Source organism: Zootoca vivipara, chromosome 17 (genome assembly GCF_963506605.1).
Source record: "Zootoca vivipara chromosome 17, rZooViv1.1, whole genome shotgun sequence".
Taxonomy (NCBI): Eukaryota; Metazoa; Chordata; class Lepidosauria; order Squamata; family Lacertidae; genus Zootoca; species Zootoca vivipara.
In genome coordinates, this window is record NC_083292.1 from 13,718,702 (window position 1) to 13,938,018 (window position 219,317).

General features: G+C 45.4%; 4 protein-coding genes across 11 annotated transcripts in view; 3 read left to right on the plus strand and 1 right to left on the minus strand.

The window, feature by feature from the left end:
- Positions 1-69,816: 69,816 nt before the first annotated feature.
- On the minus strand, positions 69,817-168,907 carry PI4KA (phosphatidylinositol 4-kinase alpha). Its single transcript, XM_060269495.1, has 55 exons — positions 168,668-168,907; positions 162,504-162,620; positions 160,888-160,981; positions 160,111-160,199; positions 158,606-158,678; positions 156,955-157,214; positions 155,691-155,757; positions 146,870-147,018; positions 146,516-146,581; positions 145,037-145,133; positions 142,637-142,828; positions 142,108-142,208; positions 140,029-140,158; positions 137,528-137,657; positions 137,147-137,242; positions 136,672-136,855; positions 135,848-135,951; positions 134,656-134,824; positions 134,184-134,234; positions 116,928-117,036; positions 115,220-115,356; positions 113,776-113,909; positions 112,119-112,201; positions 111,228-111,298; positions 109,327-109,451; positions 109,089-109,170; positions 108,062-108,145; positions 105,701-105,790; positions 105,307-105,426; positions 104,643-104,735; positions 103,851-104,007; positions 103,085-103,212; positions 101,292-101,450; positions 99,863-100,014; positions 98,553-98,660; positions 97,698-97,825; positions 97,487-97,606; positions 95,493-95,572; positions 94,659-94,852; positions 94,129-94,219; positions 92,794-92,961; positions 92,281-92,334; positions 91,122-91,242; positions 90,710-90,839; positions 88,292-88,362; positions 87,514-87,586; positions 86,846-86,916; positions 82,097-82,206; positions 80,422-80,526; positions 79,851-79,976; positions 78,426-78,546; positions 76,947-77,106; positions 76,081-76,170; positions 73,935-74,018; positions 69,817-72,909 (listed from the first exon to the last, which is right to left on the minus strand). Exons 1-55 carry the CDS (start codon positions 168,833-168,835, stop codon positions 72,858-72,860), a joined length of 6,318 nt encoding a protein of 2,105 aa, XP_060125478.1. The 5' UTR covers positions 168,836-168,907; the 3' UTR covers positions 69,817-72,857.
- SERPIND1 (serpin family D member 1) lies at positions 114,298-132,935 on the plus strand. Of its 2 annotated transcripts, none has more exons than XM_035097534.2 (5): positions 114,298-114,415; positions 124,287-125,170; positions 126,563-126,836; positions 127,869-128,013; positions 129,758-132,935. In XM_035097534.2, the coding sequence occupies exons 2-5, from the start codon at positions 124,303-124,305 to the stop codon at positions 129,947-129,949; spliced, it is 1,479 nt and encodes a 492-aa protein (XP_034953425.2). In that variant the 5' UTR covers positions 114,298-114,415; positions 124,287-124,302; the 3' UTR covers positions 129,950-132,935. The 2 variants fall into 2 exon arrangements, with proteins under 2 accessions (XP_034953425.2, XP_034953424.2); XM_035097533.2 differs by lacking the exon at positions 114,298-114,415 and adding an exon at positions 120,809-120,881.
- A 3,239-nt stretch (positions 168,908-172,146) lies between the features above and the next one.
- SNAP29 (synaptosome associated protein 29) lies at positions 172,147-185,561 on the plus strand. 4 transcript variants are annotated; one of them, XM_035097535.2, is made up of 6 exons: positions 172,147-172,240; positions 177,676-178,045; positions 182,435-182,631; positions 183,175-183,260; positions 183,747-183,851; positions 185,252-185,561. In XM_035097535.2, exons 2-6 carry the CDS (start codon positions 177,821-177,823, stop codon positions 185,407-185,409), a joined length of 771 nt encoding a protein of 256 aa, XP_034953426.2. In that variant the 5' UTR covers positions 172,147-172,240; positions 177,676-177,820; the 3' UTR covers positions 185,410-185,561. The 4 variants fall into 4 exon arrangements, with proteins under 4 accessions (XP_034953426.2, XP_034953428.2, XP_034953427.2 ...); XM_035097537.2 differs by lacking the exon at positions 172,147-172,240 and adding an exon at positions 172,250-172,424; XM_035097536.2 differs by lacking the exon at positions 172,147-172,240 and adding an exon at positions 173,975-175,064.
- Positions 185,562-200,966: 15,405 nt separating this feature from the next.
- Positions 200,967-219,317, plus strand: part of CLTCL1 (clathrin heavy chain like 1) — a 62,519-nt gene continuing 44,168 nt past the window's right edge. For 2 of the 4 annotated variants that reach the window (XM_060269801.1, XM_035097942.2), the window contains exons 1-2: positions 200,967-201,269; positions 215,691-215,898. In XM_060269801.1, coding sequence (XP_060125784.1) covers positions 201,228-201,269; positions 215,691-215,898 — 250 coding nt within the window. In that variant the 5' untranslated portion in view covers positions 200,967-201,227. The remainder of the gene's footprint in view (positions 201,270-215,690; positions 215,899-219,317) is intronic. The other 2 variants (XM_060269802.1, XM_035097944.2) reach the window with 1 other exon arrangement.

Below are 219,317 nucleotides of genomic sequence, written 5' to 3' on the forward strand. Positions count from 1 at the left end.
AGAGGGGGAAAGAGTCACATAGGCCTCACTAGTTACCTGAAATACCCTGAAAACAGGAAAGAGATTTCCATTCAAAGCAGTTCAGGGACAGACAGGATCAGGTGGAGGAAGCAGGGAATTTCATAGAGGCGGGCTTCCATCTGTTAAAGCTGCATTGCATAGGAAGTAAAGGCATCCATTGGTGGTTAATACATATGGTGCTGGATTTGAAGGGTTTTGTAAGAAAGGGAAAGAGGGAGATAAAGGACGTGGATGGATGTGTCCCCAGCAATCACATATCTGAGCAGGGATGGTGGGAGCAGCAGATGGAGGAGGGCAAACAGACGCCTAACGTTAGCCGAGAAGCTGGGCTGCTGTTCTTTTTAGCCCCTGCTAATGGGAAATTGCCAAATATAATATTTATATATATATGTATATCTTTATTCCAGCTGTGGGCTACTCTGGAGAGCCACAATGTTTTCAGAAGACACCAAAGAGCTTCTGACAAGTAGCTTTATCTTAGGGCATTAGCCTCAGAAAGGAGGAAGGGCCTTCCTTAGCTGGCCCTGGACCGAAATGTCCACAGGTATTAAAAGGGCTCAGTAATCAAAAGACCAGCCTTGGGCAACCTTTGAGAGGTAGTCTCTCTGGTATGTGCCCTCCCTGGATTCAGATGCATGGGCGCATATGCCAAAATTGCTTAGATTCCTACCACTTTCTGCCTTTTCTCTCTCTTTTTTTTGACGATTTGGATTAATTCACTCCAATGAGGCTTGGTCAGGGATGAGGAGTTGACATGCAAGTCCCCAAATCAGCAAGTCTGCCTGACCCAGTTCGTAGTTTGGTGGGCACTGTAGAGGAAGCACACCACTTTCTATCTCAGCAGGGTGTGTTAAATACCATGGGCCTCTGGGCCACCCAATGTACAACATAGATGAGAAGCCATTTCTTGTCCTGTTTATGGGCCTTGTGTTTCCGTTCCCTCTCTGGTGGTTTGGCCAGACTGTGACCTGGGTAGGCTAGATCCCAAGTTGTAGCGCTCATGAGAGTGGAAGTGCTCTTTGTATATTCTTGTTTTTTCTAACGGAAGAAAGAAAAAAGGCAATGCAAGACATACAAAAGTATTTCCATGTTTTAAAAAAGGCATGCTTAGTTTTGCATCTTAGATAAGAATGAGAATGATCACCGAAGAACATTTATAATTATGAAGCCCCCACCTTCCAAAATTATACACACTTCTCCACTTGGCATTTTTGTTTAATTTAGTGCTGTTTTTCCACTTAATGCCAAAGCCACCTCATTATTTTTTTTGGGAGAGAGGGAAAAAAAACCTACTTTGGGGTGAGAAGAGGCAGGAGAAGCCTGATGGAAAACAAACAAATTAATTTTGCCTGGTCTTGAATATCTAACAAAGATGGTGCAAACACTATTTGACAGTGTTGTTTTTTGTATCAATATGTATGTGCAGTAATGAATGTATTTATTTCTCAAAATTCTGTATGCACAGTTTTGCAAGGAAAAAAAAGAAACTCAGAGCATTTGCAAAAGATGAAAAGATGTGTCCGCAGGGTCTTCGCTACAGGATTTCAAAGAGTAAAAATAAAAATAAAAATGTATTAAAAAGTTTTAAAACTTAAAAAAACAAAAAAGAATCTCAGAGACTCTCAGCATAGCCATAAACCATAGCCTGTGAAGACAATACAAAGACTGGACTTTTGTAGCTTTTTTGCATAGAAGACGGATTTGTTTTGCTGTATTTAAATGTTTCCAGTTACAATGTCATTCTTATACGATTTCCTGTCCTCTTTTTTTCTCTCTCATATGTTTGTGCGTGTGCGTGCGTGTGCAGATGTATACACGTGCGTGTGTGAGCAAGGATGTCAAGCACTGATTTTGAACAGTGCAGGTCAAAGTCTGGGTTAGCAGTATTTTTATTTTTTACCATGTCACTTCTGTTCTAAAACGCAGGAACGTCAGGCCTGAAAAGGAAACACCTGGGGCATTTGGTGATAGATGACAAAACCTATGATCTGAAGTGGAGCAGTGGTGTGGGGATGTGGTCAGGGTTTGATTATCATGGTAAGAAAGAAAAAGAGATAGGTGCAGGCAGTGTGAGCCCTATTCTATGCTGATGCTTGGATAGGAAAATGTCCTCCCAGCCCATTCCAGTGTCTTTCCCTTTCCCTCGGTGTTTACAATGCAAGCAATAATAATGGTCAAATATTTTGGCATAGAGATAAAGTTAGCAAAGGGGTGGGGGGGACAGGTTAACAAAGGGGGGGAATGGATTATGCACCATACTTGTGGGTGTTTTTGACGTGATGCGGCCGCAGTGTTCCCATACCACCACATGCTCAAACATTTCTTGTTATCTGGGACTGTTCACATCATTTTATAGCACCTGCCCCCAACCTTTCGCCAAAAGGGACCACAGCTATTGCGTGAAAGCTCAAGCACTGGGGAGTCTCCTGCCACAGTTCCAACCAGTCTCTTCCTGCTTGCATCATGCCGTCAAGACGAGAGTTGTCATTCCTTCCGCAGGGCAAAAGCATTATGCAGCGCAAGGGTGCTGAGCCTGAGAAATGACCCCAAATCGTCTCTGAGAGCCCTGCCGTTCTAAGTAGGACAAGCAGGGTCTCAGTGAAATTGGGGGAAGTGGCAGTTTAAGGGCCAAGCTGGACCTTTTCAGTCAAGTGCTGCTAGGTCTAAGGATCAAAGGAGACATCAGACGCAGTGCACAGATAACATGGCATGTGTCTAAAGTAGTGCCAGAACAAGGGCATTGGATACAACCCATTACCAGGATGCCCCTTATTTAAAAGGGCAGGGAAGGCACATCTGGAGGGCCAACTTGGATCATACAAGTGCACTGTGTTTCATCCTGATGGGTGCCCAGCATTAGAAATGTACAAAGGCTGTCTAGTCTTTGCCTGCCTGCTTTTTTCCTACTCCAAATTCCCCTCCATCCTGTGCAGGGTTCCAGATGTGTACCTGCTGAGGAGGAAACAGCTGGTGGGGTGAAGCATTAAGCACCCCTCTTTCTTCCGAGGTCCTGTCCACCCATGTGGTTGTTGAGATAATGTTACGTGCCGGCTGCCACCGCCATGTAAAACTCGCTTCTTTTGAACCTGGAGTCTTAAAAAGCAAACCTTTTTGCGGGGTCTTAAGGCAGCAAGATTGCAAACCCCCTAGAAATCGGGCCCTCGACATTTCACTGCCATGGGTGCTGTTTTCCACACCTACAGGCGTACGTTACACAGGCATCTAGGAAATAGAAGCTAGATATATTTAATACTAAGTGACATTAAAATGAAGACCACAAAAACCTTACAGCCAGTGACTAGTTGAACAAGCTGCTTTTCCAACCTGGTGCCTTGCAGGTATTTCGGACTTCCAACTCCTATCTGGAGGCCCAAGCACTTGGGAGGGCACCCAGTTGGGGAAGGCTGCCTAACTACTACTACTAGGCTAAACCTCTCGCTCGATGCAACGCTGAGTTTTTGTCCCGGTCCTTCAGTCCCTCCTCCTGGCCTTCACTCCCATGTACTCATAAGCGTTCAGTTGGGGTGAGTGGGTTGGGGCTGGCTTCTCACGCACAATTACTGAAATGCTTTCCAAACGAATTATTTTCCTTTCAATGGGAGACGCTCCTAGGATCCGGAGTGAGATTTCCATGCTGTGCTGGACTTCCTTTCCGAGCTTCATGTGTTAATGGGGAAATAATTTCCCCGTTTTTCTACCTCACTCATACCTCCAGTGGATGTTGCAATACTTTTCTTTTAACTGTCTTTCAGAGCTCTCGGAAAGGATGTGGAGGGTGGGAACTTCTTCTTTTTAAGGCGTCCCACTCATTCTCTCTGCCCCGCCCCATCCTCTCTCTGCTACCTGTGTTGAACATGTGGTTTGGGTGCACCGACTGCCATGTCTTATATCACAAACAGGATAATGGAAGGTGCTTAGGTTAGCGCAAGGCATGGTGGAGAAAGTCACAACAAGACAGTTCATAGGTTTTGCTCTTACAGTACCAGCAAACGGGAATATATGTCTTGCATTCTGGATATACATACACAACTTTTATCAGTTGCAAGATAATGGTCGTAAATTAATAAACAGTTTTGGATTGTTCAGATTTTTTCCCTTTCCTCGGGGAGGGGGAGAGGAAGAGCCATGCTTTAGTGGGTTATTATTATTATTATTATTTAAAGTTCAACTGGGAAAAGCAGTGGTGCATCCCCCCTCCCCTGCCTTGTTTAAGCCTTAACTCTCTGCCAGACCAAAAATCCCAGATGTTTCCCTCGGCACGGCTGATGTTCCTCTTGCAATGTTCTGTTGGTTTCCTTCAAGAGCTTGAATTCAGGTCAGAGTTGCAGGGTGCTGTGGCTCCAACTCAAGTGTCATATTGGGGAAAATAAAAAACCAGAAATTATAATATGATCTCAGCATTCAGAAATTTGCAGTCTTAATGTACAGTGATGAGAAACTGTTATTTTATGAACTTTTCATTAAAAGGTTGATTGAAAATTATAATCTCATTCCTCTTTTAGTCTCGGCATGCTTGCATTTATATTGTTATTTATTTTGTTATTCTGTTAATTCCAGCATGAAGTCACCAGGTGGGTCTCAACAATGTAAAATGCAACATTAAAAAACAGTTTAAAGCCAATCACAGTCACAAGAATTGGGGGTTTTCTAAATTGTGTGTGTTTGTGTGTGTCACAGACTTGAGTGAAGTGTTTCCTCAGCATACGGCAAAAACAGTAATGGTGCGAGATGTACTTTTGTGAGAAGGGAATTCCACAACTTAGGGGCTGCCACAGAGAATGCCATCAACCTGGACCACCCCAAACTTCTCAGGGTGGAGAAACTACGAAGAGGTCCCCATCTGCTAATCTTACACCTGAGAAGGGTCTGTAGGGAAGGAGATGATCTTTTTGTGAAAGAAGACACACTTTGTACAGATCAAGAATTGTGTATGCAGACTCTGCACTCTGAATGTTACATGAAAGTAGCCCCAAGTGTACGACACATCTGTGTACACAGGTACGCAGATTGTACACTCACTGAATGATAACATGTGAACACTTAGAAGAATGTTTAGACTTTTCCTTCCAATGAAAAAGCTGACAGGAAGCCACATTATGGAATGTATTTCAAATCCAGATACCTACCCCCCCTCCAAATGCAGAGAAGAGATACCACAATTCAAATGCTGAAGTGGAAGGCTAAAGTGATTCAAAGCTTTTTGGGGAGGGGGGGAAGGCAGCTAAGAGGGAACATAGTAGGATTATTTAATATGTTGATCATCCTGTCTGGACAAAGCCCAGATCCCGAACTTAATTGGAACGATCCAGGGACTCTGCTACATTAGTCAAAAAACAACAGATTGAATGCGCTATAAACATGCAAGACTAGATGGCGCCAGAGAGCACAATATTTTTGTATGTGATTTTCCATAGGGTTCCCCCACCTTTGTTATAACGATCCAATTTCTGACTTATTTATAGCGTTTTTTTTCCTAATGTGTGTAGTTCCACCCCAGGTTGTATACTGAGCAGGTCAAGGCAGCTCTGGATTCCTTTTCACTGAAGTGAGCTGGAGACATTATGAGAGGAAGGGGAGGATATTAAATGTGACGATTACGGGGGGAGATGGAGGCAAATAGTCTTTCCTGCATTGTCTTCCCCACCACTGTTGGACCCTAGGTCTGTGCAACATCCCTGATTTAGGGCCCAAATCAGGTCAAGTCAGGCCCACGGTGGTCCAACCCCAATCTGGATCATCAAAGAGCTCGGGAGGGGGGCACACATATACACCTTTTTCCCATTTCCCCTAGTACTGTATTTAAAAGACATCGCCAGCTGCCTCAAGAGCTTCAGTTTGTAGGTGGGGTAGAAACACTCCAAATCAATACATTGTTCCCGAAGCTTTGCTTACCACCGCTCATACCCTCCAACATTTCTCCGATTAAAAAATAGGGACGTCCTAACCATACCCTCCCACATTTTCTCATGAAAACAGGGACGTCCTAAGGAAAAGCGGGATGTTCCGGGAACAAATCTGAAACCGGGACAGCTTCTTTAAATCTGAGACTATCCCTGGAAAATGGGGACACTTGGATGATCCCACGTAATGGTCTTACAGTGGGGGGAGGACTCTTCCTTTAAAATGTGGCAGGTCAGCCTTGGAGCTTGTCAGAGCCCTCCTGCCCACTCTAACCACATCTTGCTTCACTGTTTCCAGGGGTAATGCCCCTCCCCCCCCACCAACTATCTCCATTGGGTTTGCTGCTTTCCAAACCAGAGCAGCTCCTGTCATATATTCCCCACATACATTCCCTAAAAGGGCATAAGATCCAAGCCTAATATTTAGAGATGGTTTCCTGTGTTGTAATGCTGGTTAGGTGCACTCCCCCCCCCTCCCCTCTTCACTTCCAGTCCAGCTGTGTGTAACAATCCTTGACATGCTGCCATGCATCCCCCTACCTCTTTAAATTCATCCGCTTCCCTTCCTCCCCCTCCCCCCGCCTGCTCCCCCCAAAGCATCCGCAAGGCTGACTATATTTTAAAGTGACCGACTGGAGGAGCTTTGAATTTAGTCTGTTTCATCGCCGCTGCCCCCCCCCCTTCCTGGCAGGTTGCAAAGTCAGCAGCCCTGGTTTAGAAAATCAACTTTATATGTCCTTGGAGATGTGCTTCACCCAACAAGGTTAAAGAGAAGGACAGTGAGGAATGGGGCAGAGAGGGGAGAGGGATGAAAAGCTGTTGGGGAAGGGAGAAGGAAGGTGTTTGACTGAAGCCGGGCACTCTGGTTCCACCTCAAGGTGTATTTGCATGTATTTGATTGATTGATTGATTTTGATTTATAATAATAGTCATATACCGCTATTCATAAAAGATACCAGAGTGGTTTATAGCCAGAAACAGCAATGCTTCCAAATACCAGTTGCTGGAATCCACAGGGGAAAGAAGATGGCTGTTTTGTTCAGCTCCCTGAAGCTAAACAGATTCCCACAGGCATCTAGTTGGCCACTGTGAGAACAGGATGCTGGACAAGATGGGCCACTGGCCTTATACAACTATTGTACACAAAACCACACAATGAAAACAAAGGTTAAAAACAGAAATCCGCTAACACCGTTCCCCCCCCCTGGGGTTTCAAATTACCTGACTGTTCCACTGGGATACCTAGTGATTGAATCCTACTATGAGTAGACCCATGAAAATCTATGGACTTCATCTACTCAGGATTGTTGCTTTGGGTGGAACTCTTCTGATTATGAATGGCATTTGAGGTCACCCATGGCTTGCCCCTTCCCCCCGCCTTTCCATACCTCAGAGCTTCCCTGCAGGCAAGGCACTCTTCTCACACAAATGATAAGCATCACAAAAATAATAAGGCTGCAAACCTTCCATTGTGTGCTGCTAGCTTTGATGGCTGCACTCTGCATCAGAGGCCGCAATGCTCCTGAATGCCAGTTGCTGGAAACCCCAGCAGGGGATAGTGGCATAGCATGGGTTGACAGCGACCGGGGCAAGGCAGGTATTGCACCCCCTGACCTGTGAACCGTGTTCTGCGCTTGCCCCATGGAAGGTGCTAATAGGAGCAGCCAGGGGCCGCCTCTCCACCCCCTGAGAAACTGCCTCACAGGCAGGGCTGCTCTGCCTAATAGGCCTCACAGCTGCCCTCACAAACAGTGGTGCACTCACACGACCACCCCCCGTCCTTCCTGTGCATTTACCTGCATCTTTTGCCTTCACTGTGGCATTGCTTAAATGGGGGCTGCGTGCAGTGGGGATGAGAGGAAGGGAAATGGATGGAGTACGCATGCGCGTTCAGCTGCCTAATGGCATCCGTGTCACCCAGGCAATCGCAGCTGCAGAGATATGAAAGGAATAGTCGATCCATTTCTGGAGAGGTCACTTCCTGGTTCGCATGGAGAAGCCGTTTTCAACAGAGTCCGGCAATGGAAGCACACAGCTGTATTGAGGCAGCAGAATTTTGTGCCCAGGGCAATTGCCCCTGTCCCTCCCCCCACACACACACTATGCCACTGCAAGGTGAGAGTGCTCTGGTGCTCAGATCCTGCTTGCATGCTTCCCACAGACATCTGGTTGGCCGCTGTGAGAACAGGATGCTGGACTAGATGGGCAGCAAGCTCTTAAGTTCTTGAAAATTGAATTCTTATGAAAATCAGAAATAAATATGCTGAAGATCAATAGGAATGGGTAGGTTCCCTAAGATGCACTGAGTCCTTTATTACTTGGGGAGGTTTAACTCTGACCTAGTCAGAAAAAATAATAATCCTTACTACAGGCGCCTCCAGACCTCCTATTTATTGAACCTTCATACTGATTGTCTGGCTGTTAAAAGATGATGCTGTTAAGGTGCTACACCCAATATGCCAGCAAGTTTGGAAAACTCAGCATTGGCCAGAGGATTGGAGAAGATCAGTCTACATCCCAATTCCAAAGAAGGGCAGTGCCAAAGAATGCTCCAACTACCGCACAATTGCGCTCATTTCACACGCTAGCAAGGTTATGCTTAAAATTCTAAAAGGCAGGCTTAGGCAGTATGTGGACCGAGAACTCCCAGAAGTGCAAGCTGGATTTCGAAAGGGCAGAGGAACCAGAGACCAAATAGCAAACATGCGCTGGATTATGGAGAAAGCTAGAGAGTTCCAGAAAAACGTCTACTTCTGCTTCATTGACTATGCAAAAGCCTTCGACTGTGTCGACCACAGCAAACTATGGCAAGTTCTTAAAGAAATGGGAGTGCCTGATCACCTCATCTGTCTCCTGAGAAATCTCTATGTGGGACAAGAAGCTACAGTTAGAACTGGATATGGAACAACTGAGTGGTTCAAAATTTGGAAAGGAGTACGACAAGGTTGTATATTGTCTCCCTGCTTATTTAACTTATATGCAGAATTCATCATGCGAAAGGCTGGACTAGATGAATCCCAAGCCGGAATTAAGATTGCCGGAAGAAATATCAACAACCTCAGATATGCAGATGACACAACCTTGATGGCAGAAAGTGAGGAGGAATTAAAGAACCTTTTAATGAGGGTGAAAGAGGAGAGTGCAAAATATGGTCTGAAGCTCAACATCAAAAAAACCAAAATCATGGCCACTGGTCCCATCACCTCCTGGCAAATAGAAGGGGAAGAAATGGAGGCAGTGAGAGATTTTACCTTCTTGGGCTCCTTGATCACTGCAGATGGTGACAGCAGTCACGAAATTAAAAGACGCCTGCTTCTTGGGAGAAAAGCAATGACAAACCTAGACAGCATCTTAAAAAGCAGAGACATCACCTTGCCGACAAAGGTCCGTATAGTTAAAGCTATGGTTTTCCCAGTAGTGATGTATGGAAGTGAGAGCTGGACCATCAAGAAGGCTGATCGCCGAAGAATTGATGCTTTTGAATTATGGTGCTGGAGGAGACTCTTGAGAGTCCCATGGACTGCAAGAAGATCAAACCTATCCATTCTTAAGGAAATCAGCCCTGAGTGCTCCCTGGAAGGACAGATCGTGAAGCTGAGGCTCCAATACTTTGGCCACCTCATGAGAAGAGAAGAATCCTTGGAAAAGACCCTGATGTTGGGAAAGATTGAGGGCACTAGGAGAAGGGGACGTCAGAGGACAAGATGGTTGGACAGTGTTCTCGAAGCTACGAACATGAGTTTGACCAAACTGCGGGAGGCAGTGCAAGACAGGAGTGCCTGGCGTGCTATGGTCCATGGGGTCACGAAGAGTCGGACATGACTAAACGACTAAACAACAACAACTGATTGTCTGGCACAAAACTTTTGCAGAGGTTAGATTGTACCTGGTCCCTATTGAGCACTCATTCAGAGTTGTTTGTGGGGAGGTTATATGAGAATAAGCATTCCGCTTGGTTTACTTGTTGGGTGTTTATATGTCTTCGTGATAATCACTCACACATCCTGCAATTTTCAGTGCATTTCCCCCCATCGCTTTCCTATCTGGTATTCTGCAGACCTAGACTTCTCAGCATGTGTGTGGATCACTCTTGCAAAATTTGGACAGTCTGGAGGCTTCTTCAAAAGCTCTCTACACCCTGGTATGTGGTTCCAGCCTCAAAGGCCACAAAACAAGGCAATTCCCGCCCCCATTTTCTAGATGTTAGAATGGCGCTGTTGTTTGCAGAACCTTCTTCTCCCTACCCCTCTGTTCCTGGTTTTTCTTTTTTTCATTGTCTTTTCCTGCATAAGCATTTCACAAAGGACTAAAGTGCGCCAGTCACTTGGCATTGGAATGTCAGCTGTTTTAAAGAGAGCCTATTTACTACCCTTGCCATTTCATCCCAGACCTTTTCTCTCTCCGCCCCCCCCCCTTCCCCAGCCCCGTTTTTCCGTGATCTATAGCACACCGGAGCTTGCTTTCTTCCTAGACCTGTTTAGTTTCAATGTGTCTAGCCTGTGTGCGTATGAAGTGTGGCATTCTTGCCCTCCATCCTTTGATGGACCCCCCTCCCCTCCACCAGCCCATATCAGATAAATCTCTCTTCCCCCCAAGGCTCCTGGGCTTGGCCTTGCTGGTATTTTTCCTTTCCTGTTGAGCAACGTCCAGTGACTTCTCCTCCTCCTCCTCCTCCTCCTCACAGTCACATCTTTTTACAATCCACATTTTACAATCCTCTTTGGTATACGGTTCTCCATCCCACTTGCCCGCCCGCCAGTTCCCGGCATCGGCATGAGGTCACGGTTGGCTCGCGGGTGTCTTCAAAGACGCTTTTTGGAACTGGTTCCTCTTTGGGGATTAAGGCTGCAGATGGAGCCTTATCGACATTCCACTGTGCGAATCGGCATGAGGGAGACAGGAAGAGCAACAGGCCCCAGTGATGGGTCTTGGGCGTGGAGGGGAACATCCAAAGGGAGATAATATGGAATTTGGCTGAGCTGGTGGTTTAAATGAGTGTCAGAAGAAAGCTAAGAGTTGTGCCAGTGGGACAGAGGCAAGGAATGCGTCAGAGCCCGGAAGGGTGCTGTTTTCTGGTGAGGTCCCATCCCAAACAGAAAGCCTTTTCTCTCGATTCCTGTCTAGGAGAGTGTTTCAGGGATCAGCCCAAGAGAGCTCTGCTAACCCAGAGCCTGAGAATACCCCACTGCTCTAAGCTACAATTCTGCAACTCTTCATGTGGGTGCAAGCTTCCTTATAGAGTCAGGCGATTGGGCCATCTGCTTCAGAATTGTCTACACAGATCAGCAGCAGCTCCTCAGGTTTTCAAGACTGGGCAATACAGTCGTACCTCGGAAGTCGATCAGAATCCGTTCCAGAAATCCATTCAACTTCCAAAACATTTGACTTCCAAAATGGGGCTTCTGATTTGCTGCAGGAAGCTCCTGCAGCCAATCGGAAGCCCCATTTGGACGTTCAGCTTCCAAAAGAATGTTCAAAAACCGGAACACTCACTTCTGGTTTTCGATTGTTCGGGGGCCGAAACGTTCAACTCCTAAGGCGTTTGGGAGCCAAGGTACAACTGTATCTGGTTTTCAACATCATGATATATCTCAATGCTTGGAATAAGGATAGAGCTCTGCAGAGGCATTGGCTGGCTTCACGATTTTTCCTGCATCGTGATTTTTGCAGGTGCCTGTTCTTGTGATTCACTGCCCCCCTTCATGAGGCTGGGGAGAGCTGAGCCGGTGGAGCTAACACGGGCTGCAGGAATCAAAAGAAGCATTGGCTGGCTTCACGCTTTTCCCCACACTGTGGTTTTTGCATAGCACACACTTACACATTAGGGCTGGGCAATGTATTGATACATCATCAAACACCAGTTTGAAGTCCACATCATAGTAAAGGTTTCATAATCAACATCATCATCATCATTATTATCATTATCATTATTATTTATATACCTGGAGGTCTCAGGGTGGTTCACAGAACAAGATCAACATAAAACACCACAACATATATCATCAAAATAGAAACAACAACCCAATAACACCCCCCCCCAAAAAAGGGCATAGGATGTCAATCAGTTGTTTTTTATTTTAGGTATTGGGTTTGGTGTGTGGGTGATGTATGCTTTGCTGTTATATGTTAAAAAATCAATAAAAAAATTATTTAGGATGTCAGTCAGGTCAACCAAATGCCTGGTTAAAAAGGAACGTTTTTGCCTGGCACCTAAAGGTGTATAATGAAGGTGCCAGGTGAACTTCCGTGGGGAGAGCATTCCACAGACAGGGAGCCACTGCAGAGAAGGCCCTGTTATCGTGTTGCCACCCTCCGGACCTCTCAAGAAGGAGGCACATGAAGAAGGGCCTCAGAAGATGATCTCAGGGTCCAGGTAGGTTCATATGGAAAGAGGCGGCCCTTGAAGTATTGTGATCCTGAGCTGTTTAAGGCTTTATAGGTCAAAACCAGGACTTTGAACATGGCAATATATTGCGAATCACGATGTATGTGTGTGTAAAAAAATTGTGATATGGGGGAAACCATGAAGCCAGTTATTGCTCCTCTCATTATTCCTTCTGCCCCTGTTGCTCTGGACTATAAAATAACATTTGTAAGAATATGTTATAGGTAAGTAAAATCGTATCAGTTTTAGACCCCCTAAGAAGTAGCAGTTTCTGGGGCATTCACTTCCCGTTCACTTCTACATAGTTAGTGTGTTACACCCTTATTTCAGTCATCGTGATGTATTGACATATCGTAATGTTTAGTTGTGGGTATATCCCAGTGTTGAAGACCATACATCGCTCCCCTCTAACACACATCATGATCGATAATTTAAAACACAGCAAGGAGATTGCATTCCCTCACTGCATCTCGAGTTGGCCATGAGAGAGGGGGTTAGGTCGGTGAGCAGAGGAAGAGGCTTTCAGGTCACAGAGCGCTTTTCCAGGTATGCAAACATTTCTTGCCTCCATCACCATCGCCTCTTGTTTTGGAAATTAGGAACCATTTCCCGAGACGTTTGTGGTCACCGGAGGCTCTGTGCCGAATCCAATTGTTTTGTTTGACTGGCAGTGGCTGGTGGCCAGAGGCAGCTGCTCCCCTTCTCCACCCCCGCAGCCAGAGGCCAACACGGAGGAATTGCACAACACAAACTCGATCTGTATTTTCCACTGTTTTTTTGCCTGGCAAAACAGTCTTCCTCCTCCCCCTCTCCTTTCCCCCTTTTCTCCTCTGTACAGCTGTTTTCCATCTATGTTCAGGAAACATACATCTTTTCCCCCTTTTTTGAAAGAAACCCTCTCTCCCTCTGTTTTGTGCCTCTTGGGTCCAGCTTTATGAGAAAATCTCATCCAGGATGTTGGGGGGTGGGAGATTGGTGGGGTGCGGCAGGGGCAGTCTATGCCACAAGGAAGTAGCTGCGAAATAACTTTAGGTTCCTGGAGGCGATGATGCCAAGGGGCTGCCTCTATCCGCAAAGGCCCAGGTGAGCTAGAGGTCACCAAAACTCTGGTGCCGAGCAACGGTCTGTTAGAGGATGCTGGAAGGCCGATGGCATGCAGGCTGTTTCCCCTCCAAGCTATCTTTTGACAGCATCCCATCTCGAGTGGAGCAAATGGTGTGCGTTTTCTCTCTCCTTCCCCTCTTCCTCCACCCTTTCCCAAGCTTTAAAACTCTGTGGGAAGGACAAGAGCTCAAGGCAGAAGTAAGCACTTGCGCTATCTGGAAAGGCCTCGCCCATCTGGACTGCTTCCTTCCAAGAGGTGGTCAAGCTGGGTCTAGGCCAGTGATGGCGAACCTATGACACGCGTGTCAGACATGACACGCAGAGCCCTCACTGCTGGCACGTGCCCCCACCGGCCCATTCGCGCTGTTGTTGTTTCCCCCCTTTGTTCTCGCTACAGCTTGTCTCCGCTGTTAAAACTGGGTCCTTTTTTGTTGGTGGTGTTGCTGGTAGCCAGAGATTGGTTTTTTAACCCTTTCTGTGCTGTTTTTTCTGGCACTTTGGCAGACTATGATTGGGTGCATAGCTGCCAAGTTTTCCCTTTTCTCGCGAGGAAGCCTATTCAGCATAAGGGAAAATCCCTTAAAAAAAGGGATAACTTGGCAGCTATGATTGGGTGTAACAGCGTTCTTTTTTAACCCATTCTGTGCTGGTTTTTTTGGGCACTTTGGCAGACTATGTCGGTGCTGCGTGTTAGTTCCAGCAAAGGTATTATTTGTCATTTATTTCTGTTCTCTTTTCCCCCCAAAAAGCGCAGCAGCTTTGGGGCACCCCTCCCCCAAAAAAGCAAAGCAACTTTTGTACCCCCCAAAAAAACCTCCAAAACTATGGTCAACCTCCAAAACTAAGCTCAACAACTCTGGGCACTTTGTGATAAATAAGGGGTTTTTGGTTTGGTTTGGTTAAATAATTAGTTTTTGTTTTATTAAATACAGTTATATATTACAATTATATCTTTTTGCTATTTAAATTATAAATATCACGAAATTATGGTGTTTTTTCTCGAAGTGACACACCACCCGAGTTATGCCCGGTTTTTTGGCGAATGTTGACACACCAAGCTCAAAAGGTTGCCCATCACTGGTCTAGGCTGTGTAGGGGTGTGTGAGAGAGTCTGTCAATGGAAGCTGGATGTTGGAAGATTCAGGAGAGATAAAAGAAAGGACTTATTGATGCAGAGCATAGTTAAACCACGGAACTCACTCCCACAGGAGGCAGAGACGGCCATGACAAATTCATGGAGGAGAGGGCTGTCAAAGGCTACTAACCATGATGCACAGTTGGACGCAGCAATGCTTCTGGATCCCAGTTGCTGGAAAGCACACAAATCTGGGGTTAAATCCTGCTTGCCGTCTTCCCACAGTCATCTGGTTGGCCCCTGTGACAATAAGATGCTGAACGAGATGGGCCACTGGCCTGCTCCACAAGACTTTTCTGAATTCAGTTTCTCAATCTTCTAATATTAAGTTGAGTTCTCCAATCAATTATGTTCTTAAAATACTCAAGAACGTTTGTCAGTATTTTAGTGCAGCTTTTTTCCAAATAAACACATTTTTTCCATGTGGTGTTGACTGATCTGCACACTTTTGCAAGTGAATTTCAATACCTATTACTCCCTTCCCATATCCCCTATTCCCTATCTTGGTACTATGCCCACATGCAGACTCCATAGCTTCATTATCAGACATTGCACCCCTATACCCCCAGCCCCCCACAATCCAGCTTGCTTTGTTTCCTATGTTCTGGATAGGTTTAAAGTTCACACACTGTTTTGTGACATTTTGGTTAGCTTAAGGTGGATTTTGCCTATTCTTTTCTTATTGGACAACACAACTGCTGTTTACTTTTTGAATAGTTTTATTGTCTTTCTCCAAAACAGACGCTGGGCACTCCACCCAGCTACAACAAAGTACAGCGCTACCTAGTGACTATACCCTGGAATGACACTATCCACACACCCATTTTGTAAAACAAGGTAATTTCCAAAGCTGGATCAACCTTTCGTGGGAGTCCTAGTATTGCTTTGGTGTGGCTAGCCATTCCTTCCAGCCTTTGTGATCTAGGGAAGTGGTGAAGAAATGTTCTTGAGCAATGAGGTGCATGGTAAAAGGAGATGTCTGCTTACTACCAGACCGCAAGTCAGTGGTGCCATCGAGATAAGACAGTAGGGATAGCTTACTTCAAAACATGGTAAATGAAGTAATACAGATTGTAATCTGAACACACACCCATGGCCCCCAAAGTCTATTAAGGGATGGGCAAATATATCCATGTTCGTTTCTTTCAGTTTCTCACTTTTCTAGTCTGGTTCAGCTCTCCACATTTCCACGTCAGTTTGCAACCTTAAAAAGAAAAAACTGCTTGTGGAAACTCAGCAGTATTTTTGTGCAATGTCCATTCTCCATAGACATGTTATATGCAGTTTTGCCCAATATACACATTTATGCAAAAACAGCTTTCAGAAATGCCATGGATCTTTGTATGTTATCTTCAATAATAAATGGACGTATCTGCATATTTTTCCTTATTAGATGCATTTTTGTACCCGTTACTTGGCTGGGGAACTGCACTGAAAAATTTGGAGAAGGACAATTTTCAAAGGCTGGATAAGTTCTGGTTTGTGTAAATTCGCCATCAAACACAAGCAGAATTTAATTCCTTCCCCCACCCCTAGTCCAGAGTTTAAAATTACTTAACCGCAATTGTTTACCACAACCTACTTGCTTCCATGTTTATTCCTTTGGGCCTTCTAAACTAGGAACTGAGAACTTGTGACTTTAGCTGGTGCTGGACTACAACTCCCAGCATCCCTGGCTGTTGGCTGTACAAGCTGAGCCTGATGGGAGTCGTATTCCAAAGCAGCTGGAGGGCACCAGGTTGGGGAAGGCTGACCGGTCTTGGCATACTGTCTCCAGGAAACTGATAAATTCATCAATCTGTCCTTCAAACCTGGCACCAGGTCTGACTTCTCTGCAGTTTCTTTGCCTCGAAAAATGATGAAGGAAGATGCTACGTCCACACGATGCATTCAAGACACTTTCGATGTGCATTTAAAGCACATGTCTTCTCCATCCCGTCGCAAAGGATCCTGGGAGCTGTCGTTTGTTAAGGGCTCTGGGAACTGCGGCTACATTTCTCACTATTCTTTGGGGAGTGCAAGGAAATGTTCTTCAAATATATGGCCTGGGTGCAACCTCAGCCGATACCCTCTTCCCTTCCCTTCCCTCGAAGGAAGCCGGGCATTGTTGCTAAACCTCTCCATTGACGGAGAAGAGCTTTTGAACGTTTGAGCAAGACCCAAGGCTCATTTCTTCACAGGAGTGGATGTGGCTTTTGGGAGGCCGCGAAGGGGTAGCAAAAACAGGATGCTTCCTCCTGGAGCATTATGCTGGATGAAACGCGGGCTCCCTCGCCTCCGGAAAACCAGCGAGGGTGGAAACATGGCAGATTACTTAATTCTTGTTTCATGCTTTGATGGAAGGAGAGACGTTTCCTAATGCGCCCTCCGGAGGGATCTCACCTAACCTGGAGGGAAATAAATGCAAGCATTGCTCATTTGCGCACCTGTGTTTTGTTTGGGTTTTTCATTTCAATGCGTTTAGAAATACCCATTGGACTGGGCTGGAAGCCCTTTTAGCAAACAGTGCTCAAACCAGCTGGACCTGCAAGCAAATGTTGTAGTGTAGACTGCTATCATTCAGGGATTCTAACCAACTCTGCCCTTTCCTAGGAAACTCCATTCCAGTCCCTGGCCTCCCGCAATTATCAGAGTGCTTCCAAACAGGCATAACAGTGGGCCTGATTCAGCAGACTCTTCTTATATCCTTTAGTCATCTGTTTCCTAGTAATGCATGCTGAGATGCAGAATTTTGCCACAAAGCAAAACCTTTCGGCACAAGCCCCCCTGCGAGGAAAGCCTTTAAAAGGCAGCTGTGTGGACAAAATTGTCTGTTGCACAAGCAGGTGTACAATTCATTGGGCAAGGGGAAGAAAACATCCCTGCCTCGCTCTTGGGGGGGGGGAGTGTCTGTGGAGCGTGGCCACAAGGAGACATTTGTGGGTCACCAGATCTTTGCAGCTGTGCAATCCTATCATGTCTCTCAGGTGGAACTGACTTTATTCTTTTCAATCCGCACCTGAGCACATCCAAGCCTCCAGCCCTGAGGTGAATTCTCTCCTCTTCTTTTTTTTCCTTTTGCTGTCAAACTGAAAGGCTTGCTTACCCCGCCTTTCTACTCGTTTTTCTGGCTTTACTGCTCTCCCAGACGGACCTACTGTATTTCTAGGGAGGGAAGAAGGAAAGATGACGTGCTGGTTGACTGTGGCAGCTGCAGCTCTCTCTCCATTATTCATGCGTATATTTATGGCATTTCTATACAGCTTAATTATTTGCATTTCTAAACCAAAAAAAACTCCCAAAGAAAATGGGAGGATAAAAATGTACTGTACCTGAAAACTGAGCAACTGGACCAAGAAGTCTTTTTATTATTATTTTTATTATTTATGCTTTTCAGGTTTATGCATTTCACTAATTTTACAATCATTTTAACATTTCAAAACCTGACTTCCTTCCCCCTCTTTCTGTGGTTCCTTAAATTTATTTTTAACATCTTCTGCATATCCAAATTAACTTAATTTGCTCATTTCTTCATCTGCTTTAAATCTATACTGTTATAAAACTGCAGGTAATTACAATAAATGTTCTTATCTGTTTGCAATAATATTTACGGTATACATACATACATACATACATACATACATACATACATACATACATACCCTGCCCTGGGCGGCTCCCAACAGAATATTAAAAACATGATAAAACATCAAACATTAAAAACTTCCTGATACAGGACTGCCTTCAGATGTCTTCTAAAGGTCAGATCATTGTTTATTTCCTTGACATCTGATGGAAGGGCATTCCACAGGGCAGGCACCACTACCGAGAAGGCCCTCTGCCTGGTTCCCTGTAATCTCACTTCTCACAGTAAGGGAACCGCCAGGAGGCCCTCAGAGCTGGACCTCAGTGTCCGGGCAGAACGATGGGGGTGGAGACGCTCCTTCAGGTATATTGGACTGAGGCCATTTAGGGCTTTAAAGGTCAGCACCAACACCTTCTAGAAATGACACCAAAGAAGGATGTTCTTCTCATTACAGGGGATTGGAATGCTAAAGTAGGGAATCAAGAGATAAAAGGAACAACTGGCAAGTTTGGCCTTGGAGTTCAAAATGAAGCAGGGCAAAGGCTAATAGAGTTCTGTCAAGAGAACAAGCTGGTCATCACAAACACTCTCTTCCAACAACACAAGAGACGACTCTACACATGGATATCACCAAATGGGCAGCATCGAAATCAGATTGATTATATTCTCTGCAGCCAAAGATGGAGAAGCTCTATACAGTCAGCAAAAACAAGACCTGGAGCTGACTGTAACTCAGATCATCAGCTTCTTATAGCAAATTCCAGCTTAAACGGAAGAAAGTAGGAAAAACCACTGGGCCAGTAAGATACAATCAAAATCAAATCCCTTATGAATACACAGTGGAAGTGAGGAACAGGTTTAAGGATTTAGATTTGGTGGACAGAGTGCCTGAAGAACTATGTATGGAGGCTCGTAACATTATACAGGAGGCAGCAACGAAAACCATGCCAAGGAAAAGGAAATGCAAGAAAGCAAAATGGCTGTCCAACGAGGCCTTACAAATAGCGGAGGAGAGGAGGCAAGCAAAATGCAAGGGAGATAGGGAAAGATACAGGAAACTGAATGCAGATTTCCAAAAAAATAGCAAGGAGAGAGAAGAGGGTCTTCTTAAATGAGCAATGCAAAGAAATAGAGGAAAACAATAGAATGGGGAAAACCAGAGATCTGTTCAAGAAAATTGGAGATATGAAAGGAACATTTCGTACAAAGATTACCATAATAAAGGACAAAAGTGGTAAGGACCTAACAGAAGCAGAAGACATCAAGAAGAGGTGGCAAGAATACACAGATGAATTATACCAGAAAGATATGGAGGTCTCGTACAACTCAAGTAGTGTGGTTGCTGACCTTGAGCCAGACATCTTGGAGAGTGAAGTCAAATGGGCCTTAGAAAGCATTGCTAATAACAAGGCCAGTGGAAGTGATGATATTCCAGCTGAACTATTTAAAATTTTAAAAGATGATGCTGTTAAGGTGCTACACCTTTATTACTTGGGGAGGTTTAACTCTGACCTAGTCAGAAAAAATAATAATCCTTACTACAGGCGCCTCCAGACCTCCTATTTATTGAACCTTCATACTGATTGTCTGGCTGTTAAAAGATGATGCTGTTAAGGTGCTACACCCAATATGCCAGCAAGTTTGGAAAACTCAGCATTGGCCAGAGGATTGGAGAAGATCAGTCTACATCCCAATTCCAAAGAAGGGCAGTGCCAAAGAATGCTCCAACTACCGCACAATTGCGCTCATTTCACACGCTGGCAAGGTTATGCTTAAAATTCTACAAGGCAGGCTTAGGCAGTATGTGGACCGAGAACTCCCAGAAGTGCAAGCTGGATTTCGAAGGGGCAGAGGAACCAGAGACCAAATAGCAAACATGCGCTGGATTATGGAGAAAGCTAGAGAGTTCCAGAAAAACGTCTACTTCTGCTTCATTGACTATGCAAAAGCCTTTGACTGTGTCGACCACAGCAAACTATGGCAAGTTCTTAAAGAAATGTGCCTGGCGTGCTCTGGTCCATGGGGTCACGAAGAGTCGGACACGACTAAACGACTAAACAACAACAACAAAAACAACACTTTGAATTGTGCTCGGAAACGTACTCATTCTTTTCTGTCATTCATTACAACATGTTGTCATTATAATTGTTGTTGTTTAGTCGTTTAGTCGTGTCCGACTCTTCGTGATCCCATGGACCATAGCACGCCATGAGGTGGCCAAAGTATTGGAGCCTCAGCTTCACGATCTGTCCTTCCAGGGAGCACTCAGGGCTGATTTCCTTAAGAATGGATAGGTTTGATCTTCTAGCAGTCCATGGGACTCTCAAGAGTCTCCTCCAGCACCATAATTCAAAAGCATCAATTCTTCGACGATCAGCCTTCTTTATGGTCCAGCTCTCACTTCCATACATCACTACTGGGAAAACCATAGCTTTAACTATACGGACCTTTGTCGGCAAAGTGATGTCTCTGCTTTTTAAGATGCTGTCTAGGTTTGTCATTGCTTTTCTCCCAAGAAGCAGGCGTCTTTTAATTTCGTGACTGCTGTCACCATCTGCAGTGATCAAGGAGCCCAAGAAAGTAAAATCTCTCACTGCCTCCATTTCTTCCCCTTCTATTTGCCAGGAGGTGATGGGACCAGTGGCCATGATCTTGGTTTTTTTGATGTTGAGCTTCAGACCATATTTTGCGCTCTCCTCTTTCACCCTCATTAAAAGGTTCTTTAATTCCTCCTCGCTTTCTGCCATCAAGGTTGTGTCATCTGCATATCTGAGGTTGTTGATATTTCTTCCGGCAATCTTAATTCCGGCTTGGGATTCATCTAGTCCAGCCTTTCGCATGATGAATTCTGCATATAAGTTAAATAAGCAGGGAGACAATATACAACCTTGTCGTACTCCTTTCCCAATTTTGAACCAATCAGTTGTTCCATATCCAGTTCTAACTGTAGCTTCTTGTCCCACATAGAGATTTCTCAGGAGACAGATGAGGTGATCAGGCACTCCCATTTCTTTAAGAACTTGCCATAGTTTGCTGTGGTCGACACAGTCGAAGGCTTTTGCATAGTCAATGAAGCAGAAGTAGACGTTTTTCTGGAACTCTCTAGCTTTCTCCATAATCCAGCGCATGTTTGCTATTTGGTCTCTGGTTCCTCTGCCCTTTCGAAATCCAGCTTGCACTTCTGGGAGTTCTCGGTCCACATACTGCCTAAGCCTGCCTTGTAGAATTTTAAGCATAACCTTGCTAGCGTGTGAAATGAGCGCAATTGTGCGGTAGTTGGAGCATTCTTTGGCACTGCCCTTCTTTGGAATTGGGATGTAGACTGATCTTCTCCAATCCTCTGGCCATTGCTGAGTTTTCCAAACTTGCTGGCATATTGGGTGTAGCACCTTAACAGCATCATCTTTTAAAATTTTAAATAGTTCAGCTGGAATATCATCACTTCCACTGGCCTTGTTATTAGCAGTGCTTTCTAAGGCCCATTTGACTTCACTCTCCAAGATGTCTGGCTCAAGGTCAGCAACCACACTACTTGAGTTGTACGAGACCTCCATATCTTTCTGGTATAATTCCTCTGTGTATTCCTGCCACCTCTTCTTGATGTCTTCTGCTTCTGTTAGGTCCTTACCACTTTTGTCCTTGATTATGGTAATCTTTGTACGAAATGTTCCTTTCATATCTCCAATTTTCTTGAACAGATCTCTGGTTTTCCCCATTCTATTGTTTTCCTCTATTTCTTTGCATTGCTCATTTAAGAAGACCCTCTTGTCTCTCCTTGCTGTTTTTTGGAAATCTGCATTCAGTTTCCTGTATCTTTCCCTATCTCCCTTGCATTTTGCTTGCCTCCTCTCCTCCGCTATTTGTAAGGCCTCGTTGGATAGCCATTTTGCTTTCTTGCATTTCCTTTTCCTTGGGATGGTTTTCGTTGCTGCCTCCTGTATAATGTTACGAGCCTCCATCCATAGTTCTTCAGGCACTCTGTCCACCAAATCTAAATCCTTAAACCTGTTCCTCACTTCCACTGTGTATTCATAAGGGATTTGATTCAGATTGTATCTTACTGGCCCAGTGGTTTTTCCTACTTTCTTCAGTTTAAGCTGGAATTTTGCTATAAGAAGCTGATGATCTGAGTTACAGTCAGCTCCAGGTCTTGTTTTTGCTGACTGTATAGAGCTTCTCCATCTTTGGCTGCAGAGAATATAATCAATCTGATTTCGATGCTGCCCATTTGGTGATATCCATGTATAGAGTCGTCTCTTGTGTTGTTGGAAGAGAGTGTTTGTGATGACCAGCTTGTTCTCTTGACAGAACTCTATTAGCCTTTGCCCTGCTTCATTTTGAACTCCAAGGCCAAACTTGCCAGTTGTTCCTTTTATCTCTTGATTCCCTACTTTAGCATTCCAATCCCCTGTAATGAGAAGAACATCCTTCTTTGGTGTCATTTCTAGAAGTTGTTGTAGGTCTTCATAGAATTGGTCAATTTCACTTTCTTCAGCACCGGTAGTTGGTGCATAAACTTGGATTACTGTGATGTTAAAAGGTCTGCCTTGGATTCGTATCGAGATCATTCTGTCATTTTTGAGATTGCATCCCATTACAGCTTTTGCCACTTTTTTGTTGACTATGAGGGCCACTCCATTTCTGCTACAGGCTTCTTGCCCACAGTAGTAGATATGATAGTCACCCGAACTGAATTCGCCCATTCCCTTCCATTTTAGTTCACTGATGCCCAGGATGTCGATATTTATTCTTGTCATCTCATTTTTGACCACATCCAGCTTACCTCCACTCATGGTTCTTACATTCCAGGTTCCTATGCAATATTTTTCTTTACAGCATCGGACTTTCCTTTCGCTTCCAGGCATATCCGCAACTGAGCATCCTTTCGGCTTTGGCCCAGTCGCTTCATCAGCTCTGAATCTACTTGTACTTGTCCTCCGCTCTTCCTCAGTAGCATGTTGGACGCCTTCCGACCTGAGGGGCTCATCTTCCAGCGTCATAACTTTTATATGCCTGTTGTCTTTGTCCATGGAGTTTTCTTGGCAGGGATACTGGAGTGGCTTGCCAGTTCCTTCTCCAGGTGGATCACGTTTAGTCAAAACTCTCCACTATGACCTGTCCATCTTGGGTGGCCCTGCATGGCATAGCTCATAGCTTCTCCGAGTTATTCAAGCCCCTTCGCCACGACAAGGCATTGATCCATGAAGGGGTGTCATTATAATATTGTAAAGTAAATTAAAAATCAGTCAAATTCTTTTTAAAAAATAATATTTGTTAAAGATTCTTTTGGAGAATATTGTAAATGTTCAGAAAAGCATCCCAACTGGATGCGTCTCCAATAGCACAGTGATGCTGAAGTTTTCCCACAAAATGTTAATGTTAAATCTTCTCAGAGCAATGTAAACACACACTTGGAATTGTGCTCAGAAACATACTGGGAGCCAATGTAGGTCTTTCAGGACAAGTGTTATATGGTCCCAGCGGCCGCTCCCAGTCTAGCTGCCACATTCTGGATTAGTTGCAGTTTCCGGGTCACCTTCAAAGGCAGCCCCACGTAGATCCAATGGTCATTGACTCTGGCTCCATCTACTGTTAGCCTCCTGCCTTCGGCACTTCCAGTCCCAATAGGCAGCAGCCACTGCTGACTGGTCCCAGCGAGCAAGGCCAATAGGGAAGGATGATGGGAATCATAGTGCAACAGAATCTGGAGGGCCACCAATTCCCCATCACTGGTACAGATTGTCTCATGGAGTTATCTTCCAACTAGCCGGCCAGTTGGAATGGCTGCACATGTATAGATGGTATTTAACTAGCCAAAATGTATAGAATGAGTAGTAAGTCTTGCTGGAAATGTAAAGATAAAGATGGTGATTTCTATCATATGTGGTGGACATGCGAAAAAGCAAAAAGATTTTGGGAAATGATATATAATGAATTGAAAAAGCTTTCCTGAAAAACCTGAAGCTTTTCTATTGGGACTGATGGGAGAGGAAATAGCAAAAGGAGATCAGAGACTATTTATGTACGCTACAACCGCGGCTAGGACTTTATTAGCCCAAAAATGGAAATTACAAGAGACACCGACGATTGAGGAGTGGCAGACGAAAATGATTGACTATGCAGAGTTAGCAAAGTTGACCTGCGGGATCCGAGACCAGGGAGAGACAAAGTTCCAAAAGGAATGGAGTAAATTCGTGGACTATATGGAGAAGAACTGTAGAGGTTTAAAGACACTTGCAGGACTGAAATAAATCCTACGCATTGGTTTTAACTAGATGGGTAAAAAGGAAATGCGAGATAAGTGTGGGAAACAAAACCAAGTGATGGGAGGGAGGGAAGTCACAGCTCGCCAGAGCAAAATGAACTGAGATGGGTGAATATAAGATGAAAATTATTTTGGGGGGGGGTTGTTTATTTGGAAAACTTAATAAAAAATTATCTTAAAAAAAAAGGAATGGCTGCACCTGGATCTGAATCAACTGGTTCCAGATACCCCCTTGTTGTGACACCTGCCTGTGATGGACAGATTGGGGGAGTCAAACGAAATAAGGATGGCTGACAGAGGGGCTTCACTTATTTGGTAGAGATGGTGGGTGGGAATTTGATTCCATTTGCATTTAAAGGCAAACTTGCCCAATCCACGCTTTCTGAAGCCACACATGAACTGCACCAGAGTCCCTCCTTCACCCTTTTTTTGTAATGCAGTTCTCCAGCCAGGCAACGTGTATGAAAACGTATACAAAAGAAAATTTGTTGGCATTTTAGTGCATTTTGTATATTTTGCATTTGATTTTGCCCGAGAGTTTTGCAAAGTGACATCCCATCCCATAATAGCCTTTTCACATGCTTATTTTCATGAACATAGTGAATTTTGATTCCTTCCTTCCTCAAATATGCACATTTTAATACACTTAATTGTATGGAGAACTTCATCGCAAAAATTCGACGAAGGGTAAATTTGGAAGCAAACCTACGTTTCGAAAATTGTGAATTATGTAGCTCACATTAAAATCCAAACTGAATTTCTGTACACACACACACACACCCCAACTCCTCAGCTGATGCTCTTCATTTTGGAAAATCAGCACTTTTAAGGCATCTTTAGCTGTCAATTTTGGCCCTGGTGCTGATTGAAGACAAGGCCTTGCTTGCAAAATACTGCAGGGGACACTTTATGCCAGCTATCAAATCTCATGGCAGATGCTTTATTATTACTATTATTTTAAATGCACCGGGCATTTCTGCAACTCAGGCAGATTGCAGAGCGGACGAGAGAGAAGCCAGAGCAGACCCTCTTTGACAACAGTTTCCTGGAAGTCTCTCGGGTTCCGGGAGAGCTGCCCAGTTTCTGCGGTGTCTCTGCCTCGAAGTTGGACCGCTGCAGTGCTGGCGGGCTGTGTATTTCAGGAATGCAAAAATCTGGCAGGGCAAACGCTCCGGCTCAGCCAAGATGATGTGTTGGGGCACGACTGACGTTAATTAAAAAGAAAAGGAGGAGAAGGAGAAATGTAGAAGAGTCAAAAGAAACCAGAACAGAAGAAAAGCGGGTTGTAAACCTTTAAGGAGGCAATTAGTTATTCCTTGTTGGGTTGGGGAAGGCTGCCAGGATCTGAGGGCCAATAGGGCAACCCAGAGTTGGGGAACCAGAGTGGCCCTGCAGAAGTTCTTGGACTACAAGTCCCATCATCCCTGACTATTATCCACGCTTGGTGGTGCTGATGGGAGTTGGAGCACAACCTCATGGGGGAAAGGATGTAGCTCAGTGGTAGGGCATCTTATCTGCATTCAGGAAGTTCCAGGTTCAAGTCCTGGCATTAGAGCTAGGCCAGGCATAGTAGGCAACCTTCGGCCCTCCAGATGTTTTGGCCTACAACTCCCCTGATCCCTAGCTAACAGGACCAGTGGTCAGGGATGATGGGAATTGTAGTCCAAAACATCTGGGGGGCCGAAGGTTGCCTATGCCTGAGCTAGGCAAAGACTCAGTTCTTGAAACCTTGGGGAGTTGCTGCCAGTCCGTGTAGACAATACCGAGCTAGGTGGAGCAATGGTCTGCCTCTTTAGAAGACAGTTTCCTATGTTCCTAGCATCTGAAGGTCCCTTGGTCTGGTCTAGCAAGTCTCTTCTCTTTATACCGGTCCCTGGCATTGATCATCCTTGAAATGGTTTCAAGGGGAGACTCTCCCAAAACTGTCTGCTTGAGGTCCTTTAACACAAGTGTTTCCCAACCTTTGGTTTCCAGCTGTTTTTAGACTACAACTCCCATCATCCCTAGCTAGCAAGATCAAAGGTCAGGGATGGTGGGAATTGTAGTCCAAAAACAGCTGGAGGGAAACACTGCTTTAACTGAAGCTACAAAGACAGCATAGGGCATCAACGGCTTAATTAATGGGGAGACGTATAAAAGGCACACAATAGAATCGGGGTGCATGAAGGATGTAACCAAACAAATAGGACCAAAATAAAGACTAGAGAGGTGTGTAACCTCAGGGTGCGGCTTGTGTAAGCAGATCAGGAATGAGAACGATGCTCAAGAAATAGGGGTTCTGGAAGACTCGTGGGCAGCCAAAATAACCACATCCATGCATACATATTGGTAGGCATCAAATGGACCCCAAGCTTTGCAGAAGTACAAAGTTTGAGCAGCTGGGGGGGGGGTGGAATGGGGAGAGAGAAGCCCTAAACCAGTCCAGTGAGGACTGAGCATGCTCAGTAACCACAGAATGCTCACTGGCTGTTGCAGGAGGCAGGGTAGAAAACCAGGTGAGGGACTCAACTGGGCAAATCTGTTAATTTCAATTTCTCTTTGGTTTCTCGTCTTTCCAACTCTTAAGTTCAGTTCTCTGCAAATTACATTTTTGGGGGTGGGGGAAGAGTCCTCATGAAAATTCATCGGATGTATCCTAATATATACTTATTTGTCTTGTATTTCGCCTCAAATGCACACATCTTTGCAGAGTAATGTTGCCTTTTGTGTTAGTTTTACTAATACAGTGGTACCTCGGGTTACAAACGCTTTAGGTTACAAACGCTTCAGGTTACAAGCTCCGCTAACCCAGAAATAGTACCTCAGGTTAAGAACTTTGCTTCAGGATGAGAACAGAAATTGTGCTCTGGCAGCGCGGCGGCAGCAGGAGGCCCCATTAGCTTAAAGTGGTGCTTCAGGTTAAGAACAGTTTCAGGTTAAGAACGGACCTCCAGAACGAATTAAGATCTCAACCACAGGTACCACTGTATATGCATATTTTTGCACACTCTTGCCTGGAATATGCATTTTTGGACGCATTACTTGACTGGCATGATGCGTTGCCTAAATTCAAAGAATGTTTGGATTTTTTCCGGCTGGCCGTGTTTCCTTCCTCGTAATGTTTCGGAAGGTGTGAATGAGGCAGGTTCGCCGTTCATTGCAAACTTAGTTGAATTCCTACCCCATCTTGCAAACAATACTTGGGTGGAATAGACTTTTCCTGCTGGATCCTAAGCATTGCACTAACAAAATCTTGTTGCTAGCAAGGAAGAAAAGGCTTTTGGTTTGGTTTTGTTTTATAAAAAAAAAATTGCTTGCAGAATAGCAAGAACCCGTCTCTCTCAGCTCACCTCTCAGCAATTGGCAAGGAGGTTTTCTTTCTTTCTTTCTTTCCCTTTTTCTTTTTTTAATATATCAGGGCTTGGGAAGCGTTAATACCAGAGGGCCTTTTCCCACTCTTGTTCCCTTGTCAAGTCGAGAGGGAGGGATGGGCAGTTGCAGATCACAGAGTTGTGCTTGCGTGAGAGAAAAAGCGAGCGCTTGGCACTGCCGCTCCACCCCCCCCACCCCCCTGCCCAGGTCCCGGGGGCCTCTTCCTGCTGCAGGCTTCACACCTGTTCACACAACCTTTCCCAGGTATACACACCTTGGCTAGGTACCCCCACCATAGCTCTCAGCAGGGCGGGGTGGGAAATCTGTGCTGAGCCAAGGAGACCAAATAGCATTTTGGGGAGGGGTGGGTGTAGGGGTTTCTCCGAAACCTTTCCCCACCCGTCTCAAGCTTCTTAACCCTTAGTAGTCCATGCAGAGTTGGGCATTTCAGCCAACAGGCAGCAGGAAAGATAGGATTGCTGTTTATTGTCCCTGCCAGGGCTGGTTTACATTTGATGAGGCCCTAAGCTACTGAAGGTAATGGAGCCCTTTATACAGTCATACCTCGGTTAAAGTATTTTCAGTTTAAGTACTCCACGGACCCGTCTGGAACAGTTTAATCCACTTTCCATTACTTTCAATGGGAAAGTTCGCTTCAGGTTAAGTACGCTTCAGGTTAAGTACAGACTTCCGGAACCAATTGTGTTTGTAAACCAAGGTACCACTTTATGTCCAGCTGTCAACAACAAATGGCCACTGTTTATTGTGTTGAATATATGCTATATGGTAATTTATGGACCTAATTGGTATCTAAAGCCATTTGCACATGCAGAATGTAGTCACCCTATATATGTAGAAATTTGCAAACCAGTGATATTTTGGGGAGCAGGCTAGCAGGCAGGGCCCATTCCTTACATCAGAGGAGCATACAAAACACAAAACACTGTTGCTGTATGTAGGTTTTATTTTATTTGTTTTTTATCTTATATTTTGGAAATGTACATCCTGTGGTTTTTTTCCTTTAATTTTTTTTTGGGGGGGGCCAAGAGAGTGGGGCCCTAAGCTATAGCTTGTTTAGCTTATACATAAATCTGGCACTGGTCCCTGCCCACTTTTTTTTAACTAAGCATCCTGGGCTTGAGTGCCTCTGAGCATGGGCAGAGTTAATTTCACTCCAGAATGTGAAGTGTCCTCAAGGCCCAAACTTGTGCCAAGAGCAAGAAATATCTCATACCCTCCAAGTGTCCTGATTTTCCAGGGACGGTCCCAGAATTATGAAAGGCATCCCAGCTTCTGGTTTGATCCCGGAATGTCTCTATTTCCCCCACTGGTGCTACCAGTGCCAGGCATACCTACCAAGTTTGTGTGGGAGAAATAAGGGACCAGACCGAAAGTAGCAGACCGGAAGTAGCGCTACTGCCATTTTGGAACTGGGCGGAGCATGCTCAGAAGCGACTTTTGATGCTGCTTTGCCCAGTTCCAAAATGGCCGTCACGCCAGAAGTCACACTGCAGCCATTTTGGAACTGGGCAGAGCTGCATCAAAAGTCACTTCTGAGCATGCTCCGCCTAGTTCCAAAATGGCCGCCGCGCCAGAATAAACCGGGGAAAAACAAAAAAAAAATCCGTTTTATCAGCTGAGAACAGCTAGAAAAACGGGGGTTTCCCGGGGAATACGGAAGACTTGGCAGCTATGGTGCCAGGAGAGGAGGGTGAGCTGGCACTTGTCCCGAGTGACAACAATGGTGGCCGCGGCTTCGGCTGCGAGGGAGCATTTTGTTGCCTATCCGTGGCTGCCGCTGCCAACTGCCTCCCTTGGGGAGCTCACAGCAGCTGCTGAAAAGTGGGCCAGAAGGAATAGAGCAGGCTTCCTCAACCTCAGCCCTCCAGATGTTTTGAGACTACAATTCCCACCATTCCTGACCACTGGTCCTGCTAGCTAGGGATCATGGGAGATGTAGGCCAAAAACATCTGGAGACTCAAGTTTGAGAAATACTGATATAACAACCCCTCTTCTCCCCCACGCAGAATGAAGAATTAAAGAAGATATTGAAAATTACATTAAACAAACACCCAGAAGCATATCTTTTGGGATTGTTAGATAAGAAAATACCAAAAGAAAAAAGGAAAATCTTTTTATATGTGAGTACAGCTACGAGAATGGTGATAGCGGCAAAATGGAAACAAGGAAAATTACCAACAAAAGAGGAGTGGATCTGTAAAGTAAATGAATACCTATTATTGGCAAAATTAACCGCAATACAGTAATACATCGGGTTACGTTCCAGATCGCAGTTCGTAACCCGAATAGTTCGTAAACCGAACGCGATAGGCGCCGCCATTTTGCGCCTGCGCAGATCGCGCGATCGCGCGCATGCCGCTTCTGCGCACACACACGCGGCGAAAACACTTCCGGGGTTGCGCAGTTCGTAACCCGAACTGTTCGCAAACCGAGGTGGTCGTAACCCGAGGTACGACTGTAATAAGAAACCAATCTAACCAAAAACTGAAAAACAAATGAAAATGTTTTGATGCTTATATGGTAAAACATTGCTCAGAAAAAACACACTGATATGTCTAGATTAAAATGTGGAGTGTGAGGTAGATTACAAAATAGAAGGTTAAAAATGAAAATTCAAATTTAAGAGTAAGAATTGAGAATACGGAATGCAAGGAATGAAATATGTTCAGTTAAATATAAGGAAATCTAGCAGGGGTGGAGGGAAGGGTGGCGTAAAGGGTGGAGGGGAGGTGGTGAGATTAATAATGCTATATAATTTTGTTCGGATATATCTTTCATTTCGGAAATTTGTGATTTGTTTTGGATTGATTGGTAATTCAAATTTAGTTTTTAATAAATGAAGATTATAAGGAATAAAAAACAAAAAACATCTGGAGGGCCGAGGCTGAGGAAGCCTGGAATAGAGGCGGCCACTGCTGAGGCCCAACTTCTTGTCACGTGCTGGTTCTGAGGGCATGTGCTTTTCTTTTTGTAAAAATTCCCAAAAAATTAAAATAAAATAAAATCAGTATTAAGGGAAGGGGTTTTCTCAGGACGGGGGGGGGGGGGGCATGTGTGCTGTGTCCCTTTGGGGCAGTGGTAATAACACCTGCCTTTATTCCGATAGGAAATGCTCTGAGGTAGCAGGGGCACCCCCAAAAAATTAGCAGTTGAGGTGAGTCAGTTGGGGGGAGAGTACAAAATGCCCCTGTTTTCATCTGAGGAATGCTGGAGGGTATGCTTTCCCCGGTAGAGCACATGCTTTACATATAGAAAGTCCCAGGTATCTCCATCTAAAAAAAAGTTCAGGTGAGAGGCCTCCCTACCTGAGACCCTGGAGAGCATTTACCAGTCAGGGTGCCTCCATATTTCCCAGGAGTGATTCAGGTGCATACCAGGAGACTTAGGTGATGAAAGTGAATTAAAGGGCTTCTTCTTGTTCAGTCGTGTCCGACTCTTCGTGACCCCATGGACCAGAGCACGCCGGGCACTCCTGTCTCCCACTGCCTCTCGCCATTTGCTCAAATTCATGTTCGTAGCTTCGAGAACACTGTCCAGCCATCTCGTCCTCTGTCGTCCCCTTCTCCTTGTGCCCTCCATCTTTCCCAACATCAGGGTCTTTTCCAGGGAGTCTTCTCTTCTCATGAGGTGGCCAAAGTATTGGAGCTTCAGCTTCAGGATCTGTCCTTCCAGTGAGCACTCAGGGCTGATTTCCTTCAGGATGGATAGGTTTGATCTTCTTGCAGTCCACGGGACTCTCAAGAGCAGGCATCCCCAAACTTCGGCCCTCCAGATGTTTTGGACTACAATTCCCATCTTCCCTGACCACTGGTCCTGTTAGCTAGGGATCATGGGAATTGTAAGCCAAAACATCTGGAGCGCCGCAGTTTGGGGGTGCCTGCTCAAGAGTCCCCTCTAGCAACATAATTCAAAAGCATCATTTCTTCGGCAATCAGCCTTCTTTATGGTCCAGCTCTCACTTCCATACATCACTACTGGGAAAACCATAGCTTTAACTATACGGACGTTTGTCGGCAAGGTGATGTCTCTGGTTTTTAAGATGCTGTCTAGTTTGTCATTGCTTTTCTCCCAAGAAGCAGGCGTCTTTTAATTTCATGATTGCTGTCACCATCTGTAGTGATCATGGAACTGAAAGAAAGTAAGCTTCCCTAAATTCCACTTTAAAAAGAAGAAGAAAAAGAAACAGAATGTTACGGGGTTAGGAAAGTGTTTGGGAAGTGCATTGAAAGGTGTGGAACGAACAAACGATGAATGGGAAAACATAGAACACACACACACACACACACACACACACACACACACACACACACGCCAAGTGAATCAGGAGGGAGGCAGGACAAATGTTCAGTGGTAGATAAACTCCTCCGGAAATTAATCCGAACCGGTGCCCAAGAAAGACTGGCTATAATCTAACCTTCATGTAAGCTTTGTGCAAGCAAATCAGGATGAATCTGCTACATATTTTGGGAAATGGTTTGTCTGTCCATTTGCTCTCACCTCTTGAGATGTCTTTGCCAGACTCAGCATAAGAGCTTCGAAATTTTTTTGGGGGGGGGGCTGTCATCATTGACGTTTTAACACCGGGCAACATTTTGAATCAAGATGGCAGAACGAAACATCACTTTGACATGACTTCACCGACTATTTGGCCAAATGGGTCCAAACTCACAAATTACACTATCTGTTTAAAAATCACAATATCACTTTGGTTTCCATAAAATCCTGGGCAGCTGCAGGAACTTTCCGCTAGCACTCAATAAAAAGGTCATTTGGAGGAGCCTTCAGAGGGAGGAAAAAATACTGGGCTAGATGGATAAATGGCCTGACCTGGCATAAGGCAGCTTATATGTTCTGAACTTGCAGAAATTGCCCTTCCCTTGTGGAGGGGATTGACCACAAATGTAGGTAGGCAGGTATATCAGTCAACCTGGGGGAGGAGGAAGTGGAGGACTCAGGCTCCCCTCTAGGTTGAGTGGCTTGTCTATCCAGCAGTGACTGTGAGGCTGAACACAACACAGCAATTGCACCAATGACATCCTGTTATATGGTCCCATCTACACTCGCCACAGGTGGCGCTGTGGGTTAAACCACAGAGCCTAGGGCTTGCCGATCAGAAGGTCGGCGGTTCGAATCCCCGCGACGGCGTGAGCTCCCGTTGCTCGGTCCCAGCTCCTGCCAACCTAGCAGTTCGAAAGCACGTCAAAGTGCAAGTACTGTAGATAAATAGGAACCGCTACAGCGACATTTCCGTGCGCTGCTCTGGTTCGCCAGAAGCGGCTTTGTCATGCTGGCCACATGACCTGGAAGCTGTACACCAGCTCCCTCAGCCCCGTAACGCAAGATGAGCGCCGCAACCCCAGAGTCGGTCACGACTGGACCTAATGGTCAGGGGCCCCTTTACCTTTACCTTTACACTCTCCTCCATCCAGACAAGTAAGAGGCATGGACAGAGTTGGAGGACACATTCCAGCCAGAGAGGAACACTCAAGGAGAGTGAGAAGCAGGAATGGTGAAGAGCAGGCATCCCCAAACTGCGGCCCTCCAGATATTTTGGCTAAAACTCCCATGATCCCTAGCTAACAGGACCAGTGGTCGGGGAAGATGGGAATTGTAGTCCAAAACATCTGGAGGGCTGAAGTTTGGGGATGCCTGGTGAAGAGTGTAGCTTGGATAGAGTACCAAGGGCCAGATGGAGGGGTCTTGAGGGCCAAATTTGGATCCCCAGCCTGAGGCTCTCCATCCCCCGAGCTGTGGAAAGGTGCAGCAATGGGTTGATCTCACAACATGGAAATCCAACTGCTCTCTTGCCTCTTTCCAGTTTCTCATTCCATCCATTTTATTTTATATTATTCCTAATTGGTCCCAGGTGTGGCATTTATCACAACATCTGGCTTCTCTCTTCTTCCTCCTCCCCCCCCCCCCCCCGCACTCCCAATACACAAATGGCGAGGAAGCCAACAATTTGAATCTCAAATATTTCACACTCCGCCTGGTGCCAGAAATACAAGACAAATGTGTCTTGCATCTGTCTCTCTGTTGAGCAACAACACATTATCTGCCGTCTTCCAGGCCCTGCTAAGCAGAAGGCAACAATTTAGTTACAGATCTTCTTCGTTCTGACCCCAGCCAACTAAAGGGCGTGGACCCGTTGCTGGAAGAGGAGAATTTTAGAGATCTTCATGCTTAAGTAAAAATGGGATACAATGAATGGATGGAAACCAGGGCTGGAACCCTAGTTGATATCAGTGCAGCAATATGCAGGTATATTTGGAAGTGTGTCCCATTGACTGCAATGGACCTTACTTCCAGGTAGGCGAATCTGCCAATTTCACTTTCTCTCAGTTTCTGCTTGTAAGCTCTGTTCTCCATGCTTCCACAGCAGTTTGCAATTAAAAAAAACCTGAAAATTCATCCACATTTTAGGGTGGATTTCTCCTAACATACAGGTGCTTATGCACAATTTTGCCTAATGAACACCTTTATGTAAGCGATTCCCCCTTATATAATGCATTGCTGTATATTATTTTCACAGACAGATGCATTCCCTTGCACACCCGGCATATGCATTTTTGTACACATTACTTGGGCTGGAGAACTTCATTTTTAAAAAGTGGGAAAGCGCATATTTTGAAGGAGAGCTGTGTTTCAGTTCGTGTATTTGCAGAATAAGTTCACCCCCCTTTAAATGTGAACTGAATTGTATCCCACATAACACTACATAATGCATTCATGCAGCATCTACAAGGAAAGTAGAAAGATTCCATCAACAGTGTCTCTGAAAATTTTACACATCCCTTGGGAATACAGGTGAACTAATGCCAGTGTACTGCAAGAAGCAAAGATCACCAGCAATGATTCTTCAACATCAACTTTGTTGGACTGGTCATGTTGTGCGGATGCCTGATTCTCGTCTTCCAAAGCAACTACTCTATTCTGAAAGCGTAATGCTGCTGGTCAACAAAAGAGGTTTAAAGACTCTCTCAAGGTCATAGCTGCCAAGTCTCCCATTTTCCCCGGGACACCCCCGTTTTTAAAGCCGTTTCCCACTGTCATCCCAAATGGCGAAATATCCCGTAATTCCCCCAGATTTCTTCCGGTGCCGCTCAGCCCATGTCTGGGCACCAGAAATCGGGCAGCGCCAGCACTGGAAGTTGCTTCTACGCATGTCTGGGCATGCGTAGAAGTGACTTCTGGTGCAAGCACTGCGGATCCCGTATTTTTCTAACCAGGACTTGGCAGCTATGCTCAAGGTAAAAAATATTTAATGTAGTATAAACACCGACAACTGGGAAACACTGGCTTGCGAGCGCTCCAGTTGGAGAACAGCCTTTACCAAAAGGGTCATGGGCTTTGAAGACACTCGAACTTGGGACGAAAGGCAGAAACTTGCTAAGAGGAAGGCACATTTGAAAAATCCTCACCATGATCAACTCCCGCCCAGAAACCTATGTCCCCACTGTGGAAGGACATGTGGATCCAGAATTGGCCTCCACAGTCACTTATGGACTCATTGTTAAAACCGAGTTTATAGAAGACAATCTTACTTGGCTACGAGGGATCGCCAAAGAATAAGAAGGCAAGGAAAGTAATTACCTTCCCCCACCCCTTTTAGCTGTCAAGTATCCCGTTTTTTGCGGGAAACCCCCGGATTTTAATCCATTTCCCACTGTTCTCCTGAATGGAGAAAAATCCCAGAAATCCCCCAGATTTCCTACCTGCCAGGGAGCCTCCATTTTGGGTGCTGCTCTGCCCATGTGTGGGCACCAGAAATAGGTCAGAGTGGCACCGGAAGTCGCTTCTACACATGCCTGGCGGCCATCTTGGTGGTCTTCTACACATGCCCATGCGGCCGTCACCAAGATGGTCGCCGCCATGCAGCCACCATCAAGATGGCCGCCGGGCATGCATAGAAGCGACTTCCAGTGCCACTCTGCCCTATTTCCAGTACCCACACATGGTCAGAGCGGCCCCGGAAGTTGCTTCTACGCAACTTCCGGTGCCGCACCGCTGCTGATCCCACATTTTTCAGTGGGAGACTTGGCAGGTATGCCCCCCTCTTAATCCTGCAACAAAATAAGGACAAAAGAGCCTGGCTGGATCAGGCCAATAGCCCATCCAGTCCAGCATCCTTTTTTCACAGTGGCCAACCAAATCCTTGTGGGAAACCTGCAAGAGCAATTTGTGCCCCAGGGCACTCTCCCTTCTGCTGGGGTTTCCAGCAACCGGTATTCAGAAACCTTGCTGTGGAGTCTCCATGAAATTGCCCAGTCCTCTTTGAATGCCATCTACGTTTTCAGCCATCGCTGCTTCCTGTGGGAACAAGTTCCACCGTTTAACTATGTACTGCATAATTTCTTTTGTCTTTCCCAAATGAGATATAATTGAGAGGAAAATCTCTCCAGAGGTTGCTTGTGTGAGAGAGAAAGAAAAAGAGAGGGATCATCAGGATCTGAACCAATTATGACAAGTATCTCTAGCCCACATGCTAGGCTGCAACTTCTGCAGCCCACAAAATGTAGTGATTCTATTTTATATAGTCCATTACAATTTCTCCCCATTTCTCATTTTCCTCATTTTTACGTTCTGTTCTCCACACTTCCTCATCAATTCATGCTTAGTAAATTTTTAATTCCTCGTGAAAATTCACTAGCATTTTAGTCCAAGTTTCCCCTAATGCACACATTCCACAAGCCGTTTCCCCTAATATAATACATGCTTTTTGCATGTTGTTCCTCCTAACAGATGCATCCTCATGTGCAATTTCCCCCCAATGGGCACAAATTTTATATGCATTATTTGGTTGGAGAATCGCGTTGCAAAACTGAGGGAAGTATGAATTTTGAAGGATAGCTGCAATATTTCAGTTTGTGTATCATTTTTATGGTGCTGGAGGAGACTCTTGAGAGTCCCATGGACTGCAAGAAGATCAAACCTATCCATTCTTAAGGAAATCAGCCCTGAGTGCTCACTGGAAGGACAGATCCTGAAGCTGAGGCTCCAATACTTTGGCCACCTCATGAGAAGAGAAGACTCCCTGGAAAAGACCCTGATGTTGGGAAAGATTGAGGGCACAAGGAGAAGGGGATGACAGAGGATGAGATGGTTGGACAGTGTTCTCGAAGCTATGAACATGAGTTTGACCAAACTGCGGGAGGCAGTGGAAGACAGGAGTGCCTGGCGTGCTCTGGTCCATGGGATCACGAAGAGTCGGACATGACTAAACGACTAAACAACAACAACAACAAATCATTTTCGGAAGTGCAGATCAGAACCTTGAGGGTGGTCACCAATCTTTCAAGTTTTCCTCCCTTCTTTCCTTCCTTCCTTCCTTCACCGACACAAAATGGTCAAGGGCCTGTGAAATATACTCGGAGTCAAGAGTGAATTTCATGCTCTTTATTCAGCTCATAGTCATCAAGGAGGAGAAGAGAAGACGAATGGCTCTTTTCCCAAAACCATCTGCTTATATACATTATTTACACAATGGGCCTTGCGTGATTGGCTACTTCAGGGCTACACCTGTGGGCCAATTATATTGTGGATTGACTTTTGCCTGCAGCCTGATTGGCTGCTCCTACAGGCCAATCAGGTAGCAGATTCACTTCTGCCAGCCGCCTGATTGGCTGCTCCAGCAGGCCAATCAGGTTGCGGATTCACTTCCACCTGGAGTTGGATTGGGTAGCTCCCGCTGATTCTGAATCCTATTGTTCTAGGATTCAGCTCAGTACATAACACCCCTCCCCTCTAAGTTCCAGTCCTGCCCGGGAAGTTGCATTCGTAGTCCCCAAGGTCTGCTGGCCGCCTCCGTGTGCGTTGTGGCCTGGGGTGTTCCTTGGTCAGGGGTTCTGGTTCTGGCTCGTGTTCCGAGGCTGCTGGCTGTGCCGGGGCTGTCTGGTCTGGCGCCACTGAACCACTAGGTTGTAGCTCTGGTTCCGGTGTCCTCCCAGCCTCGGGGCGCCCCTCTGTGCCTACTGCTTCTGCTTCCTCTGCCCACCCCTCTCGCTCTACAGGCCTCACTGCCCTGCTGTCCCCTTGGGACCCCTCTGTCCCGCTCTCCGCCCGGATTCCTCCTGGGAATCGTCGCCGTATCTGGTCGCAGTGGCGGCGCCAACATTGCCCCCCTTCCGTTAGTACCTCGTACGACACGGGACCGGTCACCTTGGTGACTGTGGCGGGTACCCATGCTGGGCCTGCCCCAAAATTCTTTGCATACACTGGGTCCTGGGCCACAAATGTCCGGGGGTTCCTGCCTTTCCCCACCACTACCTCATCCTGAGCTCTGTCGGGGTGAAGTCGGTCCAGTCTAGTTGCAAGGCGCCGGCCCATTAGTAATTCAGCTGGGCTCCGGCCCGTCGTTGTGCTTGGGGTGCTGTGCTGTGCTAGAAGAAATGCGGCAAGGCGGTATTCCCAGTCCCCTTGTGTCATGCGGCGGAGGCTGTCCTTGGTGGTCCGCACCATGCGCTCCGCTTGGCCATTGGTGGCAGGGTGGAATGGTGCTGAGCGGATGTGGCGGATGGCGTTCTGCGCTGTGAAGGTCTGGAACTCCTCTGACGTGAATGCGGTTCCATTGTCCGAGACGAGGGTGTCAGGGAGCCCGTGGGTCGCAAACAGCTTACGTAGTACCCGGATGGCTGCCGCCGTAGAAGTGGATGGTACCAGTGCGACCTCCAGCCATTTGGTGTAGGAATCCACCACTATGAAGAATGTTTTTCCCTGGAAGGGGCCAGCGAAGTCCACGTGCAAGCGTGACCATGGATGTCGGGCGGACTCCCAGGGCTGGACTGGGGCCCTTGGGGGATCCGGGCGGGATTCTTGGCAGGTCTGGCAGTGTTGGACCCAGGCCTCTATCTCTCTGTCAATCCCCGGCCACCACACATAACTCCTGGCAAGGGCCTTCATCCTCACTACCCCTGGGTGTGTCTCGTGTAGGGCTGTGAGGACCCTTTTGCGGAGGGGCTGGGGAACAACAACCCTGCTTCCCCATAACAGGCACCCCTTGTGGGCCGACAGTTCATGTTTGCGGTTTGTGTAGCCAGCGAATTCTGGCCCGGGGCTGCTGCTGGGCCATCCTCGCCACACCCAGTCCAGGACCCGGGAGATGACCCTATCTTTTGTGGAATGGTGCGCAACTTCTTGTGCCTGAATGGGTCGGTCGGGAAGCAGCTCCAGGGTCATAACCTCTTGCGCAGGCGCTGGGTCGGGGCCTGTTTCTGGTAGTGGTAGCCTGCTGAGGGCGTCTGCGTGGCCCATCGCCTTCCCAGGGCGGTGGATTAGTGCATACTGGTAGCCGGCAAGGAAAATTGACCACCTGAGGACACGTGGAGACAACACTTGGGGGGTCTGCTTCTCAGGGGCAAACAGGCCAAGCAACGGCTTGTGGTCAGTCACTATGGTAAAGGGCCGCCCGTACAAGAAATCATGGAATTTTTTTACGCCCTTCACGATTGCCAGACCCTCCTTGTCAATCTGTGAGTAGTTTCGTTCGGCTGCAGCAAGCGTCTGGGAGAAGTATGCCACCGGCACCTCTCTTCCATCCGGGAGTTGGTGTCCCAGGACAGCGCCGATGCCATAGGGAGAGGCGTCGCATGCCAGCACCACTGGCAGCCTCTCGTCGAAGTGTGCCAAGACCGAGTTCGAGACGAGCAAGTCCTTGACTGCCTGGAATGCGGCCCTTTGTCGCTGGCCCCACACCCAAGGGGCCCTTTTATCTAGGAGTCTGTGTAGGGGCTCCGCTACCGCTGCCTTATGGGGAAGGAAGGCATGGTAAAAGTTCAATAGTCCCAAGAATGACTGAAGTTCGGGCTTGCTCTTGGGCGCTGGGGCCTCACAAATGGCCCGTACCTTGTCACCGGTTGGATGGACCCCTTCTGCGTCCACCTTAAATCCCAGAAAGTCCACCTGCGGCACTCCCAGTAAACACTTTTCCCGCTTCACCTTGAGGCCCGCCGTCTGGAAACGGTGCAGGACGGAGCGGAGGCGGTCCTCAAATTCCTCTGGTGTGGGCCCGGCGATCAGTACATCATCGAAGAAGGGGGTGACACCAGGAATCCCTGGTAGTCCGTGATCTCCGTCGAGTTGCCTTGGTGCATGGTGCCGTGTGACCTGGGGCTCCTGGGTCGGTCATCTGATGCTTGTCGACGGGTGAGTCGAGCCCGACACACCCGGGCGATGTGTCCCAATTTTCTGCACTGCCTGCACTCTGCGTTGCGGAAACGACAGGTCCTCCTCTCGTGGTTCTCCCCGCAGCTTGCACAGTTCCCTCCTTCTCGTCGAGGCTGCTGTGGTGTGTGTGCTGCTTGAGTGCGCCTCTGTACTCGGTGTACTTCCTCCCTGTCAGATTCGGATTCGTCGGTGAGGTCTTCGTGGTAGACCCTCGGTTGGGATGGCGGGGCCGGTCGTGCCTCTTGCGTTGACCTCTCGGCGGCTTCGGTTGCCAGGGCTTCCTCCAGAGCAATCTGGAACGTGAGGTCTTTTTTGGCGTAGAGGCGTCGTTGCAACATCTCGTCCCTCAGGCCACCGACGAGGCGGTCACGAAGCATGTTCTCCAATTCTGAGAAGTTGCATAACCGGGCGGCTTGGCGGAGGGAGGTCACAAACCCAGTTATGGTTTCCCCCGGGGCTTGTCGTTTTGCGTAGAAGGCATTTCGGCAAGCTACCACCGAGGGCTGTGGTGAGAAGTGCTCCTTCAGCCGTTCCATTATTGTTTTGTAAGAGACGGTAGCGACATCCCTAGGTGCAAGGAGAGCCCGGGCGATTTCAAACGTCTCCTCTCCACAGACGCTGAAGAATGTCGCCCTCTTCATGGCATCGTTGGTGACTTCTTTCGCTTGCAGGAGGAAGTTGAAACGGGCGGCGTACCCTTCCCAGTCTCCTGATGCTGGTTTGAATGGCGAGAAGCTGCTGTCGGTTGCCATTCTGGGTTCCTTGGGTCCTGGAGCTGAAGCCTGGATGCACGGTGCGATGCAGCGGTGCAGCAGGTGGCGGTGCTGCGGTGCAGTGCGTGGTGGCGGTCAGCTCAGCAGGATCCCACCTTCGTCGCCAGTGAAATATACTCGGAGTCAAGAGTGAATTTCATGCTCTTTATTCAGCTCATAGTCATCAAGGAGGAGAAGAGAAGACGAATGGCTCTTTTCCCAAAACCATCTGCTTATATACATTATTTACACAATGGGCCTTGCGTGATTGGCTACTTCAGGGCTACACCTGTGGGCCAATTATATTGTGGATTGACTTTTGCCTGCAGCCTGATTGGCTGCTCCTACAGGCCAATCAGGTAGCAGATTCACTTCTGCCAGCCGCCTGATTGGCTGCTCCAGCAGGCCAATCAGGTTGCGGATTCACTTCCACCTGGAGTTGGATTGGGTAGCTCCCGCTGATTCTGAATCCTATTGTTCTAGGATTCAGCTCAGTACATAACACCCTGGAAACGATGCCTTATGAGGAACGGCTTAGGGAGCTGGGTATGTTTAGCCTGGAGAAGAGAAGGTTAAGGGGTGATATGATAGCCATGTTCAAATATATGAAAGGATGTCATATGGAGGAGGGAGAAATATTGATTTCTGCTGCTCCAGAGAAGCGGACACGGAGCAATGGATTCAAACTTCAAGAAAGAAGATTCCACCTAAACATTAGGAAGAATTTCCTGACAGTAAGAGCTGTTCAGCAGTGGAATTTGCTACCAAGGAATGTGGTGGAGTCTCCTTCTTTGGAGGTCTTTAAGCAGAGGCTTGACAGGCATATGTCAAGAATGCTTTGATGGTGTTTCCTGCTTGGCAGGGGGTTGGACTGGATGGCCCTTGTGGTCTCTTCCAACTCTATGATTCTATGATTCTATACTTCGAACTGCACTGCTTTATCTTTAAGCCAGTGTCGGTGCAATTGCCTCAGTTTATTCTGAATGAACCCTGAGCCTACTATTCTCTGGAAGGTGGTAGAAGCTCTTCCCATGCAGAAAGATCACCAATCTATTCTGGAGCTCCAAGAGTGCTGGAGAGAGGCCAGATTAACTGAGAGACAGGGCACTGATACAGGCACCAGCCTTTAAGCCTGGGGAACCATCGCTACTCAGTCCATATCATTCATCTCCCAAGAGTTCGCAAATACCGCATTATTCACCCAGCCTGGCTGTTGGCTGGGCTTAGCACTGTTTTTATTACAAGACATGAAAGCAGCTCCAGAAAGACATTTCTCGCAAAGATCCCGGCTCGCGATGCCAAAACGATCGCTGCTTTGGCAGAGTCTGTGCATTCATTTTTTATTGGTCACAAATGGGATCCAGATGTTGGCTGCAGAAGGCAGCCCTGGTGACTTGGAGCCTTGCCACCATCACTTTGTTAAACTCTTGACCTGCAGCGGGTTAAAAGCTGAGAAAGAATGGGAGTGAGTCATCCGGAGGGCATCGGCAGCCCCGCGAGGGGGGAAGAGAGAGGCCCAGCTCGGCAACTTTGGCCTGGCACAGGAAATGTTTAAGGTGGGCTACACCCTATGCGTAGGGGAAGAGCCATGGCTCAGTGGCATGGCTTCTGCTTGGCATGCAGAAGGTCCCAGGTTCAATCCCCAGCATCTCCAGACAGGACCAGAAAAGACTCCTGGTTTGGAAAGCTGGAGAGCAGCTGCCAACCAGTGCTAACAACACTGAGCTAATTGGCCCAATGCTTTGATTAGTATAAGGCATCCTCCTATGTTTCTATTTAATTCAGCCCTTTGTTTAAAAAACACCATGAGGACTAGAATCTTGCTTCTTTTAGAGGAGAAGCCATCGCTCAGTGGCAGAGCATCTGTTTTGCATGTGAAAGGTCTCAAGTTGAACCCCTACCACCTCTAGGTTAAGCTTGGAATTGTCCCCTGCCTGAAACCTTGGAAAGCCCGCTATCATAAGGGTGTGGCAGAATGGGCGAGACCCCTTTTGTAAATTCTCTGTTCCTTACTCCTCAAATCATACGCTCTTTTTGTTCCATTTCCTCAGTACTGTAAAGTTCTGCTGGGATGCCCCTCTCTCTGGACTCCATCTGCGTTATTGAAGCGACATGATTAGCACGAGACTCTTAATCTCAGGGTCGTGGGTTGGAGCCCCATATGGGGCAAAAGATTCCTGCATTGCAGGGCATTGGGCTTAGAACAGGCATCCCCAAACTGCGGCCCTCCAGATGTTTTGGCCTACAACTCCCATGATCCCTAGCTAACAGAGCCAGTGGTCAGGGATGATAGTCCAAAACATCTGGAGGGCCGAAGTTTGGGGATGCCTGGCTTAGAATATCCTGTGGTCCCTTCCAACTCTATGATTCTTTAAGTTCAGTAAGAGGAATAAGCAGAAATCTCTGGAACCCACGCACACACACAAACCACTCTCTGGTAGGTGGCATGGCTTTGGCCCAGATGAATAGGCAAGCCAATGGATAGTGGCAGCACCAGGGAGGAGGTGCAACAACCGCACTCCTGGTTTAAGTGAATGGCGCCTTGCTCCTTCCTTGAAGAGCTGTCTGTTTTCTTCTGGAATACCTGCCTAAGCTGGGTTGCAAGCACGTCTACAGGTAACGTGTGCTACTCTATGCCCTTGGAATGCTAGCCAGCAGAGTCTGGTGCCAATTGGGTCTGGTGGGGCAGAACGCAGGGGGCCCAACAGTAGGTGGCGCTAGAGACGATGACAGGCAAAACTGTCCCTTCCCTGCTGAGTTCTGCAAGGGCGAAACCAAGACTAGGGAGGACGAAGTCTGACAGCCAGGGCTACCCTCTCGACTGGTGGGCAACTAAGAAAGGCAAAGAGCCCAATGTAACAGATTGGCAAATTTTAATGAAGGAATATTCACAGCTAGCCGGAGTTACCGGGAGAATCAGAGGGCAAACAAAGCAAAAAATAAAACAGGAATGGAGGATTTTTGATGAATATATAATAACGAACAAAGTAACCAAATCCTGAAGGCGGATTGGAATTGAACCATGCCGAAATTTAAAAGGAGGGAATATAGAGGTGAATTTATTGTGTGTAATAAGATGGAGATATATAAATTACATAGGATATGATTGGAAGATCGCTTTTATTTTTTGTGTTTTACTTCTTTTTTCTTTTTTCTTCTATTTTCTTTTTCTTTTTGTCTTTTTGTCTTTCTTTTCTTTTTTTTCTTTTTTCCCCTTTCCTCTTTTCTAGAGGTGAAAAATCTTGTATATAATTATGATTTGTTGTTGTTATTTCTTCTTTTTCACCTTCTTGTAAATGAATATCTATGTCTTACTTGTATGGTTTTATTGATTGAAATGAATAAAAAACATTTAAAAGAAAAAAGAAAAGAAAGGCAGCAGGTGAGGGCTGGCTGAGGGCAGACTGGGGTTGGGCCCTGGGTGTTTCTTGACCCCGCCGTTGGTTGCTTGTTCGTAGCTTTAGTCTCTCAAGAGTTCAAGCGGTTTCCCCCGCTGCCTCACGTACCAGACTCCGTCTGGGCAGCCAACCAGGGCTGTGGGCAGTTCAGGAATCAAAGAGGGGAGCCAGGAAAACCTTCACATCCACCCAAGTTTCATACCAAACACGAAGTCGAAACGCATGTCCACCGAAAAGGATGGCGGGGCTGCGGAGGGAGAGAGAGAGGGGACTGGTTTTCAGGAAGGTGTGCAAATGTCCGGCACCTCCAAGTGCTCAGCTTTGCAACTGACGAAAGCAACAAGGGTACAGAAAGAAGATATCCACTCGGGCCCTTTAGGAAGTACCATTGCACTCCTATCCACTCCTACCCTCAGAAGTAGGTCCTGTTTAGTTAAATAGGACTTGCTCCTAGGCAAGTGTGCATATAGGATTGTGGGCTGCAATTTGCAGCCTATTTTGGTGTCCTGTCTCCAAGTTCTTGCTGTTGTTTTTATTGCATTTTCTATCCCACCTTTTCCTCCAAGGAGCAAAAGGTTGTGGTGGTCCCGCTTAGCCATGGCGACCTTGGGCCAGTCACTGCCTCTCAGCCTAACCCAGGGTTGTCATGGGGATTGAAGGAGGAGGGGGAGAACTCTGTGGAACACCCTTCCATCAGATGTCAAGAAGATGAGTAACCATATAACCTTTAGAAGACATCTGAAGGCAACCCTGTATAAGTAACCCTTTAATGTAATGTTTAAGGGACCCAGGTGGCGCTGTGGGTTAAACCACAGAGTCTAGGGCTTGCTGATCAGAAGGTCAGTGGTTCGAATCCCTGCAACGGGGTGAGCTCCCGTTGCTCGGTCCCAGCTCCTGCCCACCTAGCAGTTCAAAAGCACATCAAAGTGCAAGTAGATAAATAGGGACCGCTCCGGCGGGAATGTAAACGGCGTTTCTATGCGCTGCTCTGGTTCGCCAGAAGCAGCTTTGTCATGCTGGCCACATGACCCAGAAGCTGTCTGCAGACAAACGCTGGCTCCCTTGGCCTATAGAGCGAGATGAGCACCGCAACCCCAGAGTCAGACACGACTGGACCTGATGGTCAGGGGCCCTTTACCTTTTAATGTTTTATTATGTTTCTATACTTTGGCCACCTCATGAGAAGAGAAGACTCCCTGGAAAAGACCCTGATGTTGGGAAAGATTGAGGGCAGAAGGAGAAGGGGACGACAGAGGACGAGATGGTTGGACAGTGTTCTCGATGCTACCAACATGAGTCTGAGCAAACTGCGGGAGGCAGTGGAAGACAGGAGTGCCTGGCGTGCTCTGGTCCATGGGGTCACGAAGAGTCGGACATGACTAAACGACTAAGCAACAACACATGTTGGAAGCTGCCCTGAGTGGCTGGGGCAACCCAGTCAGATACGCAGGGTAAAAATAATAAAATTACTATTGTTATTATTATTACGCATGCCACTTTGTGCACATTGAAGAAAAAGGTGAGAAATAAATGTGATAAAGAAGAATTTCCATCCAATGAGTTTTGCTTGCAGCCAGGCCATCTCGTTCTCCAAAAGGCAACGAAGCTCCTAGATTATTTGCAGAGGCATGTCAGTGACAAAAGAGGGCTATGAGAGGCTGCTCCAGATGTCTTCTCTCAGGGGAGCTGGAACTGGCCCAGATGTGTATTTTTCTTATACCCAAAAAAACACAAAGAAATGAGACCACATTTTTGGGGGAAGTTGCCATGAGAAAGTATGGACTGAATCACGCCTAAAAGCGAGGCCAAGATCTGCTGCCTAAGTTCCAGAGCGACCCACCAGCAAGCTGTGTTTTCACTTCTGACACCAATGGTGCTTCCAGCTTCGCCCTCAGGAGGTTCATTTAGAAAACAACAGTGAAGCAATCTCTGAGGCAAACCTGAAACTCTTCAGCTTCAGCCAAGTGGAAACGCTGGTCTGTCATCCCCATCTCAAAAAACACACACACACAAATAAAATAGGTTTCTTTTAAGAAAACAAAGCTGGGGAGTGGAGGGTGGGGTCCGGGGAGGGGGAGAGAGAAACCTTTTGTCATCATTTCTGGGTTTTGGCAGACAGGATTTGGTGGAGGGCATTACGTAACGTCTCGGGGGGGGGGGGTCTGTGGCTGAATTAGAAGGTGTGGCATGGAGAAAACTGGATCCGCAGGTGGGGGGCACTGGTAAAAGATAGAAATGTCCACTAAAAAGCTGGTGGATTTCCAGGAGGACTTCCTGGAAAAACATTCACAGACTGATGTGGAAACTGACAGATTCACTGTGTGGCTGGCATCTCAGCTGGTTTGGCCTTTTGCAACTCACACCCAAAAAATTTCAACCAAGCACATGAACCCCAACGCAAAGGTGATGATTTCTAAATGGAAGGCCCTATCAATCAGTGGTAGAGCCCCTGCTTTGCCTGCAGAAGGTCCCAGGTTCAATGTTCAGCATCGCCAGGTAAGACTGGGTGAGAGTCCTGTCTGAAACCCAGGAGAGCTGCTGCAAGTCAGTGGGGGCAGTACTGAGCTTGATGGTAAGGCAGCATTCGATATTCAAAAACAAGGAGAAAGATTTACTAGGGGCAATTGCCAAGGAAAACGGACTGTTTCATGAAAATCGGGATAATTGGGATAGGTAGGAAGTATCTCGTTGTGAAATAGCATTGGTATCATAGCTGGGACCCAGGTGGCGCTGTGGGTTAAACCACAGAGTCTAGGGCAGGCATCCCCAAACTTCGGCCCTCCAGATGTTTTGGACTACAATTCCCATCATCCCTGACCACTGGTCCTCTTAGATACGGATCATGGGAGTTGTAGGCCAAAACATCTGGAGGGCCGCAGTTTGGGGATGCCTGGTCTAGGGCTTGCTGATCAGAAGGTCGGTGGTTTGAATCCCTGCGACGGGTGAGCTCCTGTTGCTCGGTCCCAGCTCCTGCCCACCTAGCAGTTCGAAAGCACATCAAAATGCAAGTAGATAAATAGGGACCGCTCCGGCGGGAAGGTAAACGGCGTTTCCGTGTGCTGCTCTGGTTCGCCAGAAGCAGCTTTGTCATGCTGGCCACATGACCTGGAAGCTGTCTGTGGACAAACGCCGGCTCCCTCGGCCTATAGAGCGAGATGAGCGCCGCAACCCCAGAGTCGGACACGACTGGACCTGATGGTCAGGGGCCCCTTTACCTTGACCTTTATCATGTGGAGTTAGAAGGATGCTTGCAATTGCCCCTTTAATGCCCCAGAATAATCTGCATGAAGAGGTCTGAGCCTAGCTTGCTTTGTAACCTACTACTGAAGGAGTTGACACTGTTTCCATGTAGCCAGCATTATTTTGTCAGAAAGGAGTAGTAGGACAAAAGCCTTAGAGTTCTCCCATAGCAGAAGACGCATGAGATGTGCTGCTATAGACAGTTGTGTCTGCTTAAAGCTTTGATTAGACTTGTGGGTAAAAAACATTCAGCTGTATGCTTGCTGTGCATTAATCAAACATTTGGTCCTCCTAAGTGTGCTTAAAGGTAAAGGTAAAGGGACCCCTGACCATTAGGTCCAGTCATGACCGACTCTGGGGTTGTGGCGCTCATCTCGCATTATTGGCCGAGGGAGCCGGCGTATAGCTTCCAGGTCATGTGGCCAGCATGACAAAGCCGCTTCTGGCAAACCAGAGCAGCACATGGAAACACCGTTTACCTTCCCGCTGTAGCAGTTCCTATTTATCTACTTGCATTTTGATGTTCTTTCGAACTGCTAGGTTGGCAGGAGCTGGGACCAAGCAACGGGAGCTCACCCCATCACAGGGATTCAAACCGCCAACCTTCTGATCAGCAAGCCCTAGGTTCAGTGGTTTAGCCCACAGCGCTTATTGCCTCCAAATCTATAAGAGAACCACACCCCTGGGCAAAACAACTAGCCTTGGTGGATGAGAGTGTCGACAAACAAAGTTTATGGTCTCTGGTTAAAGTAAAGGCTGTGGACAAACATGGCCATGTACTCTGAATCCAATGCTCTCCAACACTAGTTTGGGAAGTGATGTACGCATGGCATTAGCTCCCATCTGAATCTGTCCTTTATCTTTCCTGTCGTTTCTTATGAAATGCTACATTTGGACGTGTGTTTTCTCCAAACCATCTTGGATCCAAAATGAGACAAAGGACAACCTTGCTGGGGTTTTAAGCTTAGCCAAAGTTAGCCTCGAGTCCCAAATGGCTGAAGATTAAGATTGCATTGCATTGTATTGCAATAACCTGCAGTGTTATAAGAGTATCTATTTAAAGTAGAGGAATAAATGAGCAAATTAAGTTAATTTGGATATGCAGAAAATATTAAAAAATAGCTAAGGAACCGCAGAAACAGGGGGGAGGAAGTTGAGTTTTGAAATGTTAAAATGATTGTAACATTATTGAAGTGTATCATAATCATAAATTGTATGCTGGTCTCCATTGGGTTTCTGGGAGGGGGAGGTGTAATGCTGGAGGTCAACACTAGGTGGAACCAGAGCCCATCAGCTCCATCCTCCTCCCTTCTGAGTTCTACAAAGGCTAAGGCTAAGGAAGCTTGGCTGTCAGTGCCACTACCACCAAGTCATAGCTGCCAAGTTTTCCCTTTTCTCACGAGGAAGCCTATTCAGCATAAGGGAATTTCCCTTAAAAAAAGGGATAACTTGGCAGCTATGCACCAAGTTGGACTGGTTGCAAGTAAGGATGCAGGCAGGTGAAGGCTGACCGAGGGCAGATTGAGGTTGGTGGGGCAGTGCCCCATTTGTCCTAATGGAGCCGCCTTCACTGGCTCTAACCAGTGAAGAAATAGAAGAAATTGAAAGGTTTAAAGGAGGAAGAAGCTGTAAAAAAATAAACTGGAATAAGTTGGGGTACAGGGAACCATCAAGCGAGAGAGAGAGAGATTCTCATTTAAGGCCCTCAGGGCATTAAAGTCTTCCTAAATTGTAGCGCAAGGAAATTTTCTCAAGGAAAAAGAGAATATTACTACAAATTTTATCCAGCAACTTCCATTCCGCAGACAATTCTAGCACTGTCAGAGTAATAGCGCACCGAGAGTCATAAAAGCTATACGACAATAACTTAAATCCATAATAATTCCCCACTTACATCGTAATCAAATTGCGAGGGCTGTAATCTTGTTGCGGTTAGAACCGGTTAGGTAAGCAGAGGAGATCTTTGCATGTCTCGTGACGCCTGTGAAAACCAACCCAAAACTAGCTCTTGTCAAATTTTGGTTTCTTAGTGCCAGGGGAGTGGGTAGCAAAGTGGCTTTTATTTGTACTTCACAGTATTAGATGCAAAGAGGGCCATTTGCGCTATATTTGGCGAACAAAGGAATTAAGGTAGCATTGTAACCAGATATGCTCTAGCTGCCCCTATTTGCCAAGAGGGAGTACTCTCCAACATTTCTCAGATGAAAATAGGGATCTCCTATTCCATCATGATAACAGTTTTATTATTTATACCCCACCCATATGACTGGGTTGCCCCAGTCACTCTGAGAGGCTTCCAACATAGATAAAAACATAAGAAAACATTTAAAATAACCTTCCCTATACAGGGCTGCCTTCAGATGTCTTCTAAAGGTTGTCTCATCTCCTTGGCTCGAAGGGTTACACAACTCCATACAGTCCAACATTTCTCCAATGAAAAGAGGGATGTCCTAAGGAAAAGCGGGACATTCCGGGATCAAATCAGAAACCGGAACGGCTTTCGTAAATCTGGGACTGTCCCTGGAAAAATAGGGACACTTGGAGGGTCTGTCCACTAGGATCAGGGCCTTTAGTGTGGTGGCACCTCCTGCCCCTTTGGAATGCACTCGCAAGGAGCTTCAGGTAGGAAATATTCAGGTACGGTATTGGTATCTACAGATTTTGCCACAGGGGGCAAAAATCTGTACTTGGCCCCACCCCTCCTCTGAGCCAAGAAGAAAAATCTCGTTCAGTAGGGATGGGGAGCCAAGAGAGGGAAGGAATGAAGTCAGCAGAATCGGTGGGTGAATTGGGGTGAAACCAGCTCTCCTGCAAATGGGTGGTGTGGGGCTCTGGGGGAGGCATATCCCCTGGTTGCAGTCCTGACTCCAGACTGCACTTACTTGGGAGTAAGGTAAAGGTAAGGTCAAGGATCCCTGGATGGTTAAGTCCAATCAAAAGCGGCCATGGAGTTGCGACGCTCCTCTCGTTTTCAGGCTGAGGGAGCCGGTGTTTGTCCACAGACAGATTTCCAGGTCATGTGGCCAGAAGGACTAAACCGCTTCTGGCGCAACGGGACACTGTGACGGAAACCAGAACGCACGGAAACACCGTTTAACTTCCTGCTGCAGCAGTACCTATTTATCTACTTGGCGCTGGTGTGCTTTCGAACTGCTAGGTTGGCAGGAGGTTGGAACAGAGCAAAGGGAGCTCACCCCATCGTGGGGATTCGAACCGCCGACCTTCCGATCGGCAAGCCCTGCTGAATTCAGCAGGACTTACGGGTGAGAAGGCATGGTTAGAACTGCAACAAAGGCTTTCTGTTTTAACCTCTCCGCAGCGAGAGAAGATTGGGGCAATTAAAAGAAAGCAGAGCTCCCCCTCCCCCCCAGGAGGCAGTTCTCACAACCAACTAACATGGCTTTAAAAGAGGATTGGGCACATTCACGGGGGGGGGGGGGGGGGGAGCTGTCACAGTTGGAAGCAGAAATGCGTCTGATCACCATTTGTTGGAAGCCACAGGAAGGCGGAGTGCTCTGGTGCTCATTTTCTGTTCCCTGGTTCCCTTACAGGCACGTGGTTGGCCATGGTGAGAACAGGATGCTGGACTAGATGGGCCATTGGCCTGATCCAGCAGGCTCTTCTTGAGGTTGTGCTGGAGATCAGGAAGGGATGAGAGCTGCAAGATTCTGCACAATTCCTTGGGAAGCGAGCCCCACCCAGAGTTACTTCTGAGTGAAGAAAGGCCGGGAGCTGCAGAGAGATCTCTCTCTCCAAGTCGTAATGGAATCATAGAGTTGGAAGAGACCACAAGGGCCATCCAGTCCAACCCCCTGCCAAGCAGGAAACACCATCAAAGCATTCTTGACATATGCCTGTCAAGCCTCTGCTTAAAGACCTCCAAAGAAGGAGACTCCACCACACTCCTTGGTAGCAAATTCCACTGCCGAACAGCTCTTACTGTCAGGAAGTTCTTCCTAATGTTTAGGTGGAATCTTCTTTCTTGTAGTTTGAATCCATTGCTCCGTGTCCGCTTCTCTGGAGCAGCAGAAAACAACCTTTCTCCCTCCTCTATATGACATCCTTTTATATATTTGAACATGGCCATCATATCACCCCTTAACCTTCTCTTCTCCAGGCTAAACATACCTAGTGATGTCGTACGGATCTACTGTGTAGGAACTAAAGCTCAGGACACACATTCAAATGCTGGCAAATTATGTTTCTTACACTAACATCCTGAAGGATTTTAACTGGAAGAGATGGCCTTGGGAGCGCTCACAGAGATCCTGCTCATTGCTTCCAAAAGGAGTTCCCCTCCTTATCTCTCCTTTCTCTCTCTCTCTCTCTTTTCCTGATCTCCCAGATAAGATATCAAATGCCGATTCATTGAAGGCAGCTCCTGAGAGCAATCCACCACGGAATCGAATTAGACGCGTTGGCTCTGTGCGTCGCTTGGCCGGCTCCGGTTGCTAAATGACAGTTTGCCAGTAATTAAGTAAAACCTTGGGCAAGATGTGCCTCTGGGGCTCTGTAACGTGAAGCCGTCTAATCCACAGTGTCATCATTAGAGACGAAACAGAAAACTACTTGCCACGTAGGGCCAAAGAAATGGCATGTTTATGGTGAGAAAGGGAGCTTCTCTTTAGAGAAGGTGGGATCCAGTTTTCTTGCACTCCGGAGATGGGGAGCCACAGGCCCTGGAGGCGTGATCTCGAAGCAGAGTTGGAATGGAGGGCGAAGTCTATCTATAGGGGAGAAGGATTCCAGTCATTATCCTTGCCCCAAGACCTAACCATTTTTAGTCATCGTAGGTCTATAGGCATACAGTCCCAATCGCATCTTACGCAGGGGTTCGGTTCCAAGGGTTCTGCGTACAGGGCCGTCTTAAGGTCATCAGGCGCCCTGGTGCAGGGATCCCTCGGGGGGGGCCCCCACTCTTAAACAAAAGAGCAGGGCCGCGCTGTGCCGGAGGCTGCCTGCTTGTCCGATGCCGCCGGATTGAGTGGAGGAGGAGGCGCTGCTGCTCCGCGCGGCCTTCCTCCCTTCTCCCAGCGGAGCGGGGTGCCTGGGCAGGCTGGGTCACGGCGGGTTCCTTCCCGCCAACAGGGCGCTGCGTTTCATTGGTAGAGGTGCTGCCATGTGGCGTCACCTCTACCAATGAAACGCAGCGCCGGGGTGAGGGATGACCCTGGCGCTGCACAGCGGAACAGGGTCCTAGTGCCCCTGTTCCGCTCGCTTCCCTCCCTGCTCTCACGGCGCGGCTGGTGGAGGGAAAAGGGAGGCCGCCGCGAAGCTCCCCCACTTGCTGGGGCGCCCCTCAGCGCCCCCTGATCACCCAGGTGCCATGGTGCATTGCCCACTAGAGTCAATGGGCGAGCCGGGCCTGTCTGCGTACACACGAAAATCACATATAAACCAAACCTGTAGAAATACTCCCATGAATATTTGGTGTTATGTTGGATGGAATGCCAGGAAACAGAGAATTATGTTCACATGTGGTGAATATGTACAATTTTTTTTTGGCAAAGGGTGTTTAAGGAGATAACAGAAATCACTGGGTGAAAACTGGCCAAAAGCCCAGTTTACAATTTACAATTTACAATTAATAATTTACAATGGGGTGGAAGGTTCATAGGCTATTTAGGACTTGCTCACAAATTTATTGAAAGCTGCATGAATTACTATAGCCAAGAAGTGGAAGGGGCAAGTAGAATTTAAAATGGAAGAATGGTATAAAGAGATGTGGGGTGTAGCTATGACATTTGCCGTTAAGGTAAGGTGGGGAATATGCAGGAGAAATTATTTTGAGGAGATATGGAGGCTGTTTGTAGAATTTGTACCGTTAAAACGGAAAGGGGTCAAACCATCGCCAGAGGTGTTGAAATTTTGGGAGGTTGGGTAGTTACAATGGAATGGTCTCGGTGGTGGGGTGCACATTTTTATTCTTGTCTGTTTATGATTATTACTTTGTCAAAATAAAATGTAAAAAAATAAAAGAAGGAAAGAAAGAAGGAAGGGGGAAAAGAACTACTCTCATGGCTAGAGGGTGAGGGAGAGAGAGAGAAAATACCCACACACTCCCAGAACCCACACAAATGGGGACAAATACTGGTTTGGGGGGAGCCTATATTGCCCTTGGACCTCTGGTCATCTGTGGGAAGCAGGATACTGAACTGGGGGGGGGTGTCTTTGATTTGATCCAGCTGGGCTCATCATGAAGTTAAAGGACAAAAAGAGAAGTGAGGTGGGAACCAGAGAAAAACAGGAATCTTTTATAAAAAAATTCCTTCAGTAGCACCTTAAAGACCAACTAAGTTTATATTTTGGTATGAGCTTTCGTGTGCATGCACACTTCTTCAGATACGAAGAAGTATCTGAAGAAGTGTGCATGCACACGAAAGCTCATACCAAAATATAAACTTAGTTGGTCTTTAAGGTGCTACTGAAGGAATTTTTTTATTTTGCTTCGACTCAGACCAACACGGCTACCTACCTGTAACTAGGAATCTTTTATACACAGACTTTACACTTCGGGACGATAGGATCTGGGTGGGCCCTTGCCCCCTCATCATCCTTATCAGTCATTAATTTTATTATTATAAAAAGTAGTCGTAAAATCACGGCCTAGCCCACCCGCCAACAGAAGCCTGCTCTTTCCACAGCCTCACACAGACCCTGCCCCAAATTGAGGGTTTTTGTGGAGGAAGAACGCGCAGACATGCAATTAAACCAAATGAGGGCATGGAAGTTTCGTGCTCAAGGGCGTTTTGGCCTCTTCCTCGCAATTTGTTTTGTTCTCATCGTTTAGTTAAAGGAGCGCTCCGCCCTCCCGCTTCCCCGCGAGAAGGCTATAGCTGCGAAAAAATGAAAGCAAACTCTTTATTCTTCAGTTATAAAAAAAAGAGGGGGAGAGAGATTTCGGTGTTTTCATGCTTGCTTCGTCCCTGCTGTCCGTTGCTCAGGCTCAGAATGTCAAAAGTCTGCCTTATTTTATTTTATAACCCTGAGCTAGCAGTCTGTAACTTCCCAGCTGATGTGAAATGCAAAATGGGTCTGGAGTGTCGGGAAAGCACTTGTCATGCCGGGCAAACTGGACAGGCCTGGGTAGGTCATTGGTCGGACTCAGTAGAAAAGGCAATTGACAGGGAAATTGGGCTGCTCCAGGTGCCCTTGGGGCTGAACATTGGAAGACTCAGGACAGACAAAAGATTAGACTTCTGCCTCCGTGGTCAGTTTCTGGATATCAGTTGCTGGGAATCCCAAGTGGGGAGAGTACTGCCTAGACCCCTTCTTCTATCCAGTGGTGGATGGTGCCCATCGGAGCAGGCGAGCAGGAAAACAGGGAGGCCAAACAGTAGGCAGAGCCAACAGCAGGCCTTGCCCACTAATTCTAGTTTTGCCCCTACCCCAACTGCTTCCAGGTGGGTCTTCTGCCGTGTTGAGCTCTCTTGGTGAGTCCCTGGCTGTGTGTTTACCGGTACCTGGTGCAGTGGTAGACCTACATATATGGACAACATAATGCTGGTGGTCAACAAAAGAGGTTTAAAGACGTCTCAAGGCAAATCTAAAAAATGTTATATAAACACTGACAACTGGGAAACACTTGCCTGCGAGCATTCCAGTTGGAGAACAGCCTTTACCAAAGGTGTCATGGGCTTCGAAGACACTCAAACTCAGGACGCAAGGGAGAAATGTGCTAAGAGGAAAGCACGCTTGGCAAATCCACAACATGATCAACTCCCACCCGGAAACCTATGTCCCCACTGTGGAAGGACGTGTGGATCCAGAATTGGCCTCCACAGTCACTTACGGACTCATTGTTAGAACTGTGTTTATGGAAGACAATCTTACTCGGCTACGAGTGATCGCCAAAGAAGAAGAATCTATCTATCATCTATCTATCTATCTATCTATCTATCTATCTATCTATCTATCTATCTATCATCTATCTATCTATCTATCATCTATCTATCATCTCTATCTTTCTATCTATCTATCTATCTATCTATCTATCTATCTATCTATCTATCTATCTATCTATCATCTATCTATCTATCTATCATCTATCTATCTATCTATCTATCTATCTATCTATCTATCATCTATCATCTATCTATCTAATCTCTATCTATCTATAATAATTTTTATTAATTTTCAATTACAGTAATCCAACAATAGCCTCAGTAGAACAATGCCAAATTATAATACAATTACTAATACCAATCATTCAGATGCCAAATTGTATAATTTAGGTGGCCCCCCGCGTACTAGAATTGATTGTTTGATGATTTACTTTCTTTCTGTGTTCCAAAATCTTTTCAATTTCAATTACACCCCAGTCAAAATAACAATCCCTTGTACAACAACTGCAGTATTAACGACTTCTATTCGTATTGACACATTAAATGATTTATAAAGCTGCAGGTGAAGCATTCAAACTATATCCTTGTTCTTCCTGTGTGTGGCAATTATTCTCTCCGTGATGTTTCTTCCTGTCCTTGTAAAATATTATGTCTATCTTTTCCCGGTTGTTGCTGTCCTCCTTCATGCCTTGGGTGGAGCTAATATCCCATTGTTGTTTCAGAAGTTATCCATTGCTCTGTTTCGTGCTTCATTGTTTTGCGACTTTAACAGCAGTTTCAAAAACCACACGGTCCAATAAATAACCCGTTTTCGCCATTTCTTTCCTCTTAGCCTGGGAAGGAGAGTGATCTGCAAATAACTCAGTAGACCTACATTTTGGGGCCCTGAAGCTTGAGCCTTCACAATCAGCAACAAGGTCTAGGTAACCACTGTTATCTACTTCAATGGGGTTGTTCCACAACACATCACCACAAATGTTCTGTAAGTTTGCAGTTTGGGCATCTGCTTAAGTACTTTTGTGAACACCTTCCTGTTCCTCCATACCACATTTATCCAATGGAAATAGTGGCATCCAATTCAAATAATAATAATAATAATAATAATAATAATAATAATAATAATAGCAGCAGCAGCAACAATATCCCTATCATCCAACTGGGTTTCTCCAGCCACTCTGGCACCTTCCAATATATATAAAAGCATAAGGTAAAGGGTAAAGGAGCCCCTGACCATCAGGTCCAGTCGTGTCCGACTCTGGGGTTGCGGCGCTCATCTCGCTCTATAGGCCGAGGGAGCCGGCGTTTGTCCGCAGACAGCTTCCGGGTCATGTGGCCAGCATGACAAAGCTGCTTCTGGCGAACCAGAGCAGCGCATGGAAACGCCGTTTACCTTCCCGCCAGAGCGGTCCCTATTTATCTACTTGCACTTTGATGTGCTTTGGAACTGCTAGGTGGGCAGGAGCTGGGACCGAGCAACGGGAGCTCACCCCGTTGCAGGGATTCGAACCGCCGACCTTCTGATCAGCAAGCCCTAGACTCTGTAGTTTAACCCACAGCGCCACCTGGGTCCTATATAAAAGCATAATGAAACATTAAACATTTAAAAACATACAGGGCTGCCTTCAGATGTCTTCTAAAGGTTGTATAGTTACTTATCTCCTTGGCTCGGGGGTCGTATAGCTCCATACCCTCCAACATTTCTCCAATGAATATAGGAACGTCCTAAGGAAAAGCGGGACATTCCGGGATGAAATCAGAGGGTCTGTTTCTCTAGGGTCTTGACTTTTGTTAAAAGGGGGGGGGAGAGAGAGAATGATGTTAGCCACAGCAGAACAGCCAACTTATCACAACACTCCACCTTTGCAACATCTGCCGTACTGACTCTCAAACTTTGGTATTGTTAAAGCACGTACAACGCAAAAGTAGTGCAACTCAAATTGGGTCTACAATCATTGGCCATTTTAATTTCCCATAATGCTCCAAGGAGAACTAAATCATGAGCACCGTGGGAAACTTAAATGGCCACCTGGTGGGGGCCCAAGACAGGTAGTAGTACCTCTGGATGGTGATGAGAGGAAGACCTGTGAAGGTTACCACAGTACCAGCGAAGCGTTTTAAGATGAATATACAGCACCCAGAAAAATTGGGCGGGGCGGGTTTCAGTGTAGCAGTTGCAAAAGAAATCTCGGGTTGGACCTTTAGGTGTGGGACCAAAAAGTTAATTACTGTCTCCATAAATCAACCCCATTCACTGCATAGCCCTTTTCTTCCTATTTTCCTGGGTGGCAAAGGAATCTCACGCCGAGAAAAGAGGGTTTTTTCTTCAATGAATGCAAACGGCCAAGTAATTTCACACCCAAGCCAATCCTGGCGAAATGCCATTAATCTGGCTGGTTTTGCTTGGAGCATGAATATGTTTGATTATTTGCAAAAGTGTTTCTTTTTTTCCTTTTTTTTCCTTTAAGAGAAAGTGACGGGCAGAGTGGGGGGGGGGGGAGAGCATTAATCCCAGACAACATGTTGCAATGAACCTTGAAGTGATAAATATAAACTGTGCCATTTCTTTCCCCAAAAGAGGGTTTTTCCCACACTTGTGAAGCTGTAAGAAGTTCAAATGTATTTATCCAGGTATAATGCCATTAAAGAAAAGGAGAGAAAACGTATTGCTTAGATTGAAGTGTGTGTGAATAGTCGGGGGCATTTTCAAAAGCCGTCAAGATTGTGCCCTAATCATGCAAATCAATCTCATTTTATGGAGATTCTGCTTAAACACTGGGGAAAAAATTTCGGAAGGTGGTGGACTCTCCTTCACTGGAGGCATTTAAACAGAGGTTGGATACCCTTCAACATTTCTCCAATGAAAATAGGGACGTCCCGTTCCATTCCCTATTTATACTCCAAACATCTTACTGGGTTGCCCCAGCCACTCTAGGCAGCTTCCAACATGCAGTATACAGTGGTGCCTCGCTAGACGAATGCCCTGTAAGACGAATTTTTTGCTTAACGAAGAGATTTTTCGAGCGGAGGTTGCCTCGCAAGACGAATTCGCTTTGTGAAAAATTCACCTAGCGAATCGCGGTTTCCCATAGGAATGCATTGGAATTCAATTAATGCGTTCCCAGGTGGCGCTGTGGTTAAACCACTGAGCCTAGGGCTTGCCGATCAGAAGGTCGGTGGTTCGAATCCCTGTGACGGGGTGAGCTCCCGTTGCTTGGTCCCAGCTCCTGCCAACCTAGCAGTTCGAAAGCACGTCAAAATGCAAGTAGATAAATAGGAACCACTACAGCGGGAAGGTAAATGGCGTTTCCATGTGCTGCTCTGGTTTGCCAGAAGCGGTTTTGTCATGCTGGCCACATGACCTGGAAGCTGTACGCCGGCTCCCTCGGCCAATAATGCGAGATGAGCGCGCAACCCCAGAGTCGGTCACGACTGGACCTAATGGTCAGGGGTCCCTTTACCTTTACCTTATGGGCAAAAAAATAATAAATAAAATTCAATGCATTCCTATGGGATTCGCTAGACGAATTTTTCGCAAAACGAATTGACTCACAGAACGAATTAAATTCGTCTAGCGAGGCACCGCTGTATCTTCTTCTTCTTTGCCGATCACTCGTGGCCGAGTAAGATTGTCTTCAATAAACATGGATTTAACATAAGTGACTGTGGAGGCCAATTCTGGACCCACACGTCCGTCCACTGTGGGGACATTGGTCCCTGGGTGGGAGTTGATCACATAACCAAACATTAAACTTTTTTTAAAAAAATGATAATAAAAAAGCATACAATTTGTTCTATTAGCAGATCTTGATATCAACAGTTTATGATTGCATCTCGGTGCTTTAATTAATCCTTTGGGGTCATGTCTTCCAAAACTGCCGTGAGGGATTCTGATACATGCTTAAAAATAGTTTTTAACCCCAAAAAAGCAGAGCTTGTTGTGGGGATTAAGCAAGGAACAGGGAGAACCACGTCATAGCCTCCAACATTTCCCCAATTAAAACAGGGACGCCCCATTCCATACTGGCAATTTTACTACTTACACCCCACACATCTGACTGGGTTGTCCCAGCCACTCTGGGCAGCTTCCAACATATATAAAAACATAATAAAACATTTTTTTAAAAAAATTAAAAACCCCTTCCCTATACAGGATTGCCTTCAGACGGCTCGCAGGTTGAATAACTCCATACCCTCCAACATTTTTCCAGTGAAGATCGGGAAGTCCTAAGGAAAAGGATCAAATCAGAAACTGGAACGGCTTCTCTAAATCAGGGACGTCCCTGGAAAATAGGAAAACAAGGAGAGTCTGCCATGTGTCGGGGAATCTTTAGCCGTGATTCCTGCATTGTAGGGGGTTGGACTCGATGAACATTGCATTACCTCTTAACCCTACAATTCTGTGATTCCTGCAAGTCTGGGTTTTGCCAAGTGGTGCCGCCACGAAACACACAGCTCAGCTCGGAAGGCGGGCGGGCAGGCGGGAGAGAAAGCATGCCAAACGAATTCAAGCTCAGAGATAATTTGAAGACCGACAGCGGGCAGGGAAGCGTAGAAGGGGGAGGCGGGTGGGAGGAAGGCGAGATATTTATTCATTTTCGCGACGATAGCCACGGGAGAAAGGAAACTGCCTTCCCCAGAGAGTTGCAGAGGGCTGCCAATCAGAGGAGGAATGGGACATGTCAATTCAGCAGCGAAGGTGCTGGTCAAGGCAACACTGTCAAGCATCTTGGGAGCCCCCTTGTTTCCAAAGCCATGGAGATCCTGAGTTTTGCCTGTAATTGCTTCCATTGGCAGAATGAACACATAAACACACATAGACCACTGGAGATAACGATGGGCAGTTTAAAAACAGAAAATAATTTAATCTTCAGGTTTGCCCCTGCCTGGACAAGCAAGGGCACTTGAGGTGTGTGTGTGTGTGTGTGTGTGTGTGTGTGTGTGTGTGTGTGTGTGTGTGTTTATTACCATGGCTAAGAAAACACAGGTGACTTTAAAAATAATAATAATCAAAAATTATTATAATGTTGCGGCGTTGATTGGTTTTGCATAAGCAAACAAGGCATGAACACAGAATCCCATAGCTCCCGCCTGGAAAAACCCTCCCGCAATAACACTCGTTGAAAAATGAGCAAATGAGTCAACTAGGGAAATTATTCTCTGTAGGAGAATGATCCACCGAGCTTATAAACATACAGCTCTATTTCATCAGATGCGTAAAAAGTAAAACCTGAGCTTTTAGAGTTGCTAGTTAATTAATTGAGTTTATACGCCATCCTGCCTCCCAAAGCAATCCAAAAGTATACAAAATGAATTATTATTATTATTATTAGTGCTTTTTTCTGGGGGGATTCAGGCCCCTAAACATTTTGTGACTCTTTGTCCATTTGTCCATTTACTGTATTTATTTTTTCCTGATTTGAACTATAAAATGGTGGTTTTCTTGAGTTAAAATGAGAGTACCCCTAAACGTTTTTTTAAGGGAAAAAAAATCACAGATGAGGATGATGATGATTTGCACGCCACCCATCTGACTGGGTTGCCCCAGCCACTCTGGGCAGCTCCCAACAAATATAAAAACATAATAAAACGCCAAACATTGAAAACTTCCCTATATACAGGGCTGCCTTCAGATGTCTTCTAAATCAATTAACACATCTAGAAACAATTCCAATACAGATCGGGGAGAAGATCTGTCTAAGAGAAAAGGGTTGTTGGAAGAGGAAATGTCTTCAGCAGGCACCAAAAGGACATGGTTTTTTTACCCACCCACCCCGCCCAGGATGCTGACTAACGAAGAAGAGGACCGTGAAGACCTGATGGAGAAGATAGCAGTTGCCCTTTTGATGTAGTTTTAAATTAAGGCTTTATTCCCTCGCTCCTGGGCTCAAAGGGGCCTGGAGGTGGCTGCAGTCATTGACACGTGAAGAATCAATGAGGTGAGGTTGTAAATAGACGGGATTATTGAGGCTTTGTGGATAAGGGGAATTAAGGGGAGGCAAAGCTGCGCGAGAAGCAAATTTATACACCCACCCCCGCAGAAATACAGGCCCAAAGAAATGCAGAGATTTGCATTACATTTGCACATGCTAATTTATACAGATGAATGCATATAGAACTCCAATTTTTAGAAATAGTTACCATCGTTTAAATGTCAAAAAATACAAATGCTTCTCATCACCATGGGTAATTATTTCTGGAGGGGGACTTCGGTGCTGATCCAGTTCCGTGTTCATGGAATACAGTCTTACTCAGCTATGAGTGATTGCCAAAGAAGAAGATATATGTATCTGAAGAAGAAGACGACTCTTACTTTAGCAATGGTGAGTCAATGACCTCCTCCACTATACCTTAGCTTAGTGAGCAGGCTAATTTAGACGCATGTTCTGGTCTGATGCTGCATCCCATGGGCAAGGCAGATCAGGTGTTGCAGAACCATGGAGAGCTCCAAGTAAAAGACTTGCCCCAACAGAGGTTGAGAGCAGGCAAAGGCCTTTTAAGCCTTTGCCTCCAGATGACCTGTTCTAGGCTCCGCCTCTTGTAAAGGGCCAGCCTTAAAGGGCCAGCCCTTGGGCATGAAGAGGGGCAGCCCGCCCCTTTCCCACAGTCTGCAGCCTGGTATGTGACCCTATAAGCCTAGGTGGTACAGGAGGTTCTTCTGGGGGCTCCTGTCTGACAGCAGTGGTCTCCTGATCCCCACCAGCCACCTCAGAGACCTGAAACTCCTCCGTCTCCTTATCCAATGCCTCTGCAGCCTCCGACTACACATCTCGATTTGTGCCAGGGTTCATGGCACCCAGGAGGAAGGGAGGTGCCTGCTTCTTCCGGCATCTGCCAGCATCATCTGCACCTTATTTTTCCAAAGGTGAACAGGAAGGTCTTGGCCTGCTGGCAGAAGGGCAATAAAGAGGAAGGCAGTCTAACCTCTCTCAGGAGGAAATCCCACAATGTAGGAGCTGACACAGAAAAGGCCCTCTCTCGTGTCACCACCAGCCATGTTGCTGATGAGAGCTGGAGAAGACTCTCACATGAGGATCTTAGCACCTGGGTAGGTTTGTAAAAAGCAGAGACATCACCTTGCCGACAAAGGTCCGTATAGTTAAAGCTATGGTTTTCCCAGTAGTGATGTATGGAAGTGAGAGCTGGACCATAAAGAAGGCTGATTGCCGAAGAATTGATGCTTTTGAATTTTGGTGCTGGAGGAGACTCTTGAGAGTCCCATGGACTGCAAGAAGATCAAACCTATTCATTCTGAAGGAAATCAGCCCTGAGTGCTCACTGGAAGGACAGATCCTGAAGCTGAGGCTCCAATACTTTGGCCACCTCATGAGAAGAGAAGACTCCCTGGAAAAGACCCTGATGTTGGGAAAGATGGAGGGCACAAGGAGAAGGGGACGACAGAGGACGAGATGGTTGGACAGTGGTCTCGAAGCTACAAACATGAGTTTGACCAAACTGCGGGAGGCAGTGGAAGACAGGAGTGCCTGGCGTGCTCTGGTCCATGGGGTCATGAAGAGTCGGACACAACTAAACGACTAAACAACTCCAAAGGTTTGTAAAGGGAGCTAAGATCCTTCAGGTAGCCTGGGTCCAAGCCATATAGGGCTATTTTATAGGTCCTCACCAGCACTTGGAAGTGTGCCTGGAAATGGACCAGTAGCTGTTTCAACAGGGGAGGGACAGCCTCCCTGTAATCGGCCCCAGTTGGCAGTCTGGACCAGCTGAAGCTCCCTTCCTTGCAGAAGACCCACCGATTTCTTCCCTCCTTCCATTTCCATTCCCACTCCCTGCCTCCTGCAGTTTGCACGGAGGGCTGAGAGCTTGCTGAATTATTTACCACCCCCACCCCCCGCCGACTTGGAGAGGAGCTGCAGAAGAGGGGCGAGGAAGCGGAAGCCACCAGGGACCCTGCCAGAGAGAAAAATGCAGAGAGGTAGGAAAGAGCAGAGGCTTAATTAATTGCTACCTCCTCCCCACCCCCCACTTCTGCCTCTCTGCCAAATAAAATGCTTCCAGGCAGGGCCTTCTGGGAGGGGGCTGTGCTCACTGTCCCCATGGCAAAGACCAGCCAAACAACACATGGCGAATGGCATTGCTTGAGGAGCGCAGCTGCCCACCCCCCATCTGAGGCTGTTCAGAGATCCGCCTGGTCCTTGCTGTTGGGAGATGCTATTATCTCTTTCACACTGGGATCTGCGCCGTATGACCCATGGAATTAGCAGCCATCTCTATTTGCTTATGCAGAGCTTATGCAGTGGTTTGACAACGGTCTCCTGCATGCCGTACCTTTAAGGCACACCCAACATGGATTTTTCTGTGCTTCTCCCATCTCTTTTTATTCTCCTTTTTTCAATGCACCTGGATAATTTCCTGTGTGTGCTTCTTATCGTGCTTTCTTAATACTGGCCATTGACCGTAACAATAAAGGTTGGCTTTGAAGGAAGTTCAATGCACATCTAAAGCACATAGCTCCCAAATCCCCGGATCCTGAGAACTGTAGTTTCTCCCTCGCAGAGCTGCAGTTCCCAGGAATCTCTCTGCTTTTGGTGTGTGTTGAATGTGCTTTAAATGTACAGTGTGCAAGTGGCCATAGTCTGCTCCTTATTGAGCCTTTGTTCCATGTGCTGCATGTATACTTTAGCTGAGATTCCTGCGTTGGAGGGGGTTGGACTAGATGACCCTCAGGGTCCCTTCCGGCTGTAAGATTCCATGACTAATTGTCATATCACTGACTTGCTTGCAGAGGGTTTAAACATCTTCCCCTTCTCCACTCACTTTTCAGCGCCTTTCCCCATCCCTTTCCAAACCACAAAAGTCCATTTAAAAGTTAACAAATGTGGATTTGTCTCGCCAGGACAAGAAAGTCCTTTGATCTGCATTAGTGCGTTTGTTATGTATGTTGTTATTACATTTCTATCCAGCCTTTTCTCCAGAGAGCTCAAGCTGGCATACGTACTTTTCTCCCTCTTCATTTTATCCTCACAACAACCCTGCAAAGTAGGTTAGGCTGAGTGAAGGCAGTGATTGGCCCAAAGTCATCCAATGGGCTTTGCGGCTGAGAGGGGATTTGAACCCTGGTCTCCCAGTATCCTAGTACTCCACAACTGGCTAAAGTTCTGGTAGGTCCTCCCCTCTCTCCTACAAAATATGGGAAGCCTGGAGACACTCCTAGGATGTCAAAATGCAGCTCTCTCTCTCTCATCCTGCCTGCCTTTGACTCTTCCTGTGCTCTTTTGGAAGGTTTCCAGGGTTTTCTCATCTATTTATTTACTTGGCTCTTGTTTTGCCACCAGTGGTGCTAATGGAGTTAATGAGCGTGAGATGCTGAAACGGCCTCATGTATTCCTTGTGGCATCTCCCAAGGCTCCCCAATTAGACGACACATTTTTTAAACAGGCAAGTTTAAAACCCACCCGCTAGCCCCGAAGCCAGCGCTTGAGACTGAGAAGGACCTTTCTGCGCCTCGCTTTTTAGGGCAACGAAAGTGAGGGGGGTGGGGGGAGAGAGAAAAGAAACTCCCGTATCAGGCAAGGCTACAACACCTGAGGCTATTTATGGAGGAAGCGAGTTTAAGGGCGAGGAGGGGACATGATAGAAGCATATAAAATTCTGCATGGCACAAGAAAAGTGGATAAAGAGAGGTTTCTTTCTCCTCCTTTGATAAGGGACAGCCAGCGAAGCTTAATTTTGGAAGATTCAGGACAGGAGAAAGCAGTTACGCAGTTAAACTGTGGAACTCACTCCCACTTGACGGAGTGACGGCTGCCAACTCAGATGGCTTTAAAAGAGGACTAAGACAAATTCACGGCAGAGAGGGCTGTCAATGGCTACTCGCCACAACTGCTTTCTTTGTCCGATTCCATTTATGAATTGCTTCCCATAAAATATCTTGCAGAATTTCCACAGTAAGGACACCAGCAATTAAAAACGAAGTCCATATAAACAAACAATTCCATATATCTCAAAAACAATTTCCTATGTAAAAAGAATTTCAAATCCAAAAGAAATGAGGCAGACTGCGATAAAGACGTTATTTCTCCACTGTTGGAGGCAAGATGCCTCTGGATACCACCTTTGTTGGGAATTTATTGCTTTAATCTCCCATCTTTTCTCTCCAAGGAGCTAAAGGTGGCATTGGAAGTCCTCCTCATCCTTGTTTCCCCCCTGCAACAACCTTGTGAGGTAGGTTAGGCTGAGAGGCTGTGACTGGCCTAGGGTCAAACAGTGAGCTCCATGTTCCCAAGTGGGAATGATAAGCCACTTTAGAGAAGGCCAGAGTGTTTCTCATCTACTCCAGTACTCAAGACTGACAGTGGTCCTCTGTTCGATATGAAGCAGCCAGCCTTTGCCAGCACTTGAATGAAACAAAAAACAAAACAGTCCTGCTATATCAGGCCAACCAGATCCGTGTGGGAAACCAGCAAGCAGGATGCAAGCACAAGGCCTTCGCTCCTCTAGTGGTTTTCGGCAACTGGCCTTCAGAAGACTTGTTGCCTCTGTCTACGATTCTACGGAAACAGAGCAGGGTCATCAGTAGGATTCCTCTCCATGAATTTATAAAGGATCTTCACTGGCTCCCGGTACATTTTGCAGCACAATTCAAAGTGTTGGTGCTGACCTTTAAAGCCCTCAACGGCCTTGGCCCTGTGTACCTGAAGGAGCGTCTCCATCCCCATCGTTCAGCCCGGACACGGAGGTCCAGCGCCGAGGGCCTTCTGGTGGTTCCCTCACTGCGAGAAGCCAAGTTACAGGGAACCAGGCAGAGGGCCTTCTCAGTGGTGGCGCCCACCCTGTGGAATGCCCTCTCGTCGGATGTCAAGGAAATAAACAACCACCTGACTTTTAGAAGACATCTGAAGGCAGCCCTGTTTAGGGAAGTTTTTCATGTTTGATGTCTTATTATGCTTTTATATTTGTTGGAAGCCATCCAGAGTGGCTGGGGCACCCCAGTCAGATGGGCCGGATACAAATAAAATTAGTAGTAGAAGTAGTAGTAATTTATTCTTTTCAAGCCATCCCAGTTGGTGGTTTGGGGCCCCTATTCTGCTATATTATTTATGTATTCATTGCCTTCTGCACTCACCTCTCAAGATGATGTACAAAATACAATTGTGAACCATTCACAATTGGAGAACAGCCTTTACCAAAGGTGTCATGGGCTTTGAAGACTCTTGAACTCAACGACGAAAGGGAGAAACGTGCTAAGAGGAAGGCACGCTTGGCAAACCCTCACCGTGACCAACTCCCGCCTGGAAACCTATGTCCCCACTGTGGAAGGATGTGTGGATCCAGAATTGGCCTCCACAGTCACTTACGGACCAGTGTGGGAGCCAGTGTGGTGTAGTGGTTAAGAGCGGTAGACTCGTAATCTGGGGAACCGGGTTCGCGTCTCCGCTCCTCCACATGCAGCTGCTGGGTGACCTTGGGCTCGTCACACTTCTTTGAAGTCTCTCAGCCTCACTCACCTCACAGAGTGTTTGTTGTGGGGGAGGAAGCGAAAGGAGAATGTTAGCCGCTTTGAGACTCCTTCGGGTAGTGATAAAGCGGGCTATCAAATCCAAACTCTTCTTCCTCTTCTTCTACGGACTCACTGTTAAAACCTGTTTATTGAAGACAATCTTACTCGGCTACAAGTGATCACAGAAGAAGGAGGAGGAGGAGGAGGAGGAGGAAGAGGATGATTTATGCATTCATTGCCTTCTGCACTTGCCTCTCAAGGTGATGTACAAAATACAACTGAAATATCTTTGGAAAACCCATTCAAAACAACACAGAAAATAATAGTAGGGACACACACACACACACACACACACACACACACACACAAAAGACACAACAAGTCAACACCCATGGTAGATTCTCTTCTCTTCTATTTCCATCAGAACAGAAGCTTTGCTGCTTTCAAAGGAGAGCTGTGCTATTTTCACTTTAGCCATAAAAACCCGCTGGTGGTTTGCAGGGCTGGGCACTCTCATACGCAGGGTCACACACTCACACCTTCTGGGTACTGAGCGCTGGGGGAGAGGGGTGGGGGAGACCCTCAAAGCCTGCGAGTCTGTTTCCAGCTCGCTCAGATTCCCCAAGCGGAACCCGAGCCAAGATTTGTCTAGTTTCAAACTTAAACCTCTCCGCAGCTCCAGCCCCAACCCATAAATCTCCCCCTGTCACCTCGGGGTTGGCCCATGCGTGCATGCTCAAACATATGTCTGCAATAATGGAAAAGCAGGCCCAGGTTCACGCAGAGGTTCCCATATCTAGCTTCCCTTCTGTAATTAAAGGGGGGGGGGAGAGAGAGAGACAAAAACCTCCAGTGGGCAAAGGAACTTTGCAGTCTTCTCACAGAGCATCTCGTGGGTCACGGGGGACAGGTTGATGCCGCCCCCTAGTGGTGACCTAGGAAGCTGCCTTCTGCTATGTCAGACTGAATTTAAGGGAAAACCCCAAATTTTTAAGGAAACCCCCAGAATGTGTGTGTGTGTGTGTGTGTGTGTGTGTGTGTGTGTGTGTGTGTGAGAGAGAGAGAGAGAGAGAGAGAGAGAGAGAGAGAGAGAGAGAGAGAGAGAGAGAGAGAGAGAGAGAGATATTAAAAACCCATCCCTCCCTCCATAGAATCCTTGGAAACGTAGTTCAACAGTGCTGGGATTTGTAGTTTCATGGGAGGAAACTACAGTTCCCATGGTTCTTTGGGGTGCTTTCAATTGTGCTTTAAATGTATGGTGTAAGGTAAAGGGACCCCTGACCATTAGGTCCAGTCGTGACCGACTCTGGGGCTGCGCGCTCATCTCGCATTATTGGCCGAGGGAGCCGGCGTATAGCTTCCAGGTCATGTGGCCAGCATGACAAAGCCACTTCTGGCAAACCAGAGCAGCACATGGAAACGCCGTTTACCTTCCCGCTGTAGCGGTTCCTATTTATCTACTTGCATTTTGATGTGCTTTCGAACTGCTAGGTTGGCAGGAGCTGGGACCAAGCAACGGGAGCTCACCCCGTCACAGGGATTCGAACCGCCGACCTTCTGATCAGCAAGCCCTAGGCTCAGTGGTTTAACCACAGCGCCACCTGGGTCCCTAAAAATGTATGGTGTAGGCACAGCCTATTCATCTAGGTAGCCCAGTAGTGTCGGCTCTGACTGGCAGCAGCTCTGCAGAGGTTCAAACAGGTGTTTGGCTTGCCTGTTACCTGCTGTCTGGTGCTGTGAGCTGTCAGCGATTGGATCTGGGGCCTGCAAGGTGCAGCCAGCACACAGCTCCCTTTATCTTTTAATTTAAACATACTTTGATTTGGGCTGTGCACGATCCCGCAGCCCAGCTTCATCTATTTCTCCAACCTGGGGCAGAAAAGCCGCGCAGGTGCTCCCCCCTCCAATTCCCACCCCCTTTCCGAGCTCTCTGAATACCTGGCAAGCCGCCCATCCTTGTCTCTCATTCTTTCATCAATTGAATGTCATGGTTTTCTCGAAGGCTGGGTTGGCGCCGAGAACGCAGCTGGGCCAGAGGCGCAAAGGTCCAAAACGAGACTCAAGACATCCTCTCGGCTTCGGGGGACATGCCAGAGGGGCTGGTTTATCCATGCAGCAAATGTTTAAACTATGGAAGTGGTTCCTACGAGAGGCAGCGGTCGCCACTATCAGTGGCTACAAACCAAGACAGGAGATGACCAAGAGCTTTGCGGTTTAACAATGTGCTGTGTGAAGAACTTTCACACCCTCCAACATTTCTTCAATGAAAATAGGGACATCCTATCCAACAATTTTACTATTTATGCTCCACTCATCCCAGTACGTTTCCAAGCACAATTCAATGTGTTGATGCTGAGCTTTAAAGCCCTAAACGGCCTCGGCCCAGGATACCTGAAGCAGTGTCTCCACCCCCATCGTTCAGCCCGGACACTGAGGTCCAGCTCCAAGGGCCTTCTGGTGGTTCCCTCCCTGCGAGAAATGAAGTTACAGGGAACCAGGCAGAGGGCCTTCTCGGTAGTGGCGCCCGCCCTGTGGAACGCCCTCCCATCAAGATGTCAAGGAAATAACCAACTATCTGACTTTTAGAAGACATCTGAAGGCAACCCTGTTTAGGGAAGTTTTGGATGTTTGATGTTTTGTCGTGTTCTTAATATTCTGCTGGGGGCCACCCAGGGGGGAATGAATGAGTCTTTATTTGCGTCAGCCATCGGCCATAGCAATTAAACAATACGATATACAAGAATAAAAATTAAAAAGTCGATTATATAAAATACATTTTAGGGTTTTGAAGTCCAAGAGTGGATCTTATTCTAATTGCCCCAGCTAAAAACCTTGCAACCTTTGCTGTTACCTGCTCATCTTGATCTGCCAAGAGAAAGGACACTGTGGCAGTGGCTGGGCGACCCGAAATAGACAATAAAAGAGGGGTGAGAGAACCTCATTCCTCAAGGCTTTATAAAGAGTGCAGGCCAGAAGGGCATGCGCCACAGATTCGGTTTCTGTTGGGAGCCACCCAGAGTGGTTTGGGGAAACCCAGCCAGATGGGTGGGGTATAAATAATAAATTATCATTATTATCATTATCATTATCTGAGTTGCCCCAGCTACTCTGGCCAAGGGTCATCTAGCCTAGCCCCCTGCAAGGCAGGAATCATTCACCCACCATGGGACTCGAACCCACAACCCTGAGATTAAGAGTCTTGTGTTCTACCAAATGAGCCACCCCCTCTTACTTGGCTGGAGAACCGCACTGTGGAATTTGGAGAAGTGCGAGTTTCAAAGGATAACTCGTTTCCATTATCATATTGTTTCGGATGGGCAAATCTCACGGGCAAAACAGAAGGCAGCTTCCAAAAGTGTAGCCCAATAACACCCCAATATAAGACGCTTTGCTGCCGCCTGGACCAAACCGAAAGGTATGTTTCCCAGCACTGCAAAAATTCAGCGTTTGATTCAATTGGTTTTGCCCTCGGATTTGTTGCAGTGCCTCCTGGCGGCAGCTCCGTGCAACTTGCGTGAAAATCAAAGTGATTGTGACACTTTCCCCTTGCATACGAAGACAGGCACCAGAAGAGCGGACAGGACCATTTTTGGGTCCAAGGGTCAAGAAGGCAGTTTCTGCACCTGCTGCTGTAGAGGGAAGTGAGGGGCAGGTGGGACTTGTCAACCTGGGAAGGTAGCCCATCTAGGAGAAGGAAAAGTCTGATCCGAAGCCTCCACTGCCTTACGGGAGAAGAAAATGCGAAGGAGTAATACTGCAGACTAGAGTCCCTAAGATGGTTGGGTGGTGGCTTGTATGCCTCCTTCCAACAACTCCTGCAGCCAAGCCGGTGCCAAAAGTATTTCCTTTGGTCCACATCAGCAAGGCCAAGAAGGGAGTGTTGTCGTCTGGGCAGCTCGAGATCTCCAGACACACTACCCAGGTTTGTGTCTCGAAGTGGTCACTTTGGTCTTGCCAATGCAACAGTGTGACTTCACCCCGCGAGGTGCACTCCATTGTCTCTTGACACAGACGTATAAATTAAGCATCTCTCTAAAGCCAGGTAGTTCCGTTGCAAGGAGTCAAAGTCAGCTTGATCAGCACGGAAGCCAGTGGCATGTGCTACTGAGAGGAACTTATTTTCAAGAGAACACCGCAGGGAGACCATAGCTCCGTGGTATGGCACATGTTGAGGATTGCTAGGTCAGTGGTGGTTCATGCCCATTTGTTCTATTTATTCCTTACATTATATACCACCCTTTTCTCCGAGGAGCTCAAGGGGACTGGCATGTTCCTCCCGTTCTGCTTTTTATCCGCACAACAACCCTGAGAGGTAGAGTCAGTCTGAAAGGCAGCGACTAGCCAGAGGGTCACCCCAGTGAACTGGGCGAGTGAGGATTCGAAGCCTGGACTACTAGGTCCTAGTCCAGCACTCTTTAACTGCTACACTCGTACCAGTGAGGTGGGAGGCAAGGAGTCGAAAAAGCAGGCGGAACCAGAACCAATCAGAGGCGCAGCCAACTAATTCGAATCTTGCCCCATCCTCCTCCCTGCTAAGGTCAACCCTGAAACTAAGAAACTGTGTTTAAGTTACGGCAGGGGAGGACTAGGTGTGGTTTGTGGGGCAAACCTCACTTTATTTTGCTGTTATTTATCTTTTTTGTTTGCATTTACACCCCAGCTTTTTCTTCAAGGGGCTCAAGATGGCGTACACGGTTCTGTTTACAAAGTCCACTGCCTCCTAGAAATCCAATTTCCCTGCATTAACAACTTCTGGTGCCCAAAAGAAAGTAGGGGAAGAGGGAAACTCAACTGTTCGCTACATCTCTGAGGATTGTAAGGAGGTGTGTGGGAGGGAGCAATCAATGGTGTGTCCAAATGGCTGCATCACTACGCCAACTTCTGAGCCCTGAGCTTCCTGATCTGCACCGCGCAGAATAAAATTAGCACTTGAATAGTGCTGATCGAGGAACCCAGCAAATGCAAAGCTATAAATTTTGCTTCTGTTGTTCTCTGGGGAGGCGGGAGGCTTCTTTTGTGCAGAGACAAACCGAGCAGCTGGCAACGCTGGTGTGGAAAAACACCCACTGTCCGAAAGAATGCGGGACTCCCCATGACAGCAGGGAAGGGATGGGATATTTTGCAAAGTGGTAAGAGATTCCGTGCTGCACCTCACCCAGAAATACAGAACCCTTCAGCTCTGCTAAGGCCTCTTGCTCCTCCCAATGGAGGCTGGAGAGGAGTGTTCAAGTGTGTGTTGAAACCCAGCTACTGTCCAAAAGCAAAAAAAATTACATGTTGCTCCGCCCACTTTTGCCTCTGGCCACGCCCACCACAATGCCCCCACCTCCAGATGTTGCCCTCCTATCGTTCCCGACCTTTTGCCATGGCCTGCAAGCAGGACATGAGCACTACTGCTCAGCTGTGATTCTCAGCAGCCGGTGAGATGGCAGAGGCAACCGTTGTGGCTAGTAGCTGCCGATAGCTTTCTTCTTCGTGAATTTGCCTAATCCTCATGATCATTAAAGCTGGTTGTTTTTATTATTATTTTTAAAAAACAAGCAAACGCTGGAGCAGAGACGTAAAGTATCCTAAGGCCTTCTCTTTTTTTAATTTCATTTTTAAGATTAAATATATCTTGGATAGAGTTTCTCTCCTTAAAACCACACAAAAGGGGGGGAGGAAATACATTCTTCATGTAGGTACGAAATACTGACCGTGGAGCGGGAACCATTTACAGTGCAAAGTACAATATTAACATGGATGCAGGGCTATCACCACCTACAGACGATTATCATTACAATTTCTACAGCATTCACCAGAGCAACTTAATGCTTCTTCGCCGCACTGAGCAGCAACTCTAGAGCATTTGACTGCTGCCGGGATCCTACAGAGTGAGCGTTTTAATGGAACTTGCTTCCAAAAGCCAAAACAAAAACCCCCTGGCAATTGCCACACTCCTCAGGTTTATCTTTTCCTTGCTGAGTTTTACACTCATTCATAGCTGCGACAGGTTTTTGTTTTTTTTAAAATCCACGACTGCAGCCAGCTGCTTCTGTAATCTAGGGACATGGACACCCTGGCGAAGATCAGAGGAACTACTTGAGAGGTGCTGATTGTTACAAGGGTCCTGTAAAAGGGGCACACCCACATTCACATGCACACGCACGCAGAGAGGATTGACCGGAGGCAGTACGCAGTGACTTCCAAGAAATCACGTTTCTAGGCTGGAACAACGGAGACGGGGTCGCGGCTCCCCCAGGATAACCTCGTCTGGGTTCAGTAAGGAATGTCGTTCTGGTAGTACTGGATCATATCGTAGGTCTTACTCCTGGGGGGAAAGGTAACAGAAACAGAAGGCGATTCAGAACTGGCCACCTAGGACTCATCTACACCGGTGAGTTATACAGTTGTTCTCAAACACCTTGGTTCTCAAACAACTTGGAACCCAAACACTGCAAACCCGCAAGTAAGTGTTCTGGTTTGGGAACTTTTTTCGGAAGCCAAACATGCTCCGTTTTGAGTGTTACGCTTCGGATTTGAGTGCCAGACTTCCATTTTGAGTGTTACGCTGAGGTCTGTGTTTTTGCTATTTATTTTGCGTTTTTGTTGCCTTTTTTGTTTTGTACTTTTGTGACTGTGTGGAACCCAGTTCAGCTCCTGATTGATTGATTGACTGACTGTGTGACTGCAGTATATTGTTTATTTCTTTCATTTTACGGATCAATGGTCTCATTAGATAGTAAAATCCATGTTAAATTGCTGTTTTAGGGGTTGTTTTTAAAAGTCTGGAATGGGTTAATCCGTTTTGCATTGCTTCCTATGGGAAAGCACGCCTTGGTTTTGGAACGGACTTCCGGAACGGATTAAGTTTGAGAACCAAGGTACCACTGCAACGTGAAAAAGGTGTTATAAAAATGTGACACCAGAGGGTGCTGTAGAGCAGCGCTCTTGGAAAATAGCATGTTTTTAAATAGCGTTTTCCAGATCAGTGTAGATCCAGCTCTAGACGGTGTGGAGCAGGGTTGGGTGGCAAATGACCACACCTGGCGGTACGTATAAAGCTCCTTTTAGGGTTTCAGAGCCGGGCAGAATGTTTTCACTACTAAGGGTCAGTTACAGAAGAAGGAATGCCAGGGTAGCAATACCGCTTGCCTGGACGGAGGATGGAGCCTACTGTGCCAAAGCTACAATTCTCATTCATCGCTCTCCCTGGTTTTGCCTCCGGGCTCCAGCCCACGCCTGGGATGTGGCCCCTGGAAGGCTGCCCCGAAGGAAATGTGGCCCTTGGGCTGAGAAAGGTTCCTTTGCTAGAGAATGACCAGGAAATAAGCCAGCAGACGTGTAGAGGCCTACCTGTTGCTGAGGAAGCAGCTCTGGATTATCTTGATGATGAAGTTGGCCGCTTCTCGCTCCGTCATGTTGGGGCTGAACCTGTTCCTGTTCGAGGAGGAAGCAGAGGAGATCTCAAGAGTTTGCAGTTTGGAGAAAAGGCAAGTGAGAAGCGACATAACCATGCATGGGCATGGAGAAAGTGGAGGAAGAAAAGTGCTTTCTCCCTCTCACACGGCGCCAGAACTTGTGGATATCCAATGAAGCTTAATGTTGGAAGATTCAGGAGATATTGGGGGGGGGAGAGGACTTCTTCAAGCAGCGCAAACTATGGAACTCGCACCCCTAGGAGGCAGTGGGGGCCACCAGCTTGAATATGTTCTTATGAGGACAAAAACGTCTCATCTCTTAGTAACAGCCTCTGATTCTGACAAGGAAGTGAGACACAGTCTGTCTGATTACCAGCAGCTGGATCCTAATCCCATTTATTCTAAAGTCCTATGTTGTTTCACTTCCAGATATGGGAAACAATCCACTGCCCACGCTCTCGAACGCGATGCCACGCTTCGGTCATTCAGTTAATTCACTGCACTTCAGGGATTCAAGTAATCCCATAATGTGGATTCAATACTGACAATATTGTATATAGTTGCTTTAAACGTTTTATTTCATGCTTCTTTCTTTAATGCAGGGTTTTCGTTTTTGTGAAATTTAATAAAAAATATATTATACCAAAAATTAATAACAATTCACTGCACTTCATGGAACCAGGGCTCCTTTTTTTAAAAGGAAAAATCAGAACTGCTCAGAGGGGTGCGATTCTAATCTGCATGCCAGGTGTGTGCTGCTCTTTCACACCTGTGCCCTTTCCTCACGGATGCTTCCTTGCTCAGAGGACACATTTCTTGACATTCGGAAGCCTGCATTAAGAGTGGGGGGAAATCCTCAGAACTGGGGACTTTCAGAACTGGGGACTTGACAGTATTCTGAGGAGCGCCTTAGGCAGAGGAAGGAGACACAAGAATGCTTGTTCAAGGCCTGGGATTCTCGTTCCATCACGCTCTGCTGAAAGACCAGCTCCATCAGGCCAACTGAAATGTTTCTGTCGCCCAGGAGCAGCCATTCCATCAGGCTGCCACAGGGAGAGAAATGGGAAGCGGGGCTCATCCCATTAGCTTTGCTGAAAGACCAGCTCCGTAAGGTACTTCAAGCCCTGAAGTGTTTCTGTGCCAGTTGGTCATTTTAAAAGCTACTACTTAAGAATGGTTCCCGGCTTCACTCCCCCCCCCAACTTCCCTCCCTTCCCCCTTCCCCTTGTGCATCGTGTCTTTTTAGACACGATGGGCAGAGACGTGTCTTGTTTTAACTGGCTGCATGTAAGCCGCTCTGGGGGTCTGCTTGGCTGTAGAGTGGAATACAAGCAGCACGCAAGGGCACAAGATTCAATCAAGTTTCAATCAAGTATTATTAGTACAAAAAGAAAATAATAAGAGAACCATATACAAGTGCTGACACAGAAGCCAAAACTAAACGTCAAGCAGATAGCATATACAAATAAATACCGAAAGGCAAACCAGTCTTTATGGTCTTTGAGGCTATATAGCGGTCAGCAAAGTGGCAGCAGGTCGAACGAAGTGTCAATGATAGACAGGCTGCCGGCGTTTTTCGCCTGTTTCGACCATATGACGGGCTTCTTCAGTAGTTTCTCCTTCTGCTTTCATATGTTTAATGCATTCAAATTCGTATGAAACCACTTATCTTGGCTTAGGCCACAATGCTCAGGTTCTTTTTCAAAAGGTTCTCTCATGCGGCTTTAATACATTTACATGTTCAATTTCTTATATTCAGGGGAGCCCGGACTACACAATTTGCTTTTCATATTGTTATCAGTCACTTTGTACCTCAACTAACAAAATGCAACTTTTGCACGACCCTTGCTTTTCGAATTGCCCAAATGATGTTTTTTGAACAGTAACCTCCCCCTAGAACCGCCCCATAGCTGCCCATTCTGAGTCTGGCTGTGCCCATTAAGAAAAAGCTCTGCGTGGAACTCAAGGCAGACTCCAATTCAGGCACAAACTGGGCCCAGGCCTGCTTAACTTTAAGCAAGGCTGCTTCGTCCTGTGCCTCCAGAGGGCAGCCCCGCCATTAGGAAAGAGGCACGACTTACTTTAACAGTTTGATTGTCTGCCCTCGGAAACAGGGCAGCCCTGTGTCCAGCATCAACGTCACCAGAGACACCACGGCATCCATGTAAGGCCTGCGCAAGGGGGGGGGGGGAGAGAGATGGATATGGACAGAGAGAGGAGAGGGAATTATTAGATCCTCTCCTGTATCTGAAGAAAGAAAATAAAACCAGAGGGACACGGTCTGGGCGTGGACCACACCTTATTACTGTAATTAAATCTACACAGTGTAATCATCTCCCGTTTGGCGATGAGGCTGGGTTGCCGCCTGCAATCTATCAGCCATAATGAAATGACTGTTCAAAGTGTTGGTGCTGACCTTTAAAGCCCTAAATGGCCTTGGTCCAGTATACCCAAAGGAGCGTCTCCACCCCCATCGTTCTGCCCAGACACTGAGGTCCAGCACCGAGGGCCTTCTGGTGGTTCCCTCGTTGCAGGAAACCAGGCAGAGGGCCTTCTCGGTAGTGGCGCCCGCCCTGTGGAACACCCTCCCATCAGATGTCAAAGAGAAAAACAACTACCAGATTTTTTAGAAGACATCTGAAGGCAGCCCTGTTTAGGGAGGCTTTTAATGTTTAATAGATTATTTTATTTCATTTTCTGTTGGAAGCCGCCCAGAGTAGCTGGGGAAACCCAGCCAGATGGGCGGGGTATAAATAATAAATTATTATTATTAAGTATTATTATTATTACTGTGACAAAGGCAGTCCCCTTTCCTCTAGGATTGGCAGCTGTGATGCCGACCTCCCCCCTCCCACCACAAGGCAGTTGTAGGAATGGACCTCGGGGAAGATGAGCTGGCCTTCGGTGTAAGGGCTGGAGATTGACTCCAGGGTGGAAGCCTCCTCACCTGACTGCCAGGTAACCCCTGACGCACATCTCCATGAACCACTTGAAAGGCGTGGCCTCCATCTTCCCTCCCATTATCATAACCATCTCGTCGGTCAGCTTGATGTCTGGCTCCCAACCCAGGTTTCCGCCAGGAGAACTCTCAAACATGAATCCAAAGTCTGTGTGCCAGGGAAGGGGGGAGGGGAAGCAAACAAAACACAAGAAGGATCAAACAGGCCCGTTCTGCTCCCATATTTCAAAAGTACTAAAAGCCCAGGGGTCCAATCGGCAGTGGAGACGCTGGAGGCGGTCTAGGACTGGAAATGGAACGTCAGGGAGTAAAAGAGCCCTTTACCGTCTCTGCGCAAGATACTTTCCCACTCAAAATCTTAACCTCACTGCTCCTCTCTCTAAAGTTTCGTGTGTGTGTGTGTGTGTGTGTGTGTGTTTACAGCACACACCCTGAGCCTCATCAGGGCGCATGATTTTCAGCAGGAAAATAGTTGGCAGGGAAATGGTTAAACATCACCTGCACTCATCAGTTTTTTTTGTCTTGAATATAGGTGCTCTAAGTCTCTGCTTAGTCCTTCTGCCTTAGTCCTCTGCCATGGACTGCAAGAAGATCAAACCTATCCATTCTTAAGGAAATCAACCCTGAGTGCTCACTGGAAGCGGAAGGACAGATCCTGAAGCTGAGGCTCCAATACTTATGGCCACCTCATGAGAAGAGAAGACTCCCTGGAAAAGACCCTGATGTTGGGAAAGATGGAGGGCACAAGGAGAAGGGGACGACAGAGGACGAGATGGTTGGACAGTGTTCTCGGATCTACGAACATGAGTTTGACCAAACTGCGGGAGGCAGTGGAAGACAGGAGTGCCTGGCGTGCTATGGTCCATGGGGTCACGAAGAGTCGGACACGACTAAACGACAACAAAGTCTCTGCTAGGAGAGAACTCTTTGCCTCTGAAAACGTGGCCTAAGCATCCTTAGACAAGGGCCAATGAAATTTTATATCCCTCAGTGGATGCCAAAGTGCATTCATAAACACATGAGCACCTCTTCTACCAATTGGTTTTATTTATTTATTACATTTATATCCCTTCCTTGAAGGGGCTCTGGACAGCATACAGAGTTCTCCCCTGCCTTTCCAACTATAATGGGTGGAAACATTGTGGGGATTTACAACAGTGGCTAAACTAAATAATGTTATTAGATTTAAACAATGAAAACGAAGACATAGTAACTTACCTAAGGTTGGTAACAGAAGGAAGCTAACAGTTTATAATGTTTTGAAAGACACTGCATAGAATATAAATAACTGGTTCGGTGTTTAATTTCAGTATATTTCAATGTTACTTACTGCTCTTCCTCTAACTGGACATGTCAATTTTCTCTTTGCATATGAACGTATTTTCATGCATTCATATTGTGCAGAAAAGACTAAAATTCTCAATGTCAAAAAAACCCAAACCGAACAAAACCAAGGAGTGAACTAACCAATATGAATGATGTGCCCATGTTTGTCCAGCATGATGTTGCCATTGTGTCTGTCTTTAATCTGCAACAGGAACAACAGGAGGCTGTAGGCAGCCATGCTGCGGATGAAGTTGTAACGAGCCTGCAAGAATGAGTCAAGTGTCGGTAGTGTTAAGATTAAGCAAAGAAAAAGAAATATAAATTTCAGATCATCACTGAGAAACTACAGAGATAATAGGAAGAGTGGGGTAGAAGCCAGTAATTTTGTTAGAGTCTTGCAGTAAACAATTTGACAGGGATGATTAAATTGACTTTTGCAGAATTGGGGGGATGCCTTTAATTTTTAACCTCTAAAAAATGGCACGTGTAGCCCTTGGGATGCTGCTGAACTGCATCCCTGGCCGTTATTACATCAGCTGGTTATAATAATAATAATAATAATAATAATAATAATAATAATAATAATAATAATTTATTATTTATACCCCGCCCATCTGGCTGGGTCTCCCCAGCCACTCTGGGCGGCTTCCAACAGAAAAATAAAACACAGTAATCTATTAAACATTAAAAGCCTCCCTGAACAGGGCTGCCTTCAGATGTCTTCTAAAAGTCTGGTAGTTGTTTTCCTCTTTGGCATCTGTTGGGAGGGCGTTCCACAGGGCAGGCGCCACCACCCAGAAGGCCCTCTGCCTAGTTCCCTGCAACTTGGCTTCTTGCAATGAGGGAACCGCCAGAAGGCCCTCGGTGCTGGATCTCAGTGTCCGGGCAGAATGATAGAGGTGGAGACGCTCCTTCAGGTATACTGGACCGAGGCCATTTAGGGCTTTAAAGGTCAGCACCAACACTTTGAATTGTGCTTGGAAACGTACAGGGAGCCAATGTAGATCTTTCAAGACCAGTGTTATGTGGTTTGTTTGTTTTACTTATAAGTCGCTTTCCCACAACGAGCTGCGCCCAAAGCAGCTTAGGGCAAACATCCAAAACATAAAAACAGAGAATATTGGAAATGCAAGCATAGCAAATACAGAACACGCCAGTACATTCAAAGTAACAAAAACCAACAATTTAGCAAACACGGAATAAATCCATTATTACAAAAAAAAGAACTACACCAAATCTAGGCTTAAGTACATAAATATAAAGCAAAAACAAAAGTGAAGTAAAGTTTCTGGTACTGGTCTTGCTGTACTCCAAAGAGCCTGGCTTAAATATAGTTCAGAGAGGGAGGGTAGATTACATACAGCCGGTTCCCATATCCTGACTCTAGAGGAGGCTGACAGCAGCAAAATGCAAATGTCAGGGAGAACAACTCTGTTCCTAAAACTCCTGAGAGTACGGACTGCTGGTGCAGGTCTTATTGCAGGCTGGGGGTGGGTGGGTGGGGGGTGGAGGGGTGGTGCTAAATCACTACCACAACCAAGTCTGGCTCAGCATCTGGTAGAATACCTTTTGGAAAGCCAGAGTTGATTCATCTCCGTACTGCCTTGTAAAGTAGTCGTACATCCCAAAGTCTGTCTGCCTGCCCAGCTGGTCACGGGACGTACAATCAGGAATGCATTCAATGACACCACACTAGGAGAAGAAAGCAGAAAGATTAACAACCACAACTCATGGACCTTGCCGTGCAGCAAGGCTCGTTTATTAAAAATAATGTTGCTAGTATGTGCTAGGTGCTGCACATCATATAGAAATACAATACAATAAAAGGTCAGGAACACATTTTAGAATAGGCAGGCAGAACACTTGGCCCTCCAGCTGACGCCGAACTATAACTCCCATCATCCCATCAACTACAACTCCCAGACGACTGATGGGAGTTATAGTTGTGCAGCCCCATATAGAGGACCGCTTGGAGGCTGCAAGAGGAAAAGGAGGTCTGGAACGCTATGTCTCGTCAGAGAAAAACACTCACATCGTTAGAGATATATGGGATTTCAAAAAGGAGTGCCGAGTTGCCCCTTCCCAGGGGCACTAAATCCCATCTTTCCATTTGAAGAGCCAGTAAGTAAATACTCACCCCTGGGGCTGTGGCCACTACTCTGTACGGAAACACATACAGGTCGAGACCCACCAGCTGAAATATGTTCTTGAAGAGGTCAATGATTTGCAACGCCAGCATGTCCTGTTTGGCAACGCAAGGAAGACATGTTAGGAGGAAACTAAATCAGATTCAGCAGAGGCAAACACGAGGCAAGCAACTGGATTTGAAACCGATTTGGCCGAAGGAGGCAGGGAATTGTGTATGCCCAATGGCTGGAGAACACCCACTTCATCTCAACAGTGTGCTTTTCAAAGCATAGCCTTAGAGCTGGAACATGCCTTACTCATGCCACGAGAGAGGGTGGCACCCTGGGCTTTTTCTCCATCTTTCTTTGCTGCAAGCATTAAGTTGGCTCACTTGCAGAAGGCATAGGATGCTGTCTTATACACAGCCAAACAACTGGTCCATCTAGCTCAGCGGTGTCTACTCTATATCAGGGCAGCCCACCTTTTCATAACAAGTGGGTCACATGAGCACTTTGACATGGAACCCGTGGGCTGCACATTGTCTTGTCACACTGGAGGTGGAGGGAGCAAGGTCAAAATTTGACACACCCACCCGCCTACCCCCAGGCCTTGTGCCGCCTTCCCATAGCCACCTAAGCAAGGCACCGAGATTTGGGAAAGGAGGCACGAGGCTCTGGCAGGATGCTAGAGCCTGAGTGCCCACCTCCTTCCCAAAGCTGAGAGAGCTTTGGGAAGGCGATGGAACCTGCCAGACCCAAGTCCCAGCACCTCCTTGCCCAGCTCTGGGAAGGAAGCACGAGGGCTGCAGGTGTCAAAATGTTGCCAACAGCTGCCAAAAAGGGCACTGAGGGCCGCACGTGGCCCTCAAGCCATGCGTTGGGACCACCCTGGTCTATACTGGCTGGCTGCCATTGGGGGCCGGGCTTTCAGACAGGGGGCGTTCCCAGCTCTACCACAGCAGCCCTTGTGCTTCCTTCCTGTATTGCTGCAGCCCCAGCCCCTTCACGTGTCACCTGATCACCATGTCACTCTGCACAGTGAGCCACCTTGAAAAGTCTTTTTGAAAAAGATAGGGAGAAGAACCTTACGGATAAAAATAAATAAATAGCTCAGATATCACAGCCTGCAATAAATTCTGAAGTTGTTATCCAACTGAGTAAGAGTTACTCAGAGTAACAGCCTATGTATGCAGTGGGGCGAGGGACCCAGGTGGCGCTGTGGTTAAACCACTGAGCCTAGGGCTTGCTGATCAGAAGGTCGGCGGTTCGAATCCCTGTGACGGGGTGAGCTCCCGTTGCTTGGTCCCAGCTCCTGCCAACCTAGCAGTTCGAAAGCACATCAAAGTGCAAGTAGATAAATAGGAACCGCTACAGCGGGAAGGTAAACGGCGTTTCCGTGTGCTGCTCTGGTTTGCCAGAAGCGGCTTTGTCATGCTGGCCACATGACCTGGAAGCTGTACGCTGGCTTCCTCGGCCAATAATGCGAGATGAGCGCGCAACCCCAGAGTCGGTCACGACTGGACCTGATGGTCAGGGGTTCCTTTACCTTTACCTTTATGCAGTGGGGCAGCAGGCGTGTTTCCCCCCCGCTCTCGGGGGAAAGCCAAAAATAAAATAAAATATGCAAGCTTATTACCGCCACAGTTCAACTGGTCGTTCCTGAGAAGGGGCTTGCGGCCTTCTTACCTGTCTGCAGTCATCGCCCACTTTGAAGATGGCTGCCTGCCAGCAAATCTTCTTGCTCTCTACCCCATCTTCTCCGCTTTCGTCTATGGAGTCCGAACGACAGCGCAGACCTAGAAAGAGTGTGAAATCCAAGTAAAACCAAATGCAGTTTCACTGGGGAGAAGAAATGCCGGCACTCCATGCAAGCTTGCTGAGAGAAGGAGATGACTAAAGAACTAAGACACTTTCCCTTTAGCAGTAATACTGAAGAGATCCTCCCGAAAGGAACCCGGCCTCCAAGAATAATTGCGAGAGCTGTAGCTTTAATCGTAGAATCTTAAGAGTTGGAAGGTACCCCGGGGTCATCCAGTCCAACCCCCTGCAATGCAGGAATCTCAGCTTAAAGCATCTATGACAGGTAGCCATCCAACCCATTTAAAAACCTCCAAGGAAGGAGAGACCACAACCTCTCGCAGGAGTCTGTTCCACTGCTGAGCAGCTCTTACAGTCAGAAAGTTTTTTCCAAGTGTTTAGTCAGAATCTCCTTTCTTGCAGCTTGAAACCACTGGTTCAAGTCCTACTGTGAGGGACAAGGGATACAGGGAAGTCCCTCCCATCTTAAGTTCCAGCCCATCCCCAAGCGCTGGAGAGAGTAAGGAGAGCTCTGCCTCCAGCGGAGAGTCAGGAAGTGGTGTCCGAGGCTCAGGCAAGGTTGTGGAGCCCATGCCTCAGGTGGGACAGGAAGTTGGACGCACGGGGGGGAGGCCAATCCCCCCAACTCCCGAATTGCGACGCAAACGTAGGGGGAAGAGGTTGGGTCTGCCAAAGCTTTGGTGCTGGAAGAAAACGCGCCAATCGCCATTCGGAGGTTCTGACACCTCACCTTAAGGATGCATTTTTACTGCTCTGAACACTGTAAATAATCAGCACTTAATAAAAGCCTTAAAAGACCATGCTGGAGTCGTTACTCTAGAGTAGCCATATCAGGCCCTCTGACAGCAACCTCCGAATCTTTTTTTGGCTACTTTGGAGTGCAGCGATGAGCGCTCAAGAGGCTGAGCATTGGAGGCTGGAGGCCGAAGCAGCGAAGCAGGAGCTACGGAACCTCACAGCGCAGGCACAGCAGCAATTGCATGCCGCTCAGGAGGAAGCGCGAGGGGCGCAGGAGGAGCTGAACAAGCTGGTGGACCTCATGTCCAAAATGTGCCACTTTATACCGTGTGCCAGGGCGGTCTCGGCAGAAGAGACGGCCAAACTGTTTGTTGACCACGTATTCAGACTGCATGGATTGCCTTTAAGAGTTATTTCGGATCGTGGCCGCCAATTTGTTTCCAGGTTCTGGCGGCGGCTCATGAACCTCCTGCAGGTGGAGGTCAGTTTGTCTACGGCTCGGCACCCGCAGACCAATGGACAGGCGGAGCGGGTCAACGCCATTCTGCAGCAGTACCTGAGATGTTACGTCAGCCAGAGGCAAACGGACTGGGTGGATCGCCTGCCACTGGCAGAATTTGCCTACAACAATGCGGTGCACGTCTCCACAGGGGTGTCGCCCTTTAAGGCCAACTACGGGCGCGACCTCAGATCTTTCCCGGAGAGGGAGGGGGAGGAGGAGGAAGAGGGCCCACAGGCAGAGGATTGGGCAGAGGACCTGGAGACGGTGCACCAGCAGCTCAGAGAACACTTGGAGAGGGCCAAGGAAGCGTACAAGAAGGGGGCAGATCGCCACAGGCGACCGGGAGAGGTCATCAGGGTGGGGGACAAGGTTTGGTTATCCTCGGAAGGTCTTCCCACCAGGGGGCGATGCAAGAAGTTAGCACCCAGGAGGCTGGGCCCCTTCACGGTCACGCAACAGGTCAACCCGGTAGCCTTCAGGCTAGCACTGCCTGAGGACATGAGAGTGCACCCAGTGTTTCATAGATCGCTGCTGTCGCCGTACAGAGAAAGTACCAGGTTCAGGGACAGCGATCAGCCTCCAGAGGGAGGGGGGGAGACGGGAGACGCCCGACAGCTCAATGAGGCAACTGAGATTTTAGACTCAAGGAGAGGGGTGAGAGGGCTGGAGTACCTGATAGCATGGGAGGACACTCCGCCGTCCCACAATGAGTGGATACCGGCCACGGAAGTACCTGAGGAATTTTTAGTGGAAGAGTTCCACGCCCTGTTCCCCCACAGGCCCAAGCCCTGGCACATGGAAAGGGAGGGAGAGGGGGAGGGGCGGGAGGAAGGGATCGCAGGCAGCAGCTCTCCATGGAGATGGGAAGCGGAATTTGAGGATACGGAAGAAGAGGTGTGGGTTTCACCGAGGTCGACTACGTCAGAGGCAGGAGAGGACTGGCAGAACATTTTTACTCCCACCAGCTCTGACGCCACTGACTTCTTGGGATTCCCGTCTTCTCAGGGGGAAGGAGAAAGATCGCAGGATTGGGGGGAAATTTTTACACCCACAGGCTCGGATGCCACAGACTTCTTGGGGTTTCACTCGTCCCCAGCAAGCAGAGAGCCCCTAGGGAGGGGGGGAGAGGAGCCTGGGAGGGGGGTGGATGTGAGGGACAAGGGATACAGGGAAGTCCCTCCCATCTTAAGTTCCAGCCCATCCCCAAGCGCTGGAGAGAGTAAGGAGAGCTCTGCCTCCAGCGGAGAGTCAGGAAGTGGTGTCCGAGGCTCAGGCAAGGTTGTGGAGCCATGCCTCAGGTGGGACAGGAAGTTGGACGCACGGGGGGGAGGCCAATCCCCCCAACTCCCGAATTGCGACGCAAACGTAGGGGGAAGAGGTTGGGTCTGCCAAAGCTTTGGTGCTGGAAGAAAACGCGCCACTCGCCATTCGGAGGTTCTGACACCTCACCTTAAGGATGCATTTTTACCGCTCTGAACACTGTAAATAATCAGCACTTAATAAAAGCCTTAAAAGACCATGCTGGAGTCGTTACTCTAGAGTAGCCATATCAGGCCCTCTGACACCTACCCTCCAGAGCAGAAGAAATCAAGCATGCTCCCTCCTCCACGTGACAGACCTTAAGATATTTGAAGATGGCTATCATAGTCTCCTCTTTTCCAGGCTAAACATACCTAGCTCCTTCAAGCGCTCCTCATAAGGCTTAGCTCCCAGACCCTTGATCATCTTGGTTGCCCTCCTCTGCACATGCTCCAGCTTGTTAACACCCTTCTTAAATTGTGGTGCCCAGAATTGGACACAGCATTCCAAGTGGGGTCTGACCAAGGCAGAATAGAGTAGTACTATGACTTCCCTTGAACTGGACACTATACTTCTGTCGATGCAGCCTAGAATAATATTAGCTTTTTCTTTTTCTTTTTTCTGCTGCATCACACTGTTGCCTCATGTTAAGCTTGTGGTACACCAAGACCCCTAGATCCTTTTCACATGTACAGTGGTACCTCGCAAGACGAATGCCTCGTGCAACGAAAAACTCGCAAGACGAAAGACGCAAGACGACGAGGTTTTCTAGTTTCTAGGGAAGGCGGCAAAGGAAGCGCAGGAAGCTGACAGCCGATCTTCCTTTGCCTTCTTCCCACGCTACAGCTGGTTCCCCGGGGCTTGCCAAGCAGGCAGCGACAAGCCCTGGCAAGCAGCGCCCGCCACACTTCGGCTCCGAGGGACGGAGTGCGGCGGGTGCTGTTTGCCGGGGCTTGTTGTCGCCTGCCTTGGCAAACCCCGGCAAGCAGCGCCCACCACGCTTCAGCACCGGGGGATGGAGCCGAAGCGCACTGGGCGCTGCTTGCCGGGGTTTTCCAAGGCAGGCGGTGACAAGCCCCGGCAAGCAGCTTTTTTGCCCATAGGAACACATTAATTAAGTTTCAATGCATTCCTATGGGAAACCGCGATTTGCAGGACGAATTTTTCATAAAACGAATATACCCATGGAACAAATTAAATTCCTCTTGCGAGGTACCACTGTAAGCCAGGTTCCCCCATCCTATATTTGTGCTTCTGGTTTTTCCTGCCTAATGTACAGGATGATATTTTTGGATACGATCTTTAAAATATTACTTCTCCTTCCCTTAAAAAAAATCATTTGTTTCTCCTCTGTTCTCTGAGTTTCCTAGTAGAATGGTTCTGTTGCTGTTTATTATTGGATGTACTATACTGAATGTGCTATAGATAAATAGCTAGCCAGCCAGGATTAGGAGGATTGGGAGACAAAGCTAGCTTGAGCTGGCTCTGCTGGTCATTGGCTCTGGCGCCCCCTACTGTCGGCCTCCCCTGTCTTTCACCCAACCAGCCGCAATGGGCACCAGCCACCACTGAAAGAGAGGAGAGGCAAGTGCAGAGCTATATGCCATGTTCCACGGGAGGTAAAAGCAATCCCAGCAAACCACCTTAGGGATCTTTCTGGATCAAAAGGTCGGATAGGAACCAAATGAGTAGAATAAAGAAATAGAAAGTTTCACACAACAGAAATGAGGAGGCTGGAGTAAACAGGGAAAGGATATACGATTATTTCCTCTGCATATATTTTGACTAGACACACAGTAAGGTCATAGGGTCTAGGGGACTGTGCCAAAGGCTTCATGGAAAAGGCTGGTATTACTGACTATAACAATTACTACCTTATAACTCACAAGCATTCAAAAACAACAATCTCATATGAAAAGCACATGGAATACATCCATGTAAATTATATTCCTCTTCAAGGGGAAACCAAGGATTGTTATATTTCAGCTAAAATACAGGAAGCGGGGGGAAATCACTGCAGGAAATTCTAATGCAAATGGGGACAAACATCATATATACTGGGAAGCTACTGTACTGACCTTCTTTTTCGAGTTCGCTGACTCCGCACCGCTTCACCTTAAACTTGGCCAAGTAAGGTGCTTTGGCAGCGCTGGAAGGACATTAAGAGTAGGAAAAGTGAATAATAATACAGAAAGGAAATGGACCAGATGTGGTTGGACTACAGCCCCTTGACCATTGGCCATGGTGGCTGCAAGGGATGATGGGAGCTGTAGTCCACAGACACCCCACCCCCACCCCTGGTTTAGAAGGGGAGGAGAATCCAAGTCTTTATTGTTGTTGTTGTTGTTTAGTCATTTAGTTGTGTCCGACTCTTCGTGACCCCATGGACCAGAGCACGCCAGGCACTCCTGTCTTCCACTGCCTCCCGTAGTTTGGTCAAACTCATGTTGGCAGCTTCGAGAACACTGTCCAACCATCTCGTCCTCTGTCGTCCCCTTCTCCTTGTGCCCTCCATCTTTCCCAACATCAGGGTCTTTTCCAGGGAGTCTTTTCTTCTCATGAGGTGGCCAAAGTATTGGAGCCTCAGCTTCATGATCTGTCCTTCCAGTGAGCACTCAGGGCTGATTTCCTTCAGAATGGATAGGTTCGATCTTCTAGCAGTCCATGGGACTCTCCAGCACCATAATTCGTAAGTCTTTATTACTGGAGGCAAACTGAGCTGAGGAAGAAAACAAGGCCACCATACCTTTGCATAGGAGTTCCTGACTTGTAGTCGATGTCCAAAACAATCGCTTCGGGGTTGCTGGGCAGATAACAACCTGTCCAAGAGAAAGAGAATTCCTCGGTAAAGCAACTTGACGCTGCCATGTTGGTGCGCTAATGAACTCAACGAGGCATTCCTCTTATCGCTTTGCACACTGGTCCAGGAATTAGTGTCTGAAACAATGTGGCTATCACATTCAGATCATAGCCTGCAGCCTTTGGAAGAAACCCAAGCTCTTCCGCGGAAGTAAATTTAATTCCCATGGACACACACACACACACACACACGGCAATTGGTTTGCCAGTGGTATAATTACTTGGGGAAATGGTTAGCTGCTCTTTCCCACTAACAGCTAGCTGAGAGAAATGCTGCTTGGTTGACTGACATATGAGATAAAGATGGAGTAAACGGGGCATTCTTCTGTACAGCCAGCAAGCATTGAGAAATGCTGCTTGGTTGACTGACATGTGGGATAAAGATGGAGTAATGTGGGAGGGGTGTGTGTGCGTATTTCAGCTACTGTTTATTTTTTTCGGCTGAAAAAGCTCCATGGGCAGCTCACACAAGATCAGGCATCCCCAAACTTCGGCCCTCCAGATGTTTTGGACTACAATTCCCATCTTCCCCAACCACTGGACCTGTTAGCTAGGGATCATGGGAGTTGTAGGCCAAAACATCTGGAGGGCCGCAGTTCGGGGATGCCTGCACAAGATCAATGCCAAAAGAAAAGAAATTTTATAATAATTGTTCATCTCCTTACCAGGCTGCACTTTCACCTCGGACAAAGCACTCAAACAAGCCTTTTTCCTTTCGTCACCTTTAGGGTAAGGCCTATGGAGGAAGAAGAAGAAGAAGAAGAAGAAGAAGAAGAAGAAGAAGAAGAAGAAGAAGAAGAAGAAGAAGAAGAAGAAGAAGAAGAAGAAGAAGATTGTGTCTGAACATGAATGAGGAAATCTGCCGCACAAGCACTGGGAGGGTCTGACAGCAGAAAAGGTGAGGTTGGAACCAGCCGATCCTGTGAGAGTGTTTTGTCTGCTGTATCCAAGCTCAGAGGTATTAAAAGCCTACAGCTTGGCTCCAGGAGACAGCACAAGGACTTTCGTTTTGAGGCCATTGGCCACTGGCTGGAAGCCATTCTTCAAGCTTTCTCTAGGGAGGATGAGCAGCTGCTTATTGAGGTGGTATTACTCTAAGAGAGGAATAGCTGGATACCAATGAGATGGGAAAATCTAAAAGGCCCAGGAATTCAGACAACAATGAGGGTGATGATGCAGTTTTACCACACACCAAACAGACTTAAACTGGACCAATATTTTTTTTTGTCACCTGAAGATAAGTTTGGGTCTACAGAAAGAGTTTTACTTTTGCAAAACATGTCATTGGCCAGATTCAGGTAGGTAGCCGTGTTGGTCTGACGCAGTCAAAATAAATTAAAAAAGACCAAGTTTGTTCTAGGTCAGGCACCCCCAAACTGTGGCCCTCCAGATGTTTTGACCTACAACTCCCATGATCCCTAGCTAACAGGACCAGTAGTCAGGGATGATGGGAATTGTAGTCCAAAACATCTGGAGGGCTGAAGTTTGGGGATGCCTGTTCTAGGTACTGTATAAGCTTTTGTGTGCATGCACACGAAAGCTTATACCCAGAACAAAATTAGTTGGTCTCTAATGTGCTACTGGACAATTTTTTTATTTTTTTATTTATGCCATTGCCCAATGAGAGCAGATGCTCAATAAAAGAGTCTGGGGTTTCCACCCAGAGCCAGAAGTAAACAGCAGGTATTTTTGTGCTTCAGAAGAGTCAGCTCTCAAAGTTCAGGAGACTTTCCGCCATGCAATCAAGTTAAAAGGTTATTCTTGGCCAAGTCACCGTTTGGGGAATTAAGATAAAAGAGTTCTTGTTCAAACAGCTAAACCACAAAAACATCAGGCAAAGAGAATCAATGGCCCAAGTTTAAACATACTGGGCAGGCAAATCTCAAATGCAAATATAGATACATTTATTTACTATACAGATTACAGACCTGACAATGCAATCTGTATAACTAGCTTGTAGTTGCCTGTATTTTGATTATGCCAATTTCCTTTTTCCACACATTACTACAAATGCAAAGTCTTCAGCAGACTAAAGTTTATAACACAGCATGACAGTGATCATAGAATCAGAGTTGGAAGGTATCCCAAGGGTCATCAAGTCCAACCCCCTGCAATGCAGGAAAAGCAGGAATATCAACACACAGCCCCCCCATCCAATTTGAAACAAAACCCGACCCTGCATAGCTCTGCAAATATGCTAGCTGTTTTATTGCTATTATGATTATTATTACTATTGATGAGACTTGTTAGTCGCTTGTGACACAAAGGTCTTAAAAGCGACTTGCAATGTATTTAGAAACATAAACCTAAATACGTTATACCGGTAATATTCACACTTTCAAACGAAAACACATTATATAGCCATAAGCAGGTTTTTACCAGTAATATTTTAAGCAGAGAGAAAAATCATTTTAATTTATTTATTTGTAATCAATCTATAACCTTTATTAGGCATGGCAAGTCCAGGAGTTTCAGAACAAAATTATGGATAAAACATTCACGTTATAGACTTCATGAAATAAAATACATATCAATTAAATTAATATTTTATATCAATTTTCAATTAGCATCCCCTGGTCCTCTCCACAGTGGCCCAATCTCTCTGCATAAACCGAGCACAACAACTCAGCCACCACTAAAGTAACTCCATCATTATTATCTGACAGTAACCCCTGAATAGTTGGCAATGCCGCAATCGATGCATCCACCTGCAAAGCACCCAGCAATCGCCTTCTCGCATTAATACCATAATTGCAGGAAAAGAAAATGTGGTCTAATGTATCTGGTTCATTCTTCCCGCATTTACATAAATTTATACATTTATTTGTATAAATTAATTATATACCTCCCTCTCATAAGATACCCCGGGGGGCAGGGGGGTGGTACAACAACATAAAAAACCATTACATTTTAATCCAAAATCAGGGGTGCCAACTCATGGGGACCAAGCTGTTTGGGTGCCCCCCAAATCTTTTGGGGAGACCGCCCCACCAAAGTTGAGGGGGTGGAGGAGATCCAGGCCCCAGGCGGAGCAATCACGACCACTAATTGTCAGGGCAATCTTCTGAGCGTCTCTTACTTACTTGATGATGGCTGAAACGTTGGTGATTTTATTGAAGAAATCAAATTCACGTTGATAAAACTCCTTTGCTGGCCCAGATAATGAGCCCGTTATTTCCTCAACCAGCTGCTCCAGCAGTTCCCCGATGTCAGCTGCGTGAAGAGTCAAGCAATTTTTTTTTAATAAAAAAAAATGAAATTTGGATAATGGAAACTTTGGTGGAGGGCCTAAAATGGTGGCACCACAAACGTCATAACCCAAGGAATTTGGAAAGCAGAGATAAGGAAGCTTTGGCTCTATGTATATGATTGGACTCCAGCTCCCATCAGCTTGGCTGATGATGGAATGATGGGAGTTGTAGTCCCATCATCATGTGGAGGTCAAAGGGCCCCCACCATCGATGTCGGGAAACAGCCCAAGATAAAAGGACTTACGGTCTTTCTGATGCGCCTCTTCGTCCAAGAAGATGTTGGTTTTCATATTCCAAATGAACTGGTGAGCCAGCAGCTGGGATTTGGCGGCTGCCCACAAGATGTACTCCCTCACATAGCCCATCTGAGAAAACACAAGGAGTCCCATTACCCAGAGGATTTCCCCCAAGAGGTAGCATTTTGGGACTGAAATTTGAACAGGGCCTAATGGACCGCTCTGGTGCATCTGCAGCAGCCTAACCACGTGCTTCACCTTCCCCAGCTGCAACAAAACATATTTCTCCCATAATGGTCTTCGCAGCCACAACCTTCCAACAATTTGACTTCGCCCCCAAAGGCACACTCCTCCACCGTCTCCTGAGACAGACAGATGCCAACAATAACAGACCACCCACTCACACTTGAATCCGTCCGCCTGTTAAGATCTTATTCTGGCCTTTTGCGACCCGGGTCCTTCCAGCTGTTGTTGGTCTATGATTCTATGACTACACTTACTGTGTTTTAATGAGGATTGCTTTGTCGCACATTTTAAATTATGGCTTCTTTTATTCTAATGCTTGTGCAATTGTACCTTAGTTCTCGAACTTAATCCGTTCCGGGAGTCCGTCCGACTCCCGAAACCGTTCAAAAACTAAGGCGCGGCTTCCAATTGGCTGCAGGAGATTCCTGCACTCAATCGGAAGCTGCAGAAGCCGCATCAGACGTTCAGCTTCCCAAAAACGTTCACAAACCGGAACATTTACTTCCGGGTTTGCGGCATTCGGGAGCCGATTTGTTCGACAACTAAGCCATTCGGGAACCAAAGTACCACTGTACTTGTAAACCGTTTAGAAGTCTGTTTCAGCATTAAGAAGGATACACATTAGACAACTCCTTCCATATCTCTGGAACTCTCTTCCAGCAGTCCTGTGGTCCTATCCACTTTTTAAACAAGCTTTAGAAATATTTGTTTCATTCCAACTTCTACTGAGGTGTTGCATGGTGGGTTTTAGGACTGCTGTTTTTAAATTTGGAATTGGATTGTTTTTCTGTACTTTTATATTGCTTGAACCAGTGTTTGCAAGCTGCCTTGGGAGGCGGCTTTTGTCCTGAAAGGTGGCCGATGCATTCCTTAAAACAAATAAAAATATTCCTGGCTTATTCAGTACTTGTGCAGCCTTACCTTATCATATCGAAGTGCCTGCACGATCTGTGGAATGTAAAATAAAATGGCATCCTTGGGGGTGTGAGCAGGGAAAGAAGAGAAAAAGAAAGAAAGGGAAAAGCAGTTAGGATTTGCTTCTTCTCAAGTTAGGGAAGGAAAATAATTTTCTCTTGAAAGAGCAAACACATTTAACCTAATCCTGGCTTCAGAAACAAGATTGCTCCCTTACCGTCATGACAGTGCTTGGAATATTACTGACAACCACCCGTTGGCCCCCACCTTGAAGAAATGCTCCCTTTAAAACAAATATAGAGGTGAGGTACTAATTTCCCCCAACCTGATGCTGTCAAGTGCCGCCACGTAACATTTCAAACGAAAATATTGTTCCGGTTTGCGTGTCACAGTAACGCTAATAGATCAGGGGAGCCCTGCTCCTCCCCTCTAGCACACAGAGACAACAAACCAAAATCCCTAATTTTGCACAAATGCGTTCTAAGAGCGTCCTGTAAAAAAAAAGGCCAGGTTTCTTACTGGAGGGAAAGAACGAAGGACTTTAACTCCGTACTGAGCTGTCAAAGGATGAGGAGGATACATGCTGGAAAAATAAGAAAGGCCCGTTGGAGGGTCTGTCGGTGTCCAGCAAAGGATGTGGCTCAGCTCAGGAGCGTCTGCATCTATCGTGTGCCACGTGACGAGGTACTGAAAGCAGAAAGGAGGGGAAATAATGAACCAAAAAGCCAAGACGGGAGTCACTCAAGTGGCCAAAATGGGAAAGGGCCCACTGGAAAGAAGCAAGATTCTAAAATGCTGTACCTTTCTGCTAATCATTTAAACACCATTTGTTCGCTTGTTTGTTAAATTTATATACTGCCCTTCATCTGAGGAACACAGGGGCAGTTAACAGGATACAGTGGTACCTCGGGTTACAAATGCTTCGGGTTACAAACATTTCAGGTTACAAACTCTGCTAACCCGGACCTAGTACCTCAGGCTGTGAACTTTGCCCCAGGATGAGAACGGAAATTGTGCGCCAGTGGGAGGCCCTATTAGCAAAAGCACGCCTCAGGTTAAGAATGGTTTCAGGTTAAGAATGGACCTCCAGAACGAATTAAGTTCGTAACCCGAGGTACCACTGTAAAAGCACAAAAATACACAACAAACAAAAATGCGTAACAAAACTGCACACACGTTCCCACCACCACCACAGATTGTTTAATCAGTCCAAGGCCTGGGAGAACAGGAATGTTTTGACCCGGCACCTAAAGATATATAGCGAAGGCGCCAGGCAGGTCTCCCTGGGGAGAGCATTCTACAAACAGGGAACTAAAGCAGAAAAGTCCGGTTCTCACCATCCACAAGTTTAAGCCTCACGGTTACAAAAACCAGCATGCTCCACCTTTGCGATTTTGAAAAAAATGAAAGAAATTCTTGGGACCAAACAAGCAGCGAAAGGACAGCCACGCCTGTTGCTCCTGTGTTTGCCCTGTTCACATGGAAAGAGGGGCCGGAATCTGATTATTATTATTTTTACATGGCACAGAATTTGCTCCGTGTCAGGCATTTTGACCACCGCACATTCCCCCAAAGGCCCCCAAAGGTTGAGGACCCCTGGCATAGCCTGAAGGGTCATGATGCAGCAAGCTTGGTTAAAATAAGGAGGTGCTGGCCCTGCAGTCCAAAACATCCAGAGGCATCCAGGTTAAGGAAGGCTAGATGATGCTACAGCATCCAGGAAAATGATGCCTGATCACTTTGGGCCTAAGGCTTCCAAGCAGCATCTTCAGAGCAGCAAACGTGTTTCTCGTGGTGTTGGTAAGCAATCCGCATTAGGTTACAGGCACAGCTAGAACAAGCACAGACACTTACCTTTATTGCTTCTGGCACATCGCTAACTGCTCCTGGGTCCAAGCGGACGAGACGAGTCACTTCCATTCCGATGGCTTCTGTGTTTTTAAACCTAGGAGCGACAAGCAGTTTGAACGGATTACTGGGACACAATGAACACGACGCGGTCCCTTCTCCCTACTTGTCATCAGGAGGTGGTAGAAACGTCCTTTGGTACTGCAGCTTTGGCCCAAAGGAGTCGGCCTTTAGAACAAAGGCTGGATTGGCCAAGTAGAGGCCTAGTAGTTCTCATTGAGATGGTCAACCTAGGTTAGGTTTGGAGGTGCTTGTATTGGTGTGCAAAGCCATATACAGGTTGGGATCGGGATAACTCAAAGATAGTCTCATGGCCAACTGATCACTTCATTCTGCATATTTATCAGGAGGTCCATTTCACACAATGCCAAAATATAAAGGGCCCAGATATTTCAAAAGGTCGAAGTAGCAAAGTCATTGCCCTGAAAGCATCAGTGGAATGAAGTCTCATCTCCTCCTTAAACAGGGACTCTCACCTGGTGGGAAGCTGGACGGCCAGGTAAGGCGAAATGCTCCATGCCAGATTCACGTTATCTTTCCACTGCTTCTCACTCAGGCTGACGTACTTTGACCTCCAGTTTGCAACGCTGTTCTCCCCGGTCTGATCCAGCTCCAGCTCCGGGGATGAGAGAGGATTGTACCATGTAATGAGGCGTTCAATCTCAGTAGCCTTCAGAGGGAAAATAAATAAAAAAGGAGAGAAAACAAAGTTCTGTCAGATCAAAGATGAAACATTGCACATATAGTATGCATGCATTGCGTGGGAGGACCACAATTCATGGCATCTCCAGTTCAAAGAATCATGTTGCGAGGGGATGGGAAAGACCCCTTATAGAGACCCTGGAAAGCTGCTGTCAGACGGAGGGGACTAGACTAGACTAGACTAGATCAGGGATAGCCAAGTTGGTGTTCTCCACATGCTATTGGACTACAACTCCCATCACGCCCAGCCAGCATTGGGGGAGGGATGATGGGGAGTTGTGGCCCAGCAACATCTGGACTTTACCATATTGTCTACCCATGGACTAGATCAGGCATCCCCAAACTGCGGCCCTCCAGATGTTTTGGCCTACAACTCCCATGATCCCTAGCTAAGAGGACCAGTGGTCAGGGATGATGGGAATTGTAGTCCAAAACATCTGGAGGGCCGAGGTTTGGGGGTGCCTGGACTAGATGGACAAACAGTCTGGCCTGGAACAGAACAGCTTCCTGCGTTTTCCTTCACTACCTTAACTCAACCCTTGCTTACTGGTGCCTAACAAAAATGTATAAGCCAAATCCACTCTACTGAAGAAGTAAAAGCAGCTTACCAGCAGTGACAACAGCAACGTTCTCCTTTTCATGTAGTACTTGTGAAGCTGGGTACCTCGATTGGTCTTCTTGGACATCCCTTAAAAAGAAACACAGTGAGCTTTCTCAAGTCTCTTTTTCATATCTTCTTGCTTTGTAAGGGTTTCTGATGGCAGACCAATTCCATACAAAACCGCTGCTTAGCAGTGACCAAAGTGGACAATGGTTTTCAGCGCTGTGCTATTTTAGCATCGTTCATGAGGCAGCGGACTATTTCAGACTCCTGCCTGAAATCCTAGAGAGCTACTGCCGATCACCGTAGACAACACTGAGTGACAGGGACCAAGGGTTTGACTTGGTATAAAGCAGCTTCCTATCACATATGGGACGCAGGTGGCGCTGTGGGTTAAAACCACTGAGCCTAGGGCTTAACAATCAGAAGGTCGGCGGTTCGAATCCCCGCGACGGGGTGAGCTCCCGTTGCTCGGTCCCAGCTCCTGCCAACCTAGCAGTTTGAAAGCATGCCAAAGTGCAAGTAGATAAATAGGAACCGCTCCAGCGGGAAGGTAAACGTCGTTTCCGTGCGCTGCTTTGGTTTGCCAGAAGCGGCTTTATCATGCTGGCCACATGACCTGGAAGCTGTACGCCGGCTCCCTTGGCCAATAATGCGAGATAAGCGCCGCAACCCCAGAGTCGGTCACGACTGGACCTAATGGTCAGGGGTCACTTTACCCTTTACCTATCACATAAGTGCAGCATTGTGACTACTATGTAGTCAAACTACAGCTTTGACTACAGAATTGTGGAAGCACTTGAAATACGCATCATATGCTGATGAAACAATTCCTTACTCTGGCCACTGACACCTCAAATGTGTATTTTGTAGGCCCCACCTATTCTCTTGACTGCAAATTTGTTTTAACTGATTCTAGTATGGCACTTTCAAAGTGTTATAACTTGCCCTGGGACGGCATAGGGAAGCACAGAGAAGAAATCTTATTATAACAATGATAATGCATTCTCTGCATTTAGAGATGCACAGACCCGGAAACGGTGGGAATTGAAACCTTACTTTTGAATCTTGCCGAGGTCAATGTTGTGCAAGTTCTTGCTACAACAACCATCCTTGAAACTGGGTCATATATATAAAAATTAAAAACACAGAACACAGGCTTCTTATATAAAAGGCCGCTAAAAACAACCTTAAACAGTGCTAAAAACAACCTTAAACTGGCAGACCTGTTGTCGGCCAAAACATGTAATACTAAGCCAATTTAGTGTAATAGCAGGACTGGAGAGATCCTGCTTCAGTGCTCACTCAGCCATGAAAACTCCCTGGGTGTCAGGGACTGGGCAGAGAAGGAATGGTGGAGACTGCCTCCCTATCCTGGCCCTTCCAGGGAGGAGGAAGAGGAAGACAGTATAGATTGACAACAGGGGTTTGAGGGAGGTCACAGCTCAGAGGCAGATGAGGGGGAAAGTTGGGAAATCATGGGAGAGGAGGCAGAACCGGAGCGGCAGCTGACTGACACGGTGTCTTTAGATAGCATCCCAGACCCTCCATCTCCCAGAAGCCGGCAAGCCTTAAAAGTAGGAGAGCAAACGGCTCAAAGACAGAGGGCACGTAGCAGCATCTATAGAAGTGACGAATGAGGAAGTGGGAGAGACGAGGGGTGTGTGGAGATTCACTTGGGACAACGCCATTATCCAAGAGGCTGGGTTCTATAGCCTCTCTCTGTAAAGACTGAAATAAAAAAGGATGGTAAGAAACTTTCCCTTGTCTTTATACTTTCCTGGGCAACCAGCCCTGAGCCGCTGACAGCCTCCTGACACTGCATGACCTTGATCAAGTCATTCTGTCTAGACCTAACATACTTCTAAGGGTTTTGCAGAGAATCAAATGAGCAGGTATGTGTGCCATTTTGCTCTCTCCTTGTGGGGATGAGAGTTATAAAACATAAATTAAGAATGGTTTAGCAATGCTCAGGATAAGGCAGTGTCACGTGAGACAGACCTGATTTCTTGGACATCGTTGACATGCCGCTGGACAAAGGGTATGTATTTATCCATCCCTGGGTGGCTTGCTGCCGAGACCCAACAGTGATGTCCAGGTTGCTCCGTGTATCTTGATTATCTGAAAAGAAAAGGAAGCATCCCGTCACCCAGCCAGACAACTGAAAAAAGGGAAAGGAAAGTTGTTTTGTAGCTTCTTATCTAAGACCCACCGGGAGGAACAAGCTGGCTGGCTGTCAAATATTTCTTGTCGGAGAACATGGCAGTCCAAAACTTGATTAGGATGATGATATCCTCGCGCAGCCTCTTTTCTCCTTGGGTTGGACACTTCGGAGCAGAGCTTAAGCACACAAAGCATAAATCAGAAGAGTGCAGGTGCTTCGGGTTGAGATGAAATGCTAAACTATGCTTTAATGTTTACATGAACCTTGAGCTCGTGTACCCCCCTCATCCCCTCTCCTTTGGTACAAAAGCGAAGAAAACATAGTCAGCTTTCACTTCCATTTTCAATCAACTGCAGTCTATTGTTCTGCCCAAACCTTAAGCTGTGGCTAAACTTAACTATGACGTAGGGCAGGGATGGGTGACCTGCAGCTCTTCAGATATCACTGGACTACAAATCCCATCATCTCTGATCACTGACCATGCTGGCTGGGGATTATGGGAGTTGTAGTACAACAGCATCTGTAGGGCCACAGCTTAACCATAGCTGGTTTAGGGAAACAAGCCAGGATTATAAATCATAGCTTAAAGTTGACTCTCTCTTTTTTTAATACTGCAGTTAAAACTGAAGTAAAAGACTCTGATCATCCAGAGAAAAAGAGGGAGCAGATGAGCCCAAGACTCATTCGCATAACCAGGCTATTAGGAGCACAGTTCAAAGCTGCCACCCTTTCTTAACTCTTGGCTCTTGTCCACTTTCAGGGCAGCTACCTAAAACATACAGAGTTGCAATATCTTATTGCTGTGCTGGTATGTTGGGGCAGGGGAGGAAAGAAGGGGGACACTTGGATTGTTCACTTTACCTTTCTCACATGGTTAAGTAAGGAGCAAAAACACAGCAATACCTGAAATAATCAAAAGCAGTTGAATATATCTTCTCTCTCAAGACATTGCGAATCGTTGCATTTGGGACAACGTCAGCGTGAAGCAGGGACAATCCCAGAGTCAGCAGCCTAAACAATCCCAAAAGTAATGAATACATAAATACATGAAAAGGCATGCGAATACTCTTCCCTACACATGCTAACAGGTTTCCTATCAAGCATATATTACTGATTGGGGTCAGGAGCCTGTTACAACACTTGCTCTGAACGGGGGCAAACACACACAATGCTTGCCACTTTTAATAGAGGATGCCTGATTGCAGGGGTGGGAAACCTTTGGCCCTCCAGATGTTGCTGGACTACAACTCCCATCACACCTGGGGCGGCTGGAGCTGATGGGAGCTGGAGTCCAAACACATCTGGAAGGCCACAGGGATTCCCTAGCCCTGTTTTATTGCACCAAGGCTGCAAGTGCAAGTTCTCTTTTTAAAAAATGAAAATAAAAATGAAGGCACCCCTGCAATGTGATCCCGCTGTACCCTTCAGCAGCATGGTGTTTTATTGAGAGCAGTCAAAATCCAGTGCTGAAGGAAAGCTGGTCGGTTCCAGATTTCGGTGGTGCAAAGGCAGAATGGCTCCGAAGAGATGAAAGAGGGGTTAACTCTCCCTCTGAGTCACTACTTCCAAAATCTATAATTTAGACAAGTGGAACATGGAAACCACAGAACTGCTAATCCTACATTCCCACTCTAACCTACCCTAGATTGTGTCCTGCTTACATTGTCCTATCAATGTAATTGACAATTAAACCTATTCTTATCTGAAATATCACGCCCATTTAAGTTTCATAGCTCTGACCGGGATTCCATTCATGATTCACACTACAGGTGTGGCAAAGAACACAGGAAATAGGTTTGGTTTTGCTTTTGGTCATGTGAGTAGAGGTGCAAACAATGAGTTAGGCTGACCCACCATCTTCAAGATGGCTCCATATCAATGGATTTGGCTGATTTATTAACAGAGAGCCAGTGAACACCTTTTTATCCATCTCCCAACTAGAGATCTGTCCTAGGCTCATTGTCTTTTGCACATAGTTGGGTGCAACAGAGCAAGGCTAACCAACACGATGTCCCCAGATGTTGAGGACACCAAGTCCCACTGGCCAACGGTCAGGGATGATGGGTGGTAGAGTCCACAATATCTGGAGGGCTCCATATTGGCTACCCTTGTAACAGAGCCAGACGCTAGGATAGGATACATCCAAGTTCAAAGCCTTTCCCATGTTGCATTTTCCTATTTCTTTCTTTACAAAAAAAAGCATGCCAACTTACTTGAAACGTGGCCCAATCGCTGCCACGTGCCGATTCATACTGCCTTTTGATCCCCCAATGTTCAGAGAAAGGGATCGCTGGAGTAGACTGGAGAAGATTTCCACCTGGTCAGAGCTACAGTACTTTGCGATTTCAAACCTCTGCACCAGGAACTGTGTCAACAAGAGAAATGTTTATATGTATCGCTCAGCAGAATTAAAACATGGACTGCAAGCTCACTTTTAAATTTACAGAACTCACTGCCCACAAGCCATGCTTACACTTTGAAGGATCTCAGAAGAGGAGAACATAAAAGCCCTCCTATCCCAGCCCGATCACCCAAGATCATATGAAGGAGCCTTCCTAATTGTTACCTGTGTTACAGAGACCGGAACAGCTTCAACTACAAATCCGGCATTTACTGCCACCGTGCTGCATTACTGCCACACCGTTCCAGCAGAGCGATTCAGCAGGCTTTCGATTTTCAGGAGTCTCTTGAAGACTTTATGCCAACAAGCCCATGCAATTTGCTTGATTTTTTCTGAGTAGTCAGTCATTTTAGTGGCTTTGGGGATCTTTTTTTTAATGTTGCTGTACACTGCCCTGACGTTTCGTGAGAAGGTGACATATAAACATCAGGAAGAACTTTCTGACAGCAAGAGCTGTTTGACAGTGGTTCTGAGAGCTGTCTACTTCCCAAAATGTTCATCCTGCCTTCAGCCACCAGGTGGTGTCATAGCCCAACCTGATAGCCTTGCATTGCCAATGGGAAAACGGAACAACTTTTGCTGTCTAGCATTTCATCGGAAGAGTTTGCTACTTAAAGAATCACTCCTTAGGTTTGTAGATATCAAATCAATTTCCTTTAATGATGTAATGCAAGGAAAACACAAAGCTGCCTTCATAGAATGTATTTTCTCCATCTAGTATCCATTGTCGGTGACTCTTTAGGGTCCTGCCAACCCAGGCCATGTGATCAGCATTAGCCCTTCAATGCTAGGCTTCGCGCCCAAAGGCTGCCCCTGTAAGGCTCCAGACAAGGAAGCCTTGAAAGGGTATTGGAAGCTCTTACCCAGGCATCCCCAAACTGTGGCCCTCCAGATGTTTTGGCCCACAACTCCCATGATCCCTAGCTAACAGAACCAGTGGTCGGGAAAGATGGGAATTGTAGTCCAAAACATCTGGAGGGCAGAAGTTTGGGGATGCCTGCTTTTACCAGTGCAAATTGTCTGATCCAAGGGCTCTGTCCAGGGTCCTGAAAGATCTGATACTAGCCCCCTTGTCAGGCATCCTAGCCCTGACCAAAACCTTGGATAGCCTCTCCTTCCATTCCAGAATGCTTGCTGGATCTGTACCCTCCCGACTCTCCCGTGGGCACTAATCCACCAGCACAGGACATTGCTCCATCTCTGCTGTAAGCATCTAGCGACTGCAGGAGAGGAGCACTTACTTCTATCCAGATGTAATGTGGTGTGACCTCCGGTGGACACGGTATGGGCTGGCTCTCTTCCGAAGCAGCTAAGGGATCTGCTTCTTTCCGCTCGGCAGAGAACAGGCCAAACTTCTGCTCCACGGTCATTTGCCAGGCCCCTGACATTTCTCGCATGAACTGGGAGGAAGGAGGGAAGAGGAACACAAACGTTTGCTTCATTTCCTGCTTGCTATTCTAAATGGTGGGGTATACAGTGAACTCTGAGACACACTTCTTTGATTCTGTATGCTAGTTAGTACACAGAAATGCATGCATGTGTACACCTAGCTCATGGGATATTTTTAGAATATTTCCCTTAAACACACATGTATTCCAAAAGCAACGTGAGGCCGCTTTCAAAGAAAATTACCCCAAGTTATCTACTCTTGCTAGAAAAACTGACTGCATTTCTACATCTCATGGCACAATCTTTACAAACTACCTCCACCCAATGTGTGGAAGTGATATGGCAAGCACAGTAGTTACATATAAAAAAGGACCCCGGAAGGTTAAGTCCAGTCGAAGGTGACTACGGGGTTGCGGTGCTCATCTAACTTTCAGGCCGAGGGAGCTGGCATTTGTCTGCAGACAGCTTTCCAGGTTATGTAGCCAGCAGGACTAAACCGCTTCTGGTGCAATGGGACACAGTGACGGAAACCAGAGCGCACGGAAACACCGTTTACGTTCCCGCCACTGTGGTACCTATTTATCTACTTACACTGGCGTGCTTTTGAACTGCTAGTTTGGCAGGAGCCGAGACAGAGCAACGGGAGCTCACCCCGTTGCAAGGATTTGAACTGCCAACCTTCTGCTTGGCAAGCCCAAGAGGCTCAGTGGTTTAGACCACAGCACCACCCACATGGTTATCCTGCTCCTACTGGGCCTAAAAGTGTCACTACTATTGCAGAGATGGCAGTGGAAGTTGAAGACCGTGATCTTCATGTCTCTATGCCTCTCAAGCTATGGAGAGTGAGTGGTGACTATGGGAGAAGTCAGGGGTGCTGTATTATTGGTGCTCCCTCTGATGGACAGGCCCTGGGTCTGCCTCCTGGTGACCCAGCAACCAGTGACAGTTAGTGAGACCATCAGCCAATCAGGAGAGACTGAGTGGAGTTTAAGTGAAATGCTGACAGCTTAACTGTCAGTTATCTATGGACAACCTACATCAATATATGTGTTTAAATTAGGATTGGTGGGGTTACTCTTACAGTTAATGTGAGCTTACGTTGCGTCTTTCGCTTTCCTTTCTGCTATATTTGCAGCAAAAACAAATGCACTAAGTATGCTTTAATAGCTGGATAGTTATATATTATTATTGTGCATTATGTAATTAGAAACACCAAACAGAAGGGGAAATGAGGTGGATAGGACTCCCTTCCACTCTGGCTAAATAACAGGGGGAGCTGGGAGAGGATTAGTCCAGTCTTGCAAAGTCAACGGAGAGAAACCAGCAGGTCTGGAACTAGCAAGGGACATCCTTCTAGCAAGATACTTCCAAGTTATTTCATAAACCTCACCTACAGAACAAGAGGAAGGAGGTAACAAGCCCTGGAGATCCTCTTCCACCCAACAGACGGAGAAGAAATAATTTCTAGCACAGGTGATTTTAAACACGCATCTATTCAAATTTTTACTCCAGATTCCTTCTGGAGAATGACTCTTAAGACTGCAACCATGAAGAGAGTTACTAGGGACAGTAAGCACCCCTGAACACATTAACTTCTGCGTAAACACATCTCAGATTGTGCTGCGAGTGATTGTGTTTTCCTTACCGGCACTTCTATCCCATTCTTGGCAGCGAGCAGCCATTCCCAACAAGCGATGGCCGTTTCCATGCCGTGCTCGCTGAACATTCGCAGCGGGCCCCAACACAGGTGATGCAAGAGCTGAGGGTCAGTGTCTGAAATGGAAACATTTATATGTAGCCATATACTTTTTTTAAAAAAAAGCATTTTAAATGGGTTGGGTCCAGACGTAGCCATACTTAATGTAGACCCACTTAAATTAACGGGACTCCAGGGAAGAAATGAAAGGAGTGGTGCATAAGTTACAAAAAAAATTAAGCAACATTTTGCATTTATCACACAAACATTTTGTTCAAATATAAGCATCCGTAGCTATTTAATCCTGCAACCCTACGATCTAAGGGTAGGCACTGATGCTTTTAGTGATGCTGTTGCAATTTTGTGTGTTGTATGCATCCCCCCCCTAAAAAGTGTGGTCTACAAATATTTAAATAAATAGCTGTAATGTGCCCTGGGACCTAATGGTGAAGCATGGGCAAGAGACTGATTGATTGATTGATTGATTGATTGATTGATTGATTAAACAAACAAACAAACAAACATCCTTACAGCTGTACAAAGCTGAATAATTATTTGCCCATCAACCAGTGGACAGAATTCTCTTTTATAGAGAAACAAAAGAACCAGTTTGAAATTCTTCTTTCAGCATCCTTTTCTGTGGCTTCTCTCTCTAAAGCATGTATATATGCACGTACACATGGCAGAGCTAGGAAAATTGAACTGTTGTCCTTACCTCTGCTACTTATCAACATGGCTGTCATCTTAAACATGACTTGAGTGTAGTGTTCAGGCTGGCCTGGTTCCAGGGCCTCGTTGAGCTGCTTGATCATTAGTTTACTGAGATCTGAGGTGCGGCCTGTGGCGTGACAGTAATTAATCATCCCAGCGACCTGTTAAGAGAATTTCCCGTCAGTTAACACGGCTTGCAAAAACCTTTAAATGTCTAGTGTTTATCTTTGTGGTCACATGGATGTTTTCCAATTACTCCACGGCTAAGAAGAGCTTTTCAGCCCCTGTCAAAGCATGGCAAGATTACTATTATAGCCTGTGCAAAATGGGGATTCTGCATTGTGTGAGTTGCCTTTATTTCATCATGTTTTAATCGATCTGATTCTGCAAGCCACTTTTGAGTTTATTTTCAGGTAAAGAAGAGCTGGGTAAAAATCATTAAAATAAAACATTCCCGAATATTCTCATGCATCCCTTTTGAATAGCAAAGTTTAAACATCTTGTTTGCACGTAATGATCCACGAAAGAATCCCTGGTCAACCAAAAGCTTTGAAAAGTACTAGGAGCTCAGGAAGAATATGATGGATGCAACAAATGTTACTCGGTTTGTTTTCACTTCTACATAAAATGTTTTAGATACTAAAATGTATAATGTTCAAAATAATGTTTCATGCTACAATAAACAGTTGATTTAAATGAGCAAATCTCACTCACTTTAGCGAAGAGAAACAAAGCAAGAGGGAAACAAATAATGACCCCTGTTTTAATGCCACAGAGCTTAGACTGCTGTACTTACTTCTCCAGCATAGCGATTTCGCAAGTTAAGTGAAGCCATGAAGTTGGAATAGTCTTTCTTTACACAGGCAGGCCTTTCAGTTAACTGGGTTGCCTACAAAAAAAACATATGATTACTATGTAAGTGGTGTGTGTGTGTGTGTGTGTGTGTGTGCGCGCACACACACACACACCACCCTCTTCTGCTGCTGTCCAGCAAATGGTATTCAGTGGTATGCTATGGATCTGTCCAGCCCCCTCGCCTTTAAAATTAACTAAGCTCGTACCCATCACCACGTCTTGTGGCAGTGAATCTGCTAACTGAATTAGGTGGTGTTTTAATCCCACTCTTTAGCCAGGAAAAGACTCCTGCAGCGGCTTACCGACCCCAGTTATAAGACAGTCCCTGCCTGCAGGCTTCCAATCTAAAAAACAGGACACAAAAGGGGGAAAGGGACCGGGAGGCAGTTGGGAAAAAGCAAGCTCAGGCACTACGATGCAACTGAGGTGTATGGCGCTGGAAAACTTGAAAGTGTTACGTGAATTCAGAGCGTACCCCTCCTCAATAAAAACTCTTTAATCTCCAGAGAGCACTGGGCTCTACTTGTATAAAATAGCCACAAAATCAAGAAAAAAACACAGCAAACCCTGGCCAGTTAACCAAAGAGGTGACTGTCCTCACTCACCCCCAGAGTTGTGTTATGCCTGTTGTAGCCTGCGAAGTGGAGGATGCTCTCCGTGGCCATAGCCAGCCCTGTGTGCTGGGACAGGCCAGAGACCCAGTTCTGATGCTTGTTTAAATATTCCTGAAAGAAGAGCGGAGAGAATAGTCTGAGTGCAAGCAGAAAATTTAAAACGAGGTCCATATGTTTTATCTTATGCTGGTCTGTGACCGAAATAAAGTTTGATACTGATACTACTTTGAAACAATGTCTAATACAATATACCGAAAATGGCATTCCCTTCTGTGGGAGAAGAGAGGGAGTGCCTTGTTTTAGATATACCTCCATCTACACACACACACACACACACACACACACACACACACACCAATATTTAGCTACAACTTGCAGAAGTTACCTGCAAGTGAGATTTGGTGACCGAAGGGGCCCATTTCATGGCTTCTTGGAGGATCATTCCACAGCGTGCCGCAAAATCCTTTACTATACTCTAAAAAAGAGAGACACAAAACAATCAGCTGGTAAAATGAATTGTTGTGCTGAATAATAAAAGCAAAATACAGCCGTACCTTGGTTTTCAAACAGCTTAGTTCTCAAACATTTTGGCTCCCGGAACGCTGCAAACCTGGAAATGAGTGTTCAGGTTTGCAAACTATTTTTGGAAGCCAAATGCCCGACGGGGCTTCCGTGACTTCTGATTGGTTGCAGGAGCTTCCTGCAGCCAATCAGAAGCCAAGCTTTGGTTTCCAGATGTTTTGGAAGTCGAATGTACTTCTGGAATGTATTCCATTCGACTTCCAAGGTACGACTGTAAAGCAAGTATTAAGCTGGGTCAGGCGCACATGCAAACTATCCAAAATGCGGCAATAAAACTGCTGGCACATTTGAAAAGCCAAGCAAGCTCTGGCATGGTTTCAAATTGTGCATTCGATTCCTGCGCTTTATCTAGAACATTGATCATGGTGTTCAATCCCCCCCCCACATTATTAATATTTGATAAATGTATTTAGTATTATTTGGGTGGCTGGTCCTACTCATAGAGTTGAACCTCTAAAATTAATAGACACGGCTAACTTAGGTCCTTTAATTTCAAACAAGCCTGAGCAGAATTTGGTTTCTTTTCTTTCTTAATTAGATTTCCTATCTGCATTTTGTGACGAGCTCGGCGCCTCAGTTACCGCTCACGCCGATGTGCCCACTCTCACTTAAATATATTGCCCCCACCTCACTGAACAACCGTTTAACCGAAGGCTTAAAAACAAAACCTAACTATCCCAGAGTATCCGGGGGGGGGGGGTCTTTGTGAGGGGGATAACCAATAAGTTGGAGTCTCAAGTGTGTGTGTTTTTTAAAATAAAAAATAAATATTTATTTTTAAAACAAGGTAATATAATACAAGTGGAGAAACTTAAGTTACTTCAATAATAATACGCTAGTTCACTTCAATTTATTTTCAGAGGTTTCGGCTTTATGGTTTGGTTTCTTTCTAAGGCGGCACTTTCCTTCAATTACTCACCCCTTTAACAACTCCATCGGAGGTGCTTTCGGGAATAGTCTTAAGGGCTCGCCACACCCCCCCTTCCTTCACTGGGTTTTGGGAGTCTCTTCTTTCCTCAGAAAAGTCTTCCCCCTCCAGACTAGTTTGAGATCTAAGTAGACTGATCTTTTTCAGCTCCTACGCTCCCTCAGTCTCCCAGCAAGATCCGGTCCTATTACTCCTGCAGGACACTACATTCAAGTCCTTCACTGTACACTCGGAGTGGATGTTTTCTCCAGATCCAACTCTCCCTCTTCAACACACTCTGTATTTCAACCAGACTCCTATCCTATCTTCCTACCTACCTCCCAACCTCTCTCCTCGACCAGCTCAACTCAACTACCCACTAAGCACACTAACTCCCTCCAAAGCCTCTCCTTTTAAACTCTCCCTCCTAGAACCACAGCCAATCAGAGGCTGACGTTCTTTAACCATTTGCTGGCAGGAGAAAAAAGGTAAAAAGAAACACTTGTGGAACCAACTTTTCCGTCACACCTTTCACCAATAATAGCTTGGTGGCAGAGCCTCTGCTTGGCATGCAGAAGGTCCATCCCCCAGCCTCCCCAGAGAGCCACTGTCAAGCAGGACCAAATCAGCCTGATTCAGTATAAGGGAGCTTCCTATGTACCAATCCCCACATGTGGACATCTAGGACAAAAGAAATGGGGTGGGCACACTGGGCAAGCGGGGAGGAAGATGGGCTCTTGCTCATGATAAGCCCCACCAACAGGTTAAAGAATAGTTTTTACCCATGGGCTGTGAGGCTGCTGAATGGAAGACAGCAACATTGCAGCTGATGTTAGGGGTTGGTGGTAGTACGACAGCACACAGAGCGACAAGGACCAAGAGATTGGGAGGGGGATTCGTTTAATCGCACTGTAAACAAGTGGTACGGTAACAATAAAGTACTATATTTCTATTTTCCCCCCCTATTTTTCCACCCATATGCAACAAGGTAAGCCCATCTATTCCAGCCTGGCAAAGGCAGACAAAATGCTACTCCTGTCTTTCACAGAGAGGCCTTCGCAGTTCAATACTGCTGCAGTGCAAGGAAACAGAAATGTTCCAAATTATCCGGAAGGAAAATATATATATATATGAGGCCAGACCTAAGTAATTTAAGTCGCCTTCAAGCATTAACCACGTGCAGGAGCAAGAAGATGCAAATTTAGAAAAGGTCACAGTAAACCTCAATTCATATTTCTACATCCTGGAGTGTCTTACCTCTCTAGCTTCGTATGTATCGGGAACAGTAATTCTATATGGGGCGTCTGGAATGTCATAGTAGGGTTGGTCCTTGTGAATGTCCTGAAAAGGAAAACAAACCTTTTAACAAGAATCAGATCACATTTCTAACCGTCTTAGAAATGCTGTGTGTTGACATCCATCTGTCTCAAAAGACAATGGAGTGCGCCTCCAGGGGCAGAGTCAAACTGCTGCAGAATCACAGTGCCTGCTGTGGCTGCAGAGACTGGTAATTTGTAACTACTGCCTCCCAAGTTGTTTTTGCTGCGTTTGCAGCACTGAAGTGACTTCCCCGAGGCGCAAGCCTGGGCAGTGTGTATGGAAATCCCGGGCTGCCCAGACAACAAGACCCACACCTCGCTGGTAGGGTCCAGAGGAAAGCAGAGCAATACATTTGTGGCACCAGCTTGGCTGCAGGAGTTGTACAAGGCGCCACCCAACCAGCTTAGGGACTCCACTCCGGATTTGTGTAAGATTTACTCTAGAGCAGGCACCCCCAACCTTCGGCCCTCCAGATGTTTTGGACTACAATTCCCATCATCTCTGACCACCGGTCCTGTTAGCTAGGGATCATGGGAGTTGTAGGCTACAACATCTGGAGGACCGCAGGTTGGGGATGCCTGCTCTAGAGGGAAGTATCAGCATGCATGGGAGAACCCAACGTGTGCAGAAATTCAAAAGGTTTTCAAGGGAAAAGCCCTAGGAGTTTTCAACAGCCCCAGTAAAGGTTGAGCATCCTCAGTTATTGGACAATGACAAGTGTCTTTTGTGGGAAGGAACAGAAAACCAAGGGAGAAGTGAAATAGAACATCCTGGAGGAAACGAAGAGGGGCTGGCCAGTTATTTCAAGGATAAGGAACCATGTTTCAGCCCAAGGGACACAATTGCTTCTGGTCAACTTTCTGCAGAAGCAAATGTGGGCAGAGCAACATACGCAGTTCAAGAACTCTTACAAAGGTGTTTCACAATCGAATAATAATGGTATGGTTAATATGAAAATACTTACTGCGCTCAATGACAGGGAGAGGGTCTGGAGGATATCTAACATGGTCTTCAGCACTGTCCCACTCCAGAGTAAGTGAGGGAACCTTGAAACAAAAAAAGACATGTACAAAAGGCTTCGTCAGTCTAGCTGTTACACAAAGCAGAGGGTGGGAATGAAGGGAGGAAATTACAGAAACCAAGGGAGAGTTGCTAACGCATGAACATCAAAATAAGGACAGCATATTTAAAAATACACTCACTTGTCTACAAGGCCAGATAAGTACTTATCGGCAACCCGTCTGATCCTCTTATGAATATGATTGAAATTCACCAGCAAAAACTGAGCATGTCTTTCCAGCTCTTCTTCGTTTTCTTTCGTTTTAGCCTAAACGTGTAAGAGGAACATGAGGCTTTTTGTTGTTCCTTTAAAACAGTTGCTAAAACACTGCTTAAGGTCGCAATACTATGTACGCTCATATCTGGATAGAAATGTCTAAGACTGCTATAGGAAAATAGGACTTAGCTTTACATTATGATTTATCTCTTATCTAGCACCATTAATGAGTGGGGTAGAGAGTAACAGCAAGACAGTAGCCAGCTTGCTCAACCCTAATGTCCTATTTTGATCAGTACTCAATAAAAAACCATTCTCAAGTTTGCTCCTCAGAAAGGTTCTGCCATAACCACCTAGAGCATTTGCTATTGCTTTGCAATGTAAGAAAAATGAGCCCTGAATTCATGCAATCGATAGATCTCTCTCCAAAAGAACCACACTGCTTTTCAGTTCCACATAAATTTAAGGAAATACAAGTAACGATTTCATGGGTCGGTGTCATGTGAATGACCTGCACACAGCTGGTGTAGTGACAATAAAGGTTTATTATTATTAATATTATTATTCATGCTCATGCTCCTCCTCCTTCCTCACTATGCTGCAATTCTCTGCCTAACCTCTCTAGGCTAGCAGCAAACTATGGTTTGTTGTTCCACCCAAGCCACAGTTCTGTGTTGAATCTGAAATGACCCTCATACATAGCTGCCAAGTTATCCCTTTTTTACAGGGATTTTCCCTTATGCTGAATAGGCTTCCTCGCGAGAAAAGCGAAAACTTGGCAGCTATGCCCTCATATTGTTCTCCTCTATTCCTGGATCCACTTTGCTCTAAATGCAGGGAGAAACCCACTCTGAAGGTTTTTAGGACGGGTTTCAAATAAGGACTAAAGGAAGTTCCACCTGCCATTTCTATGCAACAGTTTTTCAAGGTGTCAGAGCAAAAGCAGAGGAGCCAATCTGCTAGCCTAAGGATTTAACGTGGAAGTGCATCAGGGTGGCATCCAATTTAAAGGTAAAAGGACCCCTGACCATTAGGTCCAGTCGTGACCGACTCTGGGGTTGCGGCGCTCATCTCGCTCTATTGGCCGATGGAGCCAGCGTACAGCTTCCGGGTCATGTGGCCAGCATGACAAAGCCGCTTCTGGCGAACCAAAGCAGCACACGGAAACGCTGTTTACCTTCCCACTGTAGTGGTACCTATTTATCTACTTGCACTTTCGACATGCTTTCAAACTGCTAGGTTGGCAGGAGCTGGGACCGAGCAACAGGAGCTCAACCCGTCGCAGGGATTCGAACCGCCGACCTTCTGATCGGCAAGCCCTAGGCTCTGTGGTTTAACCCACAGCGTCACCCGTGTCCCAATCCAATGTAGCGCTTATTAAAGTCAATTTGAGGTAGACTTGTTATGCCGGCGAAACGTTTTGTGCCGCTGAAACATTGTGCAAGGGAACGCATTAGCCTGGTAGCTTTGTTGCACGGTAGATTGCTAAATCTGTTGCAGGCGCCACTGCTGCGTTGGGGTTCCTCTGCTGTGCACAGCTGAAACTCACCCATCCATTAGCACAAGGGTCCTTTCGTAGCGGACAGAGAAATTGGATGCAGACCCAAGTCAAGGATGGGGAACTGGTGTCTGTCCAGATGTTGTCAGACTCCACCTCCCATCGGCCTAAGTTGGCAGAGGCCACAGTGAGGGATGACAATAACTGTACTCCAGCAACATCAGGGGGGTCACAGGTTCCCCACCCCTGTTCTGCACCACATTTGCAAATCCACTCTAGATTTGGGCTGACCTAAGGAGGCGTTTTCTCGTTGCCCTTGGTTAACTTACTTTGTCAGCCATCATGCAGAGGAAGGCTTCAAACACCTTATCTGCTACGGCTATGACACACTGCATCATACCTGAAAGGAGGAAGGAAAAGAAATGTTGACTGTGCTTATTTTTACCCATTTTCTCCTGAAACTCGGGGGACAGATTTCCTTCTCGGTAGAGCTAAAGGGGGAGGTTTTTGTGTCACTCACACCTCCATCCTAAAAATCATTCCCCCCGGACTTAATGAAGGACTACTGCCTAACCTCCATTAGCCCTTTAAATCCTCCAAGTCTCCATTAAAGGTGACTTTAATTGAATGAAAACCATTTCCCACCAACTGCCTGATGCTAAATATTCCAGGAGACAGGCAGGCAAGTGAAGACTACACTGGGGGCCTGTTTCTGTTACAGCTGGACAATCTCTTCTCCCCACAAGCCTGTCTACCTCACACTGCCCAGGGGGGAGGACAAATCTTGATAATTTGTCATGATGTTGTTCATTATGATTTTAGTGCTGCAATTTGAAATATTTGAATTTGCTTTGGATAGAGGCAGAATTTGCTCCTGAAGAGGATTTGGATAGAGGCAGGATTTGCTCCTGAAGAGGCAGGATGCAAACGAGTATCATAAACAAACACACAAGATGCACATGCTATTTTTTATTTATTTAACTAGCCACCATAAGGGAAATTGCACAATTTTTGTGCATGTGGGGGATGGGCTTAAACCCCTCTTTCCCTACCAAAAATGACCCCCCTAACCCCTTGGGGGAAGGAAGCCACCAAAAAGGTAACCCAGTAATTATGCTAAATTATATGAAATGAGAGCTGGTAAAAGTTCGTTTGATTCTGTTACAGCCAGACACAAATCTGTCTACCTTAGGTAAAACACATTCTATATACAGACTCACCCGATTTGTCTTTTTGAATAGCTTTATCCTCAAAGTAACAAAACATCACTTGGAAGCGATCTGGGTCTGTTGAACGCAATACCCTAGGAGAGAGATTATGAGAAATGAGTTTGATATAGAAATACAGGTGAAGAAGGCTTTTTTAAAGTGCCCATTCACGGAAAACAGCTGTCTTTTCCTTACACGGTGTGGAATTCTAACTGAAAGAAACCTTGCTTTAAAATGTAACTGCTAAAAGCTAAAACTCTTGCAGGAGTTGCCTTCCATTTTGCACTCATCATGTCATTCACTGGCATAAGATGTGACAATAGCCACCAGCTTAGGGTCAAATTTCATGTCATGCTTATTGCACAGCTTAATGTTTTTCTTTAATTAATTATAGCCACAGGGATTTTTTTGGGGGGGGGGAGAAAACTGTTAACAGAGAAAGTAGTACACTGAGAGGCTTATCCCTTCCCTACCAAACCACAACCTCTGCAAAACCACCAACCCCCATTACAGCTACATGGCAGGGTTAAAAAAAAAAGTTCCTGTTTTGCTTACCATTATTGGAAACTTTTTTTAAAAAAAAACTAAGGTTCATGAGGCTGGATTAGGAAGGCTAAACTCCCTGCACACAGCTGTAATTGTTTAATGGAGAAACTAGAGACGCAGCTGAACCATTTGCATTAAGTTGCCCAGTTTGAAAAAGGATTAAAGAATTAGTGGGGAAATAGCACAAAGTGCATAAAATGCCAGAAATTGGTTCGGACATGATGCAAAGCCGAACCAAGATGTAGCACAAAACTGCAAGCTTCTAAGGTCCCTGAGAGGGGGGTGGCAGCCACTTCATTCCTCCCCAGTCATTTTGCTGAAGTGCCACACTGACCTAAGCCATAGATTGTCTTAGCATGTTGTCCAAACCCATGCTTATGGCTTAGCTTTCCCAGACAAACCATGGGCTGTAAACCAAGGTATGCCCTATGGTTTACAATCTGTGGTTCGTCCAAGAGAACTAAACTACAAGCCCAGGTTCAGACGGCACAGTAAGCCAAACCATGGCTTAACTCAGTCCAGGGCAGAAGCAAAATGACTGGGGTCTCATCTCCCAGAGCCTGTGTGCTCATGCTAAACCACGGCACCACAGTTCAAGAAGGATCCTAACAAGCTGGAACGTGTCCAGAGGAGTGCAACCAAAATGGTCAAAGGCCTGGAAACGATGCCTTATGCGGAACGGCTTAGGGAGCGAGCTGGGTATGTTTAGCCTGGAGAAGAGAAGGTTAAGGGGTGATATGATAGCCATGTTCAAATATATAAAAGGATGTCATATAGAAGAGGGTGAAAGGTTGTTTTCTGCTGCTCCAGAGAAGCGGACACGGAGCAATGGATTCAAGCTACAAGAAAGAAGATTCCACCTAAACATTAGGAAGAACTTCCTGACAGTAAGAGCTGTTCGACAGTGGAATTTGCCGCCAATGAGTGTGGTGGAGTCTCCTTCTTTGGAGGTCTTTAAGCAGAGGCTTGACAGCCATCTGTCAGGAATGCTTTGATTGTGTTTCCTGCTTGGCAGGGGGTTGGACTGGATGGCCCTTGTGGTCTCTTCCAACTCTATGATTCTATGATTCTATGACAAGCAAACAGGGCACTACAAAATCACAAGCAGGGCTTAAAAAGCTACCTCATGCATTCTAGACGGTATACAGAGAGCAGGTAGGTAGACATGGCAAAGTCCAGCTTATTGATCAGGGCAGATACGTCTGGAGGAGGATCCAAAAGATTGATGATGGTGCTCCGTAACTCATTCAGTTCAGCCTAAGAGCAAAACAAGAAAAACAACCATCAGCTACCCCAAACATGAGTTACTTAACCTGTAGAACTCCTCTGAACAGTCATTACTTTTGTACTTTATGCAAAGGGAATTAAAATAACGGAAGCATAAAAAAAATCCTTTTGCAGGATACAGAAAAGTGCTCAAAGTGTTTCACAACACATCCTGAGAGAAGACAAACACTATGTGTTTGGCTTACAAGTATCAAGATGCAAGAATGCTGATGCGGCTCGATGCGGTTCATCACAAGTCAGGATGAAGTCTGCCAAAAAAAAGAAAGATTCCCACGGGGTGTCGGCTTTTATTTTTCTTCCATCGAGAGCATAAGCAGTTGGCCGCTAACTGCTCCACTCACAAGCAAGCAGAGGAGCACTACAGCTTATGATATGGGGAGGGAACCAGGAAATTGGATCGATGCAAATAACTTCTGAAAGGCCAGGGAGATACAAAACCAAGTTGCTGTCTGCTACAACTTCAGAAGTCTTGACAGGTAAGAATCAAAAGCAGGAAAAACAAGGACTCTCTCTCTCTCTCTCTCAACTAATACCCCTGGGGCAGAACTACATGTTATGAGGTTAACATGGGACCCCTCCAGACCCCCTCTTTATCAGACATTCACCCTGGTTTGCTTAGGCGGAGGTTATACAATGTCTAAGTCTTTACTGGGCATCCATTCTGTTTTGTTTGCAATCAGTCATTTACTCCACACTCTTCGGTGCATTTCCCTGTCACATTTCTACCTGCAAAATCTGTTTGTCTGTTTTAAAGTGGATTTGTTGTGCTAGGGGAACAGGTGCTTTATTCCACTTTATTCCACCATGCAAACTACATTTCCAGGGTTTGATTAAATTCCTCCGGTCAAAGTACTGACAATCTGCAGGTTCCCAAACCCATAACTGCGTTGTAATACTAAGGCCAGGCAGCAGTGCCTTTGTGGGGAGAAACAGCAGACAGTGCTTTGACCTCTCTGGTTGCCTACTGATTCTCTCCCACATGCCCTTCCCTTTGGGTGTTTTTAAGACTGGAAGCATTGGCAGGAGTCCTGGCAGAGAAAGCTTAAGCGCCCCTTCTTCCTCCTGCCAATTCTCCCCTGCAAAAGACCCACACCCCTCACTGCACCGCTAGCCTGTATAATGTTTAGTTCTGCTTGGGATTTCAGTGAAGCTGCTCCTTAAAAAAAACCCTCTGTTCTCTTTAAGGGAGCTGCATAACACAAGAGGGTATTTCTATGATCTCAGCACCCCATTCACTCAGTGCAATAATGGGGGTCTGAAAAGAAGGGGGCAGGACTTACAGAAGTGACTGTGTCGTTTTTCATAGCTGAGTTGTACTGAAGAACAGAGCGGAGAGGCTCTTTGCTAGGAAACGTCAGTAGCGGCGACTTGGTTGCTATCTCACAAACACCCTCGTACCACTCTTCTGGCCAAAGACCTAAAATTTGGAGACAAAAGAACATTATACCTGGTCCAGAATGCGGCAGCTAGACGGGTGACTGGGAGTGGCTGCCGAGGTCATATAACACCGGTCCTGAAAGACCTACATTGGCTCCCAGTACATTTCTGAGCACAATTCAAAGCGTTGGTACTGATCTTTAAAGCCCTAAACAGCCTCGGCCCTGTGTACCTGAAAGAGCATCTCCAACCCCATCGTTCAGCCCGGACACTGAAGTCCTGCGCCGAGGGCCTTCTGGCTGTTCCTTCAATGCTAGAAGTGAGGTTACAGGGAACCACCAGAGGGCCTTCTCCAGGCATAGGCAAACTCGGCCCTCCAGATGTTTTGGGACTACAACTCCCATCATCCCTAGCTAACAGGACCAGTGGCCTTCTCAGTAGCGGCGCCCGCCCTGTGGAATACCCTCCCATCAGATGTCAAGGAAATAAAAACTATCTGACTTTTAGAAGACATCTGAAGGCAGCCCTGTTTAGGGAAGTTCTTGATGTTTGATATTTAATCGCTTTTATTATTAGTAACAATATTCTGTTGGGAGCCGCCCAAAGGGGTGGGGTATAAACAATTATCATTATCATCATTATCATCTCTAGGCAATATGACCAGAACTGTGTCATTGTGCCAAGAACTTTTATTAAAGGTAAAAGTAACAAAAATTAGTTTGAGTCACACTAGGCTTTTTAAATTTTGTTATTAGAAACACTTTCCAAAAGATCAAAGCTTGGTTTGCATGCAGTCGCAATTTGGTGTTACTTGACTGAGCCTTGGGCTCCTATGCTCCCTCCTCCCCTCATGCAATCAGATTTCCTCCTGTTTGTCACAAACCACCATTTGACCTCCAAACCATGAGCAACAGCTGGATTATGACTCTGGTTTTAGAGGGCAGGCAAAAACAAAAACAAGAAGCCACACAGTTTGCCTGTTCAGGTGTGATGGGTAGAACTCAGCAGGACAGAACCCAATGGACTTAAAACTGAGCACCAGTGAAACTGAAATGGTATAGAAATAGACCACATCCATTCAAATAGACTGCTCAGTCTATCGCCATTAGTGGGTTTCTTGTCACAACCACAACAGGACAGTACCGCTGGGATATTTCTTGCTGCTGCTGCTGCTGCAACAAATTAGCATACAGTGGTGCCTCGCAAGACGAATTTAATTCGTCCCGCGAGTCGCTTCGTATAGCGAAAAATTCGTTTTGCGAAGCAGCTCCCATAGGAACACATTGAAGTGCGGTTTCCCATAGGGTGCCTCGCAAAATGAATTAAAAAAGTCTTACGAGGCACCCTATGGGACGGAAAAAATTCGTCTTGTGAAGCGTGCCATAGGAAACTTCGTCTTGCGAGTCTCCATTGAAATCGCAAAATGCATTCGTCTTGCGAAAAATTCGTCTTGTCAGGCATTCGTCTAGCGAGGTACCACTGGAATTCTTCAGCAGTGAAGTCGCTGGTAAATGAAAACTTTTAAATGTGGCAACAGGCAGCTATTTGGCATATTTTCCTGCCTCTCCATTGAGAAGCGGCTGTCCAAATAAAAAGGAATCTCTGGAGTACCTGAGCCTTCCACAGCAAATCCCATAAGCACCGAATACAGCCAGAAGTCGCGGAAGAGCTTCTGTAACCTGGGCTTAGCTTCCTTGATGGGTGGCAAGCGTCTTGTAAGCTAGCGGAATAAATAGAAGGAAAAATACGTTAACCACCTATCTGACAACATAAATGCAATGATATGCATGTAGATATTCTGGTACTTCTGATCTTGGATTTCTCACCTAGACGTCAACCTAATAAAATGCAGATCATACTAATCAACATTAGTCCATCAACTATTGTGGTCCACCGGATTAAGAGTCCAATCTCTGCCGTGACTCATGGTAACAATGTTAACAACAATAACAACACGAAGCAGTTACTCTACAGAAAAGATGGGGAGCCACTGAGCCGTCAGATGTCGTGGGGGCTACAACTCCCAATATCCCTGATCGGGGGGGGTGTCCTGTTGAGCTGAGCTGCAGTTCAACATCTTCTGGTGGACCACCCTTGCCCAACAAAGTTGTTGAGAGTACAAAACTAGAAGTTTCCAATTTTAAAGCACAACGTTAATTATAGCAAAGACTCTCAAGTGCCGTAAGCACATACATTTCAAGACACACCCATGTTATTGGAGAAGGGCTGCAGCTTAGCTGTAGAGCATCTGCTTTGCCTGCAGAGGGTCCATACCACCCAGAGTGGTTGGGGCAAACCCAACCAGATGGTAAATAATATAATATAATATAATATAATATAATATAATATAATATAATATAATATAATATAATATAATATAATATAATACAGTACTATACATCAGGGGTCCCCACCAAACTAAGGCCCGGGGGCCGGATGCGGCCCAATCACCTTCTAAATCCGGCCCGTGGGCGGTCCAGGAATCAGCATGTTTTTATATGAGTACAGTAGAATGTGTCCTTTTATTTGAAATGCATCTCCGGGTTATTAGTGGGGCCTGCCTGGTGTTTTTACATGAGTAGAATGTGTCCTTTTATTTAAAATGCATCTCTGGGTTATTTGTGGGGCATAGGAATTCGTTCATATTTTTTTCAAAATAGAGTCCGGCCCGCCACAAGGTCTGAGGGACAGTGGACCAGCCCCCTGTTGAAAACGTTTGCTGACCCCTGCTATACATCATCATCATCATCGTGTTCAATTTCTGCCTGGCATCTCAAAATAAGGGCTGGGAGACAGCCCTTGCTGAAATCCTGGAGATGCCCAGCCAATCACTGTAGACAATACTGAGTTGATGCACCAATGGTCTGACTCAATATAAGGCAGTTTCCTATGTTCCCAAAGCAGATTACCTTAAATATAGATGCTACAGAGAAAGCAGGCAACAGTTAATTATTTCAACATGACATCACTCAGAGTCCAAGGCTTGCATTCTCCATGTTTGAACACTATCAATTCTGAAATGTTAAGGGTGATTATGGAATTAAAAATGTAGCTCATAAGTTAGGAGGTGCAAGCAAAGACAGCTCAACTATGTAAGGCATCAATCAAAATGCCTACAAAATTTAGAAAGGCAAGAGACACTTGGCTAACAAGCTTACATTCTCTTAACTATTTTTATCACAACAAAGTGATCAGTTTTAGGCTCTATCCCACAATTGTTAGGTGTTTGAAAATCTCAAAATAAGCCTTGTGTGGTGTTCTTTTCTTCTCAAAATTGCCCTCCCCTGATTCAACTTTTCACCTGCATAAGAAAAGAAATGGTGATTGCACATCACCTCTAATTTTTATTTATTCAACTTGCCATGAAAGAGATCAATGTAAAATGATCCATCGTCATGGGGACAATATGCATTCTGGGGCGATGTGAATGTGGAAATGCCATTCCAAAGCTATGCTGAACATTATGCTGGTTCCTGGTCTTAAGAATAATCTCTGGTGGCCTCATAATGGAACCATTGAAAATGACTCATTACAGCCAAAGAAAATGAAATGGCCAGTGACTCCAGCAGAAGCCATGGATTACAATGGTTTAGCCTGCTAGATCATTGTTGTTGTTGTTTAGTCGTTCAGTCGTGTCCGACTCTTTGTGACCCCATGGACCAGAGAACACCAGGCACTCCTGTCTTCCACTGCCTCCCGCAGCTTGGTCAGACTCATGTTGGTGGCTTCAAGAACACTATCCAACCATGTCGTCCTCTGTCGTCTCCTTCTCCTTGTGCCCTCCATCTTTCCCAACATCAGGGTCTTTTCCAGGGACTCTTCTCATGAGGTGGCCAAAGTATTGGAGCCTCAGCTTCACGATCTGTCCTTCCAGTGAGCACTCAGGGCTGATTTCCTTCAGGTTAGATAGGGTTGATCTTCTTGCAGTCCATGGGACTCTCAAGAGTCTCCTCCAGCACCATAATTCAAAAGCATAAATTCTTCGACGATCAGCCTTCTTTATGGTCCAGCTCTCACTTCCATAAATCACTACTGGGAAAACCATAGCTTTAACTATACGGACCTTTGTTGGCAAGGTGATGTCTCTGCTTTTTAAGATGCTGTCTAGGTTTGTCATTGCTTTTCTCCCAAGAAGCAGGCATCTTTTAATTTTGTGACTGCTGTCACCATGTGCAGTGATCATGGAACCCAAGAAGGTAAAATCTCTCACTGCCTCCATTTCTTCCCCTTCTATTTGCCAGGAGGTGATGGGACCAGTGGCCATGATCTTAGTTTTTTTGATGTTGAGTGTCAGACCATATTTTGCGCTCTCCTCTTTCACCCTCATTAAAAGGTTCTTTAATTCCTCCTCACTTTCTGCCATCAAGGTTGTGTCATCAGCATATCTGAGGTTGTTGATATTTCTTCCAGCAATCTTAATTCCGGCTTGGGATTCATCCAGCCCAGCTTTTCGCATGATGAATTCTGCATATAAGTTAAATAAGCAGGGAGACAATATACAACCTTGTCGTACTCCTTTCCCAATTTTGAACCAATCAGTTATTCCATATCCAGTTCTAACTGTAGCTTCTTGTCCCACAAAGAGATTTCTCAGGAGACAGATGAGATGATCAGGCACTCCCATTGCTTTAAGAACTTGCCATAGTTTGCTGTGGTCAACACAGTCAAATGCTTTTGCGTAGTCGATGAAGCAGAAGTAGATGTTTTTCTGGAACTCTCTAGCTTTCTCCATAATCCAGCGCATGTTTGCAATTTGGTCTCTGGTTCCTCTGCCCCATCGAAATCCAGCTTGCACTTATGGGAATTCTAGTTCCTCATACTGCCTAAGCCTGCCTTGTAGAATTTTGAGCATAACCTTGCTAGCGTGTGAAATAAGCGCAATTGTGCGGTAGTTGGAGCATTCTTTGGCACTGCCCTTCTTTGGAATTGGGATGTAGACTGATCTTCTCCAATCCTCTGGCCACTGCTGAGTTTTCCAAACTTGCTGGCATATTGAGTGTAGCCCCTCATCAGCATCATCTTTTAAATTTTTAAATAGTTCAGCTGGAATATCATCACTTCCACTGGCCTTGTTATTAGCAGTGCTTTCTAAGGCCCATTTGACTTCACTCTCCAGGATGTCTGGCTCAAGGTCAGCAACCACACTACCTGGGGTGTACGAGACCTCCATATCTTTCTGGTATAATTCCTCTGTGTATTCTTGCCACCTCTTCTTGATGTCTTCTGCTTCTGTTAGGTCCTTTCCACTTTTGTCCAGCTGGATCATTAAGAGCTGTCAAAGACCCCACAATGTGTCACAATGTATAGCAAGGCAAAGATCTGGAGGTTTTTTTGCCCTTGCTTCTAAAACTAAAATAAAATGTGAGCATTCGAAAGAGCAGAAGATCAATCAGCAGAGGCGGCAAATGAACTAGAGGGATTTTAGCTGACAAGATAAACTTAGAAGTGATTGATTTACAGCCTATTTACTTTAGCACATACCCATACACCAAAGTTCACAGTCAAACATTTTCGTCCTCTTTATTTGAGTTGCTCTTCAGATCGTACTGTTTGGCGACAGAGGAGGTAAGAAGTATTTCTCCCTTTTGGAGATTAATTAACTCTATATAAAAAAAGGTATTTCTGGACTAAAGGAGACGGGCAGAACAATGCATGAACCCCCAAAAGAGGCATAGCTTGAAAAGACCAGAAAACACCTGCAACTTTATTAATGGCAACTCTAATGCAACAGATGATCAAGCAAGCATTCAAAAATTTACAGCTGGAGCAAAACGACAGAAAGACTAAGACAGCAATCCTAAACACACGTACTGAGAAGTAAGCTTCAGTGGACACAATGGGACTTACTTCTGAGTAAACATGCATAGGATTGTGCTATAAAGCAGTTGCCCTTCTCTAGTACAGGGGTTGAACGGGTCTGCAGTGAGAGGATATCAGAATCTTTGTTCTTCTGAAATTCATTCATGTAATTGCTGGTTGTTAGAGGTTGGGCTTTGCTTTGGATTTATTGTTAAAGCGGGGAGGAATAATCCTCAACAAATGCAGAGGTGTTGATCCAGAGAAAATAATGACTAGTTCTGCACAAATGCAAAGGCTTACCAGCTCCCCTCCTGGTGACAACATCCTACACCCCCTGAAATGCCACCCCCTCAAAAAAGGTAAGGTAGTGAGAAGTATTAGCCGCCCAAGAAACCGCTAGAAGATTGTAACATTCAATTACAATTCCCAACACCATTGTTTGTTTCTCTTTGTGTGTATATGCGTGTACAAACATGTAGGGAGAGAGAGTTTTGCATGCATATACAAATTTCTCTGGATTATCTATACTTCTCACCCTTTCTTCTAAGAGCCAACACCAATTCCTCATCTATCTATCTATCTATCTATCTATCTATCTATCTATCTATCTATATATAACCTTTCCATATACCATATTTACTTGAATGTAATGTTCCATCGAATCTACTGCGCACCTTAATTTTCAAAGCCTTGAAACCAAAAAGGTGTTTGCTGGCAAATGTAAATGCACCATCAAATCTAATGTGCACCCTAATTTCCGTAACGTTATTGGCAAAAAAAAAAAAGTGTGCATTACATTTGAGCAAATACAGCATATGCATCCAAAGCAGATCTAATTAATTTTAACTTCATTACATTTACTTATTACGAATCCCATTATTTAAACACAGTGAACACTTTCAACAAAATTGGTCATTGAATACTTTATCTGCTTCGTGTTGTATCCAGATAACCTATCCCCAGAGTGGACCCACTGAAATCCATGGACCCAAGTTAGCCACATCCATTCATTTCATTAGGTCTACCCTGAGTGTGACTACCACTGGGCTACAAGCATATATGTATAACAGAATGTTGTTTGCTCACTCTGAATTTGGACATCTCTTAAGATATCATAAGAAAGTTTTGCACGACAGCTCCTGAGATCAAGCAGCAGCTTTTCATCTATGTTTGGCTAGAACATGGATAGGCAAACTAAGGCCGAGGGGCCGGATCCAGCCCAACCACCTTCTAAATCCGGCCCGCGGATGAGTCCTGGATTCAGCATGTTTTTACATGAGTAGAATGTGTCCTTTTATTTAAAATGCATCTCTGGGTTATTTGTGGGGCATAGGAATTCGTTGTTTTCTTCTTCTCCAAAATATAGTCCGCCGCCCTGCCCACAAGGTCTGAGGGACAGTGGACCGGCCCCTTGCTGAAAAAGTTTGCTGACCCCTGGGCTAGAACATTTTGAATCCAGATGGCAGACTGAACCCTTCAAAACTGCCCTGATGTTTGGGTTTCTTAGCATTCGCAAGTAATCTCAGGCACAAGGCTGCTAGGATGAAATAGTTATGCCCGCATTAAATGGAAAACTTTACAACTGCACTCTGTAGGTTCTGTTACAGAACTCCAGTTCTCAATGCATAGATTGCTTGGGAAGGTGTGCCCTTCTTCCAGCTGGTTTTTGTGTGTGTTGTAAACGGCCAATGTACGTTCCTGCCTCAAGTCAGATGCACACAAGGGATTATGGGTACTGTACACTCTCCTAAGATACTGACTAAAATGGGCCACCTGCCAGTCGTATATGGGAACTTTGGCCCAAGGCGACAGAAGGGTCTTTGCAACCTTTCTACTGATTAGAGCCTGTAATTATAAAGGAAATACCTTTTGGAAAAGTTCGGAGATTTCTGCAGTATTTAAAGCTGAATTACAGCTTGCACTAGTGACTTTTAATCCACAGCCTCAATAGGTGTTTGACATTACCCTTCATTGTCTCCCTCCCGTCCGATGTGATTGGTGCTTGTTCATGTTTTCCTGGGCATTGAATCAGCTGTTTGCTTAACTGTGTGCTATATTCTGGGAAGCCAACCCCGTTTCCAATTTATAAAAAGCATCTATAATTTGTTTTTGCTCATTCGGCAGATGCAAAGTAATTAGCCCTTATTGAGCCTTGAAGATGTGAATGATGAATTTCTGGTCTGGTTGTTGTTGTTGTTGTTGTTGTTGTTGTTTTAAGGTAAGCTAATATCCAGATGCATCTGTGCATCACTCCATTTCGGTAAAATATGCCTGCAATTACAAGGTGCTGCATGGCTTCGTGTTGATATCCTAGCTCTATTTCAAATAAACTACCGGTAGATGCCTGCAGTCAAGTCATTGGCTTATTAGCTCAATATATACAATTCAGCCCGACTAGCAACCATTGTTCCCTGAGCTCTCATTGAGCCAGCAGGGTTGGTTACAACTGGCAGAATCCACCCACCCCCATCAAAATCTAGGCTCCTGACCCCAGCATATCCCATCAATCTCATGATGAGAAATATCTCTGCCAAAGAACTACTGCAGGTCGGAAGAGGACACACAAAACTGGGCTTAGGGATGGATAAACATGTCAACGTCTGTTCTCCAAGTTTCTCATTTTTACAATATTAAATTCAGTCCTTCACATTTTCACACTTCATGAGTTTGTTTTCCTAATGAAATTTCAACAGGATTTTAGTGCAATTTTCTCCTAATAAACACATTTTTGTGTGCAGTTTTGGCTCTCACACATATTTTTGCAAGCAATTTCCGCTCACAGAATGCATCTTTGTATACAATTTTCACACTTTACCCTAGTATATGCAACTGAGAACTCATTACTTGGCTGGAGAATTGCAGTGCAAAATATAAAGGAGTGCAAATTTTTGAGGGATGTCTGCTTTTTGGTTTGCATATTGTTTTGAAAAGCGAGGATTTGCTGGGTTTGCCTTTAAATACAAACTGAATAGAATTTTCTTCCCTCATCCCTAAGACTGGGCTTGATGGACAAAGAGTCTGGTCTGGCATAAACCACCTTTCTAGGTTCCTATGTTCCTCCCATTGTGCAATCCAATCACAGCCTTCGCGAAGGGAAACCGATTCCCAAGCAAGCTTCCTAAAAGCTTTCTAGTTCCAGAGTGTCTAACTGTGATGTTTTGAACCTTCCAGTGTCTCGGTTGTGAAGATGAAGCTGCTGCTGCACTCGGCTTTCCTCTCCCTCACAGTAACACTTGCATTGTGTGGCATCAAAGGTTTGCAAGAGCATTTCGAACAACTCAGCGTTCAGTCTATCAATCCTCGTGGGCTCCACAACAATGGGACTCTTAGCGTGGCCAATCTCTCGCCTGAGTTTCACCAGGAGAATACGGTGACCAATGACTTGAGTACTGAAGGTGATGAAGAGGAAGACTATCTTGACTTTGAAACTTTGTTCAGGGAAGATTACGACGATGTTGACATCATCGATCCAGATATTACCTCCGAGTTCAAACAAGGGAATATTCTTAAACTTTTCCAAGGGAAAACCAGAATCCAGCGCCTAAATATCCTCAATGCAAACTTTGCCTTCAACCTTTACCGGAGTCTGAAGGAGAAAGCCAACACCTCAGAGAACATCCTTTTGGCTCCAGTTGGAATTTCCACGGCCATGGCTATGATTTCATTGGGACTGAAAGGTCAGACGCAGGAGGAAGTGTGGGATTCCCTTGGCTTCACCGACTTTGTCAATGCCAGCTCCAAATATGACATTACGACCATTCACAGCCTCTTCCAGAAACTCACCCACCGGCTCTTCAGGAGGAATTTCGGCTACACACTCAGGTCAGTCAATGACCTTTATATTCAGAAACAATTCTCTGTCCTCAGTGAATTCAAAAGCAGCATGAAGAGGCACTACTTTGCTGAGGCTCAACTGGCCGACTTCTCAGATCCCACCTTCATCTCGAAAGCCAACCAGCGTATTTTGAAGCTCACCAAGGGGTTGATAAAGGAAGCGCTGGTGAACGTACCCCCAACCACCATCATGATGGTCCTCAACTGCTTGTACTTTAAAGGTAAAGAAACAAAACGAAGCGGTGGCAATTTCACCCAAGTACAAATGCATAAACTAAGAGATTACCAAAGGGAATCCTAGGAACTACATAAAAAAGAAAAAAAGCGTGACTAGGCAAGTGATCAGTGTCAGCCTTGGTTTTAGCAACTGCAATCCTCTTGTCTTTAAAAACAGGCAACTCTTAACACATATTGAGGACATAAACAATCAAAGGTTACATCAGGTTAAGAGGACCAAATATGGCTGCTGTTTCACTGCTGATATTGGCACACATTCCGAGCGCTAAGTGAACTGCCACGTACTGTACTTTTTGTATTTTATTTCCATTTAATTTCAACTTTTAACATCCCCATCGTCCCCACATGTATATATACTGAGGATTACACGCCATATATCTGATGAAGCGGACTACTCTAGTCCATGAAAGCTTATGTCATAATAGTTTTATTCTTCTTCAAGGTGCCAAAATATACTTAGCTGCTTTTGCTGCAGCAAACTAGCACAGTTTGGAAATTAGCTGCTTATGGCTCCACCTTTGATATAGCCAGCAGTATGTGCAGTTTACTCATTCAGCTGCATTCATCGATCATGAGCAACTATGAGTGGTACCCTGCAGAATACATTTGATGCCAAGTGCTTACAGCAAAGGAGCTGGCTGTTCTTTCAAAAAGGGAGGAGCCAATACACATATCGATTTGTCAGAACTATATCTTAAAAGCCCTGCTAGATCAGATCTTGTGAGCCAAAGAGGCAAACATGCCAGCTCCCAGTAAGGAGTCCACACCCCTTTTCTTTGTCAAGGGTCAGTCGTGTGTCATCTAAACCTAGATCATGGTTAAGATCAATCCTTAGCTACAGATCATGGTTAAGGAGTAGAGAGACCTTAGGTACAATTCAGGGTTTGGACAACGTTCTAAGCCAAGCCTATCGTGCCATGCTGGGCTGAAGGACCAGGGATGAAGCAGTGCCATAATTTGGGCTTACTGTGATGTGTGAACGAGGCCTTCAGGTCTTGCTTGTGGGATTGCTAGAGGCATTTGGCCAAAGTGGTAATCAGAATGCTGGACAGGATGGGCATTTAGGCCTTGTTCACACATCACAGTAAAACAAACTATGGTTTAACAGTTGTTGCTCTCCAGAAACTTGTACCGTCTCTGAGCCTGAAGGCAGGACATAATAACCCCTGCTTGAATTGTCCTCCATGTGTTGAAGTCTTCATTTAACCATGTTAATTAGAAAAAGTGTGCCGCCCCTCAAAATGCATAGCGACCTTCCTTGGAAGTGCCAAAGCTTATATTTTTATATTCAGAAATACCTGAAATTATACCAAATAGTAACTCTTTTCCTTCCCAAGCTACATTTTATGTAGTTAAGTTTTCTTTTGTGTTGACAGGAACCTGGGAAAATAAGTTTCCCGTGGAAATGACGCGCAAACACACATTCCGCTTGAACGAGAAAGAGACTGTGAAAGTTTCCATGATGCAGACAAAGGCCAATTTCCTGGCCACTGTAGATCATGAGCTAGATTGCGGGGTGCTCCAGCTGCCATACGTGGGCAACATCAGCATGTTGATTGTACTGCCGTATAAGCCGTCGAGCATGAGGACACTAGAGAAGCAACTGACTCCTCAGCTAGTAGAGAAGTGGCAGGAGAGCATGACCAACAGGTAATTCCTTTACTCGGGGTTTTGTTTCTTTCCTGATGACCTTTCGCTGCATCATATGTATAGCCTATGTGATATAATAATAATAATAATAATAATAATAATAATAATAATAATAATAATAATTTATTATTTATACCCCGCCCATCTGGCTGGGTTTCCCCAGCCACTCTGGGCGGCTTACAACAGAAAAATGAAATAAAACAATTAAACATTAAAAGCCTCCCTAAACAGGGCTGCCTTCAGATGTCTTCTAAAAATCTGGTAGCTGTTTTTCTCTTTGACATCTGATGGGAGGGCGTTCCACAGGGCAGGCGCCACCACCGAGAAGGCCCTCTGCATCAAAACCGCCCAACGCTGTCGTAGCCAAACTGCTGTAACTGGGCTGCATCCAATGTTGAACTCATGCAGAGTAGGCCCATTGAAAATAATGGACATGGCAAACTAGGTATTTTAATTTCAGTGGGTCTACTCTGAGTAAGTTGAACACTGGATACAACAAGTGGATCTACTCTGAGTCTAGCTTAGCTGAATAACTTAGCACAGGCTTCCTCAACCTCGGCCCTCCAGATGTTTTTGGCCTACAACTCCCACAATCCCTAGCTAGCAGGACTGTGGTTAGGGATGGTGGGAACTGTAGTCTCAAAACATCTGGAGGGCTGAAGTTGAGGAAGCCTGACGTAGCACAACTCAACTCAAGTGGAGTATGATCACAAATGGGGTGGGGTGGGGGTAAGAGCAGGAAATTAGGAAGAGCTTCCAATTCCTTGGTCCTGCCGAGGAGTTCAAAAACACCCTTCTGTCCTTATCCATCTAGCCAACAACTCAATGCTACAGCTCCAAAGGGGATGTTACTAAAAGAGGAGACTAATGTATACCAAAGAACTAGTCACACTGTGCAAGCCAGGCGTGCTACAGTATAATTTAAACTCTGTATGACAAGAGGCTCCAACACTGCGTAACATGGATTAAGAACTGTTCTAAACCCTTGGCTCGAGTCAATTAAAGCCTGTGACGTTGTCTTGCTCTCCCTAGAACGAGAGAAATAATGCTACCTAAATTTAAGCTGGAGAAGAGCTATGACTTGATTGAGTATCTGAAAAAACTGGGAGTAAATGAGCTGTTCACCCATAATGGCAACTATTCTGGGATATCGGAAGAGAGAATCAACATTGAGAAGGTAACTAGCTTTAGCACAACCTGATCTTCCTCTCAAGGATGGCATTGCATAACCGACAAAATAAAGCACATTGGAGCAAAACCATCCTCCCCGTCAGCACCTCTCTCTTCGCTCTATTGCTTCAGAGTGAGCCTAGAGGAAAAGTTATTTATGCAGGTAAAGAGAAATTGTTTGGCTCCTCTCACTTGCATCTTCCCTTTTATGCAAACTTGGGCCCGGTGTTGCTTGGGAATTCTTAAGAAACCAGAAAAAAGTGCAGTTCTGAAAGGTTCAGTCTGCCATCTTGATTCAAAATGGCATCCAACAACACCCAAACATGGATCCTTCATTTCAGAAACCATCGTGCAAAATGAGGTTAGGGCATCTTAAGAGGTGTTCAAATGTAAAGCAAGCAAACAGCTTTCCAAAATATTTGCGGCTGTATCCGGCATTAGTCACGCTCAGGATGGACCTATTGAAATGAATGGGCATGGCTAACTTGGGCCCATTCATTTGAGTGGGTCTATTCAGAGCAAAGGTCAGCTGGATACAACACACAGTAGATAAAGTATTAATGACTGATTTTGTTGCAGGTGCTCCCTGTGTCTAAATGAAGGCACTGTCCAAGTGCATAGCCAACAAACAAACCTTCCAAAACATACAGTAAATGAGACACCCAGACAACCCTGACAGCGTGGTGTTGTGGTTAAGGGCGGTAGACTCGTAATCTGGTGAACCCGGTTCGATTCCCCGCTCCTCCACATGTAGCTGCTGGGTGACCTCTGAAGTCTCTCAGCCTCACTCACCTCACAGAGTGTTTGTTGTGGGGGAGGAAGGGAAAGGAAAAGAGACTGTTAGCCGCTTTGAGACTCCTTAAGTCTCAGACACATGAATAGTGGGAAGACACATGAATAGCTTCCCCTTAAGTACCCGGCAGAAGAGAGACTCAGATTTCGGCTGGGTGCTTCCCCTATTCACATCTTTGCCACCCAGCAGCCCAGAGTCTCCCTAACACAAAGGAAATCTAATTTACCCACCCAACAAGATTCCAGAGCACCCCTTCATCAGAAATGTGGTACCAATAAGCTGAGGCAGAAGACAGGAAAGTGCTTGAGATGCAACTCATGCTTTGACCTTTAGGAAGCAGGTGAGCCTAGCAAACGGGTGATGGAAAAGAGATCCTGGAAAGACCTGTCAGCAGAGAATATTGGATAACAGGCAAGAAATCAGATCTAACAAAGCTGCAGCCCTCCAGATGCTGTTCGACTATCACTCTCAGCATCCCTGACCATCAGCCAGGATGGCCAGGGCTGATAGGAGTCCAAAATCTGGAGGATCAGAAATTCTCCGTTCTATTGAAGGAATAAGTTCAAATCAGACCTTGTTTAAGGCAACTTGCTGGGCTCTTGGTTATCTGACTGTGGACAACCATCTCAGGAGCCCTGGCTCCCCAACCATCTGCAATCATTCCAATACATCAGTTTCTAGTGATGATGGTGCCAATGACTGATTGGATTATGACCCATTGTTTTGCAGCAGGCCAAGCTTACCTCCTGCTAAGTTTTCAGAACCCTGCAGGTGTTGGTTAAGAAAGGGGACAACTCGATAACATCCCCAAAGCAGAATAAATGGAATGACTGAGCTAAAGGTCATAGAGATGGTTGTGGCTTGGCCAGGCCTTTGTAATGTTAAGGTATCCAAGACATGGTGTTTGGTCTTCTACTGCATGCTTGTGCTCCATAATTTCCCCCTTCTTTTTTTACAGTTCAATCATCAGGGAACTATTACAGTGAATGAAGAAGGCACCGAGGCGGCATCTGTGACCACAGTAGCCTTCATGCCCCTTTCAGCTCAAATTCGCTTCATTGTTGACCGTCCTTTTATCTTTCTCATCTATGAGCACCGCACCAACTGCTTGCTTTTCATGGGCCGAGTCGTCAACCCAAACAAGTTGTAAAAGAAGAGACGAGCTTTCGAGATAGGTACATCTAGGCAACCTTAATGCGTCTTAAATAGAACCATTTTTATATGCCAATTAAGTGTCTGTGTTAGTCGTAAGCGCTATCGTGTGAAAAATGCAAGGCTACCTAATCAGAACCACAGCGATATATTATTTAATTACAATTTGTAAGGGGAAATATTGCTGCAAAGTACTAAAAACGCCCTGTTCTATTTCATCCAAAGCTACCTGGAGGTCAGAGGCATTCTCTTTGCATCTTGGAGAACATTTTCATGCTGCCTGAAGGGTGAATAAATATTAGCTCCGGTGAGCTTCAAAAAGTCAGATTATTAACAGCAGCAGCTTTTCAGTTACTAAAAATGGATGCTGTCTATGTTCTTCCCAGTTGGCCAAAGAGATTTTAAACTTTAATTATAAAAGAACCATTAATGTTTGACAAGAGCAATACAAAATACTCATCGGGAATATTGAACTGAGTTTCATTTAAAACTTGGTGAAACAGAAGGATGCTACAAGAATTCTTTGTGGGTGAGGAGAGAGAATGTGCAAAGATCTAGGGGAAAATATGATTCCTCATCAGCTTGACTGAAGAAAATGCAGAGAGTGGAAGTTGTCCATATACCATCGGGAAGGTTTAACAGCATAAAAGAGAAGAAAAGGCTTACCCTTATTGGGGAACCTCTGTCCATATCTTGCTGAACTACAACTCCCATAAACCCTGGCAATTGACCACGCTTACTGAGGCTGATGGGAGTTGTGGTTCAGCAGCTTTTGGAGGGCCAAAGGTTTCCCACGCCTCCCCTAAGTTCTCAAACAGAGAAGGAACTGCTGCTCAAAACGCTTTTGAAGTGGCTATGGCAGGGATTTAACATGGGAGCTTCTGCATGCCATGCAGGTATTCTACTACCAATACTCCTCTCCTATTAAAGTCAGTTTAGGGCTGAACAGAAAGAGCATGAACTCAGCTGCATTATTTGTGGAATCCATATAGGGCAAACAGTATCGCTTTGCAAGAACACGAACACTTACTTTCACTCTGTAACTACACTACCTGTCGAAAGCAAGAACAAATCTGCACTTTGAACAGCATAGTTGTTGTACTGACATTTATGCAACCCAGAGAGGTACTACCTAAAGTACAAGCAATCATGTACACATGCAGAGATTGTTCCTATATTGTTTTTTAAAGAGGTGTATACCTGGAGTTATGAGAATGCTTGATACAAAAAAGTTTCCATTATCTCTGGGAGTATCAACATAATTATAAAGTTATTGCATATTTAATAAAAGGTTGTGCTGGAATCTTGAATTTGGATGCTGCATGCAGTTTTCTTTGCTGCCAGTGTAAGGTGACTTTTGTATAAGAAAATTCTATCCTACATCTGCAGCCACTAAAACCACATTCTAAAGGGCTCAGTTTGGGGCAGCAATTTGGGGAGGTACCAGCAAGAAAGAGGATGGATGGAGGAAACAGGGCTGAAAGCCTTATAAGCAAGTACAGTCATACCTCGGAAGTCGAACACCTTGTGACTCACGTTTTGGCTCCCGAACGCCGCAAACCCAGAAATGAGTGTTCTGGTTTGCAAACGTTCTTTGGAACCCGAATGTCCAACGTGGCTTCCATGGCTTCTGATTGGCTGCAGGAGCTTCCTGCATCCAATCAGAAGCCGCGCCTTGGTTTCTGAACATTTTGGAAGTCGAACGGATTTCTGAAACGGATTCCGTTTGACTTCCGAGGTACGACTCATTTAAAAAAAGATTTCACTGTAATCCGAGAAAATATTTTATAAAAACAATTTTAAAAAAGCATTTCATACATGAAACTTCTGTATTGAAGTAATTTCTATATTTGAGGGTGGGGGAGAATGTGTACCAAACTGCACACAAAGATCTGTGTAAAGAAGTTTCTATTTTGTTGCATGTGCTCATCAGCTCCCAAACACATTCCCGCATCAAGAGATGAGTTCATATGTTCTTCAGAAGAAGACTACATGCTTCCCCATCCCCTTTTGCATAAATCATCTCCCTGTTGGAAAAGCAAGAAGACCTGCAACAAAATGGTGTGGCACAGAGCGCTTGAATTCTGTGTTCCAGGCCACAAGCCATGCCATCTTTTAGGGCACTCTATTCCAATCTCCTATGGTTCACTGACTGCTCCAGACACACTGGATTTTGTGGCCACTCTGTCATCACTGAGCTGCTTTGGGTCCGTCCCCCACACCTCTGAAAATCTCGCATTCCTCCCAAGAATGCGGATACCATCCTGTCTTATTTCCCACTGGCCCTACCAATTATACCTCAGTGCCTGAGCTGGGTTTTAGCATGTATCAAGAATGGGGAAGCTTTGGTCCTCCAGATGTTATGGCCAAGGAGGAAATAAGTTGTGGTTCAGCAACATCTGGAGGGCCACAGGTTCCCCATGCCAGGAATATAAGATGCTTGCATGTCAAGTGGCCATTTTGAAGAGCACTCCCCGCCCCCTTTCCGGAAACAGATCAATTCCTGGCTAGCAACCTTTTTTAAAAAAAGGCTAAGCATAAAAGCACTTGCAATAGGAGCTGGGAACTCTTGATCACCACAAATTGTGCAAGAAAACTAAATATTTGGTTTACAGGCCCTCAATGTAACCATTAACTTCTGTTAGGGCTCATAACAGTATTTACAGAGAGCTTAATGGTTGAAAAAATGCAGATTAGGGGGTCTCAGATCAAACACCATAATGGCCTTGAAGTATATATTTTGAAGTCTTTAGTGTAAACAACTTTTTTTTCTGAGGAGGAATTGGTCTTGGCTTGTAGATGGAGAAATTACTGCTTTTCAGAATTCTCGCTGTCTATAAACCAGCCTGAATAAAAAGTTCTCTCTTTCTCATACCAGGAACAAATACAGAGCTACGTCGGGCTTTTATTTTTACACAACTGCATGCCTCTTCTTTTGTAGAAAAAAGGCTTGCATCCAGTATTTGTCTCAGCACACAGAATACCAACCACCCCATTCCACACACCTGTCCCAATTTTCTCCCAAAGAACCAGGAAGTATTCTACAGCTGATTTTTGGAATGTACTCCCCTCAGAGATTTTTTTTCTCCTAAAGGTTTCTAATTTTTGTACTCCCCAAGGCTGCTGATACCTCCCCTCTTGTGAATGCTATGTGATCATATCGATAAGAACATTTACCCATCTTTAACGCCATTTTGAGCTCAACATTGCTGTTGAAAAAGTGGAATACAAATATGAAATCAAATCAAATGGCTGGCTCCCTTTTGGCAACATAGGCAGTAACACTGACCGTCTCAACTTCGGAAATAGAGGGAATGATTCCCAACCAACTAGGTTTTGTGGCAACTTAAATTGGGTCCAATTCCCATCAGCTCCAGTCAGCAAGGTCAGTGGTCAGGAATGATGGGAGATGTATACCAGCAAGATCTAGAGACCCACAGGTTCCCCACCTGTCTTAAAGACTAACAGACCCATTATAGCATAATAAGCTTTTGTAGACTGCAATCCAGTACATCAGATGCATGAGTATACACACACACACACACACAGAGAGAGAGAGAGAGAGAGAGAGAGAGATGTACCTCGTAAGTCGAATGGAATCCGTTCTGGAAGTCTGTTTGACTTCCAAAACATTTGGAAACTAAGGTGTGGCTTCCGATTGGCTGCAGGAAGCTCCTGCAGCCAATCGGAAGCCGCAGAAGCCATGTCGGACGTTCAGGTTCCAAAGGAAGTTCGCAAACCGGAACACTCACTTCCAGGTTTGCAACATTCGGAAACCAAAACGTTCGAGAACTAAGCTGTTCGAAAACCAAGGTACAACTGTATATACACACAAACACAGAGGGGAAGAATGGTAAACAATAACTTTAGAAGGAAATGAAATGCAGAAAGTATGGATGGGAACAATTAGAATATTAACAGTCACAATTAAAAAAACAACACCTATTGATAACACAGATATCCTGGCATCGATAAGCCAGCACACACACACACACAAAAAAACTATGTTTTTTTCAGTTCACAAGAGATAACTATACTAAACAGTTTCACAAGTTTCAATGAAATCATGTTCTTAAACAGATGGTCACTGTCTTGTACTTTCAGCAAGGGGTAGGGGGAGAAGAGTCAATCATTATTTTACATGTTTCTCCATTCAGATTTCCCCAAAATATCTGGCTTCCAAGCACAGTGCCCTACTTCAAAAAGTAAATGACCTGGGTAAAAACACTCACCACAGCAATAACAGGAATCAGAACTCCCAGGTTCCCTGCACTGCTAGATGCCTAAGGAAGAAAAAAAGAAAGAGAGGGAAGAGGGGGGAAGAGATGTCAGAAAAGCTGCAGGGGGGGGGGGAATAGACATTCCCGTAACAATGATAGAAAAGCAACTGCAAGGTCGTGAGTAGAGGCTGGCACAAGGGCATTCAAGGAAGCCGCTGGCTGCTCAATCAAATCTCATTTCCGCTTGTAATGAAATTAGTTACTGGTAGTAAGATCTGTTTAAGCTGCTTTAGCTTCTAAAGCAAACAAAATGGCTTGAGCCAGTAAAACTGCATGCCTATGGTTAATGAGACAGCTTTGTCCCACTTAAGAGCATATAAAACAGCCTACATCAAGTCAGCCCAGTATGGCCCATCCTGATTGCGTTTTAGTGTTAATAACTTCTATTCTGAAGAGCTGCAAGAAGCTTCATTTCACGTCCTACCTTTAGCGCTGGGCCTTTTTCACTTGCCCTCTCACTGGCTCTCTTCCCTTCGAGCCCGAGTTGTACGAACAGTTCCAGCAAGTTCATCAGCAATTCATCCACAAGGTGTTCATCTTGGATGTTTGCAGCTATGTTTGCGAGGGCATTAATAACAGCTAAGGAACAGTGCCTGGCGGGAAAGGGGGGGCCGGAAAAAGACAGAATCAGTGAGAGAAACAGCCCTTTGATTAAATAGTTCCCATTTTCATCTACAGCGGTTCCCTCATTGCGAGAGGTGAGGTTGCAAGGAACCAGACAGAGGGCCTTCTCGGTAGTGGCACCCGCCCTGTGGAACGCCCTCCCAGCAGATGTCAAGACAATAAGCAATTATTTTACTTTTAGAAGACAACTGAAGGTGGCCCTGTTTAGGGAAGTTTTTAATGTTTGATGCTGTACTGTTTTTAATATTCGGTTGGAAGCCGCCCAGAGTGGCTGGGGAAACCCAGCCAAATGGGCGTGGTATAAATAATAAATTATTATTATATTATTATTATTATACAGCAGAAGTGGGAAGAGCCAGAGCTCAATGAAAGCGCAGAGCGTGCTGCTGCCAGTCGGTGCAGCCAATACTGAGATAGACGTTCTAATGTTTTAGATGTTATTTTTAATTGTACCGTTTTAACTTTTTGTGTTTTGTTACCCTTGGTCCTTTGGGAGGAAGGACAGGCTATAACAAATTTGGATTAATAAGTAAATAATAATAAACAAACAAGAATGAACCGTAAGAATACTGTGTATTCACAGATCAGCTAGAATCTGATGCCTTGCCGCAGGGTTAGCCAACATCATGCCCTCCAGATGCTCCTGGACTACAACTCCCATGATCCCTGGCTATGGACCATGCTAGCTGAGGCTAATGGGAGTCCAACAACATCTGGAGGGCACCATATTGGATAAACCTGCCTTACCACTAAAAGTTGCATCCAACTAAGTTATACTTGGTGTGGAACCGTTAAAACTAATAAATCTTAGTCACATCCATTAATCTCAGTGGTCTACTCTGAGTAGGACTAATAGACGTGTCAGCTGCTAGATAGGAAAATTAAACACCAATGCCTTTGGGAGTAATCCACAGACTTTAATGAGACAATAATGCTTAATTTTTTAAAATATATATATATTCCAATGAGCCAGCAAGCATAATAAAAATTACCTATATCCATGATCCTTGTAGTCTTTTGTTGCAGAGTATACAATTGAGCTAGCTTTAACACTGATCTGCTGAAACAGATTCCATACCTCCTGGTAAATATATTGCTGAATGAAAATAAAAAGACAAAATTAGCACAAAGTACAGACACCTACAACAACAACAACAACAACAACAACAACAACAACAACAACAACAACAACAACCCAAAACCTTCACAAACAGAAAGGCAAAGAACTTTGGCACAACTAATTAATTTTGAACACTGTATCAAAACACACACAGAACACTCAAGAGGAAGCACAAGGTTGTGGGCCAGAGTGTGGCCTCTTTAATCCCTCATTGCTCTTTACAGAAAGGAGGGACTTGGGGGGACACAGGCAATCAGGTCTGCTCGTAGATAAAAAGGACTCCCATTGGAGCAAGTCTCCTGCTGAGGCTGGAGCTATTCGTGTCCTGAACAGCCAGCATTCCAAAGACGTTGGGCAGAACTAGACATTGCATTAGCAAACATGAGATCTCAACCGTGTGTCCACCAAGACGGTGGGAATAAAAGGTGAACGTACTTGCAGGGAAAGCTCGCGAGTTGTTTACTACCCCTGCAACAGTTTTAAGTGGTTCAGTCACTGGAGAGGGTGGGATAACACTGGCTTTGATGCAACATCATCTAATCTCCCCACAAATGTGAATGAATGCTCCTTAAATAGCCAACGTCACCTAGTCTCCTTGCAAATAAATCGGGATGAATGCTCAACCAACAGGCTACCCAGAAGCACCCTTGCATCAGCTGCCTCTGACAGCTCCCCAGCCAGTTCGTATCTTCTTACATTTCCAGTGATAACTAAGCATCCCAGTTGGTCAATGATGAGCACATCGAGAGGAGAAGGCGGCTGGCAGAACTTCTGCTGCAGGATCTGAAGAATCGGTTCCATCACCTTTGGCGTGTCCCTCAGGGCTACTGCAATGTGCCCCAATGCACGTATTGTGTGGTCTGGAATTAGATGGGCCTCCCTAAAACAGACAAAAAAAAAAAGTGTTTGCATCACCGTAAGAAATGAATGTCTCCTCCCCCTAGTGGTGATCTAAAGAGGCAAATTAAGGGAGGAAAAAAATAAATGCCTAACGATGAAGTTATTATGCCTGACGTGCACAAGTTGCAGATCTCCTGCAGAAGCTTGTAAGATGTGCCAGATTCAGTTCATCAGGTTTTAGAAAGACACAGGCACACGTGTAAGAAATTTCTGCACCTATTAAGGCAACGGTAGCGGAAAGTAGTATCCAAATTGCACACAAACAACTTACTTGTCACTCTCCTGCGAGATGTACAGGCGGTTTGACAAACTAGCTAAGAAGGCTTCAACAATTACCGAGTCTATTGTCAGCCCAGCTTTCAAACACCTGCAAGAAGCGGTGAACATAAGCGAGAATGTATTTGGGGTGTAATAAAACAGAAAAGTGGACCCCATTCAATGCCAAAGTCTGCCCCCCCTCCCCCGCAAATTAGCAGGCCCAAATAACACTCTCAAAATCTATACTTCACATACAATTAATAAATAATAATAATAATAATATATTATTTATACCCCGGCCATCTGGCTGGGTTTCCCCAGCCACTCTTCACAACAGAATCTTCTTTCTGACCATGCCTGGAAGACAAATCTATGTCTAAAGCCCAGTTCATACCTGCAGATGTTATCGATCGCAATATCCCGCAGCTGTTCATACATGGAGGTCTGACTCTTCTTGCCAGACATTACACTTACAGTGGACTCGGCATGCTCATTTGTTATGCTGATCTTGATGTCATTGCCTCCTAACAGAACAACAGCAACAACAAAAGGATACAATAAAATGCTTTGATGTAGCTTTGGTGTGTCTGTAGAACGGCGACTGCCGAGTTATGTGTGAAAGGTAGCTATGGATTGAAAGGTTTCCCTAAACCAGCAGTTCCCAAACCATTTCCCCCCTACTTGAAAATGACTGAGCACCTTGGCAGACCAGTGACTGAACTTTCTGCTTGTTATAGCAACTGTAACACGCTGTGCTAGATGCTGTCAAGTTTCTAATTCTATTTTAATTGCTTCTTCTTTTTCTCATATATCACAGAATTGTAGAGTCGGAAGGAGCCACGAGAGTCACCTAGTCCAACCCTTTGCAATGCAGGAATCTTTTGCCCAATGTGGGGCTCAAACCCACAACCCTGAGATTAAGAGTCTTATGCTCTAATGACTGAGCTATCCCAGAGGATTGCATATATTGTACTTTATTTTAAGAATATATATATATTAAAAGCAGCAATGGAAATACAGTCATACCTTGGTTTAAGTACGCCTTGGTTTGAGTACTTTCAGTTTAAGTACTCTGCGGACCCGTCTGGAACGGATTAATCCACTTTCCATTACTTTCAATGGGAAAGTTCGCTTCAGGTTAAGTACGCTTCAGGTTAAGTACGGACTTCCAGACCCAATTACACTCATACTTTGGGTTAAGTACGCTTCAGGTTGAGTACTCCGCGGACCCGTCTGGAACGGATTAATCCACTTTCCATTACTTTCAATGGGAAAGTTCACTTCAGGTTAAGTACGCTTCAGGTTAAGTACAGACTTCGGAACCAATTGTGTACTTAAACCGAGGTACCACTGTAGAGTTAAAATCATTATGAATGTTTAAGGCAATTCACATGCAGCCTCCCATCTTCAAACACACATCTATTCCTCTTGCATTGCTGGGGGTTGGACTAGATGATTCTCAGGGTCCCTTCCAACTCTATAATGGGGGACCACCTGCCACAGACCACAGTTTAGGAGCCCCTGCCCTAAGTACACAGCTCATGTGGCTAGAGATGGGATTCCCACAGTTGCACCCTTAAGGACTTCCCCTGGTGCAACAAAGCCTTTCCACCCCCCTCCCCTGAGCTCACTGTTTCCATCTTCATGGGATAGTGAGGGTGGCTCCGTCCCCCAAAAGCACATAGAGCTGAAGGAGGAAGCTGGAAGACAAACACTCCTCCCCACTTACTCTTTCAGCTGTTATGTGCATCCGAAGGTTCAGACTGGAACTTGAGCAGCTGAACAGAGAGCAGAGCAACCAAGATGGTAGGAGGGAAAGGGGGGGGGTTATCTGGGAGACTGAGGGCAGGAAAATGGAACAAACAGAGGGTGAGGCAGGGGGAACAGTGAGGAGCTGCAGGAGTCAGGAGAAGAGAATGGAGGGAGAGGGAAGAAGAAAGAGAGAGGTCTAATGAAAAGGATCCTCTTGAAACTGCATGATTGGCGGGGGGGGGGTGATGCTTCCCCTCCCTCAAACACCATCTATTCCATCAGTTGGCTGAACAGTAAAAATGACAAATCGGATGCTTTCCAGTGCTGCCGTGGCACAAAAACATCAGAACAGAGCTATGAATCCTCGGGGGGGGGGTTAAAAAAAAGAAGGGATTCCCGCAAGCCACTATCAAATCAAAGTGTCTTTGTGCCCACAGATATTTTCAGAGATAGGATAATGACAAAACCACCAGTCCATGTAAAATTAGCCAAGGTCCATGCCTTGACTCAATGTCTGTGGTGCTGGCAAGCACTGGACCTGTGATTTTTACTTTGTGATCTACCAAATTAAGATTTAACTCCATTGTGGGGTTTGTTTGGGTTTTTTTTTTTGGTGTTTTTTTTGCAGACCCCTTGCAAATTTAAGCAGATGTGTTAATTCTCCTGGATCCAACTTTTATCCAGACCTTACAGGAAAGCCTCTGTGTTAAAAAATAAAAATCTTTTTCTGGGGGTGGGGAGGACACAAAAGGTGGTGGTGCCCAGAAAACTCTCTCAGCATTCCAAATGTTCCCACGGGCTCAAAAAGGTTGGCAACCCTTGGGGATAGAGGGTTTTGAAGGAGAAGGCACTCAGGTTTAAAAAATCCCAGCTGAGTCATGAAATGGGCCAGCCTCCACCTCTCAGATTAACTTTCCCCACATAGTTGTTGCAAGGATAAATGGGAAGAGGGAACGCCACATATGCCACCAGTTCCATGAATGAAAGGCAGGATAAAAATGCAGTTAGGATATCCATCAATGTAACTTCGACTAGCACTACCAAGACACGCCACGATAAAAAGAGAGGCAGGCAGACCCAACGAATTAGATCAGCTTAACACAGAAGAGACCACACCGCGATAAAAAAAAACAAATACAATACCAGTATTATATTGGTTGTGGTACTTGTAAAGTTTCACCAGGACTGGAGAAGGGATTACGAGAAAGTCTCTCAAGGATGGAGTGACCGAGTGAACCACCACAGGAAAACGCTCACACAAGCGGCCTAGACCCTAAAAGAAAGATATTTGCATTATTTAGTTACTTGTTCAATTGAGAGTTATTTGTTCCGTTTATATCCCACCCTTCCTCCCGGAGGACCCCAATTTGGCAAGCACACGAACAACAATAATAATAACTTTAGAATCCTAATATTGGTCCCCTCAACCAGTGATTTCAGGATTGCCAGGAACGATATTTTTCACTCAACAAATGCCTGGGCAAACAGGTATTTAAAATTCAAGTATTCAGTATTCAATATACTTTATTCGACCGATAGTCAGAAACAAAAAACATTTCTCAATACAAAGATAAACATATAAAACTGAAGGCATCGGAGGGATACATAAAAATATAATAATATAAAACTGAAGGCACCAGAGGGATACATAAATGGAGTATGACCGCGCTACTAAACCTCCTACAGGTAACCCACATCAAGACATTCAATTATACGTTTCCGACACTTGAGCGCCAGGAAGAGGAATTTAGCCACCGAGAAGGTTATTTTCCCAGTGGGCTTGTTTAGCAAATATGCTGCCTGCCGTTCTCTTGGTCTGGAACTAAACTGAGATAAATACGGGGCTATAAGATATTGCCTTAGATCATTATAAAAGGGACAACTCAGTAGAATGTGTTCTGTGAATTCTACCTCACCCAAGGCATAATGGCACATTCTCTGACCGTATTTTTTTTAAAAAAAACATCATTCTAAAATTGAATAATGGGGCAAGACAGATGCACCTTGCCAAGGAAAGCACTCCACAAACAAGGCATCAGTACCAAGAAGTCCCTGTGCCTGGTCGACACCAAGCAGGCAGCCTGCAGTGGTGGCACATCCAAGGCATCAAATTCTCACAGGAGCATCTACGATACAGTGGTACCTTGGTATTTGAACGGCTTGGCTCCCAAACAAATCAGCTCCCAAACGCCGCAACCCTGGAAATTTTTGCTAACGTTTTTCGGAAGCCGAACATCCAATGCGGCTTCTGCTTGAATGCAGGAAGCTCCGGTTTCAGGAGTTGAACGGACTCCCGGATCGGATTATTTTCAAGAACCAAGGTACCACTGCATTGGGGAAGGCACTCTTTTAGGTACTCAGGTCCCAAGCCATTTTGGGATTCATATGCTAGTACTAAACACCTTGAATTATGCCTGACAGCTCACGGCTTTATCCAATGCGGCTTAATCGTTAACGTTTCTAAGTGGTGTCTAATATTGCACAGCAAAAGGCAGCGTGCAACCATGTGACACTGACAAATGTGTGCAAAATTCCACACATCTGTTCCCTGACCTTAAAAGTGAGGATCACTGCAATGCAGGGGCACTATAAAGATACAGTGGTACCTCGGTTTAAGTACACAATTGGTTCCGGAAGTCTGTACTTAACCTGAAGCGTACTTAACATGAAGCGAACTTTCCCATTGAAAGTAATGGAATGTGGATGAATCCGGGTCCACGGAGTACTCAACCTGAAGCGTACTTAACCCGAAGTATGAGTATAATTGGTTCTGGAAGTCTGTACTTAACCTGAAGCGTACTTAACCTGAAGCGAACTTTCCCATTGAAAGTAATGGAAAGTGGATTAATCCGTTCCAGACGGGTCTGCGGAGTACTTAAACTGAAAGTACTCAAACCGAAGCGTACTTAAACCGAGGTATAACTGTACATCATTATTTACAGAAAAATCTCAGCACTGCACCACCACTGAATAATTTATCTGGAAGGAGTTTGGCTATTGCGTCTGAACCAGTCCAGTCTCTATACCAGGGATGGGGAAACTAGGGCCCCCCAGGGGCTGTTGGACAACAACTCCCATCATCCCTGACCATTGGGCATGTGGGCTGGGGGTGATGGGAACTGTAGTCTCAAGTAACGTGGGAGGGCCACAAGTTCCCAAACCTGGTAGTGGAAATAGAGCTTACACCATACTTACATAATCATTTCAAAATTACTAGCATACCTGTAAGCAGCAAATCAGAAGAGGCAAGTGAGCAATGATTACTTTGCTGGAAGTCTTGGACTGCAGTTTCTCCGACAGTTTAATGCACAGGTTTTCTGCCCCTTATTTGCAAAAGAACAAAAGGATATTTAAAAACATGCTAGGCTATCTAAGAATAGTTTTTTCTTTTCTTTTCTTTTGACAGCTACAACTTTTATGAAGTCCGCATGGAAGAATGAATGATTAATTACTAGCTTTTTCTTGGGGGAAAAGGCCAGTTGAATTGTGTGTTTCAAAAGGCACCCAAGGAGGCTTTCAGGCAAGCTGGAGGAAAGTGGTAGATAATGAATTTTGTGGAAATTTCCCACTAGGCAGTAATGCCCCTCCACCCCAAAACTTAGATTAAAAGCTCTTTACAAAATGTCATGCAGGGTTGGGGGTTTTCTTTTGATTTTTGCTTAAATGCTGCCTACCAAAAATAGCACAACCTATTTTGCCAGGAACTTTAAATATATATATATATATATATATTAAATATGCATCAAGACACCTTGCTCATCCTTCACAGCCCACACCATGAGATCCACACAAGCAGCGTTAGCTTGGCAACGTAGCTTCAGAGGGTTCAGGTCATTGTGTAATCTGTCTACGTCGTGAAGGAGTTTCTGGAGCTCCGACTGGCTGCTGTTAAACTGTTCCAGCACAAAATCGTGAATTTCCTTCACAAAAGAGGTTGGGAGATCTGAGAAGGTAAAGAGAAGGGAGGGGAAACTTAAGATTCTTACGGTGGTCACCTCTACACTGAAAGGAGGAACAAAAGCTAAAAGCTGGCGAAACACGACAACACTTTTCTGAAACAAACTTATTTCAAAGTGTAAGGCACCAGTCAATTCATAGGCTCACTACCTAGTCTATTCTTGAGGACTTAAACCATAGGTAGGCAAACTCATCCGGCCCCATTGCCTTCTAAATCCGGCCCGTGGACGGTCCGGGAATCAGCGTGTTTTTACATGAGTAGAATGTGTGCTTTTATTTAAAATGCATCTCTGGGTTATTTGTGGGCCATAGGAATTCATCCATCCCCCCCCCCAAAAAAATATAGTCCGGCACCCCACAAGGTCTGAGGGAAAGTGGACCGGCCCCCTGCTGAAAAGATTTGCTGACCCCTGACTTAAACTACTCCTTAATCCCGTTCTGCAGCATCATTCACCCTAAATACATTTGCATGCTATAGGGCAGCGATTCTCAAGGGTTTTGCAGCCTAAGGAAAATGGAAAGGGAAAAACTGAGGAATTAATAGAACGGGGTGGCGAACCTGTAGTCCTCCTAAAATTGTGGACTACCACTCATATTATCACTGGCCATGCTGGGAGTGTAACAACATCTGGAAGGCCACAAGTTCCCTTTCCCTGGGACAGACAAGAAATAGCACAGAGAATATGAACTAAAGGAAAGGGCTTTGTGGAAAATGTGTCTTATTTAAATGTCTTAAACATAAGGATACTTAAAGACAAATAAGCATATACACATTTAGAAGGACTACCATAAAGCAGCAGAGTTTTTTTTAAGCTTACAGCAATATATTTTGAATGATAATAAGTTAATTTTAGATATTTAGAGCACTGGAGATGCTTGGCTTGGTAGGGGCCTAGTTCACACACCATGCTAAGTCAAACTATAGTTCAGGCATCCCCAAACTTCGGCCCTCCAGATGTTTTGGACTACAATTCCCATCTTCCCCAACCACTGGTCCTGTTAGCTAGGGATCATGGGAGTTGTAGGCCAAAACATCTGGAGGGCTGCAGTTTGGGGGTGCCTGCTATAGTTCATCACAAACTCTGCCTCCTCTGCTTGTTCTGCTCTGCTGTGCTAAGCCATGGTTACGCTCAACATGTCTGCACCTGAGCTCATGGCTTAAAAAAAATGTTTAAGTATAACTTTATGAAAAATACAGAAGCTTTTCTGCTAGGGATAACGGACACAGGTATAGCAAGAGAAGATCAGAAAATATTCCTCTATGCCACAGGAGCGGCAAGGATCCTAACTGCTAAAAACTGGAAAAAAGAAACTGTGCCAACAAAAAAAAAAAGGAATGGCAAGATAAACTGTTAAGAGTATATTGAACTAGCTAGATTAACAGAGGCAACTAGAGATCACACTAGACAAGAGTTTCAAAAAGCATGGGGGAAATGCAGGGAATACTTCACAAAACAGTGCCCTAAAATACATACCTGGACTTGTTTCGATTAATGTCTGCAGGAGACGTTGTGGATATTTAAGTTATAATTAGAAAAATCTTAATAATTATTCATAAAGGAAACAGTTTATAAGAAGTAAATAAGAAGGACAGATACAGGATAAAGGAAGCCTTTTATTTGGTTGTTTGTATTGTTGTATGTTATGTTCGCTGTATGTCAAGTTCATGTTTAATGTGTATGGGGGGGGTTGTGTTATGTTGTAAATAAAATTCCAATAAAAAAATGAACCTGAGCTCATGGCTTAGTTCCTCATTATGTCCAAATTTGAGGGAACTAAAATTATTTAAACTGTGGTTCAGGACACCAGCTTTATTCTGGCTTGTTCTAACGAACTACATTTGAAACTAAGGGTGGGGAGTGTGTGTCCCACCAGATATTGTTGGTCTTCAACTAACAACAGTCCCAGATGGCTTAGCTGATGGTCAAGGATGACAGAAGCTGGAGTTCAGCAAAATATGGAGGGCCATATCCAACCTGGTTTAAACAATCCCCAGTTTCCTAAGTTTAGGTATAAAAGGAAACTAAAGTTTGTTTAAAAGTTGAACTCCTCGCAGCTGCACAAGAAGAAGAAAAGGGAAACTGTGTGAGTCCAGCTCATTCACACAGCCAGTCCACAATGCCAAGCATGAAACTCATATACTTGCAATTCTCTTTCGTCACCAAGGGTAAAAGCTTATCGATTCAAATATCACCTTTCATATAGTACAACGTGTCTCTCAGCATCTTGAACTGGGCAACATAAAGTGGGTCACTGAACATTTTGTAGAACAAATCTGCATGGGGATTTTCCTATAAAACAGAAAGAGAGTTGTAGTTACGTACAGCCAATCTGAAATATCAACTGGGGAGCAATATTGGAACACCAAAAGCTTTCTTCCAAGATTACTCTCTGGAGGATAATTGTGTTTCCTCTCCCCTCCTCCTATCAACTTCCTTTTGCTTTTAGACTGCGAGCCGCTTGGCGCAAAGACCTGCTCCCTCATTCTTTATAAAGCACCATATATATGGCTGATACCAGTGCTTTTTTTCTTTAAAAAATGTTTAGGGGTACTCTCATTTTGACTCAAGAAAATCACAATTTTATGGTTCAAATCGGGAAAAATAAATACAATAAATGGACAAAAGTACAAAGATTCACTAAATGTTTAGGGGTATGCGTACCCCTGTGTACCCCCAGAAAAAAAGCACTGGCTGATACTATAAATAATTTACAACAGTTATACCGTTGAAACACAAGAAGAAGAAGAGTTTGGATTTGATATCCCGCTTTATCACTACCCGAAGGAGTCTCAAAGCGGCTAACAATCTCCTTTTTCCCTTCCTCCCCCACAACAGACACCCTGTGAGGTGGGTGGAGCTGAGAGACTTCAGAGAAGTGTGACTAGCCCAAGGTTACCCAGCAGCTGCATGTGGAGGAGCGGAGACGCGAACCTGGTTCCCCAGATTACGAGTCTACTGCTCTTAACCACTACACCACACTGGCTCTCAAGTATGCCTATGAATGACCAGCACATACAGTATATTGCTTTCTGAACAGATTTTACTATTTTTATATATTAAAAAAGAATTAAATGAGGCATAAATTAAACATGGAACATATACTAATCTATAGAGTTCAAACATTACATTGTTATTACTATAAAGGTAAAGGTAAAGGGGCCCCTGACCATCAGGTCCAGTCGTGTCCGACTCTGGGGTTGCGACGCTCATCTCGCTCTATAGGCCGAGGGAGCCGACGTTTGGCCACAGACAGCTTCCGGGTCATGTGGCCAGCATGACAAAGCTGCTTCTGGCAAACCAGAGCAGCGCACGGAAACGCCGTTTACCTTCCTGCCGGAGCGGTCCCTATTTATCTACTTGCACTTTGACGTGCTTTCGAACTGCTAGGTGGGCAGGAGCTGGGGCCGAGCAACGGGAGCTCACCCGTTGCAGGGATTCGAACCGCCGACCTTCTGATCAGCAAGCCCTAGACTCTGTGGTTTAACCCACAGCGATAACCTCAAATGTTTAGGGTTTCCCCTCCATATGTTTATTAATAATATGTGTGGGAAATCCTCTGTAGGAATTAACTTTTTGATTAAACTCTAAGAACCAGGCCCGTCCGATTCACAATAGCAAGCAGCAAACTAAGTTCTTTTAAAAATAATAATGTGGTGAAGAAGTTAACATACCTCAATAACTTCAGAGACAACGGCATCTAAGTTTCGGAGGACCGAATCCCCAACAATCTGCTTTACCTACATGCACAAAAACAAAGCCAGACATTCTTTCAGTGTTACTAAAAGTGTTTCTTTCTTCAGCCCACAAATTAGGCCCTGGCGCATTCTGGCTCAAAGAGGCAAGCTAGCAACATTGCTACTTTGCTGTTTTTTAGACCAGCCTCTGCCAACTTGGCACCTCCAGACGTTTCGAACTACAGCTCCCATCAGCCTCAGCCAGCAGAGCTGATAGGACCTGTAGTCCAAAACATCTTGGGAGGCATCAGACTTCCCACTGAAGGCTGGCCTAAGTGCCTCGTGACATACCATGTTCAGCAGCTGGCGGAGCATTTCCAGTGGAATGTTAAACTCCTTGTTGCTAATGCCGTTAAAGAGAGGCGAGACGGAGAAGCTGGAACTGATTGTAGAGAAGTAATAATCGGGATCTAACGCACTCCCATCAGGTAGGTAGGACCCTGTTTATTTTTTTTAAAGGTGGGGAGAGAAGAAGAGGCAGAAAACATTGGAGTTATTTTTTAATTACTGCTTTGCCTATGCCGTATACATCCCATTAATCAAAAGAACACAGAAAACAAATCACACTAGAGGCTAAGAAGTCAACAGGGCTATGCTAGCTCCATTGATTTGAAGCATCTTCGTTAAGGGGGAAACTTTATTTACTTCCATTCATGAATAGCTTTCTATAAAACACCTCAAAGAGATTGAATCAAAGCATCAACAATAAAAAATAAATAATTTCATATATGCATATATGCATGCTGTATATACACACATTCCAAAACAAATTCAGAATACAAAGGAAAAGACGATGAGATGAAGAACATCCTAGACCAGGCATCCCCAAACTGCGGCCCTCCAGATGTTTTGGCCTACAACTCCCATGATCCCTAGCTAACAGGACCAGTGGTCAGGGATGATGGGAATTGTAGTCCAAAACATCTGGAGGGCCGAAGTTTGGGGGTGCCTGTCCTAGACAGTATCTGCACAATCTCTAGCTGTAATGGGGTATTAACAAACTAACTTGCTGGCCTTCAACCAGTGCATAGTTTCTAGTCAATTGGGAGCAGGTGGTGCTGTGATCTAAACCACTGAGCCTCTTGGGCTTGCAGATCGAAGGTCAGCGGTTTGAATCCCCGCGATGGGGTGAGCTCCCGTTGCTCTGTCCCAGCTCCTGCCAACCTAGCAGTTTGAAAGCATGCCAGTGCAAGTAGATAAATAGGTACCACTGTGAAAGGAAGGTAAATGGTGTTTCCATGCACTTTGGTTTCCGTCACGGTGTCCCGTTGCGCCAGAAGCGGTTTAGTCCTGCTGGCCACATGACCTGGAAAGCTGTCTGTGGGCAAACGCCAGCTCCCTCGGCCTGAAAGCGAGATGAGCGCCGCACCCCATAGTCGCCTTTGACTGGACATAACTGCCCAGGGGTCCTTTACCTTTTACCTTTCTAGTCAATTCTAATCCAGAATATTGGGGGGGGCACCGAAACACGTTAATTGGGGTTTCTCTGCATCAGATGATCATCTTGGAAACTCCATGCAAAATGGAAGTGGAAGCACTGTAAGGGTAGTGGGCCCACTGTTAGTTTTTAGGCTTTGGGGAAATGCCCAACTTTGCCACTCTCTGGAGCCAGCCCTGGCTTCAGTGGGAGACCTTGTGGAGGATCAACAGTAGGTTGTATTCCAACCTAAAGAGGCTAATGCCATTCTATGTTTGCTTGGGTTTCTTTCTGAAGTGAAAGAGAGATGCAGAGAAACAACCAAAGGGGAAGTAAATAAATGCAACGAGCACAGAGTTCATTTATCTTTAATAGCTGCACAGGGAAAAAAGGTATCAGGTATGGTTTTTTCACCATGGTATGAGAAACTGCAAGATCCCTCCTTTCTCATTAGGCATTCAAAGCTCAACACAATCTGTTTTTGTTTTAAGATTAGTCTGGTTAATCTTCTAAATTATGTGTTAGCTGGAACAACAAAGCTCTTTGCAGCTAAGCACTTGGGAAGCAACAGAAGGTTATAGCCTACCTAAAACCAAAAGAATGCTGAGAAAAGGCAGCTCACAGCCCAACCCTATCTTTCCATACTTAGAAGTCCCAATGATTTCAAGGAAACTTCCTTAGAGGTAAACAAACTTTGGACTGCTGCTGTGCAATGTAAGTCTATGCATGCTTACTTGGAAGTAACTCCCACTGAATTCATAGGTGCTTACTCCCAAATAAATGTGTATAGGATTAGTCTAAACACCTGCCTTGCTCCACCCGCTAGTCCAGGCATCCCCAAACTTCAGCCCTCCAGATGTTTTGGACTACAATTCCCATCTTCCCCAACCACTGGTCCTGTTAGCTAGGGATCATGGGATTTGTAGTCCAAAACATCTGGAGGGCCACAGTTTGGGGGTGCCTGCTCTAGTCTCTGCTTCTCAATTTGTATTGCATTATTTTATGTGCTGTGGCTTGCCGTTGTTTTATTGATTATAGTTTAGACATTATTTATTGTAACTGTTGAGTGGATTTCTGTTTACTTTTTATATGGTGATATTACTATTATTTCATACTATCCTAATGATTGTTGAATGTTACTTTGTTGATGTAGGTTGCTTATTTTAAAGTTATGTTTTGATTGTTTTTATGATGTTAGCCGCTCTGAGCTCGGCCTCGGCGGGCGGGATACAAATAAAAAAATTATTATTATTATTATTATTATTATTATTATTATTATTAATGATGAGCACCTTAGCTAGATATATAGGCACTGGCTTTCCTCCTGAATACAGAGAGGGACAAGCTGTTTCAGACAGGCACCTTGTGGGGTTTGCTTATAAATTCCCCACAACAAACACTGCCACCCCATACCATCCTGCCCACCAGCCAAGATCTTCAGCAGAAGCTCTGCCCTGCTCTGGGCCTCTCCACCTTCAAAGATGACTACTTGAACTAAGGTGAAACCTTGATAGTTAAATCCTCTTCCCAAAGACAATGGGCCTGTCACACAGCCATTACCTTTCAGACACCAAGCAAAGTCTGACTTGCCATCTCAGGCCTTTAAGAGCAACTGGCATTGATCTGCTCTTAGCAACTGTTTGCTTGTTTTAGGCTGTGTTATTTAATTTATTTGGTTGCTTGCATTTGTTTTATTAACCTCGATGGTGGGAAAGTGAGATATAACAGTTTTAAACGAATAACAAAAGAAACTCATTTCTTCTAATCACCCCTAGAAGGTTCATTGCAGGACAACTGTTTTAAGGCATACCATAAATTGGTCTAGGTCAATAGCTCTTATTATGCCCCTGTTCAAAATAATTTACACCAAAAAGCAAAAACATACTGTGAGGGACAAGGGATACAGGGAAGTCCCTCCCATCTTAAGTTCCAGCCCATCCCCAAGCGCTGGAGAGAGTAAGGAGAGCTCTGCCTCCAGCGGAGAGTCAGGAAGTGGTGTCCGAGGCTCAGGCAAGGTTGTGGAGCCCATGCCTCAGGTGGGACAGGAAGTTGGACGCACGGGGGGGAGGCCAATCCCCCCAACTCCCGAATTGCGACGCAAACGTAGGGGGAAGAGGTTGGGTCTGCCAAAGCTTTGGTGCTGGAAGAAAACGCGCCAATCGCCATTCGGAGGTTCTGACACCTCACCTTAAGGATGCATTTTTACTGCTCTGAACACTGTAAATAATCAGCACTTAATAAAAGCCTTAAAAGACCATGCTGGAGTCGTTACTCTAGAGTAGCCATATCAGGCCCTCTGACAGCAACCTCCGAAACTTTTTTTGGCTACTTTGGAGTGCAGCGATGAGCGCTCAAGAGGCTGAGCAGTGGAGGCTGGAGGCCGAAGCAGCGAAGCAGGAGCTACGGAACCTCACAGCGCAGGCACAGCAGCAATTGCATGCCGCTCAGGAGGAAGCGCGAGGGGCGCAGGAGGAGCTGAACAAGCTGGTGGACCAGGTGAGGACAAAAGAGGAGACTGAGAAACAGCTAAGGGTGATGGTATTGGACCTGCAGAAAAAGTTGGAAGAGGAGAAAGCCGCTAGAGGTGGGGGGGGCGCCCCAGCCGCAGCTAGTCCAAGTGAGAAGGGGACAGAGCCTAGTCACCAAGTTTAGCGGCGACCCTAGGGAGTACCTAGGATTCGAGACAGAAATAAATTATGCGCTGGAATTGCATGCAGCAGAATTCCCAGATGACGCGCACAGAGTCTCCTTTATCATAGAGCATTTGACGGGGGCCGCCCGGGAATGGGTAAGACCGCTCATCGCGCAAAAAAATCCTTGCATGAAGAACGCAAAATTATTTCTAGAAGCTTTAAAAATAATGTACGCTAGTGACAGTGAAATGGAGGCCACTAAACAGGAGCTTCATAACTTAACACAAGGAAAATCGACAGTGAGGGACTACTGGGCGAGATTCACCATGCTGGTGCACAAACTGGGGTGGGATCTGCAAAGTGAGCCAGTGAAATCAGCCTTCTACCTGGGTTTGCATGCAGATGTTAAGGATGAGCTGGCAAGAGGTCCTAGACCGCGGACTATGGATGAGTTAAGCAAAGCGGCGCTAGCGGTGGGGGTGAGACAGGAATCCAGATGGTATGACAAACAAGCGACGCGCGCAGCAAAACCTTGGTTCCCACGCTCCCAGGACAGACCACATCACCAAACCCCACCCCAGGGACCACCCCCAGACCCGCCCAGACCAAGCCCAGAGCCAGAACCGATGGAGATAGGTGGAGCGCGCGCGCGGGCTTTTCAAACCCCGGCGGCGCCAAGACGCAAGGAGGGAAGGGGCGGGAATTGCTTTCTCTGCAACTCCCCCCGGCATCGCGTCAGAGACTGCCCTCATCGCAGAGAGTGGCAAGGAAAGGCGGGAACGGTTGTACCTTCCCCCACTGAAGCAGCACCACAGCAGGGAAACGAGACAGCCTGGCTGCAGCAGACATGGGGCAGCAGCCAGGCACAGTCAGCAGACAACAGCCCCAGCCCGCCCACCCGCACAGAGAGGAGCAGAGCCAGCCCACCCCTCCCAGAGCAGGAGTGGTTCTAGAAGTCACGCTAACGCTCCCAAATGGCTATCCCCTGACTGTCCTCGCCTTAATTGACAGTGGTGCCTCAGCCAACTTCTTCTCGAGAAACTTTGCAGAAGAGCACCAGATCCAGCTTCTGCAGCTGGATTTTCCCCTGCACGTAGCCACCATTGACGGCAGAGAGTTGCTGGGAGGGGCCATCACTCATCAAACCCCCCCCCCCATGAGAATGACGGTGGGAAGGCACTCAGAGACACTGGCTTTCAACGTCACAACCATCTCAGACCCCCCCATCGTTTTGGGAATGAGCTGGCTGGCGCGCCACGACCCCTCCATAAGTTGGCACCAGAGATGCATCACGTTTGGGTCGGACTTTTGTCTGGAACATTGCATGCAGCACCAACCAGGGGAGGGGCCTCCAATAGCCACGGTGGCCACCATGCATGTCAAAGGGGGTGAGGCGATACCCAAGCAGTACTGGGACCTGCAGGAGGTCTTCAGCGAAGCGGAGTCCGACCACCTACCCCCACACAGGTCTTTCGACTGCCAGATCAACCTGGTACCAGGGGCAACGATACCCCCAGCCAAGCTGTACGCCATGTCAGATCAGGAACTCGAGGATTTGCGTGCGTTCATAGACAAGAACCTCAAACGGGGGTTCATCAGAGAAAGCCAGGCAGCAGGAGGCAGCCCGGTCTTCTGGGTGGACAAGAAAGACACGCAACAGCGCCGTCTTGTGGTGGATTTCAGACGGCTCAACTCAGTGACAGAGCCAGTGGCTTTCCCCATGCCCAGAGTGGACGATCTCCTGACAGCGGCACGCAGGGGCAAGATTTTCACCAAGCTAGACCTGAGGGGGGCGTACAACTTGATCAGGATCCGGGAAGGCGATGAGTGGAAAACCACGATGTTCACGCCTCTGGGCTCTTTTGAATATCTGGTGATGCCCTTCGGGTTGCAAGGGGGCTCAGCATGCTTCCAGGCCTTCATGCACCACGTCCTGGGGTCCCTTCTCTTCAAGAACTGCCTGGTCTTCCTGGATGACATCCTTATCTATTCCGCTGACCCAGTGCAACATGTGAAGGATGTCAGGGAGGTGTTGCAACGCCTGAAGGAGAACCACCTGTATGTGAAGCTGGAGAAGTGCAAGTTCCACACCAGGGAAGTGGACTTCCTGGGCTACAAGCTGTCAGACAAGGGGCTGGCGATGGACAAGGACAAGGTGCAGGCCATCCTGGACTGGCACAGCCCCAGGACGCGCAAAGATGCCCAACGCCTCCTAGGCTTCGCCAACTTCTACAGGAAATTCATCAAGAACTTCTCGCGGGTTACGGCTCCCATCACGGACTGCCTGAGAGGCAAGCAGAAGTTCAGGTGGACGCCAGAGGCGCAAGCAGCGTTTGAAAGCCTCAAAAGGGTGTTCGCGTCCGACCAGAACCTGTTCCACGTAGTGCAGGATGCGCCCCTACGCATTGAGACCGATGCTTCGGACCGGGCTTTGGGAGCGATCCTGTTGCAACTGGACGCCAACAGAGAGTGGAGACCTTGTGCCTTCTTCTCCAGGAAGCTGACACAGCCTGAACGCAACTACACGGTGTTTGATAGGGAACTTCTTGCGATCCACGCTGCTTTCCAGCACTGGCGACACTTCCTGGTGGGCGCCAAGCACCCCATCCAGGTGTGCACAGACCACAAGAACCTGGAGTTCTGGAGAACGGCCAGGGTGCTCAACCAGCGACAGATACGGTGGGCAGAGTTCTTCTCGAACTTCAACTTCTCCATCCACTACATCCCGGGGGAGCAGAATGTCAGGGCGGATGCCCTCTCCCGCAAACCAGAGTACATGGAGCAGGAGTTGCCACCAGCGCCCAGGCACATTTTCCCCCCATCAGCATGGTCCTGCGGAGCAGCAGTGGTGAGCGAGGCAGAACTCACCGCACTGACGGCAGCAGATGAGTTTGCCTCCCGCATCTTCAGAGAGCTGCGAGGGGGGAGGGAGCAGGCTAAAGACTTTGAGGAAAGGAGGGGTTTGCTTTTTTACAGGGGAGCCCTGTACCTGCCCACCAAACAGCTGAGAGGTAAGGTCCTCAAGCAGATGCACGACAACCCAACGGCGGGTCATTTCGGAAGGGACAAAACCACTCACCTAGTTATGAGACACTTCTGGTGGCCAGGGGTGCGGGAGGATGTGAGGGATTATGTAAGGGGCTGTGACACCTGCCAGCGAGCAAAGGTGGTCAGAGCGCCACCAGCAGGTTTGCTGGAGCCCTTAGCCACACCGCACAGGCCGTGGGAAGTAGTGTCCATGGACTTCATCACAGACCTGCCGTCGTCCAGGGGCAAGACCGCAGTGTTGGTGGTGGTGGACCTCATGTCCAAAATGTGCCACTTTATACCGTGTGCCAGGGCGGTCTCGGCAGAAGAGACGGCCAAACTGTTTGTTGACCACGTATTCCGACTGCATGGATTGCCTTTAAGAGTTATTTCGGATCGTGGCCGCCAATTTGTTTCCAGGTTCTGGCGGCGGCTAATGAACCTCCTGCAGGTGGAGGTCAGTTTGTCTACGGCTCGGCACCCGCAGACCAATGGACAGGCGGAGCGGGTCAACGCCATTCTGCAGCAGTACCTGAGATGTTACGTCAGCCAGAGGCAAACGGACTGGGTGGATCGCCTGCCACTGGCAGAATTTGCCTACAACAATGCGGTGCACGTCTCCACAGGGGTGTCGCCCTTTAAGGCCAACTACGGGCGCGACCTCAGATCTTTCCCGGAGAGGGAGGGGGAGGAGGAGGAAGAGGGCCCACAGGCAGAGGATTGGGCAGAGGACCTGGAGACGGTGCACCAGCAGCTCAGAGAACACTTGGAGAGGGCCAAGGAAGCGTACAAGAAGGGGGCAGATCGCCACAGGCGACCGGGAGAGGTCATCAGGGTGGGGGACAAGGTTTGGTTATCCTCGGAAGGTCTTCCCACCAGGGGGCGATGCAAGAAGTTAGCACCCAGGAGGCTGGGCCCCTTCACGGTCACGCAACAGGTCAACCCGGTAGCCTTCAGGCTAGCACTGCCTGAGGACATGAGAGTGCACCCAGTGTTTCATAGATCGCTGCTGTCGCCGTACAGAGAAAGTACTAGGTTCAGGGACAGCGATCAGCCTCCAGAGGGAGGGGGGGAGACGGGAAACGCCCGTCAGCTCAATGAGGCAACTGAGATTTTAGACTCAAGGAGAGGGGTGAGAGGGCTGGAGTACCTGATAGCATGGGAGGACACTCCGCCGTCCCACAATGAGTGGATACCAGCCACGGAAGTACCTGAGGAATTTTTAGTAGAAGAGTTCCACGCCCTATTCCCCCACAGGCCCAAGCCCTGGCACATGGAAAGGGAGGAAGAGGGGGAGGGGCGGGAGGCAGCAGCTCTCCATGGAGATGGGAAGCGGAATTTGAGGATACGGAAGAAGAGGTGTGGGTTTCACCGAGGTCGACGACGTCAGAGGCAGGAGAGGACTGGCAGAACATTTTTACTCCCACCAGCTCTGACGCCACTGACTTCTTGGGATTCCCGTCTTCTCAGGGGGAGGGGGAAAGATCGCCGGATTGGGGGGAAATTTTTACACCCACAGGCTCGGATGCCACAGACTTCTTGGGGTTTCACTCGTCCCCAGCAAGCAGAGAGCCCCTAGGGAGGGGGGGGGAGGAGCCTGGGAGGGGGGTGGATGTGAGGGACAAGGGATACAGGGAAGTCCCTCCCATCTTAAGTTCCAGCCCATCCCCAAGCGCTGGAGAGAGTAAGGAGAGCTCTGCCTCCAGCGGAGAGTCAGGAAGTGGTGTCCGAGGCTCAGGCAAGGTTGTGGAGCCCATGCCTCAGGTGGGACAGGAAGTTGGACGCACGGGGGGGAGGCCAATCCCCCCAACTCCCGAATTGCGACGCAAACGTAGGGGGAAGAGGTTGGGTCTGCCAAAGCTTTGGTGCTGGAAGAAAACGCGCCAATCGCCATTCGGAGGTTCTGACACCTCACCTTAAGGATGCATTTTTACTGCTCTGAACACTGTAAATAATCAGCACTTAATAAAAGCCTTAAAAGACCATGCTGGAGTCGTTACTCTAGAGTAGCCATATCAGGCCCTCTGACACATACCTTCAAAGTACTGCACAGTAGTGCCTCCGGGGGAACTGGGAGGAGGAATTCCACGTTCGGGACTGACCTGAAATGTAGCGGACACAAAATGCGGTCATGGAGAGGTCAGTTTTCATATACAAAAAACCCCACACACATACAGTACTATGATTGAAATTTGCAGAAGAGTAGCCATAGCCCAATTTCCTTGTAGCTGATGGGACTTTGAAAATCTCCAGCAAATCTAAGCATCTCAGGCCTGCATATAAACAAAGATCCCACTCCCTCTTTGAAAAAAAAAACCCCATAAAGATAAGCCCACACTCCTCACCCTGCAGACAGCTCTATAAGAGTCTATATAACTTCCATGCTGAACATTAGCTCCGAGGCACAGTGGTACTTTGGTTGTCAAACTTAATCCATCCCGGAACCGTTTGAAAACCAAGGCGCGGCTTCCGATTGGCTGCAGGAGCTTCCTGTACTCAATCGGAAGCCGCAGAAGCCATGTCGGACATTTAGCTTCCAATGAACATTCAAAAACCAGAACACTTCCAGGTTTTCGGCACTCAAGAGACAAAGCCTAAGCATACCAAGGCGTACGTACCAAGGTGCTGTAACAGCCAGGGGTCCTAGCAGCTTGCTGTACTACCCAATGGTAATTAGAATCTGTGGCCAAACCCACCCCATCAGGATATATAGTAAGTGTTTCATCCCTTAGAAACTTCCAGGTGTAAAAAAATCTCTGCCTTAATTTCCTCAGCTCTTGAAACACAGAGCGGCTAGGCGGGACAATGAGTTTCTGAGATCATGAAAACATCTGTTTCTGGAGAAGATGCTAATAATGGAAGCTGTCCATCTAGCCCAGGCATAGGCAAACTCGGCCCTCCAACTGTTTTGGGGACTACAACTCCCATCATCCCTGGCTAACAGGACCAGTGGCCAGGGATGATGGGAACTGTAGTCCCAAAACATCTGGAGGGCCAAGGTTGCCTATGCCTGATCTAGCCCAATATTGGTTCTCCTGGCTGGGAGACTTTCCCATCACCTGCCATGCTGATCTTTCCCCAACTGGAGATAGCAGGAATTGAGCCTGGGACTTTCTGCATGCAAAACATGTGCTCTTCCCGTGTATTATGGTCCCTCTCGAAATACAAGGCCCATGTCTCGTATCACGCCCCTCGAAATAAGAAAACTAAATTCAGTGATATCCTGTATACTAAAAACTAATCCATGGTTCAGAAAAGAGGGGATAGGTTAATTTTATTCCAAAAGCAACTGAACTAACCTGTGTGATGCTGCATAAGCTGCTGGTCTTTCTCTTTAGAGATCCTTCTTGGCAGACTGTCAGTAGAGAATGTGGAAGTATCGACCGGAAGTCATTAAAGGAGCGTCTACGAATACCATCCAACTCATGTGGGGCTCTGAGGGAATGCGGAGTAACTTTAGGGAAAAGCTTGGACAGAAGAGACTCTTCCGAGTTGCTGTAGCGCCCAAACGCTCGTGAAATTCCAAGCAGGCATGGCACAGCGTATTTGCATAAATATTCTGGAAAACAAAAGTAGTCCATTTATCTTTGGCTTCTAAGAGTTTGCTTCCTCCAATTGGAAAAATGCAAACGTCGGTTTTTAAACAGCATTACCGTCACTATGTCCCAGTTCAGACATCATTGGAAACCATTCTTTTTCCTGCTTTGCAAATGTGTTGCAGGGAGACTCAAATCCCACCATTTATCTCCTTCTTTTGCAGCTGCAAGGAAATCAGAAGCATCTGCTTCTGCCTTCATGCAAACACAGTTCTCTGTTACATTTGAACTTAAGGTACTGTGGCTTGTTTACAGTCTACTTACTGAGAAGAAAATCAGAATCAAACTGGAGTTTCATCATCATCATCATAACAACTTTATTATTTATACCCCGCCCATCTGGCTGGGTTTCTCCAGCCACCCTGGGCGGCTTACAGATTATATAAAAAACATAATACATCAAGCAATAAAAACCTCCCAATATGGGGCTGCCTTCAGGTGTCTTCTAAAAGTTGTGTAATTATCTCCTTGCCATCTGAAGAGATGCTGTTCCACTACTGAGAAGGCCCTCTGACTGGTTCCCTTTCAGAACCTGAATTGATTTCACTAAGTCAGGCATAGGCAAACTCGGCCCTGGAGATGTTTTGGGACTAACAAAACCAGTGGTCCCTAGCTAACAAAACCAGTGGTCAGGAATGATGGGAATTGTAGTTCCAAAACATCTGGAGGGCCAGGTTTGCCTATGCCTGCACTAAGTAGACTTTGAACAAGCCACAGGAACTTTTTTTCCCCCCAGGGGACTGCAAAGAGAAGATGCTTCTGATCGTTTTCCCATTTCCACAAAAAAGGACAGAGAATGGGGGCATGTAAATCCAAAGTTCAGCCCTGCTCATTTACATAACAAAAAGCCATGGTTTCCAGTTACATCTAAACTGAGCCTACGCATCAGCCTTCTCCAGTCTGGTGCCGGAGTTCAGTTTTTATCTGCCCAAATCAGCTTGGCCAAGGGTCAGGGGTGATATAGTCCAAGGACCGTGATATATAGTCCAAGGAAAAGCCAAAGGGAAGTCTGACGAGGTGAATAAAGGAGCATGGTACCGAGGGAAGGAGGAGGAATAATTTCTGCATAAATTGTGCACAGTGGTGAATCCAAGAGATGGAAGAGGGAGGAATCTGGACACAGGAAAATGGAAGAAGCCAATAAGACTCTCAATTTGCAAGAACAAAGGACCACAAGGTTCACTCAGAAATGTCCTGAGGAACCTCAAGGAAGCAAGTTTCAGGGGAAATCAGCCCACCGTGAAGTATACCATTCAGCATGTAGGTAACTAGAGAGAGCGAGAGAGAGAGCGCACAATTGAATTTACATTTGTAATAATAAAAACAGCAGCACCTACTGGAACATTTACAATACCTTTATCCTGGGTTTCTGGGGACTGGCACATTCCCAGGAGGACCTGCATCACTTGCAAAATTGCCTCTAAAATCTAAAATAATCAAAACAGGCATTTTTAAAATCTTCAGATGGGATGAACTTCAATCTGCAGTGCAAGAGTATGGCACTAAGATAAAGTGGGAATTTTAGCACTGTACTCTATAATTTCAGCCAGGGTTGGGGGGGGGGCGTTAATATTTGAAATTATGTTTGCAGAATATCCCCAGACAACAGAATTATAGGAAATAACCAATTACAAAACAATTTCCTTTAGACCCAATTTCATTGGTGCTCTTTACATGTTAACCAAATGTGTGGAGAGGGAACAGGGTTGTACCCGCCGGCCCAACCCACCAATGTTACCACACCTAGCAGCCCCACTCTTAACCTCTGCATATTTGGCAGCAGGTCTGAATGGGAAGCCTACACACGAATAGCTGCATACATGAAGGCTCCATTTTCAAAGTATCAAGGGTCATTACATTGGAAGAAGGAACACTGGGCATGCCCTCCTTCTCCATGCTCAATGAACATGTGAAGGAACACTTCTGAAAGGGGCTCTTATCAGGGACACTTTCCTCAAATATGATAATTCACACCCTTAGCATATATGGGAAATCAATTGCTGCTTGATATACAAGGGGACAAACGACAAAAAAGTAGATCTTATTGACTCTACTATGATACCGTGTTTCTCCAAAAATAAGACACCGTCTTATATTTATTTTTCCTCAAAAAAAACCACGGTGGCTTATTTTCGGGGTATGGCTTATTTTTGGAGAAACACAGTAGGATTCTAGATTCTGCTAGATCTTATTTGTCATTTGTGTCAATGAAATCAATGAATGCAAAGTCACCAAAACTGTCTGTAATGGTCTGAGAACATTGCAATGATCAGCATCGTGGCAACTATTTACGTCATGGTAGAATAATAATAATATAATAATAATAATTTATTATTTATACTCCGCCCATCTGGCTGGGTTTCCCCAGCCACCCTGGGCGCCTTCCAACAAAAGATTAAAAATACATTAAAACATCAGTCATTAGAAACTAACTGCTAAAAAGACTGCTGACTTAAAGGAATTGCTAGCAAAAGGGAGAAGGTTTTGTAAACTCTCCGCATTTTAAAAGCCCTCCTATGAGTTGCTGGATATAAGCTTTTAGTGTAATTAATACACTGAAGAATGAGAACATTTAGAAGGATTTGTACTATTAATTCCCGGGGGGGGGGGGGGGGCAGAGAAAAAGAAGGAAGACAACTCCTGGTTTCATAGATTATTATTTAATAATTTATATATCTGATCAAATGTCATTACTTAAGCTGCCTTAGTCAATAAATACTTTCAGGGTTTGTTTGGGGTTTGTGTGTGTTTTTTTTTTTAAAAGCTGTTGATACACAAGTTATGGAACTATGATTAATACAAGAAATGTTTATTTTACTACCCAAGACATGCATGCCCCATTTTTTCAGTGAATTTTACCTGTTCTCTCAGAACAGAATCCCTGTAAGCCACATCTGACAACAAAGTCACCAAACAGAAACTGAAGTTTTCTGGAATCGGAAGCATGCCTACAAGTACGGTAAAGACACAACAAGATTATGACCACACAGCAACAACTGCAATCCATCACAAGTCACAATTTTTTTAAGGTCCAGTTCAGACAAACCATGGTTTATTGGACTGAGAGTTAGTCTTGTGCCTGATCCTCATTCACCCCCTTGATAGCACAGCTTTGAAAAAGATACTGTGACTTATCAAACTACAGATTCCCATAGAAAACCATGATTTAAGCATGGCTTTTAAACCAGAATATCAAAGCAGCATTGGCTCCTGATCAGTTAACAGAGCAAGTTTTCCAGTTTGGATGTCATGAGGGGGAAAAGTGGTTTAACAAACCACAGTATCTTGCTTGGGCTGAGAAAGATTCCCCCCACCACTTATTTGCACACTTACCTTGGAGCACCGCTTTCTTTTTGTGACAGTGTTCACCAGTACAGAGAAACATCACTGCTTCTCTTTGCTGCCCATGGCAACTATTTCACGCTGGCACCCACAGCACTTTTATCAAAACAGCACTTTTTACCAAAGTGCTTTTTACCAAAATAACACTGCCTGGGAGTAAGTCTAATTGAACTCAATGGGATTTATTTCTGAGCAGGCATGCATAGGATTGCATTTACTAAACTTAGTCGTTTACTTAGGGGAAAAAGGGGGCACCAAAGACCACATTCTGACAACAAGAATGTAAAACTTCACCTCTGCTTTTGCGTGAATTGCTTTCTTCTATCCATTGGACTTTGGAAAGGCCCCTCAACAGCCGGAGAAGATAAGGAACAAGAGTATCTTTATGCTGGAATGGAAATAGGAAATTTCAGAAACATCCGAATTATTTTACTGAATTAACACAGTGCCATCTATGTACATGGTGCTTTACAAATATCAGGTATGACAGTTTCTGCCCCCCCCAGGGGGGGGCAACAATCTAAAATAGACTCAGGCAAACAGCAAAGGAATACAGGTAATGGAGGGGTGGGTAGACAGGGGAAGAAGATGTGATTATTTCAATGACATGGACTTTGCCTTGGTTATTGTCAGGGGGACTCCCTACAGGGAGCCTCGCCCCGTCATCCTGACCAGCACTTCGCCCAGCGAGAGCGGTAGCAGCAGGTGAGGCGGGGGGGAGTGAGGAGGGGAGCGGAATGGAGGGAAGGATCTGTGAGGTATCAGAGCCCCTGCACTGCCCAAGCCAACTAGTGGAGGAAGGAAGGCTCAGCGATGTATCAGAGCCCCTGCACCACCCCAGCCCACAAGTGGAGGAGGGTGTCGCCGTTTCTGGTGCCCGAATTGAGGCGTGCGCCCAAACGCAGGGTGAGAGGGCGGCGTTTCGGGGTGCCCAAGCTATTATGCTGGCCCCGGAGCAGAAGGGCGCCATTGCCGGATTCTGCAAGTGACTAGGAGGTCATGTTTTCTGCTATCTCTGCACTGTAAATAGTATGCACAATAAAACTCTTAAAGACAAAGCAGACTGGAGCGTCTTTACTCGAGAGTAGCCACAACAATCCCCTGACAGTTATGATAAGACATGGGGATTAGGGGGATGATACAAAGGTCTCCCAGAAAAAGGCAAACTTTGAGGAGGGACTTAACAGAAATAAAGCACGTAGGTGCAAGGAGGCATTCAAAGAGGCAGTTAGTACCAGGCACCAAGCAGAATTGAGTGAAGTGATTTCTGGAGGTGGGACATCTTCAGACAACGGTATGTGGTGGAGCCGAATCACACAGGAAAGGATGCAACAGGAAATAAGCCCAGGAATAAACAAAGGGACGAGGCCATGGAAAGTTTTGAAGGCAATGGCAAGAAGATTGTGAAACGAGATATTGCATGCAGAGGAAAAGGAACAGCCATCTGATTATATTTATTGCCGCACAGCTTTAATGTTCTTTCAAATCCAAATCGCTAACTAAATCTGATGCTGCAGATCAAATTAAAACATTCCAGTCTATCCTATATCCACTAGGAGTTTTAATGGAGGCCCTTCTTTGGGTGCCCCCACCAACTGAGATGCAGTGAACAGCTACAAAGAAAAAGCACTTACTTGGTGGTGGCACCCTGACCGTGGAAAGAACTTCCCAAGGAGGCCCACCAGACACCTACCTAGATGTGATTTCAGCACCAAGAAAACACAGTTTTGTTTTACCAGGCTTTTTAAACCTCGGTATATTGCTTTTATGCTACTCTTTTATATTACAGCATTTGTTTGTTTGTTTGTTTAGTTTTATGAGGATTTAAAACTTTTTGGAAGCTGTTGAAATGGCAGATTATAAATCCCTCAAGTAAACAAACATATTTTAGAGTAAGAAGCATATTGTACCTGCAAGTCAGACTCGATTAGAAAAATTCCCAAAGCAATCACAGCATCTCTGCGACGCTCATCCAGCTGAAAGATCCCATGTATGTCAACTGGGCACATGCAGAGTAGTTTCTGTACCTACAAGAAGCAAAACAGGGTGTGTGAAAATATCTATTGTTAAAAAGGCATACTTTCCCAAACATCTGCCAGCAACAACAGTACACGTTAAGGATTTAAAAAGACCTGAACATTTTCATCTACAGCTCTAAGCCCCTTCCATACCACCATGCTAAAGCCATGTGCAAATATCAGCAGACATAATCATCTCACCACCCATTCCCTATATACCACAGGAACAAAATGATGTCCTTTTAAGCCATGAGACCATTTAAAAGTTGTGGGTGGAAGCAACAATACCCAAATACTCCTGCTGATGGAGACGAGTCTTAGGATGTGAGCGCATGTGCAAGTTTGGCAACTGCATATTAATGCATTTTGGAGTCTCCTTGTGAAGGCATGTGCCCTGAAAGGTGATTTAATTTATCTTTTAAGTGATAAATCAGCAGAAGCATTAGGTAACCAGCAGAAGAGGCAGGAGTATCGAGCTCAAGGTCAACATAGGCTGGAACAACAGGGACTTGCCTTGGTGGCTAATGGTGGACAGCGGTGGGTGGGTGTGGGTGCAAATGAGCCTCCCAAAAGAAGGAGTTCAGAGCCTGGACATCACCAACAAAGAGGCCCCCAACGCAATAAAGCAGGGTGCCAAACATGGGCAGTTTCACAGGCAGTTGGGTAGTAGAAAGACAGATGGGAGGAGAATGGCGTTAAGGAGGGTTTGGTGAAGTGAAATGCAAGCACACGGGGAAAACAAACAACAAGGTGGAAATAATTTGTCTCCAGGCAGTTGCATCCATCCCTTTACTTTTACCCACTTTAGCTCTCTACTCCAACATTTACTTATTTTATTTTAGTCTGCAATACTGAACAGATTTCAGACCACCACCCCATAAAAGGTGTTTTGTTCATGCAATGGGACCAACCACCTATCTTGGACGGAAGCGCCCACCTCTAAACAAACTAACAATGCAATCTGAGGCATGCCTACTCAGAAGTAAGTCCCACTGTGTTCACTGGTGCTTACACCCAGAAAAATGCATAGCCTTATTGTATTAGTAGCTTCTTAGGATCCATAAGTACTTGTGTGTGTTTGTAAGAATTACATGGTTCAGCCATGGCTCGGTTTTGTAGGCAGAAACTGTTCTTGACCATGCAGTGATACTAGTATTGCTGAGCCAACACATTCTACATGCTCATGGCTATTGCTAAAGCACACAATGTTTCCCAATAAGGTGTGCCTGGTGGATTTAAATCTTCACAATTAAACAGCAGATAAAGATAAACCTGCCATATTGAAGCATTAAAATCTGTGTTGATTCTCATCCAGTGTTCAAAACAAATTCTGTGTGTGATTGGTGTCGCACAGTGTACAAAAACCAAGTATTCTCAAAAGCCCGGTAGCATTTTAAAAGCACATAAAACGTGATCAGTTTTTTAAAAAATCAAGTGACTAGCAGAACAATCATATGCATGTTTACTTGGAGATAAACCATATTGTGTTCAGCCTTACTACCAGGTATGATATGTGTAGAGGATTGCAGCCATAATTTCCCCCAAGAGCCAGTGTGGCATGGTAATTAGTGTTGGACAAGGACCTGAGAGACCAGGGTTCAAAACCCCACTCGGTCGTGAAGCTCACAAGGTGACCTTAGGCCTCTCAGCCTAGCCTACCTGTCCTCACAGGGTTGTTGTGAAGATTAAATGAGGAGCAGGAGAACCACAGAACCACCTTGAGAAAAAAGGTGGGATATAAATGCAATAAATAAATGAATAAATAAATAAAAATGAGGAACTTATTTGGAAGAAGGCTGCACAGAACCCAGCATGTTGGATCCCGACTAAGTTACAGTGCAATTTTATGCATGTTTACTCAGAAGTCCCACTGAATTCAATGGAGCTTATTCGCAGGTGAGAGGGCACAGGATTGCAGCCAAAGTTAGTCCCATTGATTTCAATGGGATTTAAGCTTGCCGTGACTAACTTGCCACAATGATTTCAATGGGACATAAACAGGACTGCCATAAATTGCAATCCGATTTAATCTGCTTGGAAGAAAGAGCCACTCAATTCAGCAGGGCTTACTTCTGAGCGAACATACATAGGCGTGCACTGCCTATGCTAACTTCAGCTACGAGAGGGGTGGGGTGGGGGACCTGTGGCACTGGAGATATTCGATTCCAATTCTCCTCCAGCCAGCGCATCAGGCATGATGCAAGTTCTATTCCATCCATATCTGAAGAGCCACAGGTTCTCCACCCCTGATCTACAACATTGCAATATAATCCACTTGTTTGTAATGGTAAGTAGGCAAATGGATTGTATTGCAAGTTCTAAAAGGAATCGTGGTTTCAGTACTGTTACATAAGTGTCTTCCTTGATTAGTACTGTACTCTCCCAAACTAAAATTAGTCTCGCCATGGTTTTGCACCCGGAGGTACTTTTTTTTCTAAAATTCTCATATTAAATTGATTAGAAAAAGAGCCTTCCACAAACGTTATATGCCGATTCATCATACATCCTTAATGATGCATATGTTTGTAATAGTTAGCCATGATTATTCTAGTGTTTAGAGAGCACACACCCCCTCAAAAAAGGACCCATGATCTGATTCCAGTAAGCCTGCCCTTACCTAATAGATCTGCACATAACAAGTTACAGAGCTCTGAATAATGTCAAATTGTTCAGGTTTTTTGTTTGTTTGTTTGTTTAACACTAAAACAAAACAAACAAGGAATGCTGCATATCTAACTTCATGCTAAACCACTACCCCTTTTGATATTGCCCTGCATTAAACATAGAAGAGTAAAACATGTTGATGTTGGGCATTCAAACCAATTCAGTGATCCTCGTAACAAACATATATTTTAAACAACTTCCCATAAATTTCATATTTTGTAAAGACAATCTTATACTGTAAGTCCTTTCACTTTCATATATAATTAATTTGCCAAGCTATGCAAAACTACTAAGAAGCTGTAATAAAAAGGTAGACCATTCAATTACCTACAGAACAGTTCAGAAAACAATTTTTGGATTTATGTGCCTTGTTTGTTTGCTGATACAGCTTTATCAAGACTCCGCTACTTTATCCTCATACACTTACAAGCACGCTCAGTTCAGGCATTCCACTAAAAACATGGTTTGTACCAACCACCAGTGAGAATCTAAAGCATGATTTCCGAACTTCTAGGCACACGTAGTTTTGAGCTGTCTGCTTTTATTCTCCTTCTGCTCATCACTTCAGTCCCTAGGAACAGCCATGTCCGGAGGCAGTGATGGCCATAGCTATAGTTTATCAATTCAAACACCATAGCAAAACAATTAGCACAAACCATGAAGTGCAAACCCACGTCAGATCATGGTTTCTCATGCTGTCTTGCCAATTCAAACACCACAATAGTTATGTTTCCTTAAGCATGGTTTTATGCAAGTTCTGAACTGTTTCTGTGTTGAATGGCTATTACGGTTCAGAGGCACTATCTAAAAGACCTTGCACCTTCTCTAGCTGAAACCACTGCTTAGCCTATCCAAATGGTTGTCCCATGGGGGATGAAGCAAGCTTGTTTTCTCTGAAGGATAGGACCCAAACCAATGGATTCAAGTTACAAAAAAGGAGATTCCGACTAAACACTGGGAAGAACCTTTTGACAATCAGAGCTGTTCAACAGTAGGTGAACTCTCCTTCCTTGGAGGTATTTAAGCAGAGATTGGATGGCCATCTGTCATATATGATCAAGTTGATTCCTGCATTGCAGGGAGTTGTACTAGATGACTATGGCATAGCGGCCAAGTTTTCCCTTTTCTCGCGAGGAAGCCTATTCAGCATAAGGGAAAATCCCTTCAAAAAAGGGATAACTTGGCAGCTATGCTATGGGGTCCCCTCCAACTGAACAATTCTACGTCTCCTGTGCAGCAGGGACTGGTGGTCCAGTTGGTATTTGGTAAATCAGGGCCAAAGCTTGCTGGCCCTTGAAGAGCTTGGGAATAGTGCCCTGTGACATTGATAGGATCCTTCCAGCAGCTGAGCTTGCTATGACCAGCCAATGGCTGTCAGTAACAAAAATCCCAAGTCTATTTGTGATAATAAGAAGGTGGCTCAACCCCTCAAATGTCATACTGCACCCTGAAACATGCAACCCTAATCCAAACTCATCAGTTAAGAGCCAATGTCCTACTTTGCAAGGATGCCTTCACACAGCAGTGAGGTTTCCAGGCCTTTTCAGGTCTTTCAAGATTCTCTGGCCCTCCAGACATTGTTCACACCCCGAAAAGTCCGTAAGTAGAGCGCTGCTACTGCGCGTGCGTGAAGCACGATAGAGCACTTCTGCGCATGTGCGCAGCGCACAGATCACTTCTGCGTGTGCAGCGAAACCCAGAAATATACACTTCCGCATTTGCCGCGTTTGCAATCCGAAAATCTGCAACATGAAGCGAACTCAACTTGTACCGTCACAATAAAAATTCAATATTATAATTTTCCCCAGTTCTGGTTACAGGTAGGTAGCCGTGTTGGTCTGGGTCGAAGTAAAATAAAAAAATTCCTTCAGTAGCACCTTAAAGACCAACTAAGTTTTTATTTTGGTATGAGCTTTCGTGTGCATGCACACTTCTTCAGATACAGTGAAATAGGAGTCCCCAGGCACTTATGTAGAGAAGGGGTGGGGAGGGGGTGGGAGGGGGAGGGGAGGGGGTGGGGAGGGGGACTCCTATTTCACTGTATCTGAAGAAGTGTGCATGCACACGAAAGCTCATACCAAAATAAAAACTTAGTTGGTCTTTAAGGTGCTACTGAAGGAATAATTTTCCCCATCATCGTTAACTACAGGAATTGTCAGGTCTCAAGATTAGTATTTGTAATACTGTTACACCACAAGAACCACCTGATTTCAGGATTGCTACTATTATATTTCACCATCACTATTTACCAATAGGATCACTAAGTCTCAGGGCTATTTTTTAATATACTGTATATAAAATCAAGAATAAGAATAAGAATCCTGAAACCCAGCAATCCTAGTGGTGATTGAATGGGCACAGTATTACTTCAGGGTTATTATCACTACCACATTTCATCATTTGCTACAAGGAACAGAATCCCAGCAACAAATAGTGAAGAAATAGTAATAGTAAACTTATTATAATTGTTATTTTCAGGATTATCACTGTTACATTTCACCATCACCATTTGCCAAAGGATTACCACATCTCAGGATTATTCTTACATTAAATATAATACTAAAAAAAAATAACCCTTACATTAGGCAATCATTGTGGTTAAACACTGATTGTAAAATATCACAATAAGTTATCTCGCTATTGATTGGGCTGGATTGAGAAGGCGATTGGGCCGCATCCGGCCCACGGGCCTTAGGTTGCCTTCCCCAAACTAAGGCCCGGGGGCCGGATGCGGCCCAATTGCCTTCTAAATCCGGCCCGCGGACGGTCCGGGAATCAGCATGTTTTTACATGAGTAGAATGTGTCCTTTTATTTAAAATGCATCTCTGAGTTATTTGTGGGGCATAGGAATTCGTTCATTCACAGACCGGCCCCCTGCTGAAAAAGTTTGCTGACCCCTGGCTTAAGCCTTAAGCCTACCCAGATCAGGGGTCTAGGAAACTTGAGGCAATTCTTTAGGCGTGTCTTGAAATTATTGTTTTTTTCTGGGAGGACGCAGGTGTACGCATACCCCTAAACATTTTGTGAATCTTTGTACTTTTGTCCATTTACTGTATTTTCTTTTCCAGATTTGAACTATAAAATGGTGATTTCCTTGAGTCAAAATGAGAGTACAGTAGCCCTAAACATATATTTTTTTAAAAGCACTGGTGATGATGATGATTAAAAGTGTTGCATTTTCTGTTGTGGTGGTTGTTTTGAAAATCAAAATTCACGGAATGAAACGAAATGACATAAGCAAGTCGTCCAAGGAGCAAAGCGCAGACCCGCCCCCGCCCCTACGCCGTACGCGGTGACGTGAGCGAGACCCCCCACACTCCCCACCCCCTGAGGTAACTGGGAGCAGGAGCAGCAGCAGGCAGTCGCCTTGGGCAGCGCCGCCTTCCCTCACCTTCTCGAGCGGAGCGGGTCTCTGCACGGCTAGCGAGCGGGCGAGAGACAGCACCGTGTTGAAGTAGAAGCCCCTGGACGAACCCGGGCTGCTGGGCTTCTCCGAGCGCGCCGCGGTCACGGCCGCCGCGGTGGCAGCCGCCGCCGTCGCCACGGCCAGAGCCGACATCTTGTGAGGAGGCTCCTCACAGCGAGAGTGTCACTCGCGGCCTTTCGCGCTCCTGTGGGCCCCTCCCCTCATCCCTTCTTCTCCAGCGGCTGTAGCAGCCGGCAGCCCGGCTTCGCGTCGGACTTCTCGCGAGAACGGCTCTGGCCACCACGAGCCAGCCCCGGCTGAACTACAGCTCCCGGCAGCGTTTGCTGCCTTTCTTCCTTCTTTGGCGAGGGCTGTGCTGGCCGGGACTGATGGGGGTTGTAGTTCAGCAGCTCCTGGGGGCGGGAACGGGAGGCGCTACGTGGGCTGCTCCCGAGGTCCAGTAATCGTACGAACCTTGCACATAGAGAGACGTGAGGGGCGGAGAGGTTAGAGTGGCGCACGAAGCTGAACTGGGGGTTGAAAAAATAAATAAATGGGAAAGCGAGCGACTTTTGGCGTGTTTTATGTTTAGAAGTGCTGATGTGAATTTTAATCTGTTTTGGCATGGTATGTTTTAAGGTACTGTATCCTACATTCCCTCCCCCCTGATCTTATGGTTTTATCTTTTTGAGGTGTGTTTTTTTTACAACCAAGCGGTGTGTAATTTTTATGAGATAAATAAATAAATATAATCTAAGCAGCCCCAGCCAGTTTAGCCCAATGGTTAAGGTTGATGGGAGCTGTAGTATCTGGGGACTCAGAAACTGAGGAAGCTGCTCAGTACTTCGTATTAGGAGGAGTGGTCTGTTGCAGAAAGAACTAAAGAGTGTTATGGCAAATTCTGAAGAAGTGTGCATGCACACGAAAGCTCATACCAAAATATAAACTTAGTTGGTCTTTAAGGTGCTATTGAAGGATTTTTTTATATGGCAAATTCAGTTGTTCTTAATTATAAATGTTATTATTTTTTTGACTCATGAGTCGATCACCTCAAAGGAGTCCTCAAGCGGCTTACAAAAGAAATTAAGAGCCTAAGGCAGGCATCCCCAAACTTTGGCCCTCCAGATGTTTTGGACTACAATTCCCATCATCCCGGACTACTGGTCCTTTTAGCTAGGGATCATGGGAGTTGTAGGCCAAAACATCTGGAGGGCCGCAGTTTGGGGATGCCTGGCCTAAGGCATGCAAAACAATTGTAAAAAAGAATAGATGAATGGCAAATGAAGATGATGGACTTTATGGAACTTGCTGAACTGACGGGGAGACTATACTTGAAAAAGTATTGTAAAATATAGAAATATGGAATCCCTAGAGGAGGAGATATAGGCTGTCAGTAATAAATTAGATTTTAGTTTGGTATTGATATTCTTTGAATATCATAGGGAAATATTAGTTTATGGGTAAATATATTAATATGTAAGAATATGAGTAATTAAACTGCTAAAGATGATTTAAAGTGAAACTCAGAAGGAAGAGATCGAGGGAAGTCATTTAACATCGTTAAAGAAAGAAGAGAAATTAGAATCTTTATGATACATTTTGTGATTCATTTTTGCTAATTTAACCGGAGTCAGATACCATCTATACATCATTTTCATTAAATTCTCCTTCAAAGCTGTGCATGCCGTAAATTTCATTCCCTTCTTCCACAACTTTTCCCAGTCTGCTATCATAATATTATGACCCAAATCTTTTGCCCATTCAATCATGTATCACAAGGGTGATAATAAGTGCTGGAAATGTAAAGAGGAAATAGGCTCATTCTATCATGTGTGGTGGACATGTCCTAAGATAAAAGGCTTCTGGGAAATGATTTATAATGAAATGAAAAAGATATATAAAAACACATTTGTGAAAAAACCAGAGGCCTTTTTACTTGGTATAGTTGGGGAAGAACTCCCAAAAAAAGATGTTACTTTGTTCATGTACGCCACCACAGCAGCGAGGATATTAATTGCGAAATACTGGAAGAAAGAAGAATTACCCTCTCTACAAGAATGGCAAATGAAAATGCTGGATTTTATGGAACTTGCAGAATTGACAGGAAGACTCCGAGATCAAGCGGATGAGAGAATGGAGGAGGATTGGAAAAAATTCAAAGTGTATTTAGGGAATTATTTTTGAGTAATAAAAGACTGAACATCTAGGGAAACTTCGAAGTTAAGGCATTAGGGAATAAAGTAAAAGATTACAAGTAGAAAAAGAGAGTTTTTAAATAAAAGATGGAAATTAAGAGGAATTCAAGAAAAATATGATGATGGAAATTAAAGGCAATGAGTCAGAAACTGTTATAGATGATTTTAAAATGAAAATCAGTTAGAAGGGATTTGGGGAAACAAAAGAGACAATGATTTAAAAGATGTAACGAGATGAGATGTGTTTATTGTTGTTTATTGTTTTGTATTTTTTATGTTTGTTTTGTTAAAATGTTAATCTGTGATGTTTTTTCTTAAATATTTGATAAAATCTAATAAAAATATTTATATAAAAAAAGAAATTAGAATCTTTATGTTTTTGTTCTTTTTTGTACTATGTATTTTTGTTTGATCATATGTTTGTATTGTTGTTTGTTTGATTGAAAAAGAATAAAAAATATTTTTTAAAAAAAACATAATTGTAAAAAAGGGAGAGAGAAATACATTTCAGCAAAACCATTACAATGGCCCATAAACAGACCCAGCAAAGATGCAACCAATTTCTTACGCCATAAACTTTCGTTGGCAGCCCAAAACAACCCATGCCGTAAAGAAATTTGTTAGAGTTGCCGGTACTTTACAGCCCGATCCTACCGGTAACCATGTCTACTCAGCTGCAGCACTCAATTCAATTTGTCAGTGGCGTTCTAAATCAGATTTTGAGTATACCCCCTTAAAATCAAAATACTTTGATTTCAGTGAGTCTACTCTAAGGATGACCAAGTCTGAATCCAACACCTGCCGATCGAAAAGACCGGAGATCAAACCGATCAAATGCCGACACACTTATTCAAGTCTAAAGGCACGGCGCGTATGTCTCTACGGCACGTGACAAACATGGCGGCGCCCGCAGCGGCTTCATTCCTGGAATCCCGACCTTAAAAAAAACAAAAAACCAGAGACTCAACCAACTAACTCAGACTTTGTGTGTATGTGCCCAAAGCGTGTTGACCACTTTTTCGCCTTTCACCAAATCCAGTGCCCGCTTCCTCCCCCGTGAGCTGTTTTCCCGAGGATAATAAAGGTTTGAAATTACTCTTTTTGTATTATTTTCTTTCAAAAAAAACCCCTCTCTCAAAGCGGTGGTTGGTTCAGTCCGACCGCGTCCATTCTGTTTCGTTTCCTCCCATTCTCTCTACCCCTCCCATTTTCTTCTCTCGCTCCACCCTCCCCCCCCCCGCCCTAGCTGGAGAAGTGGTTTGGCCCGCTTGACCTGCCGGAAGAAAGGAAGGGGAGGAAGTCGACTCGGCTCGTGACGGGAAGCGAGAAGCCGAAGAGCGGGGGACGCTGCTGCTGGTGGTGGGTGAGTGAATGCCGGGAGGGAGGGAGCTAGCAAGAAGCAGCTTTTTCTCTTTTTTCCTCCTTAGAGTGATCTATTTACATCTTATTAACCAGGTTTATACCCACCCCCCAGGAGCAAAAGAAAACGTTTATGGTGCTCATCCCCTCCCCCCGTTTTCTTATCCTCAGAACAACAACCATGCGAGGTAGGCTTGCGGGGTGTGTGGATCTGAGTCGCTTTGTCCTCCCAACAGCGGGGTAGATTGGGCTGAGAGTTAAGGTGGCTCCTTGGGTGAGCTTCCTGGGGAGGGGCAGAGAGAACAAATCGATCCAGCATCACCCCAGTGAGCTTTGTGGCTGTGGGGGGGGCGCGATTTGACAGCTGGGTCGTCCCCAGTTTTAGGTCAAGGGCCACTGCACCCCAGTGACTCAGGATTTCCCAAACTTGGGTCTCCAGCTGTTGCTGAACAACCAGCTCCCATCATCCCGAGCTTAGCAGCACCAGGGATCAGGGGTGCTATTTTTTTAAAAAAATGTTTGATTAACTTATTTTAAATTTGCCTTTGTTTTTGCTTAAAAGCTACTCTGATGACATAGCTATGGGATGGCGCTGTACTAGCATTTTTAAATAAACAAATTAAAAAATACAACCCACAGAGCTATGCCAGGTGTTGGGCTAGCAGCAGCCCTCATGTTGAGGTTTATATTTAGCCACAGGTTCCCTTTTTGAAACAGGTGGAGGATAGTCTTTCATCAGATCGCTTTTAAAAACTCTCTTTGCCTTCCAGTTATACTGTACTTTGTATTTTGCTCAGTACTTCAGATTATGTTGAATTGTATGGTGTGTGTTTTTGTTGATGGCAATCAACTGGAGGTGATGAGTAATTAGCTTCTTGATGACTAATTCTATTGGCATACTATTTTATTTCTGTCCTGCTGTTTGATCCAAAATAGTCCTCAAAGTAGCTTATTTTTTATTTTAATTTTAAACCCAAAGTTGGGGCTGCTGCTGGCCCAACACCTGACATAGCTCTGTGGGTAATATTTATTTTTAATTTGTTTATTTTAAAATGTTGGTATGGTGCCTTCTCAGGGTAGCTTTTAACAAAAATAAATGCAAATCTAAAAAGCCCAAAATAAGTTAATCCTGCCAACCTAGCAGTTCGAAAGCACGTCAAAATGCAAGTAGGAACCGCTACAGCGGGAAGGTAAACGGCGTTTCCATGTGCTGCTCTGGTTTGCCAGAAGCGACTTTGTCATGCTGGCCACATGACCTGGAAGCTATACGCCGGCTCCCTCGGCCAATAATGCGAGATGAGCGCGCAACCCCAGAGTCGGTCACGACTGGACCTAATGGTCAGGGGTCCCTTTACCTTAAGTTAATCAAACGTTAAAAATAGCATAAGAGGCCTCAATAAAAATTAAATTTAACACTGAAACAGATTTTAAATGCCTGTGCCTAGTGCTGGAGTGATGTCAATGTGGGCACCAAGTGGGTCTCTCGGAGGGGAGTATTTCATAGCTGGGGTGCCACTACTAAAAAGGCCTTTTCTTCTGTATCCTCCTGCCACACCTCACCTGGTTGGGGCACCTTGCAGAGCGCTTCAGAAGACTTTAAGATTTGAGCAGGTACATATGGAGCTAGTTGATCATTTAACTACCTTGATTCTAAGCTAGGAAGTGCCAAAAGTGTCAAAAATAGCACTCAGAGTTGGGCCCAGGAGCACACTCTGCATTATTATTATTATTATTATTATTATTAATAATTTATTATTTATACCCCGCCCATCTGGCTGGGTTCCCCCAGCCACTCTGGGTGGCTTCCAACAAAACATTAAAATACAGAAATCCATCAAACATTAAAAGCTTCCCTAAACAGGGCTGCCTTAAGATGCCTTCTAAAGGTCTGGTAATTGTTATTCTCTTTGACCTCTGGTGGGAGGGCATTCCACTTCCTGCAAAGCAAGTCTCAAAGAATTTGGCAACTACCAATTGACAATAGCATGAGTCTCATTGCTCTGTGTGGGCTTGCTTCCAAGTGCACATGATAAGAATCATCCTGTACACATGAATCCCTTGGTGTCTTAGTTTATTATTACTCGAGACAGCCTCTCGAATAATAATGATGCTCTTGTCTTAGTGCCCTGTATCATGCGACCAGATCCTAAAGCTAGTATATTCGGATAAGCCTACTTCAGCAATGCAAACACATTGCTGGATCACAGGGCAGGAAAAGGCTGTTAAACAGAGAAGTCTTTAGCAAGGACCTAAAACAGGCACCCCAAAACTTCGGCCCTCCAGATGTTTTGGACTACAATTCCCATCTTCCCTGACCACTGGTCCTGTTAGCTAGGGATCATGGGAGTTGTAGGCCAAAACATCTGGAGGGCCGCAGTTTGGGGGTGCCTGACCTAAAACAACGGTTCTCAAACTGTTTTCTCTGGGACACACTTTCAGAATAAAAATTTGCTCATGCCACACCAAAAATTTTATTGATAAGAAATATGTTGCATAACAAACAGGACGCGGGTGGCGCTGTGGCCTAAACCACAGAGCCTAGGGCTTGCCAATCAGAAGGTCGGCGGTTCGAATCCCCGCGACAGTGTGAGCTCCCGTTGCTCGGTCCCTGCTCCTGCCCACCCAGCAGTTTGAAAGCACATCAAAGTGCAAATAGTGGTCAGGGAAGATGGGAATTGTAGGCCAAAGCATCTGGAGGGCCGAAGTTTGGGGATGCCTCATTTAGAGAATTGGTTTGCAGGGGGACATAGTTCGGAAAGCAACAGCTGGGCAGAGCTGAGTGGGGAACAACTAAGAGAAGCAGAACAGGAAGAGAAAGAGATCCAATGGTAAGGAGAAGGCTCAGTGGTTGCGGGATCAGGTTGCAAGAAGGGGGAAGTGACGCAGATGACTCAGGGGAAAGTAGGAGGGAAGCTTAATTGGGAGGACCTTCGCTCCGATAATGGCTGTGTTGCTTTTTTGCTCTGATCATTAAACACTCTTAAACTGGTAAGGGACTCTTACTTGCTTTGTTCTGCTGATGCACAGCCAAAGGGGTGGGGGAAGGAAGCCGTTTCTCCGAAGCCTGACATAATATGACCATGAGACATCCAGAAAGTATAGAACGTGTTGGAAGTGTAAAGAAGCAGAGGGAACCTTTTTTCACATGTGGTGGACATGTAAAAAGGTAAAAGTATATTGGGAAATGATTTATAATGAATTGAAAAAAATATTTAAAACTACTTTACCCCCAAAAAAACCCAGAGTTCTTTCTGTTGGGAATACAGTAACCCAGACAGAATAAATGAATAAATTTTTATTTGTGTCAGGTACCGACCATAGCAATAAAACAACAATACGATATACAAAGAATAGAAATAAAAAGTCAATTATATAAAATACATTTTAGGGTTTTGAATCAATAGTCAAATAGTGGATCTTATTCTGATTGCCCCAGCTAAAAACCTTGCAACCTTTGCTGTCACCTGCTCATCTTGAACCCAGACAGAAATTCCTAGGTGTCAGAAAAGATTGTTTATGTATGCAACTACTGCAGCCCTTGTGTTAGCCCCCAAATGGAAAGTGAGTGAGGTCCCAACTAAAGAGGATTGGCAACTTATGTTGACATAATATGCAGAACTTGCAGGTTTAACACATAGGATAAGAGAGCAAGAATAACATATATTTAAAGAAGTGTGGAAAATATTTGTTGAATATAAGGAAAATAACTACAGCTGAAAACGCTGGCAGCACTAAGAATACTTCAAAAGAGTAAATAATTTTTGATGGATGTAAAAGTGTAAAACTTATTTGAATAGTTTTTTGTAAAATATGCAGGAATGTATGATATGTAAAATGAACAATGGAAGGAAAAGAAGGGAAGTCATTGGATATCCAAAATATAGTTTTCAATTAGTCTTCTCCAGCACAGTTCAAATGGCAATTCTGGATCACAACTAGGGTTGTCTTCCGTATCGCTTGATGCTCTTGCTCTCATTTTGAAAAGATATCTATCCATATTCCCGGGGGGGGGGGGAGAGAGTATACATTCGTACCTTGGAAGTCGAACAGAATCTGTTCTGGATTTCTGTTCGAGTTCCAAAACGTTTGGAAACCAAAGCGCAGCTTCTGATTGGCTGGAAGAAGCTCCTGCAGCCAATCGGAAGCTATGGAAGCCCCGGCGGACGTTCAGCTTCCAAAAATAGTTCGCAAACCGGAACACTCAGTTTCCGGGTTTGTGGCGTTCAGGAGCCAAAACATTCAAGAACTAAGCTGTTCAAAAACCAAGGTACGACTGTACTATACTACACTGATATGTTTAAATGTCCTTGAATCTCCCCACCACATTTGCCATCCTCTCCTGGCACACCCTTCGAGAACCACTGACCCTAATATTAGGCACTTACCTAATATCCACAGGCAGGATATCCACAGTACAGCGTTGCTAAAGGCTGTGCTTCAGGTGGTCACGATGGAATAGACGTTAGAGTGCCTCCCTTAAGGCTGTAGTGACCAGTATTTGTTGAGACATGTGAGCAATATAGGCCTTCAAAATGCTATTTGAGCTGGTCAGGAGGGGCTGGCACAATGCGGTGACTCAGGTTGTCCCAAGACAAAGAATGGTTAAGATCTGAGATTAGGCCAGGGGGTGCTCTTACATTTTAAACTTACCATGCTGATAAGGATCCCCCACAAAAAAAACAACACAACTCCAGTAAAGTTTCTAGGGTTTGCAAGAGGAGTGTGTTGACAGTATGGCCAAAACGGGAAGCTATTATTTTTTTTTTTAGTGGCAGAACTTGGAGCACAGCTGAATTCTCTAATAGTGTCTGCTTGAGGATAGTTTGACCCATGATTACCGCAACCTCCTCTGTTTTTCAACCAGCTTAAAGCAAAGATGCATCGAGTTTTGAAAGGTGACCTCTTCGTAGCATTGGAAGTGGTTTAAGCGGAAAGATGAGGCAAAGGTATACCATAGGACTGGTATAAATTGAAAGCTGATAAGAACTGAGCTGCTCCCACACCCACATACTAGTTCCTGCTTCCATGGATCAAAACATACAATGCATGTTGCTAAAACACTACTGTTGAAAGGCAGGTACTCTAGTTAGGAAGATACACTGGCAAAGCAGGCAGTTTGAGATGTTTGAAGCAAATGAGTTGAGCCACATGGTATGAAAGAAGGCAAGAATGTGGCTTGGTTCCACCCATTTTGGGTCATCTGGAGCAGTTTGCTATCTCCTGGCTGGATAACTGACTTGCCGTTTCATTTACCAAGCCTCTGGCACACTAATCCGAACAGCGTGACTTGTCAGAGTTTGGAGAAAAGTGGAGCAAAACTATATTTTAATAGCTTTGAGCTGGGGGAGGAGCTCTCAATTGTTCCTATATCGGTATGGGTTCTTTCAAATCATTTCAATCTGGTGTTTAAATTTACTTACAACTCACTTCTTTTCACAGAATCCGGCTTTCCATCCCGTCGTTGCTGGCGATCTCTGGCATGAAGGCATTGATCTAGGTCTGAAAAACATCAGTCTGGTTTCGTTCTAGTCTGCCTTTTGTCTACATTCACGCATAGAAAAGAACCAAACTCCGAGCTGCAATTATGTCGGCTTACTCAAAAAGCTACAATCCTTTTGACGAAGATGAGGATGAAGACTTAAAGCCAGTCAAGTGGAATGAAAGTAATGAGCCCCCTAGGGAAGGGGCAGATAGACAGAGGTACCTGCAGCAAGAAGTCCTGAGGCGGTCCCAGGCCACTGTGGACAGCAGCAACCGCGCCGTGTCCCTCATTTATGAGTCTGAGCATATTGGCGTAGCTGCATCAGAGGTAAGCAAGAATCTTAAGATAGACCTTGCCATAGTTTATGAGGAGCATATTGGATAAAAGTACTTTCTTCAATATTTTTTCCTATAACAATGTCAACTTATGAGTTACTTAGGGACACGGGTGCCTCTGTGGTCTAAACCCACAGAGCCTAGGGCTTGCCAATCAGAAGGTCGGCGGTTCGAATCCCCGCGACGGGTTGAGCTCCTGTTGCTCGGTCCCAGCTCCTGCCAACCTAGCAGTTCGAAAGCACGTCAAAGTGCAAGTTGATAAATAGGTACTGATCCGGTGGGAAGGTAAATGGCATTTCCGTGTGCTGCTCTGGTTCGCCAGAAGCGGCTTAGTCATGCTGGCCACATGACCCGGAAGCTGTACGCCGGCTCCCTCGGCCAGTAAAGCAAGATGAGCGCCGCAACCCCGGAGTCGGTCACAACTGGGTCAGGGGTCCCTTTACCTTTACATTGGATGCAACCCTGATGCACTTCCATGTTAAATCCTTAGGTTAGCAGATTGACTCCTCTGCTGTTGCTCCAACACCTTGAAAAACTCTTGCATAGAAACGGCAGGTGGAACGTCCTTTAGTCCTTATTTGAAACCCGTCCTAAAAACCTTCAGAGTGGGTTTCTCCCTGCATTTAGAGCAATGTGGATCCAGGAATAGAGGAGAACAATATGAGGGTCATTTCAGATTCAACACAGAACTGTGGCTTGAGTGCAACAACAAACCATAGTTTGCTGCTAGCCTAGAAGTTACCTCCAGCGGGAAGGTAAACAGTGTTTCTGTGCACTGCTCTGGTTCGCCAGAAGCGGCTTTGTCATGCTGGCCACATGACCTGGAAGTTGTCTGCGGACAAACACCGACTCCCTCAGCGTATTGAGTAAGATGAGTGCGCAACCCCAGAGTCATCCACGACTGGACCTAACGGTCAGGGGTACCTTTACGTGTTACTTAGAAGTAAGTGGATTGATTTCAGTGCAGTTTACATGCAAGCGTTTAGGATCAGATTCTGAGAACTGACAAAAAAAACCTGGATGCTTCATTAGGGATAAAAGCCGCATTATGATTTTGAGTACATACTCAAATGCCCTTTCGGAAATGGCAGACATTCAGAGTCTGTCCACACATTTATTTCCAACATTCTTTCAAAGCATAAGGGACTAGCTCATGCCAGTAACAGCAACTCAAGTCGTTGGTTCTCTGCACCATATGCCTTTATATCTTGGTTTCATTGAAGACGTGACAGTACGTTCATGCAAGAAACTTTGTTGGGAAGTGATTATTGTGGGCAAGTGGAATTGAACAGCTGTAAAAGGACATCTCTCAAGGAGATGGGCTTTGTCTTTGTCTCAGACCACAGTGTCTTGTTTCTTGTAAAATATATATGTGTGTGTGTGATACTTGCTGAAGATGTACATTGGACCTATCATTTGTAAATGTGCTTGATTTCTAAGCCAGTGACTAGAAAGGAGAGCAGGCCCTACTTCAGCCACTTTCAGCACACACCTGACTACATAGTCCTTCCTATTAATCATTTCCTTTAATTATGAAGCCTAGACTTGAATCACTGCTAGGCATCATTGGTAGGCAGAACCACTAATACAAGGCCTCCTGGATTGTCTTTCTAGAAGTGAGGTTGTTTTTAAAAAATAAATACAGTGGTACCTCGGTTTATGAAGAAATAATAATTATTATTATTATTTGTATCCCGCCCATCTGGCTGGGTTTCCCCAGCCACTCTGGGCGGCTTCCAAGAAAGCTTTAAAATACATTAACATGTCACAGATTAAAAAAATTCCCTGAACAGGGCTGCCTTCAGATGTCTTCTGAATGTCAGGTAGTTATTTATCTCTTTGACATCTGATGGGAGGGCGTTCCACAGGGCGGGTGCCACTACCGAGAAGGCCCTCTGCCTGGTTCCTGTAGCTTTGCTTCTCGCAGTGAGGGAACCGCCAGAAGGCCCTCGGCGCTGGACCTCAGTGTCCGGGCAGAACGATGGGGGAGGAGACGCTCCTTCAGGTATACTGGGCCAAGGCCGTTTAGGGCTTTAAAGGTCAGCACCAACACTTTGAATTGTGCTCGGAAACGTACTGGGAGCCAATGTAGGTCTTTCAGGACCAGTGTTATATGGTCTTGGCCGCCCCCAGTTAATCTGTTCCGGAAGTCCGTTCTTAAACCAAAACCGTTCTTGAACCGAGGTGCGCTTTCCCTAATGAGGCCTCCTGCTGCTGGTGCCCTTCCACCCTTCACATTCTGTTCGTAGACTGAGGTAAAGTTCTTAAACCAAGACGCTATTCCCTGTTTTGCTGAGTTTGTAAACTGTTCTTAAACCGAGGTACCACTGTAAATCAAAAGACTAGCAGTTATGAGTTGTTCTTCGATTTTCCTTGGTATGATTGGGGCAATCTTGTGCTGCCTTTTATCCTAATAAGCTTATTTGTAGGGCCTTAGCTCTCCAGTGCATAACTGCATTCAAATTATTCCATTCATATACATATTTAAACCAAAGTCCAAGAGACTGAGTACTGAATTGGTGCATCCCTGGTTCCAATATTTCCAGGTGGGCTGAAGCAAGCTACTGCTGTCTTCAGCCTCCCCATCTGCAATATGGGGACAGTAGTGGCCTGGCTTCCATTGTTGTTAGGAATATTACAACAAGAAGATGCTGCGTGTGAAGCGTTTTGAACTTCTGAAAGCACTAGGAATGAGTGCTAGTTCTGTCCTCTCCAACCGTGAGTGTTGATTTCTTCCAAGTGTGGTGCAAATGAAATTGTATACTTGGTCCATCTCCTTCAGATCATATGACAATTGTATCCCAGAGTGTGTGATAAACTAGGAAATGAAAAATTGAAACAAGCTCATACTTTTTTTAAAAAAGTAATAACAATCAAGGTTGAAATCTATCCAAGTTGTTGTTTTCCCTAGTCTATAGAGAAGCTACATTTTACCTGAACTGCGGTGTTTTCTAGAGGCTGAAGCCAAAAAGAGCATTTCTGGCTCCCTGGGAAAATTATCAGACCTTCTCTGAAAGAGTCCTGTGATCAGACTAGAGGGAAATTGGGCAGAGAGACTGCAGTCTTTTGTTCTTCGCTTGTAGGTAGGAACTTGGACCAGCAAATATTCCAGGTAGTGGTTTTAAAAAAAACAATGCTAAAGGAGCAGATCGTGAAATGAGCAGATGCTGTTCAGTAGGCCGGTGAGCTTTAATTAGGCATCAGCAGAGTCTTCACATCTTAGCTTCCTCATGCCTTCAGCAAAGCTTGCTGCATGAATGTTATAGTAGAAATAGAATTCAAGAAAATACCGTGGAGATAGAAAGGATTACTACTTCGTATTTTTCATCAGCAATACGCAGCAACTTGCTAAAGAAATCTAGTGAACCAAAGGGGCTCTTTTCCACATCGTACTAAATCAGGCATCCCCAAACTGCGGCCCTCCAGATGTTTTGGCCTACAACTCCCATGATCCCTACCTAAGAGGACCAGTGGTCAGGGATGATGGGAATTGTAGTCCAAAACACCTGGAGGGCCAAAGTTTGGGGGTGCCTGTACTAAATCTTCGTTTAGTGCACATGCATGAGCTGAAAGAAGCCCAAGCAAACCCTTGGGAACCACTCTCCTGATTGTCATCAACTCCTGTATAGTCAGAAGGAGGGACATCACAAGCGTTTAATCCCTCTTTCTCAGGATCTTGACTTCTCATTTCTTACATGCCACAGACTATGGTCCAAAACAAACACTGGTTAGTTAAACAAGCCAAACCCAGGACTTGAAGCGGCTTTGTTTTGAAACTGATCGGCGTTTGTTTTAAATCAATGGTCTCTGGTTTTCAGAACATGACAATCCAGATTTCTGGGTAAGGGGAACTACTGGCGAAGAACTCATTCCAGCTATACTGTAGGGAAAAGGGGGAGCCCATGGCTTTGTTTGGGTTCGTTCCAGCTTGTGCTAAATTGTGGATTAGCAAGGGACAAAAGAAAGCACTGCCACAAGAGGCAGTGATAGCCACCAACTTGGATGGCTTTAGAAAGGGATTAGACAAACTCATAAGAGCCAAAGGCTATCATTGGCTACTAGCCATTTTGGCTATGCTGTGGTTCCACGGTCAGAGGCAAGTGATGCTTCTGAATCCCAGTTGCTGGAAACCTCAAGAAGGGAGAGTGCGCTTGTGCTCGGGTCCTACTTGAGAGCTTCCCGCAGGCAGCGGGTTGACCACTGTGAGAACAGGATGCTGGGCTGGATGGGCCCTTGGCCTGATCCAGCAGATTCTTCTCATGTTCTTCTTGAGTGGCAATACAGCCAGGGAGTGCAATTCTCGAAACCCGGTTCTTTGCGAAGTTAAAACATTTCGCGGCGCTTTTTCTTCAGCCGCGTTAAAAATTCTTGTTTTCCGTAGGAGCTCGCACGGCAAGGCGAGGTACTGAAACGCAGCGAACGAATGGTGGATAAGATGGATCAAGACCTGAAAACAAGTCAGAGACACATCAACAGCATCAAGAGCGTGTTTGGTGGCTTTGTGAATTACTTCAAAGCCAAGCCACAAGAGGTCAAGGTTGAACAGAACGGGGCTGCCGAATACCAAGCAAGCAACAAGTAAGCAACCTAAATTCTCTTCCCAGCTAGCAAAGGTATAAAACGTGACACCTGGGAGTCGAGAGAGCAGGGGTGGAAGCCCAGGTTGCAGGTGGAAGTTGGGACTTCAGTTTCATCCCAGCATTCTTCTTCAGTGGGGCCAGGAAAGATTCAAATATCCATTGCAACTTCTCCCTTGATTGCATCAGAACGTGTGGTACTTATGTTGACCTTTGGACCATTCTCAGCAAAGTCAGGAAAGATGCAAAAGGCGTCAAAACAGAGTTTTGAACATTGTGCTTTCCTGGCAGCTCCATCCTTGTACTTTTTAAGATCGGTGCATCCCCAGTTTTCTTTTGAAAATGGTTCTCTTTCCCCCCCCCACCCCCACCCTATAGACTCATTCTGAACTGATCAGGAGCCTGGGAGGCAAGGGAACAACAACGAATGCGTGTGAGTGTGGAAAGACTGCAGAAAGGGAAATTAAAAATTTTTAAGCCATTGCCCTTAATGCAAGGCCTCTTTGGACACTGGGAATGGTACCTGTCTTTTCTCTATCTCCAGATTGAAAGAAGCCATATCCGTTAGCAAAGAACAGGAGTCAAAGTACCAGGAGAGTCATCCAAACCTACGGAAGTTGGATAATTCAGGTTTGTTTAAACTTGTTTAAAGGGCCATGCCAGGCCTGGAGGAGTTGGACATTCAGGGTTTTTGGGTATGGCAGGTCTGCAAGAAAGAAAAGGATGGTGGTGTTTACTTCCAATTACAAACCACCTTGAATTAATAATTATGTGTTCCACTAATTCAGTATACAGTGGACGCTCAGGTTGCAAACGTGATCCGTGCGGGAGACACGTTCGCAACCCGCAGCGCTGCATCTGCGCATGCGCGGGTCGCGATTCGGCGCTTATGCGCATGCACATAGCACCAAAACCCAGAAGTAACCCGTTCCAGGACTTCCGGGTTCGGCGCAGTGCGCAACCCAAAAACACACAACCTGAAGCGGCCATAACTCGAGGTATGACTGTAAAACCATACTTGCTACATTAAAATTGTTCTCTTTTAGAAAAATAAGAACTGGAGCCATCAACTAGTGTTTGGTGCATGTCTAAAAACTCACCTTTTCCCCTTGCCAGAGCATAGTTCCACTGGAACCAGTTCAGAGTCTTCGTTCCCACCTGATCGTTACCCAAGGAATCAACACCTCCGAGCTTACCATCAGAAAGTCGATAACAACTTAGGTGAGTAGTGACAGCCTGAACTTCATAATGCTTAATCCCAGCTCCTTACAGTACCTGAAATTGAATCCCTTTGGTTCCTTCGGGGTGTTCTCCCAAGCAGAAAGAAGCATGTGTCCCTGTTTTTCAATTCTCATTTCATGGAAATAGGAGGTGATGGAAAAATTATTAACATTAATATTTATTAATTCAGTTAGTGCTTGCTACATAAGAAGTCTTCAAACAACTTGAAAAACAAGAATGTAGGGCAGTTATTAATCATCTTTTGCTGATTAATCAGGGGGTATAGAAGGAATTGGAGGAGTGAAAGGATATGGCTGGGTGACAGCACAGGTTGCTTTGCTGCGCAACGCTTCCTCCTGCAAAATTGTCAACAAGGGCTCGTGTTTCCTGCACAGCGGGAGCAGAAGAACTTTTGCCCCTCCAGTTGTTTCTGAACTTCAACTTCCATCATCCCCAGCAAGCATGGGGAAATGGAAGTTGTAGTTCAGCAACATTGGGGGGCAGGGGAGCAAAGGTTCCTCTCCCTTGCTGTGCAGAGATTAAAGGTGTCTGTAGATGCACAATAGCAGCTGCTCTCATCAGATTCTACAAGTTGCACTTTTGACTGCCAAAAATTAAGTGGATGTGGTTAACGGCTAATTGCTGCTCCGAAAAGACAGTGGTCATGAGCTGGGAGAGGATCAGAAATAGCAATATGTTTGAAGGCAGCAGTGCTTTCTTTACCTTAATATTTCTAAGCACAAATCAAAGTGCTGGTGCTGACCTAAACGCCCTTGGCCCAATATAACTGAAGGAGTGTCTCCATCCCCATTGTTCAGCCCGGACACTGAGGTCCAGCTCCGAATGCCTTCTGGCGGTTCCCTCCCTGCAAGAAGTGAGGTTGCAGGGAATCGGGCAGAGGGCCTTCTTGGTAGTGGCGCCCTCCTATGAGATGTCAAGGAAATAAACAACGCTCTGACTTCTAGAAGACATCTGAAAGCAGCCCTGTTTAGGGAAGTTTTTAATGTTTGATGTTCTATTGTGCTTTCAATTCTGTTGGGAACCGCCCAGAGTGCCTGGGGAAACCCATCTAGATGGGTGGGGTATAAATAATCATAATCATTATTTACAGAGGTAGCTGCATTAGTTTGTACAAAAAAATAGTCCTGTGAAACCATAAAGGCTAACAATTGCGAGAGCCCACCCAAAATGGGAAACCCAACCAGATGGGGTATAAATAATAAATTATGATTGTTATTCCAAAGCCACAGAAAAAAGAACAACCATCCTCTTTAACTATTGGCTCCTTAGCTCAGAATAGTCTCAGAGCAGCTACTTTATTATGAATTGACTTCCCAAACATATTTCCTGCCTTGTATCCTTGCTCTTAACCCTGCTCCATTGTCTCCGTCCATTTGCAGATGAAATGTCCTCTGGGCTGGGCCGCCTGAAAAACCTCGCTCTTGGCCTACAGTCTGAAATTGACGAGCAGGATGAAATTCTGGGTCGCCTTACCACAAAGGTGGAGACTCTGGACATCAATATTAAAAGCACGGACAAAAAGATCAAGGAGCTTTAAGAGAGATCCAAATCTCTTGCCTCCACACAAGAACTTGATTGCTTTTATACAGCTGGAGATCATCTTGCTATCTGGAAAACAACCAGCATAAGAAAAATGGGTTTATGTGACTGATTTGCCTTGTAATTAAAGACGGATAACCTGAAGTGCAATATGAGACATTTTAAACCACCTTCTTTTACATATGCATGCCTAAGGGTGCTTTTAACCATTGCCCCTTTAAGCTTCTGGTTTTGGGGTACATTGGAACCTCAGTTTTCAAACACAATCCATTCCGGAAGACCGTTCGACTTCTGAAACATTCGAAAACCGAGGATCAATGGGCAGTTGGCAAAATCCATTGGAAAAAATGGAGAAACACGCCTCGGAAGCCGTTTGACTTCCAAGGCGCATTAAAAAATGGAAGCAATTATTTCCAGGTTTTTGGCGTTCGGTTTCTGAATCGTTCAGCTTCCGAGGGGCTTGAAAACCATGGTTCCACTGTATATACCTCAATTCCAGACACAATATATGCCATCAATTAAGTGCTCTTTGGCCTTAATTGTAGTGTGTGTTCAGTACAGTGAGAGTTATATATATATATAGTGAGAGTGTGTCATTGGCTTAGTTCACAACAGGCATTGTTCGTTCCTTGCATTCTTAGAAATCACTCTTACGTGAGTAGCAGAGCAACACTAAGTGAATTCTTCATCTTGTATTTCAAAGCTGGGGCACACCGATAAGCTTCAGGAACGGCCTGTGAAAATCAGAGGCCGTGCCCTAGAAATAGTGCAGCAGTAGTAATAAATCAGCGGTTCCAGCGATTTACCCCCTCTAATAACATTGAAATACTTGAGTGATGTCCTTGTGAATAAGAATGCACTTTGCCAGGACTGCATAATGGATATGTCAAAGCTTGTAATTCTGCGCTGCAGGTACAAAACCACATGCCCTGTGTGGTTTTGCACCTTTGCTTTCCCAATAGTAGTACCCCCCCCCAGCCCCACATCAAGGACAAAAACGCTTTTGCAACAGAGTGCTGTTGCAAAACCAGTGGGCCGTCTGGCATGCAGACTTCCCCTTATTGCTCTGGTCATGTCTAAAGAAACTCGTGAGTCCTAACCCCAAACTGCAGCCATCTGGTTTGTACCTGCTTGTGGTATTAGTTTGAGATCTTTCTAGGCTTACAATGGGTTGGGGGGGGGGCCCTCCAGCCTGCAAGCTAATCTCGGCCTGCCATATGTGTGTGTGTGTGTCTCCAATTAGCCCTGCTATGCCATTTTTTCTTGTGACGACAGCAGACGGGGAAGGACGGCAAGGTTAAATCCTGCATTGGTTGCATGTTCCTGTTCCCAGCAGGGAACAGATGTGCACAGCCAAAGCGGCAGGATTTAACTCTGATGAGTGGGACTTCAATCTTGCTCTGTTTGCCATGATTCTGTGTAAACCCCTTCCGATTCAGGAAGGTGGTTGTGTGGAATCTCCTGCAAAAAAAACCCAAATTTGTTTTAGCAACACCTTGCGACTTCAAAGCATCTTGCAGCTGACATCATTGTGACTTGACAGGTGATTGGCAGGTTTTCAGTTCCACGCATTTGTCAGGTTTGGCCTGCAAGGCCCTGTAAAGCCAAAAGGGTTCCCCACTCCTGTCCTACAAGGGTCCCATTGCTAAAATAGGCACCATACTGCCCAACTAGGGACATGGGTGGCGCTGTGGTCTAAACCACCGAGCCTCTTGCACTTGCCGAATCCCCACGACATGGCCAGCTGCCGCTGCTCCGTCCCAGCTCCTGCCAACCTAGCAGTTTGAAAGCACGCCAGCACAAGTAGATAAATAGGTACCGCTGCAGCGGGAAGGTAAACGGCGTTTCCGTGTGCTCTGGTTTCCGTCACGGTGTCTCGTTGCACCAGAAGTGGTTTAGTCATGCTGGCCACATGACCCGGAAAGTTGTCTGTGGACAAACGCTGGCTCCCATGGCCTGAAAGCGAGATGAGCACCACACACCATAGTCAAATTCGACTGGACTTAGCCATCCAGGTGTCCTTTACCTTACCTGCCCAACTGCTATCTATAAATCCTGGAACATAGCTCCTATTATCTGTACAGGATAAAGGTAAACTGCTTTCCTTTAAAAAATAATAATAATCCACAGGATCACCTCTTTGTCTATCTGATAGTAAAATAAGCTTAAAGCTGTGCTTACTGGTAAACACCACCCCTTGACTTTGGTGACTCGTAACAGAAACAAGGAACTGCCAGTAACTGCAATAATTAATATAATTGCTACTGTCACATAGCACTGGTTATTGGGTTCCAGCCGGTGACCTTTGAGTTTCAATGACAGGAAGTATACCTTTACGCTGACTCTGGCTTTAACCAGTGCCTTGGAAACTTGGCAGAAGTCTCAGTACTACAGTATCAACACATCAGTGCTGTCATGCTTGTTACAATACAGTAGTTTCACTCTTAATTTACTTTGCTCCTAGTCAAGGTTAAATCTGAGCAGCTTCTGTCGTCGTTGCCACGATCTTCAGAAATACATCAAAGAACTGAACTTGGGAAGGGCAAATGAGGTTGCTTTCTTTTAACGATGATCTATTACAGTTATCCTTTATCCCTCAACTTTAATGCTAAGGGTTTTGTGCAGGGTAACTGTGCGTACAACGGCTCTTAACAACCCAGGAGAAACACCCATTTCATAGTCACAATTTCAGCGATTATATTTTATTATGCCAAATGCTGCTTGATAAGTAGACATTCATGAGTTCAGAGTTCTAGGCACATTGCGGGGAGGAAAAAGGTATAAAAAACCCACTTGCAGTTTGACTTTAGGAGCAGCTAAGATACTTGTTACTCACGTCGTATTCAAGCAAAGGAGCATTTTTGCTGAGACAGACCTGGGGACGGTGCCTAAACTTCACTGATCTTCATGGCATTAGCAGTGTGTGAATGTCCTAAAAAGTAAAGAGCGGGATCTTTTATTGGAAAGGATTCACAATAGTCACAGCTCTAGATTTCTCAACTGTTGCAATACAGTGGAACCTCGGTTGTCAAACATTATCCATTCTGGAAGACTGTTTGACTTCCAAAACGTTCGACAACCGAAGCTCAGTGGACAGCTGGCAAATTCCATTGAGAGGCGTGTTCGAAAATGGAAGCAATTCCGGGTTTTCGGCGTTTGAAAACCAAAATGTTCGGCTTCCAAGATGCTTGAAAACGGAGGTTCCACTGTATTGGTTTGGGGAGGGGCAGATTGCTGCAAAGGAAGGAAATGGAACTTCTTGCTCTCACGTTAAATTTACTTCTGTTTGTTAATTACCGTAGGCAGGCTGAGAAAATTACGCAGATATTTTCATCGTAATGCTAGGTGTAGATTTCCTTTTGAACATCGGTTCTGAATGGAAATCCCTTGCCTCTGCTCCACTTTCTACGTTTTTCTGACAACAGTTTTCTTTATAGGGTTCCACTCTTTTCCTATCCTGACTTTGTGAAATGAGCTGGCTCTTTGGGTCCTCTTAAGTTGGACTTTTCAGCTCTGTGGGCTATGTCTAGAGATGCTTTCACTGTTAGGAGTGTCCTATGGGGAGAGAGAGAGACTATGCTTGGGCATACACAAATTTTCCTCCTTTTGGTACACTACGTAATTGCACCATCTGCTGTTGTCGAAAGCAAACTTAAGTTAACAGGGCGGAAGAAATAAGGCTGTTTTGTAATAATGATGCAATTCCATAAACAGCAAAAATAGCTGTTTTAACTGAAGGAAAGTGATGAAGGCTCTGACTTTTTGCCCCTCCTAGAAAACATCTGAATTCTGTTTGGTGTTTTTTTGTGCCTATTTATGTCCCTCTCTTTTTTAAAAAATTCATCTTTTAAAATAGCTGCTTAATTCACAGTAATCACATTAAACTATTAGTCGCTTCCGATAATGGAGTTGATCTTGTTTAAAAGATGCTCATTAGTGATATTAGTGGATAAAAGTAAACATGGCCTTGCCTGGTTCAGAAAACTCTAGGAACCATATAATTTTGCAACCTGAAGGAAGAAAATAGTCCTAGTAGACATGTGGAATAAATGGGTCTCTAGGTACCCCATCTAATAATAATAATAATAATGCATATAAAACTAATTTGTGAAGAAGCTCTCTAGCAGGGGCAGATTTTCCGTAATATGGCACCTAGTGCAAGGCCAAGATTTGGCACCCCCAAATGGATCTTCTCAATTTTCCACTCCTCTGCTTGGTGCAAGGGAACTTGCCTCTACCATCCTAAATCTGGCACTGTGTCTAGCCTAGCCTCCCGGAAATTGCTAGCTTTTTTCAAGCAGGCCCTATTTTGTACAGAAAAGTCATGCTATGTGAGTCCCCTCCTTCCCCCAGTCCAAGGTGCCATGACCCAGACAGTCCGGTGAGAACTCATCTTTTTATAGCATTGTTTTGGTCTAGTCTCTTCTCCCCCACCCTTTGCCCAGTGGAGAGGTTTCTTCACGATATGGATTGCATTTGCTGGAGCAGATTATACAGAGGAGTCTTCCCAGCTCAGCTGTTGTGAATTCTCCCATTTCAACTGCCCTTGCTCAGAAGCTGTTATTGAAAGGACTAGATTTTGCACTGCTTGCTGGCATGTGTGTATCTTTTGTGATCCCACCCACAGACCCAGCAATGCATCACATAGTAGGTGTCTTCCTAAATTTCAGTGTCTCTCTCTGCTGGATGCTTTTGCGACATTCCTTGGGGTTTTTCCATTGTTAGGGGAAATGGCATTTTAGAACTTCCAGACAGTGGTCTTCCTAAATGGACAAGCCCTCTTCCAATACTTGGAGGGAAAGGCTTTAGGAAAATTAGTGCTTTTAATGTGAAAGTGTTGCACCAAAAGCTTCGGAAGTGATCCAGTATAGCTGTGTTACCAATTTCTTCCTTATTCTTTGGTGCCCAAAGACTGCAGTTAAGCAGTTCATAAAAGCCTTCTTGGTTGTAGCTTTGAATTCTCTAGAATTGAGTAACTCAAGAATTGCAGACAATCCCTTTTGAGGCACCCAAGATGCTGCATTTTAGACTTAATACTTTTCTCGAAATCGTATGATCCGTTCCTTGGAAAATGTGATTCATGGACTGAATATCTGACCAGTGCACTTAATCACCCACTGACTTCCTTTTAAGAACACAGTTTCCCTTGAACTCTCCATCAAAAAATGTTGGTGTGTTCTTTCAATCTATTGCAAAAAAGAATTCTGCAGGAGATTGTACAGTCAACTCTTCACAGTGTTTTTTTATCTTTGCCGTTTAGCAGCACAAATCTGTGAAACTAGAATTATATCCACGTGTCTACTTTAACTTCATTGGAAGCTAAACTTGTACCTTGTTCAACTTTTATACTGACGAGTGCTTTCATTTTTAGTGGATAGTTTGGACGGAAATGTAGCATTGCAGTGCTAAGCTGAATTCAGTGTTTGTTTGTTTTTTTGATAGTCTGAGGCTCAATAAAAGATATTTGTTACTCAATTGTTTCCTGTTTCTTGCCAAGGCTGGAAGGATGAAAGACATCTTGTAAGTTACAAAATGTTGGTATTAACATAGAGGCAGCCCATTATTCATCAATAGCATCCAGGGGCGTAGCAATGGGGGGGGCGATGGGGGCGGTCTGCTCCGGGTTCCACTCGAGGGGGTGCCATTTGGCGCCCCCACCCCCGTGACTCCCAAGCTGAGCCTCCAGCTTCCCGGTAAAAAGTCCACTCGGTGCGGTCCGCACCGCACCGAGCGGACTTTTTACCGGGAGGCTGGAGGCTCGGCTTGGGAGTCGCGGGGGTGGGGGGCGCCAAGTGGCACCCCCCTGAGCGGGCTTTTTACCTGGAGTTTGGAGCTGCGCAGCTTTGGAGGCACGGGGGCGACGATACCCCACCACATAACGACGCATGTGTCGTTACGTAGCGACGCCCCCCCCCCGAGCACGGCAATTTGACGCCCCGGGTGTCGCAGCGGCTCGCTACGCCGCTGGTGGCATCAAAAGGCTGAACAGGTTCTATTTAACGTACAAGTGGGACCTGCAGAACAACGTTGCAATAGGTCCTAATTTCCTAGCCAACAGAGTCTCCCTCCAGGTCACTCCAATTGAATAAATTGCTTAACGTGTAGTACCCTGCTTCATAGATCTATGAAATCAAGAGAACTGTGGCCCTGGGTTTTGGTGGCATCTGTCTGTCTCTAGAGACAACAGAGTGCACCTCCAGTGTGTATGGAGGTCCTGGACTGCCCAGACAACAAGACCCCCCCCCGGCCTCGCTGATGTGGTCCAGATGGAAAGCAGAGCAAGACGTTACGGCACCAGCTTGGCTGCAGAAGTTGCTGGAAGGAGATGTACGAGATGCCATCCAACCATCTTGGCTCCCAATTTGTGGGTTTACTCCTTAGCCTTTTCTTCTCCTGAAGATGCCCCGCAAGGCAGCAGAGGTTTAGGATCACAGCTTTCCATCTCCTAGATGGGCTACCATCCCAGACTGACAAGCCCCCTCGCTTCCCTGTAAAAAAAAAAAAAAAAGGTAAAGGACCCCTGGATGGTTCTGTCCACTCAAAGGCAACTATGGGGTTGCGGTGCTCATCTCGCTTTTAGGCCGAGGGAGCTGGCGTTTGTCCACAGACAGCTTTCCAGGTCATATGACCAGCAGGACTAAACCGCTTCTGGCGCAACGGAACACCGTGATGGAAACCAGAGCGCACGGAAACGCCGTTTACCTTCCTGCCGCAGTGGTACCTATTTATCTACTTGCACTGGCGTGATTTCAAACTGCTAGGTTGGCAGGAGCTGGGTCCGGGCAATGGGAGCTCACCCCGTTGCGGGGATTCAAACCGCCAACCTTCCTATTGGCAAACCCAAGAGGTTTAGTGGTTTAGACCTGTACAGCATGAACACCTCCTTGACCGTTGGACCCACTATTGCTCTCATCCACTCAATCCACCAGAGCCTGTCTTCACATGCAAGGGGAATCTGTAACTCACCGAGGGTTTGATACCCATCAGCTGCTATCAGCTGGTTTAGCGGGCCAGTTTAGCGGGTCTCTATCACACCCTGACAGCTTCTAGGCTCCTAGAACTGAGTGCAGGGAGGGGACCAAAGGTGGACAAATTAACCCAGAAGGAGCATTACGTACCCCACCAGAGGTACTACCCCCTAACACCCCACAAATGAAATGGCAGGGGTCCAGCACAGATAAGCACTTGGCTTGGCTCCCAAATGTGGCAGCCCCACCCTCCAATTAAAAGCATTAAGGCACCCGGTTTTGTTCTTTGCTTATATTGTGTGTGTGTGTTTATCAATTCCTTTCCTTTTCTCCAATCTGCCCATTCACCTTTCCTCCACATGATGTGGAGAGCCGGTGCCTACGAGGCAATTACAGGCAAAGTTGTGACACGGTACAAACTTGCGGAAAGGCAGACAAATTCCCATAGTTGCTTCCCTTGCGTCTCCTGTGTGTATTGCGTTGATGCTTTAAATAGATGTATTGAGGATAAAACAGATGGGTTTCTGCATATGTGTGAGCAAACTGAGAAACAAGCAAAGCTGAATGTTCCTGATTTCCTTTGCACATCCAATGCAGGGAGTTCTCTATACAGAGGTACCTCGGGTTACTGGCGCTTCAGGTTACAGACTTTGCCAAACCAGAAATAGTACCTCGGGTTAAGAACTTTGCTTCAGGATGAGAACAGAAATCGCGCAACGGTGGTGTGGTGGCAGCGGGAGGCTCCATTAGCTAAAGTTGTACCTCAGGTTAAGAACAGTTTCAGATTAAGAACGGACCTCCAGAACGAATTACAGTGGTACCTCTACTTACGAATTTAATGCGTTCCGAACGCACATTTGTAAGTCAAAAAATTCGTAAGTCGAATCCCATAGGAATGCATTGGGAGAAAAAATTCGTAAGTCGAAGCAACCCTATCTAAAAATTTGTAAGTAGAAAAAATCCTATCTAAACTGCATCCAAGATGGCGGACGGAGCTCCATTCGTAAGTAGAAACATTCATAAGTAGAGTTATTCATAAGTAGAGGTACCACTGTAAGTTCTTAACCCGAGGTACCACTGTAGTCATCTTGGCTCTAGAGTCTCCTCCAGCACCATAATTCAAAAGCATCAATACTTCGGCGATCAGCCTTCTTTATGGTCCAGCTCTCACTTTCATACATCACTATTGGGGAAACCATAGCTTTAACTATACGGACCTTTGTCGGCAAGGTGATGTCTCTGCTTTTTAAGATGCTGTCTAGGTTTGTCATTGCTTTTCTCCCAAGAAGCAGGCGTTTTTTAATTTTGTGACTGCTGTCACCATCTGCAAACCATATTTTCAATAAACCATTTCCATATATATATATATATATATATATATATATATATATATAGTTTGTTATCTTGATTTCTTATTATACTGGTAAGTTTCACCATTTCTGCATATTCCATAAGTTTTTGTACCTATTCTTCCTTTCCTGGGACTTCTGCTTCTTTCCACTTCTGGGCAAGGAGCATTATTGCTGTTGTAGTAGCATAAATAAATAAAGTTCTATACAATTTAGGTCGTTCTGTCGCTATAATTCCCAAAATATAAGCTGCTGCTTCTTCTTTTACAAAAGTTATTTTGAACAGCCTTTTCAATTCATTGTATATCATTTCCCAGTAAGCTTTAACCTTACTACAAGGCCACCACATATGATAAAAATAAGCTTCGCCTTTGGGGAAATATAAGCTTGTTCATTTCACAAAATTCACATGCCTCTTGATTGTAATGAAACCTCAAATTGGTGTACAGAAAGAACGAAACAACCATTTAAAGCAGGCATTCCCAAACTGCGGCCCTCCAGATGCTTTGGCCTACAACTCCCACCATCCCTAGCTAACAGCTGCACCAGTGGTCAGGGATGATGGGAATTGTAGTCCAAAACATCTAGAGGGCCGAAGTTTGGGGGTGCCAGATTTAAAGCAACTACTTAAAACAATAAAGAAGAAATAGAATCAACGAAAACCTGGAAACCAGGCATGTCAACATCCTGCATGTCTGGATAGGCTTCCCAAAGCAGGAACCAACAAGAGTAACCCGAGGTAGCCTACTATTTCTGGGTTAACGGAGTCTGTAACCTGAAGCACCCGTAACCTGAAGCGTCTGTAACCCGAGGTACAGTGGTGCCTCGCTTAACGAATGCCCCGCTTAACGAAATTTCCGCTTAACGAAAGGATTTTTCGAGCGGAGGTTGCCTCGCTAGACGAATGCATTTTACGAAAAATTCGTCTAGCAAATCGCGGGTTCCCATAGGAATGCATTGAAATTCAATTAATGCGTTCCTATGGGCAAAAAAAAATAATCAATGCATTCCTATGGGATTCACTAGATGAATTTTTCGCTATAAGAAAAGACCCGTGGAACGAATTAATTTCGTCTAGCGAGGCACCACTGTACGTATTGCAAAGGCGGTAATCGGTAATCATTAAATGGGCACAAGATATAGGATATAATATACAAATGGAAGAATGGAAAAAACTATGGAAAGTTAATTTAAAATTTGCTGATTGTATATTGTTAAAAGTGCATTATATGAAAATGATGTATCGGTGGTATATTACACCTGCAAAAATGGCAAATATGTATAGAACAAGCTCTAATAAGTGTTGGAAATGTAAAGAAAAGGAAGGTACGTTTTTTCATATGTGGTGGAATTGTAAAATAATCAAAAGCTATTGGGAAATGATTTATAATGAAATGACAAGAATGTTTAAGGTAACCTTTGTTAACAGACCAGAAGCTTTTTTTTTTAGGCATTTCAGGTGAAGACTTGCCAAAAGATAATAAGAAATTTTTCATGTATGCCACAACAGCGGCTAGGATTTATCTAGCCCAAAGATGGAAAAGTGATGAAATACCATCAAAAGAACAATGGCAAGAAAAACTGATGGAATTTGCTGAAATGGCGAAGTTAACAGAAAGACTTAAAGACAATGACAATAGAGATGTCAAAATAGACTGGGAACCTTTTATGTTATATCTACAGAAACAATGTAAGGAAATGAACTCACTTGCAGGGTTTGACTAAACACTTACAATTAACAAAATGAGAGATAAGACAACAAGCAGGAGAAGCGAATGTGTAAGAAACCAAGAGGGGAAGTTGGGGGATGTCGTGGGGGAGGGGGTAACTGGGAAATTATTTTGTGATTATATTGTTTGTAGTGACAATGTTAAAAAAGAGGTAAAACCCAATAATTTTTTTTTAAGTATTGCAAAGGCTCCTCCATGATGTCAATAGGCGGGGAGTTCCAAAGTGCTACTACACTGAAAGATCAGTTTCTTGCAAACGCAGAACAAATGTAACAATGCCAAGTTCCACAGATCAAAGTGGTCCAGTGGGCATATATGGAGTAAGGCGATCTCGCAAGGAATAGCTGCGAGATTCAGCTTCCCAGTGCTGCTCAGAGCATTGGTTGGGGTAATGCAGGTGAAGGAATTAAAAGCCTTGGGCCGGTATCAACAGCAGTCCCTGCCAGGATGCTGCAAAGATCACCAGCGTCGAAGCAATGATTCTCCAACTTCAATTTAGTTGGACTGGTCATGTTGTGCGGATGCCTGATGATCGTCTTCCAAAGCAACTACTCTATTCCAAACGTAAAAATGGAATGCGTAAAGCTGGTGGTCAACAAAATTGGTTTAAAGACTCTCTCAAGGCAAATCTTTAAAAAATGTAGTATAAACACCAACAATTGGGAAACACTGGCCTGCAAGCGCTCAACTGAAGAACAGACTTTACCAAAGGTGTCATGGGCTTTGAAGACACTCGAACTCAGGACGCAAGGGAGAAACTTGCTAAGAGGAAGGCACGCTTGGCAAATCCACGACATGATAAACTCCCGCCTGGAAACCTATGTCCCCACTGTGGAAGGATGTGTGGATCCAGAATTGGCCTCCACAGTCAGTCACTTACAGACTAATTGTTAAACCCGTGTTTATGGAATAATAATAATAATAATAATAATAATAATAATAATAATAATAATAATTTATTATTTATACCCCGCCCATCTGGCCGGGTTCCCCCAGCCACTATGGGTGGCAGAAATACAGAAATCCATCAAACATTAAAAGCTTCCCTAAACATGGAAGACAATCTTTGGCTATCAGTGATCGAAGAAGAAGAAGAAGAAGAAGAAGAAGAAGAAGAAGAAGAAGAAGAAGAAGAAGAAGAGGAGGAGGAGGAGGAGGAGGAGGAGGAGGAGGAGGAGGAGGAGGAGGAGGAGGAGGCTGGGATCCCAGCAGTGCTGGTGCCAACTTTGCCACTCCTGCCCACTTGAGGTCTTTAAAGGGCAGAGGGCTGGTTTATTTGCAGTTGCTACTTTAAAAAGCCTCGTGGTTTTGCTCGCTTGCTGGATCACAAACAAAGTTGTGGTTGTACACAGCAAGGCCTGCCGAGCCTTGGCAGCTGATGTACTTTCAACCATTCTGCGGAGCGATGAGATGCCGCTGGCACACTCCCATCGCCTTCCGAGGCAAACCACCGCTTTTTGCATCAAAGGCCCGTTGGAAAGCCAGGGAAGCTGGTGGTTTGGGGAACGTCTTCCATGTTTGGCACAGTCTTCTTCCGGCAACCTCACGAGGGAATGATGTCTGCATAACATGAAAAGCGATCAAGCAGCAAATCAATTTGGTTAGCTAACCTTTGTTAAATCAATAATAATAATAATAATAAAGCAGAGGAAAGCAGCAAATCTGCTGTTTACCTGGCATCTGAGCCTATAGCCCAGGTGTGGGGTACCTTTTCCACCCCGAGGGCCCCTCTGCCAGTCCCAGTGCTTTTTTCTTTAAAAATATTTAGGGGGGGCTCTTATTTTGACTCCAGAAAAAAACAACCATTTTATAGTTTACATCAGGGGGGGAAATACAGTAAATGGACAAAAGTACAAAGATTCACAAAGTGTTTAGGGGTGTGCGCCCCCCCACAAAAAAGCACTACCCAGTCCAGTTTATTTTTTTGTTTGGTGGAGTTAAAGCCCTTTTTATACTATTATTTCAAATGTCACTGCAATTATTGGGAACTAGCTGGCCCGGCCACGCGTTGCTGTGGGTCATCCCTGTGTTTCCCCCCACCCTGTCCCGATCCATGACGTTTCCCACCCCAAAGGGAACCATAGGTCCGTGAGGTCAGCAAACTTAACGAACTACAGTTCCCAATATATTTTGGGGGAGCCATGGCAGTGAAAGTGGTGTAAGAGCACGTTAAAAGTATGGTGTGGATGCAGTTTAAGGGGACTTTCATGATTAAGAGGAGGGGGCAGTTAGCCTCTGGATTAGGAAGACGGCATGTGAAAGACTGACAGCAGTGAAGAGGTGGTGGAACAATCGAGGATGGGGGACGTTCCTACTGCTGGCCTGTCCAAATAGCACCCCAAAAGCATGAGCCAGGACTGAATGAATGACACCCCCCCCAGATCACTTGAAGATCAGGTTTATCTGATGAATTGGGCGCCTGTTGGCCAAAGACTCTGCCACTGTCACAAGGATCAGTGAATCTGTCGGTTTCAGGTTTTATCACTTTATCATTTTTCCCATCTTAGATTCACTTCTCCACATTCCCACATCAGTTTGAGAGATATATACATATTTAAAAGTCCACCTGAAAATCCATCAGCCTTTCAGTGCAAATTTATCTTAATACACACACTTGTCCTCAATTTTGCCTAATATACACTTTTTTTTGCAAAAAAAATATATTGTACGTTATTTTCCCCATTATAGATGCAATTTTAGGCATATGTTACCTGAGTGTAAGCACTTTTGTACACATTACTTGGCTTGAACAATGCCTTGCAAAATTCAGAGAAGTGTGGTTTCGTTTGCATGTTGCTTGGGAACGTTTAAGTAGGTTTGCCTTCAAATTTGAACAGCCAAGGGCAATGGCAACTTACTGCCTCACTTAAGTATGCAGCAGGATTGCAGCTGTAGGCTTGTAGACATGTCTACTCAGATGTCAGTCCCACTGAACTGTATGGGTCTTACTCCCACGTAAGCATTGATGGGATTGCTTACACCGCAATCTTATTCTTTGGAGCAGCATTCTTGTCAAGATACGACAAGCGCCCACTATCTGCAATCTCCGGAAACAATTGAAGACATTTTTGTTCAGACAGGCTTTCCCAGCAGCATAAATGAAAATGAGTATTTACCATAAGTGAGGGTTTTAATCTCGTTTTAAAATTGTTTGTTGTTTTAACCTGTTTTGAACTATCTAATATAGAAGTCACCTTGAGTTGGCAGATAAGAAGGCAGTTAATAAAATGGAGATGATAATAATAAAATAATTGTGATAATAATAGCTGAGAGCCTAGGAACACACAGAATTCTGTGACTTCATTTTTTTCAGAGCAGGAGTGATGATGTCATTTAAAGAACTCTTGTACAACTTTAACAGTCATGGGTTCCCCCAGAGTTTCCTGGGAACTGCAGTTTTTTAAGGGTGCTATTCCTTACAATGCACATGCACCCACAACAAGCTGCAGTCCTGCAGATTCTCCATGAGTGTGAAAGTGGAATAAAAGCAAGTACTGTAAGTAAGGTGATAATGAGACTAGCACAGGGAGCCATGCAAGGGAAAGGAGACAATGAATCAGAGGCTGGAGACTTACTTCCTTTTCTTTGATGGGGTCCTTACTTCATGCTAGCAGTTCAAATGCTATTGTGTATTTGCAAGTGCGTTTGCATGTCTAGTTAACAGCTAATTAAGGTTTTAAGTGGCCGAAAGGTCTTTTGTGTCAGATGTGTCTCACAAGCCCAAAGGATGCAGTCAGGACTGCCAGCACCACTGAGTTCAGCTCGAACAATGCATTCAAGGGAGGGAACGTTCTTTCATAAGTCATGGACTTGTAAAAGGGTCAAAGCGTACAGTATTGGGAAATGATCCAAAATGAATTGGGGAAAAAAGTTTAAAAAACATTTCCCCAAAAACTTTCCCCCCAAAAACAGAGTCCTTTCTGTGGGACATAATTCAGACTGAAATTCCCAGGTGTCAAAAAAGGTGATTTATGTATGCCACTACTGCGGCCCGTTGTTTTGTTAGCCCCAAAATGGAAAACGAACCAAAGAAGAATGGCAACTTAAGTTGACAGAATCTGCACAATTTGCAGGCTTAGAATAAGAGAACAAAAACATACGTTTAGAGAAGATTGGGAAGCATTTGTTGAATATGTGGGAAATAATTGTGTACAGCTGAAAACACTGGCAGCATTAAGATAAATTCAACAGTGTAAATAAGTTTTGATGGATGCAATAATGGAACGCTGAATGGTATAATGGTTTTTGTAAAATATGTAGGGGTTTATGGTGTGTAAAATGAACCATGGAAAGAGAAGAAGGGAAGTCATTGACACCTTAAGGGTGTAAAATGAGTCTTTTAAATTGTAAAACAGAATATATATATATATATATATATATATATATATATATATATATATATATATATATAACCAAACTATACATTCAAGAATTGCACTTATTCCGATCCTAATAAACTGAGTTTAATGCCTCGTGCTATTCTTTGGTGTGTGCATTTGGGTGCGAATAATAACGGATCGGCTGAGCTGCCTGCAATTTTTGGACTCTCTTTGGGGCTATTGGGGTTCCTGAACCCCAACTTTTACCACCACACCACTGTTTGTGATGTCACAATTCGCCTCTCCCCTTCATCTCCTTCCAATCTCACAGCACAATCCTAACCATGGTCCATGGGTGGGTTTTTTTTAAAACTCAGAAATAAATCTCGCTGATATCAGCAAGAGACACGACCCCGTAGTCAACTGTGCCTTGGGGGTGGTTGTGCCGATGCAACATAGCGCTTTACAACAGAGGAAAAGAAGGAGCGAAGGAAAAAGGTCTCTGCCCCGAAGCGCTTTCCATCTCTGCATTAGGAGAGACGCAACGAAAATAGACGGGCTGTGTGACTTGATAACAACTTCGACAAAGCTATTTCAGGCTCCTCAAAGGACGAGCCTCCTTCCAGACTGAGGCGAATAGGCTGGCTATGGGGTGAAGGATGAGCACAATTGTGGGCTCATCAAAGCCACCCTAAGCGGCTGCAGGAAAGGGACCAGACCCTTCTCGCCTTGGGCGGAAGGATACAACTATAGCTTCACCTCAGAAACAAATGCCCCCCTTCTTCAAACTCAGCAACCCCCCCAAACCCCGCCCTTTTCCCCGACACCCCCCTCGAGAAGAAAATGAGCACCGTGCGCGTTTTTTTTGAGGGGGTGGGAACTTGAAGAACGAAAAAAAAAGAAAACGAGGTTCATAGAGGGGACTATTTGCACTTCGAAGAGACAGAGAGACCCCTTCCTTTGCGCCGCCTTCGCTCCTTTAGCCAGATATCTATTTTCGATTTTATTTTTGTTGGCCTGAGGGGCGGAGGGATTTTCCGAACGGGGTGATAGGGTCCGGGAGCCTGAGACAGAAAAGGGAGCCGGGGGTGATGGAGCAGCGGCGTTCGGAACGGGGGTGAGGGAAGAGTTGGGGGGGGGGGCGGTGACCGGCGCGCCTGCGCAGTCCGCGCCCTCGCCTGCCTGCCTGCCTTCGCGGAGCAGCCAAACCCCCACCTCCCCTTGCGCGCGCGCGCGTGTATATGTGTGTGTGGGGCGCAGGCAGCGGCTCCCTTCTCTGCCGCCGGACCCACAGCGTGCCCCCTCCCTCATCCCCTCCCCTTTCCTTTCCTTTTTAAATTATTATTTAAACCTCAGGAGCCTTCCTGCGCTTCTCTCTCTCTCTTTATTTTTGGGAGCCCCCCCTCTTCTTCCTCTCTGAGAGGGCTGTTTCCCCCCCCCCACCCCCACAATGGCTCAGATACTCCCCATAAGATTCCAGGAGCACTTTCAGGTGAGCAACTATTTGGGGGGGGGGAAGGGATCACCCCATCTTCCTTTTTCTTCCCCCCTCCACCTCATTTCAGCCTTGAGGGGCGGCTTCGGGTATGGGGAATGGAGGGGAAAGGGTGGGTGGGTGGCTTGCGGCCTAGTGTGGCGGTGGGCTTCCCCCCCCACCACCTGGGGGAGGGGTTTGGATGGGGTTGAGGGGCGGGAAGACTCCTTGGAAAAGGGGCGAGGGGTTCCCCTCTAGGGGGTTGGGATGGGGTTGGGGAGGAGGGCCAGAGTGAATGAATTGTGGGGCAGGCAGGCAGGCATCTCTCGTGTGGTGGGGTTGGGGGGGGGACTCTCCTCTTTCGTTTTTATAACCCTTTATTGTTTGATAACCTTTTATTGTTTCCTTTTTATAACCCTTTATTCATTCCTCCTTCAGGCAGGATAGCGCAAAGCCTGCCCTGGCTTTTAATTTGGCGCTAGGGGAATGGTGGTGGTGGGGAACATATATATATATATATATATATATATATATATATATATATATATATAGGGGGTCACACACATGTACACATACGCACATGCATATTGGAAAATCAGAGTCGTGCTCTTCATTTCAATTATTTTGCCCTTGTTGCACCTGATTCTGGCTCGGTGAGGTTTCCTAGATTTTGATGGCAGCCTTTTGCGGGTATTTGTGCAGAGTCACTGGCTGTCTGAATGACTGACTCTCCTCCCCCTCCCCTCCTCTTTTTTTTGGTGTGTATGGAGAGGGAGGCTCCGAGCTGCTTGTCTGCATTACTACACCATAAGGAATATTTGTGGGGAACGGAGTGCCGGGAAGGACATGTTCACGTTAGAGCGTGGAAAACGGGCCGCACCTGCGTCCCTGCATTTCTGGTTGTTGTTTTTTTTCGGCCGATCCATCGGTTGTGGGGTGGTGGCCGCGGCTTGTGTTTGGGAACCTCTGAGCCCTGCAAATGGATCTGCAAGATGGGGAAGGAGTGAGCAAATAGATTGCATCTTGTTCCCGAGAACGGCAGGGCTCTGAAAATTTGTTCCCTTCTACTTCTGTCTCTTCTAGAAGCATTCCTGATGCTACTTTAAAAAACAAGAACACAACGCTACTCGCTTGGAGGATGGGCTGCTTTAAGGAAATTGATCCCAGTCTCAAATAGTGAGGCAAAGACTGCAGATAGTTCTGTGAAAGAACTGCTATTTGGGGTGGGGAGAGGAGAGAGAGATTGCTCTGGATCAAGTATAGGGGGAAGTGTTTGCTTAAGAAAAGGCAGTTTATGGCAGGAATTAAAGGAATTCTCTAAATGAATGAGAGAACAGGAAGTGGACTTGGCAAATGCTCCCTCCTTTACCCCTCCCTTCCCCTCTTAGGACAGAGGCATCCATTTCAAAATGTGAACTGCCTGGTGGCACCATGCCTTCGTTAGTGTTTCGTACTGTGTGTGGAATTTTACATTTCTCTTTTAGTGTTGTTTGAACATCTTCAGTTTCCCCTAGTGAGTGGTATGAGCCAAGTGCTTCATGGTTCCCAGTAACACAAGATGCAGTTGTATTACACACTTGGTCCTATAGACGTTTATCCATATAGCTGAGTAACAGCAACAAAATAACGTAAAAATGAAATTAGGGTGTGGGGAGTAAGCTTAATGACTAAGGGCTTATTAGTCAGGTGCATGTTGACTTGGAAGTAAGTTCCACTGTGTTCAGTGAGACATATGCCTAGCATGGCAGCCTTAAAATTCTCCCAACATTTGTACTCCACATGAGTTAAGGCTCAGATTTGGATTCACAGGAAGTATTAGTTGCACATAAGTATCACATTTCTATTCAGTTTGACTTTCCAGTACAGTAGAGTCCTTAAAACTGCAAATCACTTTAATTCTATAGCTATCTTCAAACTTTCTTTTAAAATTCTTCTGATTTAATTCAATCCCTGTTCTTCAGCTAATCACCTTCCAGATTCCTTTTTCAGTCGATTTCACATTCTGCATAATTTCTTCGGTTTCATTAGCCGCTGGGCTTTCTGGTCCTTCAGCTTCCCAATATTTATTTCAGTTATCTCCCTCTGTTCCTCCAAAGAGTTCCAGATGGTGTATATAGCCCCTTCCCCCTCTCCATTTTATTATCACAGCAAGCCTGTGAGGTGGTTAGACTGAGAGATGGTGGCTGCCACAAGGTCACCCAGTGAAGTACATGACTGAGTACAGTATGGATTTATATTTGGGTTTCCCCAGTCCTAACCTGACTCAACCACTATATTGTACTAGCTGGTACCTGTGCAATGTTTTAACTTAGCTGAACTTGCACAAGCCATAACACCAGCTTGGTCAGTGAGTGATGTAAACATCACTGCCATAAGTGCAATAAAGGATAAGCTGTACTTCAGTTTTGAACATGAGTGACTGCACTAAATACTGATTGGTCGCTGCTGTAACAAGACAGTGTTACGCTGGCATTCCATATATAAAGAAAAAAGGTTCAGACTGGAAATACTGGATTTCTGTATACTGTATTAACTAGACACAAACTGCAGGTATAGTTTTAGAAGGTGGAGTACTGACAGATTGGTGGTGTGTATGGTGTGGGCATCTTTCAGTATCTTTCTTTGCAGGATAAATAACTTAATAAATTTTCTGAATGGGTACTCTGGGTATTCTGTTGTCCTACACAACTTCCTGGGAGACTTTCAGATCTTCTACAAAGTTTTTTTTTTGGGGGGGGGAAGCAGACCAATTTATCATGTGGGCTTTTTAACCTTTTACTTGTGTTTCAACCTTTTACTTGTGTTTCAACAGAAAATGAGATAGCTATTTAAAAATTAAATTTTTAAACTATTTTAATTGGAAGATTTTAATTTTTAATTTAATTTTAATTGGAAGATAATACACTTACTTTTTTTTTATAATTATATTTATTGGAATTTTTACAGTAAAAAAAAATACCACACAAAAATACAAAAGCTTAAAAAATAGAAAAGAAATATTAAGAAAAACAAAAGAAAAAGCACAAAAAGAAAAAAAGAGAAAAAAGAAAAGTAATATCTCTAACAATATCTTGTCCCCGACTTCCCCGTCCCTCCCCTCCCGGGTCTATTCCGTATCAAATTTCACAACTTCTTTTTTTTACCCCACACAACAATTTCTATTAAATTTTAAACTACATTACTTTTAACTATTTCTAATAATTTCCTTTAGCCTATAATTTCCCCCTAAAAAGATAAACTATTTCCTGATTCAAATTCTATCCAATCTTATAGCTAAACCTCAAATCCCACCCCCTCCCTCCCCAGGTAGCAGTTTCCCCATTTCCCCGGCCAGCGTCTTCATACTGTCCAATTTCAAGCCTTTTGATCCATCCATTCATCTACTTTATATTCCTTCTTTACCCCACACCCACTCTTAGCCATTCTAAACCACCCCATTCCTCCTTCTTCCCCTTCTGTTGTTTTAATTCTTCCACCAGCCTCCCACCCTCATCTTTATTTCCAGTATCCCCTATTTCCAATCCTCTGTCTGGTCTGCGTCCCCTCACTCTCACTGGGGGGGCAATGGCCAGACTCTTTCCTCCCTCCTCAGTTCCTTTGTTTCTATCTGGGATCTGGTCGCCCTCTCTCACTGGGCAGACCAGGTCCCCGAGTCCATCTTGGTCCTTAGCATCCAAAATCACGTAGGTGGTCAATGCTTCCTCTCTCACAGGTTGCATTGATTTCTCAGTCCATTGCTCCTTATTTTCAGTCCGTTGTTCAATGATTTCTTCTTCTTCCATTTCTAAAATTTCCGTTGGGGATATCTGTTGTTGGTCTTCTTTTAAAGTCTGGATGTTAACTTTGCCATAACGTACTTCCTCTGTCATTTCTCTAATAAAGTCTAAAATATGTTGCAGCTCAACCTCCTCCATTTGTAAGCGGGTTGTTTTGGCTGGCAGCCTTCTTTGTCCTTCTATGTTCCCGTGGGAATTATAACCTGATCCGCCAGAGATGGTGCTGTAGTGTCCAAACTAATTCCTTTGTTTGTTTCCAACCATATTTGTCATTTATAATTCAAACAATCAACTTAAATGTAGTCCAAAATGTAATCCAAAAAAGAGAGATCACAGAATCGCAGCAATTACTCTTTATAAATCCTTATATTATCAACTGGTCGCGGCTTTAGGTTCCTGCCCCCGGTTTCCGGGAGGGGGGTTCTTGATCGCGATATCAAATTAACCAACACAGTCTAAAATGTATATATTCCCCCCCCCCTTAGTTCTGCCTTCTAAGGGGGGATACAAGTTCAATTTTCAGGGGGATCCGCGCCCCTTCTCTTCAATCGGCTGCAGGCAAGTTAGTTGTGGCACAGCCTTCCGGGTAGGGGGGGGAACGACCTCCGTTTTTTATTCCCCTCCCAGGTCCAAATTCTTCTTTTAAAAACCAAATTGAATTATCTTACTCACAGTCCAGATCTTAATTTGAAGGTATCTGCCGCTCCTCTGTCTCCGGCTCGGAGCTTCCCGCTACCGGGGTAGCAATGGACCCAAGGCTCCGCCATGTACAGCCTGCTCTCGGAGGCTCCAACGGGGGCTCTCCGGGCGGTTTCCATGGCTTTTTTTGGAGCACTGCTGGGTATCAGCCCCCAGAACGCTCAATCTGGGGATTCTCCGGGAGGTCGCGGCGCCCGCGCGACTCTCCCCCTCCCCGGTAGCGGCGGGTGTCTCGGAGACCGAAACGAACCCCGCCGGCGGCTGATGGCGGCAGACCGGAAGTGGAAGATAATACACTTACAAGCACTCTTAACATAGACACCTGAATCCCTCAAGGTTGTTGTTGTTTTGTTGGACAACTTGGTGCAATATGTAGAGGGCCTTATATCACTCTGTTTGCCTACCTTCTTGAGTTGCAATTCCACAGATGCTTATTGCTTAGCCCACGGATGGGGAACTTGTGGCCCTCCAGATCTTATTGGACTAAAACTCCCATCATCCCTGACCACTGGCCAAGCTGCCCATCTCTGGCTTAGAGATGCTTAGAGGTGCCATTGCCAATCATAATATAAAAAGATGCTATTAGAGTTTTTAAAATCCCTACTGCATATTGCATACAGTATTTTCATATGTAATCATAAGCCATTGCAATATCCAATATATTTTACTATAACATTAACTACAAAAAAATCCCTACTCATTTACTCTGTAACTCAACACTTTAATAACAGAGTTGACAGTCCCCTACTATCTGACATTCTTCACCTCTCTTCACTATTGAAATCTTGCTGGCGATCATATGGGATTTTGCCCATTTAATAAACAAAACAGCAGATAGAACGATAGCCAAGTCAAATATGATCTGGTTTGTCAGCAAAAAGCCAGTAAGTCCTCTCCCAGTCGAGCCTCTTTCCCACACTCAGTGACTTTGTCTGTCCAGGGCAATTACCGGTATATAGACTACTGTTATAGGGGTGTCACTTTGAACTGTCCTAATGTAACTGAATAGTTTGTCTTATGCAATCTTGACAGGAAAATTACGCTTGCTCATTTTGGATAGTTAAGTTTGGTTCTGTATGGTAGAAGAAAACTCTTGACACTCAGCTTTAGGTTGAAAGGAGATAGTCTTTATATATTAATCTCTGCCAATAACTCACAAATCTAAATCCATGATACACTGCCTTATCAGGCCCAAAACTATATATGTATGTTTTCCTGGCTACCTTTGATATTCTGGCTGCTTCGTGGCTGCCCATTTGTTTTGGATAACATAATCCAGTAATAGTCATACTATTTACTAAAGATGCCAACTTCAATAGATTAGCTTTGTCTCATAACAGAAAGGATGACATACCATATGGTACTCAGTTATTGATTTTGAATGGATCCAATCTTCTTCAGATCCATATTGCCCCAAATCTGTGCTCTGTTGAGCAGCTGACCCACAACTTTTGACTGAAAATTTTTTTTTTGAAGTGTATGTGGAGTTCATTGAGTTGGAATTCTGCCCTGGAAGTATTTGCATTTTTGTTTCCAGATCATGGTGTAAGAGGGAAATCAAAGTATTACAGGTGGGGTGGCAACTCCCCACTTGTGCACAATCTATTTGAATGTGACTGCACACATGTGTGGTAACACAAGGCTTGCAAGGAGACCTTCCCCGGAGCCTGAAGAGGACAGAGAAGAGAGAGGGGCTTTGTTTTGGCTGCTCGGCCTACCTGCCTAACAGCTGATGCATGGGAAAGTGCCTGGTGCTGCTGCACTTACCCTGTATGTCAGCTGCTAGGTGGGAAGGCTGAACAGCCTCAACAAAGCCCTGCTGTGCCTCTGGTTTGCGAGGAGACCACCCCCAAAGCCTGGAGAAGACTACCTTGTGAGCCACAAGGACCCTCCTGGGTGTTCCCCACTTACACACATTTTTCTTATGTGCACAGGGCCCCTGATTGTAACCTCCACGTAAGTGGGGAGTCACCTGTAATGTCTATGCTGCTCTTCAATGACTGAAATCAAGTTCCGATTCATTCAAAGGATATAGCATAGGCACGGAGAATGCCACATTACTTTAGTTCGGTTGTGTTGATTTTTAGAGAGTCATGGAGGAGCTAAACCTCCTCAAAAATGAAATGGAAATGTGGAAGAATATCCTGTTCATCTGATTTAAAAAGTTTATGATATTTAATTATTACTTTTGTGAAAGCCTGGCATAATAGCAACTGCATTCCCTGAATTTCTGATGTTTAGATCAGGTAGCCTACCTGTGAGATGAGTTGTCTAAAACATTCCTAAGACAACATGCAAGGTTATGGTCTTAAAGCAAGAACCATGGTGCAAAGCACTTGAAGCATCTTATGACAAAAACGCCATGAGCACACCTACACATTCTTCTAGATGAGTAGATGGCAAATCATTATCTGAATAGAACCCCTCACTGACAGAATAATTTCCTAAGGAGAATGCAGTCGTGCTGAAAGTTAAAGGAGCAGCACCGAGGCTTCAAAACTGACTTCATTGATTACCTCAATCAGTTCTATCCAGTTGTGCAGGAAAAAATAGCTAGTTGAAGTCCAGGAAATAGTTTTGATTTACCAGTTTTCTGGCAATATTTTCCTCACTAATGGTTGTGTAGTAGCAAACCACTTCCTTGCATGGGCTTTGTTAATAGGTAACAGCCAGTGTTAGAAACTGAGATATGAAAACTTGGCCTAAATGGCACTTTAAACATAGGTTATGGGCGCAACAATGGAATATCTAGGTGTGCTTTTCCTTCCTCTGCCCAGCCCCTAATATTCTTAAGAGAGTCTCTTCTCCAGTCTTCAGAGAGTAGCTGTAAGTGGGGAGGCAGAAAAAGGGCCTCCTTTTCTTCTACTCTGCAGTTTTAATCTAAAATCTTAGGTGCAGGACTGCGCCCAGAGCTCAGAAACTGCTTATGCTAATGAAATTCCCTGTCGCAAAATAATAATAGTAATAATAATATAATATTTATACCCCACCCATCTGGCTGGGTTTCCCCAGCCACTCTGGGTGGCTTCCAACAAAAGATTAAAATACAATAGTCCTTCAGATATTAAAAGCATCCCTAATCAGGGCTGCCTTCAGATGTCTTCTAAAACTCTGGTAGTTGTTTTTTCCTTTGACATCTGGTGGGAGGGCGTTCCACAGGGCAGACGCCACTACCGAGAAGGCCCTCTGCCTGTTTCCCTGTAACTTCTCTTCTCACAGTGAGAGAACCACCAGAAGGCCCTCAGCGCTGGACCTCAGTGTCCGGGCAGAACGATGGGGGTGGAGACTTAGAACATTGCACCTAGGATGTGCCTAGAACATTGGGAGTTTTGAACGCTGGTAACAGCTAAGCCATTAACCATGGCTTACTGAACTATCCGGTGAATACAGCCTAAGTGGCCATGCTTTTCTCCAACCTTACTCGAATGGGGAAGAAAACCACAAATGGCTGGCTTAGTGTTACATCTGAACCCATGCTTGTGGTTTGTTTTGCCCAGACAAGCCACATCTGGGAAGTGACCAAGAAACCATTGCTTCCTGATTGTGGTTTGTTAAGGCATAACAAATTGGGGTTTTAACTTAGTGCTAAGGTAACTATTTATGGTATGTATCCCCACTCAAGATGAGAAGTGTGAAGCAGCAATATTCAGGCTGCATGCACAGGATAGTTCAGTTAATTCCTTGAAGCTGCACACAGAGACAGCCAGTGTGATCCCAAAGTACATGCTTATTTGCATTCCTATATTATAGGAGTATTTGCTGCCTACCTATCATAGGTAAAGGTAAAGGGACCCCTGACCATTAGGTCCAGTCGTGACCGACTCTGGGGTTGCGCGCTCATCTCGCATTATTGGCCGAGGGAGCCGGCGTATAGCTTCCAGGTCATGTGGCCAGCATGACAAAGCCGCTTCTGGCAAACCAGAGCAGCACACGGAAACGCCGTTTACCTTCCCGCTGTAGCGGTTCCTATTTATCTACTTGCACTTTGACGTGCTTTCGAACTGCTAGGTTGGCAGGAGCAGGGACCGAGCAACGGGAGCTCACCCCGTCGCAGGGATTCGAACCACTGACCTTCTGATCAGCAAGCCCTAGGCTCAGTGGTTTAACCACAGCGCCACCTGGGTCCCTGCCTATCATAATTGCACATAATTCCCACTGGAAATTGGGTACGTGAATAATATAGGAAGGGATAAAATCTGCTTGTATAGAATCTCTACTTCTGTATTGGGGTGGTGGGGTATTCCTTTTCCTACTTATGAACATTAAATACAATTAAAAAAACAAAGCAGCCAACACCTTGACTAAAGTGGCCCCTTGTGTACCGCTGTAAATGTAATGTGGCCTCTTCTCCCCCAGTCCCCCCAGTGTATCTAAAACATAATCTCAAGGAGACTTTGATTCTGTGTTCTTCCTTCATTCAAGCCTCTTCACATTTACTCAGAAAATAAAAGTGCAGTGCTTCTCCTGAAGATGCTCACTCCTTCACTGGGAAGGCTCTGTAAGAGTACAGAGTTGGCTGTGGAGACCATTTCTCTGCTACACAATAGTCAAGGGGATGGTCGTATTTAACCTTCAAGACAGTTTGGCCTTCAAGACTGTGTGGCTTGGTGTGTAGGGGAGAATTCCATCCTAATCTGCTAACCGTGGCTAAAATGTGCTTGCAAAGGATGGTTTGGGCTACCTGTGATTTTGCGTTACATGTGCTGAAATTCTTGCTAATCGTTGAATCAGAAACTGAAGAGGGAGGTGTGGGAGATGACTAGATATGTCTGGCAACAGGCATAGAGGCTTGAAGAATAGTTGTTCATTCCATCCCCCAGCACAATGACTGATGAGACTTGGCTTGGTCTTTTAGTAAACTTGAAGCCTTGCAAGCCCTTCAGAGGGAATGACCTTTGTTTGGGGGCAGCTTGACAGGCCCTTTTGAGAGTTTAGTTGTCCCCCACTACCACCCTAGGCAATTGCAGGGGAAAGGAGGTTAGGCTGTAATAACTAGAGATGCTGTAAAAGGTTGGGTAATTTCTTCACTGGTACCAGGCAATATGTCACATAATAGTGGCAAGCTTTTCACCTCCCCACAACTCTTCCATCATGCAAGGTGTTACACAAAATAGGGGTGGAGAAAATAAAGAAGCTGTAGTAGAAAAAATGAAGTTGGATGTTGCAGCTTTAAGACCAGTTTTTAGAAGCTCTGTACATTTTTCAGTTACTTCAGTTGTGGAACACTGTACATCGCTGTGGAATACCTTGGGCAAAAAGGTTCATGACTGAATTGCAAAAAGAAAAGTGTGTACAAGGAAGAAGTGTCCAAATATTTACAGGTCTGTGAAAAGAATAACTATTGCAGTAATTGCTCTCTTTGCAGTTTCCCCTGGGGATTACTTGGCCTTTTATCTATCTTTGTCAGCTAGTCGAATATTGGTAGAGTTACAGAGCTGGTCTGACTACAGAAAAACGTCATTTAATAGGAACACCTGGGGCAGATATAAAGTGACCTGCCCAGAACATTGAGCCAGATTAAAAGCCCCCTTAGGGTCTTCAGATTTCCACCTTTCTGAAAATAGCTTATATAGATACCTTCCCATGCTTCCGCCATTGCTACTGAAGAATCTAAGACTCTTCATGTTTGTGAATGTGGAACACAGACCCTGCAGGCATAGCTGTCAAGTTCTCCCTTTTTTTAAGGGGAACTCCCTTATGCTGAATAGGATTCCTCGTGAGAAAAGGGAAAACTTGACAGCTATGCCTGCAGGATCTGATTTTCTCTGCATGGGAATTGTCACCTCTGGTTAGCCCAATTAGGGCTATACAAGCTTGAATGATCTCTGCAGGACTATATGAGATTGAATAATCTCTGCAGATCTAAAGATGGTACAGCAAGTATACTGATGTGTTTGTGGGCAGGACTTGAAAATTCCATGAAAGCTGTACCAGATAAACCATAAGGGTCTGTTTTGATAGCACCCCTTATTTCATACAAAGGTGCAATCAGTCTTTTAGTTCTGGAATTATTTCTCTTTTTTGGGGGGGTAGATGGTATGCAGAAGGAAACACACTTTGAATTATAGAAGGGGTAATACAACATTTCTATTAGCTGCTATTTTTATGCCTATTACAAACCGTTTCCAGTCATGTCTCCTGAGAACAGTATGTAAGTGCAGTAAAAACTGCCTGTTGATGTAAGAATGGAACATTGCCATAACTGGATGGCAAATAAATATGGCAAGGGGTAACCTCTTCTTGCTTATTTGGTGTTCCATGATAAAACTTGGAAATACGTTTGTCCCTCTCATCAGTAATCAGTTTGCTTATGTGCTGTATATACACTGCGCTCAAAGCTGCTGACAGAAAGCAGACAAATACAACGAGCACAGTATTTTAGATACTGTTTTTAGGCCACCTTTCAATCCATAGAATCCATGGGCAGTGTATACAAGATATAAAAACAATGCAACTTTAAAACATGAACATTGCAAACAGGACACTAAATTCAGCAGCAGTCATAAAATAAAAGCGAAGCTTTAGATGTAACTCAGATGCATCTTTAACTCATGCTGGAGATTTGGCAAAGAGGGAGGCAGCTGCATTTCAAACACTAGGTAGTTTCACAAGCAGGTGCCACCACAGAGAAGGCCTTCTCCTGTGTCACTACACAATAGACTTCACCCTGAGAAGAAACAACTCATCAGATATCAATGCTTAATTAAGCAGATATGGGAAGAGACACTCCTTCATGTATTTGGGTCCCAAGTCTTGTCATTCAGCTTCAGTTCCCTGTCTCTCAGCATCTGTACAGCTTCTACTGATACTGTATTAGGATCATGTTGGGTGTTGGCAACATATTGATGAACTTATACTTCAAATCCCTGAATGACTTTACCTGGTGGCTTTGTACAGATACTAAACAGCATGGGGGACAAGAGGTAACACTCTGGATTCCACAGCATAAATACCATGGAGTTGAGCAGCAGTTTCACAATGCTACTCTCTGGTTGCAGTCCTACAGAGAGGATCAATTCTCTCAACCCACAGAGCTGCCTCAGGAGAATACAGTGGTTTCAAACCTCATGAAGAGATCCAGGAGAATCAACAAAGGTTGCACTCCTCCCATCTGTCTCTCAGAACACTTCATGAATTGGGGTGATCAAGGCGCCAAATCCAGATTAAAGTGAGCCTAGATATTCCATTTTTTCTACCGCCCCTCCCACAGAGAGGCATCTCCCCCACCCCCAGGCTCACAATAGCCATATTAAACATTAGAATACCAACAATATAATATGGACAATTGGAACATTAAAAATTAAATTCAGCAATTAAGAGGTCTAAGGGTAAGATGTATATCCCAGATTGAAGCAAAAGAAAAAGATAAAACAGACAAAATTGAATGAATGAGCCTCCATTCAACTGATGGCTCTTCGTAAATCTTTTCTGGGACAATTATACCAAGGAATGTAATTGAACATCTATGCGCTCTCTCTCTCTATAAAATCTAATGTGAATATGACAAGCTAAAGCCCAGTCCTTCCTTATCCTACCCTCTCAGGGTACTTTAAAACTTTAAAAAATTGATTAATGCAGCACCTCTAAGATGCTTCCAGCTATTAGTTCCTCTCATTTCTAATGCATGTTTTGCTAGATTATTTTTAAAAGAAATAATCATATTCAAGGGCTTAGTGGGTCCTTCAGTTGATGGTTCCTGGTTCACAGTTAACTGTGATCAGTTTACTGCTGTCTAAAGCTAAATATCTTAAGTAGACAATCTTCAGTAGAAGCTTTTGAGTCTTGTGCTACTGACAAACGTACAATGTCACTGGCTGGTTCCCCATAGCAACATGCTTGAAAATGGTTGTCTTTATTGGGGGAAGGATCATAGCTTAGTTGTTGAGCATCTCCTTTGCATGCAGAAGGTCCTAGGTTCAATCACTGGCATCTCCAGGTAGGGCTGGGGAAGACTCCTTGCCTGAAGCCCCGGAGAGTTGCTGGTACTCAATGTTGGTAGTACTGAGCTAGATCTCCCATGGTTTGACTCTGTACAAGCAGGTTCCTGTCTTTCTAGGACAGGGGTCGGCAAGGTTTTCCAGCTGTGGGCTGGATCATTCCCACGAACGATTGTCCGTGGGCCAGACATGCACAGTGCATTGCCGGAAATCGCGTCTGCATGTCCGCAGCGCCGGAAATTGCTTCTGCACATGCCTGGATGCCGAAAATCGTGCCTGCGCAGAAGTGACTTTCAGCGTCTGGGCATGCGCAGATGCCATTTCCGGCACCACTCGGCGAGTCCCCGCGCCGTGCTGTGCCAGTTTAGCGCAGCACGCAGGGGACTTGCTGAGCGGCTCGTGGGCCGGGTAAACGGCCTCTGTGGGCCAGATCTGGCCCATGGGCCGGAGGTTGCCGATGCCTGTTCTTGGGCAAGCCTCTACAGGGTTGCTGACAGAAAACTTAAAGCAAGGAACTTTCCTCTGTCCCATTCACTGAGTGGATTTAAAATGAGGAGTACTGAAGTTGCACACAGGCCGCAACGTTCTACTTCCTGTTGGTGCGGATAAACTTGCTTCAGTGTATAGACTTGCTATACACTAAACATGTTGCCATTTATGGCATACAATCCAGCTAATAAAGGCTAGAATAATAAATATGGGGAAGATTAGCACAATAGCTTGGGAACGTAACCCTGCAAAAACATTCTTTCAGCAAGAATGTGAAGGTCGTGTGTTTGAGATGTGCAAGTTGCTATGAAATCTGGAACAAAGCAACTAGATCAAGCGAAACTAGAAATGTTGAACCCTGCTTCAATATTGGGGGAAATGGTACCATGTCATATAGTGTATAACGGAGGGTTTCCATGCCAGAGATGCCAGTGGCTCTGAGTCAGCATATATTAACAAACTGCTCTGGTAACTAGGAACCTATTTCCTGAGAGGTGTTGAGACTGTTGAAGCAAAAACAGAATATTGTGGTACCTTAAATAAACAACAAAGATTTAACAAATGGATTGTGTCATCATCTTTCATGGTCTCACATCCACTTCACCAGAGAAGAGCACAAGAAGAGCTCTGCTGGATTACACCAAAGGCCATCTAGCCCTCCAACCTGTTCTCACAGTGACCTACCAGTTGCTTATGGGAAGCCCAGAGCCAGGTCCTTCGTGCATTGGATGAAACGGGTGCCAGCCCACAAATATTTATGACCTAATACATTTGTTAAGTATTGAAGACACTGCTTTGTTCTTGTAGGAATTGATTGGATCAGGTCCTTGGTTTGAAGAGATTGTTGACTACTATTTCACATGTAATGTAGCCTTCATTATGTTTACTCAGGATGGGGATAAGATGGAGATAGTAGCCAGGTTTCTGCAACATGCAGTGAGGATTCATGAATGCTATACAACACTGAAGTGTTAGATGAAGGCTGTTTGTTGGTTGGTTGCTTTTTTGGGGGTGAGTGGTTTTTCTGTATTGAACCCTACTGGAATCTTGTACATATGCCAATAAAGGTTTGAGAATCCGACTACGTACTATTTATTTCACTGGGTGCAAGCTATGCATCCCACCTAAACTGGTTATTAAAAATATAGATAGTCAATGGACTGGGCGAACATGATGCATAGTGAAGCAGTCCCATGAACACTGCAAATATTTGCATGGATATACCTGATCCGTATTCACAAATAGTTTGTCTGCCCCCACACCTAATGCAATAGAGTAGTTCTTAAAGGTTTAAGTGAGCCACACTATGAAGAAACACTCAACTCCATGATCACAGTGAGTTGCCTTCTGATCACAAAGATATATGTAAAACCTGTGTAGTCAACTGCTCCTAATACCACTTTCCCCAGAGAGAAGTGTCTATTCTAGGAATAAACAGTGAAGGCATGATGGCATTTTGCCACATGTGCAGATTTCCCTGCCAAACAGTCCTTGTCTATGGTCATGCAAGGTTTTTACCAATCCTTTTTTTTTAACAGCTCCAAAATCTTGGAATTAATCCAGCAAACATTGGATTCAGTACCTTAACAATGGAATCTGATAAATTCATATGTATTCGAGAAAAAGTTGGTGAGCAAGCACAGGTTGTGATCATAGACATGAGCGATCCAACCACTCCTATCAGGCGCCCAATCTCTGCAGAAAGTGCCATCATGAATCCAGCTTCTAAAGTAATTGCTCTGAAAGGTAAGTTTTATTTTCTTCGCATTATTTTGGGAGGATTGCTGTGCAGCAGCGCATGTATTGCTTCTGCTTTGAACCAGTGTGCAGTGTGTTAAGATTTGGTTGCAATTTGTCAGGGAATGCTGTAAATAATGGGATTGAGTTGTACTAGGATTGAAGGGGCTTGGAAAGTTTGCTTAATTCACTTGTCAAAGCAAATTATTAAATTTTAAGATGACATTGCTATTGTACAGTGAGCTTTGAATTATTTTTTTCAAGTCTGGGAAAATCCAATTACTACTTTTGCAGGGCAGTATTGTGGGGCAGCAGGGAAGGGAAGCGTCTACTAAATAAAGCTTGGATTGTGCTGCATGTTTGGCTTAAAGTCCTAAAACTGAAAAAGTAAAGTTTCTGTTGTAGCTAGTCCTAGGAGCTATGTAATCTTCCAGGTGCTGCCTAATCACCATGTAAAAACATCCATACCCAAGCAGATGCAAAAACTCATTGGTGTCTAATATATAAAATGGTTTCACTTTCACTGACTGTGTACTTTCTTTCCTGCATTCTTGTCTTAAAACAGATGGTGAGTTAACTTTGTACTGACACACTTCATGTTTAATAGTATTGGAATGGTCTCATCTCATAAAAAGTACTAAATTCTGCAGGAGGCAATTTGGCATGTCACTTGTAGAGATAATTGTAATCTAGATGCTAAAATTTTGAGTTTGGGCAAACGAAACTATTTATCCTCTGAAACCACTTGTGACTTGATGGTAGTAACTGTACCAATAGATGGTCAAACCCAGTCTTAACCACAGTACAGTTAACTGACAAAATCAAGTCGCAATACTTTTATGAGAGACCTTTGCTGGCATGGTGTCTTGTGTGCTAGTCACTTCTTTTATTTTAAATGTGGTACTTGGTCTTAAAAGTCCATGGCAACGCTCGCAGGGGTCCACGATGCTACTTCAAAAATTGGCTTGCATTGAAAATCTGTGAACAACTCAGAAGTATGTAGGCAGCTGCCACTTAGAATGCCCGAGCTCAGCACCTGGTAGCAGAGGGCTGTGAATGAACAACATGGGACTAATAACCCTTGTGTTAACTTTGACATAAGATTCAGTACACACACAGTGCTTTAATTCTAATTGTCTTGGCCCCCTGTGAATCAAGCTCTTAGCCAGAAGAGCTAATATTTTGTGATAGCCCTTGACATAACTACCAAATACACTATTTTGTTGCTATACCACGTGTGCTTGACCCCAGAGATGCAAGAAACAACATAACTTAGTGTCTCATCTCCTCCCTCAACCTCCATCAAGAGCTCTTGCAGCATTACCATGTCGCTTCTCACTTTCTTCTTTAAAAGTCTGTTCAGAAATAAAAGTGTTCAGATAAGTGGCCATGACAGTACCTCTTCAGCACATAATTATTTAGGAGGAGCAGTAGCTGGGTTATAGCTTGCCCAGAAACCTAGTATCCCAACAGAAACGTAGACCGACTTGTATTAAAATGCTGAGGAACCGTTGCTTTAAGAAAAGCACTTAAATGTTCCCTGCAGATGGGAGTGTGGTGCTGGCAAACTAACTGCGTATTATGTCTTTCCTGAAGCTCAAGTTCCTTGTGTGAACAGTGAACATACATTACCAGTCCCTCAGAAATGTAATGCTTCTCAGAACTGTGATGAGAGTATGGTGCGTGCATACAAATTGCATTTCTGGATTGCATGTGGCATTCCTACAGTGATCAAAGCATTATTGTCCTTGTATGGATGTATCCTGTGTTTGTAATGTACCGTGAGAGCACTTCCAGTCATCTATGTTGGTACAGAATGGGGGGGACGTAGTACTTATCACAGGGCATTTCCATACACAAAGCATGGGAATGCAAAAAGGCAATTTCATACTGTACTCTTGCAGAGATGTAAAGTGTTCATAAAGCCTGTCCCCCTTCTCCCAAATTTGTCACCTGAGTAGATACCTGGCTTTTAATTAAGATAAGCAATGTAATTAAATGGTTCTTTTTAAAAATAAAAACAACAACAACTTGCTGCTTTATACTTATTATTTTTTTGAGGTGAGAATCCATCGTGGGCAAGCTTCTGTAGTGGGATGTTGACATATGATCAGTTCTGCTGGAAGAAACTTTACTTGAGAGTGGGGGTGAAATTGTTGCATGTAGGTCTTCCCCTAAATTCTGTTGGAGCATTCCAGTCCTAGCAACCTACTCGATCATGAGTGTGCTTGTTAGGGCTCTTCCTGCTCTTGGCATGCTCTCTCCATAATGGTTTAGTGCAAATAAATTGTAGTTGAAAAAGCCACCATTATCACCAAGTCGGAGGATAGAATCTGGCCCCTTTTGCTGTCTACATCCCCCCCACCCCGGACATGTATGTGTAAATAAACTCCACAACTGCAGGCAACTTTTTATGCATCTGACTTGGGCTCTTGCCCACCAAAGGCTAAACTACAATCTAGCCTTTAAGTATTCCTCCAAGTCTTTGTTTTTGCTGCAAGAGACCAGCACTGCTATCCCTTGAAATTTGACGCATTTCAATTGCTTTTCAGGAATACACTGCTGGAGAGCAAGTGCTTTACAGTACTTTTTTTTGTATTTAAATCTGACAGCATTAGTCGTCTTCACTGTGTTGCTTTAATAGCAGGGCTGCATTTCATAAAGTTTGGAGTTGGCATAGTAGTTCAAACATATGTGTCAAAGAACCCTGTGAGGAAAATATTCTAAAATTAGGCATAAAATTAGCTTAGGCCAAGAGAACTCCCCCAGCCTCTTCTAGTTGCTTAGAAAAAAACGCTCAAACCCCCCTGTCAAGGTTCAGAGGTTTACTCTGCATGCAGTTGAAATAAAAAGTAAAGGCTGAGGAATGCAATGAGATTCAAGCCTTTCAGGGACACTACACAGAGGTGAAAAAACAAGATTTTGATTGAGTGCGGTGACTCTTTGGCATGCCTGAGGTAAGTTGTAGGAGGAAATATCCTAATGAAATGCACAAACCCCTACCCTGACGACTACTAATTTTTGCCAATCAGGCCCACCTTATAAATTGTAGCTACGGAGACTCTTGGAGAGTAAGGGGAGAATAAAGGGAGCTTGGCACCTTGTACTTGGCACTAATCTTAAGGGACAGAAAATAGCTGCATTTCCTTAAGATGGTTTAGAAAAAGCTGCTTCCTCCTGGATCCCTTTTAGCCTGTGTGCAGCAGTCCTGCTCGGCAGCCATAAATTACTCCGGGCAATGGCCCAAGGATATGTTGGCATCCGTCTGTCTCGGGAGACAATGGAGGAGTGCGCCCCTGGGGGTGGGATTAAGCTGTTGGAAGGTTTCAGCACCTGCTGTAGCTGTAGAGACATATGCAGAAGAGACATGTTTTGTTGCAGCTAGGGCAGGTGAATGCGTCCATCTGTGCTGCTTCACATGCACCATG

Excerpts from the sequence above, each read along its gene's own strand:
- SNAP29 (XM_035097535.2), top strand. The coding sequence starts at position 177,821 with ATGTCGGCTTACTCAAAAAGCTACAATCCTTTTGACGAAGATGAGGAT. Across the intron at positions 182,632-183,174 it reads GAATACCAAGCAAGCAACAA|ATTGAAAGAAGCCATATCCG; the intron begins GTAAGCAACCTA and ends CTCTATCTCCAG. Across the intron at positions 183,261-183,746 it reads ACGGAAGTTGGATAATTCAG|AGCATAGTTCCACTGGAACC; the intron begins GTTTGTTTAAAC and ends TCCCCTTGCCAG.
- SERPIND1 (XM_035097534.2), top strand. The coding sequence starts at position 124,303 with ATGAAGCTGCTGCTGCACTCGGCTTTCCTCTCCCTCACAGTAACACTT. Across the intron at positions 125,171-126,562 it reads CAACTGCTTGTACTTTAAAG|GAACCTGGGAAAATAAGTTT; the intron begins GTAAAGAAACAA and ends TTGTGTTGACAG. Across the intron at positions 128,014-129,757 it reads AGAGAATCAACATTGAGAAG|TTCAATCATCAGGGAACTAT; the intron begins GTAACTAGCTTT and ends CTTTTTTTACAG.
- PI4KA (XM_060269495.1), bottom strand. The coding sequence starts at position 168,835 with ATGTCGGCTCTGGCCGTGGCGACGGCGGCGGCTGCCACCGCGGCGGCC. Across the intron at positions 109,452-111,227 it reads TCTGCATGATGGCTGACAAA|GCTAAAACGAAAGAAAACGA; the intron begins GTAAGTTAACCA and ends TTACACGTTTAG. Across the intron at positions 79,977-80,421 it reads TAGTGGCCACAGCCCCAGGG|TGTGGTGTCATTGAATGCAT; the intron begins GTGAGTATTTAC and ends TTCTTCTCCTAG.